At 39.1% G+C, this 238,589-nt stretch overlaps 17 protein-coding genes, 2 long non-coding RNA genes and 2 pseudogenes across 51 annotated transcripts; 9 read left to right on the top strand and 12 right to left on the bottom strand.

Annotated features, from left to right (window-relative positions):
* The first annotated feature begins 1,320 nt into the window (after positions 1-1,320).
* On the top strand, positions 1,321-13,360 carry LOC149751567 (uncharacterized). The gene is made up of 2 exons (XR_016398045.1): positions 1,321-2,793; positions 12,631-13,360. It is a non-coding gene; the product is annotated as an uncharacterized LOC149751567 (long non-coding RNA).
* Positions 3,607-6,113, top strand: LOC120104563 (uncharacterized). Its single transcript, XR_016398044.1, has 3 exons — positions 3,607-3,840; positions 4,758-4,857; positions 5,923-6,113. It is a non-coding gene; the product is annotated as an uncharacterized LOC120104563 (long non-coding RNA).
* Positions 8,220-12,761, bottom strand: LOC108511554 (receptor-like serine/threonine-protein kinase At1g78530). 2 transcript variants are annotated; one of them, XM_088709209.2, is made up of 7 exons: positions 12,642-12,761; positions 12,488-12,545; positions 11,951-12,139; positions 11,529-11,867; positions 11,201-11,455; positions 10,967-11,100; positions 8,236-8,668 (listed from the first exon to the last, which is right to left on the bottom strand). In XM_088709209.2, the coding sequence occupies exons 3-7, from the start codon at positions 12,084-12,086 to the stop codon at positions 8,480-8,482; spliced, it is 1,053 nt and encodes a 350-aa protein (XP_088565335.1). In that variant the 5' UTR covers positions 12,087-12,139; positions 12,488-12,545; positions 12,642-12,761; the 3' UTR covers positions 8,236-8,479. The 2 variants fall into 2 exon arrangements, with proteins under 2 accessions (XP_088565336.1, XP_088565335.1); XM_088709210.1 differs by lacking the exon at positions 12,642-12,761 and having other exon boundaries at positions 8,220-8,668; positions 12,488-12,634.
* Positions 13,361-20,426: 7,066 nt separating the features above from the next.
* Positions 20,427-22,724, bottom strand: LOC103701805 (S-type anion channel SLAH4-like). Its single transcript, XM_008783983.5, has 2 exons — positions 21,684-22,724; positions 20,427-20,913 (listed from the first exon to the last, which is right to left on the bottom strand). The coding sequence occupies exons 1-2, from the start codon at positions 22,632-22,634 to the stop codon at positions 20,644-20,646; spliced, it is 1,221 nt and encodes a 406-aa protein (XP_008782205.3). The 5' UTR covers positions 22,635-22,724; the 3' UTR covers positions 20,427-20,643.
* Positions 22,725-33,006: 10,282 nt separating this feature from the next.
* Positions 33,007-34,991, bottom strand: LOC103699714 (bidirectional sugar transporter SWEET2a-like). The gene is made up of 6 exons (XM_088709208.2): positions 34,441-34,991; positions 34,290-34,326; positions 33,986-34,202; positions 33,750-33,908; positions 33,538-33,657; positions 33,007-33,446 (listed from the first exon to the last, which is right to left on the bottom strand). Exons 1-6 carry the CDS (start codon positions 34,502-34,504, stop codon positions 33,327-33,329), a joined length of 717 nt encoding a protein of 238 aa, XP_088565334.1. The 5' UTR covers positions 34,505-34,991; the 3' UTR covers positions 33,007-33,326.
* A 2,004-nt stretch (positions 34,992-36,995) lies between these two features.
* On the bottom strand, positions 36,996-46,441 carry LOC103699786 (uncharacterized). Of its 5 annotated transcripts, none has more exons than XM_089926573.1 (4): positions 46,078-46,441; positions 45,440-45,957; positions 45,249-45,319; positions 36,996-38,409 (listed from the first exon to the last, which is right to left on the bottom strand). In XM_089926573.1, exons 1-3 carry the CDS (start codon positions 46,166-46,168, stop codon positions 45,260-45,262), a joined length of 669 nt encoding a protein of 222 aa, XP_089782699.1. In that variant the 5' UTR covers positions 46,169-46,441; the 3' UTR covers positions 36,996-38,409; positions 45,249-45,259. The 5 variants fall into 5 exon arrangements, with proteins under 5 accessions (XP_089782699.1, XP_008780124.3, XP_008780087.3 ...); XM_008781902.6 differs by lacking the exon at positions 36,996-38,409 and adding an exon at positions 38,710-40,095; XM_008781865.6 differs by lacking the exon at positions 36,996-38,409 and adding an exon at positions 38,710-39,101.
* Positions 46,442-48,456: 2,015 nt separating this feature from the next.
* On the bottom strand, positions 48,457-49,629 carry LOC103700073 (membrane protein PM19L-like). Its single transcript, XM_008782074.5, has 4 exons — positions 49,383-49,629; positions 49,047-49,266; positions 48,901-48,946; positions 48,457-48,756 (listed from the first exon to the last, which is right to left on the bottom strand). The coding sequence occupies exons 1-4, from the start codon at positions 49,507-49,509 to the stop codon at positions 48,652-48,654; spliced, it is 498 nt and encodes a 165-aa protein (XP_008780296.2). The 5' UTR covers positions 49,510-49,629; the 3' UTR covers positions 48,457-48,651.
* A 2,129-nt stretch (positions 49,630-51,758) lies between these two features.
* Positions 51,759-61,604, top strand: LOC103700158 (uncharacterized). Its single transcript, XM_008782189.6, has 3 exons — positions 51,759-52,252; positions 58,470-58,859; positions 61,182-61,604. Exons 1-2 carry the CDS (start codon positions 51,970-51,972, stop codon positions 58,850-58,852), a joined length of 666 nt encoding a protein of 221 aa, XP_008780411.3. The 5' UTR covers positions 51,759-51,969; the 3' UTR covers positions 58,853-58,859; positions 61,182-61,604.
* Positions 61,605-64,901: 3,297 nt separating this feature from the next.
* Positions 64,902-66,631, top strand: LOC103701811 (mitogen-activated protein kinase kinase kinase 18-like). Its single transcript, XM_089926596.1, has one exon. It carries the CDS (start codon positions 64,997-64,999, stop codon positions 66,578-66,580), a length of 1,584 nt encoding a protein of 527 aa, XP_089782722.1. The 5' UTR covers positions 64,902-64,996; the 3' UTR covers positions 66,581-66,631.
* A 4,246-nt stretch (positions 66,632-70,877) lies between these two features.
* On the bottom strand, positions 70,878-75,810 carry LOC103700288 (uncharacterized). Of its 2 annotated transcripts, XM_088709206.2 has the most exons (3): positions 74,554-75,810; positions 71,614-71,669; positions 70,878-71,449 (listed from the first exon to the last, which is right to left on the bottom strand). In XM_088709206.2, the coding sequence occupies exon 1, from the start codon at positions 75,688-75,690 to the stop codon at positions 74,662-74,664; it is 1,029 nt and encodes a 342-aa protein (XP_088565332.2). In that variant the 5' UTR covers positions 75,691-75,810; the 3' UTR covers positions 70,878-71,449; positions 71,614-71,669; positions 74,554-74,661. The 2 variants fall into 2 exon arrangements, with proteins under 2 accessions (XP_088565332.2, XP_088565331.2); XM_088709205.2 differs by lacking the exon at positions 70,878-71,449 and having other exon boundaries at positions 71,508-71,669.
* Positions 75,811-82,208: 6,398 nt separating this feature from the next.
* BBX9 (B-box type zinc finger protein with CCT domain-containing protein) lies at positions 82,209-88,330 on the top strand. Of its 15 annotated transcripts, none has more exons than XR_015972315.2 (7): positions 82,209-83,137; positions 83,430-83,654; positions 85,098-85,444; positions 86,517-86,642; positions 87,712-87,776; positions 87,878-87,890; positions 88,070-88,100. XR_015972315.2 is itself a non-coding variant. In XM_088709200.2 (7 exons), the coding sequence occupies exons 1-5, from the start codon at positions 82,550-82,552 to the stop codon at positions 87,771-87,773; spliced, it is 1,296 nt and encodes a 431-aa protein (XP_088565326.2). In that variant the 5' UTR covers positions 82,209-82,549; the 3' UTR covers positions 87,774-87,776; positions 87,878-87,890; positions 88,070-88,330. The 15 variants fall into 15 exon arrangements, 9 of the variants coding, with proteins under 9 accessions (XP_088565326.2, XP_088565325.2, XP_038986116.2 ...); XM_088709200.2 differs by having other exon boundaries at positions 86,569-86,642; positions 88,070-88,330; XM_088709199.2 differs by having other exon boundaries at positions 86,569-86,642; positions 87,872-87,890; positions 88,070-88,330.
* Positions 88,331-98,220: 9,890 nt separating this feature from the next.
* Positions 98,221-102,013, bottom strand: LOC103699816 (chitin elicitor receptor kinase 1-like). The gene is made up of 8 exons (XM_039118560.3): positions 101,186-102,013; positions 100,949-101,038; positions 100,613-100,706; positions 100,353-100,504; positions 100,186-100,277; positions 99,131-99,266; positions 98,647-98,745; positions 98,221-98,549 (listed from the first exon to the last, which is right to left on the bottom strand). The coding sequence occupies exons 1-8, from the start codon at positions 101,264-101,266 to the stop codon at positions 98,385-98,387; spliced, it is 909 nt and encodes a 302-aa protein (XP_038974488.1). The 5' UTR covers positions 101,267-102,013; the 3' UTR covers positions 98,221-98,384.
* LOC120105818 (F-box protein At1g47056 pseudogene) lies at positions 101,330-102,983 on the bottom strand (annotated as a pseudogene).
* Positions 102,984-119,525: 16,542 nt separating this feature from the next.
* Positions 119,526-170,496, top strand: LOC103700360 (uncharacterized). Of its 10 annotated transcripts, none has more exons than XM_008782335.6 (23): positions 119,526-119,808; positions 121,587-121,802; positions 122,221-122,251; positions 122,397-122,578; positions 125,469-125,628; positions 127,731-127,827; positions 134,522-134,691; positions 140,871-141,037; positions 146,235-146,420; positions 146,525-146,614; positions 148,348-148,428; positions 150,633-150,776; positions 155,433-155,515; positions 157,483-157,621; positions 157,755-157,838; positions 163,248-163,409; positions 163,493-163,580; positions 165,348-165,425; positions 167,392-167,458; positions 167,537-167,636; positions 169,854-169,970; positions 170,060-170,116; positions 170,227-170,496. In XM_008782335.6, exons 1-23 carry the CDS (start codon positions 119,695-119,697, stop codon positions 170,365-170,367), a joined length of 2,754 nt encoding a protein of 917 aa, XP_008780557.3. In that variant the 5' UTR covers positions 119,526-119,694; the 3' UTR covers positions 170,368-170,496. The 10 variants fall into 10 exon arrangements, 8 of the variants coding, with proteins under 8 accessions (XP_008780557.3, XP_088565321.2, XP_008780684.3 ...); XM_088709195.2 differs by having other exon boundaries at positions 119,600-119,808; positions 170,204-170,496; XM_008782462.6 differs by having other exon boundaries at positions 119,600-119,808; positions 169,843-169,970.
* Positions 160,397-162,713, top strand: LOC149751566 (uncharacterized; annotated as a pseudogene). The gene is made up of 4 exons (XR_016398101.1): positions 160,397-161,204; positions 161,285-161,418; positions 161,507-161,582; positions 161,675-162,713. The product of XR_016398101.1 is annotated as an uncharacterized LOC149751566 (transcript).
* A 1,366-nt stretch (positions 170,497-171,862) lies between the features above and the next one.
* Positions 171,863-173,979, bottom strand: LOC103701858 (putative pentatricopeptide repeat-containing protein At1g10330). Its single transcript, XM_008784068.5, has one exon. It carries the CDS (start codon positions 173,755-173,757, stop codon positions 172,261-172,263), a length of 1,497 nt encoding a protein of 498 aa, XP_008782290.3. The 5' UTR covers positions 173,758-173,979; the 3' UTR covers positions 171,863-172,260.
* Positions 173,980-178,335: 4,356 nt separating this feature from the next.
* On the bottom strand, positions 178,336-179,132 carry LOC103701865 (uncharacterized). The gene has a single exon (XM_088709352.2). It carries the CDS (start codon positions 179,097-179,099, stop codon positions 178,689-178,691), a length of 411 nt encoding a protein of 136 aa, XP_088565478.2. The 5' UTR covers positions 179,100-179,132; the 3' UTR covers positions 178,336-178,688.
* A 1,229-nt stretch (positions 179,133-180,361) lies between these two features.
* Positions 180,362-186,201, top strand: LOC103700717 (uncharacterized). Of its 2 annotated transcripts, XM_008782626.6 has the most exons (7): positions 180,362-180,837; positions 181,623-181,689; positions 183,561-183,607; positions 184,770-184,857; positions 185,302-185,435; positions 185,521-185,619; positions 185,861-186,201. In XM_008782626.6, the coding sequence occupies exons 1-7, from the start codon at positions 180,619-180,621 to the stop codon at positions 185,942-185,944; spliced, it is 738 nt and encodes a 245-aa protein (XP_008780848.3). In that variant the 5' UTR covers positions 180,362-180,618; the 3' UTR covers positions 185,945-186,201. The 2 variants fall into 2 exon arrangements, with proteins under 2 accessions (XP_008780848.3, XP_088565319.2); XM_088709193.2 differs by lacking the exon at positions 185,302-185,435 and having other exon boundaries at positions 180,404-180,837; positions 185,484-185,619.
* A 1,978-nt stretch (positions 186,202-188,179) lies between these two features.
* EMB2729 (Alpha amylase family protein) lies at positions 188,180-223,787 on the top strand. 2 transcript variants are annotated; one of them, XM_008782684.6, is made up of 21 exons: positions 188,180-188,625; positions 188,733-188,804; positions 188,977-189,041; positions 192,143-192,820; positions 197,113-197,279; positions 197,354-197,443; positions 199,388-199,463; positions 200,485-200,592; positions 201,487-201,577; positions 201,740-201,841; positions 204,752-204,854; positions 210,119-210,256; positions 210,692-210,763; positions 214,137-214,241; positions 217,871-217,948; positions 218,121-218,231; positions 221,973-222,053; positions 222,864-222,968; positions 223,178-223,263; positions 223,379-223,433; positions 223,555-223,787. In XM_008782684.6, the coding sequence occupies exons 1-21, from the start codon at positions 188,321-188,323 to the stop codon at positions 223,585-223,587; spliced, it is 2,721 nt and encodes a 906-aa protein (XP_008780906.3). In that variant the 5' UTR covers positions 188,180-188,320; the 3' UTR covers positions 223,588-223,787. The 2 variants fall into 2 exon arrangements, with proteins under 2 accessions (XP_008780906.3, XP_088565318.2); XM_088709192.2 differs by lacking the exon at positions 192,143-192,820 and having other exon boundaries at positions 188,184-188,625.
* Positions 223,788-225,732: 1,945 nt separating this feature from the next.
* Positions 225,733-230,905, bottom strand: LOC103700815 (ribonuclease 3-like protein 2). Its single transcript, XM_008782695.6, has 4 exons — positions 230,419-230,905; positions 230,178-230,342; positions 229,708-230,081; positions 225,733-226,206 (listed from the first exon to the last, which is right to left on the bottom strand). The coding sequence occupies exons 1-4, from the start codon at positions 230,800-230,802 to the stop codon at positions 226,035-226,037; spliced, it is 1,095 nt and encodes a 364-aa protein (XP_008780917.3). The 5' UTR covers positions 230,803-230,905; the 3' UTR covers positions 225,733-226,034.
* Positions 230,906-234,803: 3,898 nt separating this feature from the next.
* Positions 234,804-236,528, bottom strand: HPL1 (hydroperoxide lyase 1). The gene has a single exon (XM_008782704.5). The coding sequence runs from the start codon at positions 236,420-236,422 to the stop codon at positions 234,965-234,967; it is 1,458 nt and encodes a 485-aa protein (XP_008780926.2). The 5' UTR covers positions 236,423-236,528; the 3' UTR covers positions 234,804-234,964.
* Between the last annotated feature and the right edge of the window lie 2,061 nt (positions 236,529-238,589).

Genomic DNA, 238,589 nt, shown 5'->3' with positions numbered 1-238,589 from the left:
GTTATTGGACAAAATAAACATCTCAACCACTTACCTTTTATTTTTTCTAACTTCGCTCTAACCTTAACTAAAAATAGAAATACTGAACTAACCAATTGCCAGTATTGATGAGAACATGCATCATGACAGCATAGACTACTTAATGAATAACTTGCTTTGCATAGTGATGTCGTCATTGAGGCAAGATAAGATTGATGTTGTTGAAACAATTATTATATCAAAAGGAGGAGTTCAAAAAGATTAAATGAGATTTGTTTCTCGACAAATCTAAAACTAAAGGTTGATTGGATCACTAGCATGCTATATTGATCAAATCGATCAGCAGAATTAGGTCAATCAGGAGATAGGATTTGGTTTTGACTTAACCAAAAGGCTTGAATTTTGTTTAGAAAAACGAGAATATTGTAAAGAAATAAACCAAATAAGGGAGCAATAACTCTTAGTGAAACTAACCAATTAGAGATCCATTATGTAGAAGAAATTTGATTGAGTACCAAAAAAAAAAATTCTTCAAGATGGAATAATCGTCATGCCGCAGAACTGGATAAGATAATAAAGATCAAGGATATAAAATCCTCTAAATGCTCGGTCAATCTCCTACAAGGTGAAATTATAAGTTTTTATGTTGGAGAACTTTAAACTACGATCATAGATGTACGACTATCTAGATGCTTATCGTGGTACATAGGAAAAACATAGGAACCTTATCCATAGTGGTGTAGTCAAGTATCCATGTCTATAGAGTGTGGCAAAGATCTTGAATGAAGCCTTCTTCCCTTTTTTTTTATTTAATAGATTGGTAGCTATTTCCAGCGGTATCATTTTTTGGGCGATTTTTTTGACCATTTCCTTATACGAATAACTTATTTTATCCAAAAAAATCCCTCTAAGTAGTCTAACTCCAATAATAAACTATCCAAATACCGTGTCTTGAGTGAATGACAAGTGGCCAAGCATAGGATCTTGATTGATATAATATTATTGAACACTTTATTGTAGTCGGTCGATAATTATTAAGTTTTGGGCATTTTAAACAATGATAATCAAATTTTTGTCTAGAAAAGGGCATGATAAGATATAGTTGCATCCACATATATGCCATTTAATTTGAAAAAAGAAACTAGAAAAATGGTATTCGATAAGGGATTAATTTAAAGTAGTCTCTGCAAGAGTTGTCCCTTTGTACAGCAAACAGCAAAAACCAAACTATTGACTTGTTGATCAAAGGAAGAAAAATCAATGATAGCTAGAATTGTAGATAAGATGTCGAATAAAATTAAACCATAATATGAAAAGCCGATCTAGCATATGCCACTTATTTGGAAATTGACGAGATGGATGAAGTCTTATGCACTCCACTCGATCTCTAGGATGCAATCAAGACTTAAGCTAGTTGTTGGTTTATTTGGAGACATTTTGCAGCTGTGATTGATGCCAAAATGAAAAATGTGTCCGATTCCGATGTTGGTATCCGGTTTGAATTCCTACGATGGAAAGTTGGTAGAAACTTGAGCTTTAGATATATATATATATGGTCGATGAAGCTACTTTTGACCCTCCCGCGCAGGATCACCTCTCACCTAGTAGCAAGGGTGATTGTCAAAGAGTGCTTCACTAGAGCTATAACCAGTGGGATTAGATCATATATGATTCACATTCATGGGATAGGGGGAGAAGAAACTAAGAAAGGCATATGAACTTTCTCCTTTTTCCTTCAATATGCAATGTGAGTTTGGCTGAACATGAACGGATTTTTTTTTGTGTGCGCGTGAACAAGGAAGGCAGATATCATAGTATCACATTGATTAATAATAAAAAAAAAGTGCCATAGGGCCGGGTTTATCAGTGTACACCGTTCTCCTGCTAAAAGTTTAAGTTTTTGGGCTGGGTAGGGTCAAATAGGATCCATGTTATGGATGGAGCTTTTCTTTTTTCATGAGGAGTCATTCATGATGGGAACATCAATGAATTGAGTTCATGACACTAGATCACCTGATATAAATGGGTATGTTTGACTTGAAGGAAAAAACAAAAAGCTAATTTTCTCACCAAAATACTTGCACGTAATCCGAAATCTAATATCGACAATCACAATATTTTTGATGGAAGTGGATCGAGAGGCATGGTGTAAGATCCGATGCTCCATGGATCGCTTCACCTCGCAAATCAGATTCGGAAAGCAGGATTCAAAGATCGAACCCCAAGCCATGCCTATACCGAGTCTGCGACTTGGTGCGATCTACACCTCTTCCAACATTTAGATTCAAGAAGAATAAGTTATCACAAAAAAGTTTACACTTGGATACGGTAATTTCCGGGTAAATTATGGCCTGCACTGTTTGTTCTGACAACAAGAATAATGGCCCCAGAGGAATGCGAATAGAGTCGATCATGAGTTGGGCCTCAGGCCTAAACTTAAGTTATTTTTAATCACACTTCAGTCCGAGCCTACGCAAAATTTAATATTTTCAAGTCCGGCCTATGATGAGCTCATCGATCTGCAAGATACAACGCCGGAATTATAATATTTGCAAGATCTGTTCTCCGTACGGGCAGCCGCTTGTCGCACTCCTCGAGGGATCGCCATCAGCGAGAAATCCATAAGGCGAAGAGGAAAGCCAAAGGCCGCTCGGAAATGGTCGGCGCGATCGCTTTTCCAGCTCGCCCATCTCCGGATGCGGAACCAAAGCAGCCCCCTCTTCGGTCCTCTCATCCGTGCCTTCCCGAGATTCCCGTCAGCTTTCTCCGCATTTCCTCATCTCGAGCGCAGCCTCAAGATCCCCAGATCTTCAGGTTTGTATGGTCGTTTATGGTTGCTCCTCTTGCAGTCTTGTACGGCCTCCTTTTTAGTTTTATTTATGTGTACCCACCGGCTACTTGTGTAATGCTTTAAATAGATTTTTCAGAAATAGGAACATATTATGTCAAAAAACTCGAGCTTTACATTTGAGTTCAATGAAGAATATACAGTGTTCAAAGGTCTTGGCAGCGACTTTGTGTTGACGTGTGATTGGTTCCCTGATCTGGTAATCGTATTATTGTGGTTTGAATGAAATCCTGGCGAAGTGATGAGATTCGAGTACTTCTTGGAAAAGAAAATGTATGCCCGCATCGATACCCAGAATTAGGCCTGAAATGAGTCGACTGCTATTGCTGCTTTTTAATGTGCTTCCCATTTTTCTTAAAAAAATATATTCTTCTTTCCATTTACTTTAGCCATTCTTCCTGATGCTATTCTTGTGTTAGTTCTAAGAAGCTGGTTTTATTATTTTCCAAGCGTCAGCACAGAGAAATATATTGATTTTGTGTGAGCTATTGCCCCCTTGCGGTTGTTCTTTTCCTTTCCTCTGTCGTGAATAATACTGTCTGAAGATCAAAAGAGACTGCACAGGGGCAACATGATAAATTAAAAATTTGACAAAAGAACATTCCGTAATGACGAAAGAATGAACTAGACTTGAATTCTTTTTAAAGACAAAAGAACATTCTGTAATGACAAATGATCATCATTGCAAATGTAATACCCGGAACAAAAAAAAAAAAATGGTTTGATGGGCCGGCCCGAAGAAGCCGGGCCCATCTATAAAATACGATCGTGCCCTAGGCACGATCGTGGAAGGGGAAACACAGAGAGAGGGGGGTGGGGCGGCGGCGTGAGGGGAGGTCGGTCGTCGGGGGAGGCGACTCGCCGGAGGGGATCGAGCGCCGGAGAGGGAGATCCGGCCGGCCGCGGTGAAGCCCTCCTCCTTCCTTTGGTGTGAGAACCCTCCGCTAGTTGCTCACAAGTTCTTCCGTCGGTTCCTCGCCGGAAACATCACCGGAGCACCTCGTCGGGCTGAGGTAAGTACATCTCCTTCCTTATGCTTCATGTTCTGGATTTTGAGTGGTATGGGTGAAGATTTGGCCGGTGAGATCATCGAAGAAAGGTTCGAAACAGGGTACCCCTGTTCGGCTCCTCTCTTCCGGATTCCGTCGCCGTCGGCAGCCGGGGATTGGCCGGGATTCATGGCGGCGGGGTTGATCGGGTCTGTGTGAGGAGTTTTATGATTTATTTGAGATGGGGGATGGGGGATCCGAGGCCTTCTTCCTCGTGATCCATTGTCTCCTCTCCCTCTCGTGTCGGCTGGCCACCGGCGGTGACGGTGACGGCGGTCGAGGGCCACTGGGGTTGCCGTCGGGTGGGGGCCGAGCCACTGCCAGTGGATCTCCGGTTGATGTGGGAGGAGGGGGAAGGGAGGAAAGAGACCCTGGGTCGGTTTTTAGGGAGAAGAAGAGGGGAGGACTTCGGTTGATGATGGAGGAGAGGGAAGGGAGGAAAGATGTCTGCCGGTTCTTGGAGAAGAAGAGGAAAAGCCTCTTCTCTTTTTCCCTTGGCCGGTCACCATCGCCGCTGCAACGATGGCGGCCGGCGATGGTTCGGCCAATGGTGTTGTCGGGTTGGGGAAGAAGAGGGCACAGCCACCATGGCTGTTGCCCTTGGATCAAAAAGATTTGAGGAAGGGAGATGTACCCCCAACCATGAAGAGAGAGGAATCATCCATTCTTTTGGTCTCTTCAACGGGACCGATCATCGTCGCGGCGTGGCTGCGGCCACGGCTGGTGGTACACAGTGGGAGTCGGGCCACCCCGACTGCCCTAGATCTGGAGAGATTGAGATGTTTGGGGACCTGGTGATGGACCCCATAGTAGATGTGAATTATGGTTTAGAATATTTAAATATTAAATAATTTAGTTGTGATTTATAATTGATGTTGTAGAGGAAGAGTCGGTGGTGCCAGGAGATTTTGATCAGGGGACTCAGCATCCCAGCGCGCAGGTTGTGATTCGGATCCATGTTTGAGTCAATCTACAATCTCTGTAAGAATCCTTGTACGCCAATCCTACATGATATACATATTTTTGCACTATATATGTTTGATATGCTATGATCCAGACAAAGCAAAATAGTTTTATATTTAATTATATTTTGATCGTGTTGGCTTGTGGTTGGTAGTGTGATGGATGCTTGTATGTGTATAACTTATACCTGCATAATTGAATTTATGGATGTGGTGGTATGGACTAACACCGGTCGGTTTTGGTGTAATGGTAACGCTTGATCCTGACAATTGGTATCAGAGCCAGAGGTCTCGAGTTCGAAACCCAGGCATCGCGTTGGGGGGGGGGGAATGTTGGACATACTCGGCCGCTGTGCGGGCCATACCTGCGGGGTCCCTGAGCAGCACAGGGAGGGTCACTGTCAGCATGTCCTGCCGCCTGCCAACGGCGATGGCCTGGTTAGTAGGTGGGTCATACCGAGGGTCCCTGAACCCATGGCGAGGCCAGGTCGGAGTCCGGGGTTGGGCGAGGCCTTGGTCGGAGTCGACTCGTGGCACTGTCTTTGGTGAGGTTTAAGGAAATAGAGTTGCGCCTTCACTAATACCGGTCGGTTTGGAATGGAGGTGTGGATGTGAAATTGATTAAATGAACATTGACTTTGGGCCGTTTCGTTATTATGGGTTTGCCCGTCACAGGCTCTAAGTGTGACAATGTTGGTTTGCCCGTCACAGGCTCTAAGTGTGACACTATTGGTTTGCCCTGTCACGGGCTGGAAACGTGACCGGGATTTGGCCCAAAGTCGGAAAGATAATTGATCCGGATCAAGTTAATATAGAATGGAAAGAAAAAGCATTGAAAACATTAATGAAGATTTATGAGCTATCGTATGCTATATCATTCTTGCGTGGTTGGACTTTCATTGATATTTGACGTGCATACTTATATTGATTATTTGAGCCTTTTGATAGTCGGTTTATGATTTCATGAAATGTGCATCGATTTATCGTGGTTTTCGAATTCATATTATTATTGTGTTGGTATGGATGTGTAGGGATTCTTACTGGGCTGTAAAGCTCACCCCCCCTTCTTCTTTTTCTTTACCAGAGTTGCAGGATGCATAGTTTTGGATGGGATGGGCGCAGAGTGCGAGCACCAGAGTCATTAGTTAGTTAGTTGTTTATCCTTCTTTGATGTCGATGAACATTTGAAGAGCTTGTAAATGAACTAATTTGTTTATTTTGGACATGTCGGACTGCTCTATTTGAATTACTAGATTAATTGTGGATTTATTAGAATTTTTGTTAATCATAGGCCTTGCATGATCTTTAGGGCACTGCTCTAGGGCTCATGCGGCCGGTCGCGTACCGGACCCGGGTGCTGGGTTCGGGGCGTGACAGCAAATTTGAGAGTAGGTGGTAAAATTTGATGACCTTTTTAGCCACGCAAAACTGCAGAGGAGAACACAATTCTCTTAAGTATGTAGCAGACAGTAGTATCGATTTATTATTATCATCATCATGAGCGAGATTATTAGGCATCATGCATATTATGATCCTGTCAATTGTTTGTGTGTCATAGAAATCACAACAAATAATATGCCTTCTTAAACTGATTTTAGGAAAAATGAAGCAAAACAATATAAATTTCTTTGCTGCCGATAAACCTGTGGACTTATTATAAATCATGTTTAAGATTGTGCATCTATTGGAACATTAAGCTTGAGTATAATAGGAACCATAAATTTTCATTGCATGTATGTGTTGTGAGTAAATGAGAGAGAGAAGAGAGAGATTCTGTTTGCTTTTGCAACTGAAACAAGACTACATTGACTAGAATGATTAAAAGAACATGGGAGAATGATTTAGCAAGAGATGAATCTCATTGTAGGTTCAAAAGAAGGTGGAGTAAGAGCGTAATTGCTGAGTTCAACTCTACGTCAATTTTCCAAGCTTAGAATGCCAGTGGCACTTGGGCACCCCTCTCCTCGGCTTGTGCTCTAGAGGAAGGTTTCATTTTTGGACCCTGAAGGCGGCATTCCCACTGTATCTCAAAAGAAGGGAAAAAAAAATCAAGAATGCTCATTTGATGTATCTCTGGATCAAATCAATCTTACAGTTTTGAACCTTCGATGATTCCTCACTAAATCCTGACGTTTAGGTGAATCTTTAATATGTGCTAACAACAGGACCATTTCAAAAGGACCAGGAACTAGACTCAGACCACGCAAAATATAAGTAAATTGTTACTGGCTAAGATGAACTAAGTGGCATTTGACATTGATCGATGTTGAACAGCAATTATTCTGACTCTGGTGCAATTTAAGAGAGAATAATCAGGCACATAAATTGTTGAGGACGATGCTAAACTTCAAAGGAGATTGTTAACACACTAGTTTTTATATTCACAGATGCACCTACCTCATACCCTCTGACAGCCAATTCTAATAGATGCATAACTAGATTCCACAGGCTTTCCCCACCTCTTTTTTGTCTGTCAGTAGTCATGAGGAATGATTATTTTTTTGTTACTCTTTTATTAAGATGGCAGTCATTTTTCCTTTTTAATTAACTGATATGTCTGAAGTATATAACATAGACATTTTATCCTGCCTGCAGTATATAATTTAGATATATTACCACATCTACAAGTATATGGCTTAGAAATTTTACCTTGCGCTCCTTTTTCCATTGTTTTAAATAGTTTTGCTATAATTTTGTTGTCAAATTTCTCTTCCACTTTTGCCTTGTTTTCCTCCTTTTGATGCATTCTTCATAGCTTTTAAGGCTGAATTACTAATTCAATAGGCTGAGACTTTAAGGCTACTCAATAAAGGTGGCTAATTTCAGCTTGTAGTCTTCAAGACTTCTCACATATGATTTGTTGATCAAACATAATTGATGTTAAAATTTGAATATGACTGCATATAAATTGCAGCAATAGAATATACGATACCTTATGGGGTATGATGAGGTTGTATTACAGTAATATGGTGTGGCAACACATAAAGATTGCTTGTAAATGTGTAAGAACAAGGATATTTAGATAGTAATTTAAATTCATTTAGAACTTTCTAAATTCTGTTTCTCTTCCTAGTAATTTAAATAAAATTGTTAGCTACCTTTGAGCTTTTCTTTTCTATTCCTTTGTTGCGTTTAGTGAGTCCTTATTGCAAGACTACTCCTCTCCTTTAAGAAAGCAGCCCATTTGTACCTCTTGAGAAACTTCAGTCACCATGGGTGACTGGACCCTTGTTTTCTCGTTTTGTTTCTTCTTGTACTGGGATTTGAATCCAGTTATTCATAGAGGTAACACATGTACGATTCGGCATGTTAAGTACCTATGGAAGGACAACTGAGCTTATTTATGAACCTTGAAAGGATATTTCTTGGGCATCTATGACATCATAAGTTTGTTAATGAGTAAGGGCATATTTAATATTGCTTTACCAGTGACTTCTTATTCCTTTATCAGTCTCATATCCCATATTCTTCATATCTCATAACGACAATCTCATTCTTGAATTTACAAAACTCAATGTTGGGCGATTTACTCCAAGATCTCTGTAATTAGCAATAAGATATCACAAAATGGCAGTGCATTATCCTCGCCTCAACAAAACTGCCATTTACATGGACAAAGGTTAGAAGATGTCAAGACCAAGCTATAGGTTTGTCTGATTTATTTGCTCAAGCATTTTAAGAACTGCAGCCATGGTTGGTCTCCTTGAAGGATCTGATTCTAGGCAATTGCCTGCAATAGCGAACATTTTTCTGACTTTTTCAACAGGAACAGATACTAGAGACCTGTCAATTGCATGTTCTTCTCTCTTTTCTTCGATAACTTCTTTCACCTGTTTTACCATGCATTTTGTCAACAATGAGAATTCATTAGAGACATACTAAACAGCAACTTAAAGTAATAGGAGAAATGTATCAGAAAGATGTGAATATAAAAATTTGGGGCACTGCAAATGCATAAGTTGCCATCTTGAAAGCTACGCATTTCAGGGTCTTGAGTAATCCAGGTTGCAACGAGATTAATTTCTCATTGCTAAGCTTAAATAAGCAGGAATCTTGACAGAATGTCAATTGTCCAGGTGTCCAAAAGAATGACGTGCAAACCTTCATGACCTTGGACGTGGATATAGTGGTGTTATATATGTCTTTTTAAATATGCAGTATGTGATGAATAATAAGTTAGACTAATTGCTCCATACCATGGTTAAAGTGATTTACCTTCGCTAATTGTTATATCAGTTTTTTTTTTTTTTTTTTTGATGAAAGCTAATTGTTATATTTACACCTGACAACTTTTATATAGAAATGCAGAAAGTTGACATTCTACAGTTAAGACATCATGCTTTGTTGATTTAAAGTATCCACTGTCCACATGTCCAGCGCATCAAGAAACTCAAACTTGAAGTGTTTAGGTCATAATGCCTTGAAGCCAAACTTTTAGCTTTTGCTAGATATGATATCCAACAAGGTAGGTTATAATATTGCTAAAAATATCTGAACCTTGTAAGAAGTTATGGTAGATGGCTTTATCTTTTTTGATCCATAATATTGAGTATATTGAATATTTAAGAAACACTAAGTATTCTTTTACAGCTTCAATAAGTTTGATAATATATAATGTGAGGACCCGTGCGGGCATATGTTTAGTCCCACATCGGTTCTTCACTGGGTAGATCTTGGGTACTTATACAGGATCAAGGTACCCAAATAATACCTTCCGGCTAGCCATTTTGGGTGAGGTCCTGGGTTGTTACAAATGGTATCAGAGCGGATCCAGCCCATAACTTATGTGGACTAGGGGACACTGCAGCACAGATTCATTGGGGTTGACCACGGACCGATCGTGGTGTTTGTGATTAGATTTGAATGGATTTGAACCCTTAGCCTGACGAGGACGTCAGGGCTTGAACGGGGGGAGTATGTGAGGACCCGTGCGGGCATGTGTTTAGTCCCACATCGGTTATTCGCTGGGTAGATCTTGGGTACTTATACAGGATCAAGGAACCCAAACAATACCTTCCGGCTAGCCATTTTGGGTGAGGTCCTGGGTTGTTACAAATAGTATGCGGGGGTGTGACATTTGGTATCAGAGCCGAGGACGGCTCTTGTCCGATGGTGGGAAGGGTGTGAGGCCCAATAGTCCCACATCGGAAAGACTCGTTCCGTAGCCTGGGCATATGAGGCGGGTGTCTCCTAATTCTGCAGACGCGTTTTGGGTAGAAAACAAAACCGGAGAGGGGTGAAGGACGCTTGCGTGAAGCCCCAGAATTGGACAATATCTGGCAGGGGAGCCCCATGTTCCCCCCTCATGTGGCCCCCACGTGGGCACTAGGTGCTTCACGTGCCTCGCAGAGGCGGAGGCGTGACATATAAAGTTTTGAAAACAGGAATACTCATGCAACCATGTCAAGTCAAGCAGTGTTAATTGATAGACCCAACAATAAAAGCATGTGCTTGACTTGAATATATATCTGAAGGCTCAGCAAGGAGGAGGCCTATGATGACTTGAATAGAAGGTTTGATTTAATATTTGAGAAAAAGTAACTTTGGTATACCATGTAGGCTGTAGCCCTTAAAGTTGAGAAAAGGATTATTAAATCTGGTCTTAGATGGGTATAGGATGAAATTCCACAATTCTTGTTGCCGGTAATATACTCAGCTTGTTTAATTTCATCCAGAAAGAAAATAAGGAATGATTTATTCCACAAAAAGGCAATGGAAACTGAGGTTGTAAATACCAATATCAAACATCATGCCATTTTTTCATTGGAATGGTATGATATCGGTGCAGTATTGGTGCAGCACCGGTACCGACAATACATACCAAAACTGACAGCATCAAAGGGAATGAAAAATCATTAGTTTTGACTTGTACAGTTATTATGGTTCCATCAGTATGCATAGGTAACCAGTATGAATGGTTTTCGCATCCCTCCCAACAATCATGCTGGTGCCATTTCCATGTCGAAATGGTATGGTATTGATGGTACCATATCGTGTTAGTGGTTTTTGAATCCATGATAGAAACTCTGTGGCTACAGAAGAAGAAACTCGATAATTGACACAAATATAAACTCAGCCCCCATGGAGCTTGGACGTTTGGGACTTGTATTTATGAGTGAAAGACTTACCCAGGTCACCAGCTTTTTGCCCTCCTCGATAAATGATTCATCTGTTGGTCTTTTACCAGTTAGAAGTTCAAGCAAGACAACACCAAAGCTGTAAACATCTCCTTTTGTTGCTGCTCTTCCCGTGTCAAAATATTCTGTCAGACACAATTCAAAGAATGAACTCAATTCATCATAACCCATGAAGAGAAGTAGAAGGTATATAGAAGCTATAGTGTCTCTGGCCCAGCATAATACCAGGAGCTAAATATCCAAAAGTTCCTGCAACAATTGTTGTCACCTGACTCTGATCTGGTTCCATTAATGTGGCCAATCCAAAATCAGACACCCTTGCCTCCATGTTTTGATCAAGCAGAATGTTGCTTGGCTTGATATCCCTGTGGATTATGTGTGGAATACAATCATGATGTAGATACGATAAGCCCCGTGCTGCACCAACTGCTATTTTGCACCTCAAAGACCAGCTCAGGGGCTTCTCTTTACTTGATTTGCCTGCAGCAATATCTTTGTGAGAAGCGTACTGAAAATAAGACGTAGTCTTGAGAAACAGTGTTGACTATATTACCATGAAGCAGTGCATCCAAACCTCCATTTGGCATCAGTTCATATATTAGAAGATTAAACTGAGCGCCAATATAATATCCATGAAGAGTGACAATGTTCCTGTGCTTTATGTCACTCATTGCATCGAGCTCTCTTTCAAATCCACGATCTCTATCTGTATTTCCTTTGTTCAATCTCTTCACAGCAAAAGCAGTGGTTTCATCTATTCTCAATCTGTATACTGTACCATAGCCACCAGAACCAATGATGTCCTTGTTTGATAACTTCATGGTCTTCTTCATAAAAGCTTTCGAAGTAAGGGACCGTGATGTCGGGGACCGGAACATAACCACCTTTCCATCTGTTACCAGACATCAGTTTTCTGCTTCATATGCAAATTCCTGTGACTAAAATTATAGCTGTTTTGACATAGTAGAAGGTAACCTGTGAAAGTATCTTCGATGATCCTACGCTTCCGTGCCCATCTTTTGTAGAGGAGGAATGAAACTATAATCTTGGACATGATAAATGCAACGCAGCAAATAGTAATATAGAGTCCTAAAGCAACAGAATTGGCCATATTTTTCAGTCCAACTGTATGATGCTTCTGATTGACATCTTCTACCCTTCAATCTGGAAAATATATACATCAAGACAGAAAAACTACTGTTATGATTTTATCGGTTTACATGGACATAATTTCTCCATTCTTATTGGAGCATGATGGTCCTCAGAACATTAACCCATGCAACTTCCTAATACCCTTTGAGAAATTGAAACAAAAGTAAAGGTATTAGGAATCATTTTCAATTGTTATCAGATCCATATATTGAAATGCTTAAGCCAGACATTAAAAAAAGCCATAAAAGATGGCTATTCAGAAGCAAAACTAATAGATTTTCACACACTTGCCTTACCAATATGTGATGAGCATTACTCTTCCTTCTAAACTATGCAAACAAAAGATTACTTTTTTCGAACCTTTATAGTGATAGATTGACAATGATGGAGCTTTTTGCTGTGCTTTTGCAGTCATGACCTGAGAATAGAAGTGATGTTGAGGAATGAAAAAGAGCTTAAAAAAGACTAATTATCTTCATGATTTCTTTTTTTTTTTGGGAAAGGATGGCCTTACCACAGCAGAGGCTGCAAGAGTTTTCGAATCCTTCGTGAAGAAACGCAATGCCAATGGAAGATGAAAGGCTTTCAGCTCGGTAAAAGCTGAAGGAAAGAAGAGCCCCTGCTGCATGGACTGGGTGCCAACAGAAGTTGGACACCTCAGCTGGATATGCATCTGAAGGGCATGGGTGATGGCATTTGGGAAGGACATGTGTCCATTTTGATGATTATTAGGTTCAAAAGCAACAAAACCAACCGAAAAAAACTGGTTGAATCACGTGAAAACTTGACCTAGACTCCTGTCTTGTATGCTGGCTTTTGATCTCATCTATCCATCGCACTTTTTACCATTATGGTTATCAAATACCTTGCGTTAGTAGAACTTTTGATCTATCCTCGCCAGACTAAGAAGCTAGTCCAAGTGGGATGTGAGCAGCGGAATCAAGTACATCTGAGAGAATTTTGGATAGCAATTCATCCAAGGAGCCAAGCATATTTGTGAAACAGAAGTAAACCTTTTACTCTCCTCTTTAATGATGCAATCAATCCAACGAAAATTCATACATTGGGAGGAAAATTTTTGCTCATTGCGATTATCTTCCACATCGACCATAAAGCTGATGACTGATGACAGCTAGTGCATGCGAAAACTAAAGCTCTCATTACATGGTATTGTATCCAAGTCTGAAACATTTTTCGCATGATGCTTGTAGAAATCAATCTTGGAGTTCAAGATGTGCCACCTGATCCACTACTCTTAACATTTCTCAATCTAGTGTTTCTTTTTTCTTCTCTTCTTCTTCTGACTTTAAGATGGAGGAAGTGAGAAACTTTCCCCAAGAAATTTATTGATTATAGAAAAATGTACAAAATAAATATAAAAAGAAGTTATAGGGGACTAGAAATCAGACATTTGCAACACTACAGAAAAGAAGTCATTTAGAGCTTGAGGGCTTTCCTTTGCTTTTTCTATAGCATAAAATTCTCCAACTTTAAAAGGTATGCAATGTCTAGGAGAGGGTTGAGCTAATAGAAGATTTTCTTCCAAAAAAGATTCTAAAGTTCCTCTCTAACCAAATATGCTAACAAAGGGTCACGATAAACTGATCCCATGCTTTTCTCAACTTGAATTTGATCTTTCTTTGATGCCGAAAAGTCCAAAGTTCCCGGCATTTCTCATCTAGTGTTATTTTGAAAATCTAGTAAGTTGAAATTTTACTTTAAAAAAAATGTTACTTGAATGGTATTTAGCTTTTTAATCGTTTATTTTAAATTTGTACCATATAGTGTGTCCTTTAGAGTGTGATTTCTGAATTAAACTAGCATTCAGCAATTCTCGACAAACTTACAACTTTATCAGCACAAGAAAAACAAATTCAGATGCCGGAGTATGAAAGCACTGTCCATCAATCTGACCAAGTTGAGCACAAACCTCTCAAGGTTCAGATTAGAAAGCTCTCGGTTTTCGAACCCGTGACGATGGTCGGTAACTTCGCAGGGTAAGAATGCCACCGACGCTCGCGCGTCGCGTCTGCGTATTAAAAGGAGGCGGATACGAAGTGCGTACCCACTTGCACTCACAAGGAGGTGGTTTAAATTGGAAACATCACCTTTGTCCCAGACTCTGCCACAATTTCCCAGAGGGACGTGTGTCGATACGCACTGGTTTCATGCATGCAGCTGTAGCCGCATGGCTTTCTTTTATGTGAGAAGATTAAACATTGTTTACAAGTCTAAAAATCTGCCTCCGATCACGTAGCCAACATGTATTGAGAAGATCTCTGGATGTAGCACAGGGGGGTAATCTTCTTTTTTTTTATAACCATTCCTATATTATCATAAATTTATAGAAATATTTTTATTTTTTTTTGGTGTTGCAACAGAATTCTGGTACTTTCCGAAAGTGCCCGAAATAAGCGTCTTCCCGTTCATGCCTGTAGACTTTTTTTTTTTTAATAAGCACTACTTCTAACGTTTAGGGTAATAGTATTTTTTCCGATGCCTATGATCTACGAACGGGCTCCATTCGGCTTATTTCCAGCTCTACCTTTTTCGATCAATTAATATATTAAAAAATTTATATTATCAAACAATTGGAAGTCCGTTGATTGTCCTACTTATATTAGAATTCTATTTCTAGCTTATACATGTTTCTTATTAATTTCAACACTATTAGAAATAATTTATCTTTTAGTACTAGTCCATTTTAAGTTAGATTAAATATGTATTTGAATTTATTTTTTAATTGATGTTTTATTTTTTAGTAGAAAAGGCATAATTTTATAAATAGGAGGAGAGAGTTATGTGAAGAAATTTGGAGATTTTTTTTTTTGTATGTGGAGCCTCTTTATTTGTGAGAGGGAGTGCCACACTCATTATTTTTGGCCTTTATTTCTTTTGAATAAATTTATTTTTCCTCCTAATATTTTTTTCACATATATTTTCTTCTTGCAATGCAAATATTTTTTTTTTTTTGTATTTGGCATTTGTTTTAGAACATGGGTAGACACTAGGGCTGAAAATGGATCGGATACAGGTCGAATATTGATATATCTATATTTGTATTCATATTTTTCAACAAATATGAATACGAATACGGATAATAAATGGATATCCAAATATATATGCATATTTGTTCTAAACGGATACAAATACGGATCGAATACTAAGCGTATCAATAATTATTATAAACAGATACGTATATGAATCGAATATTAAATATATCCATATTTTTTTATCCGAATATGGATGTCAATTGGATTTTTTCAGATATTAATCAAATTTGAGCAAAATTCAATGATGAAAATTATCAATGAAGACATGAATATAAAATAAAGATTCAATTAAAAATATATAATTTTAATAAGTATTTATCGATAATAAAAACTAATAATTTTATAAAGGATATAACGCTTAAGGTTGCTTGACACCGAAGTAGACGAAATCTAGGACGCTTTCAACGCATTTCACAGTTGTCGTCATTTTACAATTACCGAGTGAAAGATAGGAAGTAGATGAAATCTTCGAAACCCTAGTTGCTTGAAGACGACGAAGAGGAAAAAGGAACAAAATGGTCGAACAAGAGATTTGAGCCTTTTAAGCATGCAGGGTGATCCGAAAAATTTTATTCGAATTGAGTATTCCATATTTGGATTACTGTCTTAAGTGATGGTCATTCGATATCTAGGTTTCATTTAGTTTAAGTTTGGTTAATCACTTAATTAGTTTTCTGATTTAACTTAACTTTCTTTTCACTTACCTTTGTTATATAGATATCCAGATCCAGAAAAATCAAGTGTATCTGCATTTGTTTCCGTTCCCGAAAGATTTATGAATCGACTATCCGGATCCGGATTTGAATTCGATCGGATCAAAAAAATAGGATCTGAATCCAATCTGAATCGGATATGAAACAGATACGTTCGGATATAATTCGACTCACTTTTATCCCTAGTCGGCATTGTCAACCTACTGCAGATAGCAATGTCATTCTATGTGATACCAGAGATTTAGGCTTTGAGATTGGTGGTCCATATATATGCCGCTTTATAAGAAGAATAAAACATATCAAGGTACATTATGAAGATATTAATGCAAGACGGTGTCCCAATTGTTGCACATATATAAAGCTAGCACGGTGCATGTGGTGCCAAAGTAATGGACAGGTATTTATCAGGATACTTTCAGGAATATAGGAATCATGCCGTATCAATGTAAAAAAGGTGGAGGCTTCTCTATCAATTTAAATAAAAAGATAGGAAGAATCATGCAAAAATTTCAAATATCTTTTTCCCCACTAATGGAATCTCCGGACAAAGTAGGGCCATTAATTTATCGTTTCGCCTAAGCGTTAGGCTTCCCCGGCTTTCCGGAGCTCAATTGCCCTGTCACTTTATACATGGAAGCTTTAAACAGCTTCTGCGACTGCGTGACCACACCATTTATTCTGGCCGAACATTGTTATCTCGCCATTGCTGTGTAGAAATTCGTGTACGTGTTACAACGCCTTGCTTTCCTTGAATAATTTCCCAAGGATGATGTTAATTTACAGCAGATCCTAAGCCTGCCATGCAACTGTCTTGCTGACATGCATCTTTATTTATGTTTTAAGAGGACGATTTGTTCACTCTTTTTCCTAGATTCGCCTTTGAGTTTTCTCATGCATGTGTTTGTGTGCACGTACGTGCGCGCGCGCGTGTGCGGTGATGTCGCATTTACTTGTATTCCACCTTTCATTTTTATGCCTATGGGAGTACAAGATTGGGTTGCGTCAGGCTTGCCACAAATTCTGAGCCCAGGAGAGACGAAGGCTGCAGGTTATGTATGATCAAACCATCGATAGCAGTCCAATTTTCCAGCCTTACCTAGCTTGATTCCACCCGGGTATATGATATATGGTATGTGGCTAAAATACCTAGTATATGTCTATCAAAAAAGATAGCAAGCATGTTATGTGCAACTTTATTTGTAAGCAACCTAGAATTCCACGATGGTGCGGTTTAGGTTTGGGCTAAAAGCATGTCACGTTCGCTCATCTCCAGCCCTTTTGTAGGATATCACTGTCCAACCACTTAGATTTCTTAAATAGTTGATAAGATGTTCAATAGCACTCACAAGTCACTCTAGCATATCGGTGTGATGACTCTCTTCTCACTCAACTAGGTCATTGTCTTCGTCTCCGTTTTTATAATCCATCATCAAATTTTTGCTCAATAGCCAAAGTGTCCAACCATCTTTTTTTTTTCTCAAAAAAAAGAAACCCAAACTTTTCGTGGATTCCCACTCCATTTGGATCAAAGGAGTCATTGCCATCATCGTATATTAGATCCCATCCTCCGCCCACGCGCATTTATTGGATTATCGAGACGATGAGGTTAGAGGTGATAAACTTCCCTCTTCCATGCTTTGCATACATGTTAGGAGGGGGGAACTCAATTTGATCGATCTTTTCAAGATTATGGATAACTCGTTATGCGAGAATCCGTGCAAGCGCATGTCCAGTCCCACACAGATCGTGCATTAGATAGATCTTGAGTACTTATATAGATCAAGGAACCCAAATAACATCTTCCAACTAATCTTTTTGGATGAGATTCTGGATTATTTCAAATGGTATCAAAATATATCCAGCTCATGGCCTACATGGATTGGGGACACTACAGCACGAGTTTATAAAGGCTAAACACAGGCTGATTATGGTGCTTGTGATTAGATTTTAATTGATTTGAAGCGGTAGTGAAGGCTTAAATGCGGGAAACATATGAGGATCTATGAAGGCGTATGTTTAGACGCCCTACATTGGCTATGCATTGGGTAGATCTTGGGTACGTACTTATACAAAGCCAAAAAAAATCTAATTTTTTTAGTTTGATCTGGTTATCAAACCAAATTCTTGGATCCTGTATAAACTGAATAAACTTGGCAGATGCACTTAGGAACATTGATGTCAGGCCTCATGAGCTGCCGCCATCTTTCCCCTGCTTGTAGATTCTTGGCTCACGCAACAGGTTACTTAAAAAAATAAAATGTCTGTTGAGTGACAAACGGTTGGAAAAGTACTTGATTCCATGACTCCACGATTAATGCATGGCATCCGAATTTCTCGCCAACCATATCAAGTTTTCCAGTCGCTTTATTCCTTGTTCTAGTAGTCTATTTGACCACTTTCCACATCATTTTCGCCTGGAAACCAAATTTCCACTAGAATCCCCAGGCCTTGCCGCATTAAAAGATTGCGATTAGATCTTTATTTTTTATTTTTTGACGATACCAATGCCAGCTCGGTTATTTGTTCCTTCTCCCAAACGTCAAGTTCCTACAACTAGTTTCACCGACATGTTTTCGATATGTTGCTTATTTTTCCCCACTTGCACCATAGTTGGGGGGAGATCCTGGCTGCTTGACTCCCTATCAACGTCGGCATTATCGTCTCAAAACAAACAAAAAAAGAGAGGACTCCATTAGATACAACAAATTTGACGCTAAGAGGCTTAGTCTATCACGACATTAGGAAGAGAAATCTGGAGTTCTTAAGCAAACCAGATCGAGCTCAGCGTTGAGGCCGCCTCCGTCGAGAGCCATCTTCTTGTCCCGCAGCAAGGGACCCTCATCAAATTTGACATCAGCCTGGAACATCGTACATGGTAGCGTTTACTTGGCTTGAAGTACAGAGATGAACCAGTCAAAATCTCCACGAGCCGAAAACCCTCTTCTTAACACTAGAATCTTCTGGTTGGTGAGAACAAATGTACATCAAAAGAAAGAACGGAAAGAAGAAAAAAAGAAAGAAAGAAAGAAGCAGCCAAATGTAGTTCTCTCCAAAAAAAAGATGCCAAAAGAGCAGGGGGTCATCTAATACATCTTAGTCTTAACCTTTCAAATATCAAAAAAATTGATGCATAATAAAATATGGCAGCCTTTTTTTTTTTTTGGCGCAAGATGGTTATAAGATTCATTTCATTCGTTTTTACTAGAAAGAACAACAAAGAAAGTCCATATCCCTAGTCTACTGTATATATATGACGGCATCTCTTCTTGGTTGGTAACTGAAGTTTTGTTTTTCTTTATTTTTCTGCTATTAAATGGTTTTTTTTTTGTTTATTTTCATATTAGACATGGAACATTATTAGTACCAATGGTATACGAATGGTCGAATCCTTTGATTAAGTTTTTCTATAGGGTAGGCCGTGTTGTGCTGGTTTAGGCCTATACTTTCTTTGAGCTTGGACGTGGATTAGTCCTGATTCACTTGCTTGGTCCTTTGCCTCAAATTGTACCAAACTTTTAAGCTGAATCTTTGTAACTTCTCCGGTATTCTTTTCTTCTTCTTTTTTTCAATGAACAAGGGGCTATAAGCCACCTAAATGTATTTAAAAAAGAATGATTTTGATCCCTTAAGAACTCCCCCAATTTATTGATGTAGTCTTTTCCCTACATGAACAAACTCCAGATTAACAAGTACGCTGAATTATTGACATTACAGGTAAAGGTTGAATTTTGATTAGAACCTTTTAAGCAAATTCCTAATCAGCTACTGCAGATGTGTCTATATTATAGTACGGTTTAGGATGTACAGATAACACTTCAAGTTCTTAAATAATCCAAGAATACTTTTGTGCTGTGCGCTGAAATATGATAGTTTGGAGATACTTGTTCCTCATAGTTTCTCTCCTTTGGCATGTCTTTCGGCATCTGACAAGTGCACCAAGTCTCTAGCTAGGACTTAAAAATAATGCATGTAATGGAACCCTTGCATTCTGTGAAAATTGTTGACCATACCTAACTTCAGAAAGAGACGTGAAGACCAAGACTGAAACATCACTGGCCAAAACATGCATTCCTACTTCAGCGATTCCTTTTAGTTTTCCTTTTTTTTTGAGAGAGAGAGGGATATAGGAGGACCAAAGCTCCATCTGCTTCACTAGGGAGATCTCATTTTGTTTTTCTCACTCAGTTCATAATGTTTCTCATTCCCAACCTTCTATTTTTCTCTCTCTCTCTCTCTATCACTCTCCCTTGGACGGAGCAAGATACGGTTAAATTTTGAGGTTTGTTGTATTCATTTACTTAGGGAAACTCACGTATACCGTCAATCTTTAACAAAAGAAAGAAACGGCGCTTGTTCTTAAGACCCGGATACCGTCGATTGCGCATGGTTTTTAAAAAAAAGAAAAGGAGAATACACGCATCATAATAAATTAATTTATTTGGTCAGAGATCCATTGCTAGACACACTGGATGGTAAGTCGGTATAACAACAAAGGTACAAATGCGGTCAACGTCACTACCTTTAGATCACTGATAGAAAGAACATTTTAATTTTCTCCTTTTTGTGATAAAGAAAGAATAGTCATATGAGGTACCTAAGTAAATTAAGCTTACAAGATTGCATCTTTGGGCACCCATGCTACAATTGACATGCTGCACTCCTATTTCTTACGACAATAATGTACACATAAAGTAAAAGCTACGCCCAATTAATTAGCTCCTTCATAGAAAGCCATGCTCATCGATCGGTTTCATGCTTTCCGTATGAGATTGGGGCACCAAAATGGATCATCATGAGGCAATAGATCATTTGGTTTTAATGCCGTGAATACCATCAGAATCAGTGTCACCAACACCGAGAGCACTGATAGCAGGAGCATCAGCAAGTTCGCCATCTCCGCCTTCACCTCCTGGGAATATTTGGTGGCGGCAAGTGCTAGAACGGTCAGCGGGAAGGAATAAGCCCACCAAGCCACGCTGAACTGTCTCATGGATCTCCTGAACAACGCCGGCCGCGAGACCTGCAACAACATTTCAGGGTAAAGTAAACGTAAATTAATCCACAATGGCTAGACCCAAAGAAATATGCGAGCTTGTTTTTCTTTCTTGCTTTTTTAAAGAAAAAGGAAAGAAAACCAGGGAAATAAAGCAATAAAAAGCCATTTGGATTCTTGTCCTTCAAATTTAATTAGGGCTTTACAGCTAAGGGCCGGGTGCATATTCTATAGCCAATGGACGTGGTGGCGTGAGTGGCCATGCAATACGCTACCATAACGTGTCTCCTCCTTTCCTCATCTTCTCCTCTATTCTGTGGCACCCCCCACCCATTCTTTTTCTCTTTCTCCGCAGCGGGAAGACAGCTCAAAGGGCCCCGGGGGGAGGGGCTGCTCATGGTGCAAGTCTGGGCACATGACATGAGAACAAATGGTAGTCGGTAGTGCTAAGCTAAGTTGATCTCTACGATTCCAGGAATTTCGCATCTTCCTATCCTTCCTAATTGACTCTCTTCCCTTCTATCTCCGCATGCTACCCATCCAACAGAAAACGTGAAAGAATATCACTGCTATAAACATGATGTTGTTTTCACGAGTCCTAGTGATTGTATATATATATGTGTGTGTGTGTGTATGTATATGAGAGTAGAAAGAGTAGTAGAGAAGTTCTCTTTTGCTACTCTTAATATGATTGATTTTAATCTTTGACAAAAAAAACAAAGTGATGATGATAACACTAGTGAAGTACAGTGATTAAAAGGAGTAGGAGGAGAAGTAAATGTTTGTAGGTGAGTTACCAGGGAGGCAAAGAGGAAGAGGGAGAGGAAGAAGAGCATCTTGCAGGAGGTGTCGAACGAGGAGGAGATGGAGTCCCAGGCGAGGCAGGCCATGCTGGGGGCGGCGAAGAAGAGGAAGAAGACGGGACGGATCATTGCGGGGAGCGAGTCGCTGCCGAGGAATCGTTGGTAGAGAGTGACGAAGAGGACGAGATAGTGAGCGATGCCGACGGAGAACATGCAGACGGCGGTCTCCCGCCAGCCCATCTGGGCGGCTGCGCGGGCGCCGACGAAGTTAGCGATGACGGTGATCTGGCTGGTGGGGTTGGCGACCATGGATAAAAATTTCTTGCCCTTGGTGAACCACTGGCCGTAGATTTTGACGTCGAGGACGAGGATGGGGAGGGAGAAGAGCCAGCAGAGGAGGAGGTAGGACTTGGTGTTGGGGCGGAGGAAGGGGGTGGACTGGAGGAGGAGGAGCCAGGAGATCCAGGGGGCGAATAGGTAGTTCATGCCGACGTGGTGGGCGAACTCGGCGCGGACGCTGCGGAAGCGGAAGAGGCAGCGGACGGCGTAGAGGAGGCAGAGGGCGACGAGGGTGAAGAGGGCGAGGGACCACAACATGACGAAGGCGGCGGCGGGGACCATGCGGATGATGGGCCGCAGGGCGTGGGCGTCTGTCGTCGGCTCGCTCAGCGTCTTCCACAGCAAGGCCTGGCCGCAGAGGGAGAGGCTGATTCGGAAGTAGCCGGCGTGGAATCTTGTCAGGATGGAGAGCTTGGAGAGGGTCTTCTCAGTCGCCACGTCGAGGTTTGTCAGTGAGGTGGTCGTACTGGTGCTCGTCGTGATGATTTGGAGCTCGACGTGGTGGGGTTTTTGGAGCTCGACGTGGTGGGGTTTTTGGAGCTCTCTCTCTTCCATCTCTCTCTCTCTCTCTCTCTCTCTCGATGCGAGCCATTGGGGCGTGGTCATGAGGCAATATATAGAGTGGGGAGAGAGGGATGGGGAATTTGAGCGGGTGCCGGCTTGGACTCGAGTGATGGAGGAGGGCTGCTCGAATTTGAGCAGGTGCCGGTCTTATGGGAGACTGGACGAGCTACGCTCCGCCTCCTTCGGCCTTGGGCCCAAGGAAAAGGAATCGGTAGGGCTTAACCCGCAGCGAAAGATAGACTAGTGGTGGGGTCGCTTGAAACGTTTGGCATCAGCTCAGTTTGACTAGGCTCGGCTCGGCTAGCGGTAGAACCTGGAACCCAGAAACTTGGAATCGATTAGGTAATTCCCCTACAGCAAATTACAGCAATTCAGGAAGACCACTCAAAAAAGTCACACAGGTGCCTTGCACGATTCGCTTTGCCTCATTTAAGTAATTCCCAACACCAGTGTGTTACTTTTTTGAGTTATTAAGGATTCTCCAATATTCCCCCATATTTATCCGTGAGCGTCCCTGCTGCCGGCCCGCCGGTCTATGGTATACCACACGTTGGAGGATACCGAGGTTCAGGAGGACTCGATACGATCAAGTAGGACTTGGGTCACGATGGACCCTCATCTCGAGTAAGAACTAACCGATCAAGTTTATTAATAAATCAGATTATCATATACATCTAAAATGTTGATAATATATAATATTGTGAAAATAAAGGATCCAAACTTAGTCCTACATCGATTCGATAGTGGAGAAGTCTGTTCCTTAAATGGAGGGGGCTATCCCTTTCTCTTCAGAGGTGCCTTTTGCGGGACAAAACCGTACGTTGGGAAGAGACTATAAAACCTCCTTCAAAGCGGACAATACCTCTGACGAGAAGTAGTTGTCTCCGCTGTCTGAGCCCGGTGGGAATTGAGCTTTGGGGTTCGGGGGATACCCTCCAACCTCATCATATAAAATTATTAGATATAATTTATTCGCACAAGAAGTGCTCTTGTACACATATATTTCATATGAAAAGTAAACATTTACATTCAATTGACATAAATCTTTCTATTGCTATGATTTTTTTCCTCTCAAATGTTTTCTAGTTGCTATACTCATAGGTGATGGGGCTCCTGAGCGTCATTAAACGAATGTATTAATTTACAAATAAGTCATTCAGCAAATATGCATATATTAATGTCCTGCTTGATTGCTTCTAGCTAGGCATGTTACTGGCATGTGAGATTGCATAGAGGATATTACTTACTGTCTAATACTTAATGGAAGTTGATTTGTTCTTCGGATGAGAGGGGCATGATGGCAATTCTACAAAGGAATTTTTGTTGGAACAAAAAAAGGTACAGTTGCGATTATCGAAGAATTTAGCAGTTAGAATTTCAATTTTCTACGCAGTTGCAATTTTATTTTGTTGGTAAACAATGGAATTAACAAAATTAGTGAGCGATTATCGAAGAAGAAGAGTGCACAGTTTTTTTGCATAAATATGGTAACACCGAAACAAATCTGAGTTCATGGAAGTAACTAAATTTTTGGATGTTGAAATCAAAAATCTACTCTTGAGCACCCACATTGTCACAATTTCACTTATTTAAATTTTCTCCAATTCCACATTGTTCGCATATGACAATCCATTTTGAAGAACCAGCAAGCATGACTTCTAGTTATCAAACCATATTAAGGTGGAAGGCAAATATTAAACGGAGTAACTATTTGGTAAACTCCAAAATGTTATTACCTCATGTCAATTCCTGCTTGGCTATTTTCACAAAAACAACATAAAATTTATCTTCACAAATGATCACAAGTCTTGCATGCTTGTTAAGTCTGTTTTTTAGGTACTAACAAATGCCTCGCCGGAGTCAAAGGCACGGGAAAAATATGCCTACAAACAAAAATACTTATTTATAGTGGACTATAAATTGTTCCTTAAAATCCAAAATAGGACATCATTGTCCAAGCCACTTGATCACCAGATCATCTAGGTACATCTCCCTCAAAGCAAGTAGCGACGAAAGCGTGGAATGTTAAGCAGGCAACTAATACGAACCTCCTAAGTCCTAACCTACAACGGAATGTTATACGATAACGGAAATTAAGTGGGCGGCCGTCACTTTTGACTCCACCGAGCATCGTCTTTTTTGCCTCCAGCCAAGCTGAGGGTGACCATAAACAAGAACGGTGCACCCATGACGGAATCCCGAGTATTATTACATATCAGATCCACCTCTTCTATTTTTAAAATCATTCCATACTTTGTCCTCTCCAGGATGGATGAGACGCAGACAAGCCTGGTTCACTAGTCCTGAGCCGTTATATATGGAAGATGCTTCCATCATGGAGTGCCAAAGCTAGTTGTGTTATTTAACTATCATTAGCTTTAACTTTAGAGATGTTGTGGATCCTGTGAAGTCATCACTTGGACGGCACTAGGTTTAATTTTGAACCCAAATCTTCTGCAATGCAACTTATGCGATGCGATAGATGGCCACTATATCATCCTTCTTGGAAATGGACAGCCCTTCTTCATCACCACGATGCGATGCATCATGTATCATACTAACGACATTTCATTATATTCCAGAAATGAATGAGAGTTGTCCATCCGTGAGATAGATGATCATGTGAGCGATGCAAAAGTTTGATTCGATCGGAGAGAAGGAAGATTTTCTTCAATCCACTTAACTCGAATATTTCGAAAGATAACTAAAAAAAGATGGAGAAATTTCGAAAGTAAAATTTTAAGTCCCTTTTTCTTTTATTAATTCTTTCAAAGAAATTGAGGTACATAGCCTTTAGTTATAATGTGAGTTCTGTCTTAACACAATTTGGGTTGGATTTCTCTTCATAATTCTAGTAGTACTTTTTTTTCTTCTAAAATAGACATTTCTAGTAAAAAAAGCTAAAAATCTCGAGGAGATAGATCTCGACTTCTACATCAACTTTGCTTTCTATCGCTACACAGAATTCTTTTCAGATAAAGAGCTATGCACAGTTAAAGTCTTATCAGAAAAGAAAACTTTTGGTTTGACTAAACCGTTTTAGGGTCTAAACGGTGGAATGTCAGCTCTGTTCGACCTTCTAGGAGGTTGGCCTAAAGTTGTAGATCTCGAAAAAATACTCATTTTTTTAAAAAAATTCATCTCAACTGAGCATCATATGACTCAATTATGGTGTTTGAAAGTTTGGCTACAATTTCAACTTTTCGATGTGGCGGATATCATTTTTGAACTCTATTCAGCTCCGCCGGTAGTGGTCAAATTACAACGAGTCCTTGTGGATCAAAGTTACACCCGAACTCTAAAGCGCACAGGATAAGTCCTATCCATCTGCAGCTCAAGGCAAATCCGACCTGTGGGTCCCATCTCTTAGAGTGAGGCCCACAAGAATGTATGGCTATCCGGAAATCGGATCACCATGATCCACTAATAAGGAGATAGAATTAGGTAAAGGAGGGCTTGAGATCGTGGTGGCTCATCAGCTATGACTAGGACTCGGAGCCTCTTGGGTGGCGGCTGGAGGCGAGAAGTGACAGCAATACGGGCGAGCAAGTTCCAGGTTAAGAACTGTTGGGGGAATACGGTTTTCTCCCAGTAATACAATAACTCTGCCACCGGAAGACTACACAGTCGACGACCCCGGACGACTGAGGTCGGTGCCCGACCCCAGAACGTCCGATCCCGGATCATCCGACCTATAGGACTTCCGACCTCAAAAGCTTGTCTTTGTCGACCACCTGCCGCAGCCGTACCTCTCCGAGGTCCGGCCAAGGGCCATATCCTGCCGTTGCCCCAGCATTTATTACACATGATCCCGGCAAATCCCCAGTTCACGCAACAATTAATGTGAATCTCCGGCCTACGCAACAATTAATGTGAATCTCCGGCCTACGCAACAATTAATGTGAATCTCCGGCCTACGCAACAATTAATGCGCGTGGCTCCTTTCATCTACGGATCCTCAGTTCTCCACGGCAAATCAGCTCGGCAGAGTCCTGTCAGCCATGATAAGTCTGACCCCAGCCTCACCGCCGACATCAATGCAATGATTCACCTGATCGCGTGACGGCTCAGGTCGTACGACGGCCTTACCTCCGACATCAGTATAATTATTTACTTGTCCGTGCACCAGATCAAGCAACGTGCCGAGCTGTACGACGGTCTTGCCCGGTCACATCGCAGGTAAACCCCCCCTATAAAAGGGAACCAAGCTTCTCAAGGGGGGGGGGGGGGAACAGAGAGAGAGAGAGAAAAAACACTACTGCTCCCATTTTCTTTGAACACTATTTTGCCCCCTCTGACTTAAGCATCGGAGGGCCGGCGCCGGAAAACCCGGCCACCGGCTTTTCTGCAGGCACCCAGACGGAGGACGCCGCCCGCCGACGGATCACCACTCCCTCGTGTTCGCCGACAGCTCCCCCTCCTCGACGGACGATCGCCCCCGGGTCCAATTTCCAGCAACAAGAACCATCGCCGTAATAGCTATGGAAGAATCGGTTCCAGCTGTTGGTTTCTATATTTGGACATAAATTCTTTCACCTAGTAATCTTCGGAGCGCTACGCCGATTGGTTCAGTTCGGTAACGCCATGAAAAAATCTAGGAAAGCAACCCAAAACTGCTCGCCTTGGACGGTTGCAGTCCAATATCTTTCAGGAATATAATGTTCCATGATCCTGGCCACCTGCACGAAATACGTACCAGGCATTACTACTCTTCCCCTATAGCTTGCTGATCTTGGTCGTCACAAAATTTCACATGCCAGCCATTTTTTTTCCTTTTTAGTTTCTTTTACCCAAAAATCATATTGGCCTCGCGTACAAAATGGCTTGAAAGATATATCGTGTTCTCGAGATGAAGGAGAGTCGCCCATCTCTAAACTAACTAGAGTTATGCAGCTCTCGATGGTGCAAAATATCCACTGCAGAGAATTCAAACCTTTTTCCTATGCACAAAACAAAAAAGAAAAAAAAAGCCCAGGTCTGTTGTATGGATGGCTTATTGTTTACTACTGGATAATGAGCCTTCTTAGATAGCAAGCAAACCTAAAGGTTTACAGGAGTGCCTCAACTCAGTGACCGGAAAACTTTTGGGCCATCTAATGCTCTTATCACACATGGGGTAGCTCCAGCGGAATCAACGAACAGTATGGTGCTAGGCATGAATTATCACAGGATAAAGTGGTATCCTCTTTCGGAAACAATGAATAGTATGGTGCCAGGGTTGAAATCGGATCGGATACGGACTGGATATTAGCATACTATATCCATATTTGTTTTGTTTAATGAATACAAATATAGATACAGATGTTAGTCAGATGCAAAAATTTATATATATATTTATTTTAAATAAATAAGGATGCAACTCGGATACCAAAAGTATAAATATAAATACAGATATAAATTAGATAATTAAACTTTATGATCACGGAATCGAAAGTATTACTAGGAAGATGATAAATCGAGTTAATAGCATGTTAATATGGTCATTTATTTTTTAAAAAAAATTATAGGTGTTATATAAAATTAAATAAGATTACAAATGAAATCGGATATTCGGATACAGATCAAATAATTCTCTATCCATATCCATATCTATTTTTCTTTAATGGATACGGATACAGATATGAATATTAATCAAATGCTCAAATTTCTATCTATATCTCGATAGATTTATATACGAAAACGGATCCGGATAGATATTATCCAATCTGTTTTCACCTCTATCTTGTGCTGTCCACTTCACTTCATTCCTCCGTAAGCTTCCATTTCTCACTAGTTTCCAATATCTTCTGCGTTAGTTAGGTAATATTGGGTCAGATAGAAACCCCTTCTTCTTTTTTTTTTTTTTTTTTTTTTTTTGTGCTTCGATCTTTTGTTAGCGCTAAATGCGCAAGTCCAATCTCTATCAAAAACTTGTGGACTCTAATTCTAGGCATTCCCACCTCCACTCAATGCAAAAACACATAGATCTTAATTAGGATTCTTTAAGTTGTCGTAGCTCGTACGGTTATCGTTCGCGTATGAGTTGGTTGGTGGCACTGGATTTGGAGCTATGGATCTCTTACGTGATTAATTCTCCCTTTCATTGATTTTGGTCGGATTGGGAGGTGGAGATAAAGTTGAATGTTTGAGAATTAGGAAGTGGAAGAGCAGGCGAATCACAAGTAGGTGCTTCACAAAGAAGGTGATTACATACCGCATTTGTGATGTGAAACTCCCAAGTGCTGAGCATAAATTAGTCTAATGATTGGTGATTGGACACCGCACAAGGAAAGTGTACCATAAATTTTTGGTACGGTAGGACCAAGGCAACAATATCGCTCATTAGTACGAAATGCAACGGGGATAATGCATAATATCAATAATATAATAAGCCCTCCTAAAATTGAAACTAAGTTTGGTAATGCGATGTCTCTCATCACTTCAGAAATAAAGATAAGGATGCTAAGAAATAGACATCAGTCGCCGCACCAAGGAGGCGTGCTTGCAGAAAAAGCAAGTAGGTTGCAAGGCTCATCGACGCACAAATGAGCAGGACTATTCGTGGAAACAAATACTTTAGTGCAGCGAGGTTACAAAATATTTGCAGATATGGATACCAACAAAAGTTCTTGCATTAATTGGATGAAACTGGCTCTCCTCTTATGATCAATACGGGATAAGCTCAGTGTCGAAAAAAGGTCTGGTCTTTAGTTTTAAATAAAATAGAATGTGCAACGTACGCTTATAGCATGACGAGAGTACTTTAATTCAAGTACAAAATATACTACAACATTATAACGGCTGTCATTTCTGTAGATGTTGATGGCTTTGAGTGGCATTGGTGCCCTTCATTTTTGTTAGCTTATTTGGTAAATGGTGCTGTCGGAGTTCTCGTGGGCTCCGCCAGGTTCATGCCTTTCTCCTGGCATGTTTTTTATGTTTTTATTCTTTTAGTCCTCAATTTATCGGGCCCTTGGCTAAGGGGCACTCTTTTTTTTTTCTTTTTTTTTAATTTATAAGACGGATAAATTATACAAAGCTGATATAAATATATTTTTAAAAGTTAGAAAATAAAATATTCTAAAGAGAGGGTAACAAGACTGCACCATCCATCTGCAGGCTCTCGCCAAAATAATTGAGAACAAAAGATGCAACACAATCCCATGATTCTATTCGTCTTACAGTAATATGATGTCAAAAGCAAGAGATCCTGAACAATTACATGAACCCATGGATTATTTTGGAGGCGATCACTTCGTTTGCTCAAGGCATGAGCAAAATATTTGGGAATTGGAAACAGGCCCATAAAATGCACGTCTCGGATTTGATCGGATGGATACATGTGTACAACGATATAAGAAGAATCAGAACCTGTTCTGAGATCTTTGGACAATCTTTTTCACATGCATGGGTGAGGGGGGTACGGGGTACGCCAAAATTGAGCTCAGCCAAAAGAAAAGTAGAAAACCAGACTTGATTGACGAATTTGGATTCAAGTATGGCTTCTTTGTGGCTGATCGTTCACGCCTCTTGATGTGGCAACGAGGCATAGGCATTGGCCGACCCAGCTATGGACGTCGTCTTGCAGACAGCCTAGTTGCAGGCTAATGGCGCTTGCATCACAGGGTTGGCATGGCACATAAGAAAATCACCATCTAAAAAATTGAGGATATAATTTTTCAGATTCGACACTCATGCAACACTCGATGCAACACTCGATGAGTCGATGGTCGCCATAAAAAAATTGATGGCTATCACACAAGATGGCTTTACCAGCCATATAAAACACATTATTGTTGATAGCCTTTCATCTTGTTACGATGGCCATCAGACGTTGCGGTACAAACTGCACATCGCAGATGATCCTAGGTCGAGCCTCATGAGATTAGAAAAATTGGAAGGCCTTTGTGCTTCTAACCTAGCGAAAATAAATCACAGCAATTAACTCTTGCGAGCGAACCAACCCTCCTAAAATTAGTGCAACCCCAACAACTAATTGTTAACAATTATACCTAATCAAATCCTAGGCAGCTTGCACGAATCCAGCACACAAAAAATGGATGCACATCTGGTTTTTAAGGCTGATAGACCGAGCTGAACCTGAAAATTGAGCTCGCGCATTAAATAAGTCGGGCTCGAATTTACATCAACCTGACCCAAACCCTATATTTCTATTTTTTATAATATATTTTCTATAAAGAGAGTGATAAATATATATTATATAATATAAAATATATTATTTCCATCCTCTTCCTGTTCTTCTTCCCGTCTCCTCCCTCCGCCCCAACCGCTCCCATCACCTCCAATTTTTCCCAAATCATAATCTCTCTCCCACCATCCCCTTGATCCTCTCCAACCGCGGTTCCTTTCCTCATCTCCTTCGCGTCTGCTCCCTTCGCCCCCGCCCACTCATCCTCACATCTCCTTCCCAATCTCTCTCCCACCACCCCCTCAAACCTCTATCCCACCTATTTTTCACCCATCGCCCATGGCGTAGATGGCGGCGACGCCTTTGGTGGGATGAACCCGGTGAGATGGGTACGGTGGGATTGGGAAAGGAAACGGACGGCAGCGCGGAGGAGAGGAGTGAAATCCGGGACCCTGCCCAAGAGCCCGAAACCTGATGAGTAACGGGCTCGGGCTTGAAACGTAGGTCCGAAGGCCTCAAGTGGATTCCTGGGCTGAGCCCAGCCCGAAGCCTGCCCAGCTTGTCCCTTGAGCACGTCTATTGACAATGCAAGGCGACACCCATGGGAACCCCGCACGTGAGGGCAGGACTTCTTAGCGTTTCTACAAGGGAAGAATCCAGCAAAATTGAGCACCAACATACCAACCTTGACACCCATTTAAATGTTTCCTCGTCCAAGAAACAAAACTGCTACCGCCAAGCAACAAACAAGCGATCATGGGCACTTAATAGTGCTCCCAGACACCAATGAAAGCTATCGTCAATACAAGAAGCTCTGCTTCTTTTCATCCTTGCTGCTATAGCCATTGCAGGCCTCTGCACTTTTCGGCAACACCTACAAAGAAGAGGATTCTCACCATGAAAACTGGGGAGCAAGCGAAGGGAGTTGTTAATGTTACCGACAAGAACGAGTCCTATCGGTGAGCCAGCGGACGAACAGCCTGTGTTAGAACTAATGAAGGGACGACGCGGGTGGAGTCGGAGAGTGGGAAGTTGCAAGAAGAAATGGAGATGATTGATGACCAAGGAGGATACCAAGGGAGGAGAGATGTCAGCTTCCAAGATGCAGTAGGCGTCCCCTCCACAACAACTCCAACAAAGGCGCATCCCATCATGTGATCATTTTTCCCCCACCCTATGGGAAATGTGGATCAAATCCATCTCCCTGTAGTTGTAGTCCATAGCTGCTGTTCTTTTGTTATAAGCACACCATACTACTACATAAATGTGTACGAATGTCCATTGCTATACCGAGTTCACAAGGGATGGAAAATTGATCACAAACGTATAATTCTATATATGTTGGAAGCATGCAGTTATCCAAGATTCAAGGAGTAGACAACTAGCTCTGATAACTAGAAACAGAGGATTTTTCCGTGGATGCTTTGTTCTCTAATTCTAAGATTGTGATGGATCTTTTTTTGATATAAAAATGGCTTGCAGATTCTCTTTTGATGCCTTGCATCGGTTTACAAATTAAATGTCGATAAACCAGTCTGCAAGTCATGCTGGAAATAGAACAGAGCAAGCAGACCAGAAATGGCTCCGATTCGGAGTGACTACCTTTAAGGACTTGCTCTAAATGTTCTTTAGCTTATTATTATCCTTGAGTTGTATCCTGAGCCACCGCAGCAAGTAACTATCACAAGCTTTTAAGTGAAAACAGATAATAAACCAGCCTGGAAAGCAAGAAACCGGAGCACCTTTTTTTAATATAAAAAAGGGGGAAATGTACCTGATCTCTCCAAAAATCAAGGGAAAAAAAGGAGGAAACTTTTGGTGGAAGAATTATGAAAGCACACTACTTGGACAATAGTGGATAGGCACAACTTACAATCAAAAGGTCTTAGGATTTTTTGTTTTTATGCACAGAAATCATGCAGTTCAGTCTTCCCATCAGTGAGAGTCCCTGGTCTTGTTTCTCAAATGATTTAATGCTGAACACCGATTCTTTATAGTTCGAATATAAATCGAAGCAACTTCATTTTTTGATAGTAGAAATCCACTGGCCCTCTGAGGAAGAATATTTTTGTTTATAGAAATCATGCAGGTCAATGTCCCTGTCAGCGAGATTCATTGGCCTTGTTATCTAAAAAAGTTAATTTTATCAGCACATAACTTTACTCTCCTATCATATGATTGCATAATTACTGAACTAGTTGTAAACCATTAAGGAGGCACAAAGCTTGCAAGATCTATAGAGTAATGAAACAGTTAAAGTATTCCATAATCAGATACAAGAGAATATGCTTGGTCACCCAAACTAAATTAGATGTCTTCCCTGGTTCCAAAATTTACAAATATGCTACGAGTTGTAGATCTACTCCCTTTTTTTTTTTGCGCTTTTTGATGTAAATGGAGGCTAAGGCTACGCAGAAGCCATAAGCCACCTAACAATTGCTACTTTTACTGATCTAACAATCTCTCTCTCTCAAATAAAAAAAATAAAAAAAAGAGAGAACAAAATGAATATATAGTATGATTTTCAATGGTCTTAACCACTTGGGATACAAAGCGCCTGCAAGGAAAAGTATGAAATAATTACAAGGATATTTTTGCCGAGTGCATCATCCATATGACACTAGCAGTGGTAATCTAGAAGTAGAATCTTGTCTTGATTTTCTGCTGTAGTAAGCATAGAGGAACAACTGTACGACCCCAAGGATTGTTCCGATCCCATTTGGTACCTGAAAAAATTCCAGAGCAAAAGAAGCAAGAATCAGTGCTGCAACACAAAACAGCAAAAAGAAATGAAGAAAAACACATCAAAATTCTTACATATATGAAAAAGTCATGCTTCAGCATTCCATATGCAAAGAATGAGATGCTCATCAGGAAGGTCGCGAGAGAGAGATAGAAAGGCATGAACTCAACACTCCTCCTCCGGATAACCAAATTCTGACGAATGAAAAGATCAGCAGCTAACATAATAATAAGAAGCGAAAAACCATATTTATTGATGTAAAGATCAACTGAAAGCAGAAACATACAATGATGCATAATGGAGATGCGGACATTGAAATGAGAGAGGCGACGCTCAGATATCCGACAAACATCCGCCGTCTCCGGCCGTCAAACAGCTCGAGGCTGATGTATATGATAAGAGCAAAGGCACAGAAGACCGCGATCAGAAGTCCAGACATCTTCAGCTGTTCGAGTGATCAGGATGGATTAAAATTACAGCCATAAACATGAGAAAGAGATCTCCAGAAAGAAAGATCTGCACCTTTTTGGCTTTATCAGCATATATGATGAAGAGAGCGACATACACCGACTGGAAAATGGCCCCGATCGAGTTGACGGTAGCAACCAAGATGACGCCGGGGGCGACGCAGGGTAGTCCGTACCAGAAGCAAATCAAGCAATTCAGGAGGGAGTATACATACGGCAGCCCAGAGAACTGCTCGGTAGAGCGATTCTTAACGATCCTTTTGAACGTTGGTCTGAAGATACGGCAAGCATGAGATGAGACTTCGTGATTTAAACAGAAACAAACAAGAGTGGAAGTTGGGTGGGGAGTGTGGACTCACATCGGCGAGAGGAACAGCACGAAGGCAAACAGATTACCTGCAAGCATCAGAGAATCCTTATAAGATTTCCTTCCTAAATTACGGTCGAACATTTGACGCACGAGTAGCCGGCATGGAAAAGGGGAGGGAGGGAGAGAAGGATTGTAAATACCGGCGATTCCAGCAGTCTCGCTGCAGATGGTGTAGAAAGGGGATGCGGAAACCGGAGGAATCATCGATCCGGTGGCACGAGCTTGACACAAGCTGGGGAAAGGTACGACGATAAAAATTATAGAAGAAGGGGAAGGGGAGGAAATTTAAACAGGAACGAAGGCTCTTCCTGCCATCTTATCTCTCTAAATCAAGTTAATATATGATAACGATGAATTCTTCCTCGTGGTCCGTTTCCCATTCGTCACCTTGTCTCGTCGCTTCTGGAACCAACCGCGTGCTTTCTCTCGTCCCTATCAGCAGGATTTGATCGGTCGCCGGCCCGCTCGGACACGCCTCAAAAACCCGAGACCTGGTCGCCCCCCAATCGGCTGATCCAAGTCTAGATCCAATGTTTTGAAGGATGCGGAGCCTGAGGTGGCATCGGAACTGTGGAAGAATGCCGCCTCTTGTTCCAGGATATCCGAGCTATGATCAATGATGGGGTAGTATGTGTTCGGAAAGAGAGAGAGAATTTTCTAGAGCGTTTTGTTTTCTGACTTTATTAGATGTATTCGTATTAGAATTGTATAAATCATCAGAAAGAAAAAAAAAACAAATGTGATGTATCAAAATTTCAAAAAAAAAAAAAAATCGTCCCCTACTGTGTAACTAATCTGGTCCAATTTCAAATTTTGTGATAGACCAAGTGGGCTTGGGAAGATGAGCTCAAGATTCGCTTGTAAAGCTGTTCCCATCCTCTTGCCTTCGGTCGCCAAGTTTATGCCTCCATAATGTATCGGAATGAGTAAACACATTAATTTAATAAATTTTAGCATAAAAAACTTTTTGACTGATATTTAGATTGGAGACTTTTCTCTGGGCTAAATTTTTCACTCATATATCCTCGATTTATTTCTATCTTCAAATTCGGTCAGGCAGGGCCCTGGCCTCTAAATTTTAGCCGCCAAGTCTCATGGTTTTAACACTGGTGCTCTCCATTTTAGAGTAGCCGCTGTCCATCTTCGGCAAGACTGTCTAGGACTTGCATGTGGCCTACAAGCCTTCCAAGTCTAAACTAAAACATAACTTTGCCATCTATTTTATACACACACCTAATCGCATATCAATATTTTTCTCCTCTAGACTTTTAAGACCAGCTTGGATGCTAAGATAAGATATCTGGTGGATAAATCCTTTCGGAGAAAAAGGATAGCAGCTAGAAAAGCAAAATTTGTAGTATGAAAAGAAGAATCACATGTGTCTCTTTAAAAATATGATTTACGTGGGAGGATCCGTGCGGATGTATGCTTAGTCCTACATCAGTTATTCGCTGGATAAATTTTAGGTACTTTATACAAAATCAATGAATCCAAATAATACCTTTCGGTTGGTCTTTTTGGCTGAAGTGATAAGTTGTTACAAATGGTATGGATTTAGCCCATGACCTATTTAAACTAGAGGATACTGCAGCACGGATTTATTAGGGTTGACCACACGCTGATCGTGATGCTTGTGATTAGATTTGAATTCTTAGCCTGATAAGGATGCCAAGGCTTAAACGGAAGGAATATATAAGGACTCATGCGGGCATGTGTTTAATTCCACATCGATTACCTTCTAACTAGTGTTTTTGGGTGAGGTTCTGAATTGTTACATTACCAGACTCAGTTTTTAAAGATCGTGCATGCCCTTATCAATCCAAAAATAGAATATCCGGTTCCCTTCAATGGCTCTACTTCTCGCATGGTAGCCTACAATTAGTTAATCTTATGGGCAACATAAACAATACCAAAACAAAGCAGCATATATAATCGACGCAAGTTGGTGGATGGTAGAACCAGATGCCACACCGTCTATAGGCCCACAAGAGATAAATTGTTTTAACATCATTTTCGTAGGGCAGCCAAACAATAAATCGATTGTACGACCAAAACAGCAAATTTTGTTTGTAGCTATTTGGTGGTGGTCAGCCATGACTACCATATGATTGGTGCTCCCTTTGCATGTCATGACGCACTACTCGAGAGAGAAATCAGTTGATCAACTTTGGTGGAGGGCTTAAATTTTGACATTTTCATCAAATTAAGAATCCAAATTCATTCAAATCTAATCACAAGCATCACAATCAGTCTATGATCAGCCTTAATGCGTCCGTACTACAGTAGCCTCCAGTCTACATGAATCATAAGTTGAGTTCATTTGATACTATTTTGTTGCATTGCATGGTCTTACCTAAAATAGTTAGTCGAAATTTTTTTTTTTGAAGTTTCTTAACCAATGTAGAATTAAACACATGTCCGAACAAATTCTCTCACTCCTTGGACAAAAGAATGTCCCTCTTGCTGGTCAAATTTTCTCTCGGTCGTGGTTGTGGCCAAATTCTCTCTTTTTTTCCTTTTTTTTTTTTTTTTAACTCTGACCATTTGTGAACAATTACGTGCATCAACGCATACACAGTCAGCGAAAAGTTTGATGGAGAAAAGGACACCATCAACCACCGTGTTTGTTATGGACTTATGGTCCCCGTAACAGTGTTGGCGCCACTAGAATTTGGCACGTTGAATCTTTGGGAACTTTCTTTTCTTTCATTCACTTGTGGCGGAAATATTAGATTGCTGAGTGGGATCGAGCTTTTCTTAAACCGAGGGGGAAAAAAAATCAACATACCGTCCCGATCCATTTAATAAATTGATCAATTGTTTCGATCCAAACTACAACTAATAATTAAATGAATATTTCACATATGCATAATCTGTATAATAAACAACTAAAGTCGAATAATGTTGAAACTCTGCTAATAATGTTGACGTGATTAATCTGATGCTGGCCTGTCTAATTTTTCATGCTTAATTATATTATAGATACATAATAGTTTATAAGTGCAATCTAAGATATACTTGTACTCATACATAATTGAATGAGATTATGCTGGATCATGCTCAAGGTTGGCTCAAAATTGTGTTGATCCAACATAGTCAATCCGGCTCGAGCATGTCAAGCCTCTAAATCTGAAACCAGCCCACCTGATAAATGGAATTTCTGCATTAAGCCATTTTTTGATCCAAACTTGATTTTGCCCAATCAAACTCATTAGATGCCTAATCAAACTTGACAAGGAAAAAATCAGATCTGGGCTTTCAGGCGAATTGGAGAGTATCCGAAGAGGCTCAGGCCTAATACCACCAGGCCGGGCCAGGCTGGGGCTTAAGTTTTAAGGTCTAAGCCCGACCCAGCCCATTGAGACTTGTACTTAGAAATAATCCCTCAATAAGTTTTTTTTTTTCTTTCAAATCAAAATTCCTTCCGCACTAATGGTTTTCAATTATATTAGTTTGATTGATTCAAAAGAGCTGCACTTGAATTGGAGAGACATTTTGTGCCAATAACCTCCAATCCAAGATGTCACTTGGAGGAGATCCATATCATGAGGCGGAAAGCAAGAGAGTACAAACCTTCAAGGAGGTTCTGCTGAAGCCTCATTTAGGCAAACCAATATTAGGTTTTTTTTTTTTTTTTGTAAAAAAAAAGTGAACTTTCCCATTACTTTTTCGTTATTAGCAAGATCACTAAAAAATTGGAAGATGCAATGACCGGATTCTAATCAAATCTGAACCAAGATATAGACCCAATAAATAAAAAGGGCTGTTCAAGATCCAACTAAATTATTAAGTTAGCATTCAGGATCTAAGTTCTAACTACATGAATAAGTTAGCTATATGCATAGATTCAGTGTGCAGATTCCAGCACATTTTTTAATGACTAGTCCTATTATACCTGCTGATGATGCGGTTGGAAATGGTAGGCCCACAGCTAAATTAAAAATGCTGAAAAGATACCTCACCATAAGGTCATAGCAGTGGTTGTCATCAACGAGGGTGAACTCTGCACCACTCATTATAATGGTAGCTGAAAATGGCTGGGGCCAAGGAACTGCCATCAGTGAGCTATTTGTTTGAGAAGTAGGAGCATCCACTCTGGAGACTCTTACCTGAAGAACATGCAGTTCATATGAAGATGGCCCAAAAGCTTTCCTGAAGAACATGTATAAGGTGGAATGCAGCAGGAAACAGCATTTTGGTTTATGCAATCATTAGATTTCCTATGTCAACTGGGCAAGAAGAAATGTGGTTTTTGTGCTTCAACAGTTGCTTCCAGTGAATGAATTGATCTGGCTTAAAATGGGGTCGCTTGTCTCTGGCCATTAGAGTCAGATGCCATACCATCACCCTTTCATATAAACGTTATTCATGAAACAAACAAGAGATCTCTTCTGGGCATCTTTAAAAGATGAACAAGAAATGCTGAAAGAATATTTTTTATGGATATTGCGCACATTCACAAGCATATCAAGCCAACAAGAGCAATCAATCAATATCCACACCTTGCAGCAGATAGGGTTGCTGGCAATTAAGGCGTGTAGATATTTTGGCATGGCACAAGACTATACATCAGAAAACCAATAAAAAATTCTACAGACACCGACGCAAAGAAATCAGAAACAGTTGATGAGCTAATGACATCGACATGCTAACCAGGAACAATAAGAGCACACATCACATGACCATCCAGTTACCTCGGCCATCTACTTTCATTACGTACCAAAAAAAGCTTCTTAATTTTAATATAGATATGTCCATGAATTGCTCTTTCTTGATGCACCTTCAAGTTCTGCTTCAATGACTTGTCAGAAAAACATGTTATAGTGGGCATACTAGTATCCAAAGAAAAAATATGGAGTGAAATACATGTAGGCAAAGAGAAATAGCATAACTTGCAGTGAACAGAAAAATTAAGAAAGCAGAACCATAGATTTCATAACATCAATCGCCAAACAGCCCACTATATGTATTTGTAGCAGCAGAATGGCATAGAGACGATTCTCTCTCTCTCTCTCTCTCTCTCTCTCTCTCTCTCTCTCTCTCTCTCTCTCGCATCTACAACAAAAAAATTGCTCATGTAGCTCATTTGTCATGTATCTAAACTAAATTACTTGAGATACATTCTACTCAAGATTTTCGGGTAGATGATTTTAGGAAGTGGACACAACTTGGCTTCTCTAGAATTGGGAACTTTGTGGGAATGCAATGGGAACTCTATTAATTACTTGTGGACCACCGCAAACTATTTCTCAGTGGTTTCCTTTTGCGCTCATGATGATTCCCATGCATTTCTAACATGCTAAAAATTGTTGTGCATACCCTTTATTTCATGGGTAATTTTATTATGAAAAAGTAGGATTCCAAGCATTAATGTAAGCCACAGAAAATAGTAAATGTTATAATATTCGACTGACAGAAGACATTACATTGTATTAAATGGAAATTCCCAGCAGGCAGCTACTATAAAATCTGCTATTTATTTGTTAAAAGCATCAGATGATGAATAGATACTTAAATTTTGAAGAGAAGAAAGTTCTAGAGTGTTTTACAGAGAATTCATGACTCCTCTGCAGTTTTTAATTGGTACCAGACAAGGGTCGGGTGTTTCCATGTTTGTATGAATCTATCTGGCGCCCACCGCTCCCCCCCTATTTCAGTAGTTGTATAACCAAGCTGTTGATCAGCAAGATGGCCAACCCAACAACCACCTCAGCCTTAAATCAAGCATTTAGTGTGCACAGGTCCAAACAAGCCATCTAATCGCCACAATAGTTGTACCTTTTGTACATGAAATGCTGGCAATGGGGAATATCAAATATTAGTAGAATCAAAATCTAGGTAGCATATCATGTATTTCATGTGCACTAGAATATCATTGTGAACACCAAACACGGCCATTAACATTGCTATCACAACACCTATTGCATGATGCTGGAATGAAAGGGGTAGCTGTGGAAGCAGCTCTTGATACTGAAACACAAGAGTTGAGATATGTACGAGTCCATTGATAAATCAAGACATCCAACTTGAGAGAGTCAAGATCCTCATGATCTCAAATGTACAAGGTGCATAGTCCATAGATTATATACAGGAGTTTATGTTTGCAGTCTACTAAGTTGATCTGATGATACTTGCTTTCACATGTACATTCCCATGCATTGTGGACTTTTCATTGAAATATTCTGTTATTCTTGAAATGCATGTCAAGTCTGCATTATCTTTGAAAGATAAAACCCCCTTATTGCACATTTTCTGCTCATTCTTATACAAGCTTTACAAGTAGTGAAGCCTCTCATTCTATTCTAAAAGATACAGTGTAATATTTTAAAAGATGTACATCTGAATTTGTCACTCTTTAAGTGAGAATAGAAAGAGGGTCATCACTCTTCACCAAATAGGCATAGACAGATCGTGAAATGAAGAAGGAACGCCTCAATAAAAGGAATTTAACTGCCTAGAACAAAGTAAAAACCAAAGACGCATGGCTCTCGTGAAAGAAACATCCCATCAATCCCATAATGCATGATGTTGGGTTCCCATAGATGCGTTGACCGGGCTTCTCCACCTTATGCATTTGAGATGTACACAAATCTATTCTCTCCCTAGTCAGGTGGATGAGTCCATGGAGGTGTATCGGCATAACTTTTTTTTTTTTAAGTCTCTATTAACAGCCTGCATCTTCAACTTTCAATGTCTTTCGAAGGTAAATCCCTTTGATTTGGTTTTCTTTCATCAATCTTGCAACATATATAAATAATGAACTCTTCATATGCTAATTTAAGAGTGCGATATCCAAACTACATTTTCACAAATCTCACATTTATGTATATCTATTTAGCATTCCCTAGCCACAAGCTATCTACCCACACAACTGCTAGTCATATATGTACTTGTTAAACTTTTCATTATTATGAATAAACCATGTGGAATTAAATATCAAAGTCGCAAATTAAAAACCATGATATACAGGGAAATGGAGACACCAAAGAACTCCCCTTGACCTATGATCGATGAAAACAATGAATCCTAAGAACGGGTTATCTTGATTTCTGTCCTTTGGTCAATGTAGAATGACGATGTTGCATGGTTACTACATCTGGTTTATAAACAAAGCCTTTCAATTTTTAAATGTAAAGGCTGAAGAACAATAAATAAAAGGAAGAGTTTTGAATTCTCTTACAGAAACAAGATTATTCAGGACATTGACCACGTGTTTGAGAAGGCAGAGCATAGTTCATGCCCATGCCACTATGCATTAGCTTTTTGTATGTACCAAAATGATACGAAATTGTACAAGTCAATATGCAGTTATACAAATCTAGATGGATTGTTTAATAGGTATGCACCTTAGCACTGCGTTGACAACCTGCTAGAATGGTAGATACCAAGGTCGGTGGAACCGTCCCAAATTGCCCGGTTCGGGGTGTCTTGAGCCTTACCAAGACGGTTCTGGTGATGAAAACAAGACCGACGCCAGAGGGGGAGAAGACGAAGAAAAAGAGGAAAAGAGAGAGGACGGGGGAGGGAGGGAGAGGGAGAGGGAGAGGAAGAGAGAGGAAGGTCGAGGCTAGGCGGTAGAGGAGGGAGCCGTGGAAGAGAGAGGAGCCCTTCTTCTGCAACTTTCCGACGGTTCTCCAGCCTCCTCTGCACGGCAGCTCTCCGACCTTGGCCTCCTCTGCACGGCGGCTCCTCGGCCCTCCGCTAGTTCTCCGCCAGCCTCCCTCGGCCTTCCCTTTCTCTCTTTTTTCCTCTCGTTCTCCCTCTCTCCACCTCTTCTACTCTATCGATACAGGCCCGACACGGCACGATATAACGGGGGCCTGTACCGACTCGTGCCGTTGGGCAACCGGTGCGGTGTCCGATACCAATTCTGAGACCCTGGTAGATACAATAGATACATAACAATATGAAATGGTATTTTGATCTATTTCTAAGAGATAATAATTGTTATCTTTGATTTATCAGGTTCATGGTTCACCGCACCGGCCCAGATCGGGCGGTACGGAACGTACCGTACCAGTTCGATATTCATATACGGTATGGAAGGCAAACTGACACTTGATACGCCATAAAGACCCTATACCATACCGCATCGACGCAGTGCTAGTATGGCACTAGTACAGAGTCTGGTATTGAGATGGCGAACTTTGATAAAGCTCATTAATGAATGTGAAGCCAGAATGAGCTTTCAACATTTCTGCAAGAAAACCTAGTGAAGGATCTTCACTGCATAATATCTTTACACAACATGTGAACTCTTGTGGTTGAAGTCACTTTAGTTAACATGAAGTGTCAAGTCAAAGACTTTTCACAGTTACATTGTGATATCCCAGTTTCTAGTCAAATTACTAGTTATCATGCTTTTTCATGAGCAAATAAAACAATAATGTCATTGATTATAACTTCTGAAAATACCAGAATAAACAAAGTTGTTTCATCACTAAAAACATTATTATAAAGAACATATGGCAGACATACTTGCAAAATCTTAGAATTCATAATTAACTATTGGGTTCATGTTCAAGCTTTGATGCTTTGGCATCTACTCTGAAACACGAGGGAAAATGTTGGAGCATTATAATTTGGTAACATTCAATTAATATAATTATCATTCTATATAATGCTTGTTAATAGGCGTGGAATAATCACAAATGGGCCTCAACTGATGAGACTTTGGACCACATTATTCATGTAAGAAATTATTACTGGTAGACCATGACAAAGAGGATACTGTAGTCACTCAGCCTGTAATATTGGAAACTTGATTTCATTGACAAAGATAAGGGCTTCCAAGAATCAAGAGGATGCTTGCACCAATTTTTCTCCTCTCTCTTCCTTCTCTGAATCCTCTTCTCTTCAAATACATTTAGTATATTTCTTTATTGCATTGTCTTCACTTTATTGAATATCATTAAAAAGGAATAGTCTATTGAACCACTTTCTTGAGAGAATCAACTGTATGAAACCATATTTCAACTTTTAAGGTTATATGGAGTTTTATCTATATGATTGCATGACTCCTTGGAGTACCACAAGCTTGTAAACACTGTGTCTTGGTCAGTTTATCAAAACCAGCATGCTTGTTCAAATTAAATAAGATTCTAGACTTGTTAGATATCCAGATGTCTTGTCTAAATGACTGATGATATTGTTTTTCGTCACCTTACAAGTAGAGATTACTAAATTACCAGTGTCGAACCCATTTTTGAATCATGCTCTTGCTCCATCTCATCTCACTATCTGCACTTCAAACTGTGAGCAACTCCACACTGGATTAATCTTGTTTCTGCTCCTGCACCTTGTTACTAAGTTATCCCCACAAAGCAATTAAGACAAATCTTGGCAAAAAAAAAGAAGAGGGTTGGCGAGCATATATTTTAACATAGACTGTCATGTCTCTTTCCATCTCTATGCATGCCAGTGTGCTAACAATGCTACAGGCAACATGGCACCGCACATCATGTTCCCCCAGAAGCTAATAAACTTGCAATTAGAATCAGACACAAAATATTCATTGGAAAAAAAGAAAACGATGGCCTGATCTAATCCTCATTGCACTAACACATCTCCTAAATCAGAGCAAGAGAAACAGACCCTCACGAGCAAAAGTTGCACCCTGAAGCAAGAGGACAAATCATTCAGAATCAATGAATCTTTGCCGCAGGGTTTACTCCTTGTGATGGAAATCCCATCCAGTACTCATTCATATTAAAGCAAGCCCGTGCCTCTGAGTCAACCTAATCCAAAAAGGTCAAGGTCCAGGTTAGGGCAAAAAGCAGGAGGAGTCTGCTTCACATGGGAGAATCGAATAATTGCTAGGAGAGAGAATTCTATTATGCTGGTTTTCTGATGAAAAGAAAAATGTGAGAACCATTGGCGAGTCATACACGTATTCTGGGAGAAACAAATTTGCAGATACACCAAAATCATGTAATTTTCATTACAAAGCTTTCTCCACTGTCACTAGTATATCATCAAGCCACAACACATCAATCTGCTGCATGATAATATGAGAAAAGGGAATGATAGATTATATCCACATACTGTTGTGCTCAGCTTTCTTTGTACAGTAAGTCCCATCAACTGTCATTCATACACCAGAATGACTATATTACCACACTTATACCGAAAACGAGATTTCTCATAGTTTGTATCTAACTTTTATCTAACTTCACTCAGAAAAGCAACTAAAATATCCTAAATGCAAAAGTAGCAGATGTAGCTAGTATAAGCCATATATCTTCTCATGTCAGTTTTATGTCAGTATTATCATGATATAATAGAGTAAATATAACATAGCAACACCTAATTAGAAATACAATCCTTTTTAATTTGTTGATTATGTATGTTCACTGGCACTCGTTTCAGCAAATAAAATCAACTTTATTGACACCAAACAGAAAAAGTGGACATCAAAAGCCATGAATATTTTATCATGAATTGGCTTTGACAGTCCTCCTCATCTGTTGGTTCCCATGCAAACAACTCTGAAGTCCACTCATTTTGCTCCTAGCCTCTCGCCATAGCATTCCTTCATCTACTCAGCCTTATGACACCTAAATCTACAATTTCCCTCCTTACTGAGGCTATCTCTGGTTCAAATTTCCAAACACCAAATATGGTATGCAAGAGTCTGCTAGTGTTGCTCCTAATTTTATTTTGACATGTCCATTTCTTATTTTATGCTCCATAGCATATTTCGCACATTTACATCAACATGTTCAACCATGTCATGTCTGTCCTTAATTCCATCAACGCCAATGTTCGTCTCATTACAAGATTATCAATTTCGAAAGAGAATAGAGGAAAGCATTCTGTAAAAATAACTGACCAAAATATGCATATAACAAGTCCATTGGCAAGTAATGGATAAACTCCGGCAAACATCGGGAGAAGTGTTGCTTCTAGTAAAGGATAAGAAACAACGAGTTCCTTGCATTTTTCTAACCTGGTAGCATCTTAGGAGCTCGCAAGAACATGAAACAATCCGCAGCAATTCCACCATGTCGCACGATCAGCCTATGGAGGTATCCAATCAAAAATGAAGCATAAAGCATGCGCAATAGAAACAGTTCGTAACAGCGAAAAACTAATAACAAATCCAACACCACTAGCATGAACTTCTCGACAGTCAGTTACCTCAGATCTCTCTCTCACACCACTCTCACGAGGCCGAGGCTGTTCGCTAACCGGAGCCGGCGGAATGTCAAAGACAGGCGCCGGCTTCACTTCATTCTCATGTGCTAAAGCATCAATCGCCAGCGACGCCTCCAAAGTCGCACCCGCAGCTTCGGTAGCTTCTACAACCTCCTCGGTTACAGAAGCCGGCTCATCAACAAGAACAAACGACGCCACGGTTTCCGACTTCTCTTCCGCAACCTCGGTGGGTCCCACACCACCGCCAGCTTCCCCGTCCTTAGTCTGCACCAGCTCGGCACCCGCATCCTCGGCCACCGTCTCCTCCTCGACCACCTTTTTCTTTTCCTCCTCGGGCGGATCCTCCGTCACTCTGGCGGTCCCGTCGCTTAATTTCTCTTTGCCGTTACCCAACCTATCCATCGCGGCAGCGGTGATGGACTCCGATCGCGGGGATTCGCCCTTCTTCTCCTCGCCTTCGTCACTGGTTTCGCCCTTGGAGTCGTGGCTCTCGCCGTTGCCTGGTTCAAGTGAAGAACACGAGAGAGAGAGAGAGAGAGACAGGGAGGGAGGCTTTTTATTTCACCGAAAAAAGCAGAATAAAATAAGAGAAGAAGAAAAAGGTCGGGGGTAGGGGAAACCAGAGGAAGAGCTGGTGGAGGAATCGGGTGGGTGGATGCCCATCTCCTTCTTTCGCCGGGCAGCTTTCCTCTTCTTCGCACCTGACGGCATGATGGGGTGATTGGAACGAACAGCTGGAGAGACCGTGCGAAGACCGGCCTCGTGGAGGATTGCTAATTCTGGGGGGCTGCCGCACACTTTTATCTCCGGCCAATCACGAGGGGTGTCTAAAAGGAAAAGGAGGGTTGTCTAAAAGAATAGTTTGAAGGTAGAGAAAAGGAAGCAGTTATTAGGAGGGGAGGTTTCTGGAATGAAAGCGATGGAGGCTAAGAGATTTTGAATTTTTTGCCCATTGCGTCGGACAGGTCTTTTTGCGCAGTTACTAGAGGAGGCTGGAGGGAAGGGGATACAAGGGATGGAGATGTGACGAGGGTAGGGGCATGGGGGGAGGTACGTCCTTTGACTTCTATAAGCCTCGGAGACTCGGAGTACAACTTTCCCTCTGTTTTTCTATTGGAGATTGGTAGTCGGACGAGAGTTTTTTGTTTTTTTTGTTTTTTTTTTCATGTATTTAGTCTCCCAGCGATTATTCGCTGTATAAATTTTGGATAGTATATAGGATCAAGAGATCCAAATAATATCTTTCAGCTAGTCATTGTAGATGAGGTTCTACAATGTTACAAATAGTATTAGAGCGGATCCGACCCATAATTTATGTGAACTATGGGGACAGTGCAGAACGAATTTATTGGAGCTGAGCACGAGCCGATCGTAGTGTTTGTGATTAGATTTGAAATGATTTGAATTTTTAACCTGACAAGAACGTCAGAACTTGAACAGAGAAATATGTGAAAAAAAGAATTACTCCCATAAAATTTATGATGGTGGGATCCGAACTTATTTCTTACTTGAGCGAAAATAGCTGAGCCGCACCATTTAATCGGCTATGTTTTTTCAAAATTCAAATTTAGATCCTACAAGCGAATTGGATGCATCTCAAGGCCAAAACGATTTTTTTTTTTTTTGTTATATGTTTATGTTAGTTAAGATCCAAATACTGTATTTAACGATAGTTGGAGAAACACTAATGCAACATCTATACGTGGGTGTTAAAAACTTATAAATCATTCAGGTGGAATTAATCTATGCAGGTCATCCAGTGTGACTAAAGTTATCCAAACCAAGAACGTAATGCATATTCTAAGGCAAGGCGGGCAAGTATGTATTGAACCTTGGTGCCATATTTGATCTAGCAAACTCCTGGATGGATCTAAACCTTGAGGCCCTATGTGGTCTCAGCATAGGTTATTGAAAATATTTGAATACGGATAATAATTTGGTGGCAAAAATAGAAAAATTAATTTAAATTGAGTTGGACAATTTTGTCCCAAGATCCTGTTTGGATGCTGGATGTGCAACGGTTAGAGGTGAGTTAACAACTATCCCACCAAAAAAGAGCCTACGGTGCGAGGTGAGTTAACAATTCCTTGGCATTAGAATTAATTTACCTCATGTGTTAACTATTGGCATCCAAATACAGCCTAAAGAGGAAAAATTGTTGATGATTTATTCCGGCACCAAAACTATTTTTTGATGAACCAAAATTGCTGATTTGTTCTAATTTAGTCATGAATACGCAAGTATTTTGGTCATGGTGCGATATTAAGTTTTCCATTAGCTTTCGTCCTTTGTTTAGGATTCTTAGCTTATGGTACGTTTTAAATAAAGTCTAGAGAGCTTGTGATTGAATGTAGTATTCTTTCTCCCTATCTGGTTGTCCCAAAAGGGGAAAAAGACCAATATTATAAAGAAAATGGTGGTCCTTGCCCCCAAGGTCGGGTAACATGTCCATTTGCTTGGAAGCATCATTTGCTCAAAGCTATTGCTTGCTAGGAGTATACCATTTGCATCCATGCGGATATCGGAAAGGACACGTCTCGCCAAAATAGCTTTAAACCTATCTTGGTGAAAGCTTTTGGTGAATTGGAACCTTGATCCCATGGTTGACTATTTGCTGAGGATCCATTCAACAGATTGGCTGAGTTTAGCAATGGTTGGCCTTGTTCTTGATCCCTTACGGAATTAGTCTCTGTTAATATTAATGTCCTTTCTATATTACATATTTTGAGGCTTAGAGTATCTTTGGCAATAATGTTGTCGTTTTTGCTTTGCAATAATTTGACCATGAGGCCAAAGTCTATATCATGGAGCATCCAGTTCATGTTGCGTCCACCCGTTTTTTTTGGAATCAGGCCTCTTCCATCATGAGAGAAGTGCATGGCTGAATTTTCCAGTTGGTTTTGTTTGGATGCCTAAAATTTTTTATAGGTTCTTTTTCCGCATTTAACGTTGGCTGTTCTAAGGGGATGATGTTCGACATCCATTCATCTCAATCAAATATATGTCAAGATTTATTAAACACACCGCATCAATAAAACAGAATGAATGAACCCTGCTGATTCTTGCAATCTCACTCGAGGAACATTAAGACGGCAGAACAAAGCACATACAAACAATCCAAGGCGCACTCAATTCTCCAGCTGAGTTTTTCTCTTTTCTTCAGAAGAATTCTCCAGCCAACTTAGCCTCCAAGCTCATCTCCTTAGGATTGCATGATGCGCAGGTGATGCCCCACGAATAGAAAGGACGTAGACAAGCTGCGTAGCTGAGAGAATGATCAAGAAAGCCTCCATTGTTTTCTGCAAAATCCGAGAGCCCCTAGTATTAACTTTATGACCAGAAGAAGAAGAAGAAGAAGAATTCCTATCTTAAGATCCTAAACCACCAGAAAACATCCAACAGATGAGATGTATGAAGTGAAACTAGAAGATGTTCTGCCTTACCAGGCGTGCGTTCCTTCCCTCTAAATTAATCTCCTTGCAAGCCAAGCTGCCATTACAGATGAACAAATAAATAAGACTTCCAACTTCAAAAAATTTCCAATTGAAATGGATATTTTAATTCGACTTTGGAACATCAATAGGCTTACCCCATTGCAATGAGAGTGAGTGCCCATGCAATGATACCAGATGACGCAGCAGGCTGCAAGCTGTCATAATTCCAAAAGCGAATGTGGTTGAAGCCAGCGAGGGCAGAGGCAGCGCCCACGACTCCAGCTATCAGTGCAAACATCACAAAGAACCCAGTGGCTGCATTCCCAATCGGAAAGAATATTGGTGTGAAATGAGCTGGGAGTCGTAGCTCTGGACCTGCCAGACTTGAACAATATTAATACATGGCGCTTGCTAGATAACTGGATAACCAGCTCAATTAAGCCTCTTTGCAAGTAATCCAAATACAGGCCAAAATAACACCAGTATCATACCTATGATGAATCCTCGATCAATGGCAATGTCGATGGCCCAGCCTCCAATGGCTGCCACAATTGCGTACATGCAGAAGTTGAGGAATACAAGGAGAGAAACGATGGGCTTAAACTGCTCGCTAGCCATTGATGGTGTTAAGATTTGTGTATTGGTCTAAGAATGAGGTATCTGAACTTGAATGAACTTGAATTAAGGGCTTCTTGCTTATATACATGCAGCTGACAACATGGTTTTGTTCTTTACTTGCTTAGATTTGGAAGCATTTTATGTTTGTCAAGACTGCAAAGGTGTATGTACAAACCTTCCAGTTCAAGGAAAGGAGCCAAGTCCTTGATTGTGAGATATTGCTGTTTGAGCACATTATATATATATATATGCAGTTGTCCAAAGTCAGGTTTCTAAGCTTCATTCTGTATATATTCGCATGTTTTCTTCCGTCAGAAGCAAGCAGCATTCTTCTCTGGGACTTGGTTTATGGAAAGATAAAAGGCTCCCAAGTAAAAGATTAATGATAAGGTTGTCTCAAGACTTGGGCAGACAATGTTCTGAAGTTGGCGAAGATGAAAAACAACCAATCGCAACTCAGGCAGTTGAAGAGAACAGGATCATTAACTGCAAAGCACTTTTTTTTTTTGACATTTTTGAATCAAACTGCAAAGCACATTAGAGACAAAACATGGGGAGAAAGTGAACATCTAAATTGATATTATTTTTTATAACAATCCAGAACCTCACCCAAAAAAGCTAACCGAAAAGTAATTTTTGAGTTATTTAGTCCTGTATGAGTATCCAAGATCTCCTCAATAAATAACTGATATAGAACTAAATACATGCCCGTACGGATCCTCACATCTTTACTTTTAACTCCAACAAGAATTCTTAATGTCAGTTCTAAAACAATGTTGTCTTAGGGAACCATTGGCAATGTGGTGCACAACTCCATTCCTCCTGTCTGTTTAAACTTTAGGTTAATTGAAGAGAATTTTGCAGTGCATGGCACCTCCTTCCTTTAACAAAATGGCACAGATTAGAGTTCCATGTACTCTCTATGACCAGGTACAAATGAGCAGATAAGCCATCCACTTACTGCCTGGCTACCTCCTTCCATCTGAAGCTTTTTATTATATCATCCCCTTGCTTTGTTGAATATGACCCTCTCTAGCTCCCTAGATCTTTTCTGTAGGCTGATGGGTCCAAAAACAATAAGTAGGTAGAGATTTCTGTTATGTACTCAATTTATTCATGGACACGTGCTATTACGGTCTTTATCTATATTAAATTTTTAGAAAAACTCTTGTATAACTCCCCAACCAACATGCATTGTGAAAGCAACCCAAAGCACTCATGAAGCCTTACATGCAAGATGGAACTTCTAGAGAAGTTCGGTACCATGCGTAATTTGAGGTAGGTATGTGATTACTAGATTGGCTAATATACTAGAAAGATTCATTAATAAATTAATCAACGAGCTAGCTAGGATTGAAACTCTGCAGTGATAAATCTACCCACGGAACCACCTAATTCAAATCGTCCACATCAATAATGCAATATGAAGGAAAACCCATAATAGGACATGGCCGATGACATCGCTACAAACTCTTTTTTTATATAATATAGGTGGTAGTTTAGCTCCGCGATGGAAGAAATTATGTCATGCACCATGTCAATGGCGCACTGTAGAAACAAATGGAGATGAGGTGTGTGGGAAGGCAATCGGAGATCAGGCGAGACACATGATTGGTATGGTGCACCGCCATGTGGTGCAGGATATAATTTTTTTCTAAAATGTAAACTTTATTTCTCATCAGTCGTACCTCCCAAGCGACTTTAAGATTTGTTTTATGTGCCTTTTAGTCATATCTTATTAAAGTTCAAGGTAAAATTTGGATGCCAAAGTCCCCCGTGTGTCACGCCGGGGCGGATAAAGGGCTGTGCTGTGGGAAAAACTACCCATGCTTATGTGCGTATAGTCTAATATAATGGCAATTGCTCCTGGCCCTCTACATGCACCTCAAAAAGTCGGACCGCAGGTTGCAGCTTCACTGCCATTGGCGCATCGAATCCGATTTTCCAGTCAAGTTCAAACCTGCTCCCAGCCCAACGTCGGGCGGTCTATCAATTAATGAATTATGTAACGGCCCCAAGCGATACACCAGAACTTTTCCATGCCATATGGCACGAGGAGGGAGGAGAGTGGAGCTTTTTGAAAACATACACGTTGGGTTTGCACGTGACGCGTGGACATAGCCCGTGTTGGTATCAGGGTTGTGGCTCGAAGATGTTTCTTCGTCCTAATTAATTACCGCTTTAAGCCACGGAGGGCAGAAAAGGGTCCGCAACGGCTTCTGGAAAAAGGATTTTTTTTTTTTTTCCCACAATACGTCTTTTATTACTGCCTTCTTCTCCCATCCCAATTCCGAGTTTCTTCCCGTGCTGCAGCTCATTCTCTGACTCCCATTTATAAATTCGTCGCAGTCCATTCCATCGTCCGCCCCCGCTTCCCCTAATTGCCATCAACAACGCTCTCCCCAAAGGAAAGACCGTCGATTTTGGTGATCGGTCGAGCCGTTTCGGTGGGAGAGAAAGATGATTCAGCTGTTGTTTGCGCTGCTGTCGGCGGAGGTGGCGATGGTGGTGCTGCTGCTGTTCAAGACGCCGCTGCGGAAGCTGGCCACCCTGGGGCTGGACCACCTCAAGCGCGGGCGCGGGCCCGTCATGGTCAAGACCGTGGCCGGCACCGTCCTCCTCGTCCTGGCCTCCAGCGTCTACAGCATGGTCGAGATCCGCGGCCGCTTCACCGAGATTGGCTCTCTCACGCCCACCGATCAGGTCCTCATGAGCCAGAACCTCCTCGAGGCCTCCCTCATGGGTACGCACTCTATCTCTCTCTGTCTCGAATCTTAGGCTCGTTCTTCTTCTACGATCTGACTCTCATTTGATTGAAAGCTTATTTTCCTGATTGCTGATTTGGTTCGATTTATTCTTTGTTGAAACTTTGTGATGTGCGCGATTGCTGATGGATTGTTTGAATAGAATAATGCCGGCGTTGTAAATTAATTTGGAAACCACCCTTTCTTTGAAGAAAGAACAAAATAAATAGAAGGGTGTGTAAGAGTTGATCTGGCTACATATCTTTTAAGTCCTTTGGTACTTTTTGGACTGTTCTAGCCGGCACATTGTTTGACATTGTTTCTACTTCTAAAGGAAGTTATTGGAATCAACCTCTTATATGAACCTGATCAAACTAGCAATTTACATATCAGGGATAGAAATTCTACTTTCAGTCCCCCCCACCCCCATCCGATCCTACCTGAATCGATGAATTGAGCCCCTTAAGGACATACTGGTGATCAAGTTGTTATGAGTTGTCCAACTCTGGCTATATGAATATAATTAATTCATAGAATTCATTCTGAATGGGATGACATATGCATGTTTGTATTTTCCATTGACGGGCACATGATCGGATGGTCCAATTAAGGTTTTCGCACTATGTTTCAGATCATGTAGCCCTTCAATATACCATGACGATTCCTTTACCATCAGGTTTTATGCAGTTGGACCTGAAGGCATTGGAGAACACCAACATTTTTTCAAATCATGCACACGTTACCCACTAAGAAGAAATTTACCTTCAATAATTCTTGGCATAAAGAAAATAGTTGAATTGGATTTTTTTTTTAAAAAAAAAACATTTTCTTTTTATTCCAAGATTTCTACACTTTTTAAACTAATCATGCTTGTTAAGAAATAAAATGATTACAAAATAGGGTTATTGATGAAATTTACTGTTGTCTGCTAATGAAGATGAAATTTGAGCATTCCAATGGCTGGTTTTTTTTTTCTGTTTTTGTATTATTTTCGTGCTATTTTTGCTGGTTATTTACCTGAGGTTTTTTGGAAACCTATTGTCACTCAAATTGGGCCTACTCATGCACTATTTTATTGGGATTTGGTCACCTTTTCTTAGTTGATTTATTACTTATCAATAATGCTAGGTAACACATAAAATCACTCAACTCAATTGCATGCATATGTTGTGCTTCTTTGGAACTATGGCTTGGAAACCCACTTAGCAAGTGTAATGATGGATGAAGCCCTGTTCTGATCCTATTCCTTCCACCAGCCCCTCTTTCTCTTACTCTCTCATATCAACTTCAGCCACCCACACAACTCCAAATCCTTCCCCCAGTTGAGACCAGCTCCGGTGCCACCCTAACAACCCTCCTCCCCTGGAAAAAAAGAAAAACAGTCCTATACTTGAGCAACACCTCCAACACTTGTGATGGTGCAGATGGTGTCAGGCAAGCCGGCAAGGAGGTGCTCACTTGGATGTGTGGTCTTTGGTGCTGTGGATTGGATTCTTGGATTGGCTGTCCATCTAAAGAATTCACAATACTAAGTACTAACATCTAACATTATGGAACAACAACAGAACTTTCATTTTGTAAAAAATGCTTATTCGTAATCTCGCAGCCATGAAATTTTAGATCTTTCAGAAAGATGGGGAGGCTGGTGTGACTTAACACTCATCTGCCCTGTTTTGTATAATTATCAATGAAAGACAAAGAACTATGTCTGTGCAATGATGGCTCTTGAAACTGTCTCATATCTGTATTAGGGCAATATCTATGACATTTATCATGATTACAATGAGATCACACTAAGCTGTACTAGTCAGGACTGGATTATGTTCTGTATCTGTTTGGCCCCTAAAGATTTGTATCTCTAGAAAACAATAATATTTAAAAATAATAATTAACAGATCTGACACAGAGAGCAGGGCTGCTATATTCTACTTGAAATAGGCTGGTGAATGTGATGCAAGAGAGAAGGAGCTCAATGTCAGGGTTCTGCAAATAAAGAGAGAAATTAAATTTAGCTCCTTATGAAAGGACAGTAGAGAGGAGCAGGGTGGTGCAGCTGGCTTGTCAAGGAGACGAGGAGGGGGACAAGAGTGGGTTTCTTGGTTTTAGAAGGAAAGAAGAGGAAGGAGTTGGGACTGGATTTTTTGGGAGGAAGGAAGAGGGTCAAATAGGGCAGCTAGCTGGTTTGGGAAGGAAGGAAACGTGTAGGGTGGGGCAGTGGCTGGCTAACTTGGCAAGAAAGAGTGGGCAGTGACTCGCCAGTTTGGGAAGGATGGAAGAGAGAGGAGCAGCCAGTTTGTGAAGAAAATTGGGAAAAATTCCCCTACTAGGGCCGCCACCTTCGATGAGAGAGAAAATGAACAGTTCTGTCTATGATCACAACTCTTATGGTTGCGAATTGAGATTCCCACATGGATTTCCACAAAAGGGCCATGTGAGCAAGTGACTTAGCTGAGTAATTTATTTGAGGTAATCATTTCTGTTTTGTTATTTTAGGAGTCCTTTTAGGAGTCAATCATGGTCCAGATTTAGATGGTTGTTTAAGATTAGTCTAATTCTTTTTAAAAGAGCCCTGTAGATTAGGAAAGGTGACTGGCTGTCTTAGGCTTTTGTAAGGATACTTATCTGGCTGTAAGATGGCTATTGGTGATTGAAAAACGTTTCCTGTAAGGAAGTGAGTAATAGAAAAGCCACATGCCTCCTTCCCCTTATCCTTTTCCCTTATTCCTCTATTCTACTATAACTATCTCCCTCTTCAACTCTCTACAACCTTAATATTTCTCCTTTCTGTGCTAAACACTGGTGTCAAACTGCAGATTTTCTGCTGATAATTAGACCTGAGGTCAGATCTGAGACTCTCGTTCTTGCAATTGAAACAAGGCTTCAGAGGTACACAGAATTCAAATCAAAATTAAATTTTTAATCTACAAGGAATCCCTATCATCTATTGGGGTTATCATCTGTGACCTTTTAAAAACTATCAACACTTATTGCAAACTCGATAAAATATATAAAAAAAAGAAGCATGATTTTTTGACAAAAGAACTTAAAGAGTATATTGTCCATCAATTTTAGTTATAGTATGATATTCAGATGGTTGTGCTCCAAATTTATGTATTCTGTTCAAATAGCAAGGCAAGAGTTATCATACTTCTTGAGAATATTTCACCCAACTGTTTGAATTTTGGTTATTTTTTGACACTCCAAGAATCATAAAGGAATGGGGAATCTTGCTTAGTTTGTATAGATATCAAACTTAATTTAACATTTTTTTTAAAAAAATTATGTTTGGCTTGGACTTCTTACAGTTTCATTTGTGTTAATTAACCAATTGACCTCAAAAGATTCAGCTGATAGGGTATGGATCGATAATGTATATCAGGCTTAACAGCCACTCCCTCACGTGCGGAATGGACCATGCATGGGGAGGGACCACAATACCTAAATTGAATCAAGATAACAACCACATTAACTAGAATGAGTCAAGATAATGACCAGGCTAATCAAATAAACAATTAGTTGGGAAGTATTTGAACTCATGGCCTCCAACAACTCAAGCTTTGATACCATAATAACTAATCAATTGACCTCACAAGCTTAAGCCAATAGGGAATGGGTTGCTAGGATATATTAAGCTTAACACTTTCTAAATGCTATTAGATATACTCAAAAAAAAAGAGTCAAAAATTGCAAAACTCCACCTTGTTTTTTTATACATGCTTTCTTGATGCTCAATTTATCATCCATGAGCAAGTCTCACTTGAAAAAAGAAAGAGAGAGAAAGGAATAAACTCAAACAAGGCATGTAAACCTTATGTAAGTTAGTAATTTAGTATTGATGGAAATAATTCAGTTTTAACTTAATTTTGAAAATGCCAATTCTTTCGAGACAGTTTATAACAATTTCAAATAGAATATATAAGTTTTTTGCCTCTTCCTTAGATTTTGGTCGATGGTTGGTTACGCTCCTTCCCTTTGCAGGTTGTTCTTCTTGGTCATCTGGTTCTCGCCCATTTTGTCTTGCCCTAGATGGAATGGCTTTCATAATTACACCATGCCCCAACCCACACAAGTCCCCACATCTGCTTTTATCTGCCTAGGGCCCACAACCCACTTTCTTTGGGTTCTAACCAAATAGAGCCCTTTAAGCTAGTGGGCCAAAAATCTTTGTTCGTGCGCGTTATACGTGCGCACGCGCATACGCAAACACAAACACAGAGAGTTGCAGTACACATGAGACGGAAACTTTGTATTTATATTTGGATTCCCTTATTCCCCTTGTTCTTGAGGTTTCTCCAATGTTAGTAATTGGAACCTCTTTGTATGAGTGTCGTAACATAGATGTATGAACATAGGTTGGATTGTCGTGGTATCTTATATGCTTGATGGGTACTTGTTGGCATTAAAAATTCTGAAGGAAATCTGTCTCACAAACTACTCAATTATAGATGATAAGTTATCATATAAGAATCATTATGGCTTTGTAAAGCTGGTATATGCAATTCCATGGACCTTTTGAGCCATCTAAATTGAAATCAGTATTGTTGATCATGATTTATGCATCTTAAACATGTATGGATAGGAATTTTGTAGGGTTTGGCAAGATCTTAAATCCCCTAAGACAGGGTTGTCTCTGGTTTTCCTACGAAATGGGATGCGTTGCCGTCCTACCCCATCCCAATACTTGGGACAAGGGATATCCCAGGACGTGCCAAATAGGATGCTGGGATAATGGCAGGACGAATATGTCTCGACCCATCTTAGTGTCCCGCGGGACGTTCTGCCAGGATTTGAGTCCTTGGGTTCTGGTTTTAGATCATAATATATCTTGTCATTAAAGCAACTCACTTGATACATGAGTTAGAGACCTCAAAGCATTTGATTTTGGGTTTCTTGGCTATTTGCATATCATGGACAGTGGTGTGAATCTCCAAATTGAATCATTGAATCTTTACCAACCATTCAACATTTAGTGTGTACTCCAACTAATATGACCAGTGTTTTCTACTAGATGTTTGGTTGTTAATATTGTGATAAAAGCACTGCCTACTTATGGTAAGCTTTGAGAGATGAGGTTGGTTTACAAAGAGGAGTTAGCCTTGCTAGTATGTTAATTGATCATGATTTAAGAGAAGGGACGGACCAGGATTTGTGCTTATTGTGATCCCCAAATGTGAAACGATAGCGACTACTTCTCTATGCTCATCTCATTCTCTCATAACTGTATTATTCAACTTTCCCCTATTAAATCATAATAATCCATCCTTTTTCCCTCCTTTTTCACATGCTCGCCAAACTTGTCCACCTGATCTCCACCTAGGTGGTATTTGGGAGACCACTTGAGTTTATGCAGCTCCCTTTTCCCTCTTGAAACTAACTCTGAAAGGGGGTTCCATCTTGATTAAATGCGTTTGACACTTTGCCTGTCATGGTTGCCTGTAATTGATGATTGATGGGTAATTGCATCAAATATAAAGTAGCTGTCAAATATCATGGGTTGCTGGCTCCCAGCTGCCTTTGAGTTGTACCGAATGGTTTCAGATTTATGTGTGCATTGAATGGACTAAATAATAGCTCTGCATAATGAAACATTTAAGCTCTTGCATATAAGGGTGCATTTAAATTTACTAATAATAAGAAAGCCTTGTGATGTTTATATAAAATGGAAAAAAAACAACCACCAGTTTCTGTATTGCATCGAGGCTTTATTGTTTCTATAAGTCATCCTATAAGTCATGCTTGTTGAGAAAACAAAGATTCCATTGCCAAGAATTGTGAGCTGCTAGGGTCTCGATACCTCACTGTGGCAATTTCACGGGCATGGAATGCAGATACCCCATTTGTGGCAATTTTAGAACAGTCGCATATCATTCTCTAGTAATGTGATTAACAACTTTTGACAATCTCTTATCTTTTCTACACTAAAGTTGAATCAAGTCTCCTTAATCATTTAGTCTAACTAGTGATAATTAATTTACTATAATATTTTATCCAATTTGTCGACATGGATTTTGTGGAAGGTGAATCGTCTTTCAATTTACTCTTTTTATTGTAAGCACATGGATTACTATCTCATGATGAATCTGGGAATAATGATCTAGTGCTACTTTGTAGGATGATTGACAACTTTTTAAATCAACATGTTTTCTCTGTTCTGTTTAAGTTTTCTACTCATTTCTGTCTATTTGATCTGAATATCGTGTAATTGAAATTTTGCAGGATATTCTCTATTCCTTGCACTGATAATTGACCGACTGCATCATTATATTAGAGAACTACGGAGGTTAAGAAAGAGCATGGAGGCTGTAATGAAACAAAACAGGGCCTTAGAAGAAACAAAAAATGGGGGTTCAGATGAATTAAAATCACGAGACAAGGAGGTCACCAATTTGAACGAACAGATCAAACAGCTGAAACTGGAGTTAGAGGCAAGGACTAAGGAGGCAAAGGCAGCAGAAGCAAGTGCAACAGCTCTAAAGAAACAGTCTGAAGGGTTTCTTCTTGAATATGACCACCTTTTGGAGGACAACAAGAATCTTCGAAACCAATTGCAGTCAATTGATCTCAGGTTGTCACATGCTGATAGCAAGAAGAACCCTTGAGATCATGGTGAGATGTTTCACTGTTGAGTTGAAAACTTAATTTTCCTGAGAGAATCATCCTTTTACATTTTTGATTGGATCTGTTATTGATCCTTTGATGAGACATACAAGCAGTCACTAAAAAACGATGCATGATCTGACTGTTTATTCTTAGATAAACACCACAGAAATTATGATCTAGCAATTGGTTAGGGTGTCAAAAATGAGTACAGCAAGGTTCTATACAAAAAATAGCTCTAAACTAGCTCTCGATGAATTGCCTGTTAATGTGGTGCTTTTTGGGTTCTAATATATGTAAACGGTAGTCTGTCCTCTTTTAAATTGCATTCTCTTTTATGTCGTTCTATATTTTCTGATTACCACTCTGAGTTTATGTGACCCAAATCTAGTTTGAAGTCGAGTCCTAATAATAAAAAGTACCTGCTATATTATATTGTTCCTATTGTTAGACCCTGCTTTTTCAGCTTTTATTTTTTAGTAGACCTGTTTGTTCATTTGGCTGGTTCCCTTCGTATATAGCTGACCGTTTGGGTGGCATCAGTTAGTAGCAATCTTACAGCACATACATGGGTTATTTTCATGGATTATGCAACTTTGGTCTCCGTCCAGTTCATTTGAAATAGTTGGATTGAAATGGAAGCCAGAACTCACCCTGAATTCTTAATGACTATTAACATCTGCCATTTAGCCTAGTTGTTGAATTTCTACAATTTGATTTGTTAAGGGCTTGTTGTGAACAAGGACTTGTCCCTCTACCTAGCAACCAAAAACTTCGGGTTCAAAAAATTTGTTTTGTATATATACATATGTATATATGTATGTACGTATGTATGTATATAAATATAGGTAAATAGGAATGATATGCTGTAGTTGTTCTTTTAGCATCACAGATTGCTCTTTGGACAAAACTGGTTTTAGCAAAAAATTAAATCTCTGACTGATTTATGTGACATTGCAATTCTTAGCTTAACTATGTGATATTGGGTGCCATAAGCCAGATTCTGCTTCATTAATTGGTATTGCCATAACGCACTTAGGTCTCTGTTTCCACATTTATGCAAATCAGAAAAACGGACGCTATAATTAATGCAGCCCCCAATCATACTAACATAATCATCATATTTTTCCAACTATTTCAAAACTTTTGAATTAATTATTTTCTTTTCTTGTTTAGAAAATTGGTCTTGGCCTCTAAACTACAATCTGTTCAAAAAATTGATGATAGATAGTTCAGCTATGACATATTGGTAGTCCTCTAGGGCCGAGTCGACCAAAGATTCAAACACCCAATTGTTCAATAATTACAAGTTAAAAATATTCATTGCATATATAACTTCTTAAGATTTTAGATATTAATGCAAGTATTGATAAGTAGATGCTATTTATTTTCTGTCTTTGAATAAAAAGAACAAGAAGATGTGCAATGTTCAAACCAACATGCTCGGTTGTATATTGTTCAAATTTGTCTAACAAGATTTTAGTGTCAACTATAATATTCCTATCCTTCCAGGGTGGGTCTGCATTCTTGCTAAGAATTCCAACCAAAATACATAAATGGAGCTAGATCCTAATCTTTTTTCTAGATAAATTAACAGCCCTCTCCAATTCAAGAAGGCACGTTTTAGTCTGTCTCCAAAATTGTTTAAGTCTTTCTAAACCAAAATGAATTCTCTTCTAAAGTCTCTAATTGCATGCGTAGCAAGGACCAAGTTCCTTACTCTATCTCTCTCTGTGTGCATATTCTTTCAAACCATAGACTTCTTCAAAAGGATTCTTTCATTTTGCCCCAACCAAATTCTCCAGCAAACTGCTATAGCTTCATTACCATTGCTATAATGTTGAATGCTTCTTGTCTCAATTGGTTACCTCACTCAAAACATAGCATCTCGAAATTGCAGAGTGGCTAAGATTCCTTCTCTATACAATTAGGATAGAAAAGCTAGATGTTCTAAGTTTCTTGGCTCAGATCAATCGTCGCTGAACATATATTTGGATCCATGGATAAAAATATGTGCAATAGAGAATATTTATTTTTAGCAGACAATAGAGTACATTTATACGACGATGGTTATAAGCTCTTAATCAGCTTGAAATGAAATAAGTGGGAACTAGCCGGCTTGTGCACGAATAATTAAGTTTGACTCCAAGGTTTGCATTGGTTGGATCTCTTACGCGGAATTGGTTGGGTCGTCGACATAAAACCGTAGTTTATCTCCTTCCACATCAAGTTATGACCTCAGCGACTTTAATATCTCCAAGTGGGGACTTTACTTTTCTTTGATACGGTGGATGTGTACTCATTCTTTCATTATGATCCTTTGACACTTAGGTGGGAGCCTCATGGGAGTCTCAAATCCAAATGACCTCCCCAAGACATTGCATCTTCTCGATAAGCCTCCAAGTTCGCTTGCTGGAGTTAAACATCGATGGATTTGATATCTGACCCATGAAAGATTGTTTTGATAGGCAGAAACTCTCGTTGGTCAGATCGAGCTGCAGCCAATTCAGTTATTTGTCATGAACTCTAAGTTGTTCACAAACAACTTGTTGAAGGAAATTAGTGAGACAGTGAGGTCTATGAGGCTTGCTTATATATTCTTTAGGCTAATTTTTGCTCCATTTGATAGTTGAAACAAATTCTTCTCTGCATGTAAGTATCTATAATAGTATTTATAGATAATTTAGAAACTCAAATTTATTTTATTTATACATAAACTGAACAATATGATGAAATAGACTAATTTTGTTTCTTCGGATTTTAGAATTAGATGAATGCGACAGCCACTCTTAAGAATTACAAAATCTCTATCGTGGCTTCCTTCCCATCTAGTGGTCTTAATTTGGGCATTTGGAAGTCCATCCGTGTCAACTCCCGAAGCCTCCTGGAACCCAACTTCTTAGCCTGCAGAGGTCAAAGTCCAAGCCGTCTGAAACCATTCCCAGGATTCAGCCAAAATACTTCGACCCCGATTCCTTTTTAGTCGGTCTTATCTTCGAATAGCATGCAAAGAAATCAAACTTCTCCACCTCTCTTCCTCGTTATCTCATTCTTGTCTTCTTGAGCCAAATGCCAAGAACCTCCAGGCAGCGACTTTGAACGGCCACCGCACGGTTGCTGGAAGAATTGGGCCCTACCAACCTTTCCACCACGCGCACAAAACTTTCTTCACGCATTTAAAATGAGGCTCATTTCGGTACAAATTTGGGGCCCAACTCGGATGCCAGCCTCCGTCCTACGCTACCCGCTACCGACGGTTGCTGTGGAAGCGATGAGGGCCCGGCGATTGCGTGCGAGCGAAGCCGTGACTCGAGGCACGGGATTTTCTCTCTCTCTCTCTCTCTCTCTCTCTCTCTCTCTCTCATTTCGCCTCAACTTGGGACCGGTGAGAAGGCAAAAAAGAGGGGAAGATGATTGGCTTGCAAGCGACGGCTGCTTTACGTGTGCTGCTGCTACTCTTTCAGATTAGGGTTGTACCTTTCGCCAAAAGAACCACTCACCTTCCTTTTAGATGATGACCGTTGGATTACACAATTAGCTGCTTCAAAATTTGTGCCGATTAAAAAAAATATACGATTTCTTTCGTCGATGTTGTGAAAGAAAATCAATAGAGATACAACTCGAACCCCACATGAACAGTAATAGATGTAAATCAATGACCAATATTTTGGTAAAGTAGCTTTCCAAATTATGAATGCTGGCATGATGAGTTGTATCTTAGTCTCCCAACCCCTCTTTTTTTAGCGTAACCACTAAGAAACCCCCGATAGCAAGTTAAGATAGCATCTAAGTATATCATGTGAATTAATGTATAAAGTTATTAGTTTGATTTTATGTCGTTACGTATCTCTAAGTCAGCTCAGTTGCAGGACACGTGTTATGCACCTAGAGCTGCTTAATTGCATGTGTTATGAATTTAGCAGGATGATAACATGGTGCCGCGATCCAATCATAACTGGCATTATTATATTATTATTAATCATCAAAGTTGGCATGTGCAAAATGATTTATTTAAAAGGAAAATAAATATCTTGCGAATGCATGGGATCTTACGAACAAGTAATCTTCTTTATTAGTTTTATCATAAAGTGCAAACTGCAGGGCAATGTCCGATTTTCAACTAAAGTTTATGCATCATTTTTTTTATCAAAAAAAAAATATTCTTCATTTTTCATCCTAATTTATGAGTTTCAAATTTTCTCCTCCACTTCTTTGCTTTATATTTTTCCCAATATGTTTACATTTTTTTTTTGTACTTTTACGCTCAGTAAAATTGACTGTAATTGCGAAGCAACTCAGTTACCAAAAAATTGCTTACATTTTTTTTTGTACTTTTACGCTCAGTAAAATTGACTGTAATTGCCAAGCAACTCTGTTGCCAAAAATTGCGAATCAACTTCGCCTGAAGATCAATTAGTACCGTTACTAGGTAGTGGGCCTAGTAGCAGCTGACAAATTCGAGTGCATGAAACACGTGTACTTTGCGTTAAATGCATGTGAGACGTGAGTTGGATTTGTTCGAAAGACATTGCAACAACTCATTTAACACATCAATGACGGGAAACCCACTTGCTAGCTGGACTCTCTCTAGTACACACCACGATTTCCACTTGTCCTCTTCTCCATCACATTTCGTAATCAATTAAAGCACTCAACGTATCTCGCACCACACGTGGAGGTATCCATAGCCTGATAGATGGTTGGTGTCGCAACCAAAAATTTCAACTAAAAAATTAAATTAAAAATATTATTTAGATTTTTTTAGCTAATTTTTTTTTGGTACTCTCCCCATTTAAACTTACGAATCCGCACCAGATTGAGAATCTAAATTTATTAAAATTCAATCATAAATATTACAATCAGCCCGTGGTCAACTCAAATGAGCTTATGCTATAGTGTCTTTTAATCTATATAGATCATTGGTTGGATCCACTCCAATACTATTTATCACAGCTCAAGATTTCATCTAAAAAATTTAACCAAAAAATATAATTTAAATTTTTTAGTCGAATATAAATACTCAAACCAACGTTCTTTCCCTTCCCTAACTGCACGCATCATTGCTAAGCACCGGGTCATACATCAGATTAGAAAGCTTTAAAACTTAAATTTTTCTGTTGCTTGGAACCCTTAAAGATCTCAAATTGAAAGATTGTAAAGCAATAAAGGTATGCCTGTGTTAGCTCGCCAATAGGGGGCCGGTTGGTGGCACCGGTACCATATTCCCTTCCCCATACATCCAACTCCCAACCAAACCTTCCAAGGTCTCTGGGCGGCCACGTAGACTAGAATCCAGCCCCTTGGTCTCTCTCCAAAGCCAAGTAATGCTTTCACCTCGCTTAGAAATCATCCCTTTCGGCTGGGATGCTCCACCCGTTACGGCGTCACCTTGCAGAATCCCCACGCCAATTCAGATGCCATTCCAGGGTAGTTTCCTCCCCCTGCCCATCTCTTACCAAAGTCGGCGTCGCTGTAAAAGAGGAAATTATTGATAAAGATAAAGGATAGACAAAGGGGGAGAGAGAAAGAGAGTAAATTAAATTAAATTAGGTGATGCAAAGCACCGACTGCTGAAAAATGAGGATCTTGGCTGTCTCATTGCTCGCATCCCCAAAGCATCAAGGAAGCATGTGCTATGCGTGTTAGAAACGGAGTTAATGGTGATATTGAAAAAGGAAGTAATAAAATGTTCCCTAAAATATATATATGAGGGTTGGAGCTTTTTACTTATTGAAAAAACTTAATTGGCTCATAAGAAGAGAAAAAAGAAAAGTACATACAATCATTGCAAAAATAGAAAAAAAACTTTATGTCTGATTGAATTTTCAAAAAAAAAAGAAAATTCAAGTTAGGCAATTTTTTGCGCGGCCAAGGTCTCACAAGGCGCTTGGAAGTCTCCAGTCTTCTTATTTAGCACGTGGAAAGGCGACGAGATCGACGCCCCGAGCGAGGCGTGGACGGCCGCCCGTCTCGGCGTGGACTCTTCCCACCTTTATATTATATTCTATATTCGGACAGCCAAAATTCCCACGATAAAACCCTAAAGCCTCCCCCCAACGGGGTATAAATCCGCCATCTAATCCCCAAGCAGACCATAACAAACCTAACTCCTCTTCTTTGCTTTCCTTCCCTTCCTTCTCCTACCGATGGGCATGGTCGAGTGGTGCAGAGGCCGGACCATCGGCCGCGGCTCCTCCGCCACGGTCTCCCTCGCCACCGTCCCCGCCTCCGGCGAGGTCTTCGCGGTCAAGTCGGCAGAGATTGCTCGCGCCGGGCTGCTTCAGAGGGAGCAGAGGATCCTCTCTAATCTGAATTCTCCCCACGTCGTGTCCTATCTCGGCTGCGACGTCACCTCTGAGAAGAACGGTGTCTACTATAATCTCTTCACGGAGTACGCCGCCAGGGGCTCGCTCTCCGACGAGATCAAGAAGCAGGGCGGCTGCCTCGACGAGCCGACAATCCGGTCCTACAGCTACCACATCCTCCGCGGGCTGGCCTACCTCCACTCCAGCCGCATCGCCCATTGCGACGTCAAGGGCCAGAACGTCCTGATCGGGTCCGACGGCCGCGCAATGATCGCCGACTTGGGATGTGCACGGCGGGTGGCCGGCGACGAAGATGATTATGACGACGATGATGGTCTCCAATTGAGGGGGACGCCGATGTTCATGGCGCCGGAGGTGGCTCGAGGGGAGGAACAGGGGATCCCGGCCGACATTTGGGCGTTGGGGTGCACCATCGTGGAGATGGCCACAGGGCACGCGCCTTGGCCCGAGGTCTCCGATCCAATCGCCGCTCTCCACCGAATTGCCTTCTCATCCGACGTGCCCGAGCTACCGAGCTGGATCTCCGACGAGGGGAAGGACTTCTCCGACAAATGCTTGAGAAGAGATCCCAAGGAGCGGTGGACGGCGGAGCAGCTTCTGAATCATCCCTTTGTGGCATCGTCGGCGAATTCAATTCACAAACGGATTTCTCCCAAGAGCACTCTCGATCAGGCCTTCTGGGACTCGTTATCAGACGAATACGAAGAAGAAGAAGAAGAAGAAGAAGAAGAAGAAGAAGAACACGGAAACTCGTCAGATGATCCATCGAAGAGAATTCAGCTTCTCGTCGGCGGCGGCACCGTCGTCGGCAGTCCCAACTGGACATGGGATGACAGCTGGATGACCATCAGAACCGACGGCAGGGAAGGCGAGATCATTCTCGAGACAGAGAAGAACAGCGTTCAGATTCCAGTAGACGAGCCCACCGGCGGCGACCCACCGACCAATCCGTGCGTCAGCAGAAGCGGCGAATTTAGTCTCACTGGCACCAGCGGTGGAAGCAGCAGCAGCAGCAGCGAAGAATTCATCTTAAGCACTAATCACATGGATTCGGAGGAAGATTACCTTCCAAATCCACGTAATTATTATGGTTTCATTAACGATTTTAATTGTAACAGTTCAAGTTTGGGACACCCAGATGAGGGAATTGAGAAGCTGTTCCGCAGCTGTAAAAAAGATGTTATTACCTTCGGCAGTGGTAATTGTAATCCAATCAATCAGAGGCAAGACATTCTATTTGTGTTCTTAAATTGGTGCTTTCCTTTGTTTCCAGTTGGCTCGCTGCTTTTGTCTTTTACTTTTTGCTCTTTTCCAAGGCAAGTTTTGATAGAAGGGTTAGGAGACGCACCGAAATCGCTGATCATGTCCTCGAGGCACCGGCACTGGGGGAATAAAGAAATGTAGGAGTAGGGTGGCACAGGGCTAGAGTACTTAGATGGGTCTTCACCTAACTTTTTAGCTGGATTTCACACCGGATCCAAACACAAAAGGATTTCAGCAACTGGTCAAGGTGGCACCGAGCTTCCCTGTACTGGGAGATGCCAAGATGAGCCTGCAGTCTTGGACGATGGAGGTGCATCATGGAGTGGCCGATTGGCTACTTGGCTTGGCTTCATTGGTTGCAGGCTCAGTCTTCCGCAATAATTTGTGCGAGCTTCATGGATTGATTGAATTTCTAAAGCACAGCTCGTGAGTAAAAATCGTGAAGGAAGAGGAACATTACTTAATTGGTAGCATTGACTTGGCTGTGTCAATCTTGATGAGATTAGAACGGGTTAGGCTTCGCCTAAATGTTTCTGCCCAAAAAGCTTCTCTGGGGTTGAAGACCATTCACTAATCCATTTCAACGCTATTTATGCGAGTGTGAACATTGGAGTTCCAAACAAAGAAATTTCAGTGACTCATCGTGGCAATATAAATATTATCCTGGGAGACAGTAAAGGAATTAAAATCCATAGTTATGAATATTATTTTCTTGAGCTATCCTAGAGAAATTAAGAGATTGCTTATTGAGGCAAGGTTCTCGCCCGGCTCCTAAAGCACTTTGCGAACATCAGTTTGTTGCAGCAAGAAATGGAATAGAGAAAAGACTTGGAATTTAGAAAGCATGATTTTGGATCAAAAGCACATATATTTTGACGGTCCATTCTATTGTCCAAACTGTGATATGAGATTTTCTAAGTTCAATTTTGCCTTCACCTAATTTATAATTTTCGAAGGGTTATGACGTTTATTTGCGTGATTTTGTACCATAGGTAACCATTAGATGGCCATCTGGATCTCATTGCAGACCCTCCTTACTTTTTAGCACAAGTTCCACATGTTAAATGCTCTTGCTTAAACAGGCGGTCTTTGACTCTTTGGTAGGTGGAACGACCATGAAATTTTTTTTATATATTTCGTGGTTATCGACAAACATCATTTTTGGTTGATGGAGTAGGAGAAAAATCATTTTTGGTTGGTGGATGCCTTTGAGCTTGAATTTTTCTAAAAATTTAAATGCTCAACAAATGGACTTTTGTAAGTCTTCCTAGGTATGAAAGCTGACCAAGCCTTCAAGTCAACTATTGTCCCCTTAACGAAACTTTAGATTTTATGAGGGAAAACAAGACCCCATCTCCTATGGTGACGTCAGTTCACACGTCCACCCAAAAACCCCTATCAGCAATAAGATTAAGAAGTTGGGTCATGTATCGGGTAGAGTTGAATGCTGTGTAAAACAAATCTCATGGACTTTTTTGTTGCTTCTTTTAGTCGTCAAAAACATGCGTTGATGTTTTGGTAGAAGAGAGGTGGTTCCTTGAATCCTTCCTTGCTCGATCCATGTCTTCTTCACTTGATGGAAGGTCTGTTCATTCCCTCCCAACAGGGCGGTCCAACAGATAAAGCCGCCTTTTAGGAAGAGTAGATAGAAAGGTCCATGCCCATAAACCTACCAGTAGAACCCTAATTTACAGAAGCATAATTGAAAATTAAATCGGATGAATTAAATCAATCAAGCATAGATACAGAAGAATCCCATAATGTTTGTCAGGGTTCTTTGGTTCATTAGATATCGTGAGGAACCAAAAATTTTAGTATAATATAGTATTTTATTATTGGTTTAATGCATTCAGTTCTTTTATCTTAGAAAGGGAGAAAGATCCAAAGTATTTGGAGATGTCATTCAAGAATCAAAATCAGAAATTTCATGCTTATATTATTGTCAACTTGCACCGAATCAAGGGGAATATCATGATATTTGAATCTTTTCAAGCCTCGCGAGGTAGCCATGTAGCTAAAAAATGGAGTTGGCGTACGTAGGCGGATAGGCTCACCAACTCTAACTAAAAAGCAAATAGCTGATCCAATAACCCTTTGACCTCGATCCCTTCTATAAGATACTATATCAATTAGGTGTTAGCAACTTGCGACTCGAAGGTCTCTCTTACTTAATTAAGCCTTCAAGTCAGTAGTTGGGCCTTCAAAGTCGTTTGACGGCGTTCACATCGACGACGACGTATCCCAGAAAATGTCTTCCAAAAGTTAGAAGCTTCCGAGATCTATCATGGATTTGAATGTTTTGTTGTGAACAGATCTGGTTAAGACTTTTCTTGGTTGTATAGTTGTCGACTTGTTTCAAAACACCGTGAGCTCATACATTACTAGCAAAAACAAGTCGGCGTTTCCTTCTTCTAACCAGTATCTCCTTCACCAAGAGAAAAGGCTGTTCCTTCCTATAGGCTAGTACATATTTTATCAAAGTTGATACCTAGATATATTATATCTCGAAAAATAATTTTGACGTATTTAGTTGACCATGGGAGAGTGGCATAGAAAGCACACTTTCTAGAATAAACTTAAGTTTGGTTATCCATCAACTTTTCTAGAAAAATTGTATACAATACCTTTCATGCCCTTAATAAATTGAGCATCATGAGCAAAAAAAAAAGAAAGACATAAGCTCCTAGCATTAAAAGTATTTCTGAAAAAAAAGATTTTTACCTTGGTTTCTAGCATATGAAAAAATGAGTTTCCCATGTCCTACATGGATTTCTATTTTCTATGGTAGATGAGAAACTTATTCATATAGAAAGGTTACTTTTCCATCTTTTTTATTTGAAATCTCTAGCCAACCATTAGCTACTTTATCATTTTTCTATTGACTATACTTTTTCTCCTCCTCTTCTTACGAGCTAAACGAGTTGATGATGAAAAGATGTAGAAGTCAAACTCATAAGTTTTACGATTGGAATATGCAAACATAAATTGGCTAGAACTTCTTCGCCGCAAGTAGCTTGTTAAAAATGGCATAAATTGCTGGACTTTTGAGTGCAATGGCTATGGAGGACGATTAGGTGCACTAGCTTCAATGTTTTGCGGAGGCTGGTTGGCGAGATAGCAGAGGTTGGATACTAGTGCCAACAAGAAGTCCGTGGTAGAACCCAAAGTAGGATATCTCAATCCATATAAAACCACTCAAAAGAAGCGTGACCAAATTCATGCATGAGCCCGGATTTCGCTATGATCCATCGCTTTCATCTTCCTTAAAAACTGAACGACCCAATTACCTGGCCCTGATCAACCCAATTTTAGGTGAAGGGTTCGTTAGTGGTTGGGTTTAGATGTTATGATCTAGACTAAAAACAATTCCTCAAAGAGTGAGAGTTTTGACCCAACCCCAACTTGTAAGCGTAGAGTATGTAGGGGTCATATAGGGTTGTATAGGTCAGGCTGAATTAAACTAAAAGAGAGTACTAAGATATATGTTTTCCTTTTTTTTTCACCTAAACCGCATTCAGCTAATTACATTGCAGGATCAATTGGGTCCGATTCGATCAGCTGGACTGCAATTCAAACATTGCATTTGATATATTTCTTAACCCAACGTCAGTCTAACTTAACCCAATTATTATTCTTTAATGAGATGGGATTATCCAGTGCAAGATCCACTCAATAACTGAAATACATGAGATTTTATCATGAAATGTTTACATGAGCTAACAAATACATTAAGTTATTCAATTTTTCTTATTTTCATTCATCAATATCATTCTGGACAAGAAAGTCTGCACAAATCTGCACGCTTATTAAGGCAGGTCCATTAAAAAGCTCTGGACAGACTTTGGCTACACCTAGGACTGAAAATGAACTGAGTATAGCTTGGACATCCGTATATCTATATCCATATCCATTCTTATTCGATAAATATAAATATATATATATATATATATATTAATCAAATATTAAAATTTATATCTATATTTATTTTAAATGAATAAGATATAAATTAGATATTGTTAATTAGAATATAAATACATACACAAATCAGATATTTAAAATTTATGAACAATCACATCAAAATTATCAAAAGTAAATTAAGCTATAAATATATCGATAATGTCGCTTATCGCCTTTTATAACCTAAGGGCTCTATAGTACTAAATAAGATTGTATAAAGAATCAGATATTTGGATATAGACTAAATAATTATCTATTTATATTCCTATCTAGTTTTCTTTAACAAATATAGATATGAAAACCAATCAAAAATTTGCACTAAACCTAAATAAAATCAGATACAAAAATAGATCCAAACAAATACCATCCAGTCCCTTTCTCCCGTCTATACCTAGGCCACATGCACGTGTGAGCACATACAAGCAACCATGTAGAGACGCATACCCACATAGAGATGTTAAAATCATATTGGCCAAATTAATGGAAGACCTTATAAATCAAGTCTGCACGTTAATCATTATTTAAAGTACATAAAATACCTATGAATAAAACATAATATGATTCAAAGATCTGCTAGTCTACATCATGGGCACAAATGGATTATACAAATAAAGTTAGTGTGCTAATTTTTATCATAAATCATATAAATTGAGAATCCAAAACATCTTTCAACACTAACCTAAAAACAAAATTGAACCTCTCATATGCTTCTAAATCATAAATCAAATTAAAATATTCTATTATGGAGTTGAATTTGTCCATTGCTACGATAGTGTGATGTATAAGTAGGGAATCTCCAAAGCATTTGATTTCATATTTAAGCGACTTAGATATTATGGATCATGCTTAATTGTATAATTTACTGCTCCATAGTTTGTCATTGGTTTTCAACTTACCAGAACTGCACATTTTAGACATGCCGGATTCAACCTGCCTCTAGATGGTCATATTGAATCATTTGCTTCCCAGCTCAGCTGCCTGACAAGTGCATGATCGTTATACATGCGGTGGAGGCGCGTTTGAAAGTGGTGATAACGCGCCATCTTGCCGTAACTAAATTTTTTGAAATAATTTTGTATAAATAACACCATAGCACAAAAAGACATCAATGTATCAAATTAATAAACTTTTACATAGTCCTATATATTTTTTTTTCAATCAAATCCTGGATATAAATTTGATGGTTTCAAACTCATATCATCCATTTCAAAATTTACCTTTTCGCTCATAACTGAAGCTTTATCTGCAAATTATCTTCCATGACAGATGATCACTGTTCATCACTCAAAGATTAAACAATCAGTAACTGCTACTAAGAAATTTGTCATTGATAAGAGAGACAGAGAGAGAGATCAATGACCATCAAAAACCTAAATAATCGATGTCTATCAACAGTTAGTCAAAAACTACCAATGGCTTTATTTATTTCAAGAATTTAGCTCAACCAATTTGAGATTACCACAAATAAAGAGGAAAACTTGCAGAATTTTCTTCCACGAAACAAGAGCAATACTTAACAGCTAAAATCAAGCCACCAAAACTAAAATAATAGATGGTTAGACGAAAACATGAATATAAGGCTTTTTATTTTGGTAATCGGAGCATAAGGCATTTAAATGTAAAACCAATCCTAGTTGCAGGTACACAAACAATACCAATTGCTCACAAAGTCCATGATCTGACACAGCTCATCAAATAATCTAGCCCTAAAGCCTAGGTAGTAAAACAAAAAGAAGAAAAAGAAAAAGAAATTCAACAAAGAGCTCTTCCCAAAACAAATATTCCTCTTCATTTCAATCCTGACTCCTCTAAACCTCCATTACCTCTTTTTTATCCAAATTCTTCACTCTTCTGTCAATCATTCCACCATAAACTGTAGAGTACACACTGCAGGAAAACCCCAAACTTGCCTGCTTGACATTCGTGAGTGTTGACGTATAATAGTCTCAAATTGCTGGTTCTTTAGAAAGAAGAAAAGACCGGAAAAAGAAAGTAGCGAAAAGAAGCGAATCGAGAAAGAGTTGATCCTCAATCTCGTCGCCTTCAGGTCTCTAGACTTGTGTTCTTTCGTCGAAAGCATTATGTTTTGTTTTATCCTTCATCTTCCTCTGCCGTAGCTTCTGTAGGGTCCCGAGTCCACCTCTATTCTACTTTCCTCTCCTGAGACTTTGTCTTTGCCATCTGCTGATGACTCTCACCCTCCTCGACGTGTCTCGTGTCCATCGTCCCCCAATTACCTCTCAAGCTCAAGCACGAAAGCACTCTCACTATGATTCCCAAGATCGAGACAAAACCATCTTTCATTTCACATCCTTCTTTATTCCCTTCAAATCCTTCTTCACTATTTTCATAACCCTATTTTCCATGCACAATCCATCATTTATTTTTCTTATTCATAGTCATGTTCAGATATAAACCTTATGTCGTTTTAATCTTTGGACCACCCCTCTGACAGCCCCCTCCTCTACTTGCTTCACTGTCTTCACACGAAACCCTCGATCTTAAAGCCCAACTTCAATAACAACTAGTAGAATTCATACAGGAAATATTGTGCAACTCAACAATTCTTGCAAGAGGCAAGTGATTCCTCATCAGATTTTTATTTCATAAAGACCAGTGTCATACTAGACAATGACATTTAAATGATATCATAAAATATTGATGGAATGGACAATGAACCCTGAACTTATTTGGGTATTATATACTACATGAATAAAATAAAATAAACTACTTAAAAGTCATTAAAATTAAAAACTAAAACACAAGGCAAAAAAGGAAAGAAAGAAAAATGATGTAGGAAATATAATCTAAAAACTTATTTAAGGTTTTGGTGTGAACCAATAAAATTTAAGACTTGCAGATAAGTTATCTTCTAATTCACATGTTAAATTATACACAATACAGCCTTTAGGTTTACAAATCAACCATATTGTATACTACTGTTTGTCTTATGCCTCCAAGTGATGCTCTTTTATCTCCTTGAAAAACTTATAACCACCTAGAACCTCATCTAAAAAATTTAGACTTAAGGTATTGTTTAGGTTTCTTGGCCCTATATAAATTACCCAAAATCTATCCGGTGCATACTTGATGTCCAACCAAACACATGCCTGCACGGATCCTTACATACTTTTCCGTTTAAGTCCTAACATCTTTGTCGGGCTAAGGATCCAAATCCATTCAAATTTAATCACAAGTACTACAAATCCAATCAAAAATATCATGATTAACTCATGGTCAACCTAAATGGACCCACACTGCAACGTTCCCTAGTCTAGGTAGACATGTTAACTTTGTTCAGGTGTATAAGACAATCTTCATAATCATTCACAACTAGAAAAGCAACATTTTCATCTATCTACAACAGTAAGCTTGCCTAGTGCCAGGACCTAGATATTACAAATACTTATTGTTAACCAGGTAGACATGTCCTGCTGCAGCAATACAGTCTTTGGCACTTCTCATCATCCATTCGCAACTTCTAGCTACTAAATAGTGAACCTTTGAGCCATATAAATTGGTGAATTTGCACCAGTCAGAAATTTGTGAACCTTGAAACACTTAGCATAGAATTAGTTGACAGAAGTTATTCAATCTGTTGGATAAAATGCAAATATTCATATCTTGAAAAACTCAGACCCGTTTGTCATCGGTTTTGGATTCTGGTTTTGTTTCCGAAAACCCAAAAAGAAGAATGAGCTAGATCGAACAAGATGTATGATAGAATCCTTTTGTCTTCCAAATTGTTTGTAAAATCTTTAGAGCTTCTGGAATCGAAATTTTTTTTGGCTTTCAGAAAAGGGTGAAAGTATAATGAAGGAATAGCAGAAGTTTTGTGCAAATATTACCTTTAAAATCATTTTTCCCGTGGCATTTCACCAATTTGTAGAGGAACAAAAACACAAAAACAATAACAATACCAGACAGGTCCGCAGTGGGAGTTGCAGCTCCCACATTGTGATTGAGATGAGTTCTTAGCAAGCCAAACACTTGCATCATCAGCATTATTAACACACAGCCTACAAGCTCTAGAAGCTCTAATTGATCTCAACAATTAGTAAAAATGAAAGAACGAAAAATCAGTAAAAAGGAAAACTGCTCTGTTTCTAAAATCAAGTTTATCGAGCTGGAACAGTAAATAGTAGAAAAAGCGAAACCTGTAGAAGAAAAGTTGGCATCCCTTGATTGGTAACAAGTCCAGCATCAGCAATTAGCTCAAAAGCTGCATGGTGAGACAATCAGTTACCAAGTCCTTCAAGAATCCATCAGTCAGTTTCCTTCCTAACTTTACTCTTCTTAATCCTCTTCTTGTCCTGCCTCTCCATCTTCTCCATCTTATTCTTCCTCTTCTTCGATCCATCATCCTTCTTCTTCGTTGCCACTTTTATCCTCTTTTCCATGTCCGATTCATCGCTTTCAATCCCCTCCTCGTCGCCAACTTCATCAATTATATTCTCTTCATCCCCATCCTTTATGTCAGAGCCCTCCTCCTCCTTTTCCTTCTTCTGGAATCCCTCGATCTTGAGACGCATCTCCGGCGCGGCCTGGTAGACGGGCAGGGCCAGCGACTCGGTCGCCTTGACGTGGAGCGACCGGACATTGGCCCACTTCTTTGGGACATACCTAACGACACCTTCGACGGCGGCCATCACATTGTCCACGATCTCATCCCGGTGCTGCGACGCCCTCCCCACCCTGACCACGCTGCAGGTGCCCGACCGGAAGTAGAGCAGCGTGGAAAGGCACACCTTCCGGAGCTGCTCCGGCCAGGACCGGCGGGAGAGGTCGAGGGGGACGGGATTCTTCTTCTTCTTGAAGAAGTGCTTGCCGAGGAGGGAGGGGAGGAGGGGAACAATGCGGCGGTCGGCAAGGAAGAGGTCGTGGGAGTCGGCGAGGGCGCGGCGGGCCTCGAAGGGACGGTACTCGGATCGGAGATCGGAGAGGGAGAGGACGTCGGCGACGGGGAGGGAGAGGGAGCGGACGAGGTCGCGGGCGGCGGCGGGGGGGAGGGGGGACTTGGGGCGGTCGTCGACGAGGAGGCAGACGGAGGCCGAAGAAAAGATGGGGTGGGGGAGGGGGACGCGATAGGCGGTGGTGCGGCCCTTGTGGGGGACTTTCTTGAGGGTGATGACCAAGTAGAGGAAGTCGTCGTCGGGGTCCAGGAGCTGGGCCTTTCGGTCCTTCTGCTGCTTCGCCCGGGCGCTGATCCACTTGACGAGGGCGTCGACGGCCCTCCTCGCCGTGTCTCTGCCGACCCTGGATTTGGGAGCCTGCTGCTGAGAGGAGGAAGACATCTGCGGGGTTTTTTTTTTTTTTTGGCTGAAAGGGGACGCGAGGGTTTGTGAGGAAGAATCTTACGCCTTCAGGTCCTAGGGTTTTCCCCTTTCACTGCAAAGCGAGTTATTCGAAACGGGTCCCCGGCATGAGAGACCCGAGCCAGACTTGGCTTTTGATGACCAATTAACGTAGTGGGAGCCTAATGGTTTGATGAACAACAATAACAACTTAGCGTGCAACATCCAATTGGACCAAGCCATATCTAATTAAAATTAAAAAAACAACAAAACATTTAACCTCTTTATGGTCTTTGTACGAATGATTATGCTTTTTGATTTTTTTGAATTAAATACTAACCATCACTTGCAATTTAGGGTGGTCGCTTGGAATCCTATAGAGAAGTTCATGCAAAAGGTGAAGTTGAACTACTTAAGCATGTTTCCTAAGAATCACCTTAAGAATTATTGATTGATCTTTTTGTTTAGAGGCTTCCTTTAGAGCACAGACCATCCTCTGATCCGGAACATTGGGACGATGGTGAGGGATGGTGCGGTCTTTGAGGCCAAGCATGTATTCAGAGAGGCCAACGGGGCGGCTGACTGGGTGACTGTATACGCGGCCCACCACTCAGGATACATCCTGTGGGCAGGAGAGAGGGAGCTGCCATTGGCACTTCGTGAGATTGTGTATTTTGATTTTCTTGGGTGTATTCGGACATGCGTTGTCTGAAGAACCCGTTAAAGCAAAAAAAATAAGAAAAAAGGAATAGAGTTATCTTACCCTGATGGTCCGATCTGATCAATTAAATCCAAGAGGCAAGACCAAGCAGCTAGCCTGCGCATACCTCTAACGTGACCATTGGCCCTCCAATCCAGAGTAATTAAGCTGTTGTTGGGTCTATGGTCTAGACTAAAGTATCAGAACAGGAAAGGAGTTGCTTATTGTTGGCATTTTTTCCTTCTTCAGCCTATAGCACTAAGATCACTTACTTCTATGACAAAAATTGGTATCTACAGCTAGTATAGTGGCTATTGAAATGCAACTTAGGTCAAGATAGCTCTTTATCGACCAAAACCTGCTCCTAGAATTAGGGGGGCTGATAACGAACTACAATCTAGTGTCCAAGTTTATAGTTAATCCAACGCACGTCACCGATTAGTTAGGGAGTAATGCCACAAGAAGTAAATAGAGACAAAATATCAATTAAAATATCAATGTCATGAAGAAAAATCTTGTCCTCCACATAATTTTCAAATAACAGTCAGAATGAAGCAGCACATGATGCTGCATCTCAAAGAAAGCTTGAGCCTAATTGCCAGTAATGCTTATGCAAGGCCTAAGACAAGGAGTACTCCCTTTAAACATCAAACATACACTTTCCTGAATAAATTATGGAACCTCTGAATAAATAAGAACACGTACTACCACGTAATGGTTTAACAATCTTATGTTGTCAAGATAGAATTCTACACAACCGATCAATTTTACTCCTTATTCTGTTAACTAAACTATCATGTTTTAATATCGTCCAATAATATGGCGAGTTCATGATACATATTGAATAACCTATTATTAGAGGAGAACTATTCAATGCATTGTTGGAAAAGAGTTTCTAGTTGAACACTATAAGCAAAGCAAATAAGTCTTTTATGTACTATAGAGGTGGGACCATTTGGATCCATCAAACGTGACTATCTCTTGACATGTCCAACTGGATTGCATACGTAAAATAAGTCTGTTATCAACAAGTATAAAGCTATTAAACGAATGCTTCTCCTGCATCCATGTTGTTTTTATCTTCTTCATCGATGCAATGTCGATCATCCATCAAACAGCCATTAATGGGGGGTTGACGGAAAACCACTGAAAGCAAAAACTGAATAGCGTAGCATGGTCAATCATGACCAGCAACAACCATTTATAATAGAAATAGTGATTTTTGAAAATAAATATACCATACTCCATATTCAGAGAGTTATACATGCCATATTTTTAAATATGTTTTTGAAGAAAAGTATCTGAAAAATATAGACGTTTCAAAGAAAAAAAACAGTGCTGCAATATAGGGCTGGACGACAGATAGATCTAGAGAATGTGGACCCACCTCTGGTTTCTTTGTTTATCTGAAAGATAGCTTGAGGATGCCTACCGACGAGAAATGTTTTAGTGAAGAGAAGGATGGGGATTTCTCCGTTATGTTTGGATTGTTCGGAGATAGAAGAGACAATTAGCCATGTTCTTTTACGGTGCCCACGGGCTGCTCAGATTTGGCAACAAGCTTCCTTCACCCTTTCGAAGTCCACTGAGTTTGTTGAGGATTTACTTCGACACTTGAAGTCTGCCTTTCGGTCTTCGAGTTATGTTGCCTAGGGTATTACCGGTGCCTATCTGACCTATCACATTTAGTTGGATAGGAACGACAGAGTCTTCGAGAGCAGGAGGCCCCCTTTAAGGGTTGTAATGGATAGAGTTATCTGTCAGGCTAATGAGCATGGTCTGCTGAACCGACCGGTACCAGCTGGTTCAATACGTACCATACCAGTACCAACCCCCACCGGTATGGTACAGTTACATAAAAGGGTTCAGGGCCGAAACCGAGTGGGGAAGAAGAAAGAAGAGAAAGAGAAGAGGAAGAAAGAAGAGGAAGAAGAAGAGAAAGAGGAGAAGAAGAAGAAGAGAAGAAGACGGTTCAATGTACCTCGGGACAACCCTCTCCCGAGCATCCCGACGCGCGCGGCTCTCCCAATGATTCCTTTCGTGCACGCGGGTGAAGGGGTGAAAGAGAGGAGAAGAGAGAAGGATAGTGGAGAAGAAAGGAGAGGAGGAGAGGGTTTGGCAATCGGGAAGGAGGAAGAAGAAGGAAAGGGGAAAAGAAAAAAAAGAAAATCTTTCCATGCATGGGGCAGCACGGGCATCGCTTGTCCCGCGCGCGATTCCTCACGCGGCACTGTGCGCGAGCACGAGCCCACGCGACATTTAATAGCACAAAGTGGCATTTAATGCTACTCTGTAGCTAAAATTCGGACGTGTGTCGGCCTTTTTTTTGTGGTTCCGGCTCGGCACCAGTTCTAACCGGTACCGGAGCCCCCCGGTACACCGGTTCGGTCGGCTCGGTGGACACTGCTAGTGAGGTATCCGAGGCTATTATGATTGCTTCATCTTGAGTGGCTAGGAACATCTGGGGTTCTCCTTCTACTGCTTTAGCGCCTAGGTATGTACTCACATCCTGGAAGCCCCCAACCCCGGCTATCTTAAGGTGAATTTTGATGGCAGCCTGTCAGCTAGTGGAGAAGGTATGGGTGTTACCTTTATGATTAGGGATCACGAGTCCAGGCTGATTGTGACCGGTGGAGGATGCACCTTCTGTAGTAACCAAAAAAAAAAATTATAAAGAATGATAGAATATTCCTTAAAAATTGATATGAGGGGTAAAATTGGAAGGAATCAAAAGTTAATGGCATAATAGTAGATATATTGAAGTGTTAGGGGCAAAATGGAAATTTAATAATTTTAAATAAAGGATGAATAGTGCTTGATGTGACTTAATTAGGGGGTTTGGTCTGACGGTGGATTGGTGAGACGGTGGAGTTTAAACAGAGAGGGAGAAACACAGAGAGAAGGAAAAGAAAAAGAAAAGAAGAAGAAGAAGAAGAAAAAAGAAGGGAAGGGGGTTTGAGGTGGAAGGGAGCCTCGGTTGCGCTGCCAGCTGAAGAAAAAGGCATAGATCTTCTTCCCCTCTACGCAAAGACCTCGATTTTCCGAAGAGAAAATGTAAATACCCATCCCTACCTAGTCTTCTAATGAAATTAGGCTATACAAAGGGTGGATGTGGTCTAGAGAAGTTGGATAAGGGTTGTAGAGGTGGTTAAAAGAGGAAGAATCGGATTTCGACAAGTTTTTCCGGCACTACGGAAAAACTGTGTCGAAGTTCCAATTTCGGTGAATTATCTCAGGGGTCAATCGGCCTCCGATGATGATGTATCTTACCATTTTGGAAACCCCTATTAGTGTAAAACATTAGGTATAAATTTCATAAAAATTAGAGTTCGGAAAGTGGATCAAAATCGGGATGAAGTAACCCGCTGTCAGTCCGGGTTACTGTTCATCTGGATGAAGAAGATGAAAAAAGGATGATGTTGGGTCGACCTAAAGTTCAGTAAAATTTTGGATTTGAAGGGATTCGATCCCTTCGCACACCTTGACCCTATAGCATTGGTCCAAGGTGTGTGTGGGATACTCTTGCATCATGATTAATGTAAATTGAGAATTAATTAATAAGAATAAGGGAAAAAGAAAAGATGTTAATTAGGGGGGGAGTTGTATCAACTGAAATTTTTATGTTTACAATTGATACGTAGGTTATTGGGCCTTGATACAAGAATAAATGTGTTATTAATGCATGTTTCAGTTGGGCAAGGAATTAAGGATCAAGAGGAAGAAGTCCCCTACTGCCTTCTATAGAGTTTTGGAGGCGTATCGGGACCGTGCCGGATTGGCAGGTGAGTGGAAGTTTGTACTTTGCACCATGAGCACATTCCTTATTCATTTTCATGAATGTTGCCAAGTGTGACTTGATTCCACCTAAGCTTATTGATTGATTGTTGTGGTAGATTCCTCTATGTTTTATTCTCCATGCTTGATTATTTTGTACATGCATTTGAGGGAACATTGAGAGGAATTACAAGGGGTTGAAGAGTAGTCAAATTGATTCCAAATTGTGAAATGACTTCTTTTGTAAATTGATTTCATTTCCTCTATTTCAAAGACTTGTAGAGCCCTTTTCAGTGGTCTATTGAGTTGCATTGCACTCCCATGATTCCTCACTCCCAACCCTGATGTTAGTTATTATTGGGTCGTGGTCGAGTGAGTGGTAGTCTTGATTATGCTCCTTTTTAGTAGAGTATTGGGAGGGTGCATTATGGTATTTATGCATGGCTTGGCAGTATCTACAGGACACCTACAGTCGATGGGGTTAGACATCGGCCTGTGTGCACATAGTAGCCTTCTGGGTGGGCGGAGCCCAGTCCCTTCCTAGGGGGGACACGGCCCTAGGCGTAGGATCGGCCGGTCCTGCGACTTATATATGGCTTGTCGCCGGGCAAAGTAAGACCCCGCGAGGTGCCGTTTAGTATACAGATGTGAGATGTTTTTATGGATTTTTGTTCTGGATACTGGCCAGCATTTACATTATCAGTATGGTGTCTTATCCTGCATATGCATGTGACAGTAAGAAGTTGTTGTGGTTCGCCTGAGGTGTAAGACCCATCTCCTGACAGCTGTCTAGTAATGACTTCGCATATTGACACCCGATTTGTATGTTCCAACATTATAATCTGTTGAGCATATTCATGAGTAGCATATATGTTTATTTGATTATTCCATATGTGCTTCAGATGAGTTGATATTGATTATGGTGATATTGATGATTTACTCCATATTCTTTATGTTGAGTTCATGTTCATCTTGTTACTGATCACCATTCATATGCTCTTGAGATTTCATCTCGAGCCATGATTATATTATGTCTCATATGCATAGTACTCTCCACTCCACTCACTGAGTATTTATATACTCACTCCCCAGTTAATATTTTTGTTGCAGGCCAGCTGATATATAGAGAGGAGCAGGATTAATGGTTGCCTGCTATATGTGCCGCCCCATAGCATAGTATAGTGTAGAGTAGAGGTTTATATATTTGATGTATTATATACCCTCAGTTGTATATAGTGTACAGTTATAGACATATATCCTGTTGTGGATATGGGTTTGACCATGGATGGAATGGGAACCAGATTTTTATACAGATGAGTTATATGCCTGTGATGATATATTGATATATATTGTCCAGGTTCATTATGTGACAGATTATGTGATTGCTGCTTTGACAGGTAGTGTTGTTGTATATATTGAGATAATCCTGACAGATAAATATAGGAAAGGTGATCATTTTGTGCATGCATCATGCCAAAATTTTCAGGATTTATTGATGATTGATAGATAGTAGGGTTCTACGCGGTGGCTGGAGTCCTTATGCCTACCTGCACCCTAGAACCGTCGCGGCGGCCAGCCGAATCAGGGTGGGGGTCGTGACACCTTCGAGCCATTTGTTCTAAGGATGGAGCTTAGGACAGCATGGGAGGATGTCTTCTATGCGAGGCGAGTTCTGGAGGCCCAATGCATCATCCGAGAGAGGGACTCAGTGAAGGTGGTAAAGTGAATTTTACATGAGAGGCCGAAGGTCTTCGACCATCTGCTTCTAGAGGATGTGAGATGGTTACTGTAGGAGTGTGCTATTTTTTAGGTTGGCTATGTGTTCCGGAAGATGAACAAAGCTGCTAACTGAGTCGTCTTCTTTACTACTTATCATTTTGAAGAGATTTTTTGAATTCGATGTGTATCTATTCTTTTATCGTTGGGAAGTATTTTATTTTTTAGATCCTATTGGTAATGCTCATGTAAGATTAATGTGAGCAGCCGGTTTACCAAAAAAAATAATAAAAAAAAGGGGGACCGGCAGCTCTGTTGGAGATATTCGTTTGCTCCCGCTCTCTGGAACAGATCGCCAGCGCGCGGGTTCCTCGGGAGCGCGTGAAAAGGGCGCCCAACATAATTATCCGGGCGAATTCGTCCACGCGCCCGCTCTCCCCGCAGTCGCCCGCGATGCCGCCACCCAGCGCTGGCGCCCAAAGACCGCAACCCCACCCCCGCCTTCCATCTCCTTCCCCAAAGTACAATGGCTCCCTCCCTGCTCTCCCCCTCCTCCACCAACCCCGCATGAGCCCTCCCATACTCTCCCCTGGAAAACCTCGCACGTCACCCTCGCTCCCATGTTCTCGGGCGCCCGGCATTCCGTCGAACGGCTGTTAGTCCCCCACCATGGAGCCGCTGTGCGAGTTCTGTGGGGCCCAGCGGGCCCTCGTCTATTGTAAGTCCGACGCCGCCCGCCTCTGCCTTCCCTGCGACGGCTTCGTCCACTCCGCTAACGCCCTCTCCCGCCGCCACCTCCGCGCCCTCATCTGCGACCGCTGCGTCTCCCAGCCCGCCGTCATCCGCTGCCTCGACGACCGCCTATCCCTCTGCCAGGACTGCGACTGGGGTGGCCCCGGCTGCCCGGGCCCCGGCCACCGCCACTGGCGCCACCCCGTGAACTGCTACTCCGGATGCCCCTCTCTGCCCGAGCTCTCCCGGATGTGGTCCTCCGTGCTGGACCTCCCGCCGCCAAAGGCTCAGGCCGGCGGGCCCGGGATGGTCGCCATCGACGAGAACAGCGCGAGCACCTGCTGGGAGCCCGGGGAGGACGCGAGCTCGGTTGGGTTGTCTATGGCCGGGACGTTGGGTGGTCTGAAGCCCTCCGCTAAGTTCGACCCCTGGATGGCTTCTTCTATGGTGCCGGAGATCGGCTCCATGATGCCGTGCGGCGGGGAGCAACAGGGCCGCTTTCATAAGGAATCCAACGTTCCCAAGGTGATCTTTTTAAATATACCCATCTTGTCTGTTAGTCAGTTGCCACTCAGTTGAGGTGACCAAAAAGAAGCCCCGCTGCATTAATGGAATATAGATGGCATAGTAATGTGTTTTTTATTTCTTTTTTTGTAGAAATATAGTAATGTGTTTTTAAACTTTCACAATTATTCAATGTGCCTAAACCTGTTAATCTACATTATGGACTATAGAAAATGATTAGTGAAGCAAAATGCTGCGGTTAATCTTAATTGAAGTTAATTCTACTAGAGCTTCCATATACTTTGGTGTGCAGCTTGGTTGTCCTCCTTTCAGAGATCTTGGGATATGTGATGAGGATGAGCTTTGTGAAGGCTTTGGAACTGGGGATGGTGGCTTCACCAATGACAATAATGAGATGTTTGGCTGTCCGCAGAATCTTCCTAGATACCCATTTCAAGAGGCAGGATCAAATGGATTTTTAACAGAGAAGAACTCTTCAGTTGCAGATTCAAATGGTCACATTGACCTTGCTGTAAAGGTTAGCTTGGGTCCAGCTTTAATCATCGATTTTAGTTGGTCTTTTGGTTTATATCTTCTACTTTCCTTAATTCATACCAGTAGTGTCGTGCTTCACTTATACTTTCCTTGCTGCTCAAATACCTCATGAGGAAAATCACTCATTGACCAAAGAACTAGTATAATGTCTTATTTATGTCAAAGATGCTGGTTAATTCAGATTCGTGCATGTACTATTTGATAGCTGGAGCATAATCTATTGTAGACCGAGACACTAGGTTTCATCTGCCATTCCAACAAAATAGCCTGCCTCAAAGAACTATAGTAAATGAAGAAGAAAAGATATATCACTAGTTTGTCCAAGAGAGGGTATGAATATAATGGTGAAGATGTGCTTGTTTCCCTCAAAGTTTGCTTGCACATGATTGCAGCCAACTATAATATGGAAATTGCAATAATTCAGTATCATGCTAGTATATTTTCAGGTACATTTATGAATTGCCTAGTAACTTTGTGCCCATGCTACTCAGACTCTTTGGTTTACCCCAAAGTATCTGCACTTCACACCTAGAAATGGGTATTTTATGTCTTGATTTTATCATTAACCATTTACAACATTTTTATAGCATCTAAAATAACCAACAGATCTGGCTTTCTTGTTTCTGGTACAGAGACAGAGGAGCCCTGCTTATGATATCTAATGCATAAATCTTGCATTCTTACTGATTTTAATTAGTGGAGAGTATTTAAACAAAATCAATTCATTAACCTCAATCTTCTAGACATCTGTATCTTTACCTGGACGTTTTGATCAATCTTTGCTGATTAAGATTTCATGCTTGTCAAAAAGTTTAGATGGTGTGCCAGATCTAACAAAGGAAAATGAGCATGTGCATTCATCAGTTTTCTATTTTAGAACTACTTTCATTGTTTGTGTCAGCTTGTGGGTATTTATGGTTTAAAAATATTTCATTCTCTATGTCCATAATTCAGTTTTCTTCGATATTTTTTTTCTAATTTTGAAGGACTTGTCAGAATATGACAGCAAGTCAATCTGGCATTCTCATTTTTGAAATGGACCAAACTGATTAACTTCAGCGGTGTATGAAATACTCATTCTTAAATATTGAATTACTCTTACATGCTTGTTCTTTTGAATGCAGGTCAAATGATCAGAAGTATAGCCTAAATTTTCTTCCTGTAACTACTTTTGAATCATTGACCTTGCATAAAAGAAAAATGATGTTAATTCACATCGTGTGTAATGAATCAGCTCTAAAATGACAGAGCTTAGGTCCTTTTTCCTATGGTCAATAAATGCCCTTTCAAATCTTGTATGCTAGGCTTTGTCGTCTTGGGTTATAGAATTTGCTAGTAGTCATAGAATAATAAAGAGTACCTGGTAATTTATAAAGTAGTAGTTTCTGATCTGTTTTCAGTGTTTGACGCTTTGAGGATCTTACAGGTATCTTCCTCAGTACAACATGACTGCATGACACTTCAGTCTTCGCAGATAGTTGGGCCAGCTGGTGCTCTGCAGGCACTGAACAGCAATCCAGATCAACTATTATTGAATCTTCATGGCAACATAAATGACAGTCTATATTTCCCTTCTGGAAATGTCTGTCCAAATATATCTCTTTCACTGTCGAACCTAACTGGTGAAAGTAGCGCTGCTGATTACCAAGACTGTGGAGTGTCACCAATGTTTCTCACAGGTGAATCACCATGGAATTCAAATCTTGAAACTGGTCGTCCACACGCAAGGAATGAAGCAAAAATGAGATATAATGAGAAAAAGAAAAGCCGACTGTATGTGGTTTTACTTTGTGTTAGTTGATTAACTAATCTCTTTGTGACTCTTAGTATGCCATTTATAGTTTTAATGATAAGTTTCCCTTTCTTTGGCTCCGAACTTTCCATCTACTCTAACTAATTATTCAAGTAACCTCTTCTTCAATAATATTAGTAGGAGTTTCATGTTAACGTTGATTTCTGTTACAGGAGGCTAGGAACAATGTTCTAGAAATTGTAATGCAATTGGATACGGACATACCATATCTAGCATGAATATGACAACTAATCATATGATGCTTAACAAATACTTTGCCATTTTGTGGCTAGTATATAGTAAGCAAGTAACAATAGTATATAGTGTTAACATATAACTGTTCCTAAGAAATTTCAACTGCCTTTGGACTAACAAGGTACATTCAGAGGGTTGAATGTACAGATACGTAATAGAATTAATGGCTATATTTGAAATGTCATTGTTACTTTACGTCCTTTTTCATGGGGTTTTGATAGTCAATGTGAAGGAAACGGATTAGGAATTTTTGTACTTGTTAAATGCATACATGTTGGCAGGGTAAAATGAATGGACACCACATAACTAATTTGGTAAAGAATCACATAGAAGTCTATTTTGCGAACATATGTCAAATCCAGATTTGCCTTTATTTTGTTTTGATAGAATGTAGGAATATAATTGTTAACCATGTTCAAGTTGAATGATTTGAAACTTTTCATGAAATGCTACAGTTAGTTTATCAAAGTCATCTCTACAAAGTCTGTTGCTTACCTTCACTAGATAATTGGGTGAGACACTGTTGGTGCTAGAAATACTGTTTTACATATTCTTGTATTTTAATAATGGTATACCATAAACTGTACTCACGTACTGCTTGATAGAGCCATGGCCCATTTTTTATACAGAGGCTTTGGTTCTTGTTATTAAGTTGTTGCATTTTCTATCCATCGCTTAAGTTTCAAGGTAGTGTGAATAAGTTCACATCAATTTTGGACAACTGCAGAAACATCAGAGGATTTTTATGCAAGATTTTCTTATCATTTTTCATCTTTATTGAATACTTCATCCCACTAGAGCTATCTCTGCTCTCGTCTTCAACTTCTTCACTCTTAATCCTTTTGTGAAGCATTCCTTTGCAAATATCAACGCAGTTTCTCCTGTTGATGGGCATGCTGTTGGTTAGAGCGCAGGTTCTTGGAGGTCATAACTTCAAATCCCTCTCTATGCGAATTATTTATTTAATTAGTTGAATTATTTTCTTGACTCATTCCAGTTATCATGGTCGAGGGGGTGTCAAGCTTGCTATACACTGTTGACCCATTCTTTATTAACTGAAGCTTTTGGGATCCATTTGGTTAGCACAATCAATTATTAGCTTTTTGTTGTTCGTGAATTTTGTGGGACTTGTACTACAGCAGAATCTGAATGTTTGGTATGAGAAGTTTCCATTCATATATGTTCCTACTAATGCATCACCTCAGCTGCCTGCCCCATCTCTTTCTAAATGCTGTCTTGTTGCCCCATCATATTAGACCTGATGGTCATGTCGGCTTCTTGGCTTCTCCGCATGAATTCAGTCTTTTATATAAGCATGCCACCTTATCTTTCTAGTGCCCTTTATTTTGGTTGGCTTTGTCTTTTTTATGCAGTTGCATTTTCTCCTAGCTTTACATTGTTTATGCAACACATGCGGTGAGCCAATATGTTAGGGCATCTTGCTCCATTCACAATGTAGTTGTCTTGCACGATGCACGTTAAGGGACCCTTGCTCTTCTCTTCTACCCTTGAACTGGAGTTTTGGCCTTCACTATTATCAAATGGGTTGGTGATGCTACTGATTTAATGATTTACTTTTGGCTTTGTTTTAGGGTTTACGGTTCTAATAGTTTCATCTCCTTGAAAGGCAAGAACTAGGACACTATTTCCCATCCTTCCAATATATCTAGATACCGTGAAATGGCCCAAATTGTTTGAGCTTCATTTTGTTGAATTATCTGGAATGATGTTATATCATTTTTTCAACATTTCATGAGTGCAAATAGCATGGCATTGTTTCACATTTCTGCATGGCTCTTTAGTCACCCCCTTATTACATCTATTATACGGAGCATTACCTAAAGATATTTTCATGAAGACTCTTGTGTGTGTTTTGCATATGTGACTGGCAGCATTTGTTCCTCAAGTTGCAGACATAATAATCTATTCCATGTTATGATAATCAGAAACAGTTTTTAATATTCTAACAGGTCTTGGATGATGTAATTTTTAGGTTTGGGAAACAAATTAGGTATGCTTCACGCAAGGTCCGAGCAGATACTAGAAAGCGTGTGAAAGGTAGGTTTGTAAAGGCTGGTGAGGCTTGTGACTACGACCCTGTTTTGGCAAGAAGCAATTGAACTAATTTCAAAGTTCTATTTCCCTTTGCAAAGCAACAGGTACTTGGCTCAGGTATAATAATGTTCTTCCAATATGAAGTTTCATTTAAATTTTATAGGCTTGTTCGGTCTACAGAGAGCTGAACTTCAATTGCATAAATGCTGGTCATTGTTTTTTGATTGATGAAGCTCCTCCCACTTAATAGGATTCAAAGTGATCTGATATATCATTTTTTTTTTCTGCCTCTACAGAAGCTGTAGAGATGAGAATCGAGCAGTATTCAGATGACCAGACTTCTGCATGAGATTCTTTCGGAAGTTGCTTGCAGAAAGGATAACTTTAATTTTCGAGTTGCTTTCTTACTTTCTTTTGTTCTTCAGCATTTGTTGAACTCGTACGGAGTTCCTTCTCTTGGCTGAGGAGAAACGCAGCCAATTTTAATAAGTCTGTCTGTGAGTAATGGAAAACCTGTGCTTAATAAATGCTTCTATTCTTCGAATGATTTTAATAAAGTGCATATGAGTTCTTTAACAGTGTTATCTATTCTTTTGTGAGTGCTAATTTTGAGTTCTTTAATTTGTTGCTTACTGGATGTCATCTGATGCATTCCTCTCATGAGGAGAAAAGTTTCTTTTGGCAAAGAACTTGATAATCGTTTGCTTATTATTTGTCTTCACCTTTCCGTATATAATGCCGATTTAAGGCTTGCCATCTTGTGTGGTAAATGTGACTTGAGTGGTTCTTGGTCATAAGCATGTTTGGATCAGCACAAGATGGTACGTACTTCTATAAAAGGAGAAATATAACAAGAGGAATGGTTTTCTTTTGCAAGAAAAGAAAACGGTGTATCAGCCATCGACAAATTACGTCATGCACGCTGGTAGAACGGACTGTATGCGGAGTCTCATCCATGCAGTTCATCAAATAAACTCAACAGTCCAAAGTAGAGAAGCCCTTCACATAGAGCAGCCGCTAAGATCGATGTACCTACGAGAGATTTCATATATGGAACCGAAAGTAGGTATATATATTGAATAACATTATTGCATGTATTTATTCCCTTACATAGATAGCCAGTTTGAATTGGTTGCTATAGTTGCATGCATGAAATAACACGGATGGGTGATTAACAAATAGGAACCTCGTATAGTTACGTACATATATGAGAAAATATCAAGTATTATATGATAAAAATGTATGAAACTGGGAGCCAATTAAACGATCAACTATGCGTAGTCGCACATCCCGTATTTGCAGACACCACCTTTCTTGCACTTGTTGTTGCATGCCCCGCAGTTCTTGGGGTCGTTCATCACGTTGACGCATCGGCCACTGCAGCATGTATGTCCGTAGCTGCAACACTTGCCGCAGTGCCCGCAGTTCTTGGGGTCGTTCATCACGTTGACGCATCGGCCTCTGCAGCATGTCTGCCCGTATCTGCAACACTTGCCGCACCGCCCGCAGTTGAGCCTGTCCCAGTCCACGTTCACACATTTCTTCCTGCAGCAATCCGGGCCAGGGCTTCCGGGGGCACGGCATATCCTGGGATGTTTATCGCAAGTCATGGGGGCTCCCGGATTGTATTGGCCGGCGTGCAAACGGCTCATGATCCCCCTTACCGACGGAGAACCATCATCGGAAGAGAGGGGTTCATCGAAAGATGATGCAGTGGTTAAGCGTTCCTCCTCTTCATTAGGAGTTGCTGCCGAGGCAAGAGTGGCGGCCACGGCCATGGCTAATGCCATAATGAATAAAAACCTAGGCATCATTTCTATTGGAAGAACAACCTGAAGGAGTTGCAAGTGCCGATTAAGGAGGAGAGAGGAATATTGGCGATGGGAAGAGTCAGAAGAGGGTGATGGGTATTTATAGCGTGGGGTTTAGATGGAGGGAGAGTTGATCTGAGATTTTAAACGGTGGCTGCTTGCTTTTTCAGCATTTTTCAGTTCGTTCAAGTAACAGGGAGGTTAGGTCTGCCAACAGGCCTTAATGGTGTCTAAAATGTCTACTTCGCCAATAATGCATGAGCGAAACATGTATAACAATCGAAAAGGTACGTAAGATGAATTTTGTCTATCAGTCCAGTGGATTTCTCCAGCAAATACAGATAGAATTGTCGCAACCTTGTTATGGTGGATGGCTGCCGGCATTAGGTGTTTTCACTTTTCATGAAGGATGGGTACGAGAGAGTCTGTTGATTTAATGCAGCTTGCATGGCCGCTTATTTTGTCTTTTTTTCTTTCTTTCTTTTCCCCTTTTCTCCTTCATTTTGGTTGAAAAGGACGCGACGTCGGCCATACAGGCGACGTACAGATTCGAACTAAAGGAGGCATATCATGCATGCACCCGATGGCATGAACCCTAAAAGGGTGCCCCTAAAGATTAGACATGATCCGAAATAAATAAATATTCAATAACTCGATAATTAATGGCCAAATAGTTTAACTAAATAATACCACCGTATTCAAATAATCAAACCGATTCAGTTATAAAATATTCAATTATTCGTTTAGCATCAAAAAATAGACCAACTAATTAAAAATTCGAACGCTGAAACTCCACACCGACACATTTGAGACTAAGCATCCTGCAACTCTAAAGGGAAAAAAAAATAGATGGCATAGATTTTACAACCCAGTAAAAATTCTCATACACCCAATTCGATCGACGGCCAACAAACGGCAAGGGTAGATAATAAAATAGAGAAAGAAAAAGCCGAAGCAAAGCATCCTTCTCGCAGCTAAATCCAACAAGTAGCCGGTACAAAATCAAATCAGACCATTGATGATGGCTTTAGAACTAGAAGAAGGTTGTGGAAAAGTATTGGAGATCCATACTTGATTTTGGCGAGATATTGATCGATGTTGGCTTGGCGAAAAGTTTCAATGAAAAAATAGAGCAAATTGACGCTTATTACCGGCAATTGAGTAAAATTTTGTGAGCTCGAGGCTTAGAGATATGAGAATAGCTGAATTTATAGATCAAGTTATAGTATTTCATCAGAGTCTAGCGCGCACTCAAACTCTTCTTTCTTGCCGGAACTAGGGAAGAAAGATGGTTTCCATTGGAAGTCTTCTTGCCCCGTCCCATCTTCCATGCATGCGGTCAATCTAACGGCTAGCCTAGCTCAATCCATGCCGATCGAGGCCCAAATAAAAATGGGTTCTCACACGAGAAGCTAATAATGAGCGGGGTTGCATCCTTTGCATAAAAGTAACTTGCTTTCCAAAAGATTGTTTTCTAAACACCACAATTTTTAAGCTTCATATATATATGTGGGGTATAATCTATTTAATTCATGAAAATCAGTGAACATTGGAATCGATATCATATACAAACATGCCGTGTATTATATTTGTCGAAGGAGTTAACATGTGCTCTGCATGCTTGTTTATTAGTCTCGCCCTTCTGATTATCAGAGCACATGCATGCATGCGGCATGTATTTTGAAAAAAAAAATTCAAAAAAAAAGAAGAAAAACAGCAAGAATGAAAACAAGTGCAGACAGATGAGGCAAACAATTTCAATATAGAAATCCCAGCTGATCATGGGACTTGTGAGAGGTTCTGCAACCATGGATATGGACGGTGATACAAGTGTTGAACCCGTATGCATTCGTGGATCTGCCAAATTGATATTTGTGTTCTGGGGGTATGAACACCATCCTTTCTCGAGGCTTATCGGCTGATATCATTGCTATTTGGAGGGTGGTTTAGGTAAAGTGGAACAAGTGCTAAAATGCACCGATCCTCACCTGCCTCTTGGCTAAAATATTTGTGTGCACACACCATAACATTACCTTAATAAAATAAATACCTCCACTTGACTATAATTCTTCCATCTGATCTTCATTAGCATCTTTCAAACTTGTGTCGTTGTTCCATCTAACGTAGTCGGTATCGGTGCTGATATAATTTTAAGATGTCGCATTGAATAATTGTGGGATGGAAGTTGTTGCCCCCATCCTTCACTTGGGGGTGTGCTAGGAAATTATGAGTATATGTATCTTAATTTGTTAAGTTCCTCTTTAGTTCTTCTAATGCGCCACCTAGATGACACAATCCGTTCTTGTTTAATCAGATATTTTTGGTAGAGTTGTTTAATTGGATATGAATTTTATGATGCATATGCTAGTAGGGGCATATTTTATGTATTTGAACAGGAGTGCATGTACAGCTAGATTTGTTCAAAGTGAACTCAACGCATGACCTGTGTAAATTAGAAGATGTTGCTACATAGACCCATTGAGGCCGACCACGAGCCGATCGTGGTACTTATAATTAGATTTGAATGGATTTGAACCCTTAGCCTAGAGAAGACGCCAGGGTTTAAACAAGAGGAGCATGTGAGGATCTGTGCAAGCATGTGTTTCATCCCACATCAGCTATGCACTGGATAGATCTTGGATACTTATATAAGGCCAAGAAAACTAAGTAATATCTTTCGACTAACCTTCTGCGTTGTTGCAATATGCTAGCTGAGTTTAAATCTATACATGTTTCAAAATTTGTGAATCATAGGAAATGATGTGGATAATCCACTAGTAAGTAATAGACTCTCAAATGTTTGATTTAATTTTGAATTTTTTTATTTTCGTAGATCATGATAACCGGTATTGATTGTCAATTTAAATGGCTTATTTTGTAGATTTGATCGGTAAAATTAAGACTTGGATCTTCAAAGTAGGATTCTCTCTTTCCCACTCTTTCAAATTTCGCATGCAAAAAATATGCAAAAACAATACAAGTGGCCCCCATCATGCATGCATTATTGAACCTGCCATCAATGTGTCGATCATGCCCTAGAAAGATTAACCCCTTCCTCTTAAATCAACTAAAAAGCATGATACATCTAATTATCTAAATACTATGATGTCTTAAAAGCATAGCTAGCAAAGTTATGCCTACTCACCAAAATATTGTTGACCTTCTTGTAAGTCAATTATTTAAACCACATGTAATTTATCCGTACGTTAAAACACACGTAAACTAGAATTCAGAGGTTTGTGAACTTTCTAATCAACATATCAAACAAACAACTTATCTTGTTATCCAAGGGCTGGTATTCCAAAGATCATTTAATCCCACCAATTTTGGTGAAATATGGAGCTAGTTTTGTTTAGCCTGATATGATACGAGAACAAAGATACAACATTACAAGAGCATGGTTACTGGGTTTCAATTTGAAATTTTTTTTTGGAATGTTGTGGAGTAATCTCAAAGCGACAATAAGTTTATCAATTCCTTCGAGTCAAAGGTATACGAGCTAGTCAAATGTACTCAAATGGCATTAGCTATTATTATTTTTTTACTCGACAAATTTGAACACTTATTCTCCAACAGACTTTGAAAGAAAAAATAAATAAAGAAAAAAAGAAATTCTCCCATGACAAATATGAATTAATCCTAGCTATATCAATTGAAAATAACCGGAAAAGAAACTTCTAATCAAGCATAGTTGCACATCCCATGTGAGCAGAAGCTTCCCTTCTTACACCTGTTCTTGCAGCCCCCACAGTTCTGGGGATCGAACATCACGTTGACGCATCTGCCGCTGCAGCATGTCGTCCCATATCGGCACCTTAACCCACATTGCCCGCAGTTGAGGTTGTCCTTCATCACGTTCACACACTTCTTCTTGCAGCAGTCTGGGCCGGAGCTTCCCTTAGCACGGCAAATCCTGGGGAACCTATCGCATGTCATGGTGGCTCTGGGTTTATACTGGGCGAGGAAACGGCTCGTTCCTGTAACCGGAGATGATTCATCTTCTGAAAAGACTTCGTCGGAAGATGGTGCCATGGTTGGTTGCTCTTCATTTATACTTGTGGTTGCAAAGGCGAGAGAGGTGGCGAAAGCCATGGCTAATGCCATAATGAAGAAGAACCTTGCCATCATTCCTAACGGTAGATGAAGATATACAGGCAGCAATAGGAGGGGAAGAAGGAGAGGAGGGTCTGTGGCTCTGTGCTACTGGACTTGAGAGGAGAAATGAGAAGAGGAGGTTTGGGATGAGATCTGGGAGGGGAGGATGCATGGTGGGCTTTTATAAGGGAGGATTTGAATGAAGTAGTAAGAGCCGGACCAAAAGGTTGGCATGGAATTCAACGCCATGGTTGCATTATTTTAGTACTTCATGAGGAATTCGTTTCATTCAAGTAATAACGAAGTTAGGCCTCCTTGTGGAATGTCGTGGAGCCTTTCTTCAAGAGGCACATCCAGGGTTATCCAGTCTACTGCTAGGGATTCTTTTTATTGATGGATGGGTGGGTCGTAACCTTAAGTACAAACTTATAATGGTCCACGGCCAATAAAATTAGGTGTCCGCATGGGGAATTAGCACGCATACTTGGATGGGCATTGGACCTTCCGCTCGTGGTTCCAGTTTTCTTGATTTCTTGTATCAAGTCTTCGTTTCCATGCGAACCGTGATTTGGCCAATGCACGGCTTGAGCCGGTTAAAAAGTCGATGGCCTTGCAATATTGTCCTAACATTTTGGCTTCTTTCTGTTACTTGGTTCTATTACAATTTTTGTGCTTTAAGGTTGAAAAATAAATGCGGGAAAATAATGTTAGGCGCATAGATTGTCCATCCTCATAATACCATGCAAATTTGGTGACTTGATGTTGATATGCAAAAGAAATCATGTTCTGCTATTCCTACTATATTTGTTGGAATGTAGAGTGAAAAAATATGCTGCTGTGAAAGATATCAGGGATTCTAGGGATGGCAGGTGCTGTCAATTAGATTTTAGGTACATGCCAGAGTGGTGAGATCGAAATAGTAGGCTCAAATATGCACGAAGATAGTAACCTACCAATCACCCTCCAAATTTTGATTGATGCACCTGACTAAGAATCGAGAGGGGTAGTTGTTGTCTATACCGCATGCAGCGATGAGTGAGTAAGGTCGATGATACATATATCCCATATATACTATTCTAATCATGCTCCATCACCAACTACTCCAAAATATATAGATAGTCGACGTTTGACAGCTAGACCTCTCGAAGGCAAGAATGCAAATAATGGAGAATCTGAACTCATGATCAATTTATTCTGAATCAATTTAATGAATATATTCTGGATATATAACAGGATCGGAAATTTACGGCAGCTTCCTCCGTCGTTACCTAGCGAGTTCGTTAATCCTACCTTCATCCGGTATGTCAATGCTTTGAATACGTAAAAGGGAGTCAAATATGCGGCACCATTCCGGTGGAAGCCCACTATTATATACATGTCGCTCTTTCTTCGTTGTCTTAGACCGTTCGCGTTTTGACTTTTTGATCAGGAATTAATGGATCAGCCGTTCTTCTACAATCTATCGTTCCGCCAGCTGATTTTGGCTTTCCTTTCTGAACAAATTTAGGCAACACCCACATGTACACCACGTGTGGGTCCCACATATCAAGGGGATTTGGACTTAGGTGCCTGCCGTTGAGCGTGTTGGACATGGATTAGGAATTGCACCACTGCATCCTTTTCCTTCTCGAGAGAAGAGTCCTTTGCCTCAAAAGCATCCTCACACGCTGTGTCATCTGACAAGGGAAGAGTGAGGCTAGAGTGAAGTGGTGAAGCGGTCCAGCACTAACTAAAGGATAGCCATGGCCGGCTAGTGGAAGCAGAGATAGAATTTAGGAATGCAGTCACGTGCCTTCCAACATTAGGGCTTCTAGACTGGCTATTGAAAGGTACGAATTGTGGAGGTTTAGCAAGAGATGACAAAGGGGATATATGCACTCTCTCAAGCAGTTAAGAACAAGACCATACTCGAAGTCGAGCTCTTTTGCGGAAATCCTAGTACTCCGATTCTCACATTTCTCACTGCTTGTCTATTCTCTCTCACGCGTCCCACTTTTCACCAGCCTCCCACTTTCCCATCTATGCAATATGGATTGAGTTAATTTTAGATAATTGAGTTTGAGTCCGATATTATACATTTTGATGCCCTAATTATTCAACATTATAAGTTATTGGTTGTGCCATGCACATCATGGTTCCATATGTCGCATTCCGATGCGAAAAATATGTCGGAACATTAGCTCTTCATACCTATCTATTTTAACAAATATTCTCAACAAATTGAAATTTTTCATTATATTTTATTTTATTTAAATATTTTTCTTTGTGAAATATATATTGTAGGAGTGAAACTAGCTGGTTGAACCCAGAACCTCTCACAAGTCCCATGATCAGCTGGCACTTCATGGATTTCTATATTAAAATTATTTTTCTCATCTATCTGCACTTGTTTTCATTCTTGCTGTTTTTCTTCTATTTTTTTTGGTTTTTTTTCAAAATATATGCCGCGTGCATGCATATGCTCTGATAATTAGAAGGGCAAGACTAATAAATAAGCATGCAAAGCACATGTTAACTCCTTCGACAAATATAATACATGGCATGTTTGTATATGATATCGATGCTAATGTTTACTTCGTCTATTTCTCACCGCTTCGTCTATTCTCTCTCACGCGTCCCACTTTTCACCAGCTTCCCACTTTCCTAGCTATGCAATATGGATTGCGTTAATATTGGATCATTGAGTTTGAGTCCGATATTATACATTTTGATGCCCTAATTATTCAACATTATAAGTTATTGGTTGTGCCATGCACATCGTGGATCCATATGTCGCATTCCGATGCGAAAAATAAGTAGGAACATTAGCTCTTCCTACCTATCTATTTTAGCAAATATTCTCAACAAATTGAAATTTTTCATTATATTTTATTTCATTTAAATATTTTTCTTTGTGAAATATATATTGTGGGAGTGAGACTAGCTGGTTGAACACTTGAACCTAGAACCTCTCACAAGTCCCATGATCAACTGGCACTTCATGGATTTCTATATTGAAATTGTTTGCCTCATCTGTCTGCACTTGTTTTCATTCTTGCTGTTTTTCTTCTTCTTTTTTTGAAATTTTTTTTCCCAAAATATATGCTGCGTGCATGCATGTGCTCTGATAATCAGAAGGGCGAAACTAATAAACAAGCATGCAGAGCACATGTTAACTCCTTGAACAAATATAATACACGGCATGTTTGTATATGATATCGATTCCAACGTTCATTGATTTTCATGAATTAAATAGATTATACCCCACATATGAAGCTCAAAAATTGTGGTGTTTAAAAAACAATCTTCTGGAAAGAAAGTTACTTTTATGCAGCAGACACAACTTCGCTTATTGTTAGCTTCTCGTGTGAGAACCCATTTTTATTTGGGCCTCGATCGGCATGGATTGAGCTAGGCTAGCCGTTAGACTGACCGTATGCATGGCACATGGGACGGGGCAAGAAGACTTTCAATGGAAGTCATCTTTCTTCCCTGGTTCCGACAAGAAAGAGGAGTTCGAGGGTGCGCTAGACTCTGATGAAATACTAGAATTTGATCTATAAATTCAGCTATTCTCGTATCTCTAAGCCTCGAGCTCACAAAATTTTACTCAATTGCCGGTAATAAGCGTCAATTTGCTCTATTTTTTCATTGAAACTTTTCGCCAAGCCAACATCGATCGATATCTCGCCAGAATCAAGTATGGATCTCCAATACTCTTCCACAACCTTCTTCTAGTTCTAAAGCCATCATCAATGGTCTGATTTGATTTTGTACCGGCTGCTTCACTACAAGGAAATTGGGCATTAGCGACGCTTATTTTGGCCTTTAGCGACGCTTTTAAGCGTCGGTAAAAACCCTCCCGACGCTTTCCTAAGCGTCGGCAAAGCGTCGCCTATGCTACAGTGGGGAAAATATTTTCCGACGCTTTGTCGGAAATTAGCGACGCTTTTTAGAGACGCTTTAAAGCGTCGTTAAATGTGATTTTAACGACGCTTTAAAGCGTCGTTAGCATATTATTTTTTTTAAAAAAAATTTCGTGATTGTAACGACGCTCTAAAGCGTCGTTAGAATTTTATTTTTTTTTGCCTAAAATTTTGTTATTTTAACGACGCTTTAAAGCGTCGTTAGAATATTATTTTTTAAAAAAAAATTTCGTGATTTTAACGACGCTTTAAAGCGTCGTTAAAATATTATTATTTTTTAAAAAAAATATGATAATAACATTGTGGCTATAAGCCGACGCAGCATCCCGAGGCCTCCATTTCAAGGTGAATGCAGCCAACCCCCTATAAGCGGAGCTTGAAATCTTGTTGAGAATAAATAATTAGGCTATAAGCCCTAGTCTGGAATATTCTGTGGTCTTTGCAGCATTCTACCCTCATTCATCAAAACTTTTCATAAGAGCCTGCTTACTGATTATTGAGAATTTGGACACAGTATCTCTTGTTCATCAAATGTTTCAGAAGCACAGAGATAAATCATTTTTTCCATAAATTCTCTTTTTTATGGAAAGTTTTATTGAATACATCCAACACCATGCAATTTCATGACATGGGATTATTTAAATAAAGATTGATACAATCAGTGGTTATCGTGAAACTAATACATTTGGTCAAACTGCTAGCGGCCAGATTTCCTCTAATAGGCTGTGGTGAATGCACCACTTACAAAGCTTGCAACCCTTCACAAACATGACATGCAGAGAAGGTAAGCATGAACTAACCTACCTTCCTGACATGAGATTGGCGAGAGCTGGGTTTCCATATAAGGCATCAATGTCCAAATCCTCGGTAGAGGATGATAGTATCATCAATGCAACCACAATGGATCGCATGCTTGGCCTCAGTTGAGGCTCCAGCTGGGTGCAGGCCTTAGCAAGCTGGGCCATCTGAAAAAAAAGAAAACAAACAGAGAAAATAGTTATAGAAGGAAATGATTGCTAAGATTAATTTGGTTAAACATTTTACAGCGAGCTACGTATGCACCTTATAAACCGAGTCGATCGGGTAGTTGTCACCTAGCCTTGGATCAACCAGTTTTCGCAAATGCTCTCTCGGTTCGGGTTGGCCAAGAGCATCCTCAAACTGTCGGATAAAAGATAGGATAAAGAGTTAACATACTAGTCATCGGTTGTAGCAAAAAAAAAAAAAAAAAAGGTTGACATACTAAGTTCCATTTAAAAATTTTATTTCTCGCATGATGAACTAAAGTCCAGCATTCCATGTGCCATAAAGTTCAGTTTTGTCAGCAGAGATCCATTGTGAGGTAAGAAGGCAAAAAGATGGACTGTGCCATGACAAAAATCTGATCCTACGATCAGATAGATAGCTTTCAGCATTAGAAATGCCGATACTCCAACCAGTAATACTGGAGGAAGCCAAGTATTTTAGCTTTCATACAAGAGAGAAGCATCAAGCAGAAGAAAAGCTAGTAAAAATATTACAAGGAAACACGATTAGAGATACTAACCAGAGCAACTAAGCCCATAAATTCTGTTGCCGCTCCTGCCTTCACCACAGCTTCTTTGGCTGAAATAAGTTCATATAGGACAACCCCAAATGCATATACATCCACTTTTGTAGAGACATCACCTAACTGAGCATACCTGCAAAAAAATTGCAAATTATATGTTCAAATTCCCAAAAAAAGAACATACAGTGCCAGAATATGGTTCTCAGTAAAGTTTCCAAATATAAGAAGTAATATACAAGTATTTGCTGATTAGAGCTAGACAATGTAATGACAATTTCTGGCAAGAATTTACCAAACAGGGAGGATGGATGAAAACTTAAACATATGCAACTATCTTTAAACTGTAGTTTTCCACCCAAGACTCATTGGGATAGCTTACACCAATTGACCGGACAATGGAATAAAGCTATATGGAACACCAAGCATCCAGTAAGCAATATAAAGTCTAAAATATTCAAGATTTCATAGAGAACAGTGGAATGGATGAGAGGTAGCAAATAATACTATTGAAAGCGAGGAGAACAGCTCCACCATATTCATGCAAAAATCTTCTTATTGAAAAAGCAGTGAAATTTTGCTCTAGGAGCAGAAGAGTCATCTTGTCACCACCACCAACTTGGAAGTTACTGAAAACTATGCCGTCGCAGCATTATTTTGTTGCCACCCAAATCTGCCATAGTTTTGAGGATAAAGGAAAATAGACCAATTAACCCCAATTTAAGGAGGGAGGCCAAAGAAGAAGTGAAGAAATATGATGAGATATGTCTATTCCATTTCAGCAGGTTCCTTTTTATTAGATACTACTGATAATTCAGGACAAACTGAAGCAGCTGTCAAGTCCAAAAAAAGTCATTTTTAAAAGGGTTCCATAGTTTAAATAATCACATGGATTTGGTACCCACATTTTTCTAAGGTATGCAAGGTCCGTTCACCAACTTAAATATAAGGGATTAAGAATAATCAGGGGTATGGAAAAGCAAAAAGAACATTAGCACATACTGTGACACATAATAACAATTTGATTATTAAAAATGTCAGAATAAAAATCTCACTCTGGAGGCATGTAACCAAATGTTCCAACAGCACGAGTAGGATCTGGCAAAATTCCAAATTCAGAAAGTTTTGTTAACCCAAAATCTGCAACCTGCATGAAAAGCACACAAATATTATAAAATGCATGTGGATGTTCAGCTTTCCAGGTGACAGGAACAATGGCAACCTTTCCACGGAAATTCTTGTCTATCAAAATGTTTGCTGATTTGATATCACGATGTATATATTGTGGAACTGTATGCTCATGAATATACTCTAAACCCCTTGCCGAATCAAGAGCAATCTGAACTCTAGCAGACCATGGCAGTGGATTCCTGCCTGAAAGCGGATACATCAGTAGGAGCTGTTAAACTTAGTTTATAGATTAATAAGAAATAAATCGGTTTGCAGTTTGAGGATGCTAGAAATGTGCACCGGTGCATTTACCTGACCCACGCAAATGTTGGCTTAAATTGCCATTCTCAATATATTCATAAACAAGAAATAAAGAGTCCTTGATGCAATAGCCTAATAAACGCACCTGCATTTAAGCATAAGCTATAGAATTATAAAATATTTTTTAAAAAATAAATGATATTACTACAATGAGGCCAAATAATCGTATCAGACTATCATATTTTTAATGAGTGGACAAAGAGAGAGCTAACAAATGAAACGAAAATGCATTTGGCCATGATCGTTAAATAGACATTTGCTGGTCTAGTTCATTCTCCCAAGAAAAGGATATATGTTACAGCATGCTAAAAAGAGTAGTCAACTTGCCAAATTGAAGTGATGAACATGGGTCAGAACGTTCAGTTCTGCAAAGAATTCTTTAGATGATTGCATATCCATCTTCTTGATTGCAGCTTTCTGCAAGAAATGACATTAATTTGGCATAGAATCACTCAATCACCAAACAATAAATCTAATTGCAACCACTAGGGCATTTAAATGTAGTAAAACTTTAATATTAAAGCACCATCAGCTAACAAAAACTATAGCAGCATTGTTTAATACCATCACATCTGGCTTTGCACTCTTCTCCAGTTGCATCACTTTAAAGAGGTGCAGAGCCTTCATGAACCTGTTACTCTGCATAGCCCGAAATCATGCAGCTCCAAGAAACCACACCTCTTTCTGCCATTAGATCAAATAACTCCCTCACCAAATCCAGCCACGAAGGCGCTTGATGGAGATCTCCTCCAGGAGGGGGCACCCCCGGAGGACGGCCTCCACGCCCTTGGCGCCGAAGGTGCAGGAGCCGCACGAGAGCTTGCGGAGATTGGGGCAGTGCTTGGCGAGCGCGGCCATGCCCCGCTCCGTGAGGGCACGGCAGGCGCGGAGCTTGAGGCGGGTGAGGTTGGGGCAGCGGAGGGAGATCAGGTCGAGGGCCTCGTCACCGATGCTGTCGGAGCGGCGGTCGCATTTGAGGGCAAGCTTGGATACGCCGTCGAAGCGGGAGAAGAGGGACGGGGCGGCCTCCAGGAGGGCGGCACGGGAGTCTAGGGAGAGGCGGTGGCGGCTCTGACCCTCGACGACGAGCCATCGCCGGCAACGAGGGAGCACCGCTTGCGGTCGCCGGAGCCGAGGGACTGGAAGATGAGGGCCAGGCAGTCGTTAGGGAGGTCCTCCGTATGGTCCCGCGAGGGCCCAGAGGAGGCGGAAGCGGCCGAAGGGATCATCGCAGAGGACGGCGGGCCGGCGACGGAGGGTTTCGGGCGGCGGTGGCAGAGGGTGGAGGCCGATTGTCCCCTCCTGGGGTCGCTCGAAGGAGGGGAATGGCTGAGATCGGCGGAGGGAGGGGAGAGTCGGTCGGCGTGAGCTATAAGGGATTTAAGGCTGCGGAGGGAGAGGGTCGATCGGGTTTTGCGGTGGGAGATATGAAGTCCGACGACGCTTACAAGCGTCGTGGCATTTCTCCCCTATGCCGATGCTTATTAGCGTCGGTGAATCCATCCAAAGCGTCGGCAAAAGATTTTTTACCGACGCTCTCCCAAAGCGTCGGCATTTACTGTTGCAAGAAAAACAATTGCCGACGCTTTTATCTAGCGTCGGCAATTTAGAGTCGGCAAACATCTATTTTGTTGTAGTGCTTGTTGGATTTAGCCGCGAGAAGGATGCTTTGCATCGGCTTTTTCTTTTTCTATTTTGTTGTCTACCCTTGCCGGTTGTTGGCCGTCGATCGAATTGGGTGTATGAGAATTTTTACTGGGTTGTAAAACCCATGCCATCTATTTCATTTTTCCTTTAGAGTTGCAGGATGCTTAGTCTCAGATGTGTCGGTGTGGAATTTCAGCGTTGGAATTTTTAATTAGTTGGTCTTTTTTTTTTTTTTTTTTGATGCTAAACGAATAATTGAATATTTTATAACTGAATCGGTTTGATTATTTGAATACGGTGGTATTATTTAGTTAAACTATTTGGCCATTAATTATCGAGTTATTGAATATTTATTTATTTCGGATCACGTCCAATCTTTAGGGGCACCCTTTTAGGGTTCATGCCATCGGGTGCATGCATGATGTGCCTCGTTTAGTTAGAATCTGTACGTTGCCTGTATGGCCGACGTCGCGTCCTTTTCAACCAAACTGAAGGAAAAAAAGGGAAAAGAAAGAAAAAAAAAAGACAAAATAAGCGGCCATGCAAGCTGCATTAAATCAACAGAGTCTCTCGTACCCATCCTTCCATGAAAACACCTAATGCCGGCAGCCATCCACCATAACAAGGTTGCGACAATTCCATCTGTATTTGCTGGAGAAATCCACTGAACTGATAGACAAAATTCATCTTACGTACCTTTCCGATTGTTATACATGTTTCGCTCATGCATTATTGGCGAAGTAGACATTTTAGACACCATTAATTCCGGCCTGTTGGCAGACCTAACCTCCCTGTTACTTGAACGAACTGAAAAATGCTGAAAAAGCAAGCAGCCACCGTTTAAAATCTCAGATCAACTCTCCCTCCATCTAAACCCCACGCTATAAATACCCATCACCCTCTTCTGACTCTTCCCATCGCCAATATTCCTCTCTCCTCCTTAATCGGCACTTGCAACTCCTTCAGGTTGTTCTTCCAATAGAAATGATGCCTAGGTTTTTATTCATTATGGCATTAGCCATGGCCGTGGCCGCCACTCTTGCCTCGGCAGCAACTCCTAATGAAGAGGAGGAACGCTTAACCACTGCATCATCTTTCGATGAACCCCTCTCTTCCGATGATGGTTCTCCGTCGGTAAGGGGGATCATGAGCCGTTTGCACGCCGGCCAATACAATCCGGGAGCCCCCATGACTTGCGATAAACATCCCAGGATATGCCGTGCCCCCGGAAGCCCTGGCCCGGATTGCTGCAGGAAGAAATGTGTGAACGTGGACTGGGACAGGCTCAACTGCGGGCGGTGCGGCAAGTGTTGCAGATACGGGCAGACATGCTGCAGAGGCCGATGCGTCAACGTGATGAACGACCCCAAGAACTGCGGGCACTGCGGCAAGTGTTGCAGCTACGGACATACATGCTGCAGTGGCCGATGCGTCAACGTGATGAACGACCCCAAGAACTGCGGGGCATGCAACAACAAGTGCAAGAAAGGTGGTATCTGCAAATACGGGATGTGCGACTACGCATAGTTGATCGTTTAATTGGCTCCCAGTTTCATACATTTTTATCATATAATACTTGATATTTTCTCATATATGTACGTAACTATACGAGGTTCCTATTTGTTAATCACCCATCCGTATTATTTCATGCATGCAACTATAGCAACCAATTCAAACTGGCTATATATGTAAGGGAATAAATACATGCAATAATGTTATTCAATCTATATACGTACTTTCGGTTCCATATATGAAATCTCTCGTAGGTACATCGATCTTAGCGGCTGCTCTATGTGAAGGGCTTCTCTACTTGAGACTGTTGAGTTTATTTGATGAACTGCATGGATGAGACTCCGCATACAGTCCGTTCTACCAGCGTGCATGACGTAATTTGTCGATGGCTATCATTCGGCTGTCCTACCTGATACACCGTTTTCTTTTCTTGCAAAAGAAAACCATTCCTCTTGTTATATTTCTCCTTTTATAGAAGTACGTACCATCTTGTGCTGATCCATACATGCTTATGACCAAGAACCACTCAAGTCACATTTATCACATAAGATGGCAAGCCTTAAATCGGCATTATATACGGAAAGGTGGAGATAAATAATAAGCAAACGATTATCAAGTTCTTTGCCAAAAGAAACTTTTCTCCTCATGAGAGGAATGCATCAGATGACATCCAGTAAGCAACAAATTAAAGAACTCAAAATTAGCACTCACAAAAGAATAGATAACACTGTTAAAGAACTCATATGCATTTTATTAAAATCATTCGAAGCATAGAATGCATTTATTAAGCACAGGTTTTCCATTACTCACAGACAGACTTATTAAAATTGGCTGCATTTCTTTTGGAAGTTGATAAACTTAATTATGCTAAAGAATTCAAAGGATCATATTCAGAATCCAAAGGGTCACTTGAAAAATCCAAAGGGTCATATGAAAAATCTAAAAGGTTACATAATGATGCATTTATTAGGGAAGTTAAAAGATCACTTCTAGTGCCTATAAATATGTGGCTATTGTGAAGAAGAATGTATTGAGGGAAAAAAAAAAGAAAGGAGCGATAGATAGAGAGGGCTTGTAAGTTAACTTATATTCCTCCTTGAAAAAAAGTTGTACTACTCCATTATCTTATATAAAGTATTTTCTCTTCCATATTCTTGTGTTTCCACCACCGTTGCATACTCTATCAAAGTGGTACCAGAGCTTGGTTTTGGCTACCGGGATGCTTCCTATTCCTTGTCTCACCAATACCAACTATGAGAATTGGAGTATCCAAATGAAGGCGTTACTTGGATCTCAAGATATTTGGGACATAGTCGAAAAAGGCTATGAAGAAGACGGAGATAGAGCGCAACAACGAGAGACTTTGAAGAAAGATAAGATAGCTCTCTACTTCATTTATCAAGGCTTAGATGAAGCCGCTTTTGAGAAGATTGCTGGTGCTACCAACTCAAAGCAAGCATGGGAGATCCTCGAGAAAGCCCATAAGGGTGTTGAGAAAGTGAAGAAGGTGCGCCTCCAAATATTGAGAGGCGAGTTCGAGACTTTGAAGATGAAGGAAGGAGAATCCATCTCGGATTACTTCACAAAGGCTCTATCTATTGTAAACCAAATGAGGAGAAATGGTGAGAATATAGAGGACAAGCGTGTGGTGGAGAAGATCCTAAGATCCTTGGATCAAAAGTTTGACTATGTTGTGACAGCAATTAAAGAGTCCAAAGATGTGGATACTATGACAGTTGATGAACTCATGGGTTCCCTACAAGTCCATGAGCAGAGGATCTTGTTGCGAAAAGAAGAACCTTTGGAGCAAGCCTTGAAAAACAAGCTCACCATCAGTGAGAAGAAGGAAGGCCCAGCTGACGAGGACAAACATAAAAACCATGGTCATGGTTACAGCCGTGGATATCATCATGAACGAGGCCATGGACAAGGACGAGGTTCCTTTGGATGTGGCAGAGGAAGAGGAGGCCCAGGATTTTCATCAAATGAAGAAAGCACTCAAGACGGAAAAAGGCAAGAAGGTTTCTCAAGAGGAGGACGAAGGTATGATAAAAGAAATGTTAAATGCTTTATTTGTGGCAAAGATAGTCATTTTTCCTCATAATGTTACCATAATAAGAACAACCAAGTGCATGAGAAGGCCAACTATGCAAGGAAGGAGGAAGGAGAAAATGGTGTGCTACTACTAGCAAAGAAGGGAGAAGAAGCCTCAAATGAGAATAAATGGTACTTGGATACCGGTGCAAGCAATCATATGTGTGGGCACAAACATGTCTTTAAAGAGTTAGATGAGACAGTGGAAGGCAACGTTTCTTTTGGAGATGCCTCAAAAATTCAAGTGAAGGGGATAGGTAAGATCCTAATCCAACTCAAGGATGGTTCTCAACAGTTCATTTCTAATGTTTACTATGTGCCAAATAAGAAAACAAATATCTTAAGTCTTGGTCAATTATTAGAAAAAGGCTTTAATGTTTGCATGAAAGGAGGATGCCTGTACTTAAATAAACATGATCAATTGATTGCAAAAGTACCTATGACCAAGAACCGAATGTTCGTGTTGAACATTAAGTATATCAATACAAAGTGCTTAAGTGCATGCATGAAGAATAACATGTGGCTATGGCACTTGAGGTTCGGGCATTTGAACTTTAGCTCTTTGAAGCTCCTCTTCTCAAAGGCGATGGTGAAGGGGTTACCTCTCATGGAGAATACTTGTGAAGAAATATGTGAAGCATGTATTATTGGAAAACAGTCAAGAACAAGTTTCCCAAAGGAGTCATTTCATCGAACCAAAAAAATCTTTGCAACTCATCCATACGGATATTTGTGGTCCCATCACACCGGCCTCATTTGGAGGTCGTCGTTATTTTCTAACATTTATTGATGACTTTAGCAGGAAAACTTGGGTGTATCTCTTGAAGGAGAAACGAGAGGCCCTGGAGATATTCAAAAAATTCAAAGCTCTTGTGGAGAACCAAACTGGGTGCAAAATCAAAGCTTTGAGATCAGATCGAGGAGAAGAGTATACCTCGAAAGAGTTCGAAGAATTCTGCAAATCTTAAGGCATTTGGAGGACCTTAACTGCCGCATACTCACCCCATCAGAACAGTGTAGCAGAAAGGAAGAATCGAACCATTCTTGACATGGTGAGAAGCACGCTGAACACAAAGAAAATGCCAAAAGAGTTTTGGGCAGAAGCCGTAAATTATGCGGTGTACATCTTCAACCGTTGCCCAACAAAGAATCTGGATGGAAGAACCCCTTAAGAAGCATGAAATGGCTATAAGCCAAATGTATCTCATCTAAGAGTATTTGGTTGTATTGCCTATGCACACATCCCAGATCAAAGAAGAAGCAAGCTCGATGATAAGAGTTATCCTTGCATCTTTATAGGATATGACCAGAGCTCCAAGGCATATAGACTCTATGATCCAAAGACAAAGAAGACTATTGTAAGTCGAGATGTGAAGTTCAACGAAGAAGGAAGTTGGAATTGGAGCACCAACTTGGTGGAAGTACAAGAAGAAGAAGAAGATGAAAAGGCTCAAGCTGAAGATTCCTCACCTCTTTCTTCACCTAGCACGAGATCTCCATATTTAAGTGAGGATTTCAGAAAGATAAGAAGCATTCAAGATCTCTATGAGGTAACAAGACCTCTTAATCTCATTTGTTTATATGCTAATGAGGATGTAATCTCTTTTGAAGAAGCAGTAAAGAATGAAAAATGGAACACAGCCATGGATGAAGAAATAAAAGCAATCCAAAAGAATGACACATGGGAGCTTACCACTCTTCCAGAAGGCCATGAGCCCATCGGAGTGAAATGGGTTTACAAGGTAAAGAAAAACGTAGAAGGAAAGATAGAAAAATACAAGTCTCACTTAGTAGCTAAAGGCTACAAACAGCAAGCCGGGATTGACTACGAGGAGGTATTTGCTCCCGTAGCTCGTATGGAGACAATTCGCCTGGTAATTTTCTTGGCAGCACAAAACAATTGGAGAATCTACCAACTAGATGTGAAGTTGGCCTTTTTGAATGGCTTATTAGAAAAAGAAGTATATGTTGAGCAACCTAAAAGGTATGTGAAGAAGGAATGCAAAGAGAAGGTTTTAAAGCTAAAGAAGGCACTTAATGGCTTAAAACAAGCTCCAAGAGCTTGGAACTCAAGGATTGATAGCTACTTCAAAACAAACGGCTTCAAGCAATGTCCCCCTGAGTATGCTGTGTATGAAAAAGAAAAAATTCTAACATATTACTTGTTTGTTTGTATGTGGATGATCTTATCTTTACAGGTAACGATCCACAAATGATTGAAGAATTCAAGCATGCTATGATGAAGGAATTTGAGATGAAAGACATGGGACTCATGACATACTTTTTTGATTTGGAAGTCAATGAAGAAAGAATTTTCATATCCCAAGAAGGTTATGCTAAAGAAATCTTGAAGATATTCAAAATGGAAGATTGTAATTCTATAAGCACCCCCGTTGATTGTGGAGCAAAAATATCAAAAGAAGATGAAGGAAAGGTTGTTGACCCTACTCTCTACAGAAGCTTAGTGGGAAGTTTGAGGTATATGACCTCTACAAGGCCGGACATATTATATGCAGTCGGCTTAGTCAGCAGATTTATGGAAGAGCCCAAATCAATGCATTGGAAGGCAGCAAAGAGGATTCTTCGGTACATCCGAGGTACTATTACTGATGGACTATTTTATTCTCATCTTAATAACTTTGAACTTGTTGGCCACTCAGATAGTGATTGGTCTAGAGACATGGATGACCGTAAGAGTACTTCTAGATTCGCATTTTTTATGGAAAATGCAGTATTTTCATGGATGTCAAAGAAGCAACCTATTGTTACTCTTTCTACATGTGAAGCTGAATATGCTGCTGCATCTGCATGTATATCACATGCAATATGGCTAAGAAACTTGCTAAAGGAAGTTGGTTCTGAGCAAAAGAAGCCTACTAAGATAAACATTGATAGCAAATCAGCCATTGCACTAGGAAAGAATCCGGTGTATCATCAAAGAAGCAAACATATTGATATTCGTTTTCATTCAATCAGGGAACATGTGAAGAATAAAGAGGTAATGCTACTATATGTGAAGACACAAGATCAAGTGGCTGATATATTCACTAAACCTTTGAAAGTAGACCTCTTCATCAAGTTTAAAAGTTCTCTTGGTATGATAAAAAAAGAACAATTAAGTTTAAGGGGGGGTGTTGGAAGTTGATAAACTTAATTATGCTGAAGAATTCAAAGGATCATATTCAGAATCTAAAGGGTCATATGGAGAATCCAAAGGGTCATATGAAAAATCTAAAAGGTTACATAATGATGTATTTATTAGGGAAGTTAAAAGATCACTTCTAGTACCTATAAATATGTGGCTATTGTGAAGAAGAATGTATTGAGGAAAAAAAAAAAAGGAAGGAGTGATAGATAGAGAGGGCTTGTAAGTAAAGTTGTATTCCTCCTTGAAGAAAAGTTGTACTACTCCATTATCTTATATAAAGTATTTTCTCTTCTATATTTTTGTGTTTCCACCAAACGTTGCATACTCTATCAGTTTCTCCTCGGCCAAGAGAAGGAACTCTGTACAAGTTCAACAAATGCTGAAGAAAAAAAGAAATTAAGAAAGCAACTAGAAAATTGAAGTTATCCTTTCTGCAAACAACTTCCGAAAGAATCTCATGCAGAAGTCTGGTCATCTGAATACTGCTCGATTCTCATCTCTAGAGCTTCTGTAGAGGCAGAAAAAAAAATGATATATCAGATAACTTTGAATCACATTTCTTCATGGCTCTTTAAGTCACCCCCTTATTACATCTATTATACGGAGCATTACCTAAAGACATTTTCATGAAGACTCTTGTGTGTGTTTTGCATATGTGACTGGCAGCATTCGTTCCTCAAGTTGCAGACATAATAATCTATTCGGTTATGATCATCAGAAACAGTTTTTAATATTCTAACCGGTTTTGGATGACGTAATTTTTAGGTTTGGGAAACAAATTAGGTATGCTTCACGCAAGGTCCGAGCAGATACCAGAAAGCGTGTGAAAGGTAGGTTTGCAAAGGCTGGTGAGGCTTATGACTACGACCCTAGCTCTTTTAGCAAGAAGCAACTGAACTAATTTCAAAGTTCTATTTCCCTTTGCAAAGCAACAGGTACTTGGCTCAGGTATAATAATGTTCTTCCAATATGAAGTTTCATTTAAATTTTATAGACTTGTTCGGTCTACAGAGAGCTGAACTTTTAAGTGCATGAATGCTGGTCATTGTTTTTTGATTGATGAAGCTCCACCCACTTAATTGCATGAATGCTGGTCATTGTTTTTTTTTTTTTTTTTTTGATTGTTCTCCCACTTATTGGTCAGTGGGACCCAATTTAGCTGTATGGTTCACTGGATCGTTGAAGCCGTCGGCATTCGTAGAACTGCCAAATTGATATTTTGAGGCTGGTTTAGGTGAAGTGGAACAAGTACTAAAATGCACCACTCTTCACATGCCTCGTGGCTAAAGAATTTGTGCGCACACACCACAACATTACCTTAATAAAATAAATACCTCTCACTTGACTATAATTCTTCCTTCTGATCTTCATTAGCATCTTTCGAACCTGTGTTATTCTATCTAACATAGTCGATATCGTTGTTGATATAATTTTAAGATGTCACATGCCCTGTGAGATGGAAGTTGTTGCTGATCCTCTCCTTCACTTGGGCGTATGCTAGCAAATTTCGAGTTCTTGTTTCTTAATTTGTTGAGTTCCTTTCGAGTTATCCTAACGTGACACTTAGGTGGCACAATCAGATATTTTGGTAGAATTATTTAATGGATATGAATACGTACAGTAGTTAGATCTTATCTTATGCATTTGAATAGGAGTGCACGTGCAGACAGATTTGCTCAGAACGAATCTGACTCATGATTATCACAAAGGATTTGTTTTAGTATAATAAGTTAATTTTAGACAGATTTGTTCAACACTATCTTTTGTTACGCAAGCGTCTGCTCTGACTTTTTTTTTTTTGAAAAAATCATTGGCATATTTTGTTCCCGCTAGTACTTATATTTTGATGCAAATTCAAGTATTTTAGGTGTACTTAATTTTTGTATTTTCTATCTAAAATATTATGGTGAGTAAAAAAAAATTTTGTAAACCAAACGAATCCTAAATGATATCTGTTGTGGTTCAAATTTGGCCCGAGGGTGACCATGCCGGAGGAGTCGAGAAAGCCGCCGGTGGTTGGAGGAAGAAGACGTGGGCCACGTCCTACGCGGTAGCGGCGGTGATGGACCTGCACAAAGCCTCACCGGTGTTTCCCGTGAGAGCTCTCCGACGATCAAGTTAGAGTGGGGTATATTTGGTCCAGCCAAAAAAAGTCTCTTAGAAGTTACCAGACCGGGCTATTTGTAGTCCCGATGAAGAGGCTTAGGGGACAGAGGCATTGTCCGCCCTCATCATGAGAGGAGGGTGGCTCTGAGTCGAATGGCGCGCAGCTAAGGCTGGCCCGTGACGTGTGGTGTTGTCCGTTCTCGAGAACGGTATTGTGTTGACAGTCGTAGCACGGTATGGTCGAAGTAGTCATGACGATGTTCTTTGACTGTCGAGGGCCAGCTATCGAAGCGTGGCGCAGTGGCGTTGCAATGTACGGCTACGTAAGAGGACGTGGGAGCACATATGGGTGCGGTTGTTGCCGAGGCCGAACCCGTTGAAAGGTCGTATCATACATTTGGCGAGGTCGGCTAGACGGGTGCTGAGGATGGTTCGGCTCCTCGGGCTCTGAGGTGCGCTCGGTGGAGCGCCCCGAGCTCGAGAGTCGGAGCGTACTACTAAAATTGGTAGCCCCGAGCTCGGCCGGGACGAGTCGGCAAACATTGGAGGTCGATAGAGCTTTTGGCGGAATTCGAGGTCGGGCTGATTCTGGGCCGGACCGAGGATTCGACCGGTCGGCGTTAGCATTTATCGGGCCAACATTGGGGCGGTCTTTTTATTGTGGGCTGGATGATCCATTTCGCCCCCCATCAATATCAATGCAAACTCGACTCACCTTATGTGTGGTTAATGGACATTGCAACATGGTTGTATTTGTGGTTGAACCCTTTAATGATAGAGATCTTAGATTGTTAAGTAGGACCGAGGATCATAGAGATCTTAGATAGTTAAGTAGGTCCAAGGATCAATCCTCGTATGATCTCATATGACATCAATCTTTTAGATCTTTGATGCTTAAGTAAGACCAAGTATCAATCCTCATCCGATGTCAATCATGGTATGCACCAGTGCCCATGGAGGTAATTAGGCCGGAATCTTTTTTTCCTTCTTCCTAGGGATTACTTCGGCTAAGCAAAATCTTGATGCTAGGTAACGCCTTTTTCTGGAAACTTTTAAGTCGAGCCTCTGTTTATTGTTTTTTGGAGAACATCTTTGCCCATGTATCTTGAGTTGCCATGGATTTGGCCGGTCATCCACCTCGTAGTACTGCTCCTCGACGGCATAGAGATCAACTTCCACTCCAACCTCGTCGCAGAAGCTCCAGCTGGCCTCCCAAGCTACCCTCAATCCATCTCTCCTCATGCATGTATCTCCCACTGCTGATACATACTCATCTTGACCTTACACAAGAAAAAGACAGCAGGTGGTAGCTGGCCAACAGCAATAGAAAAAAGAGGCACGATCGGATCTCCCAATTGAACGGAGTAGCAAAATTCTCTTCCCGAAAGGACTGAAAGGAATGAAGGAAATTAATTGACGTTTATATGTAGGGATTTGAGATTGCTTCTAACACAATACTCTTTTTTCTTTTCCCTAACTTAATTATGGATTGCTTATTAGGTGGCTATCTCCACAGTTGCAATAGGAGTTTATGGATTTCCGAGAGTTTGTCTTCTATCGATCATCACGGCACAAAGTGTCGTTATACCACGTCATTCTTTTGCACGTGAAACGTTGCAATCTTTCTGAACTCCAGGACTACCACAAGGAGGACGAGGATAGAGAAATTCTCCGCATCAAGGGTTACGTCAGGGGTGTTTTTACTTGGGTTAAACACTTATCCTGTATCAAGGAGTGTTTGTTCATGGATTATCCACTTATACTATATTCCTTCTTTTTCTTCCTCTTTTTTTTTTTTTGTGGGAAGATTTCCATTATTCTGTATCAGGGGTTCTTGACATCACTTGGACCAGTCATCTAAAACTTGGAAGCTGCTGAAACATAGAAAAGGTGCCGAGGTAAAATAAGAATTGAATGGGAGGCTCTTGGTATATATGGAAGGATCTAGTCTGTAAGAAGACAAAAGAAGCAAACAGGGCCTAAATGCAGTGGGCGCACCCTTTAATTTTACATCTGGACGTTCATACAACAGGAGGATTGTTCTTTTATTTTTATTTTTTTTTGAGAAAAAACGAAGAGCATGGATACACAAGACTGCTGAGATACAGAAGGGGATTGTTCTGTGATGAAGGTACTGTACATCCTTCACGCCTGTGTTAAAAACTGTACTCTCCTTCCCCATAAATACATGAAAACTTATCAGCCTGTTTAATCATATATAATGAAAATTGTCCCATTTTTAGCCACATCGACTCCAGGGTGGTCTCTTTTTTGTTTAAGAAAAAAAATTCAATTATTGTACCATTTAAGTTGTTAGGTTATCAGCTAGCTAGTAATTAAGAAGACATTGCTTCATGATTTGTATATCAAAAAGTACCATCTGGTGTTGCTTTCACAAATCCAATACCCAAACATGCTTATGACCAAGCAAGCTAGCCTAGAACGGACTGTATGCGGAGTCTCATATATCCATGCGGTTCATCAAATAAACTTGACAGTCTCAAGAGAAGCCCTTCACATAGAGCTGCCGCTAAGATCGATGTACCTACGAGAGATTTCATATACGGAACCGAAAGTAGGTATATATATTGAATAACATTATTGCATGTATTTATTCCCTTATAGTCTGGTTGCTATAGTTGCATGCATGAAATAACACGGATGGGTGATTAACAAAATACGAACCTCATATAGTTACGTACATATATGAGAAAATATCAAGTATTATATGATAAAAATGTATGAAACTGGGAGCCAATTATAACGATCAACTATGCGTAGTCGCACATCCCGTATTTGCAGACACCACCTTTCTTGCACTTGTTGTTGCATGCCCCGCAGTTCTTGGGGTCGTTCATCACGTTGACGCATCGGCCACTGCAGCATGTATGTCCGTAGCTGCAACACTTGCCGCAGTGCCCGCAGTTCTTGGGGTCGTTCATCACGTTGACGCATCGGCCTCTGCAGCATGTCTGCCCGTATCTGCAACACTTGCCGCACCGCCCGCAGTTGAGCCTGTCCCAGTCCACGTTCACGCATTTCTTCCTGCAGCAATCCGGGCCAGGGCTTCCGGGGGCACGGCATATCCTGGGATGTTTATCGCAAGTCATGGGGGCTCCCGGATTGTATTGGCCGGCGTGCAAACGGCTCATGATCCCCCTTACTGACGGAGAACCATCATCGGAAGAGAGGGGTTCATCGAAAGATGATGCAGTGGTTAAGCGTTCCTCCTCTTCATTAGGAGTTGCTGCCGAGGCAAGAGTGGCGGCCACGGCCATGGCTAATGCCATAATGAACAAAAACCTAGCCATCATTTCTATTGGAAGAACAACCTGAAGGAGTTGCAAGTGCCGATTAAGGAGGAGAGAGGAATATTGGCGATGGGAAGAGTCAGAAGAGGGTGATGGGTATTTATAGCGTGGGGTTTAGATGGAGGGAGAGTTGATCTGAGATTTTAAACGGTGGCTGCTTGCTTTTTCAGCATTTTTCAGTTCGTTCAAGTAACAGGGAGGTTAGGTCTGCCAACAGGCCGGAATTAATGGTGTCTAAAATGTCTACTTCGCCAATAATGCATGAGCGAAACATGTATAACAATCGGAAAGGTACGTAAGATGAATTTTGTCTATCAGTTCAGTGGATTTCTCCAGCAAATACAGATGGAATTGTCGCAACCTTGTTATGGTGGATGGCTGCCGGCATTAGGTGCTTTCATGGAAGGATGGGTACGAGAGACTCTGTTGATTTAATGCAGCTTGCATGGCCGCTTATTTTGTCTTTTTTTCTTTCTTTCTTTCTTTCTTTTCCCTTTTTTTCCTTCAGTTTGGATGAAAGTACAGGCGACGTCGACCATACAGGCGACGTACAGATTCGAACTAAACGAGGCATATCATGCATGCACCCGATGGCATGAACCCTAAAAGGTTGCCCCTAAAGATCAGACATGATCCGAAATATTCAATAACTCGATAATTAATGGCCAGATAGTTTAACTAAATAATACCACCGCATTCAAATTATCAAACAGATTCAGTTATACAATATTCAATTATTTATTTGGCATAAAAAAAAATAGACCAACTAATAAAAAATTCCATCGCTGAAACTCCAAGCCGGCACATCTGAGACTAAGCATCGTGCAACTCTGAAGGAAAAAATAAATAGATGGTATGGGGTTTACAACCCAGTAAGGATTCTTATACACTCAATTCGATCGACGGCCGACAACCGGCAACAGTAGACAACAAAATAGAGAAAGAAAAAAATCGAAGCAAAACATCCTTCTTGCGGCTAAATCCAACAAGCAACCAGTACAAAACCAAATCAGACCATTGATGATGGTTTTAGAACTAGAAGAAGGTTGTCGAAGAGGATCGGAGATCCATACTTGATTCTGGAGAGATATCGATCGATGTTGGCTTGGCGAAAAGTCTCAATGAAAAAATAGAGCAAATTGACTTTTATTACCGGTGATTGAGTAAAATTTTGTGAGCTTGAGGCTTAGAGATACGAGAATAGCTGAATTTATAGATCAAGTTCTAGTATTTCGTCAGAGTCCAGCGCGCCCTCGGACTCCTTTTTCTTGCCGGAACCAGGGAAGAAAGATGACTTCCATTGGAAGTCTTCTTGCCCCATCCCATCTGCCATGCATGCAGTCAGTCTAACGGCTAGCCTAGCTCAATCGATGCCGGTCGAGGCCCAAATAAAAATAGATTCTCACACGAGAAGCTAATAATGAGCGAGGTTGCATCCATTGGATAAAAGTAACTTGCTTTCCAAAAGATTGTTTTCTAAACACCTCAATTTTTAAGATTCATATGTGGGGTATAATCTATTTAATCGATGAAAATCAGTGAACGTTGGGATTGATATCATATACAAACATGCCATGTATTATATTTGTCGAAGGAGTTAACATGTGCTTTGCATGCTTGTTTATTAGTCTCGCCCTTTTGATTATCAAAGCACATCCATGCACGCGGCATGTATTTTGAAAAAAAAAAAAGCCAAAAAAAATAGAAGAAAAACAGCAAGAATGAAAACAAGTGCAGACAGATGAAAAAATAATTTTAATATAGAAATCCATGAAGTGCCAGCTGATCATGGGACTTGTGAGAGGTTCTGGGTTCAACCAGCTAGTCTCACTCCTACAATATATATTTCAGAAAGCAAAATATTTAAATAAAATAAAATATAATGAAAAATTTCAATTTGTTGAGAATATTTGTTAAAATAGATAGGTAGGAAGAGCTAATGTTCCGACCTATTTTTCGCATCAGAATGCGACATATGGATCCACGATGTGCATGGCACAACCAATAACTTATAATGTTGAATAATTAGGGCAACCAATAACTTATAATGTTGAATAATTAGGGCATCAAAATGTATAATATCGGACTCAAACTCAATGATCCAATATTAACGCAATCCATATTGCATGGATAGGAAAGTGGGAGGCTGGTGAAAAGTGGGACCCGTGAGAGAGAATTGACGAAGCGGTGAGAAATATGAGTCGGAGTACTGGGATTTCCCATGGGTGAGTGGGTCCGGCCCCACTCCCAGGTCTTGACGGCCAATGGAATCCATGGTTCTGGAAACCGCCTGCATGTAACATGAACATGTTCACATTAGTTTAATGGAAACTTTCAAATAGTCCTACTGGGGGAAGGGGATTAAGAGGTAAACAAGCACCTGCTTGGCAAGAAGGAACACGTGCGGGCACCTAAGTCCAAATCCCCTTGATATGTGGGACCCACGTGTGGTGCAGATGTGGGTGTTGCCTAAATTTGTTCAGAAAGGAAAGCCAAAATCAGCTGGCGGAACGGAATCATCAGCCCTCAAATCGTGTTACGTGGCCAGCGATACACGATAGATTGTAGAAGAACAGCTGATCCATTAATTCCTGATCAAAAAGTCAAAACGCGAACGGTCTAAGACAACGAAGAAAGAGCGACATGTATATAATAATGGGCTTCCAACGGAATGGTGCCGAATATTTGACTCCCTTTTACGTATTCAAAGCATTGACATATCCGAGGAAGGTAGGATTAACGAACTCGCTTCCTAGGGCTTGGAAACGACGGAGGAAGCTGCCGTAAATTTCCAATCCTGTTATATATCCCGAATATATTCATTAAATTGATTTAGAATAAATTGATCTTGAGTTCAGATCCCCCATAATTTGCATTCTTGAATTCGAGAGGTCTAACTGTCAACTGTCGACCATCTATATATTTTGGAGCAGTTGGTTATGGAGCATGGTTAGAATAGTGTGGAATAAATGTATCATCGACCCTGCTCATTCATTGTTGTATGCAGTATATAGACAACAACTACACCTTTCGATTCTTAAGTCAGATGCATCAATCAAAATTTGGAGGATTATTGGGGTAAGTTACTATCTTCGTGCATATTTGAGCCTACTATTTCGATCTCACCACTCTGGCATATACCTAAAATCTAATTGGCAGCACCTGCCATCCCTAGAATCCCTGATATCTTTCACAGCAGCATATCTTTTCACTCTACATTCCAACAAATATAGTAGGAATAGCAGAACATGATTTCTTTTACATATCAACATCAAGTCACCAAATTTGCATGGTATTATGAGGATGGACAATCTATGTGCCTAACATTATTTTCCCGTATTTATTTTTCAACCTTAAAGCACAAAAATTGTAATAGAACCAAGTAACAGAAAGAAGCCAAAATGTTGGGACAATATTGCAAGGCCATCGACTTTTTAACCGGCTCAAGCCGTGCATTGGCCAAATCACGGTTCGCATGGAAACGAAGACTTGATACAAGAAATCAAGAAAACTGGAACCACGAGCGGAAGGTCCAATGCCCATCCAAGTATGCGTGCTAATTCCCCATGCGGACACCTAATTTTATTGGCCGTGGACCATTATAAGTTTGTACTTGAGGTTACGACCCACCCATCCATGAATTATAAAAGAATCCCTGGCAGTAGACTGGATAACCCTGGATGTGCCTCTTGAAGCAAGGCTCCACGACATTCCACAAGGAGGCCTAACTTCGTTATTACTTGAATGAAACGAATTCCTCATGAAGTACTAAAATAATGCAACCATGGCGTTGAATTCCATGCCAACCTTTTGGTCCGGCTCTTACTACTTCATTCAAATCCTCCCCTATAAAAGCCCACCATGCATCCTCCCCTCCCAGATCTCATCCCAAACCTCCTCTTCTCATTTCTCCTCTCAAGTCCAGTAGCACAGAGCCACAGACCCTTCTCTCCTTCCCCTCCTGTTGCCGCTTGTATATCTTCATCTACCGCTAGGAATGATGGCAAGGTCTTTCTTCATTATGGCATTAGCCATGGCTTTCGCCACCTCTCTCGCCTTTGCAACCACGAGTATAAATGAAGAACAACCAACCATGGCACCGTCTTCCGACGAAGTCTTTTCAGAAGATGAATCATCTCCGGTTACAGGAACGAGCCGTTTCCTCGCCCAGTATAAACCCAGAGCCACCATGACATGCGATAGGTTCCCCAGGATTTGCCGTGCTAAGGGAAGCTCCGGCCCAGACTGCTGCAAGAAGAAGTGTGTGAACGTGATGAAGGACAACCTCAACTGCGGGCAATGTGGGTTAAGGTGCCGATACGGGACGACATGCTGCAGCGGCAGATGCGTCAACGTGATGTTCGATCCCCAGAACTGTGGGGGCTGCAAGAACAGGTGTAAGAAGGGAAGCTTCTGCTCATATGGGATGTGCAACTATGCTTGATTAGAAGTTTCTTTTCCGGTTATTTTCAATATATTGATATAGCTAGGATTAATTCATATTTGTCATGGGAGAATTTCTTTTTTTATTTTTTTATTTTTTCTTTCAAAGTTTGTCGGAGAATAAGTGATCAAATTTGTCGAGTAAGGAAATAATATATAATAGCTAATGCCATTTGAGTACATTTGACTAGCTCGTATACCTTTGATTCGAACGAATTGATAAACTTATGCTCGCTTTGAGATTACTCCACAACAATCCAAAGAAATTTTCAAATTGAAACCCAGTAACCATGTGGTGTGGTTCCCTCTATATCACCTCACCAAGACATCCAAATCAGGTTCCCTCTATATCCAAAGAAATTGGTCCCCACCACCATGCTCTTGTAATGTTGTAGCATTTTAGCACTTAATTCCGTCTACCTAAACCAGCCTCCAACTAGCAATGATATGAGCCGGTAAGCCTCGAGAAAGGATGGTGTTCATACCCTAAGAACACGAATATCTATTTGGCAGCTCTGCGAATGCATACGGGTTCGACGCTTGTATTGCCGTCCATATCTATGGCTGCATCAAATCCACGATCGCGTTTAAATCCGGCGAACCATAGCGCTTAAGTGGGTCCCATTGACCATTGAGTCAAGCCGATCCGCCCGAACGGCGATTAGAACGTTGCGGAACACGTTGCTCCCACTTCTGTCACCCTATAAATATAGAAGGGCGGTCGGTCGGTAGGCTCTGCGGCTGTTAAAGAACCGGCGAGGCCGCGAGGGACGAGAAAAGGTTTGAGAGAGCCTCTCCGGCGTTCTCGTCTGATGGAATTCCGCCTTCGCGATTACGAAGGAGAAGAGATCGCCGCCGCGCTCCCTCGCGTGCCTGCCCTCGATCATCCACTCGCTCCGTGCCCTTTCTCGTCGTCCCAGTCCCAGGTTCTTTCGTCTCCCTCGCCCTCTCGATTTGCTTTGCTCTTGAATAGAAATCCACTACGCTTTCGTCTTTGTGATTTCGATTCTTGGAGTTTTTCTAGATTTTTTGGTAGGTAACTATTAGGTTTTCTTGAAATTTTGAATTTAATTTCATGCCCCAAGTGCTACTTAATGCGTGGTAATTTTTCCGTAAGTTTGTGAGTCGCAGGCGAAGGTTTGATGGTATTCTTGAATTTAGTGGTCTGTTCTTGAAATCTTGAATAAAGTCTTTGGCCTCAATTTTTTTTTTCTAGACAAGTCTTTGGCCTCAATTGCTACGTAATTTGGGGCAAGCGTTCAGTCGTTTTTTGAGTCTCAAACGAAAGATTTGGTGGTAGTCTTGAATTTAGTGGTTTTAAGTCCCAGTTGCTACTTAGTGGGTGATAACCTTTTAGCCGTTTTGTTGGTTTTAAATCAGAGATTCGGTCATAATCTTGCACTTCTTGAAATCTTCAATTTAATTTGAAGCCCCAGCTGGTGCTTATAAGACATGACAATTTTTCAGTAATTTTACGAGTCCAAAAAAAAAGATTCGATGGTAATCTTGATTCGAGTGGTCTGAGTTATTGAAATCTTGAATTAATCCGAAGCCCCAGATGTCACTTCATGATGGTAGCATTTTTAGTCACTTTATGAGTCCTAGATGAAGAACTAATGAGTTAAGAAAGGGTCTAGGGGCTACTTAACAAAGATTTTCATGTCTGATCAAGAAGTGGAGAGGAAGATTTCAAGAAAAGTGGAGGATTGAAAAATTTTAGAAAGCGGGTGCCATCATTTGTCTTGACATGGATACTCTTCTCGCTTTAGAATAATTTGTTTGTTTTATTTCTATGTTCTACTGTATGGAGGATCAAAGAAAATCTCTGGTTGCTTATTTTGAATTTTTGATGTTTGGCACAAGATTTGCCATTATAATAGAAGAGGATATTAGCATCACCAATACTGATCTTTCGCACAATGATAAGAGTTGAATTTGAAGCAGGCCAGACTATAGAAAGATTGTCCCTAGAAACCTTCAAAGAAAACATTGTAGAGTGAAAAGGTACTGGTTTTGTTTGATTGGATAGACACAGAAATAAATAAGCCAAAAAGATCAGATGTACAGGAAGACGGTATATCATTATTTACTTATGGCTGCAGGCTATACCCCAAGTCAAATAATGGTTGATAAATATGAGTATTGTGAAACTTGATATTGTATGGTTGTTCCATGAGCAAACCTTGTTGGTTATAGTGGGAAAATAAAGACTTATGACATTAAAGAGGAGCATGTTTATTTATTTTTAAATATTGTTTATGTTATTCATTTTATTTTTGGTGGAAGATCAGACATACTACCAAGGCAAAGGGTCGAATTGAAGGACGAACTGCATGTTAGGAAAGCACAATGTGCTGTTATTCAAAACTTTTATTAGAGATTGACTTGGAGATGGCTTTTGATTAGATAAGTAGTGGAGCCTAAAGAATTTCCAGGAAGTTTGTTGGGGTTTTTTCTGCGGAATTTCGTCCTTATTATCTTTCTTCATGAGGCTAAAAAATTTCATGAGTATGTTTCTTATACTTTTTGATTGAATGGCATTGTCCCTTTTTAACTTTTTTCTCTTATTGTAGTTCCCAAGGCATAAAGTCTTAATCATCAAACTGTCATAAATCACAAAGACTGGTATATGGCCTTTTGAAATAGCAGTGTGATATAAATATCTATCATGCTTGACAAGAGGTGTTATTATGATATATACTAGGGTGTTGCTGGTTGTGAGAAGGTTGATTTTGATGACCCTTTAAGAGTACGGACCACAGATGTAGCAGAATGTGTTGAAGATGGAAAACATGTTGATGGTGATTTGAGAAGAATCCTTTCTAGTGAAGCTGGTCATTTGTCAACAAAAGAATGGGCTCTTTTCAAAAGTTCCTTGATGCAGAAGTTCTCCTGCAGCAACATGATATCTGTTTCATTTGTGAGTTTGTCAGTTTTCATGGTATTTGAAAGTATTTAAAGTCAAAGCATTTTTACCTTTTTTATTAAAAAGAAGGGTCTTACTCAAAAAAAAAGAAAAAGAATTGTAAATATTGAAGTATGGTCATTCTGATCTCATGTAATTCTTCAGGTTGGTTTTGTAACTGAAGGTGAAGAGCTTAAAGTTTCTCATAAAAAATGATTTAATTTTTTTTAAATGTCACTTTGTACTGCATCTTCACATAAACTACTTCAACTATTAGCTTCAAAATCAACAATCATTTATCCCTTCAACTAAAAGACAAAATTTACTTTCTTTTATTTTTTCAACTGGTTCAAGAATGAATATTTTTATGATTTTATTACTTCATTTGCTTGTGATGTTTGCCAGTAATATTGAATCTCTCTTCTATTTCCAGACATCAGATATTTTGGCAAGAAACAGCAAAGGTATGCAGTCATTTTCATCTTGTTTGTCCTGTAGAGCTATTAAACATCGAAAATTATCACTACCTAAGATATTATTTAGTGAATGCAATTGAGTCTGTTAGGCCTGCCATTCATATCTATTTATTTTTAATGGGGGAATTTGCAGAATATAAGACTTTGGCAGATATGCATATGGAGGAGCTGGATGACCCAGAAATGGTTGTGAGGGAGGAGAAAAAGGTAATCACGAGGCAGGAATATGTTTCACGATTACAAGAACTTAAAGGTGAAATTTCCCAAGCATGGAGGGCTGATGATCGCATCAAAGCTCTGAAGTTATCCATCAAGGTAAGCATATTTGTTACATGCTTTCTGAATTTGTTGTTAAATTTATGCTGCATTATCAGGCTTTAATGTTTAATAGCTTACACTCTATTGTTTGTTTTATCTGTTTTTGATTAAACTTATATTATCTATGATTAAAGCTGAGGTTTTTAATTAAAATATTTAGGTAATTTCTCTACCATCCTATTCCACTTTTCTTGTTTTGACTGTCCTTGAGCAAGCTCATGTATGGTTGATCAGGAGGATTTCCATCAAAATAATTAGGTAATTTCTGGGTCTTATAGCAGTTGGCCAAGTGGCCAAGAATTATATGCTCACATGCTTCTAAGGCTTGAAATTTACCTAAGGCTAGACAGAAATGTCTTGCCAACACATTTTATTTGGTTTTCCAAGCATTTCAAAATGATTCTTTTGTTTGGCATGTTGTATTTTTAGTGTATATCTGTGATATCCTGTTTATGTCTGGTACATACTATTATTCATTGTATCATGAATATTGTGTCATTTTTACCACTATGATGACCATCTCTTTATTAATCTAGTTCTTTACAGATATTTGAATAACGACTTTTGAAATTGATGCTACAAAGTGCCGCATCTTTCCATTTCTTATTTAATGAATTTTGGGTGATTTATTGTGCTGATTATTAGTATTGTTGTTTTGTCTGAAGTCTTGAGATTCACTAAGTTTTCCATACCAATTGTTTGACACTTGGTCCACTATACTACCTAGTACCTTCAAACATTATAATGCATTAAGGTGTTTGTGAAAGCCTAAAGGACTCATTATGGCTCTACTACATGAAGCTGGCTATAATGTGATGGATGAGGTTTCATTTATCACTCATGGCCTCTCTGTTCTAAACTTTGCTTGAGATTATGAAACATAGCAGCACAATATTAAGCTTTTTGTAAGTAGTGATTAGAAGGGTAAGCAAGAATGGTGTTGGCAATCTTTCCAAGGCCAATTACTGTTACGTAGTCCCTTGATAGCTAGGATCATTTATGCGGAGTGGTACTCACCCTATGTTACCTGCTTCCATACTTCCACCTCCTCTTCCGATAATCATCATTTACTATAGCCTTATATTAAAATTAACCATGTCTTAATTTTATTGTACCAATTATTGTTTCATCATTTCTTGAATTCCCACTACTTTTTTAACAAACAGCATGTAATTAAGAATATTTACTTATTTTCTATTATGAGGGTATTTGGAACCTGGAATCTCATTTTCTAAGAGTGCTTTAAATTGCTGCTCCTATGTCTGCCATTTATTCTGGCAACTAAGCTCCCTCTGTTTTTGAAACACATTTTCAACATGGTTCCACAGTCTCGTGATTGGCTAGTTCCAGCCACATTGATTTTTTAGATGGTTTCGAGATCTTTGATCTAAATGCCGCAATGAGTATCTTTTCTCCCTTTGGAAAGACAACATCCTCATACAAAATGCTCCAACAAGAACAACAACAATATTCATTATTCATTTATATTAATTTTACATATCACAATCTGACCAAAATAGGACTGATCATAAGGGATGTCCGTCCATCATCCTTGGAGCATATCTTAATTCTTAAGAACTATCTTTCATTGGACAATAAGGGTCCTGAATTGCATACTGTATCACAAACTTTTCCACACCCAACTATAAAAATTAAATGCCTTTCTCTTTTATGCATTGAGGAGGCGGGTATCCATACGCGTAGGATAAGCTCTGGCACTTGTAAATTTTGCTTCTTTGCGACCTCATTCTCTTTTATCTCTGAATCTAAAAGATGAGCTACTTCAACTCCCTTAGTCACCATACTAGAATAATTCCATTTTCTTTAGCATCCAGCTTACTTCCCCAAGTTTTTGTTTTTTTTGTTTTTTTTTTTTTTTTGGGGGGGGGGGGGTTAGTGATTTTACGATGATCTTTTATCGCCCAGGTATTTTAAGAGCTTCGGTTGTTTCCGGAAAGCATCCTTCAAACATCTTTTTTTTTTTGGGTGGGGGCTTTGTATTCTATTAAGTACAAACCAACTTGTCTCATCTTATATACTACCATAATTTTGTGCTTCCTTGCCCTTTTCCAAACTGGAAGAGAGGGGGAGAAGTGCTAGAACCAAAGGACAACAAATTCAGAAGTCAAGAGTAAGTGAACAAATTGAATATATATAATTTTTTTTTCTAGGCAACTTAGTCTGATATTTAGAAGTTCTCAGTTATTTTTTGTGCATATTAACAATTTAATAGTTGTGCTTTTTAATCTAATGTCCCAATCACTGCACATTTTCTAGGCTGCAAGTTACTGAAGTTTTTCTTCTGTCACTGAGTAATGATAAATTAAAATTAATCTAAGTTTTTCTTCTGTTAACAATTTAACTTCTATTCTTTTATTCTTGCATATTAACAGTTTCAGCAGATGTGTTGCTAATGTCCCAATAACTGCACATTTTCTAGGCTGCAAGTTGCTGAAGTTTTTCTTGTGTCATCGAGTCATGATAAATTCTACTGTTTCATTCTTGAACATTTTTTTTCCTTTTTTTCCCAGTTGGTGTGTATGTTGTTTGTTTGAATGCTGAATTTCATCTCATGCCTAATACACTGAACATGATAGTTTATTGTTGAAGCCGCAACTCAACATGCCCCAGCCCTAGCCAATATGCTAGTTCTCTGTATACGTTTATCTTAACTTGTTTAAAACTGTTAGAGTTAGGAACATGGCTTTGGGACTTGGTTGTAGAAAATAATTGGAAACTGCATGAATTTATCGATGAGATACTTTGTTAGGTTCAAGACTCTTCAAGTAGATTTTTTAGTATATCTGACCCGGTTTAAATATATGATTTTGGGGATGTTACCTTTTTGTCTCTCTATATGTCACTAACATTTATGTATTTCTTACAGGTTGCAAGGCTTTTATTAGACACATCTGGTTTTCAGTTTTATCCTACACTATTTGTTTTAGTTATAGATATAATGGATATGCTTGGTGATTTGGTGTGGGAGCGCATTAAGAGGAAGGCTGAATATGCTGATGATGGGACATTGATATATTCTTTGCCTGGTATACTGCATCTCTTTCTATTAATTAAACTGTTATGGCATCATTCTTATTATCTTTGTTTTATTTTTTAATAATTTGTGGTTATGCTCTGCTTGATGTGGACACCAAATCATATCCTTTTCTTTGCAAGTAATGTGGATAAAAATATATGTATGGCTGTGCAAGTATTCTACTTACAATGTCGACGTGTTGCCGTAGCGCGCGTACTCTTTTCAAGCGTCGTTACGTAAGAGGCAGAATTCTGCTTCCAATTTTGTACAACAATCCGACCAAGAAAAAGACCCCTTTTGCCGGATTATTACCAATGTAATCATAAAAAGCGAATTTTTCGGGAATTTTAGACCAAGATTCCGATAAACTCAGATTTTTATCATTTAATTTTGTGCAAGTTAAGATGTATGTATTCATGCATGATTTAGTTGGTGACTGGTTCAGTTGTTGATAAGAGTTCTATTCGAATTCAGAATTTCGACATTGACTGGACTGCTGTATGGCCTCAGAGTTGTTTATATTATTTTTATTTTTTAAGAAACTAACTCAACAGATACTGGCATTCAATGTAATTATTTTTTGAAAGCAAGCAAATATGGCAAGGTTTTGACACTGTGATGTTCCTGCTGTTTTTGCTTAAAAGTTTATACTTTGTAGTGCTAGAAATTTTACTAAATTCTGAGTCTGCATTGTTCTCACACTTTGACAGGATGAATTTCGCTGCATCCCTTCAGTTTAAGCCATACATCATTTAGTTGTATTTTTAATATCTGTTGTATCGACTATCATTTTGCTTCTTTAGTTCTGCTAGGTGAAACCTGCTTGCAACTTCAGAAGATAAAGAGCTTCATCTCATCTATTTGGGGTGAATTTTATTCTACTTCAATTTTCTGTCTGAGGTCTAGCCATTAAAACAAAAAGTCTTGACAGTATTGGGTGCAATCCTGGGGCTAATCTATAGCCTATTGCAGATGTTAAACAGCTTCCTCTATGTATTCTAGCCCTATTCTTCCAGTTTATCATACATCATCATAGGTATTGATGTTGTTATTCTTATCTCATGCATCTGTGCTCTCGTATACAACTTTGATATTCGCATGCATATTGACGATGTTATCTATTCAGTGTTCAATAGTTTAATGAATTCCTTCATCAGTCAATGATATTTGACAATCATGTCACTTTAGAGACATTTCTTACTCTATTCCTGATGGATTTGTCCTATTCGAGATCTTATCTATCATCATACTTCGTAGATGGGACCATAACAGTGAAGAAGTTGCTTCTGAAAAATGTTTTGTAGTTCAATTGCATGTTGGAAATTCCTCACCAAGTTTAATAGAGATCCTATTGTAAGTGGCTGGTGTAGATAGCATGCATGAAAAAGATGGAAATTTTGTGAGCAGGTAATTAAGTGATTAATCTGCAGCTTTGCAGCTATTATGTTACGGTTTTCCATATGAATGGATTGCTTGAAATGCTGAAGAGAACTAAATGTAGGCGACTGTCTTTGTTTATTTTTTTCTGTTTCACTTATATTTCTTTATTACTTTCAAGTGTCGGTTGCAAGATTAGTGTTTTTAGTTCAAAGAAAAGGGGAACAAATCAAACAGTTATATATTTTGATACTTTTGGATGCATATGCATAGTGAAGTGATTGTTGCTTTCCAATATTGCTGTTTTCGAATGTGAATCCGATCAAATGATGGATGTTTTAAAGAGGGTATTCATGAGGGCTGTTGTAACACCATCTTTGTGAGTTACTGACGTAAGCAACTGACTTGCTGCCTCAGCCATTAGGCGGGTTGACCAGAGGATTGCTAGCCTCAAAATGATTTTGGTGCATACGTTCTACAAGCCCTCCTATCCCATATTAGTTTCATTCTTATCATAACTATGGATAGAAGATCAAAAGGCCCAGAACTTTTAGTATTATTCCCCGTAAATGCTATTTTTAAATGTCTACCTGAAACTCTATCTATAACTACCTTTTTGGAGAAGTTACAATCAAAAGGCTCAAGAATGATTGAAGTCGGCTTGGTTCATTTAACACAGTATGATACTCATTGTCAGTGTTACTTCCCTCTGATTCTTCTTGATGTTGCGTGCAGAGAAATTTCAATCTGCTGATATATGTTCTGAAGCAAAAGAGACCTGTTATAACTGGTTCTGTAAAATTGGATCAATTCGTGAGCTTCTTCCTCGCATGTGAATATCTTTACTCCACCTATTGTACTAAATTATTTTGTTCTGCATGGAACTCTTTTTAACTCTTCTAAATGCTGTTCCATTCTTAACATTCTTCTTACTTCTTGACTACTTTCATACTGGTTTAGTTTCATCGACCTTATTGTAGGTTTAAGCCTAGAATTATGGCTACCATTAACAGTAAATTTTATTCGTAAAGTATTTTTAGCAAGGAAGGCCGAATTGGACCGAACCGTCCAGTTCGGCCTGTACTGAGCTGACCCAGTGGAAACAGAGTCGGTTCACCTATTGGAGTCGGTTTTGGCCTAAAAGTGGCTAGAAAAGGCCCAAACCGGACCAAACTAGCCGAAACCGTTTGGAACCGTTCGAACTCGGTGCGAATCGTCTGGTTTGCACGGAGTCGACCCGATTCTGAACTAAGCCCCCTCCCCTCCTTTGTTTGCTGATTAAAACATGTTGGAAAGGCCTGGGAAGACCTCCTAATATCGTTTCTAAGCTCTTCGGCTGTTCCCCTTCCCGTCATTGCGAAAATCATACCGATTCGGCATGATTGAAGGAAGATCCAAGCCGAAATAAGGTGTGCTTCTTCTTTCTTATCGCATTCCCTCATTTTTTTCTTAAAAAACAGCTCGAAATTTGCAAAATAAGGAGAGATCTTGCCAAAATTTTCGATTGGGACTTTATTTTATTATATGTTGTAGATCTATGGGTGATGTACACAATGACATAAAATTTTTTATTTTTTGGATTATATATAATTTTTAAAAATTAAAAATATATTTTCATTTAAAAAATAAAAAATATATAAATACTGTAAAATCATAAGCGTGTATTGAGGGTTATGCAAGCTACTCTCTAGCAAAATTTGGTATTCATTTATTTGAGTTTTGATGCAATCATGCGCACAGTGGTCTAAGCTTAATTTAGAAAAAAAAGAAATAAGTAGCCTTTGATGCATGCTCATAGGACTAGAAAAATATATATAACATTCATTATTGGATTCTACATGAATCCGAGGTTAAATTAATTTTTTAAAATATCTATGTTAAAAAATTATTTATAATTTTAAAAAATAAAAAAATATATAATTATTACCAAAATTTATAAAAAAATTAGTAGTACGTATTACATAATTCAGAAGAAATTTTTGAAGCAAAAAACATATTTTTCTAAAAAATATATTTTTAAGTTTTGGTGCTGACATGAGAGCATCGAACTATTCTTGCAGGCTTATCAAGTACGTCAATTTATTAATTATTTAAAAATAACAAAATTTTATTATGATTAAAAATATTTTTTTATTTTAGAAAATACATCTGATTTATCTAATGCATAATACTAATTTTTCATATTTTTCATCTATATATTTTTAATAATTTTTAAATTTAAAAATATGTTTGAATATCATAAATTTATAAAAATATGTTTTCTACTTCAGAAATTACTTCTGAATTATGTAATACGTACTACTAATTTTTCATAATTTTTGGTATTATTTATATATTTTTAATTATTTTTTAAATTTAAAAATATTTTTGAAATAAAAATATTTTAAAAAATTAATATGAGCTCATTTCCATATAGAGCTCTATCATAGATGCTGCTTATATTTTTTAGGCTCGCGGCTATGCGTTGAAGGCTATTTATTTCTCAATTTTTTTAAAATTTAGGCCTAGACTACTATGCTCATAATCACATCAAAACTTGAATAAATAGATACCAAATTTAGTTGGAGAGTATGTTGCATGCCTTTGAATAAGCTTGTGATTTTACAGTATTTTTTGAATTTTATTTTATTTGTTATTTTTTAATCCACAAATATATTTTTTTAATTTTAAAAATTATATATAATTAAAAATTAAAAAAAGTTGTGGGATTGTGTAGATCACATATAGATCTACAACATATCATGAAATCATGCCAAAATAAAATTTTTTAGCATGATCTTTCCTTATTTTGCAAATTTTGAGGCATTTTTCGGCTTTGAAAAAAAGGAGAAAATGAGGCAGGGGAGAGAAAGTATACCGTATTTTGGGTTGGATACTCCTTGAATCGTCGCATTTTTTACCACAGGGGGGTTGAAAGGAGAATTTAACGAAGGCCCGAGAGGTTCTCAAGCCTTCCCAAGATCCCATTGTATAAAAAGAGGAGAGGGGGAGAACCGGTTCGGAACCGGGCTGAACCAGCTGGTTCAGGATTGATTTGGACCAATTCTGACCGGTTTGGGTTCGGTTTTGGTTTCGAACTCCACAAGCGAACTGACCCGGTCATCGGGTCGGCTCAATATGGGCCGAACTGGGTGACACCCAGTTTGGCAGTCCATGATGAAAATTGTTTGCATACTTTCATTGTCAGATAATAATTCTATTACCTATACTGTCTTATGTCATGCTTTAGAAGTTTCAGTTTCACATATTCTTCAACTTAAATTATTTGGTGCAAAAATATCTGATACCATCAGTAGGGTGATATGAGCTCCTTGTGATAAAATATTAACATATTGTTGTGTAATAATCATTTTTTCGAATCTTCTAGGGCAAAATGAAGAAGTAGAAGTGTAGAACTCTGACCTTCTCTGGCTGACCTTTGGTAATGTTAGTGAAAATGGCTCTTAAAGAGGGATATAAATGAGAAAGAAAGGTGGAATAGATAAGTGAGATCAGATTTTTATCCTTCATAGATGTAAACTTCTTTTGATTGCTTTCTAGTGGATTTTGAGATGTATTTTGGACATTTTGACGTTGTTTGTCCGTTCGAAATAGATCTGTAGTCCTAAAATAAATATAACTATGGTTTGCCTTGTGCTTGCAACTAGCTAACTTATCTTAAAACATGTCTACTGCACTGTCCAAAGAAGTCTAGCAAACTAATGCTAACTAGCATTATCTTAGTTTAAATACTAAGATAAATAGACCCTTGGGAAATTTAGGCAGACATCTAGGAAGCCATATAATTAGTCAAAAATAATGAGATATGCTATAAGTAGTCTGCAAGCAAAAAATAGTAAACAACATTGAGCAAACTGAGCACTAAATTGTGAGAAACCGTGCGGGTGTGTGTTTGGTCCCACATAGGTTATTCGCCGGCGAGATCTTAGGTATATAAGAAATCCAAATAATACCTTCAGGCTAGCCTTTTTAAGGTGATGTCCTAGGTTGTTACAAATAGTATCAGAGTAGACCCGGCTCATGGCCCATGTGGACTAGGAGACACTAGAGGTGCAAATGGGTCGGGTCGGACCGGGTCCTGAGTGACCCTGACCCGACCTAGTTTCTTGTTCGGGTCCTAATTTTGGACCCATACCCGATCCAATAAAAAATCGGGTCGGGTCGGGTCTACAGCAGACCCAACGGGTCATTCGGGTCGGGTCGGGTCCATGTATAACCCAGTTTCAACCCAAAAAATTTGGGTTCGATTCGGGTCCGCTCGTTTGGTCTGGTGCATCACTCAATCCATTAAAGCTTATTCAACTAAAATCAGCCATATCCTTTGCCTCAATCCTTTTCCTTGCCACCCTCTCCAAAGCTTGGTCCGATCGCCGCCACCTCCCACCGGGGCACTATTCCTCTTTGTCATCGGCCACTTGCACCTCTTTTGCCCCCCGTCCACCAAACCCTCTACCGCCTTACCACCCTCCATGGCCCCCTCTGCAGCCTCCGCCTCGGCTCCACCCTCTGCATCATCACCTCCTCTCCAAACGTTGCTCACGAGGTCTTCAAGACCCATGGCACCGCCATCTACAACCACCCTCAGACCGCCGCCGCCCACCACTTCGCCTACGATGCCGCCGGCTTCGCCTTTGCCCCCTACGGTCCCTACTGGCACTTTGTCAAGCGCCTCTGCATGTCCGAGCTCCTCGGCCCCCAGACCGTCGACCTCTTCGCCCCCCGGACCGTCGACCTCCTTGGCCCCTGTACCTGTCAACCTCTCCGCCTCGTCCGCCGTGTCGAGCTCCTCGACCTCCTGCGCTCCGTTCTTGACAAGTCGGTACGTCGTGAGCCAGCAGGAGGATAGCGGCCAGCACGATGTCGTTGGGGCCGAAGGGGAGACCGAGGCTCGGGAGTTGGTGAAGCGGATGGCCGGAAGGAGACTGACGTCTATTCTATCGCTTCTCTCTCCCACTCCCCTCCCCCTAATCATTTCATTTCTTTGTTCCATAGCTGTAGCGGAAAAATAGTGGGAAGTGACATCTTGTCAGCCTCTTCCTCAAAAAGTTCAAAAAAGAAAAGCGTCTTGTCATTAGCTTCTCTAACCAGGCAATCTTGGAAATTTATTAGCACATGCCACAGCTACAACATGAGCTGTAGGCCGAGGCTGTAGAGGAAAAAGAGTGGGAAGCGACATCTTGTCAGCCTCTGCCTCTCCCTCAAAAAGTTCAAAAAAAAAAAACTTCTTGTCATTAGCTTCTCTAGCCGGGCAATCTTGAAAATTTATTAGGACATCCCATAGCTACAACATGAGCCGTAGCTCATGATCAGATCTAGCTTACAAAGTCAAAATGCACATTTATTATGTTACGTGTGCAGAAACTAGCGCAGAGTGAAGAGCGGTTTCTTAGAACCAATTTATTTTTTATTTATAGTAATACTTTAATACTTTATATATGGTTCGCTCGGGTCAGGTTGGGTCGGAATTCAGTAAATCCAGACCTGATCCAAAAATAGAACTGGTTTAATTTTAGGACCCGACTCAGCCCTACGGATCCTCCAAAATGGGTTGGATCGGGTCTAAATGGATCGGGTTGAGTCGGGTCGGCTCACGGGTCAACCCGATCTATTTGCATCCTTAGGGGACACTGCAGCATGGGCTCATTGAGGTTGACCACGGGCTGATCGTGGTGCTTGTGATTAGATTTGAATGGATTTGAACGCTTAGCCTGACAAGGATATCATGGGCTTAAATGGGGGGAGTATGTGAGGACCGTATAGATGTATATTTAGTTCCACATTGGTTATTCGCCGGAGAGATCTTAGGTACTTATACAGGACTAAGAAACCAAAAAAATGTTATTTGGCTAGCCATTTTGGGTGAGGTCCTGAGTTGTTGCATAAACGCTTTATCTGGTTTTGTATGGGTTTGTACCATAATATATTGGGCTGAAATGCTGCAACCCGAGCATATATCATGCGATACCATTTTATGCTAGTGGTACTTGTGATGCATTTCCTGTACTGTGCTGATTGTTTATCACACTATACCATTCAATGTTGTACAGTATCACCTAGTATTTTCTGAATGTGTGAGTTAGGTGGTCCATTTTCATTTGGTCATTAATAGAAGGGTCAATAAGCCCTTTTCATGGAAATTGTTGGCATAAGCTACATGGAAGCAAGTTGACTAACCAATTTTGGTGGGAAGAAGGGTGTGAATGATGAAAGCTTATTTGTATCCTTGGAAAAAATGGCGGAAGGAGAAAGAAATATGAATAATAGATAGAAAGTGACGGATTGATGCATGTAAATGAAAACCACATGGTTAGTCATTGCTGGATTAAACAGTCGAAGTCTGATCTCTATAAGAATTCTTCAGTGTAAAACTCCAATTTGCTGTGTCTGTTTTACAGAATCACATAACATGCCTCATAGAGGGGAAATAAATGTGTGAGAGAGAAAGAGATACCCCAATTTTTGGTCAGATCAAATCTGATAATAGCAAGTTGTGGATAAATAAGATATCAGTTTTCTGATTTTGTCCTCGTGTCATCTGATGCTAGAATTTCCATTTTAAGGTGCAGAACCTGATGATCTAATGGGACAAATAATGAAAGGCTGAGAAATACAAATAAGTTACTGATTGGACTTAGGCTTTTTTGTGAAAGAGAAAAAAAATATGAAAGGAAAGTGAGTGTTAAGATAAATAATTTGAAATGCTGAGAAGTCAACAGAGAGTCTTTGTTGATCCTAGTTCATTCCATGTAAACAAAGCCTTTGTGAAGGAAACAACAGAAATAGGATCTTGCAAGAAGATAATGGGAAGAGGATTGGGTTATCATCCTTGATGAAGTATGGGTTATCATCCCCTCTTTCCTCACTTATCCACGAGACGAAGCATCATGTTGATTATATGAAATATGACAGGTATAATCATGCTGTCATATGGTCATCACATTCCAAGATTTCGGTAATATAAGATATTTCAGTAACTCTTGTTGTAATCTAAGTTATATTGACCCCTTAATCACTGATTAATGACTGGATTATGTGGCAATCAGATGGTGCATTTTATTGGTTCACCTTGTAAACTGTTATCCAACTGTCACAATTTATAAGTTGAGTTCCAGACACTTAGAAAGAAAATAAGCTAATTTTGGACATCACTGTGTTTTAGATACATTTAGACACTGAAGATATTTGTTTTTGATTATTGAAATGCTTGGATATTTTATAATTTCAATCATGCACTTAGTGCAATTCCGAAATGTATTGGTCATGTAGCCCTCCTGTTAACTTTCTGCTTTATATTTTCAAGTCCAGAGGATGTTAGTTTTGTAATCAGGACCATTATACCTGGTTCCCCAAGATTTTACTTAGATACTAATATGACACAGGTATAATATGATGCCATTAGGATTTCTCTCTTGCTTCTGAGTCTAAATTTATGCAAACTTTGTCATATATAAGTGCTTTATCATATTTGTAACCTTTGTATTATTGAAAGGACTTATAGCGCGCTTATAATTTAAATTGTGTCCCAGATACTTGGAACTTGCCATTTTACGCTGCTGGTGCTTCCTGGAAGACAATTTTTTGTTAAATCTTCAGCGCTTGGCTATGATGATGAGAGGGGTGGCAGATCCACTTGCATCTGCCTATTGTCATCTTTATATGGCCCACTGTGCAAGAACACTGCATCCAATAGACACAGGTAAGATAAAAAGCATATTCATGAATACTATGTGGCAGTTGAATGCAATGAAATATTAAGCCGCTACATTTTTGTTCCCAAATGCATAATACATTGAGATATGAATTTATATTGCTATACCTCGGTCAATGCACATAAAGAAATCATCATGCTTCTCTGGTACTTAATCATTGAGCCATGAGCCTAGTAGAAATTCTGATTTTTTGTCTATGTCCAAACTGTCTATTGCTTGCTTTTGTATGACTAGAATGACATCCAAGTGTTATCACCTCACACTCAACAGTTTGTTTGGATGGAAATCACTTCGCTGGAACTTGTGGTGTAATTATATGAAGGAAATTAAACCTCAAGGAGAAAGCTGCTGGTCTTGAAAGATCATATTGGTTCCCACCAAGTCTTTATCGAGGCACTGTGAATGGTAGTCAAGATGTCCTATCACTTTTGTCTGTGTTAAACATGACAATATAGTTTTATGCATTTTTGAACTAGAGAAATTGCAAACATATCTGAAGGACAAGAGTCTTCACTAAAAGCAACAAGAGATTTCTTTGGATTCAAGCAAACATAAGACAACCTTCCATATTCTTATAGGAAGATCCGACATCCCTGAAGTATTTTTTGTCCATGGATTTTTCTCTTCAACAAATGATGCTTTTCTTCCCTCTCCCCCCTTTAATCTAATTTAGGTGGACAACCAACACATGTTGAGGTAGCTCTTTGACCGCCGGTGCGCCTACGACGCATGTCCTGACCGTGCAGGTTGCAGGTCTCGGCTGCACGGGTTGCGGGTTCCAACCGCACGGGTCTTGGAACCCAATATGAGTTTGGTCTCGTTAGAAAAGTTTGATGTTAGTTTGATTTTTGTGAATTTTCTTTTTAAAAACTTTTGATGTTATTAGAAAAGTTAGTAGTTAGGATTTTTCAAGTTAGAATAGGATTTGGAATCCCAGTTGGAAGGTTGAAGAAAAGAGTCTCCTTGTACTAGTTCTCAATACCCTATTAGGGCTCTCTCTTGTAATCATACTAGAGATACTTGAGATATTGGTTAGTGGAGATTCTATTGTGAGAATTATTATTCCCCTGTTTTCTTTGTGTCCTCTCTCTTCTCCCTTGTGGTGGATTCCTAGGGTTTGTGAGTGAGCAGATGAGAGCTGTACTCTTGGAGTGGCGAGCCAAGATGGTGTTTCGGCCTTGGAAGAGAGTGATCCACATCTGCTCTTCTTCCAACTACTGTCCGCTTGTGTCATATGTGCCTAAACCTCACGACAATTGGTTGCATCGATATATCTTTCTTCCTAGTTTTTCTGCCCAAGTTCAGCATCTCCCTAGCGTTAGTTGGTATTAGAGTGCAGTTCCAATATGCCGCCCCACTATTGCGACGTCGAAGAGCATGTTGAAAGCGAGCAAAATTTGCGAGATATGGAATTAGATGAATTGTGCTGCCAGCTTGAACAACTTCGATAAGGAAATCAGCAGCTTCATCAACAGCAAGAGCAATGTGAATGCTGACATTGCCATGATTCCAATCACTACTCTGATAGAGAGCCCTTTGATGATGAAAGCAAGTGTCCCAATAAAGAAGTGGAAGATTTCAATCCATTAAACAACAAAGAAACATCTCCATCGAGCAAAGAAGATACTCGGCACCAACGTGAACGAAGACTACATTGCAACCATCATGACTTCGGTATCAAAATAGACATCTTTGACTTTCAAGGACACTTGCAATTTGGCGAGTTCGTTGATTGGCTCCACACAGTTGAACGAGTCTTCAAGCTTAATAAAGTTCCCGACGATCGATGTGTGAAGCTAGTTGCCATCAAGCTTAAGAAGTACATATCAGTTTGGTGGAACAATTTGGAACGACGATGTGAGCATGAAGTAGTAGGCAGCAGGATCCGAATGTGGAACAAGATGCATCGTGAACTTAAACATAAGTTCTTACCTGAAGATTATCACCAGAATAAATTTCTTAAGCTCCACAATCTTAGGCAGTGCGACATGATCGTACAAGAGTATACCATGGAATTCGTGCAACTTCTCATGACGTGCGATATTAGGAGCTCGAAGGGCAAGCTATAGCACGATGTCTTGGAGGATTGAAGCCAAAAATTGAGTAGTAAGTCGTGCAACTCCAACCCTATTGGATGCTAAACGACGTGATATGATTGGCAACAGAAATCGAGAAGCAACAACTAATAACAAGTAATTTGCGCTCCAAGGTATAGAGATGAATTGTCGAATTGGAGGAGTTTTATGTCAAAGATATCGGCATCCTTCAAACCCAGCACTTTCCAACCATCTTAAAAGAGGGACAAGGACATCCTCAACAACCCCATTCGTTCCAGCACCGTCATCTCCAACCATCACAAGTGTTTCAAGTGCCAAGGGTTGATTGCCCAAATAGAAAGCTCGTCTCTTTGGTGAAAGAAGAATCATGCGCAAAAGAGAAGGAAGAGACTAGCCAGTAAGTGGGACGAGGAAGGCCCGAGCGAGGAAGAGCTAAGTGCATGCCGATCAAGGTGAAGCCTTGATGGTCCGCCGCAGCCTGAATACGACCGTGGTAGTTGATGAAGAATATAGGTTATGCCACAATATCTTCCATACTAAGTGCATTTCATAAGGCAAGATATGCAACGTCATCATAGACGGAGCTAGTTGTGAGAACGTCATTACAATGCCGATGGTTGATAAGCTGAAATTGCCTACCGAAGATCACTTTAGTCCCTAAAAGTTGCAGTGGCTAGGGAAGGCAATGAAGTAAAAGTAACAAAGTATTGTTTGGTCCAATTCTCCATTGAAAAATGATATCAAGATGAGACATGATGCAATGTTATTCCTATGGATACCCGTCATATATTGTTAGGGAATCCATGGCAGTTTGATCACAAAGCTATTTATGACGGCTTCAAGAATACTTATACCTTTGATAAGGATGGCATGAAGATCATCCTAGTACCCTTGAAGATGGATCCCATCCGATTGCCTCGTATGCGCCTAGGACGAGGAGTCCAAAAGAATTTGCTGATGTTGTACCTAATGAGATCCCAGCCGGACTTCCTCCATGCGTGATATCCAACAATGCATTGACCTTGTACCTGATGTTGTCATCCTCAACAAACTTGCTTATCATATGAGTCCCAAGGAGCAGGAAGAACTTCAGTATCAAGTGAAAGAGCTCATGGAGAAAGGGCTAGTCCAGGAAAGCATTAGTTCGTGCCCCGTGCCAGCATTGCTAGTACCTAAGGATGGATCATGGCGCATGTGCATCGATAATCAAGTTGTTAACAATATTACAATCAATTACCGATTTCCCATCCCTCAATTTGATGATTTGTTCGATCAACTGCATGGCTCAGTTATTTTCTCCAAGATTGATCTCCGAAGTGGCGATCATCGGATTTGACTATGCCCAGGTGATGAGTAGAAAACTATCTTTAAGACCTAAGACAACATGTACAAGTAGACGGTCATGCTTTTGCTCTCTCCAACGCTCAAAGCACTTTCATGCATCTCATGAATCAAGTCTTCAAGCCATTCATTGAGAGATTTGTCTACAGCAAGGTGAAGGAAGAGCACTTGACACATTTTCGACAGGTGTTTCAAGCCTTAAGAGAGCAAAAGTTGTTCGCTAACTTGAAGTGTCAATTTCTCATAGACAAGTTGGTATTCCTCGGATTTGTTATGTCAAGCCAAGGTATTAAAGCAGATCCTAGCAAAGTTGACACTATCACCAGCTGGCCCACGCCCAAGATGTTGCATGAGGTGAGAAGTTTTTGTGGCGGAGCTTCTTTTTATCAACGATATATCATCAAGAATTTCAGTTCTATTGTTGTGCATGAAGGGAGATCAATTTCGATGGACTGACAAAGCACAGTGGAGCTTTGAAAAATTGAAGAAGAGGATTACTAAAATACTAGTATTAGCACTTCCAAACTTTGATCTAGTCTTCAAAGTTGATTGTGATGCTTCTAGTGTCACTATTGGTGCCATCCTTAGTCAAGAAAGCGGTCCGATTGCTTTCTTTATTGACTAGTTGAATGACACCAAGCTCAAGTACTCAACATATGCCAAACTTTAAAGAGGCATTTTCTAATCTAGGGTAAAATGATCCATAAGAAATGGTCACATTGCTCAAATGGAAAAGCTAATAAATTAAGAAAACCATAGGATACAAAATAATGTCTATCACAAAGTTAAAACTTAAAAGGAATAGAATTTAGAATAAAAGTGGGGTTAGTTGCAAAAGACTGCACTTAACTCTTTAATTTGATTGACTAGAGATATTTATACCTGTGGGCAAGCTGAATTCATTTCGAATCCCATTCTTTGTCGCTGCAAATTATTTGGAAGCTGCATCAGCTAGATGTGAAAAATGCATTGTTTAATCTCAGATTCTCAGTGCTTTGTGAGAGGTAAAAGAAGACTAATACAATTCATACAGTTCACAGAGAGATCACAGTTACACTTCCAGATGTAGCACATCTTCTTCGATTGTGAGTAAAAGGGAAAGCAATGGCTAGTAATTCACTTCTTGATGTTTGAAGAATATCTTAATAGAAAGTATATAAAATCAGTGAAAGTTGCCTTTGACCTAAATCGTGCACTGAAAATTTGAGACAAAGGCCTCATGAGTATCTTACCAATCCCTATCATCATTTTGGACTTGATAACATGTCAGTTAATGAAGAATCTCAGACAATGTCAACATGTTATGCCGTTATGGGCAAAATGGTCTTGGTGACTACTACTAGACTGGACATATGTTGTTAGGGTCTTGAGTCTGGGCATGATTTCTCCTAAAAGACCTTGCTAGGAGGCTATTATCAAACCTTTTGCTCTCTCTGTAGTGATCAGTGTGCTTCTTATGCCATCTTAACGCATATATCATTTTGGGATAGATTTTGCTGGTTTACTTATTACTGAAAAATGGGATTTGCTTTAGGCTTATGAATTGCTCTTTTGGGAAATCTAGTCACCTATAGGGGCACAAAGAAAAGAAAAAAAATGTGGGAATTGTTGCAGTGGGGTGCAATCAGCCTTGCTAATTGTAAGCTGTCTTGATTTTACAAACTTCTATAAGAAAATTTTTTGAGGTGATTGATGCTCCTTCATAATTAGGTTATTTCATATATTGTATTAGGTGTAATGTTTCTTGAGCATGTGAAACACATTAGAAAGTTTCATGATTTTGTCTGAGAAGAAATGCTCAGAAGCCCTCCTCATATTATCCACATCATGGAGATATTCAGTGCAGGGTTTGGACCACATCATTAGAAAATGTACCTTGAGTATAGAATAAATCAAATCTAGCCACCAAGTTCAAGAGGTGTTTTAGATTGCGTAACATTACTTGATCTGGTGTGTCCTTTTAATCAGGCAGTGCAGCAGAAATAGATCTAAAGTATTTAGATTAATGATAGATGGTGTATCATAACTTTGCACATGATTACCATAACTTGTGCCTGATACCATATTTTCATACGTACAAGTTCAATTAGCTCTAGAAGTTGTTAAGAGTTTTAATATTGCATGTATGTCTTGGCAAGAAAGGGTTTCAAGTTTCAACCATCTTACAGATAACCCTGTAACAAATGCAGTGAGTGCATTTGATTGTTACCACATTAAAGAATATTTGTTTTATATAAATGTCTCCTTTTTGTTCTATATGCAAAACTATCCGATGATACTTGATGAATTTGTTGAATTCTTGAGACAGGTTGCTTCTTTCACTTGAATACTTTGTACAAGCAGAAAAGTGAAATCGGTTTTCCTTACATAACATACCATTTAAAAAAGTGAACAACTCTGGTTACCAAATTGTTTTTTGTTAATTGAACGTATCTAAATAGGCCATTTTCTAGGTACCACAATATGCAAATAACATTGTAAATGAATGATACAACAGATATATGTGCATCTCATCTTCGTGATGCTTGAAATGGTTAGAATCTTTCATAAATATAAGTCTCATCTCGATACATGCATATTTATGTACTTAACGCAAAAATTGTTCTGGAGACCACATTGAAGTGTTCATTTAACTTTTTAGATTTTCTGATTGAAAATTGTATATTTTCTCTATCTTGTGGCTTTTCAATTTTGTAATGGATAGCATTAACCTACACACTTTTTTACATATTCTTTTGATCACTTGCTTATAACATTCTTCTCGACAGGATATTTGATCATGTCCCTTAGTAATATCGGAATTCTACTGCAACGTATTATTGTGGATAAAGAAACATTTAACAGCCATTATTACAAGAATAAGAAAATGCTAATAAGCTTAATGGAACCTGCAATTGAGTGGATCATGAAGTGCATCTTTATGGATGGTTATCAGGTTAGCATTGGAAAATTGTTTGAATTATTTTCGGTTGTGACTATTGTAATTATTTAACTCAATGATCTGTATACCAAATGAACTTGATCAAAGTCTATATTATTAAGTTTACTGTGCCAACTTTTTATTTGTAATTGCTCTCTTTCATTGAGATGTTAATTTGTTCTCTGGCACTGACAATTGCTAATATCTTTGAGAGTTTGGTTTTCAAGTTGCTCTATTGTTCTTTTCTGGGATCTTGAATATCTTCACCCGTGTACTCAACTTTTGTGCATTAGCTCTAGAAATGGTATCAGAGAAAAAAATGTGCTTGTTCATGTTTGTGGTGAATTCAATGAAATTCCTGTCAATAAATAACCATCACTTAATGGTGAAACTATATTTGATAATATTTCCAGTGAACCCAATGATGCTTAAATGTAATTTCATCAGAAATGTTTGGCACTGTATTGGTCTGAGGAGTCTTTGAATTTACAATATATGAGTTGAATGTGGTTTTTAAAATATTTGATATAAAGAAAACCATGGTCTCCTTCAAAGTGCGGTGAACGTATTTATAGTGTTCGACTATATGGTTTGTATGCCATTGTTCTACTGTTCAATGTAAAGAAGGCCGAACTGGACCGAACCACCCGGTTCACACCGAGTCGACCCGGTTTTGAAACGGTCCCCTCCCCTTTCCTTTGTTTGCTGATTAAAAGATGTTGGAAAGGCTTGAGAAGGCCTTTCCAACATCACTTTTAAGCTCTCCGGCTTTTTTCTTCTCACGGCGAAAATCACACTGGTTCAGCACGATTGAAGGAAGATATAAGCCTAAATAAGGTGTGCTTCTTCTCCCTTATTCTATTTCCTCAATTTTTGGAGGCTTGAAAAAATAGTTCAAAATTTGCAAAATAAGAGAAGATCATGCGAAATTTTTTATTTGGTTTTGATTTTATTATATGTTGTAGATATATGCATGATCTACACGATGATATAAAAATTTTTAATTTTCAGATTATATATAATATCTAAAAATTAAAAATACATTTGCATATTAAAAAATAGAATATTTATATAATATATTTTTAAAAAAATATAAAATTAGAAGTGTATTTAGAAGCTTGCAAGCCACTCTCTAGTAAAAATTTAATATCAATTTATTCAAGTTTTGATGCGATCATGCTCTTAGTGGCTTAGACCTAAATTTTAAAAAAATTGAAAAATAAGTAGCTTTTGATGTATGTCCGAGGGTCTAGAAAAATATATGTAATATTCATTGTTGGGTTCTACATGGATTTGAGCTGAAATTATTTTTTTAAATATTAATATTTAAAAATTATTTTTAAATTTAAAAAATAAAAATATATAAATAATATCAAAAATTATAAACATTAGTAGTACGGATTACATAATTCAGAAGTAATTTCTGAAGTAAAAAACATATTTTTTTTGAATTTATGATATTTTAAACATATTTTTAAATTTAAAAATTATTAAAAATATATAAATAAAAATTATAAAAATTTAATATTATGTATTAGATAAATTATATATATATTTTCTGACGTAAAAAAATTATCTTCATCATAACACAATTTTGTTATTTTTAAATAATTGATAAAATGACGTAGTTGATAAACCTGCAAGAATAATGGAGCTATCAAGAAAAAAGGAGCTATAGCGTGACATTGGTTGGGATCATAGGCAAATGCTCTCAGGTCGGCACCATTGGAAGTGCAATAGTACAATACAGAGTTCAAGAGAGGAGGGGTAACCAGATTGAAACAATACTTGGCTGGTGGTTATTCCAACGTATTTATATACCAAAAATATCCACAGGAGATTCAACAGTTAATAAAGAAGTACGTCGCTGATTTCAGAGCAGCGAAGGAGAGGGTTTTCAAGAAAGCGGAGGTGGACTGTCGAGCGGCAGAGCCACATTTTTATCACTTCAGAAAGTCAGAGGAAGCGTCCGCTCCAAATGACGAGGAGGCACAAATTCAAGCTACCATGCAGGTGAGTATGAATGATCAATGGCTGCAGGATGAGGTGGCCCGGCATAGAGCTCGATTTGGGCCCTCATACTACGAGTCGGGCTCCGGTTCTACGAGCAACAGGATAAATCTAAAGTTCGGAAGGACCTCAGTCAGGAAGGCGTCAGTAGAGGCGGTGGCTGTATTGCATCTATGTTGGAGGCTTTGGTAGCAAAAAGAAGTCATGCAGAGAGATTCCACCAGGAGTAGCAATCCATGCTATATGCCTTTCCCAAAAGAGATTCGAAACAGCAGAAAGTTGACACGATGCTGATTTAGATCCATATCTTTTGCCCAACTACGTTGCACTTGATAGCCTTCTTGAGAAGAAAGTAATTCTATGTCAGATGTTTCTCAATTCCAAGTAAAAAAAAAAGTAGATATGCGAGGTCCGACACTAATGAAAGTATTATCGAGGATTTGGTGACATAGCACACATTTTGGCAGCGGACCACTATGATGGTGAAGGCTATCAGATCATTGTATGAAGTGCTTCGGACCGTGGACAACGAGAGGTACCCCTAGATGAGCTTCTATCACATGAGGGAAAGGAAAAAGATTCAAATCATGGAGGTAGATCCGACGTATGCTCAGGAGTACATCGATATTATTGAGCGGCGATGAGACTACCAGATGAGTAGGGACTTGCATCTAGTAGGTAAACAAGAATATTGAAAGTTAGATTACTCATGTGCTTGTATGATTTTACTAAGATAATAACAAACTTTATCTGCAATATACTACCTGAATTCTCGATTTCAGTACACCATAGATGGAATCGATATGGATGACGAACTTCTGGCCACTCTGCATAATGTGATTTACAAGATGGAGCCTGATCCAAAAGTTGCGGTTCTATATCTAGAAGGGGTAAGTTAACTTAAGTAACATGCGTAAGTTAACTGCTATATTCAATTATTAACATATTACAATACGATTTTTTTTACAGGCCAAAATATTTAGAGAGGGCATCGACAGCTTTGGAGTCTTGGCATTTGTCGTAAGTAAAAAAAATATGAATCTAGGTATATTACACATCAGGAGGATATTTACCTAGCGTTAAATGGTTACTAATATAGTGCTATCTTATATATAAATTTTTTCAATATTTTTGCAGCTGAATGGTGGATTCATTTTGGTTTGTCTGCAAAAAAATCTTAAGCGGTTAAATATCCAGTTTCTCTTCTAGTCGGTCTTTTCGAGTGGTTGTGAGCACAATTGGTCCACCTTCATCCTTATCCACAGCAAGCAGAGAAACTGTTTGACACAAGCGCTTCAACGATCTTGTATATGTTCACTACAATCTGAGGTCCAGGCTGAAGTGCATGCAAGAGAAAGTGGAGCTAAAGACAGATCCGATCACTATTGCTTTTGTTGATGATAAGGATGATCATATAATCGGATGACTTGTGGGCCAGTAGGAGCTGGAGCTTGATGAGGAAGGATCGCCTCCATGACTGGCCAGTTTTGTAGCCAGTGAGGCTAGGGTCAATGCAGGGCAATGGGCAGAGAGCAATATTTCACGCATACTTCTAGCTGATCAGCCACAACCACAGGAAAGAGCCGGTCCCACATGACTTCTTGTTCGAGACATCCTTTCAGAGATATAATTGAAGACGCTTAGATGAGGCCACTACGCTATCCAGTCAACTTGATCAGAAGGGCGACATATATCCTCCTAACATAGCCAGGCAGAGAAGGCACAAAGGGTAGTGGCACGAAGAGTAAGAAGACAGTTGTCCAGCATACCAAAAAAACAAAAGGCACCTGCAGCTCTAATGGAGTGTCGAAGAGAAGTTAGTTCACTCAGATTCATAGACCAAAAGTAGCAGTTCTGGGGTCATGGATCTGCTGGTCAGAGAGAGAGTGGACGATATGAGACCGCCGTTTATGAGACACAGCCGCAGGGTGGTATTCGATTCACCGGCAAGTTTCAGTTTACGTATGCTACACAGGATAGGGATCACGATACACAATCTGGTGGAGCTCGCGAGGATCTGATTGCATGTAGAAAACGAGCTTCTCGAGGTCATTCAAGACACGATGCAACTGTAAATGACTTCGCACATGGAGTAGGATCCATAGACATATTAGGTTCCGAGTCGTATACTGAATCCTATTATCCGCAGCTACAGGCAGCCTATGACCCATACGGATACAGATGTGGATATGATGTGTCTGAGGCATCTTCCAGTGGGTAGTACCCTACGCAGCCCGAAGCATCTTATAGGTCGAATTTTGCTATCGGCTTATTCGGATGGGCTCCTTCACAACCGTTTTATCCGCCAGAGGACACCTCAAAGCCAGAGCTTCAGCAAGAGATCCGAGAGTGCTTATAACCCGGAGCGCGTTCCTTATGGGATGAACATACAAGACTACAATGCCGTTTGGTTAGAGGGGTTGGCTGATGTGCCTCCTAACTATGCTAATGATTTGGATATCTATGAGAGACACCGCCATTCGATGAGACTTTAGATATCAGTATGTCGGTTGTACTTTAATTATATATAATTGATTGTATTATTTTATATTTTTACCTCACTAGATGTTACTTCTTATAGCATGCGACATCTCACTAATCATTTTATGATTTGTATCATTTTAAAACAATAAGATGCATCATTTAGGTTAAACACGAATCATAAAAATATAAAAAAAAAATCATCAAAAAAATATTTAAAAAATATCAAATTAGACTTAAAATCATTGAAAAAGTTCAAAAAGATTAATTACCGATTAAATCAACTTGAAAAACTTCAAAAAAAAATGGGCTGGAACCGGCACGCCCAAGTGTACCGTGTGTCGGTATGGTACCGGTTTGGTACCGTACCGATCCGTCTGCATACCGGTATGGATCGTGGTATAGGTTCGGCAGACCTTGGTTCCATGGTATGCTGTACCGGTCGGTACTGGACGTACCATATCTGTACCGATGGGTACTGGTATCGGTACGCTTGGCGTACCGTGTACCGTACCGTACCAACACTCGGTACGCCTATACTAATGTGGCACCGGTACGGAGTTTGGTACCGGTACGGCGAACCTTGCTTAGTTCCATGTAATGTTCATACACGATCCTTCTTCCTGGTATGTATGCATCTATTCTGTTTTGATCTCATTTCCAAATGTTTCTACTGTAAGTTGATATAAAATTGACATTGTTTCTGTTGTATTTAATATAGAAATCTGGTAATCTCATTTCGGAGTTTGGAATTGGGGGGAATCTATTACAATCAACCTGGAATATCCCATGTATTTCAGTTATTTTGCATTGTCTGCTCAAACAACTTCCAGCTGAGGTGGTCAGCAACAATGCTTTGGAGATTGCAGAGCTTTTTGAGAAAACTATAGATATCTCACTTGATCAGGTACATCTTCTATGAGGACTATACTGCCATACATGACAGATCATGCAATTCCCAATTTGCATTCTGCTGCTCTTTTGTATTTATTCTTGACTGTCAGTGTGCAGCATTTCAATTACAGGCTGCTAGGAAATAAATTATGGGAGAGTCATCCCCCTGTCCCTTCTGCTGGACCTGTATTGGACAAAGTTATTCAGGTATTTTGGATATCCTAATTAAGGACATTTTTTCTGTTTTTCGGTTACATATCCTCTTCTGTATGGGGAGATTATTCTAGCAATTATTGATTGTTATATTTAATAGTTAATGATTCACAACACAACTTTTTATTTTTTCTAATTTTTCTTTATGTACATTTTTTCAACAGATTCTTCATTGTAGTGTAAGTTATTTATAATTAAGTAATGAACCTTCATGATGAAGTATGATCACAATGTATGTTGCTTAGGAAATAGAATTTGGAGATCCAGTCACGAATATTCTGCTGTGCTGGTATCCATTCTGGAAAGCAGATAGTTTCCTAAGCTAAGCAATATTTTGTAGTACTTTTAGTCAAAGTTTTTGTTTTTGATATGTACTTTTGCCAATTTATTGTTAGCAAGAGAAACACTGGTTTAGAATTCAATTTCCTTTTTCGACTGACTGCATTATGGAGCTTTTCATAATATTAGAAAACATGCAGATTATGATATTATTTCATGCAGGACTTGAATTGATGGTACGTTCTACTCTTTTGATCCCACTATATATAAATTCCATATTCAACAAGTTCTAGCTGTCTTTATAGTCTGGTGTTGTTAAGTTCAATGAAACAGTAACACATTGGCATAAGAGGAGAGGCATTCAGACTGTTAAATGTGGAGAAGCTTAAGCTTCACAGTCTGAGGTGTAAGATGTTTTTTTTGTTTTGTTTTTGCATTTGTGAAATAAATGATAATAAACTAAGAAACATCATGTCAAAAAGCAAGATAATAAGATATGATTGCTTCATGTGACAACATGTTGTGAAGGTTTAACTGTCAAGTGTTTCTTGTATAGTTAAAGTGTACAGAGATTTATTTATTTATTATACCATAACTAAGCTTGGCATTTGGTTACACATGAAGACATCATTCAGTGGTAAATAGAAGAATATCCCTTCCCCCTACAAAATGATCAAATTCTGATAATTTGCCTCGGAAAGAGAGTCATAGGATGAGGTACAAGTTGCTTTCCTTACACGAGCTTCTTTATGTGATGCAATGCGATACTAAATATAGCCTCTCTCATGAGCCTCAACATGTCTATTGAGAGCTTTGCCTTGAAGCTTGTGATGAGGTGAGCCTTCGAGCTGGACACTGCTTTTAAACATCCTATTTTTTCTGCCTTTCCTTACCAGTTCTAGAAGTTCATCATTGTTCGGGTAGATAATTGCTGATATCTTTGTTACTGGCTTACTGCTACTGGAAAATTCTCCGAGTATCACTAAAGTTTCTACTAGTTCAAATTCCAAACATTAATCCATGACACTAAGGTGTCTTGGCATTTAGTTTCCACCAATTTATGCGCTGCTTACAATTATAACATTATCGCACTTCTGACAGAGTTTGAGGCATACCAGAAGGTAAAGTTTATTGATATTTTATTATTTTATGTTACTGATGAACAGATTCTAGTGATTGAACAACTAACCTGATAATGTGTTTGGAAATTGATTACCAAACTTGTATTTGTATTTGCTGTTAGATATGGATGCATGCTTGATTTATTTGCATCTTTTTGAGATTGATATGATGAATATATATATATATATATATTATGAGATGATGATCAGGCTACATCAAAGTAACCTTTTTTCCTTTTTTAGTTATGTAAATGTTTGTTTAATCTTATTTAATCATTTCCCATTGTCTCTGCTATGTATTTGCTTAATGCTTATCACTAAATGCAGGTGATTTCTCAATACAATAACCTTAACGAGTACTTGATAGTAGCAGATGCTTATTTAGACATCATCCTTCAATCTTCAATGGTAGTCTTGAAACTTTCACTTTTCGTCCTGTCACAATGTTTTTATCTGCCTTTTCTTTTGGTTATTGGTTTCTTTGTTGTATTTAGTTCAGCTTTTATTTTCTTCTGGTTTGTGGCTTTTCCTTCTTTAAAGGTCTACTGCTCAACGAGTCTTTTCATATGAGTGGCCTTGTTGATTATTATCTTTCATTTGGGGTATTGATTAAGACTTGGGCAAAGTTTTCCCATCATGGGCAAGGTCTTGCCTGATAAAGTTTATTCACAAACTGGGCCAATTTTTATTAGGCTAGAAGTTATTCTGAGAATAACTGACTGTAAAATTTTGGTTCAATGAACTATGCTCTATAATGGAACATGCTTTTTAAGTGTAATAAATGCAAGCATCGCAATTTATTCTAGCTTTGGTATGATTAACAAATTAACAGGTCATAGCATTGTCTCTTGTTTGTATTCTTAACCTGGTGGATCTCTATTCTTGTCTAAACATTGGAGAAGTATGTAAGCTGATTGCATATTATTCTGGATAGGATTTACTTTTAGATCACAACCATCGAGCCTTGTCCCACCTTTTTGGGTTTCACATAGACATAGGATGACTTTTTCCTATGTACATCTAGCAACCTGGAAAACTTTCAGGGTAGAGCGGAACTTGTAAAGCCAGTGGGTGTTGGGCGGCAGGTAGGGTGTCTTCAGACAGTTTGTGATGGGCTGGTCAAGCGTATCACCGCATTGTGTGGGCAGGGGCAAGGCATGTGTTGTGTGTCAGGTTAAGATATGGTATGACGACTAGAGTGCGACAGTTAAGAGAGGAGTTCCACTAGCGGGTGTGGACCAGGCTTTTGATGACAGTCTCAGGTTAGAAGTCAGCACCATGTGGTGGTCACACATTTGCTTGCATCCTGTAGGGGTTTCCTGCTGCAGTGTTGTCTGCTGCATGAGGAATGACGGGAGACATCAATTGGGTAATTTCATGAGCATGAAATATGTATCATTTCATTAGAGATTCAGTCCTTGATCTCTTTGTCAGCTTAGGCAGTAGTTTATTTATAATTTAATTGAGTGCATTTATCTATCATATTATATATAAAGGTAAAGTTATTTCTTATAATCAGGTTATTGGGCTTGAATCTGTGATACTTAGTCATCTTTAACTATATGAACTCTTCCCTAAACTTACCCGGTAATGTATGGATTGTTGGCCTAAACTTGGATTGATTTCGGAATTGGTTTTGGGCTATCAGTCCCTACTGTAAGCCCTAAGAAACAAATCTCACATCGCCATCTTTTAGTCAAATGTATTGATTTTAGGATAAAAACTTCACTAAGGATGGAAATTTGGAATCTCAAAGAGTTAGAAGTTAGAATGCATTTAATGATTCCTTGGAGAGTCCTTTATCCTAGAATATGATAAAATATTCAGTAAATTGAATTGTTCATGTGATGGACAAAGTCATCCTGTATGGATGGGATATGACATGTTGTTTTGTGGTTATATTGAATCATGGTGTGCTGAACCGGCCTGTACCGGCCGGTTTAGGTCGTACCGGACTGGTCTGGTCCCTAACCGGTCCGGTTTGGCTGTGGAAAACGGTTTCGGCTCCTTCGGAGCCAGAATTGAGCGGTAAATCCACGGTACTGGTGCAAACCAGACCGGTTTGCATAGTACAAGCTCGGTTTGCACCGGGGCAGCGCACCCGCAGGGGGCGTGCGGTGGGAACCGTGCCCGCGCGGGGCCTTTAAAGCCACTCTGTGGCATCTAATGCGGGCGCGTGCGCACCCGCGGACTCTTTTTTTTCCCCTTCCGCGCCTCTCTATTCGCAGGTTTGGTACCGATTTAAACCAGTCCGGTAAGCGACCGATACGCCTATCGGTTCCGGTATGGCGTACCTTGTATTGAATGATTATATTCTTATAAACCAGCTTGGTCAACAAATTATCCTCATAATCACATCTCATACTTTGTTCTTGCATGTCAAGCTACCTTGCGGAGGAAATGCATGTCCATGACATTTGCTAGTTTTGGTCCCTTGTGGTGGATATGTAGTGTAGCATTTATTTTCATGTAAGCTGAGGTTAGTATATAGATTCCATTTGTGGTGGATCATAAGAGTATGAGGATTAAGCTGTTGTTATAGGTGTGCAAGTTTAAGCTACTTTTTGACTTTTTGTCTTTCCTATTGATTTTTTTAAAAAAAATATTTTCAGGACTACTATCTATCTGTCCTTTTCGATGGCATTTTGAAGCGAGCAAAAATCAAAAGAGCTGATGAAAATGAATTGGAGAGTCTGCAGTCTATTCTTGTTAAACTTGTCGATCACTTTGATGCATTGGAAGATGCTTTTGCTTTGGTAATTTACTTTCTGAAATATATTCTTGTAAAATATCTTTCTTTTAGTTTGAAACAGTTATACTTCTGATAAATGGCCATGTAAATGTCTATTGGTTCTCTATTGAGAACATCTTGATGCAGTTTATTAAAATGGCATATCAACATGGTGCTATGGATTGGATTTGGTTTGCCATTCATTCCATTTTCAATCTCGTGTTGAGAGTGAGTGTTCAGGCTGGATGCATGATGGCTTCTGACTCAAAACCCTTATAATAATGCTTATACTTAGTAAAAAGAAAAATTACATGAATCCAAATAAGATTTACTTTCTAAACTTAAGTAATTGCAGAAGATATTGTGTGATGGAATGTGATAATAAGCGTAATCATTGATGACCTTGCATATTTTTTAATTACACAAGGAATGCTGGAACAATGTTTCACAAAACTACTTTCCACATCAAGCATTATTAAAAATGTTCTAATCCATTTGTGAAAGAAGACTGCTATTACTCATAAGGATTGCTTTCACAGTTCCTCCTTGATCTATGGGATGTCTATAGGTTTCAAAATTTGGAAGGCATATTATGATTATCTTGAAGTAAACGATCTTATGTGAGTGATAGGAACATGGGGATCGGATCTAGATATGATGATTCCTTTGGGACAAGATTTATGGAATCTGCTTCGATAGTGTTATTGTCAATGGTCATGTCAAGATGAATAATAATTCAGGATGTTAAGGTCAGTGATCCTCAATTAGGTTCTTATTGTCGGGGCAAGGGCTCATGTTTATGCTACATGATTCTCAGGATCTTCATGAACTTCAAAATACTAATCAAATGTAGATGGACATATTAGTTTCCAATCAAGGAGCTGTTTCTTTTGGTTGAACTAAGGTAGCTGAAGATGAAGTACTATGAATCCAGGTGGCTGAAGGTGAAGAGGTGTTAGGAATCTACTTCTTCATGGTGAAGTTCTACACTCCCGCTTGGCTTAAAATAGTTGAAGTGATAGCTTTCACCTCTTTCCTACATGAACAAAAGAACTCGGCAAAGGGCAATGGGGAACCATAAATTGGTATAGTTTTCAATTGGACATGGATTTCTGTGTTTCATTAATTCTTTGAATGGAGAAATTGCCTAAATCCAGAGCTTATTCAAATATCATATTTAAATATTTCCGGCAAATGGTTGCATCCAGATGAACAATACACGCCATGTAATCCTTCTGAATCAATATTAGGGTCACGAGAGTTGTGGCAGGGACTGTTGATTATGGTACACAATTCTCGGAATTTTCTTGAACTCAAAATACCTATCAAGTGTAGATGGGCATATTGATTTCTTATCAAGAAACTAGCTTCTTTGGTTGGACCTAAGGTAGCTGAAGATGAAGTACTAATAATCCATTTCTATATTAGCTTGCAGTAGTCGAAGTGATTAGGTGATAGTTTATACCTCTTTTATCCATGAACAGGAAGACCCAACAAATGGCAATGAAGAACCATAACTTGGGTTGTCATTGTCAGATTGAACTTGGATCTTGTATCTTCCATTTATTCTTTGAAAGGAAAAATTGCCTTGTTCCATAACTTATTCAGGACAAAAATTAGTATATCAACTGCTTTCTTCCAACTCCATAAACTTGGAAAAATGTATGTATGAGCTTGAAGATTGAACTCACTCTAAAACTTGATGGTCTTGATAACTCAAAACTCTTTTTGGGAACCAAAATTGGTCTTCATGAATGATGAAGCTCGTGTTACCTAGGAAGCCTAACTCACTGCTTAAGGAGAATCTAATTTGATACCTAATTGTGTAAGACCTTTGAGCTTGAAAACCAAAAATGTAGAAGATTGAAGAAGAGCAAGAGAAAATAGAATTGGACAAAGAAAAGAGGGAAGAAGGGTGAAGGACTCATTAAACTGTAAGGTATGGACGAAAACACTATGTGATGATCATTATTTCCATCAATCTTCAGCAGTAAAACTCTACTTTTCAACACGTCTTGTGGCTTTGATTAAGAAAATTTCAAAAATGAACCCTAACATAGTCACTTGTGGTTGTTTATTGTAAACAATTAAGAAGCCTTGAATTCTGAACCATAAGTCATACTAAACTACAATAACTGTTGCTAATTGAAAAGGCAGGAGAAGCAGCCTAGAAAATAGCCCAGATTCAGTTTCGGGTGCCACTTGGCACAAAAAGGCAAAATTATGATCATTAGCAACTTGGCTGATAATTTGAGTAAAAGAAATTTTTAGGTATATCTTCCTCATCCAAAGTCCAATTTGAATGATTCTTGATCTGTTTGGAAGCTTATTAAAGTGTGTTCAATTTCTTCATGGTTATGTATATCATCCACTAAGTTTCAGAAAAATATTTTATCATCTTAATAATCAAGCCTTGTCCCAAGTATTTACGTGTCAGCTTTAGATTACCAAATAATGCTTAATGCGTAAATAGAGCATGTTTTTGTGGCATCAATATCTTAATCCATGGCAATCATTTCATAATTTGATTCTGATTTCTCTGAGTTCACTAGTCATATCTGTACTCATCCATATATGTACCCATCATATTCGTTTATACCAAGGTCCACCGTACCGGGTCCGGTAGGCGTACCGGTTGCCTACCGGACCGGTACGGGCCGGTTCGTACCGTGCTCCGGGCGGTACGAACCGGAAAGCTCTTCCCCGCCGGAACCGGGGAAGAAGAAGAGAACCAGAGAGAGCGCGGGGAAGAGAGGGAGGGAGCCCACCTTCGGCCGCCATCGGAGAGCCGCGGAGGGGCGTCGGAGGCCGGTGGGGGGCGGGGGAGCCCGCGGGGCCGCGGCCTCCGCAGCGCCCCCGCGGGCTCCCCCGTCCCCCGCCCGGCTCCGCCGCCCCCCACCGGCCTCCGACGCCCCTCCGCGGCTCTCCGATGGCGGCCGAAGGTGGGCTCCCTCCCTCTCTTCCCCGCGCTCTCTTTTTCTCCTCGTCTTCTTCGTCTCCGGCAAGGAACCGGATTGTACCGGTTTCCACGGCTCCGCCGTACCGGTAGCTGGCCGGACCGGTTTGTACCGGCCCATACCGGCCGGTACGGGCCGGTTCGGCATACGCTGGTTTATACTTTATAGGTATGTGTGTGTGTGTGTGTAGCACGACGTTCTGTTCACCAGTTTGCACACAGCTATAAATATAATACTAATAGTATTATGTCATGAGACCTATTTTTTTAATTCAAATTTCAAAGAATCTGATGTGTTGTATTGAGTCCTCATTGGAAACTCATGTGACCAATCAAAGCAGGTAAAATTTGTATGAAAGTTTCTCTTCACTCTTAATTCTGGTCTTAATCGTATTCTATAAATCTAACCCATGTGGACTTCGTATGACAGCTTTTGTCCTTATTTTAACTCTCATTTTCCATTCTTTGATCCTAAATATTATTGACACATGATAATTTTACTGCAATAGTTATGCTAACAGAGAGTTTATCTTGTAATTAACTTATTATTGTTGTGCCTCTTTTCCTTCTTGCTGCCCAATACAGATTCAAAGAAGGAACACACTGGTATTTTTTGGAGCATACCATCTTAAAAAGTAAACCAAATTGTAGGGATGTTAGTTAGGAAACTGAGTTGTCTCTTGTGGATGCATTGACAAATGTCATATTCTTTTATGTATCATGACCAAGGTACACCATATTGTACCGAATCGGACAATACGGGGCATACCGTACTATACTAGTTCAGTACCGGTGCGTTGTATGGAGGGCATACCTACACTCGGTACGTCAAACTGGCCATCGTATTGGGCATACCGACACAGTAACAGGGTGGCGCTGGTATGGAGTCTAATACAGAGATAGTGTAACTTAATCATGACCATGTGTGATAGACATGTGAACTAAGCACTAAAATTACAAGTCAAATATCCTTTTTTTAATTTTTAATGATTGCAAAATTGTCAACATCACAACATAGTTAGAATTTTCTCAAAAAATAAACATGCGGTAAGTGATGTTCTGAGCCAGGCACTTAAATTATTAGTTGCTTCACATTTGTTGCTGATTTGTTTTTCTGTCATTCCGTCAGTATAGTATCACAGGAACTTGAGATTGCATTCATAGATAATCACGAAGTTCAATAACTTAAACAGCAGTTGAAGATCTGGCAGGAGGTTACAGTTTGTACTTTGTACTGTCACAACATTTTCATTGCTTTTTGATTCTCTTCTTTCTATTATTAAACGAATCATATGCTGTGATTTCAGGGGAAAATTTTTGAAATATGCATTTACTTCATTCATAATTTTGACAAATACTTGATTTTGTTGAATACTGAATTTATCATTTTAAACCTTGTTCTTTTAATGGTAATATACTGCAATTTCTCTTTTCCTTTGTACAGTGTGTTCAAATTATTTCTAGACATAGTGTCACTGCTTTAGTAATCATTATCATTCATATTACATCACACTTGCATTCTATCGTATGTATTCCTTGGCTTTCTAAGTAACATTTTAAAGAAATTTAATCCTCTCTTCTGCTTTGTGGTGCAAGCTGATGTCTGAGGTACCTTTCATTTCTTAACAAAATTGTTAAATTTAGCATAGCACATGTTTGAGTACATGGAAACTAGACAGATTATAACTGCCGTTTTAGTAGTCTGACTACATGTTTATTTTGCAGAACCACTTTTTGGAGATTCTTGATCTGCTGTATGGCAGCGCACGCGACATAACCAGTATGCATATTCTTCTAAAGGCAACAAGGTATTTCATCTTTATTTTCTATGTTTTATCTCTTATCATTAAATGTTGTCTTGCCTAGAGGTTCCCAATTATCATCTCCGGTGATGTAAAAAACTTTCCGCAACTGCCACAGACTTCCTATGTGGTGTTGAATTCAATATGTTCTTTGTGAGTTGGTCTCCAGTGTATTTTAAGTATAAACTTACATGTAGTGCTCTGAGATTTACAACTGAGGATGAGTACAAGCATATTAACCCTCTAAGCTCGGCCTTTACGAAACTCATCAAACATTACTTACAAAATCCCTGAAACAACACTAGAGCAGTAGTTTTCAAATTAAGGTCATATCAATTATTGTTGCCAAGACTCAAGTACTTGAATCAGGAATGGGTGTCAGTGCTGATTCAAGTGGATGCACAGAGAACTGGGTGTATTGCAGTTCAGGAAGCAGAATTGCTTAGGAAGCCTCTACACGAATAGCAATATATGATATTCTTATTTAATATCTATTTTTTTTGGTGGTTGTTTCTTTATAATTATATACCTTTGCTTATTAGACATTTGATACATGATCTCTGAAGATGATACAAGTGTACTATTACTTCAATTGAATTACTTGTCTTGGTGAAATATGGTGGCTAATTTTCTTGTTTGAAGTGTGTATAAAAGCGTTAAGAGAGATGTGGGTGAGACATCATAAGTAGAAAACTCTGGCTACTAAGGCCCCATTTGGCATTGCTTTTGGAGGGCCAAAAAGCACTTCTTGAAGGCCAAAAGCTCTTTTGAGTGATTCCAAGGCTCCTCCAAAAGCTGAAAAGGTTTACTAGGAAAAGTTCCAATTTGAAGTTTTTGGGCAAAAACTCTAATTAACATGTATTGGAAAGTTATTTTTGGGCAAGAGCTCAACCGAGAAACCTAGGTTCGGGTCCGACAACAGAATTTTTTAAATAACTATTTAAAAATATTTTTTATTGTCATAATTATTTAAGTTGGCTTTTTTTTGTTGCCATAAGCGTGCAATTTAGCATTTTGAGTTTAACCTTGTGATGATGGGGAGGAACTACATCCTTCCCTTCTAATTGTTTGGAGTGGTAAATTACAGGAAGAAAGGAACGTGGAGCAAAGTCAAACATTGAATAATTTTGGGATGAATGTTTTGCATGATCATATTGCAACTCTTCTTATGAGTCATTGACTTGTTTATCTAGGATATTATGCTTGTTACATAGATGTTGAGAAATGTTAGTGAATATTTATGTTGCTATTATGATTGTGGATATATTAACAGTTTTATTGCAATTTTGTATATTAGTGAACAAAGTCAAACATTTATGCTGTTGTTAGAGTCAATAACCACCTAGATTGCTATTATGATATTACTTGATGATCACCTATAAAAAATAATTACATTATTTATCATATTATTTAGATTAAAATATAAAAAAAGTATAAACTAACAATTCTTTATAATAACAATATTTGATAGTACAACAATGACAATAAAATATAATATAATAATATAGTGATATATTATTATAAATCTTTTCATATCATAATAGAATAATATTATATTATTTTTTATATAGTATTATAATATAGTACTATTATAATATTATATTAAAACATTATTGTATTATTATACTATCATTATAATGTAATAGTATTATACAAATTTGTTATATTTTATAATCGATTTACAATGTTATTGTTTATTATATTATTTAGATTAGAATATCAAAATAAATAATTCATGAATTAAGAGTTTTTGATAGTAAAAATAGTTAGACAATTGAAATACTGTGCAATATCCTTTATTGTCATTTCATGATACCATGCAATTGCTTTTGTATTTATTTATCAAATTGTCACAGCCAAAAGAGACATTTTAAGAAACAATATGCGATTACCACATTGTTGAACATATCTTGCACATGTCCGTTTATAGTTGCTCCAAGTTAGTAAACTTTTTATTTGATGGTGCTACACAGGACTGGTCATGTTTGTGATCCTAGAGCCATACAATTTCTCTTTGAAATATCTCAAGCCCTTCATGATAGCATTGATATTTCAAACACAAATGATGATTATCAACAAAGGGCGTTCCTCATAACTCGTTTTGTTCACTTGGTAAATAAATCTCCTTGAAGTTAAATAGCTCTTCCATGTATCATATCTTTGGTCATTATAGGAATTATAGTGATAGACCATTCACATTTGCAAATCAACAAATGGCAATTCAGAAGGTGTTTTTACATTTTAGGTTGATTTTGGAGCTGAAATAGAACGTCATTTAACATTTTTAATCGAATGCCGTGCAGCTTTTCATCATATTGATGAGCTTAAGGTCAGTATATCTGATGGATGGACTTTCCTTTTCCAGTTATTTATGGTTATAGTGGCAGATACTACTCCATTTAACCATTTGTTGTATCACTTGTCTTTTCTACCCATCTAAATTGCGCAATCAGAACAATCTTCAAGATGCTCATTCAAAATAAAAAGTTAGTAAGTTTAGATAATTTTTTATGGTTTGTGAAGGACTCTGCTAATTGTAGTATGGATTTAAATTGCAAAGCAGTTCTTTTTTTTTTCTGAGTAACATATGTCATTGAGGCACCAGGAAATGTTCTCTTTATGAAGCAATACATTCCCATCCATCATTCCATGTCTGGTAATATTGGATTTGATGAGCAATGTGGCTAGTTGATATAGTTGCAAAATCCACAATAAAAAGAATTTGGTAGGACAACACAGATTCCTATTTAGTATATGGGAGTGAAGCCTGTTTGGGCTAAATCTTCATCCCTATTAAATTTGTCAATATTTAATCCCCATTGAATGGATCGAAAGTGAATTAGAGAGCCATCACAATGATGTTCGCCATCACAGTACAGTGTTGTTGCTGAAAGAACAAACTACTGTTCAGAACACAAAATTGACTCAGGTGACTGACTTCTGTTGATTTTCTAGTAGAATGAATATCCTCTTTCTTTATTGTGGGGGGAAGAGGATGGGAGGCAGAGAGAAGCATCACATTAGACAAGTTATTGATATGTATAGAGAAAGGACAGCTAATTATCGTGGTGGTCCATGAATTTGCTGCAGTTTTCATTTTTTTGATAACACTCTTAAGCTAGCTTTTTTTGTTGATTTTAGTAGAGCATAGTCATGATAGAAAGAGAATGGTGTTTAGACCTTAGACTTTGCAATTTTACCTAAATACAATTGATCAGATTTTTTGTTTGCATGTCTTCGGCATTATGTCCGTAGTTCATGTTGTAGCATCTTTAATTTTGAGTTAGATTTGAACTTTTATTTTCTGGTATCTCTCATCCAGGGTACTGCACCTGGAATCTCATTCTCGCAACCAAGGAATGCCGTACCGGCCTGTACGGGCCGGTACGTACCGGTCGGTACCGCTTGGTACCGGCCTCATACCGGTGCGAACCGGCCGGTTCGCACCGGTACGTGTTTTTTTTTTGGGGGGGGCCGCTTGGTACCGGCCTCGTACCGGTTCGCACCTGTTCGCCCACGGGCCACTTCTTTCAAACACAAAAAAACAAAGAAGTGGCCGAGAGGCCACTTCTTTTTTTGAGTTGACAGCACGAAATGAAGTGGCCTCTCGGCCACTTCTTCCTCGCTCATTGCCTCGTTCGGTTATAAAAACCGAACGAGAAGATTTGAGAGATAGCCAGACTCTAGAGGCCAGAGTAACTAAAATCCAGAAGTGAGCCTCTGAAGAGTAATCAGAGACGGGAAGATTTGAGAAATAGCCCACAAATTGAGGAGGAGGTCCTGCCCAAAAAATCCAGCGGAGACTATTTAAGGTGCGGTTTTTTTGTTCTATGTTATTTCATTAATTTTGTTAATAAGTAACTTAAAAAAAATAGTTTATAAATTACTTAAATAATAAGATAATGCAAAAATTTACTTTATTAGCTTAATTTTTTGATAAGTTGTCCTTTTATGATAGAAATGGAGCCATCAAGAAAAACGAACCCTGCAAAGCGTGATATTGGCTGGTCTTATGGGCGAAGACTTGGAAGTGAGGTGCAACGACACCAGTTTCAATGCAAGTTTTGCGACAAGGTTTTCAAGGGAGGAGGGGTAACCAGGTTGAAGCAACACTTAGCCGGAAATTCCGGTGAGGTTGCTACGAGCCGAAATTGTCCTAGCGAGATTCGTGTGCTGATGAGGCAGAAACTCGCTGAGGTCAAAAAAACGAAAGAGATGGCTTCCAAGAAGAGGGCGGAGGTCGATCGCCGAGCGGCAGAGCCACGTTCCTATCACTCTAGGGAGCCAGAGGAGGTCGAGGATCTAGATGAGGAGGCAGATATTCAAGCGACCATGCATGCAAGCCTGGATGATCAGTGGCAGCAAGAGGAGGTGGCCAGGCATAGGGCTCGATTTGAGCCCTCAGCATACGAGTCGGGCGGCGGTTTTGGGAGCACTAGACAAGATCCAGAGTTCTTGAGGACAACTTCAGTCAGGGAGGGTGTCGACAAAGAACGTGGCCGGATTGCATCTATGTTGGGTAGTTTGGGTAGCCGAAAGAAGTTATCTAGAGGAATTCCACAAGGAGCGACAATTCATGATGTAGATCCGCATGCTCTCCCCAGTAGGGATTTAAGGCAGCAGAGGGTAGACACAATGGGGATGAAGGATAAGAAGAAAACTATGTGGCGAGCTATTGGATCCTGGTTTCACTTCAGCCACATCCCAGCGAATGTGGCAGACAATACATACTACAGGTTTGCCATTGCCGCCATACAAGCTGCCGGTCCCGGTGTAGCTCCTCCAGGCCCGAAGGACATATACGGTGAGCTTTTTGACAACAATAAGGAGCTGGAGAATTGGATTGACTCCTACAAAAGCAAGTGATCCATATATGGACTAACCATCATGTGCGATAGTTGGACCGGTCCGATCAGGCGGAGCATCATCAACTTCCTGACATACTGTGATGCTAAAACCTTCTTCCACAAATCGGTTGATGCTTCGGCTTATGTGCACAACACCTCGTACATGCTGAAACTTATGGAGGATGTGATTGATCTGGTAGGAGAGGAGAATGTCGTGCAGGTCGTCACTGATAATGGGCCGCAATATAAGGCTGCCGGGCAGGTCTTGATGGAGCGGCGACCAAATATTTTCTGTACCCCATGTGCTGCACATTGTATCGATCTTATGTTGATGGACATTGGAAAGATCCGTAGGGTGCAACAAACGGTGGAGACAGCCCAACGCATTACCAGGTATATTTAAAACCATAACTGGGTTCTTTCACTGATGAGAAAGAATGCAGGGGGAGAGATTCTGAGATCAGGAGTCACACGGTTTGCTACCAACTTCATCGCACTTGATAGCATACTCGAGAAGAGAGGAGTCCTACGTCAGATGTTTGCCAGTCTCGAGTGGTATGATAGTAAATATTCTTATGCCGGTACTGAAGGAAGCAAGATAGAAGACTTGGTGACGAGACAGCCATTCTGGCAGCGGGCTACTATAATAGTCAAGGCTATCAAACCATTATATGAAGTGCTGTGGGCCGTAGATAGTGAGATCTACCCCCAGATGGGGTTTTTGTATCACATGATGGTCAAGGCAAAGGATCAGATTATGGAGGCAGATCCAGCATATGGCCGGTCGTACATCAACATCATTGAGCAACGGTGGGGAGCGCAAATGGGTACGAAATTACATCTAGCAGGTAAGCTAAGATATAATTATAGTGACAATTATAGTGATGTTATTATATAATTATGCTAAGATAGTCTCGTATATGTGTAGCATACTACCTAAACCCCCGGTTTCAGTACAGCATAGATGGAATTGATATGGATGAAACACTTTTGGATGCTTTGCATAATGTGATTTACAAGATGGAGCATGATCCAGAAAAAGCGGCCCTATGTCTTGAAGAGGTAATTATGATTTAGTAGTTACCAGCATATGTAAGTATATCGGCATCTTCAATTATTAACATGGTTTTTTTATGCTTATTTTTCACAGAGCAAATTATTTAGAGAGGGCAGCTACAGTTTTGGCCGACGAGCGGCTGTCGTCAGCAAACACAATATAAATCCAGGTACGTGACAGATCAGGAAAACATTCACCTGGTGTTACTTAGTTACTATTATGGAGCTATCATATATGTAATTTTCATAAATATTTTTGCAGCTGATTGGTGGGTGCATTTTGGCGGATCCGCGAGAAGTCTAAAGCGGATAGCTATCCGGATCCTCTTCCAAACAGTTTTTTCTAGTGGATGTGAGCGCAATTGGTCCACCTTCGTCCTTATCCACAGCAAACAAAGAAATCGTTTGACGCAAAAGCGCCTCAACGATCTTGTTTATGTGCATTACAATTTGCGGTTGAGGCTAAAGTGCATCCAAGAGGAAGTGGAGCTCAAGTATACAGATCCGATTTACGGGACCTTCACTGCTGATGACGATGATCCATTACTCGACTGGCTTGTAGGCCAGCAGCAGGAGCCCGAGCTTGACGAGCCAGGATCGCCTCCACGACCAGCTACCTTCATAGCCACCGAAGCTGGGATCGATTCAGAGCAATGGGCTGAGCACAATATTCCACGCACTCCCAGAGCTGATCAGCCGCAGGCACAGGGGAGCCAGACAGAGAGGGCCAGAAAAGGAAAACAAAGGATCCCAATGGAGAGTGTCGAGGAAGAGACTTGGACTAGCAGTGATGAAGGTTCTGTTGGTGATGGATCTTCTAGCCATGGAGAGAGCGGAGGACAGTATGGTACTCATGAGATACAGCCGGAGGGTAGTCTTTATTTCACCGGTGAGTCCCAATTTACGGGTGCTACAGAAGATACGGACCACGGTCGACCACCGATAGATTTTGTGAAGATATCATTGGATATAGAAGACGGGCTCCTCGAGGTCGTTCAGGAAGACAGGATACGACTGCAGATCCGACAACATACGGATACGGATTCTATTATCCACAGCCTCAGCCTGACGAATATGGATATGATGCATTGGATTTTGCTTCCGCCATATTTGGATGGGCCCCTACACAATCAGAGGACACCTCTCAGAGCCAGAGCGTGAGCGAGAGATCCGACAGTTCTTATAACCTGGCGCGCGTTCCTTCTGATTGGGTTGATTTGCCTCCTCCTGATTATACTTATGATCCGGATATCTACGAGAGCCATCGGCACTCGTCCCGATTTTAGATATCCTAGAGTACTTTAAATGTACGTAAATGATTGTATCTTAATTTGAAGATATTTTATGTGTATCATTTTATCATTTGGAACGGGAGGAAAACATAACATGCATCATCTATGTTTCAAATTTGAACCCTAAATTTAAATATAAAAATATCAAAAATCATGAAAAAAGCAATAAAAAAACATCAATCTTCACTTAATTTAAGATCCAACAGAGGCAATATTTAAAAAAAAAAAAAAATCAAAATGTTTGGCTCGCGGCATACCGGTGACCGGCGGACCTTGCTCGCAATTATATTGGCACATGCTGCTTTATTTTTTCAGTTCAAGCTGAATTTTTATTCTTTAATTTTCTTTCTGCTAAATCAGAAGATAAAGGATTTTATTCAGTACCATAATTATTTAGTTTTATCGACCTTACTTCATTAATTAACATCTTCACTAGCTTATAAATATTTCTTTAAATTGCGCATTTCATGGATGGCATGGATTATGAACTTTTGTTCCCTTACCAGTGGACAAAAGTTTTCCAACAGTTTGTCTGGTTTGCAGGATACTCTAGTTCATTTGAGCAACAATCTAGCAGTCAAAGCAATTAAAGACACAGACAAGTACTTGAGTTTTCTTAAATCTTGTCTAGCTTTTAATGAAGTTACGATTCCTTCCATTTCCAACAGCATAAGGTGCATGACTCTTTATCTTGAGACTGCTGAGGTAATTTTTTTTAGTCAACAAATCATTTTCTACCTGCAGATTCCCATCAGTGCTTCCATATAATTTTCCCCCTGAATGAACAGGTTGCATTATTTGGTGGCTTAGATTCTCATGCAGAAGGACTTGTTAATTCAGCTATCAACTGCTTGCAATGTTTAAACATCACAGCTGGTAAGTTTCATATATGCACCTATACTTTTAAATATTAGATGATGTTACTATGAAGTAGTTACAACATTGCACTTTCAACGTTATCCATACTCGACATTGGTCTTCTTTGAAGAGATGGACTACAAAACTGTCTTCATTCCTCTTAAGAAGAGCTTCCTGAATCAATATTTGAAGTTTTTTGTATTTGTTGATATAATTCATGGCAGAAACCTTGAGATAACTTGCATAAAACTTCTGTGAGCTTTAGTATATGGTTCCTTCTGTTATCCTCCCCTAAATAAGCTGGTCATTGACTGAAAAATTGATTTGAGTATCCCCTGAAGTTGGAATGGTGATCGGTAGAGTAGTTTATTTTGTTGTACCTTGAGAAGAACGTGAAAATGCTTAGGATGCTATCCTTGTTTGGTTGAGTTATTTCATGCATTGTCTTCATCCCTGAGTATTTTTTGGCTTCATGGCCTAAACAGAAGTCCTCTTACTCGAAGACATGCTAGTATCAAGGCCTATAACTGTGGTCTCAAGCAACCGAGGTTTTGTTCCTGGAAGTTCCTGTCGCTTGTGCATGATCACCATCTTATTTTGCACCATTATTCTGAGACTATCATTGTCAGTCGTTACCATTGTGACCGTCTGACCACTATAAATTTACCAGAATCCAACTTTGATTCTGCCACTAACTTATCAGGAGTCCAAATTTTTTTAGGGCACCAGAGGAACGCCTGAATAAGAACTGCACCTTCGGACTCTTATTTGCCTATTGCCTATCCACTAGCATGTGCTTCATGCTATCTATGAATGGTAAAACCAATCCATAATGCTAGTTATTGCTAGCACTATGCATACCTACCCGTTTTCATCAATGCATGCAGGGGTGGCAAAAACTGATCTGGCCTGATCTATACTTGTCTGGTCTGAGTTTGGATCAAGGGTTTCTTAGTCCTGATCCAATTTGGTAAAACTTCTTGACCTGGATTTCAAATTTTTTGTTGTTTGGATCTTTGACCTGATTCAGTCAAATAGAGTTTTGATTGGTCAGATCAGGTTGGGAATCAGGACAAGTCAGGTTAGTTCCCTTTGCTATTACTTGTTTAGTTCGTAGAAATACTAAACTAGAGTGAGTACTTCAATTCCAATAAATCTGGGTAATAGAAACCCTGAAAAAGTCACCTCTATAGGCCATGCTATGTTTTTCCTCCCTTTTGTTTTATTAGAGTTCCAAGGTGGGGTTTGGGACATGTTAGGTTGGATTTGTAATCCAAAGTAGGCTATTGATTAGTAGGATTAGTCATGCCTTGGGAATCTATCTGCCAGCAGGTTCAGGACAAGGAGTCCTCCTGCAATGTCAGGCCAGGTTAGTACAAGTTAAATTAGCAAATGATATTTTTCAAAGTTTTAACTTGACCTGACCCATTGCGCCTCTCTACATTCAAGCATAAGCTATCAGCCAATACTGTGCTGTCCAATAAACAATTTTTCAAACTAGCAAATGATATCTTTCAAAGTTTTAACTTGACCAGAAGCTGACCTGACCCATTGCCCTTCCCTACATTCAAGCATATGGCATCAGCCAATACTGTACCATACAATAAACAATTTCATTTCAGTTCGTGACACATGCAGTCCTGTATGTGATACCTTGATGTGAACTGTCTTTGCTTGCCTTCTGTTGTTTTAATCTCTTTTACATGTAGGTCTACTTAGTATTGCATTTTTTTTCTTTGTTCCAGCTAATAATCTATATGCAACTTTTCATGTTTACTATTGCAGGTTTTCACAAATCAGTCGATGTGGATCAAATTCTGTCATTAACATGCAAAATGTGCAGTCTATTAGTTATGATACCAGGTCACTCCGATTTTTTCCCCTTCTAACAATTGCAATATGATATTAAGAACTTTCCACTTATTGGCATCTAAGATTTGTCGCTTACGGAGATTTCTCAAATTCTCTATTATCAATTAGAGGTTCCTTTACTACAATGTCCTTGTTAGCTTGAAATCCTAGAACTCTCAATATTGCAGCTGATATTCTGTCCATGAATGAATCTCACGTTATCTTGCCAAATGTCAGGTAGGTGACTGTAATGAATCTAAGATGATTGTGTCAACATACCATTACAAAAACAATTTATCTGTGTATTAGTAGTCATCTTCTAATATTGCACAGTGTTTTTTGTTTGCCCTTGTATCTGTCAGAATTTTTAAGGAAATGCTATTTAGGATTTTAGTGGTGTATTTAATATTAAATCCACATAATAAGCGTACATCAATGAAGGTGGTCGTATGTGAAGGCAATATATATGGATAGGGTTCAGATAAATAGATATGGTATCAATTATCAAAGTACCTTTGCGAAAACAATTTATATGTGCTGGTGTGTCAGTTGTTATCATCTTGCAATGCTTTTGTTCGCCATTGTATCTTTCAGAATTTTTAAGGAAATACCATGTCAGATCTTTCTGGTGCATTGGAGATTAAATCCATATAATAAACATCATCAATGACTAATACTTAATAACCTATACACCAAGGTTCCATGCAGAAAATATGTGCATCTTTCAGCTAAATAGGTACTAAATATCATTATCATACCATGCAAAAACAATTTATATGTGCTGGTGTGTCAGTTGTCATCATCTTGCAATGCTTTTGTTCGCCATCGTATCTTTCAGAATTTTTAAGGAAATACCATGTCAGATCTTTCTGGTGCATTGGAGATTAAATCCATATAATAAATATCATCAATGACTAATACTTAATAACCTATACATCCAGGTTCCATGCAGAAAATATGTGCATCTTTCAGCTAAATAGGTACTAAACATCATTATCATACTATGCCAAATGTTGGCGCATACCAGTTAATAAACAAGGGCATCAGCGACATACTAAAAATCACAAAGTTATTTTTAGGGTACATTTAATGCCATTATATTAAACTTCTTTTTAACCAAACAAAGATTGTAGATTTAGTTATTGATCACATAGTCTGGTATTTTCTCTTTTTCTGGTGATCAGTTTATTATATTTCATGCAATTTAACATTTGTAATATTTAAGTCGCAGTAAACCAATTGTTTATTCTTGGACCAAATAATAAGAATTTTGGCACAGCTTATGTGGATGCTAGTCAAGAAAAGCCAATTAACATTTAGGTTAATTCAATGTCCAACACAATATATTAAGATATGTTGTCTTGGTACCGGGTTTCATACCGGTGCCGCCCTCTCATTGTGTCAGTACGCCTGGTACAAGGGTCGGTTCGGCGTACCGAGTGTTGGTATGCTTTTTGTACCGTGTACTGGTACAGTACGGTATGCACCGAACCGGTATAGTATGGTATGCACCATATCGTCTAGTTCGGTATGGTATGGCGTACCATGCAATATATTATCATATTTTGTGGTGCTTTCGAAGGTCTTCAATTTCAAAATGACTATCTGATCCTTTTTCTTAATTCACAAATTTTAGATGTCAAGAGTTGAAATATTTCAGTAGGTTTTTGGTTGTTAGGAGGATATTGAAGAAAGGAAAAACTCGTGAACTTTAAAAAATTATACTCAAAGTAGACATTTCTATTTGAAGTTTTGAGGAATTTTGTGAAATTTGATTGTACTACAGAAGAATCAGTTGTCTAAAATCATAATTTGTCTTCAAAAATAGAAAACACAAAAGTTCACAAAATATCATGATTTTTCAGTACATCTAAGTGCACCCTATAAAGAGGGGACAAAAAACTAGAAGGATGTTAAGTTTCTTTTCAGTTTTTTTTTTTTTTTTTCTAAAAAATTCTACTGCTTTCTATTATTGCAGGTATTCATGAAGAAGGGATTGCTTTCTTTGCACGAAGCTTAATATCGGTTTTAAATTATCAGTCATCGTAAGTCTTAGGCAAGAAAACTGCCTTATTGTTGTGTTGTATCTTGTTGTGACATATATCTCAATTCTATTGCTGTAGGACATCATCAAGAATTAAAGTAAAGATATTCTGTGCTGTCATCTTTCTGTCTGCAAGTCTGTCTCAATTCCGGCTTCCTTACCATGCAATCAATGCTGAGGTATGAGTTTTTCCATGATGGGAGCATTTAACCAAATGTACTTGTCATGCACTAAATGAGATTTGTTACTACTTGGGGTGCAATCAAGCTGAGCCGAGTCGAGTAACTAAAGGATGAAGCTTAACTCGATTCAAAATACTCGGGCTCAAAACTTGACTCAAGATTGATCGAGCTTTAATATCCAAGCTTAAACTCGACTTGATCAAAAAAAACAGCAATACTCAAGATTGACTTGTCTCAACTCGAATATCAATCGAGCCATACTCGAGCTCGAGTTCAAGCTTGAATTCGAGCCTCGGTCATAATTTAAAAAAAATATGGTTAAAACAAAATATAATATTATATTATATTTTTAAATTATTAAATTAATAGTGTATATGTTTTAAATAAAATATAGTACTTTAAAAGATATATGCTCAACTAGGCTCGCGAGCCTTCAAGCCGAGTATTTTGCTACTCAAGCTTGACTCGAAAAAATTGTTCAAGCTACTCGAGCTCAGTAGCAGCCAAGCCGAGTAAGCTACTCGGCTCATTTGCACCCTTAGTCACTACTATATTGCTTTGGATACTTGGTGAAATCTTTCATGTTTTCAGCTCTTGATTTTCTTTAGGCTAACACAAAAGGCCGTAAAAGCATAACAAGCATCATAGTGAATGTAGTGAATTCAATGAACAATTAAAAAGGGTTGGGGGTGGGAGACAGCAGAACAATTTATCTGTTTACACCAGTCTTATTATCTTGTACATAAATGCTCTTGTAAGGAAGGAGTTGATGACGGTATCCAACATCTCTAACTGCCTGTTATATACTCATGATAGATGATAGAAATAAGAATTTTTTGAGAAGAATTGGAACTACAAAATAGTATGACTTAATGAAGAATAACCAGAGTTATGATATTCTATGTGCATTACCGGCTTGTTGGAATTTGGATTATTAGAAATATAAATATCATTTGAATTATTGAACTAGGAAAGGGTTCGAACAGCAATTATACTAAAGAATATGATACGATTGCATTTGTGTCATTGTAGTAAGTTTTAAGAACTAAAGAGTATGATAGGCTTGTCTGGATGGTGATAAAGTTGATTGTTTCTAGCAATCCAATTCCGACGATATAAAATAAAGGAATCCTATAAGGTAGACAATGTTTCATACTGTGATAGAAACCTTGATTTGACTAATGAAGTTGACTTTAATCATGTGAGGTGAGAGTAGAATAGTTTTATAGATAGGCTTTCCTAATGATCATCATGATATAATTGTTAGTGGCATGCTCCATATCGATTGGATTACTTAATTATCTTTCGCATTGGTGCTTTTTTCTTGGACTAGCTATTTCAGTCTTCCTTAAAATTTCATGTAATTTCATTTTTTTTGACTGTTCATGGTTTTGCAAATAAAATAGCAAATTGCTTCCTGATGCTTTTCGATAGAAACTCTAATGGTTGGAGATGATTTATGTATCTTTTTTTTTCAATTTGGCGATCACAATATGAATGTTTGATTTTTTTTTTTTTGGTAACAAAGATGTGGTGCATGTAGATCAGTTGCTCTTCATATTTAGTTTCGAAACTATTTTAGTTAATGCTCCATGTCCAAGAAATTAATGAAGAGAAAACGTCAACCGATCTAGAAAAAAGAAAAAAAATCTCTTCTTGTTTGGGTCAACTGAAAAAATTGTAGTGGAAGTAGGTGGGGGATATGGTCGAGTTCCTGATTGACTTTTGTTATTTTCTACAATATATCTATGTAAAGTACAGGAAATATTCTGCACCTCTCGAAGAAAACTTTGGCCTGTTAATTTCTCCATGTTTCTCTGTCTTTAACTTTCTTCTCTTTGCTGAATATTCGAATAATGATTGTGCTGTGCCTCGTCTTTGTTTCTTGTTCTTTTGCTAGGGAAAAAAAAAAAAGGAAAAGAAATTCAATGAGAGAAGAGAAAATAAAAATTAGAAAAAAGATATGAGAAATTTCTCTTGTTTCTATAACTAGGAAAATAGCAAACAGAATTTGGCGAACATTGTTTGGATATTGGTTACTCTATTGATCTACTTGCTATCTACTCTTTTCTCTAAAAGCTTTACCTGAAACATATGAAATTAGGCCTTTGAGATTTTTGATTTTTTTTTTCCCTCCTGCTTGTTAAATTATCAAATAAAGCCTAAATGTTGGTGATGCCTACATTCATTTGTTTATCTTAAGTATCTGTCCAGGTTGTGGGCAATGATCAGTTATTCTACGGAGAGCCATCCTACTATCAAGAGCTTTCATCCATCTCCACTCTTGCTCTTCAGAATCTGGATGATGCTATTGGAGAAGAATCTCATTTGGTAAATGCTCTTTTAATTCCTGATTACTAACATCATAATACATTTTTCCTTTGACCTGCTAAAGTTCCATTTGTCGATGCTTGGACAAGGTTACACGAGGAAGCTTGGCTCTTGAAGCTTGTAATTGCCTACTTACATGTTTTAACGTAGGTCCTATTACTTTTCCATGTTGTGAATGTTAGTAAATGAATGTTGCTTAGAATACATAGGTGCGAATCATCTGCTAATCTTAGAATTTTCTTGCTATGATGCTCAGGGAAGTTGTGAACTATTTTTGAAATGCTCTGGACTGATTGAGATTGCCAAGTCATGTTTGCATCCAAAGGATAAGTATCTACAATCAACGGTTAACTTCTTTGATAAATGCTCCAAAAAGAAAGAAGTTGCCTTCAGTTAAAAGAGGATCGTTTGTTAGTTCTTCATATTGTCATAATAAATTTTTTACTCATTTCCATGTAAACCTTTCATGCCGAGAAAAGGTCAGACTAGTTAACGAACCTAAAAGAGCTTGGTCTATTTTTTTCCCTGTCCATCTGTTTATATTGTTGGCTGATTGGCTCCTTTTTATTGCAACGTCTTAAAAAATAGGTGAAATGGGTTATATGTTTTTAATGAATTTTGTGAAATTCTGTCATAGGGCATCTCTATTTCATGCCATCTTTGTTAACTTTGTTTTCTTCAACTAGATTCAATGATGGTTGGGTTCCTGTTGGGTCTGGGTGGTTGTCAGTACCATACTTTCGGAATTGCGAATCCAGGTAATGTGGACATAAAGCTCCAATTGTATGTCTTCGGGAAGTTGATCATTGCAAAATGGGTTTTTATCGCATAATATGTTAGAGGTTTTGACCTGTAAACTATAATACTTGGATATCGTCGATTGGTTGTTATCTCATATGATGAAGCGGTACACTATGTTTACCAATATGGGGCTTGGTCCTCTGTTTTCCTCAAGGCTTTTAGTAATGCCAATGGATCGGGCCGGCCCATTGAGCTGGCAGCCAAGCCTGAAAAGAACTAGCAAGATTGGGCCAGGTTGGCTGAATGTAACATCCTTTTATTGGGTTGGGTTGGGCTGACCCTGGAAGGCCTATTTTAATCCGTGAGACATTGGAAATTCAATTTTTTATGGCTGCAAGACTTTTCGCTGAGACGGCTAGATGTGGGTCAAGTGGTTGGAATTTGTAACTGGATGCGGAATAGAGCTTAGATGGAGCGGTTGATGCAAGGCAATGGAGCGCTTGATGCAAGGCAATGGAACTTAAAAATGCTCAAGATGAATATAGCTTGGTATCTGAAAATTGATTTGATTCATAACACAACTAGATAGCTTGTGAGGCCGGCTCCATTTCGGATCAGCTTCCCTTAATCCGATTTTGAGACTTTTCTCTTTTGGAACCAGACTTTCCTGGAAAAAAATAAATTTTGTATGTGAATTGTAAATATAATAGTGGAATGCTAGTTGTATTTTTTTCTTATATTATTATTCTTAAATAAAGTGATTAGAATTATTTTTTTTCGTTCCCTTTTTAAAGAGCTTGGATTTTGATCATTTTATTTAAAACAAAAAAAAACAGTTAGATTTGTTTGAAAAGTTTGACACTCATTGTATGAGATGTGGAAGAGTGCTTTCGGAAAAGAAAGTTGACAGATGGAATTGGAATGAAATATAAACAATTGTTTTATATAAAATATAGATAAACATTTATCAATTTTCGAACTTAGATCTTCTTGAGAAAACAAAGTGCAACCTCTTGGCCATGGTCCTTTTTTGTTTACGACGTTGAATAACATCACTGAAACGTGCTTAAAGAAAATAAATTCTACGAATAAACAAGGATTGAGAGTATAGAGAATGGTTGGCCGAGCCTGCGTTTTTGTTTATCATTGAATTGGAGGGAAATGACACATTCAAATCAATTGCAAGTGAACAACACACCGTATACGAGCAAAACAAGAATATTATTCGGCAACTTCAAATCATTCACGAAACCAAGGCCCAAACAGAAGGTACCTTTTCCTGACGTGCGAGCTCGCTAATGGTAGGAATATCTGGCTAAGGTTTGGATGGAGGTTCGGGGGCTCCATTTGACAACCATACCGATGTCCATGAGGAGCAATACAGCGTCAACATGTTCCCAAGTACCAGTTCAATTGCCGAGTCCGAGAGAGAGAGACCCAACTTGCCATCCTTGACCCAGGCTACCTCTTTCTTCTGTTCTTTGGAGGGAAATCGGCATGGCATCCTGGCTCTGTGAACAATAAGGCAGATAGGTACGTCGGGCATAGACTAAACAATTTTCTGAAACATTCTCCAATAACGTAGCAAACTAATATCTGCCGAAACATTTTGAACCCTGCAGCCAGAATCGATCCAACTTTGTCCTACAATCTTCTTGACCCCTGCGTTTTCCATGGCCTGTCTCAGCTCTGCAGCCTCATTCCATCGCCCTTCCCCAGCATATATATTCCTCAAGACTGTATACACCCCGGAATGCCAAGGTTGCAATGTTATCATTCGCCGACCGACCTGAGTCCCCAGCTGCACGTCACCATGAACCTTGCAAGCCCCTAGAAGAGCCCCCCAGACCGAAGCATCAGCCTCGACCGGCATCCTCCTAATGAATTCGACTGCCTCGTTTAAGAGGCCTGCCCTGCTTAAAAGGTCCACCACGCAACCGTAGTGCTCCATCAATGGAGCCACCCCGAATTCACTGTTCATTGCTTCAAACCACCTTAACCCCGCGTCGACCAGCCTCGCCCGAGCACAAGCTGTCAATATGGCAACAAAAGTGATGTGGTTAGGCCGCAGGCCTTCAGCTCTCATCCTGTCGAGCAAACCCAAAGCCACGGTCTCATTCCCGTTGCTGGCCAATGCCGATATCATAGCATTCCAAGTGCATACTTCCTTCTCATCCATCGCAGCGAAAACATTGGTGCAGTAACTCAAACGTCCGTGCTTGCCGTACATGTCAATCAGTGCCGTCCCCAAGAACGCCGTCATTCGGGTCTCGTGTCGGATGACGTACCCATGGATCTGGGTTCCTCCAGGCAGAGCTCCGGCTCCGTCCATATTAGCGCACGCAGAGAGGACGGAGACCAATGTGGCTTCATTGGGCCTCACTGTAACAGTCTCTGCCTGCCAATTCTTATGCATCAGTCTTCTGAGCAACTCAATCGCCCCTCGGAAATTTCCATTTCTAGCGAACCCGTTGATGAGGCTGGTCCAGGAGATAACATCTTTAACAATCATGCATTCAAATAAATGGGAAGCGGACTCCAGGTCGCCGTTCAGGCAGAGGGCGTCGAGCATCGCGTTGCAGGACGCCAAGTCTGGTTGAGGGATTTCGTCGAACGTGTTGCGGGCCTCCGAGAGGTGGCCGAGTTTGGCGTAGAACCTGACGATGGAGCAGTTGACGAAGTCGTCGAGAAGGAGGCCGCGGCGGATGGCTTGCGCGTGGATGGCGCGGCCGGTGAAGAAGGAGGCGGCGGCGGCGGCGGCGGCCTTGAGGAGGGAGGGGAAGGTGTGGTGGTTGGGTGGGGTCCCGTGCTCGAGCATGTGGGCGAAGAGGCGGAGGGCGGCGGCGGGCGGGTCCCCGCGGCGGAGGTAGGCTGTTATGAGGCAGTTGTAGACGAAGGTGGTGTTGGTGCTTCCTTGGCATCTTGGTTGGGAGTCTGAAGGTGGTGTGGAGAGAAAGAAGCCGGTGGTGATGAGAAGGGTGTGGATTTGGGGGAGTTTCTGCGGGTGGTTGCAGTACTTTTGGACTAGTGACTCGAGGCATCGCATACGGTGCCTGCTGCCTTCCAAACCACCAGCGTTGTTTCGCCGCTATCCTCTCGCCTTCAGCCGCGCGCCGGCTACGTGGTGTTTAATGGGGTGCAATTGACGATAATTTGCGATGTAATGGTTTAAGTCCCACCTTCATAACCTATTTTCTACCCGTAAGGGCGTGCATCAATCCTTGTGATTTAGCTTTGGGGGTAATCATATCTTTTTGTAATCCAAGGAAACATCAAAACTAAAGTTAATGCTGGAAGTGAATATCATATCCACGGTTTTCTAAGACTCCATTGGCTAACCGAGATGGATAGATTTAACCATCAGCAGCCACCCAAGATCAGCTAATCACAATTAAAATTATCCACTATTTGATTGATATTCTCGAGATTAGCAAAATAAACTATGGAAGCTAGCGGTTAATTTTTAACTTTATTTCATCATCATCGATAAAATAAAATGAACTAAGTTAGCCTCTTTTGTTTGGGACATTGACCGATTGAAGGTATTCCAATATTTTGGACACTTGTTTGGTTAGTTAAAATGCTATCAAACTCGTGATTAAAGTTCATTTTTTTATGCCAATCTTATAAGATGAATCTTAGATCCAGTTGTAAGCTTCTTTTTTTTAAACTAATTCTTTGTGCCTAGGCTGTAGCAAACTTGCCATAGCTGAAAAATGAGAAAGATCCTTTTTGGGAAGAGGCATTAGGTACTAAAATCTTGAAGGATAATACCACTCGATACTCGAATCCCTGACCTCGCTTAGAGAAGGGTGGGAGAAAAGGTGTCAACCAGTGAGCTGACTCTGAGGCTATGAAATGTACTACCGAGGTTGCATTGGGCATACTTTGCTTGACCTGCGATGCACTCGAGCTGTGGCCTGTAAGAAATTTGTGGAAGCGACTGTGATGCAAATTACTCAGTTTCCAGCAAACCTTACAGCTGCACGCATAGCCTACGATCTGTTGCATTACATGCTGGAGTGCTAAACCATATCCGATTCATTGACAAAACCAGAAGAGAAACACAGAGAATTGGAAATAGAAGGATCGAGCTAAGACCTCGTCCCGTCGTCGGCTCCATGCCTCTTTTACCCCAGGGTCAGCCTAGAACGCCAGATAATTATAGGAAAGAAGTGAACAATGACTATATATAGTTATGTGAGACCCAACCTCATTGGGCCGGCCAGTTGGCCTGGTCCAGCATCCAATCATGGCCCAAAGGACCGTTTCGGTCAAAAACAGGGTAGAGCCCTGGTCTTATCGTGGAGGAGGAGGAGGAGGAGGAAGAGTCGTCCTCCACCTTTGATCTCCTCTTCTCTCCTTTTTTTTTTTTCCAGCAATGCCTGGCATCGGCATTCATCGCCGAAGCTATTAGCCGCTTTCCTGCCTCAGTCCCTGGTCAAAGCCGAATCCCTAGCCGCCGGTGAGTGGGCCGGGATCTGAGTACACCGAGCCAAGAAATTCTCCTTCTTGATCCTATTTTTAGTTTGATTTTTGGACGGCCGACCGCCGCCATCGGCCGCTCTTCGCCTCATGTCTCCACCTCTGGCTGCCACCTCGTCGGACCACCATGACCAAAGCTGCTAGCCGCCTCATTCTTTCTTTGTTTTTGCCAAGAAAGAGAAAAAAAGAAAGAAGAGAAAAAAATAATGCGGAGAGAGAGAGAGAAAGAGCCATCTCTTTTTTTTTTTTTTAATATTCTCTCTCTTTCTTCTCTCTCATCTCCCTATTTCTCATTAAGAAGACCCATAGATCTATAAATCGAGTCCCATCGACTTGATCTACGAACTCGAGTAGATCCCTGAAAAGAGACCCTAAACTATCCTGGTGCTTAAGCCGCCTATTAGATCGATTATCCCGGCCTAATTAAATATTTCCGAAACCCCCATTGATGAACCTTATTGATTGATTTTGGCTTGCTTGAGTCCAATTTATTGAGCGAATCGTCTGGACTTGATCTACCATAAACTGTGTTTGTGAAAGGTAGATAACTTGTTTATACATAATTTGTTTTATGACTTGTTTTAATATACTATATTATGAAACACTTATTTTAGAATGTCTATTATTTTTCTTAAATGATGCATCGACATGAAAAAACTTATGCTTGATCCGGTAAGATGGTGAAAAGTTTACTTACTAAGCCGTGTCGCTCATATATACCTCTATTTTTATTTTTCTCTCTCCAGACAAATAGGGTTAATACGAACGAAGGATGGTGCAAGCTTGGAGTTCGCGCTAACAAGCTTAGCAATTTTGTAGAGAAAATTTAGTATTTTAAATTGACTATGAATTCGTAGTTAATAATTTTCTAAATATTAAGGATCACGGGTTTGGTATTTATGTTTAGATTTAGACGATTTGAACAACTATTAGTTGTATTTAATGAATAATGAAATTAGATTCCTATTTATTATATTATATTTAAGATAGATTTGAAAGCTAAATGTAATATTGGCTTCATATTATCATGTGTTGTACTCTTCGGTAGCACCGCCATATCATGCTCCGGATGTGGGGCGTAACAGGTTCCACCGGAAGGAGGAGTTCTCTGATCAAAGCATTTGCTTAAAAAAAGTAGACTCCCACGTCCGTTCCCGCTGGAGTGCTTCTGACCCTAGCTCAAACCATTTAGTCTAAATACAATGCATTGAAACCTATGCCAGTGATCAATTAAACTATCACAAGTGATCCAAAGTCACGACGAAGCATCACCTGTAACCCTCCCGGCCTCCTCTAATGGTAGAAAAAGGTAATATCTTGGAAGACCGACAAAAGATGATAGAAGAAATTGAGGAACAGTCTTTTCATTTGAAGAATGGATAGTCGTCTCGTTGAGTTTAAGAAGCAACAGTGTCGGTGGGGGGGGGAGACTGAAGAGAATGGGCACATGGGCATTTCCTTCACTTCAGTATGAACCAAACTGATTTCCAGGCTCCTCCTATCTACCCTCTTGAAAGCAAAATTCCACCACTTCTTGGTTGTAGGAGGGACGCCTATGATGTCGAGACGACGACAACGGCATGATAGATCGAGCTCCAAATTTTCCCACGGATGTGTAATATAATGATGATGGATGGAGATTGATCAGCAAGGCTTCCTGGATTTCAACTTTTGGTTCTCCATGTATGAATATGGTTTTGTCTCATTGTGTGGCTCTATTTAGTCTTTAAACACAGTCCTCGCAATCCGTACTCACGCCTAGGAGGTGAGATTGTTCCATACGATTGATGGAAGTCAATTAGCTGATTCTATGCCTACATTCATGGGCATGGCGTACTACTTCACTCTTAAGAATTTTGTGTTCCCCATGCACGTTTGCATGACTCTCGTGTTATTGGTTCACTTCGAAGTGTCTTCTTCTTCTTCTCCCTCTTTTTTTTTTTTTTTTCTGTCGCATGCATGTGTGAGGAGGATTATTTGCGGAAGACTCCTAGACTGGAGGTAAATAAATATTTTTCTCTTTCTGCCCCTTCTTAATAGTGCGGGGCCCAGCATGACCTTGGCTTCTATCAAAATGAAGCAAACCGGTGGTGGCTTCAATGTCGTGGAGTTGGGCCTCGCGTGGCCAACTCCCAGCGTTCTTTATCTCTATTAATTATAGTAATAAAATTTTTATAACCTTTTTTTTTGTAATTTTAATACTCTTTCTTACCAGGCTTTTCTGATTAGAAAAGAATAGTAATACATCTTTACTAAAATTATAATTCAATTAAAGGAGAGAGGAGAAATAAATAAATAAGGGCCTATTTGCCGTTGCTATTACTGCCACCTCGACCACATTGCTATACCATCTCATCTATACCAGACATATTTATGCTATAGAAATTTTAAAATTAGAAAATAATTTTTTTATTTTTTGTTACTGAAAATAAAAAAATAAAAATATATTTAATGACACTTAAAATTTTAATAAATTTATTTTCTTTGTGCAGTAAAAAGTTTATTTTCTAAGACAAGAAAATCTACGAAATTGATGGTTCGCTTCTATCATTACTTTCATCTCCAACAACAAGATTATAGCTTTCTTACTTCCTGAATATTTCTGTAATCGGAAAAATCAATAAATGTATGTATCCTGCCATTTTCATCGCCTGTGCAGGATGCTAGCGCATATATATATATATATATATATATATATATATATATATATATATATATATATATATATATATATATATATATATATATATATATATATATATATATAATAGATGCCAGCTCGTTTATCCTTCGAGGCCTCCACTATTAAAAGCATTGATGATAAAATCTTGGTGAAGGCAGAATTTGAGCTAAAGTCTCTGCTAAGACCGCTAAAAAACTGTGTTAACTTCATAAGCTGACGCCTTTAAAAGCCACCTTAAAATGCTGAAATGGCATGGAGTTGACCTTCATTTCTGTAATTAAAATAACTGCTCATCGGGATCCCGCAGGCCAAGTTACTCATGACTAACTGTCTATAGTTAATCTATCGGAATCCAGCATGTTAAGTTACTGATTATTTTTAAGTGTTCAAGTTTACAAGCATTCGAAACTTCCTATTACACCTACACTGGCTGAAAAGCAAGCAGTTCCTAATCGGATCGCATACAATTGCACAGATGTCTGAATCCATGGAATTCAATGTCATGCTAATGACCTCCGTATTCAAGGTAGCATTAAAGATAAAAAAAGTATCAAAAGATCTCTTCCTCCTTAAAAGGAGTTTAGCTTGTGAGAAACAGAATGATAGCAAAATGATGTGGTATATTAGGCTTTATAAGATAATCTCAAGTACATCGGAATGGTTAAATATACATGAATATATATGTATTACATGTACGTATCCAGCGTTTTTGAGTTTACATGGAGCTCGACAAAGAATTCAAGCGATCGTAGGAACAGCCTCATTGCTTTCAGAACGAATAAATGATCATGTTGCAGGTATTGTTTTTTTTAAGCATAATCGCATAACCCGTAGAAGCAGTGCCTCTTGCAGCTGTTGAAGCATTTCCCGCAATGCCTCTTGTCGAATGCCAAGTCCACGCACTTCCCGCCGCAGCAGGATTGTGTGAACTTGCAAACCTTGCCGCACTTGCCGCAGTTGAAGGCGTCGGAGTCCGTATCAACGCACTGGCTATCGCAGCAGGTTGATCCCGGGGTCGTGGCGCTCAAACAGACTTGCGGATCGATGTCACATTTCTTTCCCTTGGGATCTCTCGCCGCCAGGAAGCGGCTTCTCCTCGGTGCAGCTGCCTTGAGATCTTCCTTCGCCATGGTAGCCATTCCCATGATGTCTCCCATGGCTTCGATGGTACCGGCGGAGGCCAAGGCTATCGCCACGAGGAAGACGGAGACTTGCCTCATGGCGGATGGAAAGGTGAGGACTCGCGACGGTAAGGGCTGGGCTGAGTCTGGGTTGGGGAGGGGTATGGGACCTTATATCAGTAGTGACGGAGCCAAAGGTAAAGTTACGTGTTAAGGGAGTGTAGTAGCTTTGAAGTGTTCTAGTTGCAAGTTAGCAAATGGAAGCTTGATTAGGAAGGGAGAACTAAAGTTCAGCAGACGAATGAGAAGGTAGAGCACATGTGATTGATTTCTGAGGAGGAAAAAAAAAAGAAAGAAAAATGAACACAATTAGATCTTTTTGTAAGGGGAAGCCATGTATCTCGGATCTCGTTGTTGTTGAAATGTTTCATAAATCTGAACCAAGCAAATGCAGATAAGCTAGTTTTATTTTCTCGATATTTTTGTTCAGATTCATGACATGTTGTAATTATCTTCTTCTTTTTTATTTCACTTAATGTTGTGTCCTATACCGGTTACATTTATCATAGGGCCCATTTGGTTCGCAGAAAAAGAAAAAGGAAAGTGTGGTCAACAGAAAAGTAATAAGATGCCTCTTGTTTGATTGGAGTTTTCAAAGGAGAAAGATGGAAAATTGTATTTCTTTGGAAATATGATTCCCACATTTTATGGAAAAGTCTTTCTCATGAGAAACATTGGAAAGTTACTTCTCATGAGGCGGAAATCACTCTATCTTTATTTTTTTTTCCAAAAGGCTTTTTAGTATTAAAGATGCATTAAAGACCTATTTTTTATTGAGGGTATAATAGGAATTACACATAACTTTTCTAAGAAAGTGGATGGTCAACCAAACATAAGGACTCTGAAAATCTGTCACTTTTTCATGTTTAACCAAACATGCCAAAAGTACATTTCCAGATTTTTTTTTTCTAGGAATATTCTTTTCAGGAATCATATTCGTAGGAGGAAAAAAGCTTTCCGCGAACCAAATGAGCCCACATAAATTAGCCGAAGTTACCAAAATTTAGATTTGTTACGATGTTTTTGCTTCCATCCTAAAGAATTTTAAAGGCTTCCGATGAGCTTGGACTTAGTAAGTAGATCTTGATGGCATAGACTCTCATGTATTCTGATCTATCATTGAAGTTGATTTTAATTGTTTTGAGAGTTGTTGCAAGAGAAACTTTTGGGATCTTTAGAGTGCTAACACATGAACAACTTTGCTGGTATGGTGTCAATCAAATTTTAGAATAATTATTAATTCTCATTTTAATGTTTATGGCTATATATATATATATATATATTAATTCTCATTTGTCAGGGAACAGCATTATTCCCACTTCTCACATGTATCTCACGTGACCAATTGTCAGAAGTTTCGCGAGGCATCCCCGGCCAGAACTCCCGAAGACGGGCCGCCATAGCGCGAGTGTCTGACCGCCACCAAATCCATCTTACCTTCTCTTTTTTCGTGGATACGAGAAATCGAGCTTGCCGGTCTTCGACCAGTCCTGTTCGTCCGGCGACCGCCACGGCGGAGGCGGGGGAAGAACACGCGGGAGACGGTCTCAGCGGCAAGATGGCTGCTCCGGCCATGGAAAGCGCGGCGGCGGCCCTCCGATCGGTGCTATCCCGGGTGCAGCAGGCTGCGGAGAGGTCCGGCCGGCCGGCGGATCGGATCAGGGTGGTGGCTGTCAGCAAGACCAAGCCCGTCTCCCTCATCCGCCAGGTCTACGACGTCGGCCAGCGCTCTTTCGGCGAGAACTATGTCCAGGAGATCGTCGAGAAGGCGCCTCAGGTCCTCCTCTTCTTCTCCCTCCCCGTCTCTCTCTCCTCCCAACCTTTTGATTCTGTTCCATTTTGCTGTGAAAGTATTTGGCGGCATTGAAAAATAGTGAATTTTTGATAATTTCAGGTGCAAGATTAGTAATTTTATACTCATAGATGGGATAAATTTGGATTAGGGCTGGTTTATTTATGTATGAGGTAGAGCATTTGAAGAATTATATATGGACACTAAAATTTTCATGCTTTTATTAATTCTGGTTCCCTTGTTGAGTTCTTAGCGGAGAATGGACTGATTGATCGGGGCTTTAGTTGCATTTTGGTGTATATAAGTGTAATTTAGAAACATGTAGAGAAGGTGAAGTTGGCTCTTAAGGGCAAATGCTCCTATCCTTGATAGAAAAAGAACTCCTTTTTTCACTGGCTGACAATAGGTGACTTTGCTCATGGTGTCTCTGTAGTTGGGGGCATTAAACCTAATAAATATGCTGTTGTTAGGGGCTGACACCTGATTGATTTGGAAGAATTGGATTCTCATATTCCTTATGCTGTCTTAATTTTATGTAGTTGATTAACCTACTTAAGTTAACTATCTCCGTATTTAATAAATATTTACTTTGTAGTTTAGTTGCCATGTTCTTCGTGCTGGTTCCTGTGTTCCATTAGCCATTTTGTAGTGGTATTTATATGCCAATGCGATGAAAGGGAAACACAAATTGGAATGAAGCATGTAACATCATGCTTCCTCAAAAATAACATTTGATGCAGAATTGCTAATTGACTATCCTCCTTTTTCAGCTTCCTGCAGATATTGAATGGCATTTCATTGGACATCTGCAGAGCAACAAAGTCAAATCCCTTCTTGGTAATCTTCTACTATCGCTGAAAGTTGTGCTGGTTTGGTTACTGCAACTATACCTTCTGTGACTCAAGACGAAAATTTCATATTGCAACTTGAGTTAAGGAAAACTATTATTTAGATTTTTTTTCTGCAACATTTGACAGTTATTTCTGATTCTTCTTTACTTTTTCTCGTGCCATAACATCAGTTTGTTTCCATATGTGTAATTATTATTCCTTTAGTTCATCTGACTTGCTTATTATCCCTTTCGATGTAATTGTTCTGGATAATGGCGTAAAGGTTTTGTTTTTTTGTTTTAAATGTTATTTAAGTAGGGTTCTTAACTTTGTCTCCTCTTTTATTGTCATACAATGAACAAGATAACAATCTTATGTCGTCAAAAGAGGTGTGTTAAAACAAATTCATAGGATTCTAATGCTGGAGTTGTTTGCGCATATAATATTATGTTACCTTTTATCTTTTACTTAAGGTAAAGAATACCACTGAGTGGAATCCATGACAGAGTGCAAAAAATGCATTGCCTCCCAAAGGATTCTAGTAGACCAATGAACGTAATATCCAAAAAATAATTTTGCTTCAGATGCTAGTGACAAACTAGCAGCCAGTTATGATACAAGGGGAAATTAACGCAAGAGCTGGAGAGCTCCCTGGAAGTGATTGTTCAAAGCTCTGATCCAACCATGACACCTTATCCTAGAGTTCATACAGATCCTCCTTTGGATAGATCATCTCAGGTCAAGTAGCCTTGGTTAGGTTGTACTCCACTGTAACCTGGTTATCAGGGACCCTCAAGTTTCTTACTTGCCACAGAAAAAAGAATATATGCTTGTGTGCATGCATGCATGCATGGATCAGTTTTCCTTTGAGCTTTGCAAACTGTAAGAAATTTAAAGACCAAGTGTCCCTTTTCATTGTTCCTGAGTTAACAAAAGCTCTTCACTCCTAGGCAATAATCTACCGTTGCCAGAACATTTAGAAAAAAGTCGTTGGGCTGTCATAAAAGTAGCAAATGCTAAGGTTGCAAACATAGATGCAACCTATGATCTTTCAACATAAATGCATATAACAACAAACAATCCGCATAGATGAAGTTCTGTCCATATTGATTGGATAGGAAGAATAGCAGGTCATTATAGGATCACGTTGGTGGGGCAGATATGATCTGGATAGGCCAGTTTGGATTGTACATGAGGGATAGGGAGAGAGATGGAGTGGTTGTGGGCTGATCCTTTCTGATTCAACTGACAAACTCTGCTACACATGGAGGTGTAAGATGGGGTGCGCACGCGCGCGCGCGCGAGAGAGAGAGAGAGAGCATAAGAACAAGGTGAGTAGATCTTTCTGTTCGGAGAGTAGCACACATTGTTGAATCTTTTAGTGGGTATACATTTCCTATTATGCCCATGGAAGTAATCCTCGTATTATAAGACTGGGCATTCTACTAATTGTTTTCTCCCAGAAAACGTAACGTTGAGTCTGAAATGATCGAACTCCCTTATTTTAGTACAGTTTAAAATTTCCTTAATACCAGTTAAGAAAAGTTAACCTTTTTTATATGTTTAAAAATATTGTAATTCAGCTTCAAGTTTTGTCACATATGTAGACTGATATAGTATGGTTGACTCACCATTCTGGCTCTTTCGTCTGGAAGTTTGCACTTGTCCACTTTTTATTTTGTTGTCCATTGTTTTATTTTCTGATCAAAGTTTTATCATGTTCACTTTAGAGTTCCTTGCAAATTTATGCCTCTTCTTGTTATTCAATGTTTGAGTGGTCATTTTTAATTTGCAATCCAGGAGATGTTAATTTATATCATTTTTTCATTGATATTTTATATGATTAGTGACCTTGATTGATTGTTATTTGTAATGCAGCTAATGTGCCCAACCTTGAAATGGTTGAGAGTGTAGACGATGTGAAGGTAAATATTCAATACCATAACAAGTTTCTCAATGCAATCAAATCATGGGCTTCCAAAATGATTTTTAGCATTTTTTTTCATTTTTTCCTTTTTTTTTCTTTCTCTTGGTGGTGTGGAAGTTTGAGGGTGATGTTAGGGAAAATAAGTTTGACCTAGGCTCCCGTTACTAGGAGAAAATTTTCATAGACTGTGACTGATCCCTATCTATTATAAGTCCTCACGCCTCAGTGAGTTATAATGCCAGTTGGGTTTCAAGGCCAGTACATATAGTTTACAGGGTTCATGTAAGATGTTAATGATAATGTTATTGGGAGGTTTACTGGAATACAAGTTTTTTGGGGAAAAAACTTATATTGGATTGCTTTGCACCCTCAACTAATCAGCATAATATTAAACTGATATACAAGAGACTCTATACTTCATCTGTGGTTTTTTCAAAAAAAAAAAAAAGGGGGGGTCGAATGGTGGTGTCATGTAGCATGTGCAACTCTACATGTCCGGGGGTGGAGGACTTGAAGCCACTAAAAAAAGAAGCTTTTAAATTCAGTTTCTAATAGTGTCAGACACCACAATACAGTCTCATGTCCTCCCAAATCTTATCTGTTACATTGACTAGCTGTGTAACTTTAATAGCTTTGCCTTGGCATGTAGTTAAGTATAAGTACTGGAAAATGCAGTTCTGTACAATTTTACTGCATTAACAACAAATTTCACTTTTCCCAGTTTCTTGAAAACTGGCATAGTCTAGCGGTCATCTGCTCTTACAGTGCAATTGGCATCTCTACCAGTGATACATGGTGATCTCCAATGTCAATATCAGCTATCAGGCGAATACTCTATGTCAAGTTTCATCATCTTCACAAATATACAATGATTGTTAACATAAAATAGTGATTATTTTTTGAACGTACATACATGCTTAATGCATATTGATGTACAGGAAGACTAAACCTTTTGGGCCACTTGGTAATGAATATTCTTGTCAATATTTACTAATTATTCAAGAGAGAAATTTCATCATGGATGTTATGTATTTACCCAGTGTGCTGTTTAAGCTGTAAACAGAATCTGTCCAGGGCAAAGGAAACACTAGTCAGCATTGCAGCCAAAAGTCTACAAAGTTTCTATTAGTAAATAACACATCTGAATATTTGCTTTACAGATTGCTAATCATCTTGACCGTGCGGTAGCAAATTTGGCAAGGAAGCCCCTGAAGGTTCTGGTCCAAGTAAACACCAGTGGAGAAGAGTGTGAGTATTAAAAGAATCACCTTATGTATTTATTATTGCAAAATCATCTCATTTTTTTTTCATGACACCAGCAGATTTGAGTTTATTTATTGAATAATTTGATACTTGCTTTCAGTGTAATTTCCTTTGCCTAGTTTTTGAGATTTTCTCTTTCCTTTTAAACCTTTCACTTTCCACTGTCCAAACTGCTAATCTAGGATTCACACTGCTAATCTGGGTCCACAAATCCAAAATGCGAGTGCAGATGTAGTAAAATTTTGTGAAATTGAAGTCTTTAATATGTTAGTATGATTGCAAAGCTGTAAGCTCCAATAGATCTTTTATTAGTGTTATCTTAGTTATGTTTTCTAATTGAAAGAATTCATTTAGATGGCTCTCTGCTTTTCAAAATGACAATATAGGAATGCTGGCTTGTCACTAAAATATTTGTATACTTCTTTACAGCAAAATCTGGTGCAGAACCCTCAGGTTGTTTAGAATTAGCCAAGCATGTCAAACTTAACTGCCCAAATCTTGTTTTTTCTGGCTTCATGACTATAGGAATGTTAGATTACACCTCGACTCCAGAAAATTTCAAGGTAATGTTTATTATTCCAGCAGCCAGTTTCAAAAATTCTGTTTCACAGATTTATTAATGCTTGGTCCTGCATATTGGAAGAGCAGACATTGTCAAATTGCAGAGCTGAAGTGTGCCAGGAGCTTGGAATACCGGAGGAGCAGTGCGAGCTATCGATGGGCATGTCTGCAGACTTCGAGCAAGCAGTAAGTAACTACGAATTTTAACCAATGAGATAGACTTGGCTCAGCTGTTCTGTTAAACATGTCAATTATGCTTAAGATGTTGGGTCCTGGTGGGTCAAATAGGTGGAATCCACTCGCTCAAGGACACCAGTCGTTAACAGATAAAGGTTTTATCATGTCTGACATCAGACAGCTGAGCCCAAGCATGAATGATAGAATAGGAAGCATTATTAACATTTTCTGTTAAAATGGGTCATCGCAGATTGAAATGGGCAGTACCAATGTTAGAATTGGATCAACTATTTTTGGAGCTAGGGAATACCCAAAGAAGGATGAAGGTCATTAAACTCCGAATGTTTTGCCCACGATATATGTTTACATGCTTTAATAATGATGCATGGAGGATCTGAAGTATCAGCCTTGATTTTGAACTGTTGTGCTGTATGTGAGCATCTTCAGCAGACAGGTGGAAAATTTGTCTCCATAATCATGTTGGTCAAATTCTGGAGTATACCATTGGTTGTAATGCCGTAAATTTAACAAGCAACATAGTTTGTTCAAAATAATGATGAACATTGCCTTATGGATGGTTGGTTTGATTCAGATGTTTCCCGGAAGATCTAGAGTTCTAAATGGATTTTTTGCTTAGCCATTATGAATTTTCCAGTAATTACTCTAACCAAGCTGAGAGAATGACATATTGCAAATGACCTAATTGACAACCATATTATTTCCACTGACCATTATGTAGAGGTGCTTAACAGTAGGGTTCAGATGTGATCCAGCTAAGATCTTGTTGCCATCAACATAGTTATGGTTTGGCATTTTGTTGAAATGTCATGTTTAACCACCCTATTCATTAGGGGCTTTCTTGCGGAAAAGATGTGAAGATAAAAGAGAAAGAATATATATATACATAACTTGAATCCAGTTAAAACTCTATACTGATAGTCGATATTAAGGTATCGGATTGAATTTTGAGTAGAAATCAGTGTTTAACAAATTATTTTACAATATTTTAGATTGTTTTTTACTTATTTAATATGCCCAAAATACTACTAAAAAGATAATGATATAAGAAATACAAAAGTTGTACCTAAAAATGGGGCACCTATTCAGTTGTTTTTTTGTTCCTTACGCATCCATGCGACCAGAAAAGGTGAGGAAGAAAAAAGAAGTCTTGTAAGAATCAAGCTCAATGTAAATGTTAAATTGTAATACATAGCAATTTGGTGGAAATGATGGGTTTTTGACAACTCTTTACTCTATTTTTATTTTATAATTAAAAAAAATGACATACACACATATATCTATATATGTGTGTATATATATGTATGTATGTATGTATTATTTTTTATTTACTTATTTTTTTATGATTAAAAGGAAAAATGATACACAGACGCGTACACACATATACATATGAATAATATGGTCAAGTTTCGGATTTTCGTGTATGTATCCACCAAAATCCAAAACTAACCTAATGAGACTTTGGATCTAGTTTTTGGGACCCAAACATAACTTGATATTCACTGGATTTATTTTTCATATCCAAATTTTATCTTGTGGAGCGGTCATAGATCAAGTTAATGGTTTATCAATCCATTCTAGTTGGCGTGTAAAAGCACTTCTCCAAGCGAAGGAATGCTAATGCTTAGGTTTCCAATAAGAACTACCATTTCCTTTTTGAAATTGTAGCCAATGAATGTACCTTGTCTAACGTAGATGTACCAACGGTAAGATTATCGAAAGGGCAATGCAATAAATAGCAGGAGATAAACCAATCAAAGAAAAGGATTGGAAAAAATGTCTATTTTTAATCTGTTTCAAAACATTGAGAATAGCTGAAATAGAAGACCTAAATTAACGTCATAGAAGTTTGCGGAAAAGGATTTGAAAAATCACGAATCACGAAAAGGAGTGAAAAAAAACGCATACTAGAACAGTCTTACTGGTCATTTACAAATTACAAGGATCAAATTTTTAAACCGAGATCTTATTGTTCAATATTCTTGATTGATTGTTTGTTACCTAATCTTCTAAGGCACAATTTTTTTTTTCCACTTGATCTGATTAGTCCTGATCTGGTGTATTGTCACATTTCCACTCAGAAGACAGTCACTCTCTACCATCCGATCCGAATCCGACGGACAGATCAACTCGTCCCATCTCTTGGTCAGTTTTCCGCATTCCAATTGCCGGATACGCAGAAATATCACCCAAGGATGTTACTTGATCCGATCCTCACAGAACCTAAACCCAGATTTGGTTTCAAAATTTTCTGCTTAAATTCAATATGAGTTGAGTCGAGCGGTGATGGCTCTGGGTCGTAATCGGACTTATTGCATGTCCGTCTTTTTATCCGCTTGTAGTTTTGCGTTTGGTCTTGTTGACTGTTGAGTGATACCCTAAATTTTGCCATTAGCGTTAGCCTAATTTTTACGCGCCAACAAAAGACACGGTACGGTTTAAATTTTTTCCTAAGCAAAAAAAAAAAAAAAAAAAAAAGACACGGTACGGTACGGTCCGGTAAGGTCGATCCGAGCGGCGAACTTATAAGCCCTCCCGCACTCGGCCCTTTAAATGTCCAAGGCGGCGGGCTTATCATCAGAAACCACCCAAAAAATCAAGAACCGGCAGGGGGAGCGAGAACCAACCTTCCCCATCGCCTTCTCCATCATTTCTTCCTCTTCTTTAAACTACTTCCCTCCCAGTCGCCACCATGTCCTCCTCTCTCCTGCCATCGACCCACCTCCTCCTCTCGTCTAAAGACCGGATCTCGCCCTTCTCTGGGCAATCTCCTCTCAAGAACCTGGGGAGCAGCAGCGCCAGAGCTTTATCCACTCGCCAATGGAAGTGGAGGTGCCACTCCTCGGACCAGGAGCAGCCCCCGAAGCAGAAGCAACAGCGGAAGAAGCCGCCTCGGCGCTCCCCAACCAAGAAATCGGAGCCCAACGCCGACCCCGTCGGGTTCCTCTCCAAGAAAGGCATCTCCGACCGGGCGTTCGCTCAGTTCCTCCGTGAGCGGTACTCTCTTCCCGAACTATACCACCAAGAACCTAATCGTTTTATTTCTTTGATTATTTTCTTGTTTTGTTTTACAATGTTTAGCCTTGTCTTCACTTTGTGCTCAGGCATAAGGCCTACAAGGACCGGAAATTCGAGTTGTTTTCCCGTTTTATTGATTTGAAGGAGGCATCTGCGGGGTGGGTTTCTGGAGTCTTGATTCTTGACCTTTTTTCCCATCCAAGAAATTATCGGTCTTTTTTTTTACACCAAAAAAAAAGAAATTATCGGTCTTTCACCGTGTTTCATTAAAATGTATTAAAGATATGGAGGTGTGGTCTAATGTGGCTTGTTCTTGGTTGGATCGGACAGGTATGAGATATTAGGGATGCATCGGCACAGGGAGCATCGGGTGGATTACATGGAGTGGGCCCCAGGTAATTCTGATTTCCCATTTCTTTTTTGCCTTGGTGACCTTCCAAATTGTTGAATCTGGTCTGACAGATGGATTAGTTGTGTATTGGAAGTTCTTAGTCATCTTGCGAGATGCTGTGCTGGTTTTCTAAACATGCTCTGTTGAGATTGTACCTCGGTATAACGCTTGATAGCATAATCCAACCTTTTTTTTTTTTAATCCATATGTTCTGTTTCAGGAAGAGCTGCTACCTGATAATGGTAAGATAATTGATGGGACAGTTAATGTTGTGTTCCCATATGTCTTTTTTTTCAGTAGAATCTTGGATCATCAAATATAACTTGCTCTTGGGGTTTTATATCATGTTTTTAACTCAATCTTATTGAACTACTAAGGTTTCAATTACATATTAGGTCTTTGAGTTGCAATGCATTACTGGAACATATGTGTAAAATGCAACGAGTCTTGGTACAGCTACTTGAGAACACCAAATTTTTATTATATTCCAAATATTATATTGACTTAAAGATCTTTGGATCTTTCTATATGTTTTAGTTTAATTGAAAATTGTTGGCATTAAGTTTAATGTCAGACCTTGTTTCAACCAACCCAAAATTGTACAGATTAATATGAATATGTTGCAGTTGGCTTTGGCTGAAACAATCCAATGCAGGTTAATGACTACCTTTTCAGTTCATTAAAACCATGGGAAATCTCTAAGTACATACTTGGTTCTCTGGGGAAAAAAAAGCTAAATATGAATGTGTAATATTAACAGACTATTGAATGTGGCTATATTTGAGTTGAACATGCGGAAGAAGCCACCTATGCACTCACTGTCATTTATCATGTTCATGTTATAATCTATTACAGAACGTATTTGAATTGTGTTTGTGCATATTATCATTCGCAGTATGCACAAGGTTCTATCTTGACCTTGTACATGAGAAAACAGATAACAAATGTGTACCGATAGGTTATTATTGTGCATTATGTTCAAGTTTGACTAACTTTTGGAATTACTGAGCTAGCAAACATGTTGCGCATGAGCATGCTATTTGTATGGAATATGATTAGCTTATCATTTTGATCTCTTATAGAGCAAGTAACCCAGTTTGGATGTGTTGGTTGTCATTGTCTGTGCAATAAGCTCTCAAATTGACACACCTTTCCTTGATCATTTTAGTAATCTTTAATTTGCTTTTGAGTGATACATGCTAGAAGTTGTACCTGAGATCCACCCTATTCCTCTCTAATTAACATTTAAAGGTCTAAACAATTGACACTGAAACCGACAGTATTCAGAGCCTTTCAGAACATATTTACTTCTTGGCTGAAGATGGAGTATTTATGAGGATGCAGTTGTTCATCACACATAAGAATATAGCCATTGGATCGATGGATTGACTATAGAAGTACATTAAAAAAAAGAGAGTTGATGTATGTACATACCCAAATGATGACATCCATGAGTTAGGGAAATTTTGAAAGCCATACGAAGAATCTGGAAATTGATAACAGCAAAATGTGGTCTGATGGTTAAATTTTAAGCACTGTCTTGTTGATTGTTGACTGCACAAAGAGGGAAAAGGAAGGAAAACATACAGGAAAATATTAGGAGATGATAGTGTGAGTCAGTTAGGTGCAAATATGCCATAAGCTAGAACCAACATGAATTGGGTTCAGGGCCTCAAGTTCTTGTTTAGACCAAATTTAATCCATTCACTTAGTGGCTTGGCTTATGGCCACTTCAAGATCTATAGCTAGACATTTTTGGAACTAACTTTTATCAGGTTTAGTTGCCAATTATTCCCAACTCTGCTAGATCTGTACTTGAAATAATTCTAGTTTTCTGGTCTAGCATTTCCCAATTAATGGGTCCAGTTCTCATTATGGGTTGGTGCTCTATCAACTTTGGTGCACCACATGCAGGTCTTCTCGACCCACTAGACCTCTAGAAGGAGGGAATGGACAAAGGGAAAAAAGAGGTGAAAGAGAAGCAGATACCTATCACAAGTTGGGGGGGGACACCATTCCTTTCTATGCCTCAACATCAGGCATGTCAATAAGATTGAACAATGTTGCGTATGGACATAAATGAACCCTAGTTTAAGAGAGAGAAAGAAATAATGGCGAATAGGAGGGGTAATATGTCCTGCTGGATACTTGATTTCTTGCTTTCCCAGGTAGATGGGCCTGTTACCGTATAGTGTAGGGAGAAGAGAGTTGAGATTGTGTATAAGAAAATTGAAGAGAAGGTGCAGAGTTAATTCCTAACTTTAAGATGTCACGGTCCATATATTAACCACAAATCCAATTACGCTGAGATGACAAACAAGTTGTATTGTTTGCCTAAGGCATTTATGAACAAACTCCTTGCTTATGCTTGAGTGGCAGTATTTACTCCTGAAAGTATGACATGACTTGTTGTATATTCAAGGACTCAATAACACAGCACCTTGTGTTTAAAGATTTACATGCACTCTTTGTAAATATAGTACTGTCTCTAGCATTTCAGGGCTTGAACAGTGTCATATAATATAACAACTTAGCAGGACATTATCAGAATAATTTAAAGCAACAGCAGCGTAGATTGTTTTACTTTCTTAGTGGAGAAGAATTTGCGCACTTTTCTTGACTAAGCATGATGTCGATTCCGATGTAGGAGGCAACATGATTTATCTTGAAGATTCTGGAATCTAGGTTTGCAAAACTGGAGGACTCCTTATCTTGGGCCTTTTGTTGTTTGGAACTGTACTTCACTACATTGATATCTGATGAATGCGACCTTGTTCATTTATTTAGTGCGATTGTTGATCACGGAGTGAAGATTACAGATCATTTCTGGCAAAAATTTACAATCCTGGTACCAGTGCATGTCACTGGCGGACCTAGATGCTGACCTGCTCTTCTCCCTGAGCTTTAAGGGGAACACATTCAGTTGTACAATCAACTGTTACTGTTCTTTCAATGCAGTAAAATCTGCTAGTGTTGGGAACATGGATCCTTTTTACTTACCATGGTTGAAAACTTCTGGATTGCTCTAAAAAGCCAACTGACAATTATAAATTTTGTCATGTATTATATCATGTTATATCTAATTTCATATATATTGCTGCATAGGTGCTCGGTATTGTGCACTTCTTGGTGACTTTAATGACTGGTCACCGACAGAAAATAGTGCGAGAGAAGGACATTTGGGGCACGATGATTTTGGCTATTGGTTTATCATTCTTGAGGATAAGCTTAGGGATGGTGAAGAACCAGAAGAATATTATTTTCAAGAGTACAATTATGTGGATGACTATGACAAAGGTGACAATGGCATTAATGCTGAGGAACTACTTAAAAAAATAAATGATGAATATTGGGAACCTGGAGAGATCTGGCCTCTGAATTCACGTTTAGAGTTGGCTGCTAAGTTATATGAACAGATGTTTGGTCCCAATGGTCCCCAATCAGAAGAAGAACTAGGTGAAATACCTGATGCTGAAACACGACACAAGGAATGGAAAGAAACCCAGAAAAACGGTTCTGACAACAACTTACCAAACTATGAGGTCATTGATGATGGAAGGAAGTTTGATATATGCAGTGTTATAAGTGATCCGGTAACGCAGGAGAAATTTCGAGCAAAGAAACCTCCTCTTGCATACTGGATAGAAATGAGGAAAGGACGAAAAGCATGGTTAAAAAAGTATATGCCTGCTATTTCTCATGGAAGTCGGTACAGGGTTTATTTCAATACTCCTGATGGGGCTTTGGAACGAGTTCCTGCTTGGGCAACGTATGTTCTTCCAGGTATGCTCTTTTGGCCATTATGTAGTATTGGAAACCTTATATATAATTTCTCATTCTTGATTTTACTTCTGTTGAATTTTTTTTGCTGACTTTCCTTTTGTGGGATGAGAATGTCTTTTGGTATTATTTTTCAAGATGATGCATGTGCCATCGAATAACCATTGTCAGGGAATGACTATCTTCTTTCTTTTTAATCAAGGAGCCTCTTTTGCTTGGTCTCTTCAAAAAAAGAAAAGGTCTTGTGCCGAGACATGTAGAAGTCAGGTGGATATGCCAGACATCAGGAACTCATATTTCTTACAAAGTTTTTTAGAGATATAACATGTTATTTGTAGATAGAGAAGACCTTATGATTGGTAGATCAAATTCATAACTTGTTATTGAATTGGCTTACTCACCATGTGCAAAGATTAAATAAATCTATTTCAATGATCTTGTGCACAGGAGAATCCCTCAATTACTGCGCTTAAGCTAACTTGGATTCCTAATTGTATGCTTTGGGGGATCGATCCTTTCTTGTCAATTGGATCTTCTTTATTTATTCTGATAACTCATCTTCTAATTCTTTTCGAGTAAAACATAATTTCTATGCTACTGATATTTTTATTTGTATTCTCGTTGGATAAGAATTACAATAAGTTTTTCTGCATGTGCTTTGTAGTTCCAATCTTAGCACTTAGAAGGCATGCCATCAAGAAATACATTGTGAAGTTACAAAAGTGTGCATTATACCTCTTTTTCCAATGTAAGGGTTCTTTCTGTGTGTGTCTTTGTGTGTGTGCATAACCCTACAGGACAATCATTTTTCGGGGACTATCTATTAATGGATTTTTTTAATCTTTTCCTGCCAATATATGCCACATGTCAGCATAGTATGATAGTGTTTTGGGATTTTAGAATTGCATTAGCATAATAGGTAAATTTGTGCTTCTCTTCACTCTTCTCAATGTTTAGAATTTAGATGCAAATCGAAGGATGAAGTTATAACAAGTTTTTCTTTAAAGGATGCATAATAGTCATCCCATCATTAAGCAAGTTGATGCCTGTTCAGACTACAAAAACCATATGTTTCTAATATATTAAGTGACAGTAATTGTAGGCTTAGTGCAACTGATTTACTAGTTGTCCCTTTGATTTAATACACTTTGAACCAAGATCAACAAGCTATTCTGTTCTACGGATAAAGGTTTTGAGTGCTGGCCCTTGCTGTGTCAATAGTGTCACCAACGCTAGGTTGACATAGCAACCATCAAATTCCTTTTCTTTAATTTTTAATTATAAAGGGCTCTTTTAATGTTTAAGTTTTTTTATAATAATTATTAAGCATGGATCTGCATATTCATCAGTATCCCAAGACACTTACTGTGCTGGCTGGTGATCAGCATGTCCATAATTACCAGCACTGGAATCATTGCGATGGTCTAAATGAAAGTTGCAGAACATGCCACATGGATAATCAGTCAGGAAGGTCACTAAAAAAGATACACATTATTCATGTAAATGATATCTGACCATTATATAATGGTTAATAGTGATAAAAGTCTGGATGCTAGTTTTTTTTTTGGCATGAGACAAAAGCTGTTGATATCGCTTGAAGTCATGCTTGTACTTCGCATATGATCATAGTAATTATATCTAAACTTGTCTTCCCTCTCAATTTTTTTTTTAACATGACAATTTTGAAGAATTATCATTTACCGCATGCTGTTATGAACTAGGATAACTTTCATGTTTATAATCTTAAATGTGTTGAGCTGAATTAGGCCAGTTAGATGGAAAACTTAGAGGTAATTAGGATAAATGAGTCTAACCTCCAATATTTTAGCTCACAAACCGATAATGTTTATAAGAAGGTCAAGTGGAAGAAATTCAAGATAATTAATAGGAATCATATCAACATGCCTCTATTTTAGAAAGGATGTTGATCTGATTTCGTTCTAACAAGTATAAGAAGGTTTGCCATCTCGGTACCAGACCCTGTACTGGTACTATCTTATTACAGTGTTGGTACGTAGTACAGTACGAGACAGCGAGGCATACCGAGTGTCGGTATAGTACGAGATTGTACAACAGTTTGGTACCAGTACTAGTACAGTATGTCCGGAACGGTATCAACTAGTACGACAAATCTTAGGCTATACATTTTAATGACATAACATGCGAAGTGTGAGAAAACAAAAAGCTGATTAAGATATCAAAAGGTGGAAATGGAATCTAATGCTAATTTAAAATATTGACTTAGCAAGGAAGCATCATAAAGATTGATGTGGCCCTGTGATACCGTGGCTGCAGAAAACAATTTTAAGAGCAGAATTTCAGATTGAGTTTGCTTTGAATTTCCCCTTTATAGACATCACTAACAGAAAAAAAGAAGACTGCAAGTTACCTTAATCTGATTATTGAGAGAAAGTTTGACATCCAACAAATTTTATTGTAAAGAATGGAAAATGAATTGATTACAAATTTACAATTATCTTGGCAAGGCATACAAAGGTAGGAGATAGGGAACCAGGGGTGCATTGGTAAGCAAGACGGGCATAAGAAGCTATTGGCACATGTCCATCATGATTATTGGAGTAAAGAAGCATGTAAAGGTGCAAAAACTAGTGTATCTTGTAGCATTAAGGATCAACTCGAAGCCCACTCATAAGGATGTGTGAGGCAATAAATATTTCACGCTTGGGAGTACATCTGCTTGGGTATGCTATTTGAAGATTATGTGGTCATAGTTGATTAAACTGATGCATGAGTTACTGTTCTTTTAAAAAGAAAAAAATCAAAGTTTGATGGAAAACTTTGGAGGCGAGGGAGGTGCTCTAGATTAAGTTATCCAAATACAAATCGGATGCAAAAAAAAAAAGAATGGTGGTATGATCGTACTTGATGGATGAAGTCTCCTATATTATTTGTCTTTGACATTTACAATATAGAATGGGCAGCGGAAGTAGATGATACTGTCTTTGATGGATCTTAACAATGCTGGATGCGTGGAAATGTCTTGTTGTATTGTTGATGAACACATGCTTGGGAGACAAGGAAAATTGTATGAGATGTAAACTTGGCCCGTCATGTTGTATATATAGAAGTGTAGGACAATACGTACATGTGCGAGGGATGAGCATATCAAATATAAGGATGCTAAGGTGTATATTTACTAATACTAGGAACTAGGAAGGATTAAAAAAGAGAAATAAAAGGGAAATATTTTGCTCCAATGGAGAATAATGTTTTATAATGCATATCAAGATGGTTTGATCATATATAATGTGGACTAAGAGAGGCTCTTGTAGGGATAAGGTGATACAAATATTAGTGAAATGGCCACATATGGGTAGGTTTTGGATTACTGGATGAAGGTGTCATGGAATGATCCTAAGAGGCTTGGTCTGAAAAATAAATGCTAAAGCGGGACTCTGAAACCAGGCGGTGAGTATCTGGAGAGTCTGAAGTATTGTGGATGCTTTTGTGATACTACTTTGTCTAAAAGAGACAAGATACTATCATGGAAAACTAATTCAGGAGTGGATATAGGGTAGCATAATTATAATTTTGGTTTTTCTCGCTCTTTTGCCTTCGTTGCTCTAAAGGATATTTCCCTCCCACTTCTTTTTTGTTGTTTTTTTGTGAGAAGTGATCATCTATACTATACTAAAAAGCATGAGTTAGAACCTTAGACTCTGTCGTCTTTGTCCTTCGTGGGATATTAGTAGCTTCATCCCCACTCAACCAGAATGATAAGATGTAACCTGTTTGGTTCCAATAAGATTGGATCCTACATAACCCCTCTCTCTCTCCCCTTCTCCTGCCTCCTCTATCTGTGCTTTCCCCTTTTATTTTACTAAATGTGCATTGTATGTAAAATATGATTTGCATACATACATACATACATACATACATAAATATGTACCTACACACAAATGTATGTGTGTATATGTATATGTATTTGTATGTATGTATATGCATATATACATGTATGTATGTGGTTTTATACACAAATATCTGCATGTATGGTGGATGGATGGACACATGCATGCATGCTTGCTGATAATTAATTTATTATTTTGGGTTAGGTCCTCCGTTTGGCTGCCAACTGGGCTAATTTAGGAATCTTGGAGTGGGAGAATGTTAAGTTGATTGTTGGTCGTGTAGTTCTGCATATCCTGTTGTGAAGTCTTCTCTTATTAGAGTCGTGCACCACAAGTGACCTCATCTTTATGTGATAAGGGTTGAGTGTCGTTCTTATGCTTGCTTTCATAAAGTTGAGTTTTTTCTCTTTTTTTTTCAAAATGCAGACGGAAACGAGCCTTATGCAGTATACTGGGAACCTCCTCCAGAAGATATTTATAAGTGGAAGAATAAGCGTCCAGAAGTTCCAAAGTCACTTCGCATATATGAATGTCATGTTGGAATAAGTGGATCAGAGCCGAAAATATCTTCCTTCAAAGAATTTACTTCTAAGGTTACACCTACAAAAGTTAAAATATTTTCATTATATTTGAATTTTTTTTTTCTTTTGACATTTTCTTTCTGCAGGTTCTTCCACATGTGAAAAATGCAGGTTATAATGTCATTCAGTTAATTGGGGTCATTGAGCATAAAGATTATTCCTCTGTTGGTTACAAAGTGAGTTGTTTGTCACATTTCAGTTATATTGAATTAAGATTGTTTTGCATAGCTATTGTTCTCAATCTTTGAAAGTTTGATGTTATATAAATGTTGAGACCCTTGGGCATCTTTGTAGTTTTATAGTAAATGTTCAGTAATTTGGGCCACCCAAAATTAGAGGCCAATTTGTTAGATTTTTTTTTTTTGAAAGGAGATGAAGACATTAGTATACCAATTAATTTAATCTTATACTTAGTCTATCTAATATTCTAAACTAGTGGAAGTGGAATGTCAGTTTTGTTATTGTATTTGATTCACATGATGCATCCAGAGGTTTATTGGACTGTATATTGTCAATCTTTATGTATATCAGAATAAAAAGACATGATTTGCAACATGTATCTTCTCTCATCCTTTAAGATGTCAATGCTGCTGATATTAAGTGTCTGTAACTTCTGTAAATGAGTAGTGACTTTATTTTCCCTATGCATAAGTAGCTTGAATTCTTGATCTTTCTAATTATGAAGAAAGAGGTATGGAGGATACATATTATGCGGATTCTGTTTCTCGAGGGAAGGAAATAATGCTAACTTGCTTGCTTATTGGCCGTGTCACATGGACACATGCATGGCATTGGCGCCCCATGACTCTTCAAAAATGGAGTTTTCTGCTTGTATATGCTTGAAGTGTTGAAATTGTTTTTTAGTGTGTCCTGTCAAAAAACACTATTTCAATTGATTTTCAATTATATTACGACTGGATAATATTAGTTCAAAGTGCCGAGACTCAATATGGTGAAGTATCCATATTGATATCTATTTTTTCTTCTTCTTTAATATCATGATGTCATGAAAATTTTTCACTTAAAGTACTACCTTATGCTTCTCATCAGCATATTCTTTAAAATAGTTATATTTCTTATCCGTTTAAATTATATTGTATGAACTTGTCCCCATGTTGGAGTTTTTGGAGGTTGATGCTCACACTTGGGATGCCTGGCACTTAAAAATTTGGCATCTGTTCCAAGTGTCTAGGTAACACTGCTGTTGTTGCCTGCTGGTTGATAATATGTAAATACTTCACCAGGGATGGACATCTATGCAGAAAATCTCATTCTACTTTGAGAAAGTTTTTAACTATGGATGTTTAAAAGGGAGGAATTTCTTTTAGGTCTGTGCTTTTCTCTTTTGCCTTTTCTCCATATCGTTGTTACTGGTCTTAGTTACTCTTCCTTTTGATGAGGTCGTATGTTGTCTATTTCTGAGTGTTGTGGTTTCTCTCCGGTTTGAAGGTAAAGCTGTATGTTTCCTTCTTATCTGTAACACCTATTTTATTGTTGGTCAATATACTTTTAGAAATGGCTTATGTAGTATCTGTTAAATGTTATTCAATAATGAAACGTAAATGTTGCTTGGATTGAAATTTCATGCTTTATGATGTTCCCATCTTAAAAATTAGCTGCTGTTTTCTGAAAATATGACATGCATATTAACTAATGCTATTGTGAATGTCTGAGTTTATGATTATCTGTCATGCATTCCATTTATGGTAGCACTATATTTCTAAATTAGGTTGATAAAAGAAAGATCATGTATTTTTTTTGCTCGTGTATGCATATCTTGTTTATGTTCAAAAGCACAATTCACTTTGGTTTAGGGGAGGAGTCATGACTAGAAAGATCTTCCCTTGCACTGATTTGTTAATTTACTTAATTTGTTCTTGTATTTCATGTTATTATGCAGCGTGATCTCCTTTTATTTTTTTGTTTTGCTTTTCTTTTTGTTTGAGAAAGATACAACAATATCATTATATGTTTTGTTTCTCTCATTCTTGGAGCATGCTATTTTTAGTGTTGTCAGGTTAGTGATACAGAAGTTTAATTGCATTCTCATGTCATCAGGGAACTCTATATTTTTTCCCTTGATAGTATCTTCTGTAATATATTGTGTTTAATAAATGCAGGTCACTAATTTCTTTGCTGTTAGCAGTAGATTTGGCACTCCTGAGGACTTCAAGTGTTTGGTTGATGAAGCGCATGGTCTGCTCTTTTATCTACTTTTTCTTGTTAATACGTTGCTGTTAATATGTTCTGCTCAACTTTGTTCTCTTGTAAAAGCTGTTAGGTAGCAGGTTCTATTGTAGTTGAGTAAGTATGCTACAAATGAATAATGTCTAGAGAGGACTCTTTTATGGACTTGGACTGGGATTTGTGTTTGGGGTTGGAGACTTTTATCTCTTAATGAATTCGGGTTTGGATATTGCATGAACAAGACCTGAATCCTACACATTTGCATCCCGGATCTAGAGTCTGGATAACAATGTCTACAATCTTGGTATTGAATACCGTACCAATATGCTACCAGTTCGGTATGATATGGTCTAATATGGTATGGTATGCACCTATATCGAGATTGCTCCCAACCTTTTTTTTCTCACTTCTAGTCATGGTACTGCATGAAATTGGGCAGCACGGGTTGGTGCCAAGCGGAACCAGATGATTCTGCTTAGTTTTCAACCCATGTTCAATACTTCCTTGGCGTCAGTTACGGAATCTGTAGGTATATAGGTTATAATATGATTTATTTTGTGATAAAGTTGGTGTCAGCTAATGCTTGTGGAAAAATGAATAATCTTGATAGTTATGCATGTTTTCGTTTTGCCTATACTAACCAACTTCTAGTAAACTCCATACAAAGGTAAAATACAATACTGATATGGTAAGGTTTCACAGATTTAACAGAATGAGTTCAATTAATTAAAATGATGTGAAGAAACCTTAGACAGGGCATGATGACGACTGGAGCTTCATTTGATGTATTTCGCTACTTTTTAAACCTATCGGTGGTGTTGTCTTATTAACTTTCCTAATACTCATCATAGCAGTATATGAAACAATTTTACAGTTTGTGCAGTTACTTGTTTACTTGTGAATTTTCATTTCATGATGTTAGATTCAATTATTTTTTTACCTCTCTTTGTTATTGATTTTTTTTTGGAAGGGAACACTTGTAGTATTTCTGATTTGATGATTATGCAGGCATCTGTGTTCCTTTGTGCAGGTCTTGGGATTCTGGTTTTTTTAGATATTGTCCATTCTTATGCATCAGCTGATGAGTTGGTTGGATTATCACTGTTTGATGGATCAAATGACTGCTTCTTTCATACTGGTATCAACATTTTGTTGCTTTTGTTCTATCTATGTTTCATCGGAGCCGGTACACTTTAACAGTTTACAAGAAATTCTACTTTAGCTTTTGTATATTCTAATTAATTGATCACTATCTGTTTATGGTAACTTGAGCCGAGAGAGGGTGCTAATCCAATTTTAAAGCAAAAGATCAACAATCACATTCATACACTTACACTATATAACTTCGTTTCCATTCTAACGACACACCATTTTAGACACGTGCCATATTATCTCTAACTTCCTCTTTCAAGAAAACAATACTTTGGCTCTATTAAGAGTCATAATGTATCATAGATTAAGAGTTTACAAAAGAAGAACAAACTGGTGGTGTTCCTATCTATACAATTAACATATTCATAAATTCTTTAATAATTAGATTATATTTTGACTTATCGTGACTTGATATATAGCCAAACCATCTGAAATCCTGAACGTAATTTAATTGCAATTGTCAAGTAGTTGAACTTGGTCTGCATCATCAACTAAGATGATTGTTAATTCATTATGTATGGAGAATTAATGTAAGAACTTTAAACTCACTTTTATACCACAGGAGTTTCTCTTTTTTTTAAATCAAAATTTGTAGATGAAGATACCACCATATTTCTTCAACATCTACCTATTTTTTTGTTTAATTTGATTATGTAATTTGTAGTTCCTCGTGCTAGAAGTGTATCAGCAATGCTTGGTTTTGGACCTTGTGTATTACCCATAATTTTGTAATGCATGTCTTTGCAAGTAACCTTGTTGACTATTATATATTTGAAAGTCTGTATGCAGGTCAGTCATATAGGATTTGAGAGTTATTTTGCTTATCATTTTTAATTGTTTTAAATAAGTACTCTGACTATATTTGCTGGTTGCTTGACAGGTAAACGAGGACATCATAAATATTGGGGTACTAGACTGTTCAAATATGGCGATGTAGATGTGTTACACTTTCTTTTGTCTAATTTGAAGTGGTAGTTTCTGAAGCAGTAGTCTAACTTTTGCCACAACCATTTTATTTTGTTGCCTTTGGCATTACAATTAATATGTTATGGTTCTTATTGTGGAAAATGCATTTTCTAATCATATTTGGTGTTTCTGTTATAATACTGCTGATTATCTGGATATTTATACAGGTGGGTTACAGAATATCAGGTTGATGGCTTCCAGTTCCACTCACTTTCCTCCATGATGTATACACACAATGGTTTTGCTACTTTTACTGGTGAGATGGAGGAGTAAGTTTTCACTTGTCCTTATAATCAATCCAAGCGACATTTGATCATGCATCGTTATAGTGGTGTTTCATATGTTGAGGTGATCTTTGTTCTAGTTCAGTCATTACCATATTATTATTCTCTCTCATGGAAGATGTTCTAAACCAAGCAAACATGAAATTTTCATGGGACAAAGCACAAGAATATTCTGATGTTTGATTCAGACATAACATTAGCCATGCCTTGTAAACATGCCTGCAACCAAAAAAAAAAAATTGCCTTCACATGTAACATTTTTTGGACAACAGAAGTATAATATCTGGTAAATATTGATGATCTGGTAGGGGTATTGGAGCCATTCAAAATTGTTTTCCCTGGTGATTAAGTTGAAAAAATTCTATCAGAAAAGAAAATGAGAAACATGAAACTCAGAAGGCTTGTAGAGTGTGACCACTAACAAGGGCGTCCAATGATAGTAAAGTCATTCTCAGGGTGAATGCATTGTGGATGCTGCACTAATCATTTGATTACACTTACTCCTCATTGTGCATTTCTGCTATGGGGCCTAGTGACAGCTAGATATAATTGGCTTTAGAGCATGGTAAACATTCTCCACATCAACTTGAATTGATATATTGGATAATTATCAAGTGATGACAACAAAGATAAGAACTTGGATGGTTCTATCTTGACAACAGGTGAGAGAAAGCTATTGAAGAAATCAACTCCACTAAAAGAGAATGGGAAAAAGGTTATATAAAGTTAACTTTAAATAATCAATATAGGGCTTGTTACTTATAGTTCCTGTTTCTGTCTGAATGTATGCTTCATGAAATAAAACCTGATATTTGTTCCCACAAAACTATCTGATTATGTACATTCATGTTTTTACCTATGCGCCTACATGCGCAATCATGTATGTGGATGGATGAAGAGAATTCTAGAGTGGGTTTTAAACTTAAGACCTTATTGGTGCAAGGAGCATTGTAAGCTGTCTATTTTGAGAATGCATACCATCGATCATGTTCTAAAACTCAAGTGATTAAGATCAATAATTAATAGTTTGGAGATTTCCTGCCTATGTATTGTGTGGTGACAAAATGGCAGTTTTTAATAATAAGCATTGAGTTTGGGTATGACCTTGAAGCATGGTTTGCTGTACCGCCCCGAACTGTGCGTTTGGGGCGTACCAAGACGAACCCTCCACCAACAACCTCCGTTTCACTTAAAACCACCCCTCACTTGGTAAAAGCACCCCCCCCCCCCCCCTCCCCTGCTGTCTTTTCTGTTGCTTATGATCATAGCATCCTAAGGCTTACGACCGCTTGGAGCACCTTCCTAGCTCAAGACGTTGCTTGCCCTTCCACACCCCCCTAACCCCCCTTCACCGGTAAGTCTCCACCCCCCCCCCCCCTTCTCTTGCTCCATTAGGTTTAGGGTTAGGGTTTAACCCTCGGCCCTCCACCTTCCTCCTCCTTCCCTCTCTCCCTCTCTCCTTTTCTCCCTCTCCCTCTTCCTTTCTCTTTTCGATATGCGCTGGAATGGCACGGTACAGACTTGTACTGTAATGAACAGGTTGCTGGCCGGTATGACATCCGGTACTAGTTCAGCGAACCTTTCCTGAAAGTTTAGTTTAAGAAGTGGATATCAAGGCCATAATAGCTGTTATATGTTTGTTTTCATAAATCTCAGTAATGTTTTGCTTTTGGTGTTATAAGACATAATAGCTGTACAATTTCTTTAAGCGTACGACTACTCATCAAAGATAATTCACTTATTGGTCCAGATTGGTATATAAACGAACAAATGAAACCAGTGAGACAAATATACTTGGATTAGGCCAAAGAATTTGATAACATGTCAACATAAGGTAAGACATCTATTATAAACATATTCATTCCGATTTGTTGTACATAGTTCAAAACTCTCTGATAAGCCATCCTTTTTTTCAAAAAATGAGCATAAATTGTTGAAAAGCATTTGCTGTAGAATATTAGCCTTGTTTTTTCCCCTAATCTTTCTTTTTTCTGCACATATAAGGGCAAGTTTGTATGTTTGAGAAGGTTACTTTGGCCATGCGAACCATCACATGTGCAAGTCAAATACTGCCTTGGCCTTTATAAAGTTACATTTATGTCTGACTGTTCATCTTAAAATATTCTTTATAACTAACCATTTATCCAGAAATTTTAATGTATTGATGGCCTAACTACCATAGCATCTCATAACGATCTTAAACTTTTATCTTCCCTCTGTCCTTCATTCTCTAATATTTCTTTTTATGCCAAAAATAATATCAGAGCAGAAAAATAAGATTATGAGGGTTTGACAGAACTGCTATTGGAATTTGGTTTTTGCCATCACAAGTATATTTTGGTATTAAAAACCATATGTAGCTGAATGGCCTTTCCTAATTGTACATTCTATTAGTAGTAAAAAGGTGTGCCAGTATGTTTCTTTGGTATGTCTCTCACAATGGCGATAAAATTCAAGAGTTACTGTAAAACAACTATAATTTGTGATGTTAAAAAAGGGCATTGTTAAAACCGATAAACGACACATATTTTATATATGCTATCTTTCATCATAATTTTAACTCTTATAGTCTCCTAGTCAAGGCGATCTATGTCAGTTATATCTATAATTCTGTTGTTTCTTATGGTATAGGATTTTCTGAGATTAAGTTTTTATGACCACTGTAGTGTACTTAGGCTCTTAACCTGAAGAATCCTACAAGCTCTGACAGCAATATGGGTACTGATATATGTTCTAGAACCTCAGTGAGGTTCTAAAACCTGAAGAGTTTATAAGACAGTTCATAGATATTCCATTTGTTCGATTTTTTTACTTGACACTGTATAGTTTGTTTTTTTAGTATCTTTACCTTCATGTGAACGTCGTATATTTATGGTTATCTTTGTCTAATAATAGGTATTGTAATCAATATGTTGACAAGGATGCTTTGATATATCTCATTTTAGCAAATGAGATGCTACATGAACTTCATCCAAATATCATCACAATTGCAGAAGATGTAAGTCACAGTATAATACCTTGGCCTTCTATTTTTTTTAATATGTGTATGTATTCTTGCATCATCTCGTGATTTCATTTTTCATATTTAAAGTGGCAATGTGGGTTTCACTTGAAATCAAACTTGATCTGATATCTTGTTTCTCTAACTGCTATTCTACTCCAGATGTTTGGTTGTCAGCATGGTCATAACTTTCTGACCAGTATATTTGTCTAATCTCATGTTAATACATTTAAATTCAAGGTGGACAAACCAAAATGCTTCTTATGTAACACAAATTTAGATATGTAACATAAACATTTGTGCTTTGGGGAAAAATTCCTGTGTGGTAAGATCAGGAAAGTATGAAATGTTGCAAGATGTTCTGGTAGCTACCCAGAAATATTTTATGCATCATGAAGACAATGAGCAAAGAAATCACCTGCTGTGTACATCTCCGAAGTTTGAATTGATCATCCAATCAATTAACAAGTGTAGTATTTAGGCAGAAGGCTTTGCTTATAGTACCATGGCTGAACTCCAATATAGGATGAAGATGAAACAGATTTTTATTTGGGGAGATCTTCTATGAAAGAAACAGAAGTAACATCGGAAAAATTGAACTGAAGGATCAAATATGAATATTGTCAGTACTTATGAAGGCAACATGTAAGGAGCTTAAGTTTTGAAGAAAAGAACGCAAGATTTGAGACTTGAGTGCATGCAGTGAATACTAGCACCAGATGGAAAATTCTCTATCCAGTATTTTCTTAAAATTGTAAACAAGAACATGGAGTTCTAATAAGCCAGCTTCCCTGTTAAATTGTTTGATTTTTGGGATGTAAAGGCCTCCCCTTAAGTTAAGATGTTAATTTAGAGTTTTCTGGTGCAAGAAATGCATCATTTGGTGTACTTTCAGCTTGGGGTATAATATGCTTTAATTGGAGAACTTGCATAGATTTGCATAAAAGTATCGCTTACAGACTCTTAAAAAGTGGATCTTATGAAGAACAAATTCTTGTCCATGTAGATTCAAAATGGGTTAAAAACTTTGGTCTTTGTACCAACAAAGTAAAAAGGTTATCTTGATGTTTTGGTAGAAATCAATTATTGTGGTAAATGTATGGTCTGCTATGCCGGTACCAGGCACTGGACCGGTTGCCTGGTGGCACCAGTTGGTGCGGGCTTGCGCCGTGCCGAGCCTGTACCAACACAGTAGAGGAGGCGGGAGAAAGGGCGAACGGGAGAGAGGAAGAGAGAAAAGGGGGAGAGATGGAGGGAGACCAGCGGAGGGTCGTCGAAGGCTGATGCTCGGGCAGGAGGTGGAGGTCCTGATCGGGTCTCCTGTTTCGTTTGAAACAGAGGTCCCGTTGCTAAAAAAAATTGCAATTTTTAAGTGAAATCGGCAAACGACTTGCAGACTTCATCTGTGTGCGTGAGAGAGAGAGTGAGAGGTGTTCATCTCATGTTAATAATTGTTCGTACATAGTTGACATTCCTCAATTTCTTCTTAGAATATTCTTTTTACATTGCTGCAACTATACATATTCTAGCCAATGACTCAATTAATTATACAAGTTTCAATCTCATGCAATTTTTTTTTTTGAGAGAGAATCACATTGGTTTTTTTTATTTGTTCCTTTGAGCTTGATGTGCTCCCAAGAATCATATCCCCTTTTAACATAGATTAGATTAAAAAATTAAATATAGTGTTGTTACTAAATCTTGTAATCTATGATCTGGCTCGTATGATCTGGATGAAAATAGCTTACATATTCAGGTTCACATCCTAGGATTAGGATCTTTAGGATCATAAGATCTCCCTTTCTTTCTCTCTTTCCTCTTTCTTCTTCTTCCTTCCTTTTAAATATCCATAAAGCTTAAAATCAAGGAGAGCTAAACCATTTTGAACTATCCATTTCGGGGTGTACCGAGCCTGCTACTGGCATGGTTCATCATATAAATTCGGGTCGCTCCCGTACAGTGATTCGATGGCTAAAATCCCTCCTCGATCTTGGCTTCGACCCTCCCTCTCAATGCCTAAACCTTGATCTACATCCCCGGCACTCAACGATGACACCGAGCGAAGATGCTGCAGCTGCCGATGACGTCCCTGGAGCCCTAGGTAGGTCTCTCTCTCTCTCTCCACCTCTCTCTTGACAGCGGCCTCTTTGTCTCCCTCTCATTCGGCCTCTCTCCCCCTTCTCCTTTCTCTCCCCCTCCCTCTCCCTCACCCTCCCTTCCTCTCCTTGTCCCTCCTCCCCATCTCTTTCTCTCTCCTCTCTCCTCTCTCCTCTCTCCTTCTCCCTCTCCCTCTCTCTCTCTCCCACCATCTTCATTTCAGAATAGGGGATAGCGGAACAAGGGAGGTTTCAAACTTTTTTTATTTTCTAATTTTGAATTGAAGTCGACAAACCATATGCCAACTTCAGTTGAAAATTTGAAAATAAAAAAAGGTCTAAAACGGTCTGGAATGGTACGGTATTGGTACCGTACCATTAGGCAACTTATACAGGTTTTGGTACTGGTACAACCAAGCTTGCTTAAAATAATCCTCAGAAATCAAAAAAAATAAAAAATAAAAAATGTTGTATTGGTATTGAATCAGTACGTACTTGTATACCGAGTGTCAGTACACTATGGTTTGATACCATACGGTACTAATCAAGTATCGGCATGTAGACCTTTGAACAGGCCAAACAGCTCGCTCGGCCTACTTGAGCTCGAAGCCTTTGGGCGGGCTTGAGCCAAAGGTTTAGGCCTACAGGGTATGGACAACCTGGAAAATAGGCTTGTTTCGGTCTTCAAGATTAAATCCGGCCCTAGCTAGGCTCGACCCTATTTTTTTATTTTTCTTTTGTTGTTTATGTTTGATGTATCTATAGACTTAATTGACAATTGTTGTTGATATGTGAACTTAATAGGATAATAGATATATTGTAGGTTGTTGCTGGCAATATTTAATTATTCGTATTTAGCATTTTGAAAGCATTTTTAGCATTTTGTTAGTATTTTTTAGAAAAAAATAAGAACTGGTCATAAAGCTTGAGGCCCAAGTTGGGTCAAGCGTGAGCTTAAGAAAATTGTATGACCTTTAGGCAAAGCCTAGCCTGAGCCGAACCCATCCTGACCCATGACCAGGTCTACCGGCATGGTACTTGGTACTGAAACTATAGATTTTGGTGCTGAGAAATCTCTTGTTGTTGCATCAAGTATATATATCAAATAGATAGCAAAAGGATCTTTTTTATGAAGTATGAAGCCAAGATAAATTGTAAGACTGATAGCTTACACCAAAGAGACACTAAACTATAGTAACACATTATGGTTTGAAGAAACACCCAAGCAGGACCAGTCTAAAGTATAAGGATAGAGTTTGAGTGAGAAGAAATAATAAAAGTAGAAGCTAGAAGAGTGCAATTAAAACCTCAAAAGAGCTAATACCATAAGTCCAAAGTCATTTGGGAATAGAGACAATAAATGATTAAAGATTACATCAAGGAGCAGAAAGAACCATGAACTAGTGTATGTGGTCCCCACAAGAAATTGTGGAAACCTACACACCGAGATGACTAGTCAAAGACAGGGTCAAAGGTTGATCCTGTAGGAGAGCATTTCATGTCACTACTCACTACAAGCTAATGAGATCCCAACATGCAAGCGAAGGCTATTTGAGATCCCAATACAAAATAAAATAAAAGTTCCTAAAATTTTGATGATTTTCCACAAGAATGAGGGACTGCCACTTAGAGGTGGGCATTGGGCTGGGCCGCCCATGGCCCGGCACGGCCCGACACGAATATGGGCCGTGCTAGGCACGGCTCATAAAAGGGGGCTGGGCTGGGTTAAGAATTTCTGGCCCGCGGGCCGAGCCCGGCCAGACCCATAAGGGCCTGGGCTGGCACGATTTGTGGGCCAAACACGGCACGGCCCGCGGGCCCAATTTTTTTTTCCCAAAATACTTCTCAAATTAGCCGTTTTATGGCTGTTGGGAGAGGCAAAATGGGTAAAAAGCCACAAATAGCCGTTATGGGCCACCCATAACGGCTATTTCTTTTTGGACAGACGGGCTGTGCCAGGCACGAGCTGTGCCAGGCCACGGGCCTAGGGCCGTGCCGGGCTTAGCCTTTAGGTTAAGCGGGCTGTGCCAGGCACGGCCCGTTTAGTAACAGGCCGGGCCAGGCACGACCCCGTTTAGTATGTGGCCCGGTGGGCCTGGGCCGGGCCGGGCCCGGCACGGCTCGATGCCCATCTCTACTACCACTACACCCGGCACGGCCCGATGCCCATCTCTACTACCACTACACATCATTGTTGGCATACCAATGTTGAAGGCCTAGTCTGCTTATAGGCACCATATGTGGGTTATAGACATTAAAATTTAATATTTTTATCTGTTCCTCGCCACTTGACTCTTCCAAGCATTTCTTTTCAGTTTTACTTTCATGTCCTATCTATAGTCTTTGCATGCAAATCTAATTAAATCTTTGCAATGCTATTGTTGCAATGTTCCCTTTGACTAACTAAATATTTATTAGAAACTAGCAAGCAACTGTTTGATAGAAAATTATAGCCCTTGAATTTGCTAATATGGACTACTAAAAATCCATATGTGACATAAACAAGACCTTAGTAGTTTAAGACAAAGTAATGCATGCTGTGGACACATGGCATTCATCACGTGTTCTGTCAGAAGTTGATCATGAAAGCTAGTTTCATCTTATGTTGTAAAGTGACAATCTATTAAAGATAGGAAATGCCCTGCTTCATTTCTTAGAGTTGTTTCTTTATTATTTTTCTAATGTTAGTTCGCTTAATCTTACATGCGAGGTCGAAGGAACGGGTACTGGGCACCGTATCGGTTCTCCGGCGGGACGACTCGGTACGGGCCATGTTGGGTCTGTACCGAGAGAGGGCACAATATCGTGGGAGAGAGGAAAAGAGAAAGAGAGAGCGAGCGGGGGAAGGAGGGCTGGAGGAGGGTGGCGGACTCCGCTCTCTCTCTCTCTCTCTCTTTCTCTCTCTCTCTCTCTTTCCTTCTCCTTCTCTAGCTCCGGTAACGGGTAACGGATCTCGTTTTCGTTGCCGGAACCGTACCGGTGAGCCACCAGTACTGCTCGGATCGGTCGGAACCGTCCAGTTCGGGCCGGTTCCGCCGACCTTGCTTTACATGTATATGTATTTAAATTTCTATTGCATCATTATGTAGTTAATGTTCTAAACAAAATTTGTTGCATTACATTCAGTGATTTTATTACATTTTATTTTTCTTTTTTCTAATGTAGGCATCATTCTATCCTGGGTTATGTGAATCAACAACTCAAGGAGGACTTGGATTTGACTACTGTGTCAATTTTCTTGTGTCAGAAATGTGGTTATGGCTTCTTGAAAATGTCCCTGATCAGAACTGGAGCATGAATAAGGTCTTGCTACTGTTTACCTCGTGTATTTTTCTAAGATGGCAATCAGTCTCATTTTACTTTGGGAGCTTTCTTGCTTATCATGCTCCAATATTCCTCCTGAACAATTCTATAGTGCTATATTTTGCATTTTTATTACAGGCATCTTTCATATTACACCTACTGAGCTATCTATTATAACTTTTCTGCTGTTTTTGCAAGTTAACCTTTTTGCTTCATTGGAGTAACATCACCCCCAAATTCTCATCACCCCAAATTACCTTTAATCATCGGAGTTTCTCATTTAAATTCAGTTATAGCATTAAGCAATGGAAATTATTAGCAATCCAAATTCAAGCTGCAGTCATGTTATTTAGATATGAATGAAATTATATTACCTATGGAACATTAAGAATTTATTCATTATATTCTAAGTATGGTGCCATGTAATCATTGTAGATTGTGAGCGTTCTTGTAAGCAACCAGCAGAGCAGTAACAATATGCTTCTGTATGCTGAGAATCATAATCAGGTACTGCCCTATTTTTCTGTATGTGTACAATTTTTTGCTATCCCCAAGTTTCTGATAGTGGTATGTAATGCTTGCACATTCTATAATCTTATACAGTTTTCCTTTCAAGTTGATGTTTGTGGTTGTGGAGAACATGCTGTTCTATCCTTACGTACTACAGCAATATCTTTATTTGTCTGGAGACCAACAAAAGCCACACTTTGTCATTATTCGCATGTATATTAATCTACTTAAAATTGAACATTGCTATAGTTTGTTACTTTGGTTGTTTTTTTTTTCCTGAGTCTTGTGTTGCTAGTTGTTGCTCAAGTATCTGAATAATCAATTATAGATTCTACTTGTTGTACAATAATTTCTAGTTCTTAATGAAAGATGACTTGCTTCTGCTCATCTTCCACTTCTCCATTAACTGTTTATTCAAATGTGAAGTGGGTGTTGAAGGCTAGGGTGTTGGATTGGCATGGATTTGTACTTATATCTTAGTAGTGATGGAATAGCAGAAGACCAGAACTATGGGCCTTTGCTATCTTCTGTTTACCAGATATTGTAAATCCTTTACAAGATATACTGATCATTAGGATGTCACAAGTTGTCATGAAGCTTCTCCTGTATCCTTGTTGGTGCTTTCCAACGAACTTGCCTTTCTGTTGGATTCCCCTAAAATTTGTTTGGCATACAAGAATCATTCTTGCATAAACTATTTTGGATATAACTTTGCATTTTTGCATTGTTCTGCTGAAGAGAAATGCTTGAGCACCATGGGCTCTATGCCTTTCAAATGGCCTGCATTGGACACATTGTACCCCCTCATCAGTTAAACAATAGTTTGCATTCTGCTGCAAACCCATGTTACAGAAAGGCTAACTGAAACCAAAAGGGTGAAAGGAGGATAGGCAAGCTCACTTCAGAAATATAAAGGACTGATGATATTATGCAATAACAATCAGTATCAAATATGTAGCTAGAAGTGGAAATGCATATATTGTAATTTCATCAACTATCTATGTTCTATAATGTGTAGATGAATCTCCTTGGTATGATATGTTTTCTAGCAGCCAAACTTTAGTAATACAAAGTCAAAAATTTGACTTGATCGAGCAAAACCTTTTAAGATGGGTTCTTTACTTCCACCGATTCAAATGACCTAGTTGCTCATGCAACGTGATTTAATTGCAAAACGTTTTTTCTTTCATTTCTCATTTTTTCCATCTAAAAATAAAGATGAATTACTAGTCAAAAGTAATGCAGGATGGAGACCACACATGACTACATCTTTATACCTGCAGAAGATTGCTGATAGAACATTGATAAGCCATTGGTAGCTCAAGTCACAAAAATTTAAAATGCACAATCTTCAGGGTTTATGAACTACCTTACCATGGATCATAGAATATTATCAGAAATGCAACCAACACAACTTCAACATGCATTAGATTACAACATGAATAGGAATTCAATACAATGTGACTTTACTAACAACATCAGCAAATTTTAGCATAAAGCCAATATGATTTCATGAGTCTAGTTTGAGTTGGTTTAGACTACCAGTTTTATTTGGTATTGGAAAGGGTCCAAGGCAGTTGTTGAATGCATCCAATCCTCAAGTACTAACTAGGTAGTTGGTGGAACATTAGAATCCAGTAAAATGTGAAGAAGTGTCAGATTTTCTTCCACCCTTTTCCAGATGCATCGGACTAATGGTTCAGGATGACTGCGGCCATGGTTTCTTTTTAGCATTTTTTTCTTGGTTGTTTTAACTCCTATTAGAGGGTCAGCCTTGGCGCAACAGTAAGGTTGTCCTATTTAGGGCTCGGGCTCGGGCTCGGTACCGAGCCTTGTATTGGGCTCGGGCTCGGGTTCGGTACCGAGCCTTGTATTGGGCTCGGGCTCGTAAAGCTCATTTGCCCGAGCCCGAGTCTGAGCCCGAACCCGAGCCCGCCCCACCCCATCCCCATCCGACCATCCCCGAGCAGCCGAGTTCGGTTCGTCGGCGGACTGTCGGAGAGAAGAACGAAGCAAAGAAAGAAAGAAAGAAAGAAGAGAAGAAAGAAAGAAGAGAAGAAAGGACTCACCGGTTTCGGCCGCGAGCACCGCCAGCACGGGCGTCGGCCGCAGGCATGGACGCGGGCTCGGCCATGGGCTTCTCCTTCCCTCCTCTGTCACAGTGTCGCCGATGGAGGAGTGCTTCTCTTCCCCTCCTCGTCATCGCGTGAGGCAGCCGCCGGCTTCGGTCGCGAGCACCGCCGGCACGGGCGTCGGCCTCGGGCATGGTCGCGGGCTTCTCCTCCCCTCCTCTGTCGCAGTGTCGCCGGTGGAGGAGCCGGCAAAGAGAGAAAAAGAAAGGGGGAGAAACCGGAAACGGAGAAGAAAGAGAGGGAGGGGCCTCGCTGGTGGCGTGGTGCTGGAGCCTGGGAGGTTCTGGAGAAACCGAGAAAGGAGAAGAACCGAGGAGGCGTGAAGCGGTGGAGGGAATTTAATGGGTTGGGTTCGGGTTGAGGCCGAACCCGAACCAATCCAATCCGATTTAAAGAAATTAAATGAATTTGGGTTAGCTCGGGTTGGGTCTGATTTAAATCCAACTGGGTTCAATCAGATTGGGATTGAAATTGATTAAGCCAAATAAAATTTAATTGGGTTGAGTCCAAATTTAATTGGGACATAATTAAATTGTTAATTGGACTGAATCCTCATTTGGGCTCGTTTGGGCTCGCGAGCTGCTCGGGCTCGGATTTAAACGGGCCTCATTTTAGGCTCGGGCTCGTTTGACTAACGAGCTGAGCTCGAGCTGAGCTTTTACCGAGCTGGGCCCGAGCAGAGCCCAAGCAGCTCGGCCGATTGACAGCCCTAGTCCTATTGTGACCTAAGTATCACGGGTTTGAAATATAGAAATAATCTCTTGGTATGCGAGGGTAAGGCTGTGTATGTCTGACTCTCCTCGGACCCTGCAGTGGCGAAAGTCTCGTGCACTGGGCTGTCTTTTTTTTTGTTTTGACTTCATTTCAAATTACTTCTATACATTCTTAAGGATGTTGAGGGGCAACAAAATCCTAAAAATTCCCTTTTACAACCTCTTTTTTGATCATGGAAGTTACATAGTACTATTTTGCCTCTTGCATGGTGCAATGAATGAACATGAGAAAGAAGGATATCTGTGGGCTTAAAGGTATTTTTAAAAAATATTATGAGATATTGAGATCAAGGACAGATAGGTATAATTTTCTTTTTTTCTTGAGCAAATAATATGTATGCCTATTCAAGTACCTGTACATTAATATGCTGTTAAATTTGCAATGCTGAACCATCGGGGGACAATTAAATTGGCTTGTCGTTGTTTATTAACCAGTAGTTGATTATTTTTATTATATTCTGGCAGTCAATCTCAGGAGGGAGGTCTTTTTCAGAAATTTTGTTCAACAGAGCAAGTGAACAATTGATTGGGTCGGATGACATTGTGTTTAAAGGTTCCTCATTGCACAAAGTAATATTTTTTTTTCAATTCATTTCTTAGATGTGCCGAGTTCTTTTGACAGTCCTTTTTAGTTTGGCTTTCCTAGACATTGCTATTTTACCTAATTGTGTAGTTGTCAACAATCAGCATTAATGATCATGTGTCTAGAGGTTCCTCATTGTACAGAGTATGCTGATCATTTTTCATTCATTTCCTGATGCTGCTGAATTCATTGCATAATCTTTTAATTTGACTATCATGTGCTTTGCCATTATACCAAATTGTAATGCTGTCAATACAAGTCATGTTTTATAGCTCAAAGAGGGCACAAGATAATTATAATGTTCAAAGCTTGTTGACTTCTTAAAAAAGAATATCACAATCATGAATATAAATTTTTTAATGTACCTTTTTACAGTTGAAATGAAAGAAGAGGCTAATTAGATCAGTATCTTGACAGCATAAATCAGGGGCACTTTGTTATTTCAAAAAATTATAAATCTCATTTTGGATATCAGCTTCATTATAAGGCTGGCATAATGAACTTCATAATAATGACATGAATCTATTTTTTCATTAATTATATTTAAACTGAGTTCAGATGCGCTTTTCAGATTAAATTTGTGGAACTTAACTGAATTGGCATTTGTGGTTATGCTCCTGTGCAGAATCCCCAAAGCAATGATGATTAAAACTTCCTTTTGTGGCAGATCTAATAATGCATAGCCAATTAGACAAAAGTACAAAAAATGAAAACATAAGAACAGTGAAAAAATTTGAAAGTGTAGAAATAATAAAATTATTTTGATTATTGGAACATGGATATTTAAGTTTTATATATCTTTAATGAGTAATTTTGTTTATTTCTACACTTTGAGATTTTCACTTTAAGTTAGTTGTCTTTGTTTAGGTTTTTGTTAAACCGTCCATTACTCGGTGGTGAGATTTTTCTTCTTGTTTTTGTTGTCATGTCCTCTGAGATAAAACATTTATATCTAACGTTGGCAAGTTGTGCACTAATGGATGATAAGCCAAATTTAGAAACAATATCAACCTGACCCGCAAATGACCTACTTTAAGCAAGTTTGGGTTTGACATAAAAGGGTTTGGGTCATAATCAAGTCAACCTGTCTAGACCCATTTATCAAATGGATTGGGTTCAGGTTTAGACCTTTGACCCATTTAACTTGTTTTGACCTATTTAACAATTGGGGTGGGTCATGACCCGACTCGTTTAACCTATTTAAGACATGTTTAACCCATTTAAAACCAACTTGACTTATTTGCGTCTTGTTGAACCGGACTTGTTTAATTCAAAACCATTTAATCCATTCACTTAACTTGTTTGACCGTTTTAACCTAAGTTGACTTGTTTGATAAATGGGTTATGTAGGTTGGGTCTGGTTATCTGTTTAATGAACAGGTTGGGTTTAGATCTGAATTTTTGACTTGTTTGATAAACATATCACATTTGGGTTGACGAATTTTTGACCCGACCCATATCGACCCGACTTGACCTGATTGCCACCCCTAGGTCTTACCAATTGTAGATATATGCCTATGTGTTTAATCATGAACTTTAAGTTAAGAAATTTTCCATATTGAGACTTTTGTATATAGTTTGTTCTTTGCTCTGAATATGAAAAGGAGATCCCAATTAAGATTCTGATCTGTGATAGGAACTTTTCTCATCAGCAGTGTTGCTTCTAGGAGAATTTCTTTATGCACACAAAAAAAAGAAAGATGACAATGTACTTGTCATGCTAAATTACGAACATAATGGACATTATAATATGAAAATGCAATCTAAATGCAGAAGAACATTTTTTTAATTTTAACATGACCCTTTACCATAATAAATAACTCAAAACATGAAATTACTAAATGTAGAAATCTTTAACTGTACACGAATATTCACCTCTTCAATGACCTTTTTGTCTTCTGTAGAGTTTGATTCAACAGCCTTCATTTGGCTGCAGTCTTGTGCATCTAGTTGATTCCAACAATATATTATTGACTTGGATACCCAATTGGAAAATAATGATGTTAGGAAATTAGTTTACATGAGAACTATGAACATTTGAGGTTGGATCCATTAAGATGACTCCTGGCTTGTTTAGTCCATACAAGAGTAAAAGTTAGATTTAGAAAATCAGGATACAGTGCCACTGGAAAATACAAGTAAGCCTGTTGCTTAACAAAAGAAGTAATGATTTTAGCGAATCTGGAGTAGCAGAAATGGGAAGATGTAGGCAATCCTTGTAGCAAGGAACTCCATACCTCTAGCTTGTCCTAATCGTTCGTTGGTGGCTACGCACAATAAAAAAGTAGCAGCATTAAATGATCTAGATCAATCATGATAAATAGACTAACAGAATAAAAGAAAAATCTCTAAGTCAAATTTAGTGACATCAAGAATAGTTGAAACAAAAGGTGTTTGGTTGTTAAGAATCTAGGGAGAGTGATGCTGGAAGATGGAGAGAGGAGGAGGTAATACAAGAGCACACTGGATAAAAATTCACACCATTATGGAATTGACCAAGAAAGGGAGGAGCAAGAACAATAACTCCTTAAGAGAGAACCTTTTTTTTAGGATAAATAGCAAGCCCTCTTCGTAATGCATTAATTACAAACAAACAAGTTTCTATATAGTCATCCCAACAACCACTAGACATAAAATACGACCACCAATCGAAATATTTCAAATTCATAATGAGGATTAATGGAGGGCTTCATGACGCATTCATGGTTTGGGCATCTCTTTATGACACATTCATAATGACTGGACTTCGAGTTGTCACTTAGCGGGCTTGCTTAGGCTTGATCCATAAATGCACCAGTATCAGTGTAATATATTGTTCATAGGTAGAATTGGTTGAACCATTTGCTCTGGGAAATTATTTTGAAGTCAGCAATGATGTGCGGCGTACAAGAATGGAGGATTGTTGTTGTGTGGCAATACATGCTGGAGTCAAGGATTCAATATGAAACAGCGATACTTGAGGCTTCAAGAATAGCAAAGGTCATGGCAGTAATAGTAATGTGTTAAGAGGAATTCAGCCAAACAAGAGAGGCTAATTGCTAAGTAACATGGAATTTTCTACACCTCTAAAGTAAAAGGGGAAAAAGGAGCAAACAGGAGCATGTCCATATGTATGTATGCGTCTGTGTTTGTGCGTAAGAATGCATGTATTTATGTGTAAGAGTTAATTTGAAATTTCTGATATGGTCTTGAAGGCCTGAACTATAAGCTTGGACTAAGTAACTGAAGAAGATGATGATTCCATTAACTAGAAACATCATGCCAACCACCATGGTCAATTGGAGTTCTAGACTTGGGTATCTAAAGCTCTGATTTTATTCCTCTCTTGGCAGATAAAATTTTCAACTCCTACTTTTCATGTCATCTAGAATAATACCATTGACTTTGTTGGATGAAACTTGTCTATAAAGATGTGGTAGCAAGAGAAATTTATCCAATGCTATTCTAAAAGGCTACTTTCAGTTCCCTCATTTTCTGTGCTATGAGTTGAAGAGGAATCTATTTTGTATTTATTGTTAAGCAATTGTCTTAAAAATGAACCTTATCAGAATCCAAGTTAGTTTGGTGAAAGTACAATTGGAGATTTTCTCAGTATTATTTCTTTTTCATGTTTCAGATGATCAAATTAATTACATTTACCATTAGTGGGCGTGCATACCTCAATTTTATGGGCAATGAATTTGGACATCCATATGTAAGTTTATTATTGTTGTTGTTGTTGTTGTCTATTTCTCATTCCGCATGTATTCCTTTTTAGCTTGTATTTGTTTATCCTTTTTCATTCTTTTGTTGAACATATATTTTCACCTAATTTGATTTGAAATCAAGGTGATGAGGCCTCTCTTTTTTTGTTTTTCTTTTACCAGAAAGTTGAATTTCCTATGACAAGCAACAACTATTCATATACTTATGCAAATCGTCGATGGGATTTGTTGACAGAAAAAGGAGTGCATAATGATCTTTTTAACTTTGATAAGGTATGGATTTTCGTATCATTGTCCATTATATTCTGGTGATTTATAACATAGCATATAGTATAGTAAGGGAAAAGGGTTATATGAAAACAATAATATGTTCTATAATGGAATAAAAAAAGGGATTACTCTAGTTAATGTTTTGGAATATTCTATTTCTTTTAATAGCATATTAAAACAAATAGAAAAACATAGAGAAAAGAGACATATATTGAATATATATTTTTTTTTTCAAAAGTTCATGGAGAAAGATAGAGAAAATAGACAAGATCTTCATATGGTGGTTACTGATTTAAAAAGCATATGAAAGTCCTTAGAGAAGTCTTATGGTGAGTGATAGAAAAGAAAGGAGTTTTCATTAGATATATTAATGTGATTGAGGACATATACAATGGAGTAGCTATTAGTATGAGAATTATTGGTAGTAATATTAGTGAGCTTCAAATCACAATAGGTTTACACTATGGATTTGCTCTAAGTCCTTACCTTTGTGCATTATTCAAGGCAATAATCCTTAGTGCATGCTATTTACGGATTATATAATTTAGTGGATGAAGCTAAGATCGGGGTTCATCATAAGTTGAAATTATGGAAGAATGCATTAGAATCTACGAGTTAAGTAGGATCAAGATGAAACACATGGAATGCAATTTTAGTAAAATTAGAAACATGCTATTTACGGATTATATAATTTAGTGGATGAAGCTAAGATCAGGGTTCATTGTAAGTTGGAATTATGGAAGAATACACTAGAATCTACGAGTTAAGTAGGATCAAGATGAAAAACATGGAATGCAATTTTAGTAAAATTAGAAATAGAGATGAAGGTGAAGTACGAATTGAGGATCATGAAGTTCTTAGCAGTGATCATTTTTTGGTATTTAGGATCAATTGCTCATAAGGAAGATTGAAGAGGATGTGATCCATAGGATTAAAGCATGTTGGATAAAATGGAGAAGTGCAACTGGGATATTATGTTGTCATAGGATATCCGGCAAGTTGAAGAAAAAGGTTTATAAAATAACCATATAACCAGGTATAGTTTATGGTACGGGATGTTGGCAATTAGAAAACATGTGCACAAGATGAGTGTGGCTGAAATGAGAATGTTGAGATGGATGTGTTGTAATCCAAGAAAAGAAATAATAAGAAATAAAGTCATTCATAAAAAGGTTGAGGTAGCACTGAAGACAAATAGAGACCATAAATTAGATGGTTTGAATATGTACAACGTATTCCAAGAAATGCACCGCTATAAAAGAGTGATTTGATACATGTTGAAGGAAAGAAGGGTAGAGGTAGATGTATAGTGACATGGGATAAAATAGTTAGGAAGGGCTTGATATCTTTACATTTTGTAGAAAGTATGTTCCTAAATAGAGTGGAATTGAGGAAAAGGATTCATGTAGTTAACTTTAACTATTTCCATTAAGACTTAATTGAGTTGACTTGAGCTAAACTTTGAGATTAAGGCTTAGTTGGATGAGTTGTATTCTATTTGTTTTAATAAGTTTTGGTGGGAATAATCAATTTCTTTTAGTAGAAATGCTTGCATCATATATTATTGTTAATTGTTAGTTTCTTTGCCATTTATGTTAAGTCAATATAGCGTATAAATATTTCAAGAAATTCTAAATATTGTAGTAATTCCTATGAATATTGTTAAAGCCAACATTAGATATGGGATGTCAGTTCCTTTAGATTTTTGGTTTTTATGAAGCTTTTAAGGCATCTTCATTGGTGATAAACTTTTTGAAGTAATTGCTTTTGTGTAGTTACATAGCTTTTCAGATCCTGTTTGACCCTATGGTGCTATAGCCTTCCATACTTTTTGATACTGCATACAAAAGCTCATTTGGTATTTACTTTGATAATAGTTTCTTTGTCAGCAACACAATCCATCCTTTGTTTGCCTCATATTGAGTGGTATATTTCCATCTTGCGAAGGACCTGCAAACTTATCCAACATAACTAAACCTCTCCTTCCCATGAACTGAGAGAATATGGTCCACCCACAAGCCAAGGAGTCGATTTCAAAACTAACTACACATTGATCCTAATTGCTGGGACAATATCCCAGGAGAGCTCCTCTAATTCAGTAAAAACAAGTTGTGTTTTCCTTTGTGATCTTTGCCTCCCTGGTTATGTATCAAATTTTCTGATTAAGATGCAAATGATAGCAGCTATAGGAAGGGGGAAGAGTTGATGGTACAGCAGACATCGCCTGATTAATAATCTGATGCTTTAAATTTTGCTGAATATTACCTTCTGAGTCTCTGACTCTGTTTTCCTATTTCTAGTGTGCAAGGTCAGAGCTGAAAATTTGTGGTTGCTCGCTGAAAAATCTGGTTTAGACACCTGAAATTCTACAACATTTCTGCCCCAAAATTTCGTTGTTGATCCTGCTAGCTTCCATATGCAAGCTGCAATAATAAACATTCCATTTTAAATGTCTTACTGGCATATTTCATATTTTTGTTCAAAGCAATCTGAACCTCCCTTCCTTGAATTGCTTTAATGCCACTGATCTTCCAATAATAGTTCTGGATGCTGTAACTGCATGCTTCTGCAAGTTAATTTTGCTTAATTTTGTTAGGTCATTTTGTAATTTGTATTGTTGAATGTGATAAGTTGAATGTCAATATTTAATAAATATTTCACATAAATTTTTTACCTAAACTTCTGATCAAAACAATATAATAGTGGGAGTTGGCAACTACTTATTCAAGGTTGCAACATAGCTCCAGTTCTGGGGGCGCGATTGCAGATGTCCATTTCTATTCAGCAATATGACATTAGAGTTACCTGTCAAATACTTCAATTTCTCTTTTAGAGCTACCTGTCAAATTCTTCAATTTCCCTTCAATATGAGGATTCATGAAGTTTGGTACAGGACAATTTACTTACCAAGAAGCATGCTATAACAAGTTCGTCCTGTTATTGACCCAATGTCTCATTGAGAGGCGAGTGCCAAAAAGGATAACCATTCTCATTAAGCCATGTATGTACATGCTTATGTATGTATTTCTGTAAACCATTCTCGATGGATGGTTCACAGGTTTTATATAAACCACACTGATTTTAAAAAATAAAGAAAGCATCGCAAAAACATCAATAAACATACATATGCTAAAATAAATGTACCTGCTGAGGCTACCCTGCTACTACCTCTAACAACTAAAATCGTTGCTGTCTGCACTTCATTGATGACTTTTTTCTCAATTTGCTAGCTCTATTTTGCCTGTTGTCTATCCGATTTTTTGCTGTATCCATCATAATTTTATTGTCATCATTTGCATGCAGTTGGGAGACCTCTGTCCAACCTTAATGTTCATCATGTTTTAGTGCATAGTGCTCAAGATTCATGATATATTCTTCTACAGCAACCTTGGCAAAAAGATTCATATGGATGGGCTCTATGTTATATGGTCATCAAGAACCTCTGATATCATATGGATAGATGAGCCATAGAAGCTCTATTTTGTTGAATAGATCAGAATAATATGGATCATGTAGGCAAATTGACCAGAAAATGAGTACAGAAACACCAAGGGTGGACAAAAGAGTAGGGATAAAGTAAAAGAAACACAGTTTGTGCCATAAAGTGAATCCTTAATATATGAGATAGTACATATGAGTTCATGTTTATATACAATTATTTTTATTGATAGTTTAGATTTTTCATGGATGACCTGGGATTAATTAGAACCCTAATTAAGCTTGTTATTTTATCTTCTTTTGCAGGACATGATGAGGCTGGATGAAAATGAACAAATACTTTTGAGAGGTCTGTCAAATGTTCACCATGTGAATGACTCTAGTATGGTATGGTGTCTCACCATTTCTATCTGTATTACTATTATAGATAACCATCAAAAGACATTTTCTATGCATTGATCATCAGCTGGAATTAGGTCCTTGTGATTCATGTTTTTTGAGAGACCGAGTAATCAGTTAGAGGCTTGTGGGAGAGTGATATCAGAAATATCCTATCATGGGTAGCTGGCAACATAAATTTTAGCAATGCCTTGATGAATAGGACAGTAAAGATATCATATGGAGTTGATGATGCAGAGGTGATCAGAGGATGCCGCCAGTGTTGTTTTGAGAAGCAAAACAGTATCAAAGTATGGGAGCTTGAAACTCGAGGAGGTTTCACAGTCAATTCAATATCTCATCATTAAATCGAGCAAGTGATAAATCATTTAGGGAACTATTGCCTTATGATAATGAGCTAGCTAGCATGCTAATGGAACTCATATGGGTTGTTTATATGGGCTATATATGACAGTCTTTCCAGTGTCACATGTGATATACGTGGAGCATGATATTGCCTTCCTAATGCAACACATTCTATAAATTGTCAGTACAAGTTTCTACCAAATAGAAGGGTAAAATGCTCGTGGATGTTGCAGCTTTTTGACCTTTTATAAGATATAATGGTAATTGCTACAAGTCTACAACATTTACGTTTTCTAAGAGTGCAAGTAAACACCAAAACAATTTTACAAAATTAAATCATTAGAAAGGAAGCTTACGTGGTTTTTTTTTTATGTCCACACTAATTTATAACTAGCTGGACAAATTTTATATTAAAGATACTAAAAGAATCTGAATTACATATTTTCTATGCAGGTCATATCCTACATCAGAGGACCACTCCTGTTCATGTTCAACTTTCATCCAGAAACCTCATATCAAGCATATCGCATTGGGGTAGAAGAAGCTGGGGAATATCAGGTATATCACGTCATCATTCTAGTTGTCTCTTTCCCCTGGCAAATGCATTTTCTTAGTAATATATCTTTTTCTGGTTTTCTCATGCATATGTTGTCTTTAGAACACGTGGAGCATTATTTCTTCTCCATAGGTCCTAGATGTCAAAAACAATCAAAATAATAGGTTAGTTTTTGTTAGGTTGCATTTACTGGTACTTGAATTTGGCGCAGATAATATTCAACACTGATGAAATCAGCTATGGTGGACAAGGTGAGCTTAAGAGTGATCAGTATCTTCGAAGAACAAGTACCAAAAGGTGCTCTTCCATATATAACTCTCCAGATTATGATATTTTGGTGTATTTTATGTCAATATATCTCTGCGTTGAGGAAATAATTTCGATTCTCTGCTGCTTTTGAATATCTCTGCAGGAGTGATGGTTGTCGGAACTCCTTGGAGGTGGCATTGCCTTGTAGAAGTGCTCAGGTAGGTAATAACATGAGAAGAAATTTTGTCAATCATAAAAAGAATGTAGAAGAGATTCTAATTTTTGCACTAGCTTCATTCCAATATGCATACAGTTCTTCTAATTACCACATGTTGTCAGGTATACAAATTGGTGCGAATTTTGAGAATGTGAATGGTGCTGCCACTTGCAACAGTTTGATAATTAATTTGGGGTTACTAATGGAAATTGGTAGGAGATTAACAATTTTGGGTGCTTTCAAAGACTGCATCTCTAGTGCATGTAATGGAGCTGCAGTGATGCTTGTGTTCGAAGGTTTTTAAGAGCTTTGAACAAACTATACATCAGGTGGAATTAAGCAGAGGATTACCACTTCGTATGATGATGTCATGCATGAATTCAGTTTCTGGGTTCTTTGCAGTACCACGTCGTATGCAGCAAAACAAACCAGAAAGTAGGCCCTGCGTGGTTCAAGCAATGGTGGTTATTATCTTCACTGTTGTTCTTGGCGGTCTGTTTTATTCTGTTGTGTTCAGGCTCTATCTGTCTAAAAGATTATATATATATATATATATATATATATATATATATATATATATATATATAATGATTTGAACTTTTTATAATAAGAGTGATAAAGATCAATTTTCTAATTATTCTTATTGTGAAGGCAGATGCTTGTCACGCAATCAGTTGCAGTCTTGCAGTTTGGTGCTCTACAATTTAGGATTCATCCATTTGTACAGTCTCTTTTTATTAGATCTAAGCAATATTGACATGATAATGAAATAAACTATAAGGGTCATTACTTGGTCGATTAGTAGAAGGCTTGGATTGTTAAATACAATGGCACATGTTTGAATTTTAGGACAAATACTTTATGCATCAAAAAAAAAAAAGGTTTGCCCCTCAGGATCTTGAATTGCTGGATTGTAATTTGCCAGTGTATTTTTTTAATAAAATAAACACTATGAAGTTTTAGGTAGCTTGCATCTTGAGAGCTGTGTTATCTAATATATATTTTTAATAAAAGATATATTAGAATTTAGAGTAAATTGTAAAATTTTCTATTAAATTATATTTACACTCAATAATTTGAAAAATATTTACTTATCTTTTTGAGGTTTACTTTTATTCAACATTTTAATCTATAACTTAACAGTATGTTAGTCAACTCATTAATCTTAATTAGGATCTAAATGCCACATCAAAAAAAAAAAAAAACTAAAATAGTTTTAGTGATATAACAGTCACCAAAGGAGATAAGAAAATATGTGTATTCTCCCATCTATCCAAGAGCAATTTTGATGTTTCATATCAAGTAAATATTTTTACTAATGCTATCAGTTTAACTAGGTGTAAATGTAGATTTTACAAGCTATTGAGTATAAATATAATAAGCTTAAACTTATATTAGAATTTAGAGTTGTATTATCAATTGCATTAGTAAATATATATTAGATTTTAGAGTAAATTGCAAAATCCTCCTCGATATTAAAGATAAATTATATTTACACTTAATAATTTGAAAAATGTATACCTATCCTTTTGAGGTTTACTTTTATCCATCATTTTATTCTATAACATAACAAAAGGTTAGTTAAGCCATTGACCTTAAATAGGATCTTTTAATGCCACATTAGAAAAAATTTAAAAAATAACTAAAATAATCTTAAATAATATAATAACTACCTAAGAAAATAAAAAATATATATATCCTCCTACCTATTCAAGAGAAAATTTGATTTTTCATATATAGTAAATGTTTCCACTAATGCTATCTGTTTAACTAAATATAAGTGTAGATTTTACAAACTATTGAGTGTAAGTATAATGAGCGTAAACTTTATGGGGCATTTTGTAATTTACTCTAAAATTTATTTTTAGTAGGAGCAACAAATAACCAAAACTTGCTACTACCGGTCCGGCTAATAATTTATGGACAAGAGAGTTTGCCGGCATAAAGTTTGGATCTCAAGTGAGCTTTTTTAAGAGGGACAAATAGATGGATGTAGTTAAAGATGTAGGTAACTTGAGAAATAGACTTTTGAATTGCTTATATAGAAGCACTGTGACAGTTCCCTTGGGTACGGAATCTTTTCACTGAATTATATGCGGTCGTAATGTCACTTTGATGATTCTCCAGTAATTGGCGTATTGTCGTGGCATTATAGATGATCTAAAGCTAGAAAAGCTCTGCGAAAATGTTGGCTCATAATTGTTGGCATTAGATATATATTAAAATAACTTCTACCTTATAGCAGCCCTACATACAGAGCACACAATGATGATTGCGTGGAACCATCCAACGGCACAGGATTGAGCACTCACGAGCATGGGGTCTTAACTGATGAACTTCTCAAAAAGCATCAAGTCAGATGGATCAATCCGAGGTACCAACTTTACCAGTTCCAACTACCAGACACCAGCAAGGTATAGCCAATCGATGCACATAGTTCGCAAGAACATATGGCCCATAAATACTACAACTCCCATAAAATAACAATACTGACAAACGGTGACCTACACTACAATTTAAACCAATAAATTACCATGCCCAAATGGAAAAAAGTTAACTTGGTTTCCATAATGAAGCTTTTGACGAGCGGAGGTGTGTCAGATTAATCAACACCAATCAGTATTTCAGATAGCATCTTGCATGCTGCTGCATTCTCAGCATCCTTCACCCTTGACTTTGGGTCACTCAATGTCATAAAAGTATCATGTGAAGGTTTAACTTGAACTGAACAAATGAATCTCTTGTCATGAGCAGGTCCATGTTCTCCTTCAATTCTGCAAATTTCAATATATGTTAGTGCAGGTTAAATTTCTCAATCTACTGGCAGTGTGAGAAGAACGTCAATTCAGAAGTATGCCATTTCTTCAAACGGGGCACTAAAAGAAAAAAATGAACCATGAAATTGTTCAACGATGTGATTACAAATATAATGATACTTATGTCCTCATTCCTATAGTATAGATGCTAGAGATGCTACAAAGCCACTAGAAAGCTATACAATTTAAGCATTATCCACCTATTTTCAAGGGAGAAAAAGAAATATATACAAAGATATGACACATATACATGATCAGAAAAACAGAAAGAAGCCAATAGTTGATTCAGCATATTATTGTAAAAGCATCTGCGAGCGTGAGAGAGAGAGAGTGAGAGGTCTTGATCTCATGTTAACAATTGTTCGTACGTAGTTGACATTCCTCAATTTTCTCTTCGAATATTCTTTTTACATTACTGCAACTAAACACATTCCAGCCAACAACTCAATTAATTATACAAGTTTCGATCTCATTCTTTTTTTTTTTTTGAGAGAGAGAGAGAATCTCATTTGGTTTTCTTATTTGTTCCTTTGAGCTTGATGTGTTTCCAAGAATCATATCCCCTTTAAACATAACTCAAAATTTGTCCCTAAATATTTGAGCAGATTGCAATAGCAGCTTCAAATTGATTTGTTTCCTCTTAGTTTTCATTTTAGGTTTGCTTCCCATTTCTATGCACAAGATCTATGAAATATTCTCCAACAGTGCCATGTTTATTCCAAATGAAGAATCACATCTTGGAAAAATAGAGGACCTCTGATTTCTGCCAGGCCATCTTCTTAAAGATCATTACTGAAGTCACATGATTCTCCATTGAGATTTTCTGTCGTGTGACAATCTAAATCATAAAAATTATTCATTCACCCTGAAGCAAACAAGCTTGCATGATCAGACTCTTAACACAAGGGATTGAACTTACTTGGTGGGAGGAACTAAAACTGTTTTTTCAAAGAAATCAAACTTGCTCTGACATTGCTGAAAAACTCCAGCTTTTTTGATACCAAGTAATATAAGATACCTTGAACTCTAATGCTAGCTACAAAAGAATATAGATTGGGGATAACACAAAGGAGAGAACTGGAGGAACTGAGGGAAGAAGATGTGAGATTCCTCAACCACAAAAATGAGAATATTCCACCAATAGCTCAAATTGTTATTTATACCGAATCGCAGGGATAACTCTCTACTATCAAGCTCAATAAATGGTTATTTATATAAAGGAATCATCATTAAATTTCCATCTTCATAATTTTTTAGCTCTTTCCTTGATGTTGGGAGGAACTTTGTCTTAGCATGAATATCCCAACAAGTCAACAAGCACAATCCAAACTGAATAAGAAGCTTTGAACTGTGCAGGACAGAAGAGAAAGCAATGAAAATCATAGTGATACCAATGATAGAGTTCCAAAACAAAAGTTCAGTTTGATAAATTAGCCTCAAGTAAATGCGACATGCAACTGCAAAGCCTAAAGATTCTACAGGTTCATATTTTTTTGATTTTCTGTTATGTTTCTGTCAAATTTGGAACAATCTAGAAGTTTAAATATTTTAGGTTATGTCCATAAAACTTTTCCTTTGTCTTAAAATAGCTAGGTTTGCATCATCTTTAGATTGAAGTATTGAATTGCATGGTGACATTTGCTAGTTTTAAAGCACTATTCGTAAGGATTGGTTGGGTTAGAAATTCAAAGTTCATTTGTTTGTTTCCTAAAATAAGTTTTGTTGAGACTTCCACACCTTCCCTCTTGTCCTCCTCCATAATGCTGGGTGCTCATAAAACATTGTGTGTTCGTCTTTATTCTACCATAGATTTAATGATCCATTTTAAACAACAGCATAGCATTTGCAAGAATGCAGATAAATTCAAACTCATGTTTTTTGGTTGATTTTATGGCTAAATGTGCAACAACTTTGAGGTCCTGTTATAATAAACAACTTCTCTTCTAAAGGAAATTAGTTATAGAGTGTCTATGAAATTAACTCATTTTGGCATATTTGCTGACAAAACCTCAGAGGAATTTATGAAAAGACAGGTGCATGCCCTCAAAATTGTTTCTAATTGTTATTCTACATATGCACAACAACATTTGTGGTCGTCACAATAAAAAGGAAAAGTTAAAGTAACTTTTTAGATAGTCATCCTCATTGCCATCACCTGGCAACTGATCTTCATTGAACATGATGATAATCAGGCCCTTTGTCCTCTGTATTTGCACAAATACCCTGAAACTCTTGAAAGAGTGTCCTTGTGGATTTGAGTGGACAAAAAAAAAACATCGTATCCGCATCTCATTTACTAAAGTGGAAATATACTACCATGTGCAACATCTTTGCAACATTTTGCAGTTACAAATACTGCTTAAGAGCATGTCAATGGGATGGAGGCCTAAGGTCCGCTTCAGAAATGTAATCATACAACTAAAGGAACAAAAACTAATCTATTATTGTTTATGTGAACGAAGTTATTTTTAAAATGGTGCAAGAGCTTCAAATTCAATAGACCTAAATTTGAGCCTTGATAGACATAAGGCTCGCCATTTGGACATCTCTTTTGAAAGGAGAAAAACTCTTTACAGAATAATAATAAAGTTGTGCTTCACCCTTGGCATGCCTCACCATGAATTGCATTCAAGGAACGACAACTAGGACCACGTAGAATAGTTTTTGTAGCAAATTATACAAGAAATATTTTAGTTTACTTGCTTTAAACAAAATATTGGTATTGTTTTCAAGTACATGTAGGATCTTCTATATTTTAATAACAGAGTTGGTATAGTAAGAAGTGGGAGTGGAAGACATTAACCCCTCTATAATAAAGCATTTTAGACTTTTCCATGTGGTCGATATTTCTTCTTAATAAGAAAAATTCTAGTTTTCTATGCAATTATTTTTATTTGTCCCTTTGTGCTATGTATAATATTATATACACACAAAACGGGGTGCATTTAAGACCCTCATTCAACAGCCCAAAGTATCCATCAAGAACCCTCCTTTCTTCATAGGTTCAAATTCCTATTTTTTTATATGCTTTATTAGTTTGTTCTTTAATTCTGTGTAATAACAGTATAAGAGTCTATGTACAAACTGATACACTGAATGGCAATAGAGTTAGGATCTTCATAATTTCAGTAAAAACGAGTATGTAAATGTGATTTAAAAGTTGAAAAAACTAAACAGTCTGGTTATCAAAACCAGCAACAATCAATAGATCAATCCATATGCCGCCGTGATTTTAACAACTGCCTGCCGCAACAATCAGAGAAGCCACAGATGTTGCATGGAAGGCAGCTCAAACACAATTCAAGATTTCATATCTTCCAAATGGAGTGAGAAACAGAAGTTGAAAAAAAAAAAAAAAAAAACAAGTTTGTCTCGCAAATATAACAGAAGCTCCCAGTCTAACAAAAGAACTCGAAAAACAGAGTCAGACATAAGTTGAAGCAAGAGAGAGAAGCTTACTTGTAGACCGGCCTCGGCCAACGATTCTTGCTGCACAGTTCATTGAGCTTCTGCTTTGATCCTTCTATATGCTCTCCTGCTCCATCCTCTCCAGGCAAATACGGCTCCGTATCCATATACTCTGCCTCGGAGCATGACAGTTTCTCCAGTGCATCCCTCGCAGCGTTGAGCTTCGCGATTGTCTTCTGCTCCGATGACCCAATTCCAATGAGCTTGCCATCGACAAACACATTCATCACGTACGTCTGTCCCTTCTTCCACTTCTCGAAATCGACGCTCTTCCCACGCTTCTGGCAGAATACGTAGAGTGTCGTCACCGGCTGCTCATCCCAATTCTCCAGCGTAATTATTGGCTCCAACATCCACCTAATTACCTGCTCCCACTCCAACGATGAAGGCATTCTAAGAACAAAGAAAAGCAAACAAGAGGCGAAAGCAAAAGCAAAAACTTTCGGATTCTCAGAATTTACCCTCCAGAGCGCCTCAAGATTGAAATCGCAGTCGACGTAGACGGCGGCAGCGATGGACTCGACGATGTCGGCCAGAACTTTAGGGGCTTTGATGCTGCCACCGTAGTGCAGCTCTCCCAAGCCCTCCTCCCTTTCTCTCAGCACCGACTGAGTGAACTCGTCCACCTAATAAGGAAATCAAGAATTAGGAAGATATTCGTCTTTTTTTTATGATCAATAACTCAGATAGATAGATGGACACATTCTGATCGAGACTGGGGGAGTTTCGGCGGACGAGGCGGTAGAGATCGTGGCGGACGGCGACGCGGGCGAGCTTCTCGGTGGAGACGTTGGCTTTGCGGAGGGAGGTCAGCTGGCCGGGGTCAGCGCTGGGGTAAGTGAGGTAAATGTAGTTGGCGAATGCGAGGCCAAGGACGGCGTCCCCGAGGAACTCGAGGCGCTGGTACGAGAGGTTCTCCGTGTGGGACGAGTGTGTGAGCGCCTCCTCCAGAAGCCTCGGGTCCCGGAACGAGTAACCAAGCAGGCGCTCCATCTTCGCCACCGCCGCGCGCATCCCCTCGTCGCTGGCGTCGACCAGAGGCGACGAGGAGGAGGCCGGGAAGTCGGCGCCGACGGGGCCGAGCATCGTCCGCCTGCGATGGGCGAAGTGGGGCGGTGTGATGGGTGAAGTGGGCTTGTGATTTCGAATCTGGAAAAGACTTCCGGTCGTCGGTGAAGCTGGATGATTACTTTCAGGAAAAGTTAGTCGAAATTATTTGTTGGATTCGGCCCGCGCACGCTCGAACGCTGCTGTCGACAACCACATTCTATTTACCTCAGCATTATATTTATTTATTATAATTAAAACATCTGTATGCCTTGATGAAGTTTTTTTTTTTTGCATCAAAAAGTTAAAGTTTTTTTTTCGGGTACATTGATTAAGTGTTTTAAGGATCTTGTGTAGATTAAAAAAAGCAATTAGGCTATTGATTGGATGGCTTCATATGTGGCCAACTACTCTAAAGACTTGTTTTAAGTTGGAAAGAGTGAACTGTCTAGTGTGCTCCGAAATATGCTATATTTTAATTTTTTTAGGTGCATTCCTATTTTATGGTTCATTTGCTGAAAAATAAAAATAAAAGAAAAAAAGTAGAAGGGTAATTACTAACTTGTTGTGAACGAGAATCATAAATCAAAGCCAGTTTTACCCCGACGAAAGAAAAATAAACATTTGGGTAATGGTATGCTCCCAGAGCAGTAAATGCATCCTGAGAGCCATTTTCTAATATTACTTTTTACCATCCTTCGCTTTTGTCAACCAAGCAACAAGTAATTTTACTCGCTATTTAGCTTATTAGTGGATGATTACAAAAATTAAATCTATGTACCTTCTGGTTAACCATTTGGTCTCCAAATGCAGCCTCGGCATTCGCCTTAATCCAACCTCCACTACATTACAGAGTATTTAACATTTGTCTTTATTATCATATGAACTCAGCAAATGCACTGAGAAGTAATCATCAGGCACTGCATGAATCCTGAACACCATTGATGCTGAGCTTTTTCGCTTCGCAGCAGATCGAAAAACCACATTCAATTTTCAGTAGATCCTCAAGGGCCATCTCGAATACATTGGGGGTTGGCCAACTTCCGGAAGATGGTTTGCTTCCTTCATCATTTTTCTTGTGAGAAATCAACTCATAATCTTCATTTTTCTATGAGAGAGAAAATTCTCAGCAAAATACCCATTTTTCTCGATCTCAATGATGTCGACTGCTCCTTTGGTCAGATTCCCTTTGGCAATCCTCCAACCATAAGGAACGGATGCCATTGGAAACCGACGTGGGGCATTTGATCCTCTGCATGGGCCGTCTCGGCGAATTGTTTAGCCCCTCGTCTCTCCACCTTCACAGGCCTCTGGGCCGTCGACCCACTTGCTTGGCATGTAAGGCTATGATGTGGTCGTCCAAAATTAATGGCTTTTTTACCTATTTGAGTTCTGCTTTTCCTTGTCACATGAAAAAAGTTCCGCCTTTCTTTGATGCAAGTTCCATCGAACTACCATTACGTTGCTTTGAGCAGGGTGTACGATCTTTAAGGTACATAAGTTGGCTGGTTGTGATTGGGCGATACTAGGCCTGGTCATACCTTTTTATTTAGCAATCAGCTTTTCTGGATTTGAATTTTTTAAGTGTGCATTTCTAATAGCTAGTATACAAGTTGAAGTGACACATATTTAGTCCCAAAAAAATAAGATTAGATAAGACATATTAAATAATATTGAATATATAAAATGAAATTAAGATTAAAGAACCAAAATATGAGATAGAGATTGGAGATTGGAGATGGATAAGATTGTTTGAGATGAAGATAGAGATAAAAGGAAATAGTTTGATAGAGAGAGAAATTAGTTTTAAAAAAGAGATAAATGAATTTAGGGCATTTGAAATGTAACTATGGGATTTAGATGTGAGACGGGATTGAGGTTGGTTATGTAACATGTTTTTATTTTCAAAGCTAGGCATTGTTATGTAACAAAATTTTGTTTTTATATCAAATAATATTCTTTAGATGGGCAAAATTAATATAGTGTAGATTTGGACCTTTATAATTATAATGAAGCTGGATCTCCCTCTCTTTTTGATTAAAAAAATATTTATGCTCAATTAATTCATTTTTCAATTTCAGTTTGGAGAATCAAGAATTTTTTTAAGACACATAAGATTGGTACAAAGTCAGATTTGGCATCTATTCTAGCTACCCTAGTAGTAATGACTTGTTGCATTGTTAGTTATGTATGCTTGTCACATTTATGTCGATATAGATGCATGTACCAACTCCAGTTTCACGGAGCAATAGGCGACAAAAGAACTACTTAAGTAATCTATGTCTGTTTGGGATAGTCATTATATTGGTTCATAAGCAAGTTTATATAAGTCAAATTTGTTATACTAGATTCGATCTTACAAAGTTTTTTTTTTTTTTTTTCCTTGGAGAAGTTAAAAGAAGAAAACTTTCAAATAAAATCAGATGGAGGTGGAGCTCGAACTCTGGTCGTTCGTACCCATCTCTAAGGATGATCAGCAACTAGAGAAAAACGCATAATCAAAATTTGCTGCATGTAATTAGTCATATTATCTATTCAGTAGATAATTAAGTCAGATTTGTGTTTGCCGTTCGAACCTATTAATTAGATGTAGAGCTGGCTTAATGCTAGTGATTATTGACTCTAACCCATATGATTCAACCTGTTGCTATGTCGATCTTAAGCTTTAAGCTAACAAATACATGTTTGAACGACGTCAATCTTGATGTTACGAAAAAAAATTGATGATTCCGTAGAAAATCTTTGTCTGCTTCTACAAAAAAAATATAAGAAGATATGTTTGTAGCAACCCAAGACCTCATCCAAAATGGCTAGCGAGAAGATATTATTTGGATTTCTTGATCCTATATAATTACGCAAGATCTATCCAACGAATAACCAATGTAGGACTAAACATACGCCTGCATGGATCCCAACATATTTTTCTCAACAAAAGTGAACCTTGGAAATTCATATCCATACACTCATTGCGTCCTCATCTACCATGTTTCCTCATTTACCCTTCAATTCTACTTAAAGCCAAATGCCCCACATCGTGTGGATCATCCTTTCTCCTAGTCAAATTCTACTTAGAGGCTTCCTATTAATACCTTTGCTAATCTACATATTTTTTTAGCATATTTTTTGAGCCCTTTTTTCTAAGCATTTCACTTAGAATTTAAATCAAGCAACATCTTACACATCAAGTTACGAGCTTTGCTATCTTGATAATCTTTTCTGCGGAAAAAGTTGTGGCATGTGCCGTACGCAAATTAAGCAAGCAAACGTGTATGTATCAAACGCAAAACAGTAAGCCACTTGACAGATACGACACTGTACATATTTTCTTGAACAAGATCTTTTTACTTCAAGCCCAGCAAGTAACACGTGTTGTAACAGAGCTTTCAGCACCCTGTCCGCATTAGCTGTATGTATGACCCGTCTAGTTTTTTTTTTTTTTCTAAGTACAATAGAAGCGTACCAGATAAAATCTCTGGATGACATGCAGCGACCCGTCTAGTTTACAGAATAAAAATTGAAGACAATAAACATGCAACGCGCACCCCAAATACACAGCTATACCTCTCCTGTGGTGTCCGAAAGGCTGGCAAGTCCAATAACATCATAAGCAAATCCATTGATGCACACCTCAAATAATATCAAATCCTGGGCACCTCACGGATAACATATCCTCAGAGCGAACGACAAAACTCACGAGGCACACGCATCCCCCCAAGCACCGCAGAAAACACCCCATGCCCACAAGCAAAAGAAGACAAACCAACCCTGGTCCTGATAGCGGCCGTTATAACAGTTTGTATGTATATACATATATGTAGGGCCCGCACAGAGTTACTTATTTAAAAACTATTCTGCATAACAGTCCTTATGTAGGGAAATTAATATTCATTAATTGTGTTTGCACTATTTCCTTAACTAAATAATATTTTCCCAGATTCAAATTTTCCTCAAATTTTTGTGCCCCCGCGAAGTTATTAGCCTCCATTATTTACCATTTTGTCATTGTTATATTATACTAAATAATTTTAGATCACAGAAAATAGAGCAAATAATGGTCACTGTATCCGTTGTAGCGGGCAATAAGAGCTTTCGTGGATTCCATTATAACGGAAAAATGCCGTTAATGAAATTTCAAAAGCAACAGACTTACGCAAAGGAAAAAAATAATACAGACTTTCTAACTTTATTCATTTACCCTTCCCTACTCTTTTTTGACCAGCTTGGTAACGTTGACGGACTCGTCGCAGACAAACTCATCGTAGCGGTTAACAATCTCGGCCACGAGGAGGCACGCCGTTTCCACCACGTAGTCCTTGGCCGCGCATTGCTTGTTGGCCGGCGTTGGCGTGCCCGTCTGGGGCCCATTGGACCAGAACAAATAATTGAGCAGCTCTTTCCCGGCGCTCCCCAGGAACCGGTCCGGCACGAAATCCTCCGGCCGGTCGAACACCACCGGGTCCCGCATCGCCAGCGGCTGGTAGCCGCAGAGCAGCTCCCCCTTCTCCACCCGGTACGAGCACTCGTGGGATTTTAGCTCGAACCCGGCCCGCGCCCGCCCGTACTGGAGCGGGACCGGCGGGTTCAGCCGGAGCACCTCGTAGACCGTAGACCGGACCAGCTCCATCTCCCGGGCCGCCTCGAAGCTCAGCACGCTCTCCCCTCTGCTCTGCATCACTCTCCGCACCTCCTCTCTGAGCTTCCCTTGCAGTCCCGTCTTATCCCTCCCCACAGTGGTTATGAGCGAGGGCAGGAAGACGGAGAAGCCGCCGAAGGCGTTGAATCCGAGGACGAATAGGATATTGTGGATGGCCTCATCTTTTTTGAGCCCGTAGTCTTCCTCCGCTCTCTCGATCACTTCTTGGCCGCCCTTCTCCACGAACTCGTAGAGCTTCCGGTAGGCGCCACTGACGAGGAAGAAGGGGAAAGGGAATGAGTGCAGAAGGAGCTCCTCTAGAGGCTGAGGGATGACCCCAACCTTGGTGGTGGGAAGAAGCTGGAGAGCAAGCCACTTGTCGAGCATGGCGAAGCCTAGCTCACCGACGTCCGGAGAAGCCGACGGGTCGGCGCCGATGAGACTGATGCAAAGGAAAGAAAAGATGCATTTCTGCAAGGGGATGACGAAGCCGGCGGAGCCGTTCTTGGCGACGTCGGATTCGATGGAGGCGAGCATGAGGTCCAGGTTGCGGAGGAACTCGGAGACCCAGACTTTGGCGCTGGACTTGAGGAGGTCGAGGCAGAAGCTCTTGACGGGGGAGTGGCCGGGCTCGGAGGGGTCGAGGTAGACGACCACGCGGGTGTTGCCGGTGAAGTCGAGGCTGGGCATGTAGTCACCGACGAGGACGTTGCGCTTGTCGACGAGGGAGGGGTCGAAGAGGGCGGAGAAGGAGGAGCAGTCGAGGAGGGCGACGACGCGGGAGTCGACGCCGACGAAGAAGGGGAAGGTCGGCGGCATGTTGGTGCGGAAGACGGTGCTCTTGTGTGTGGCCATGCGGCTCCGGAAGAAGGTCTCGGGGCCTTGGAACCAGAAGTAGTCGAGGCGATCTTTGAGGGGGCCAATTAAGGGAAGGCCGTAGCTGCCCGGAATGGGGCGGGCGGGGAGAGAGCTTGTGGCGGTGGAGGCGCATGACGGCCGCATCATCATCGATATGGCGCTCAGCATAATGACCGCCCCTATTCTTCCTCTTTTTCTCCTCTTCAGCTCCTCCTCCTCGGGATTAAATATGGGAGCCGGTCACTGTCGTAGCATTATTCTCTTTTTTCCCTTCTCACGTGCTTTCTCGCATCTGCCGCTAACGGTGACAGATGTACGAGAGGATAGGCTTGCCATCGCGTGAGGTGACTGTGGTCAATTAGATGATGGCTTGAGGTAGGCCATGTGAGGTTTCCCGCAGTACTTGCACGGTGTAACTCCGGTGGTACGGTGGGCCTCATGAAGAAGAAATTAAGACGCTACATGTTGCAGACTGGATCTGACCGGCAGCTTCAACCAGCTGTACCGGACATCGATTGACTAACCGATCCGATATATCTCTTAAATCAAATTGGTTAAAAATCGGTCAAAATCGAATGAATCATCCGAATCAGATAAACCGAGAACTCGATGATCCATTTGACTCAGATAAATAATAAAAATTTGAAATTTGAACCGAATAAATGATAAAAATTTAAAATCTAGGTTGGTATTTTGGGCTTAGATACTTTAATCTAAAAGCTTGAATTACTAATTTACTATCCAAAATCTAAAGTCCGATGCTTCAAATAATAGATAAATAGAATTCAAAAATGATCTTAAAAAAAAAAAACTTTCTGCATGTTTTTATGAATTGGTGCATCCTCGGTTCAATCTTGTCTCATTGAATGATTTAAATTGAGCTTTTTTGCGAATTGGCGTGCTATGTTTAAGCTTGGTTCATTCAATCATTTCAATTAATGATCCCTTTTGGTTCGCATGAAGGAGAGGAGAAAGATGTAGTTAATAGAAAAATTAAAAAATGTCTCATATTTTATTAGAGTTTTTAAGAAAAAGATGAAAAAGCAGTTTTCCTTAAAAATATAAAATTTATATATTTGATGAAAAAAAATCTATATAGAACATTAGAACAGTCATTTTTCCACCATCTTAAAATTAGGATTTTTTTTTTCAGAATATCATTAAACTTTTAGATAGAATGAAGTAATATCTTTTTTTTTATTAAAAGTATAATAGGTACTTTACACTATTTTTTTTTAGAAAAGAAGATGTTCAACCAAAAATAAGCCATTCTAAAATATATTGCTTTTCACATGGTCAATCAAACATATAAAAATTACTTTTCCAAATATCATATATCTAGATGTCAATTTTTTAAAAAATATTCTAATAAAAAAAATTCTACGAGCTAAATAAGTCGGATAAACTTTTTGCCTAGCTGTGTCGAGCCCATGTTTCTTTGAATGAACCCAAGGTGTCTGACGCAATAATGGAGATACATGTTTCAGCTGATGCCTAGGATAAGTTCAACCAAAAAGAGAAAATTGATTGAATAAGTTCGACCAATAAGAGAAACCCACATGCTCATTCTAAACTTCTTCACTAATTGCTCATGTTTATCAGGAGGTGAATATAGTTGCTGATTGGGTTGCCTTTTTTGTAACTCATCATTCGAAAGAGGTCTTGTGGACAAGGTTCGATTCTGCCCCTTCACCCAAGTGTCATTTTATTTTTCTTGACTCTGCTGGTAGTACCCATACTAGATTAACGTGAGCTACTATTGTACGAAAAAAAATCTTTGTAAATATTGTAAATATTGGCGATGATCTCTCATCGAGAAAGAAATAAATCAAGGGGCAATCTTATCTAGAATCACCCGGCATGTTTGGCACTTGGAAGGTTACCATTAGCAGAAAAATCTTTTATTAGCTCTAGTCACAAATGAAGGGGGGAAAGAAATGTTTCCGATCAGAATCACAGACTTTGCAATAGCTTATAAACTCTCGAACATAGCTCAATATTATTATTATTATTGTTGTTGTTGTTGTTGTTATTATTATTATTATTATTATTTTGGTATAATGACTGCTCATGCTACTTTTGTATAGGTGCAGTCGGCGGAAGCAAAAGCAAGCAAATTGACAAAGCAACGAAGGAACAGCCCTCTAGGGGAGGTGGACCGGTCTAATTGACCTTTGCAGGTCTGCCACAGATTGCCTTCTTGGTGCTGAGAGGAGAAGGAGAAAAAGAATTGTCCCTCCTTTTATTGGCCACTTGAACCACATGTAACTGCAAAGATTACTCGACCGCCACCAAGGTGGTAGCACAGATGGAACGGAGCGTTGGCTTCCATCGG

This window comes from Phoenix dactylifera, chromosome 12 (genome assembly GCF_051530095.1).
Source record: "Phoenix dactylifera cultivar Ajwa chromosome 12, Ajwa_hap1_PhDact_Kaust_v1.1, whole genome shotgun sequence".
Classification (NCBI taxonomy): domain Eukaryota; kingdom Viridiplantae; phylum Streptophyta; class Magnoliopsida; order Arecales; family Arecaceae; genus Phoenix; species Phoenix dactylifera.
This window is presented reverse-complemented; position numbering and strand designations above follow the sequence as displayed.

Coding starts and splice junctions, on each gene's coding strand:
- LOC103701811 (XM_089926596.1), top strand. CDS start 64,997: ATGGGCATGGTCGAGTGGTGCAGAGGCCGGACCATCGGCCGCGGCTCC.
- LOC103700073 (XM_008782074.5), bottom strand. CDS start 49,509: ATGGCTAGCGAGCAGTTTAAGCCCATCGTTTCTCTCCTTGTATTCCTC. Junction 49,267..49,382: donor TGATCGAGGATTCATCATAG/GTATGATACTGG, acceptor CAAGTCTGGCAG/GTCCAGAGCTACGACTCCCA. Junction 48,947..49,046: donor CTCACTCTCATTGCAATGGG/GTAAGCCTATTG, acceptor CTGTAATGGCAG/CTTGGCTTGCAAGGAGATTA.
- BBX9 (XM_088709200.2), top strand. CDS start 82,550: ATGGAGCCGCTGTGCGAGTTCTGTGGGGCCCAGCGGGCCCTCGTCTAT. Junction 85,445..86,568: donor GAGAAAAAGAAAAGCCGACT/GTATGTGGTTTT, acceptor CCTTTTGTGAAG/CATTCCTTTGCAAATATCAA. Junction 86,643..87,711: donor TAGAGCGCAGGTTCTTGGAG/GTCATAACTTCA, acceptor TGTAATTTTTAG/GTTTGGGAAACAAATTAGGT.
- LOC103700717 (XM_008782626.6), top strand. CDS start 180,619: ATGGCTGCTCCGGCCATGGAAAGCGCGGCGGCGGCCCTCCGATCGGTG. Junction 183,608..184,769: donor AGAGTGTAGACGATGTGAAG/GTAAATATTCAA, acceptor TTTGCTTTACAG/ATTGCTAATCATCTTGACCG. Junction 184,858..185,301: donor AAACACCAGTGGAGAAGAGT/GTGAGTATTAAA, acceptor ACTTCTTTACAG/CAAAATCTGGTGCAGAACCC.
- LOC103699786 (XM_089926573.1), bottom strand. CDS start 46,168: ATGCCGTCAGGTGCGAAGAAGAGGAAAGCTGCCCGGCGAAAGAAGGAG. Junction 45,958..46,077: donor CTCCACCAGCTCTTCCTCTG/GTTTCCCCTACC, acceptor CACTTGAACCAG/GCAACGGCGAGAGCCACGAC. Junction 45,320..45,439: donor GTGTGAGAGAGAGATCTGAG/GTAACTGACTGT, acceptor ATACCTCCATAG/GCTGATCGTGCGACATGGTG.
- LOC103700158 (XM_008782189.6), top strand. CDS start 51,970: ATGATTCAGCTGTTGTTTGCGCTGCTGTCGGCGGAGGTGGCGATGGTG. Junction 52,253..58,469: donor CCTCGAGGCCTCCCTCATGG/GTACGCACTCTA, acceptor GAAATTTTGCAG/GATATTCTCTATTCCTTGCA.
- LOC103701858 (XM_008784068.5), bottom strand. CDS start 173,757: ATGCGATGCCTCGAGTCACTAGTCCAAAAGTACTGCAACCACCCGCAG.
- LOC103701865 (XM_088709352.2), bottom strand. CDS start 179,099: ATGAGGCAAGTCTCCGTCTTCCTCGTGGCGATAGCCTTGGCCTCCGCC.
- HPL1 (XM_008782704.5), bottom strand. CDS start 236,422: ATGCTGAGCGCCATATCGATGATGATGCGGCCGTCATGCGCCTCCACC.
- EMB2729 (XM_008782684.6), top strand. CDS start 188,321: ATGTCCTCCTCTCTCCTGCCATCGACCCACCTCCTCCTCTCGTCTAAA. Junction 210,764..214,136: donor ATGCTGAGAATCATAATCAG/GTACTGCCCTAT, acceptor ATATTCTGGCAG/TCAATCTCAGGAGGGAGGTC. Junction 223,434..223,554: donor TGCCTTGTAGAAGTGCTCAG/GTAGGTAATAAC, acceptor ACATGTTGTCAG/GTATACAAATTGGTGCGAAT.
- LOC103700288 (XM_088709206.2), bottom strand. CDS start 75,690: ATGTCTTCCTCCTCTCAGCAGCAGGCTCCCAAATCCAGGGTCGGCAGA.
- LOC103700815 (XM_008782695.6), bottom strand. CDS start 230,802: ATGCTCGGCCCCGTCGGCGCCGACTTCCCGGCCTCCTCCTCGTCGCCT. Junction 230,082..230,177: donor ATCTTGAGGCGCTCTGGAGG/GTAAATTCTGAG, acceptor GAGTGGGAGCAG/GTAATTAGGTGGATGTTGGA. Junction 226,207..229,707: donor TGGCCGAGGCCGGTCTACAA/GTAAGCTTCTCT, acceptor TGAAATTTGCAG/AATTGAAGGAGAACATGGAC.
- LOC108511554 (XM_088709209.2), bottom strand. CDS start 12,086: ATGGCCAATTCTGTTGCTTTAGGACTCTATATTACTATTTGCTGCGTT. Junction 11,456..11,528: donor TTTGGATGCACTGCTTCATG/GTAATATAGTCA, acceptor ATATTGCTGCAG/GCAAATCAAGTAAAGAGAAG. Junction 8,669..10,966: donor GCAAAAAGCTGGTGACCTGG/GTAAGTCTTTCA, acceptor ATGGTAAAACAG/GTGAAAGAAGTTATCGAAGA.
- LOC103700360 (XM_008782335.6), top strand. CDS start 119,695: ATGGAATTCCGCCTTCGCGATTACGAAGGAGAAGAGATCGCCGCCGCG. Junction 119,809..121,586: donor TCTCGTCGTCCCAGTCCCAG/GTTCTTTCGTCT, acceptor GATATATACTAG/GGTGTTGCTGGTTGTGAGAA. Junction 141,038..146,234: donor TCTTTATGGATGGTTATCAG/GTTAGCATTGGA, acceptor TATTTAATATAG/AAATCTGGTAATCTCATTTC.
- LOC103699816 (XM_039118560.3), bottom strand. CDS start 101,266: ATGCAGAGTAACAGGTTCATGAAGGCTCTGCACCTCTTTAAAGTGATG. Junction 100,707..100,948: donor ATGTTCATCACTTCAATTTG/GCAAGTTGACTA, acceptor GCTTAAATGCAG/GTGCGTTTATTAGGCTATTG. Junction 99,267..100,185: donor TTTGGTTACATGCCTCCAGA/GTGAGATTTTTA, acceptor ATTTTTTTGCAG/GTATGCTCAGTTAGGTGATG.
- LOC103699714 (XM_088709208.2), bottom strand. CDS start 34,504: ATGATTCCTCCGGTTTCCGCATCCCCTTTCTACACCATCTGCAGCGAG. Junction 34,327..34,440: donor CGAGACTGCTGGAATCGCCG/GTATTTACAATC, acceptor TGATGCTTGCAG/GTAATCTGTTTGCCTTCGTG. Junction 34,203..34,289: donor GTGCTGTTCCTCTCGCCGAT/GTGAGTCCACAC, acceptor CCGTATCTTCAG/ACCAACGTTCAAAAGGATCG.
- LOC103701805 (XM_008783983.5), bottom strand. CDS start 22,634: ATGACCACGCCCCAATGGCTCGCATCGAGAGAGAGAGAGAGAGAGAGA. Junction 20,914..21,683: donor TCTTCCTCTTTGCCTCCCTG/GTAACTCACCTA, acceptor ATGTTGTTGCAG/GTCTCGCGGCCGGCGTTGTT.